At 43.4% G+C, this 288,358-nt stretch overlaps 1 protein-coding gene and 1 long non-coding RNA gene across 15 annotated transcripts; one reads left to right on the top strand and one right to left on the bottom strand.

Moving 5' to 3' along the window:
• The first annotated feature begins 67,710 nt into the window (after window positions 1-67,710).
• LOC124038361 (calcium-activated potassium channel subunit alpha-1) lies at window positions 67,711-269,371 on the top strand. Of its 14 annotated transcripts, none has more exons than XM_046354149.1 (32): window positions 67,711-67,877; window positions 131,125-131,186; window positions 163,174-163,267; window positions 164,320-164,431; window positions 179,168-179,243; window positions 181,774-181,849; window positions 183,999-184,169; window positions 187,659-187,750; window positions 195,917-196,027; window positions 199,196-199,301; window positions 199,562-199,644; window positions 199,723-199,792; window positions 200,011-200,166; window positions 202,522-202,631; window positions 205,193-205,261; window positions 206,037-206,048; window positions 209,613-209,699; window positions 209,918-209,994; window positions 211,680-211,688; window positions 230,853-230,946; window positions 239,051-239,174; window positions 244,296-244,520; window positions 244,776-244,793; window positions 245,298-245,490; window positions 248,584-248,697; window positions 250,311-250,394; window positions 252,076-252,206; window positions 258,384-258,578; window positions 259,118-259,236; window positions 261,930-262,154; window positions 263,524-263,552; window positions 264,629-269,371. In XM_046354149.1, exons 1-32 carry the CDS (start codon window positions 67,812-67,814, stop codon window positions 264,778-264,780), a joined length of 3,342 nt encoding a protein of 1,113 aa, XP_046210105.1. In that variant the 5' UTR covers window positions 67,711-67,811; the 3' UTR covers window positions 264,781-269,371. The 14 variants fall into 14 exon arrangements, with proteins under 14 accessions (XP_046210105.1, XP_046210104.1, XP_046210107.1 ...); XM_046354148.1 differs by having other exon boundaries at window positions 239,048-239,174; XM_046354151.1 differs by lacking the exon at window positions 206,037-206,048 and having other exon boundaries at window positions 239,048-239,174.
• Window positions 102,477-105,017, bottom strand: LOC124038362. The gene is made up of 2 exons (XR_006839350.1): window positions 104,710-105,017; window positions 102,477-103,823 (listed from the first exon to the last, which is right to left on the bottom strand). It is a non-coding gene; the product is annotated as an uncharacterized LOC124038362 (long non-coding RNA).
• Window positions 269,372-288,358: the final 18,987 nt, after the last annotated feature.

Genomic DNA, 288,358 nt, shown 5'->3' with positions numbered 1-288,358 from the left:
TCTGTGTTGGAGTGTGTCCCTGGCTATCAGTCAATAAAAACTAGAACATTGCGCTGTCTGGTTTGCTTAATATAAGGAAATGGTTTATACTTTTTTTTTTATGCATAAGTACATTTTAGCATCCCTTGGTCTTCCTCCGACTGTCGCTCGCTCGCTGTGTGTGTGTGTGTGTGTGTGTGTGTGTGTGTGTGTGTGTGTGTGTGTGTGTGTGTGTGTGTGTGTGTGTGTGTGTGTGTGTGTGTGTGTGTGTGTGTGTGTGTGTGTGTGTGTGTGTGTGTGTGTGTGTGTGTGTGTGTGTGTGTGTGTGTGCATGGTTACGGAACATTTAATATGTCCATCACAACTGTCAGCTTTTAGCCTTTGCTGGACAATAACTCGAAGTATACGACTGTCTCAATCAACTGCTGTTCACAGCTTAACGTTGGCAATGACACAAAGTGTTGGCTAAAAATAATAACACTGAACATTGCTGTGGAAGCAGATAATCCTGTGTGTTTTGTGTGAGACTGTGTGTGCGCCCATGTATTTGTGAGAGTCTGCGTGTGTCAGTGTCTGTCTCCCTTTCCCTACCATACCTTACACATGACCAGTTGTTGGATGTGTCTCATATGGCACCATATTCCCTATGTAGTGCACTACTTTTGACCAGGGCCCATCCACTACATGGGGAATAGGGTGCCATTTGGGACAGATCCGTTGTCTCCTGCTAAATTCCTGTATTTTGGCCCTAATCCCACCCCGTAGTAAACAACTGTCGATTTGGGAGGACCAGGATATTCTAATTAAGATGAAAACAGACAGATAAGCCATTTTTTTGTATTTTCTTTTTTGTATCCTGCATCCATCCACCCTCATCCATCCGCAGTCATCCCTCCCCACAGTCAACCATCCACAGTCATCCCTCCCCACATTCAACCATCCACAGTCATCCCTCATTTTCTGTTTTTCTTTTGCATGCGATCATTCCAGCAAGAGAGAGAGGGTTTCCTTCGGCAGATTGACCTGCATGATGTGACTACGGGTACATAGTTCTAATTGAGCAGGTTAAGACTACATGTCAGTTGTACTGTCTCACAGCCAGACATGGTCACGGGTGGGCACTGACCCGTAGAACACACACACACACACACACACACACACACACACACACACACACACACACACACACACACACACACACACACACACACACACACACACACACACACACACACACACACACACACACACACACACACACACACACACACACACACACACACACACACACACACACACACACACACACACACACACACACACACACACACACACACACACACACACACACACACACACACACACACACAGTACTAGGCCCTTGCAGTGTCTGGTTACTTTCCTTTGCGTAATGTTTTTTCAGGCATGCCAGAGTCTTCCCATTCTGTCATTGTTGAGCGCGGTTTTAAATAGACACAGGGTATTTGAAGCAGCTTAGTTGCAAGTGAAACACACGTGATTTAATTAGTGGCTGTCAGTTTGGGCCATTCTAGAGGTCCCTGGATATTTTCCATCATGAAGTTAGTTGAGCCAGTGTTTGTAGTTTACCGTCTCTGACTGTCTCTGTCTCTTCATCTGTGTGTGTATTTATCCATTTGTGGATCATTGATTTAATAGGCCATACTGTAGAATTTAATTGTGTGAGCTGTTGACAAGTCGCTCGAGTCACTGAATCTCTAACTATATTCTGTTAATTTGTTGCAGTATAATAAATCTAGTCTAGGAAACCATACTGTCACCATGTACTGTATAAATACACACACCATGTTTCCCCTTCAACCCAACCTTCTGCTACAGGAATGTGAGTAAGCCTAAGCCATACTCAACCTGCCAGGACTCAAACCTGATGGTCTCAACCCTCGGATGACACCCTATCCACTGTCCCAAGACCGTTAACACCCTCGGAAGTGCTCCTACTGCAGTTACCGAGGCTAGGGTCATTACAAAGTCATCCACATATAATAATCCAATCTAAATGTGAGTATTTGGTATTTATTAAGATCCCCATTCACTGCTGTAAAAGCAGCAGCTACTTGTCCTGGGGTCCACATGAAACATGACCTAATACATAGTACAGAACATTATTAGTCAAGGACTGGAATACGTACATTTAAAATGTTACACACAGCCTACATATTCCCTCTCACCCCACCCCCCCTAAGTTTTAGATGCACTATTGTTAAGTGACTGTCCCACTGGATGTCATAAGGTGAATGCACCAATTTGTAAGTCGCTCTGGATAAGAGCGTCTGCTAAATGACTTAAATGTAAATGTAAATATCAGTACATACACACTATCTAGGTCTAATACATAATACATAGTACAGAACATTAGTCCAGGACTGGAATACATACATTTTAAATGTCACATAGCCTACATATTATTACATTCACACTATCTAGGTCTAATACATAGTACAGTGCAAATTCCTATACAATATATGTATACAAGAGGAATCTTAAATGTTCCTGTCCCAGCTCTGTCCCTGACACTGACATTTCTCTGGGACAGGGCTGTTGATGGCCGGTTAAGGTGACATCACACCTCCACTGCAGTAAGATATGTCCTGTAAAGTCCAGGCCGGAGGCTAGAGTTTACAAGGTTTTACTTAGTGTTTCTCTCTCCACCACGGCTGAAAATAACCTGATGTTATTCAGCCACCTGCATTTTCTGAACGTCCTTCCCTAACCTCCCGGTGCACCTTCAACTATTACTTGGACCAGATACCGGAGGAGGAGGTGTCTGTTGTAGTAGTATGGTAAAAGTCATGTAGTTGTATAATGTAGTAATAGGGTAGTAGTATAATGTAGTAGTAATAGGGTAGTAGGCAAATGTAGTGGTAATAGGGTAGTAGTAATAGGGTAGTAGTCTAATGTAGTGATAGGGTAGTAACGTAGTAGGATACTAATGTAGCAGTAATGTAGTAGTATAGTAATGTAGCAATAGTTTAAAGTATAGTATAGTAATGTAGTAAAATGTAGTATGTTATAGTAATGTAGCAATAGTGTAGTAGTATGTTATAGTAATGTAGCAATAGTGTAGTAGTATAATGTAGTAACAGGGTAGTAGTATAATGTAGTAACATGGTGGTAGTAGTATAATGTAGCAATAGTTTAGTAGTATATTATAGTAATGTAGCAATAGTGTAGTAGTAACAGGGTATTTGTAACGACGTTCTTCGTTTGTCAAAAGAGAGTCGGACCGAAATGCAGCGTAGTGGTTACTCATAACTTTAATAGAAAAAGTGACACATGAAATAACTATACAAAATACAAAACAACAAACGGAACATGAAACCTAATTACAGCCTATCTGGTGAAACTACACAGAGACAGGAACAATCACCCACGAAATACAAAGCGAAACCAGGCTACCTAAATACGGTTCCCAATCAGAGACAACGAGAATCACCTGACTCTGAATGAGAACCGCCTCAGGCAGCCAAGCCTATACAACACCCCGAATCAGCCGTGATCCCAAATACTACAAACCCCAATACGAAAATACAATAACATAAACCCATGTCACACCCTGGCCTGACCAAATATATAACGAAAACACAAAATACAATGACCAAGGCGTGACAGTATTAGTATATTGTAGCAACAGGGTAGTAGTATAATGTAGTAACATGATGGTAGTAGTATAATGTAGCAATAGTTTAGTAGTATATTATAGTAATGTATCAATAGTGTAGTAGTAGTAACGGGGTATTAGTATAGCGTAGCAACAGGGTAGTAGTAACAGTGTAGTAGTATAATGTAGTAACAGGATAGTAGTATAGTAGTATAATGTAGTAATATGGTACTAGTATAATGTAGTAATATAGCAGTAAGTGTACTAGTATAGTAATGTAGTGGTATAGTAATGTAGCAAATGTGTAGTAGTATAATGCAGTAATAGGGTAGTAGTATAATGTAGTAATAGTGTACCAGTATTTTATTGGAATAGGGTGATAGTAGTATAGTCATGTAGTAATAGGGTAGTAGTATAATAATAATATAATAATAATAATAAATAATAAATAAATAATAATAAATAAATAATAGTATGGTCATTTAGTTGAGTCTTTTAGCCAAACAGGCTCACAGCTAATAAATATACTGAACAAAAATATAAACGCAACATGCAACAATTTCAAAAATGTTACTGAGTTACAGTTCAAATAAGGAAATCAGTCAATTGAAATAAATGTATTAGGCTGTAATCTATGGATTTCACATGACTGGACAGTGGTGCAGCCATGGGTGGGCCTGGGAGGGTATAGACCCACCCACTTGGGAGTCAGGCCCACACACTGGGGAGCCAGGCCCAGCCAATCAGAGTGACTTTATTACAAACAGAAATACTCCTCAGTTTCATCAGCTGTCCGGGTGGCTGGTCCCCGACGATGTCGCAGGTGAAGAAGCTGGATGTGGAGGTCCTAGGCTGGCGTGGTTACACATGGTCTGCGGTTGTGTGGCCAAACTTTCTAAAACCACATGGAGCCAGCTTATGGAAAAATTTAACATTACATTTTCTGGCAACAGCTCTGGTGTACATTGCTGCAGTCAGCATGCCAATTCCACACTCCCTCAACTTAAGACCTGTATGGCATTGTGTTGTGTGACAACTGCACATTTTAGTGGCCTTTTATAATCCCCAGCATAAGGTGCACTTATGTGTAATGATCATGCTGTTTAATCAGCTTCTTGATATGTTACACCTGTCAGGTATATGGATTATCTTGGAAAATAAGAAATGCTGACTAACAGGGATGTCAACAAATTTGTGCTCAGCATTTTAGAGAAATATGTTTTTTTTGTGCGTATGGAACATTTATGGGATCTTTCATTTCAGCTCATGAAACATGGGACCAACTCTTTACATGTTGCATTTATATTTTTGTTCGGTGTAAATAAATCTCACCAAGCAGATGCTTTTCTACAAAGCAACTTGCAGTACTGTGAGTGCATACATTTTTTGTATGTGTTAGGGACGTGCATCTTTCCCTTTCAATTGTGTGCATGCGTGAGCTGAGCCAAAAGGGAAACTGGGCATCTCACTATCAGAGGGGGCAATGTTTGCTTTTTGTTCCTCCCACGTTTGCTCTGAAATCACCATCACCCACTAATTAATTTGTAATTTCTGGAGATTAAAAGTGTTAGAGCTAGTATTTATTTAAAAAGATAAGATATGACATAGGCAATGAATATATAGCACAACTTTGGATTGCACCCCAGTCTCATAATCAAATGGTTTAGACCATTTGGAAGTTTGACAGACGCTTCTCCTGCTTTCAATATATTTTTCTGACTGATGTATGCTACAGTTTAGGGTCCCACATACAAATGCACTGATTTTAAACTTTTACTGTATATATGCGCATACCCTAGTATGTGTCTATGCGGGAATTGAACTCACAACCTTGGCGTTGCTAGCACATCACTCTTCCCAACTAAGCCACACAATGTAACAATAACCCTGTCCTGATCAGGAGTGTGCTGTAGATGTGGTCTGAGGGATGATGTGTAGTGTGCATGCAGTCTGGGGGATGATCAGTAGTGTAGTGTGGATGCGGTCTGGGCGATGATCAGTAGACTGGATGTGGTCTGGGGAATGATCAGTAGACTGGATGCGGTCTGGGGAATGATCAGTAGACTGGATGCGGTCTGGGGAATGATCAGTAGACTGGATGCGGTCTGGGGAATGATCAGTAGACTGGATGCGGTCTGGGGAATGATCAGTAGACTGGATGCGGTCTGGGGAATGATCAGTAGACTGGATGCGGTCTGGGGAATGATCAGTAGACTGGATGCGGTCTGGGGGATGATCAATAGTGTAGTGTGGATGCGGTCTGTGGGATGATCAATATAGTGTGGATGCGGTCTGGGGGATGATCAGTAGTGTGGATGTGGTCTGTGGGATGATCAGTAGTGTAGTGTGGATGTGGTCTGTGGGATGATCAATAGTGTAGTGTGGATGTGGTCTGTGGGATGATCAGTAGTGTGGATGTGGTCTGTGGGATGATCAGTAGTGTAGTGTGGATGTGGTCTGTGGGATGATCAGTAGTGTAGTGTGGATGCGGTCTGGGGATGATCAATAGTGTAGTGTGGTTGCGGTCTTGGGGATGTTCAGTTGTGTAGTATGGATGCGGTTTGGAGGATGATCAATAGTGTGGATGCGGTCTGGGGGATGATCAATAGTGTAGTGTGGATGCGGTCTGGGGGATGATCAGTACCTGGATGCAGTCTGGGGGATGATCAGTAGTGTAGTGTGGATGCGGTCTGGGGGATGATCAGTAGTGTAGTGTGGATGCGGTCTGGGGGATGATCAGTAGTGTAGTGTGGATGCGGTCTGTGGGATGATCAGTAGTGTAGTGTGGATGCAGTCTGGGGGATGTTCAGTTGTGTAGTATGGATGCGGTTTGGAGGATGATCAATAGTGTAGTGTGGATGTGATCTGGGGGATGATCAATAGTGTAGTGTGGATGTGGTCTGGGGGATGATCTGTAGTGTGGATGCGGTCTGGGGATGATCAATAGTGTAGTGTGGATGCGGTCTTGGGGATGATCAGTAGTGTAGTGTGGATGCGGTCTGGGGATGATCAATAGTGTAGTGTGGATGCGGTCTGGGGATGATCAATAGTGTAGTGTGGATGCGGTCTTGGGGATGATCAATAGTGTAGTGTGGATGCGGTCTTGGGAATGATCAATAGTGTAGTGTGAATGCGGTCTGGGGATGATCAATAGTGTAGTGTGGATGCTGTCTGGGGGATGTTCATTAGTGTAGTATGGATGCGGTCTGGGGATGATCAGTAGTGTGGATGCGGTCTGGCAGATGATCAGTAGTGTGGATGCTGTCTGACGGATGATCAGTAGTGTGGATGCTGTCTGACGGATGATCAGTAGTGTGGATGCGGTCTGGGGATGATCAGCAGTGTGGATGTGGTCTGGGGGATGACCAGTAGACTGTATGCGGTCTGGGGGATGATCAGTAGTGTGGATGCGGTCTGGGGGATGATCAGTAGTGTGGATGCTGTGTGACGGATGATCAGTAGTGTGGATGCGGTCTGGGGATGATCAGCAGTGTGGACGCGGTCTGGGGGATGATCAGTAGTGTAGTGTGGATGCGGTCTTGGGGATGTTCAGTTGTGTAGTATGGATGCGGTTTGGAGGATGATCTGTTGTGTAGTATGGATGTGGTCTGGGGGATGATCAATATTGTAGTGTGGATGCGGTCTGGGGGATGATCAGTACCTGGATGCAGTCTGGGGGATGATCAGTAGTGTGGATGCAGTCTGGGGGATGATCAGTAGTGTAGTGTGGATGCGGTCTGTGGGATGATCAGTAGTGTAGTGTGGATGCGGTCTGGCGGATGATCAGTAGTGTAGTGTGGATGCGGTCTGTGGGATGTTCAGTTGTGTAGTATGGATGCGGTTTGGAGGATGATCAATAGTGTAGTGTGGATGTGGTCTGGGGGATGATCAATAGTGTAGTGTGGATGTGGTCTGGGGGATGATCAGTAGTGTGGATGCGGTCTGGGGATGATCAATAGTGTAGTGTGGATGCGGTCTTGGGGATGATCAGTAGTGTAGTGTGGATGCGGTCTGGGGATGATCAATAGTGTAGTGTGGATGCTGTCTGGGGGATGTTCATTAGTGTAGTATGGATGCGGTCTGGGGATGATCAGTAGTGTGGATGCGGTCTGGCAGATGATCAGTAGTGTGGATGCGGTCTGACGGATGATCAGTAGTGTGGATGCGGTCTGACGGATGGTCAGTAGTGTGGATGCTGTCTGACATATGATCAGCAGTGTGGATGCGGTCTGGGGATGATCAGCAGTGTGGATGTGGTCTGGGGGATGACCAGTAGACTGTATGCAGTCTGGGGGATGATCAGTAGTGTGGATGCGGTCTGGGGGATGATCAGTAGTGTGGATGCGGTCTGACGGATGATCAGTAGTGTGGATGCGGTCTGGGGATGATCAGCAGTGTGGATGTGGTCTGGGGGATGATCAGTTGTATGGATGCGGTCTGGGGGATGATCAGTTGTATGGATGCGGTCTGGGGGATGATCAGTTGTATGGATGTGGTCTGGGGGATGATCAGTTGTATGGATGCGGTCTGGGGGATGATCAGTTGTATGGATGCGGTCTGGGGGAAGATCAGTTGTATGGATGCGGTCTGGGGGATGATCAGTTGTATGGATGAGGTCTGGGGGATGATCAGTTGTATGGATGCGGTCTGGGGGATGATCAGTTGTATGGATGCGGTCTGGGGGATGATCAGTTGTATGGATGCGGTCTGGGGGATGATCAGGAGTGTAGTGTGGATGCGGTCTAAGGGATGATCAGTAGTGTGGATGCGGTCTAGGGGATGATCAGTAGTGTGGATGCGGTCTAGGGGATGATCAGTAGTGTGGATGCGTTCTGGGGGATGATTAGTAGTGTGGATGTAGTCTTGGTAACACCAGCCTCTCTACGTCCTTGACTTGAGAGTCTGGAACAGCTGCTTTGATGTGTCAACAGGACACAACGGTAATGAAGGGACTGTGCCCTTAGACAGCACCCTACCTTGACATTTTGCGTGCAATGCAGTCATCGATGCAAAGGGTGGCTACTTTGAAGAATCTCATATGTTTAACACTTTTTGGTTACTACATTAATCAATATGTGTTATTTCATAGTTTTGATGTCTTCACTATTTTTCTACAATGTAGAAAATTGTAAAAATAAAGAAAAACCCGGGACTGATCCGGTATGTCAGTGGCGGACCGCTGACTTGGGTCTCTGAGCTTTTCTTTTGTCAGCCACAACAACCTCTTGCGGGTATTACTTTCATCTTCACCTTCATCTTCTCTGCGTCCTACACCAGGAGGAGTGGAGAGGGGGGAGAGGAGAGAGGGGGGAAGAGTACATTTACAGGTTGTGCTGGGGGGTCATGATGCCTGTGCTTAAGGGCAAATGGGCAGGCATCGCCACAGACGCCTACATGGGCTTCGGTTAATTTAAACCACTCCTGCCACTACTTCTTGCAGTACTTGAGGAACATTTTGTTTGCAAAAACAGTCTCTCTCTCGCTCTCGCTCAGTGTGTGTGATGCTGGTACTAAGACATCTTTTACCAACAGTGTAATTAGTTGGAATTGGGAAATAACACAAAATTAATGCCACATTAAAAGACCTCGAGCTTTTCTTTTGTGTTTCACTCTGAAGACACTGTCTATGAGTGGTGATGGCTACGGGCTGTATCCAGGTACTCCGTGTTTCGTCGTGCGTAAGAACAGCCACTAGCCGTGGTATATGTGACCGACCGGCTCAATTCGGTCCTATGTAGCAACATTTGAAATAGTTTTTTTTACATTGTATAAAAGTAGAAACTTATCAGTATACCATGCACTGCAGTTGAGGAACAATGGGAAATATACTTTGAATTAATAAACTTGTAACCACACTTTTGAGAAAATGGCTCTTGAATGTTCATCATTACACACATCAGTACACACATTCATCATTGTTCACACCCTCTTAAGCCTTAGCCCCACTCATCTATTGAAAGATTCACTTGTGAGGGCATGTGCTAAACAGAGTGAGTAGTGTAGTAAACAACCAACGATTTGAAGACTAAAAGTAGTAGCCTACAATAAGGAAAAACTCTAGGTAAAAATACACTATACTGTATCTAGTCCTTTGCCTATATCCTAATCTGGTGCAGGTCATGTTGTTACTTATCTGGTAAACACAACACTATATCAAATGTTTATTTGTCACATGTACAGGATACAGAAGGTGTAAACAATACAGTGAAACGGTTACTTGCATAGTAACAATATCAAAAATGTAAAGTGTCCAGATAAAAATTGTATAAATATTTTATAATTATTAGATGATTCTTACCCAGACACATATGTCTAAATTGATGGGTCATGTGAAAGAAACACTTTAATCACCCCCAGCCACATCTAGCTAAGTGGATTGGTCACTGTTGTCTAGACATTTACACATGTTCATGAAATACAATAGATGACTGTAATCACCCCCAGCCACATCTAGCTAAGTGGATTGGTCACTGTTGTCTAGACATTTATACATGTTCATGAAATACAATAGATGACTGTAATCACCCCCAGCCACATCATCTAGCTAAGTGGATTGGTCACTGTTGTCTAGACATTTACACATGTTCATGAAATACAATAGATGACTGTAATCACCCCCAGCCACATCTAGCTAAGTGGATTGGTCACTGTTGTCTAGACATTTACACATGTTCATGAAATACAATAGATGACTGTAATCACCCCCAGCCACATCTAGCTAAGTGGATTGGTCACTGTTGTCTAGACATTTACACATGTTCATGAAATACAATAGATGACTGTAATCACCCCCAGCCACATCTAGCTAAGTGGATTGGTCACTGTTGTCTAGACATTTACACATGTTCATGAAATACAATAGATGACTGTAATCACCCCCAGCCACATCTAGCTAAGTGGATTGGTCACTGTTGTCTAGACATTTACACATGTTCATGAAATACAATAGATGACTGTAATCACCCCCAGCCACATCTAGCTAAGTGGATTGGTCGCTGTTGTCTAGACATTTACACATGTTCATGAAATACAATAGATGACTGTAATCACCCCCAGCCACATCTAGCTAAGTGGATTGGTCACTGTTGTCTAGACATTTACACATGTTCATGAAATACAATAGATGACTGTAATCACCCCCAGCCACATCTAGCTAAGTGGATTGGTCACTGTTGTCTAGACATTTACACATGTTCATGAAATACAATAGATGACTGTAATCACCATTCACTTATGACATCCAGCCACATCTAGCTAAGTGGATTGGTCACTGTTGTCTAGACATTTACACATGTTCATGAAATACAATAGATGACTGTAATCACCCTCAGACACACCTGGCTAACTTGATGGGTCATGTAATCATCTGGTGAAGTGGAGTCAAGCAAGTAACCTAATGGTGCTTTCAAGACAACTGGGAACTTGGAAAAATACTAGTTTAAATCATGATGTCAGTGATCTTCAGTTTGGAAAGTTGGGGCTTTAGAAAGAGGCCTGAGTTCCCGAGTTGGAATTCCGAGTTGGATGACCGGAGCTAATTGTTATCCAGAGTTCCCAGTTGTCTTGAACACACTGAATTGGAAGTTGGAGAGTTCCCAGTTGTCTTGAACACACTGAATTGGAAGTTGGAGAGTTCCCAGTTGTTTTGAATGTGGCAGTAATCCCAAGCCATACTACTAGTAATACAAACTGATTGTCATAGCTTGCCACCATGCATGAATCTGCAGGTAGCTAAAGCTAACCAACGAGGTTCAATGTCAGCTATCTAGCAATGTAAATGGCTTTGAGATACAAATCATACACGTAATGTTAGCTAGTGAGCCAGCCAGCTATAGCTAACAGTAAGCTTGCATTGAAAATAACTTTTACAAAATTTGAAATATATAATATCTTAAAATGTAACTAACTAGACTCTTACACCGTATACAATCCGGAGACACGTGTGTTCTCTTTTTGACTCCCTCCGCATATTTGCAATCAAAAGCCAGAGTTTTGTCCTTAGATATTATACTCTGCTTCCACCAGGCATTCCAATGATTTCAAAACTCATTCAACTTCTTCCATGACAATAACTCTGTTGATCGCTGTTTCAGAAGACTACAATGTCAATGTCTGGTTCAATGAAAAATGTTTTCACCTAAATCAGGGATTTTCCCGTTGTCTGATTCATTTTCAGAGTCGGAGAGAATTAGCATGGCATGATTGTCCTCCAGAAGTTGGAGAGCTATAGTAACACTTTTGCAGTTCTTCATGATATCTTTCAAAAAAGCTGCCTTAGAAAGGATTACCTACACATAGTGAGCAGCTTATGTTATAGACAGAAGTGGGCTACATGGCAGACCAATCCGAACTCCTCTCTCGGCATGTCCAGCCCAGCCATTATCTCAGCCAATCATGGCTAGCGGGAATGTTCCTGTCTTTTTCTGTGGCTAAACCAACTAGGCTCATCATTGAATTTTTTTTATCCGTATTTACAGATGGCATACATGTTTGTTATTAATGCACATGAAAGTTCATATGTTCCAGAAGGCATTTCTGCCAAAAAAAAACAGGCATTTTGATTTTAAAAAATGTTTACGTTAAAATGCCTCTCCTGTGACGTAGTGATGTGCGACATATGCCTAGTTTTCTGAAACGAGTCACATATTGGCCGTACACCGCACCCTCTCTGGCCTTATTGCTAAAGTAAGGGATGCCTTCTCAACATGGCTCCTCATGTTTAACTCTCTCTGTCACTCAATGATGTTGCCTGATACTACGTTTGACCATCATGTGCTCATATATAGTAATCTCATCTTCTTTCATGAAAGAACGCAGTTCCTCTAGCTTGCCGAAATCTTCCCAAAAACCAGGTTTTCAATTTGAGCCCTGACCCCTACAGAAAGGTACTGTTAGAGTGCTGACTGTGATTTAAAAAGTGGGCTATAGATTCTTAATTTCCATCCTCATTCAGAATAAATATATAATTGCATAAGAAAATGTTTTGTGGTTTCCCATATTTGAATCCAGTTGAAGTATTTTCTGTAGCGCCTTTTTCAGCCCTTATGCTGCCTGTCACTCAGTCACTTATGATACAGTTCTATTTCTTTATTTAGGCTACTCTATGTATTATAGGCCTATCATGCAAACAAACACTTAATCATTCAGTTTGTACAAATACTTTCAGTCAATCATTTACTGGTGTGACATCACTATAATTTCCATTCCGACATTACATGTATTCATGGCAGTGCCATTCTATACAATCGAAGTACAGTTCTAGGTAATTGTGCATACAATATGTAGGTCATATGGACTTCATCCACATTGACTGATGATTTTTGAGCTATATAGGACTGAGACCAACACATCTCTCCCAGTCTTCCCCAACCAACTCTCAGGGTTGCATGCACCCTCCCATAGCTCCTACATGACCAGAATCATGGGCATGAATATGGTGTTGGTCCCCCGCTTTTGCTGCTATAAGAGCCTCTACTTTTCTGGAAAGGCTTTCCACAAGATGTTGGAACATTGCTGTGGGGACTTACATTCAACCACAAGAGCATTAGTGAGGTCGGGCATTCCAATTCATCCCAAAGATGTTCGAGGCCAATCAAGTTCTTCCACACCAATCTCGGCTAACTATTTCTTTATAGACCTCACTTTGTGCACGGGGGCATTGTCATGCTGAAACAGAAAAGAGCCTTCCCCAAACTGTTGCCACAAAGTTGGAAGCACAGAATCGACTACAATGTCACTGGCGCTTAACCAAATGTGCTATTATGTAGTTTTTTAGCATTATTTGTAACTTTTTTGTACATAATGTTTTGCCACTGTATCTTACGGCAAAAAAAGAGCTTCTGGACATCAGGACAGCGATCACTGACCTCGGATTAGACAGATGTTTTATTTGTCTAATCCGAGGTACAGGATGTACTTCAGACACCTCACAAGGCCACAATCCAACTCATTGGCAAGAGAAAGAGACGCAGGTATAGAGGACACAGGGCAGGGTGTCTCGTGAGGATCCGCTGACAGCTAGTGGGAAATCTGCCCTTAAAATCAATATTACTTGCCAACGTACAATCATTGGACAATAAATTAGATGAGGTACGATTACGAATATCCTACCAACAGGACATCAAAAACCGTAATATCTTATGTTTCACCGAATCCTGGCTAAAGGACGATATGGAAAACATTCAGCTGGAGGGATATACGCTGCACCGGCTAGATGGAACCGCACACTCCGTTAAGACGAGGTGGGGGTGGGGTGGGGTGGGGTGGTGGTGTCTGTGTATATTTGTAAACAACAGCTGGTGCACGAAATCTAAGGAAGTTTAGATTTTGCTCACCTGAAGTAGAGTATCTCATTATAAACTGTAGACCACACTATTTGCCAAGAGAGTTTTCATTAAAAAAATGCGGGACTGTTTATTTACCACCACAGACGGACGCTGGCACTAAGACCGCACTGAGTCAGCTGTATAAGTAAATAAGCAAACAGGAAACCGCTCACCCAGAGGCGGTACTCCTAGTGGCCAGGGACTTTTATGCAAGGAAACTTAAATCAGTTTTACCTAATTTCTATCAGCATGGTAAATGCACAATCAGAGGGAAAGAAATTATAGATCACCTTTATAAATATATTAAAGCAGGAAGCACCAGTGACTCGGTCTTTTAAAAAGTGACCATTTCAATGGGATTTGTGGTCAGATGAAGCAGATGCTAAACTACAGGACTGTTTTGCTAGCACAGACTGGAATATGCTTTCAACCTGTGGGACTCTAACCCGGAAGCTTATAAGAAATCCCGCAAAGCCCTCCGACAAACCATCAAACAGGCAAAGCATCAATACAGGACTAAGATCAAATTGTACTACACCGGCTTGGCAGGGCCTGCAAACTATTAGACTACAAAGGGAAGCACAGCCACGAGCTGCCCAGTGAAACAAGCCTACCAGACATGCTAAATCACTTCAATGCTCGCTTCGAGGCAAGCAACACTAAGGAATGCATGAGAGCATCCACTGTTCCAGACGACTGTGTGATCAGGCTCTCCGTAGCCGACGTGAGTAAGACCTTGAAACAGGTCAACATTCACAAGGCCACTGGGCCAGACGGATTACCAGGACGTGTGCTCCGGGCATGTGCTGACCAACTGGCAGGTGTCTTCACTGATATTATCAACATATCCCTGATTGAGTCTGTAATACCAACATGCTTCAAGCAGAACACCATAGTCCCTGTGCCCAAGAACACTAAGGTAACCTGCCTAAATGAATACAGACCTGTAGCACTCCTCTGTAGTCATGAAGTGCTTTGAAAGGCTGGTAATGGCTCACATTAACACCATTATCCCAGAAACTCTAGACCCACTCCAATTTTCATACCGCTCAAACAGATCCACAGATGATGCAAACGCTATTGCACTCCACACTGTACAAAATAAATACCTATGTGAGAATGCTATTCGTTGATTACAGCTCAGCGTTCAACGCCATAGTGCCCTCAAAGCTTATCACTAAGCTAAGGATCCTGGGACTGAACACCTCCCTCTGCAACTGGATCCTGGACTTCCTGATGGGCTGTCCCCAGGTGGTGAGGGTAGGTAGCAACACATCTGCCACGCTGTTCCTCAACACTGGAGTCCCTCGGGTGCGTGTTCAGTCCCCTCCTGTACTCCCTGTTCACCCACAACTGCGTGGTCAGGCACGACTCCAACACCATCATTAAGTTTGCAGACGAAACAACAGTGCTAGGCCTGATCACCGACAACGATGAGACCTGGCCGGGTAGTGCCAGAATAACAACCTATCCCTCAACGTAATCAAGATGAAGGAGATGATTGTGGACTACAGGAGCAGGGGGACCGAGCACGCCCCCATTCTCATCGATGGAGCTGTAGTGGAGCAGGATGAGAGCTTCAAGTTCCTTGGTGTCCACATCACCAGCAAACTAAAATTGCCCAAACACACCAAGACAGTCGTGAAGAAGAGGGCACAACAAAACCTATTCCCCCTCAGGGGACTGAAAATATTTGGTGTTGGTCCTCAGATCCTCAAAAGGTTCTACAGCTGCAACATCGAGAGCATCCTGACTGGTTGCATCACTGCACTGCCTGGTACGGCAACTGTTCTGCCTCTGACCGCAAGGCACTTCAGAGGGTAGTGCGTACGGCCCAGTACGTCACTGGAGCCAAGCTGCCTGCCATCCAGGACCTCTACACCAGGCGGTATCAGAGAAAGGCCCTAAAAATGGTCAAAGACCCCAGCCAGGCCAGTCGTAGACTGTTCTCTCTGCTATCGCATGGCAAGCGGTACCGGATTGCCAAGTCTAGGTCCAAAAAGCCTTCTTAACAGCTTTTACCCCATAAGACTCCTGAACTGGTAATCAAATGGCTACCCGGACTATTTGCATTGTGTCCCACCTCTTTTTACACTGCTGCTACTTTTTTACACTGCTGCTACTTTATCATCTTTGCATAGTCATTTTAACTATACATTCATATCCATTTTACCTCAATTAGTCCATCTAACCGGTGCCCCGCACATTGACTCTGTATCGGTATACCGGTATATATTGCCTCGCTACTGTTATTTTCACTGCCATTTTACTTATTTTTTTCTTTACTTATCTATTGTTTACCTAATACCTCTTTTTTTACTGAAAAATTGCACTCTTGGTCAGGGCTTGTAAGTAAGCATTTCACTGTAATATCTACACCTGTTGTATTTGGCGCACGTGACAAATAAACTTTGATTTGATTGTATGCTGTAGCATTACGATTTCCCTTCACTGGAACTAAGTGGCCTAGCCCGAACCATGAAAAGCCGCACCAGACCATTATTCCTCCTCCACCAAACTTTACAGTTGGCACTATCCATTGGGGCAGCTAGCGTTTTCCTGGCATCCGCCAAACCCAGATTTGTCCGTCACACTGCCAGATGGTGAAGCATGACTCATCACTCCAGAGAATGCGTTTCCACTGCTCCAGAGTCAAATGGCAGCAGGCTTTACACCACTCCAGCCGACGCTAGGCATTGCGCATTGTGGTCTTAGGCATGTGTGCTGCTGCTCGGCCATGGAAAGCCATTTTCACGAAGCTCCCGACCAACAGTTCTTGTGCTGATATTGCGTCCAGAGGCGGTTTGGAACTCGGTAGTGAGCGTTGCAATCGAGGACGTTTCCACTTCACAATAACAGCACTTACAGTTGACCAGGGCAGCTCTCGCTGGGCAGAACATTTGACAAACTGACTTGTTGGAAAGGTGGCCTATGACGGTGCCACGTTGAAAGTCACTGAACTCTTCAGTAAGTGTGCTAGGATTTTGTACACTTTTATATATATATAGTGTAGCTGGCTAGATGGTAAATTTAGTCTTTCCCCAAATCCTGTTGGCAAATCCACTAATACAGCCTCCCCTCCCACAAAAGCTCCAAATGCTTCAAGTTGCTCCTATTTGAATTCAGTCCTGATGTTGGTCATTACTATGTGGCAGTGGCATCTCTATTTCCTTTTCAGAAATTTTTTTTTCTCCATGCAGCTTTAGTTAGTTTCGGCTTGGCTTATTTACCTCTCTAGTGGGGGTTTAGCAAATTGATGAGGACGTGAGGGGCATCGTGCATGCAAATAGCGAGCATATATGAACAAATTAAAAAGTTGCTTAACATTTGAGCTAACCTCCCCTTTTACAAGCCCAAGATAACAGACCAGAGAGTCACAACTCGCTGTGTAGTAAAGTGGGTTGCGGATCAGCCAGGCTAGTGTGGATGGGGGATGATCAGTAATGTGTTGTGGAAGGGGGTGATGTAGACTTTGTGTCTTAGAGCTGATTTTGGGTTTTTTTTTCGAGAGAAGTCAGTGTAATTAGGGTTGCCAGATGTTGCCTTTGGTAAGCCTGGCCAGGCAGGTCTGAGCTGAAGGCCAGTTTGTGTTTTCTTAATCACCTCTCCTGGCCTTGGCGTTTAATTATCTCGCACATGGCAACCTCACTGAACCCTCGCTGTCACATTGCCAGGCACTTCTCATCACTTACTAATGAAAGAAGCACATTTCAAACAGCATTGTGGTCCATATGAACAAATCCCATTGAAATTGTCATTTTTTTATGAATTGGTTTTGAAGGTGGAGAAATTATAGAAGAATGCTACCTGCCCCCGCACTTTGACTATGTACCGGTACCCCCTGTATATAGCCTCGCTATTGTTATTTTACTGCTGCTGTTTAATATTTTTTTAACTTTTATTTTCAATGTTTTACTTAACACTTATTTTTCTTAACTGCATTGTTGATTAAGTGCTTGTCAGTAAGCATTTCACTGTACGGTTTCACCTGTTGTATTCGGCGCATGTGACAAATAAAATGTGATTTTGAATTATGGACACTTTACTGTGCTTTGTTTGCCCAGCCATAGAAGCTAGGACTAGCTGTATTTCTCTTCAGCTGATATAAACACACATCGGCTTCATTTTTCACTCCCTCTCTCTGGTGCTCTGTGTCTGTCCTCATCCCTCCCCCTCTTTCCATCTCTCTCTCGCTCCCTCTCTCTCCCTCTCTCTGGTGCTCTGTTTCTGTCCTCCTCCCTCCCCCTCTTTCCATCTCTCTCTCACTCCCACTCTCTCCCTCTCTGGTGCTCTGTGTCTGTCCTCATCCCTCCCCCTCTTTCCATCTCTCTCTCACTCCCTCTCTCTCCCTCTCTCTGGTGCTCTGTGTCTGTCCTCATCCCTCCCCCTCTTTCCATCTCTCTCTCTCTCCCTCTCTCTGGTGCTCTGTTTCTGTCCTCATCCCTCCCCCTCTTTCCATCTCTCTCTCGCTCCCTCTCTCTCCCTCTCTCTGGTGCTCTGTGTCTGTCCTCATCCCTCCCTCTCTTTCCATCTCTCTCTCTCTCCCTCTCTCTGGTGCTCTGTTTCTGTCCTCATCCCTCCCCCTCTTTCCATCTCTCTCTCACTCCCACTCTCTCCCTCTCTGGTGCTCTGTGTCTGTCCTCATCCCTCCCCCTCTTTCCATCTCTGTCTCGCTCCCTCTCTCTCCTCTGGTGCTCTGTTTCTGGTGCTCTGTTTCTGTCCTCATCCCTCCCCCTCTTTCCATCTCTCTCTCTCTCCCTCTCTCTGGTGCTCTGTTTCTGTCCTCATCCCTCCCCCTCTTTCCATCTCTCTCTCACTCCCACTCTCTCCCTCTCTGGTGCTCTGTGTCTGTCCTCATCCCTCCCCCTCTTTCCATCTCTCTCTCGCTCCCTCTCTCTCCCTCTCTCTGGTGCTCTGTGTCTGTCCTCATCCCTCCCCCTCTTTCCATCTCTCTCTCGCTCCCCCTCTCTCCCTCTCTCTGGTGCTCTGTTTCTGTCCTCATCCCTCCCCCTCTTTCCATCTCTCTCTCCCTATCTCTGGTGCTCTGTTTCTGTCCTCATCCCTCCCCCTCTTTCCATCTCTCTCTCTCTCCCTCTCTCTGGTGCTCTGTTTCTGTCCTCATCCCTCCCCTTCTTTCCATCTCTCTCTCTCCCTCTCTGGTGCTCTGTGTCTGTCCTCATCCCTCCCCCTCTTTCCATCTCTCTCTCGCTCTCTCTCTCTCCCTCTCTCTGGTGCTCTGTTTCTGTCCTCATCCCTCCCCCTCTTTCCATCTCTCTCTCACTCCCACTCTCTCCCTCTCTGGTGCTCTGTGTCTGTCCTCATCCCTCCCCCTCTTTCCATCTCTCTCTCGCTCCCTCTCTCTCCCTCTCTCTGGTGCTCTGTGTCTGTCCTCATCCCTCCCCCTCTTTCCATCTCTCTCTCGCTCCCTCTCTCCTCCCTCTCTCTGGTGCTCTGTTTCTGTCCTCATCCCTCCCCCTCTTTCCATCTCTCTCTCCCTATCTCTGGTGCTCTGTTTCTGTCCTCATCCCTCCCCCTCTTTCCATCTCTCTCTCTCCCTCTCTCTGGTGCTCTGTTTCTGTCCTCATCCCTCCCCTTCTTTCCATCTCTCTCTCCCTCTCTGGTGCTCTGTGTCTGTCCTCATCCCTCCCCCTCTTTCCATCTCTCTCTCGCTCCCTCTCTCTCCCTCGCTCTGGTGCTCTGTCTGTCCTCATCCCTCCCCCTCTTTCCATCTCTCTCTCACTCCATCTCTCTCTCTGTTGGAGAAACATTTCCTCCTCCCTCCCTTCTTCCCCTCCCACACACTGTCTCACACACCTACCGTCTGCCCGGCAGGTCTCTGTTGCTAGGAGACAGGGATGGACTGCTACCAAGCGAGCAACGTTTGTCCACCATGAACTCGTCGTCCCCAGCGGTTTATTCTCACACACACACACTACAATTATGAAAAGTATGAAACGATAACTGAAATGAAAACCATTATAGAGAGCGAGAGTGACAAACACACATCCCACAGTAGAGTAGAGATATGGCAAACCTTCATAAAACAGTGACCTGGAGCACGCCTCCATTCTCCACCTGCTGTAACTAGAGTATCCATACAAAATGGCCTCCTCCTACCAACATGTAGCTACCCAGCCACCCACATCTCCTACCCTGTGATCCAGCCTGTGATCATATGATCCATTTCCTATTGGTCCCTGGAGGCCTGAGGGGCTTTCATTTAGACAAATGGGTGTGATGGTGATCACTAAAGAGCACTTATCCCTGCATTGATCAATGGTGGCTATTAACAGGTGAGGGAGAAGAAGACATGCTTGCAGTAAACCTTCACTGTCTAACTAGAGCCTGTTAAAGAAGAGCCTATAAGACCAGGGGATTAGCGATGCGGATTTCCTCACCGCCGCATTAGAAGAGGGGGAGAGAGGGGAAAGCTTAAGTTGAATTGTGTTTTTGTTTTTTACAACCAAATCTCATTTTTTTGGTGTAAATGTCCTGCTATAGAATGTTTTTTTTTGGTTTTTGTTTTTTGAGAAACAACCCCAACCACCGATTTAATTTCCTCATTGAGCAGTATGGAGGCTCTGAAAAAGCATGAACAAAGGCTCCAAAAACATCATGCGTTTAGAAACTGAAAAGTATATTGATTTAGGTCTTTACATGCTGTAAACATGAAATTGCCTAAGTCCAAACATTTTGGAAATTATACAGGTAACTGCCAAAATAAAGGACTCACTTGAATAAATGAGGGATGCAAAGTATATTGAAAGTAGGTGCTTCCACACAGTAAGTTTGACACTTGTAGAATCTATGCCAAGGCACATTGAAGCTGTTCTGGCAGCTCATGGTGGCCAACACCCTATTAAAACAGTTTATGTTGGTGTTTCCTTTATTTTGTCAGTTACCTGTAGCAGCAGGCGACACAGAGAATGGAACAGCTGGATAGGGGAAATGGCTCAAGTCGCACAAAATGGAATATAACGTTGCAGATAAAGTTCGGAATCTAAAGACCTGCATCACTATACTGACAGTGTTTCCGTTTATAAAAGGAGGTATTTTGGTGTCGCAGTAAGATTCTCAAACAAGTGAAATTGCAAAAAAAGTGTCCGGACCCTTCTATAACATACAATTTTAATAACAAATTGAGATTTGGTTGTAAAAAAATATAACTTCTCCTTTAAAATGGAGATTGAGTTCACTTAGCTGCCACCAGAGTAGGGCTCGGGGCTTCTAGATCACTCGAGGCTAACTCTAGGCTCTGGTCCTCTAGACTTTGGGTTGGAAAACCGATTGTGGCAAGGCTGGGAAAGAAAATACACATAATGGCTCCAGACTGGAAACCAACCATGGCTGGTGAGATGATGGGAACAACGCACATCCCACCACGTTGCCCACGTGTTGGAGATCATAGACGTTCGGGAAAGGGGACGCACTGTAAATGGTGATATATGTGTTTTATTGAAACCATGACTGGGAATCTGCTGTCCTCTATACGGAGTGAGGGGTTCTTCCTAAAACTCTATTTGTCTGCAGAGTGACGATGTGTTACTGTAATCCACTACTAGTGCATTAGAATTATGTTTATAACGCTTCTATCCTCTCCCTGTTGTTTTCTCACAATGTTGTTTCAGCATGTTCGGTAAGGACCCCCCCATCTCACACACTCCACCCTTTTCAAAAAACCTGTCCACGGCACATCTGAGTGTCACCCCCGATGACCCGCCCTCGGGAGCCCTCCCTCCCTGTGGCACTAGGCTGATGAAGCGTACATCCACAGTGGGAGCAGAGCAGTATTTTAGCAGCAGAGTGGAGGAGAGAAGAGGAGAGCTGATTTCAGTGCTCACATCATCGCATGTCAAGGCTGTCACCACCACCTCTTTCCCTAATCTGGCCTGACACCACAGAGTCTTATTTTGTGCTGATTCACTGTTCTCCATGTTGTTGAGCCTCACAGTAATAGGGCACAGTGTGCTGAGCCTGATGTGTGTGTGTGTTGTAATGCTGACTCTTGGGGTGTTCAATCCCCGCCTCCTCATGCCCTGCCACAGGGAACATCACGCCCACCCCGGAATACAGCCAGGCAATCCCAGTCCAGCCCAGTCCTAACCAGCTCCCACGAAAACGACAACAACAAGCTAGCTACCACAGCAGAAACCCCGTCAGAGCGCTGTTCTGTTTGTGACAAAAACGTATATATGGCATCCAAGCTGAGTGGGGATTGCAGGAGGGACAAGGGAGCTTGTATGTGTACTTTTGATACTTAAGTAAATTTGAGCAATTACATTTATTTTTGAAACTTAAGTATATTTCAAACCAAATACTTTTAGACTTTTACTCTATAAGTATTTTACCTGGGTTACTTTCACTTGTACTTGAGTAAAAGTAAATATACCTTAATATACAATTCCTCAAGTATGACAATTGGGAACCTTTTCCACCACTGCGTGCGCATGTGTCTCTGAATGGAAACTCCTCTAATAGTCTCTCACTCCTGGCCAGTCCAGCCAGCCCTCTCTCTCTCTCTCTCTCTCTGGAGTCTCCCTGCAGCCTCCCCAGTGGCCTCCCCAGTGGCCTCCCCAGTGGCCTCCCCAGTGGCCTCCCCAGTGGCCTCCCCAGTGGCCCGGTTGTCACTTGACATAACATGGCGATTTCATGCTGTGGAATATGGTCCAGTGTCTCCACTGAAGGCAATGACCTTGACAATAACTCATAGACTGGCTTTGCTGCTCTGCTTCACTGTCCTACATGATTGCAGGGATTCTCTGTGTTTTGGATGGATGAGATGTCGAATGAAATGTCCCCGACTGTAGTTCCTTTGCTCTGTCTTCTGCCTTAGTGGCTTTATCTGCCTTCCTCCCCCTAATTATTCTTGTTAGCTGAAGCCTCAGTCAACTGTTTTCCTTTTTCCTCTCCAGGGTCAGAGTGGAGAGGAGCATGGTCTTTCCTGTGGCAGAGTATGTCCCAAAGGGCACACTATTCCCTATATAGTGCACTACCTTTGTAGTGGTACTAATCACTCTTTGGGGAATAGGGTACCATTTGCATTCCAATACAGGCTGGGGCTGGTATGCGCTGTATGAGCGGAGTGCACACTCCAGTCTGTTCTCTCTTTTCTTTTGCTTTTCATTTAGTTTCTTCTGTTTCACTGTAGGAGGAAAACATGCAGATTCTGTCTGAAGAAAACAGATTTATTTTCCCTAGTGGAAGAGTGGAGATCTAAATTTAAAATGATTAAATGAGCCTCGAGTTAAAAATAATTTTTGACTTTCATTTGTTAGCCCAACTGCTGTTCCCAGACCAAGGGCAAGACTCTGATTAATTCTGCTCTGATGACTGGCTTAGCTGTACAGTACATTATCAACACTTGGTTACACACTAAGACGCATTTAAAAAATAATCTTACTGACAATTTATTTTGGCATTTCACAAAACATTCTATCATACTATTTGTACCTTGGACATTTTTCCATCTAGCACATCTTTTAAAAAATATTTTACAATATCCTTTTTATATTTTTACAGAGGAATCATCTCAATACAAGCAATCGTATAAAAATAAATAGGACTGTTGCCCAAGATAATATATTCCCTCCACACCAGCTACTGTAGCCAATAACCTCAAACTGCTGATAACATTCCAATGCAATATGCTTCCATGATCCTGCATGTGCCATATCTAATGTATGGCCTCAACAGCCATAGTATGCTTCTATGTGTCAAATCCATAGCATCAGTCAGAAAGAAAGATAGCGGGATGGGGAGAGAGACCAAGAGTGGGACGGGAGGGAGGTGAGCGGGAGATGGAGAAAGAGAGGGGGGGGGGGGGGGCAGTAAGAGTGTTATTGCATCAGGAGTAGATAACGGTAATGAGGCCTGTCTCTCAGACAGAGTAATCTCCTTCCCAGCCTTCTCCTACTGTATGCCTTAGAGGTGAGGAGAGATTGAGATGGGGGGGGGTGTAATCACCTGCTCAGCAGAGGACTCAGGAGAGAGAAAGAGAAAAGAGAGATGGGGTGGAGGAGAGGAAGGGATAGGCAACATGTGGAGGGGAGGGAGGAGAAAAATGATGGAGGGGAGGAGAAGACTGAAGCGAGGAGAAATGGGAATAGTGGAGGAGGACAGGGAAAGAGAATCGAGGAGAAAAGAGGATATGGAGAAGAGAAGAAGGGCTGTGTACTTTGGCCTACCTCTTTAATTGTGCCTTTCTCCCAGTCCTAGGATTGATTTATGGTGGGCCAACAGTAAAGAGGGATAAGAGGTGATGGATGGGGAGGGGAAGCAACATCAAAGAAGATCATATTTTACGGGTGAAGAGAGGGTGACAGTGCTAGTGTGTTTTAACTGGGGGCTCCGTATAGCATGGGGCAATACTAACAGGAAGAGAGTTCAGTGTCTCTGTAGTGGACTGTAAATGTACCACAGAATAGTCCTGTCAGATCCAACTTAACCATCTGTACTGATCTGGAAGAGCTGAACATGTGAAGATTCTGTCCAATGATGTGCCTCCTGCCATGTTGCTTACACCTGTCAGGTAGTTTCAGATCAGTGCAGATGAAGGAGAGGTGACAAGAAAAGCAAGCCACTTAGACTATTGAGTTGCAGCCTCTTTAAAACACCAAGGGGATAAGGAATGAGGATCTGGTAAAGCAGCAAATCCTATTTTCCAACACTGGTCTCTGGAATTAATAATGATATTTCACTAATTCCTCTAAACCAGGGGTCTCAAACCTTTTGTAGTATTAGAGCAAAATAAATTAACTTCGCCAGCGACTTAATATTTTTAAAATATATATATAGCTTTTAAATAGGCACGTTCTTCTCTTCTCCACTACCCTGAAACTCATCCCTGTGTCCTTGGTGTAAAATAGATGGGTTTTCTGTCAATATACCTTTTTAAGATAATGGCTAATAAACAGTATGTGGTATTTCCCCAAATATTGCCTGTTTTTTATTTGTTCTGTTTTTTTCTTTTTTCCTACTCAATATTAATTATTCATATATAAACAATGTAAATGGAGGTTCTGAGTCACATCAGAAGACCATTGTTGAGGTCTGAAAAAAATAATGAATGTAGATTTATTTCTTTTTTCATTTAATTGCGCATCTAGCAAGAGAGGAATGCGTTGGTCTAGTGATGTTTCTGTTAGGCCTAATGCTGCAGCACATGTCATGTTAGAGTCTGTAAAACAATGGCCACCCAATTGATACAAATAATCATGATACAGTTCTGTCAGGAAAGCCTACTTTACAGTTAACAAATAAAGGTTTATGGGGAAAGACTGTCTCCCCACAAGACTGTTATCATTAGTATCGGTAACTGGCTACATACGGAGTGGTTAACAAACGCACGCACCAAAGAGACAGACCGGGTCAATACTGCTCCAAATGATTTGGCAGATATTGTGTTACATTTGCCGTTTTAAACCAATAGTGTCTAACCAGGGGTGGGATAATGTCAATGCAGCTTTGATTGGATAGTAGCCGGGAGCTTTATGTTTGACAGTTTCCGATGGAATAAAATGGATGTAGATTCAGAATTGCTTGGCGAGCTGGTCATAAGTGGGCTGTGAGCTATTGGTATCTTGTGATCTACCTGTTGGAGACCACTGCTCTAAACTACGTTTTGAGTCAAAGTTGAGGATGAGCAAAAGCTGAGAAAATAGAGGCAATTTAAAACAGCTCCACATCCATCAACTTTATCAACTGCATGTTTACTGACACTGCCATTGCATCCTGGGTAATAGTCTGCAAGGTGAGTGCTCCCTGTACAAGGCCGTCGGAAAACGTGTCGTGAGGCGGCATTTGCCACAGCACTTTTCTACCAAGTACTTTGGATTTAGTTTAATAAGACATATCGATGCAAAGCATTAAAAAGAGGGGGAAAAGTGCTGTTTCTTTTGACCGATTTGCCTCATGATTTGTCAACTCATGCACAATTTGTCCTTCACATTAGAGTGCTGTTGCAGGAGCTTTGCGTGTCTTGACCAATCAGATTCACAGAAATTGCAGGTCAGGTGAGCCGGGCACAAAGCTCAATGCGCACTCTCCACTTTCCTCTAGTATTTATTTAGGGTCCTTGCAATCGAGGGTCCTTGGGACGTCCCTATCCCATTGAAGTTGAAATGTAAAATGGTAGGGTTTAAAGTTATGTTTAGGACAGGGATGCACTGTCCATTTATTTAGCAAGTGTGATTGCACTTCACTCCCGTCAGACACAAGCAAAAACTCTTAGATAAATGTAGCAGCCTATACACCTAAACATCTGACATGCTCTATTGCATGGAATCAGGACTATTTTTTAGTTTGATCAACTGTAGGCTACTAACAACATCACTTTATGAAAATACATGTTTCTGTGTTTGAAACTCCAGATCACTTTCGCGCAAACGCACAGTTCTCGGGAGTAATCAATGGCTTGTCACACGTACACGGCTTTGGCACACCCTGCATGAACGTTGGGAAATGAACAGGTTGGTGTTCAGACGACATGAACGGGTCAATAAACCCGTCATGAGCGTCTCTCGGGTTTCCTGACAATGTATACTGCAGGAAACGCACACGTACGTGTGTGTGTCTGAAACTCCACACCGGATTGAAACTCTTCCAAACCTATAAAACTCTCCCACCTCCATATAAATCCCCGGAAACCTTGGCATGAGGAAGGCATCAGGTGAAAATGCTAACTGGAAAATGCTAGCTGATATTATTGCAAATTTGCTACCCCAGCTGCAGTAGTCAACACTAAAAATATCTTTAGACTTATTTACAAAAATATACTGTTACTCTGTGTTACTATCAAAATCTACTTGCTAAACTATGGCTGCCCATACTGGACAAACTGGTGAAACACACATTTGCTTTCCTGCAAGGAGCTAAACCAGTGTACTCACAATTTTTTGTAAGGGGGCAACTTTGGGTTGAAACAATCATTTAGAGGGCCGCACAGATCTTTAATTTGTTTTACGTTTTCTTCCAATATTATCCATTGAGAGCAAATTCAGAGCAAAAGAGCACATGTCAAATCAAATCAAATTTATTTATATAGCCCTTCGTACATCAGCTGATATCTCAAAGTGCTGTACAGAAACCCAGCCTAAAACCCCAAACAGCAAGCAATGCAGGTGTAGAAGCATGGTGGCTAGGAAAAACTCCCTAGAAAGGTCAAGACCTAGGAAAAAACCTTGAGAGGAACCAGGCTATGTGGGGTGGCCAGTCCTCTTCTGGCTGTGCTGGGTGGAGATTATAACAGAACATGGCCAAGATGTTCAAATGTTCATAAATGACCAGCATGGTCCAATAATAATGAGGCAGAACAGAAAAAAAACTGGAGCAGCAGCACGGCCAGGTGGACTGGGGACAGCAAGGAATCATCATGTCAGGTAGTCCTGAGGCATGGTCCTAGGGCTCAGGTCCTCTGGGAGAGAGAAAGAAAGAGAGAATTAGAGAGAGCACACTTAAATTCACACAAGACACCGAATAGGACAGGAGAAGTACTCCAGATATAACAAACTGACCCTAGCCCCCCGACACATAAGCTACTGCAGCATAAATACTCGAGGCTGAGACAGGAGGGGTCAGGAGACACTGTGGCCCCATCCGATGACACCCCCAGACAGGGCCAAACAGGAAGGATATAACCCCACCCACTTTGCCAAAGCACAGCCCCCACACCACTATAGGGATATCTTCAACCACCAACTTACCATCCTGAGACAAGGCTCACAAAGATCTCCGCCACGGCACAACCCAAGGGGGGCGGTGCCAATCCAGACAGGATGATCACATCAGTGACTCAACCCACTCAGGTGACGCACCCCTCCCAGGGACGATATGAGAGAGCCAGTGACTCAGCCCCTGTAATAGGGTTAGAGGCAGAGAATCCCAGTGGAAAGAGGGGAACCGGCCAGGAAGAGACAGCAAGGGCGGTTCGTTGCTCCAGAGCCTTTTCGTTCACCTTCCCACTCCTGGGCCAGACGACACTCAATCATATGACCCACTGAAGAGATGAGTCTTTAGTAAAGACTTAAAGGTTGAGACCGAGTTTGCGTTTCTGACATGGGTAGGCAGACCGTTCCATAAAAATGGAGCTCTATAGGAGAAAGCCCTGCCTCCAGCTGTTTGCTTAGAAATTCTAGGGACAATTAGGAGGCCTGCGTCTTGTGACCGTAGCATAGCGTACGGCAGGACCAAATCAGAGAGATAGGTAGGAGCAAGCCCATGTAATGCTTTGTAGGTTAGCAGGTTAGCAATAAAACCTTGAAATCAGCCCTTGCTTTGACAGGAAGCCAGTGTAGGGAGGCTAGCACTGGAGTAATATGATCAATTTTTTTTTATTCTAGCAGCCGTATTTAGCACTAACTGAAGTTTATTTAGTGCTTTATCCAGGTAGCCGGAAAGTAGAGCATTGCAGTAGTCTAACCTAGAAGTGACAAAAGCATGGATTCATTTTTCTGCATCATTTTTGGACATGCAATTTATTTGATGTACTGCACATCACAAATATATATAGTTGAAGTCGGAAGTTTACACACGCGTGTCCAAATGTATTTAAAATCAGCTTTTCACAATTCCTGACATTTAATCAAATCAAATCAAATCAAATGTATTTATATAGCCCTTCGTACATCAGCTGATATCTCAAAGTGCTGTACAGAAACCCAGCCTAAAACCCCAAACAGCAAACAATGCAGGTGTAAAAAAGCACGGTGGCTAGGAAAAACTCCCTAGAAAGGCCAAAACCTAGGAAGAAACCTAGAGAGGAACCGGGCTATGTGGGGTGGCCAGTCCTCTTCTGGCTGTGCCGGGTAGAGATTATAACAGAACATGACCAAGATGTTCAAATGTTCATAAATGACCAGCATGGTCAAATAATAATAAGGCAGAACAGTTGAAACTGGAGCAGCAGCACAGTCAGGTGGACTGGGGACAGCAAGGAGCCATCATGTCAGGTAGTCCTGGGGCACGGTCCTAGGGCTCAGGTCCTCCGAGAGAGAGAAAGAAAGAGAGAATTAGAGAGAGCATATGTGGGGTGGCCAGTCCTCTTCTGGCTGTGCCGGGTGGAGATTATAACAGAACGTGGCCAAGATGTTCAAATGTTCATAAATGACCAGCATGGTTGAATAATAGTAAGGCAGAACAGTTGAAACTGGAGCAGGAGCATGGCCAGGTGGACTGGGGACAGCAAGGAGTCCTCATGTCAGGTAGTCCTGGGACATGGTCCTAGGGCCCAGGCCAGTTGAAACTGGAGCAGCAGCATGGCCAGGTGGACTGGGGACAGCAAGGAGTCATCATGTCAGGTAGTCCTGGGGCATGGTCCTAGGGCTCAGGTCCTCCGAGAGAGAGAAAGAAAGAGAGAAGGAGAGAATTAGAGAACGCACACTTAGATTCACACAGGACACCTGAATAGGACAGGAGAAGTACTCCAGATAAACAAACTGACCCCAGCCCCCGACACAAACTACTGCAGCATAAATACTGGAGGCTGAGACAGGAGGGGTCAGGAGACACTGTGGCCCCATCCGAGGACACCCCCGGACAGGGCCAAACAGGAAGGATATAACCCCACCCACTTTGCCAAAGCACAGCCCCCACACCACTAGAGGGAAATCTTCAACCACCAACTTACCATCCTGAGACAAGGCCGAGTATAGCCCACAAAGATCTCCGACACGGTACAACCCAAGGGGGGGGGGGGGCGACCACAACAGTGAATCAACCCACCCAGGTGACGCACCCCCCCCAGGGACGGCACGAGAGAGCCCCAGCAAGCCAGTGACTCAGCCCCCGTAACAGGGTTAGAGGCAAAGAATCCCAGTGAAAAGAGGGGAACCGGCCAGGCAGAGACAGCAAGGGCGGTTCGTTGCTCCAGAGCCTTTCCGTTCACCTTCCCACTCCTGGGCCAGACTACACTCAATCATATGACCCACTGAAGAGATGAGTCTTCAGTAAAGACTTAAAGGTTGAGACCGAGTTTGCGTCTCTGACATGGGTAGGCAGACCGTTCCATAAAAATGGAGCTCTATAGGAGAAAGCCCTGCCTCCAGCTGTTTGCTTAGAAATTCTAGGGACAATTAGGAGGCCTGCGTCTTGTGAAAGTAGCGTACGTGTAGGTATGTACGGCAGGACCAAATCAGAGAGGTAGGTAGGAGCAAGCCCATGTAATGCTTTGTAGGTTAGCAGTAAAACCTTGAAATCAGCCCTTGCTTTGACAGGAAGCCTGTGTAGAGAGGCTAGCACTGGAGTAATATGATCAAATTTTTTGGTTCTAGTCAGGATTCTAGCAGCCGTATTTAGCACTAACTGAAGTTTATTTAGTGCTTTATCCGGGTAGCTGGAAAATAGAGCATTGCAGTAGTCTAACCTAGAAGTGACAAAAGCATGGATAAATTTTTCTGCATCATTTTTGGACAGAAAGTTTCTGATTTTTGCAATGTTACGTAGATGGAAAAAAGCTGTCCTTGAAATGGTCTTGATTTGTTCTTCAAAAGAGAGATCAGGGTTCAGAGTAACACTGAGGTCCTTCACAGTTTTATTTGAGACGACTGTACATCCATTAAGATTAATTGTCAGATTCAACAGAAGATCTCTTTGTTTCTTGGGACCTAGAACAAGCATCTCTGTTTTGTCTGAGTTTAAAAGTAGAAAGTTTGCAGCCATCACTTCCTTATGTCTGAAACACATGCTTCTAGCGAGGGCAATTTTGGGGCTTCACCATGTTTCATTAAAATGTACAGCTGTGTGTCATCCGCATAGCAGTGAAACATTATGTTTTCGAATGACATCCCCAAGAGGTAAAATATATAGTGAAAACAATAGTGGTCCTTTGTCAGAGGACAAACCATTCACAGAGGCAAACTGATATCTTTCTGACAGATAAGATCTAAACCAGGCCAGAACATGTCCGTGTAGACCAATTTGGGTTTCCAATCTCTCCAAAAGAATGTGGTGATCGATGGTATCAAAAGCAGCACTAAGGTCTAGGAGCACGAGGACAGATGCAGAGCCTCGGTCCGATGCCATCAAAATGTCATTTACCACCTTCACAAGTGCCGTCTCAGTGCTATGATGGGGTCTAAAACCAGACTGAAGCATTTCGTATACATTGTTTGTCTTCAGGAAGGCAGTGAGTTGCTGCGCAACAGCCTTCTCTAAAATCTTTGAGAGGAATGGAAGATTCGATATAGGCCGATAGTTTTTTATATTTTCTGGGTCAAGGTTTGGTTTTTTCAAGAGAGGCTTTATTACTGCCACTTTTAGTGAGTTTGGTACACATCCAGTGGATAGAGAGCCGTTTATTATGTTCAACATAGGAGGGCCAAGCACAGGAAGCAGCTCTTTCAGTAGTTTAGTTGGAATAGGGTCCAGTATACAGCTTGAAGGTTTAGAGGCCATGATTATTTTCATCATTGTGTCAAGAGATATAGTACTAAAACACTTGAGCGTCTCTCTTGATCCTAGGTCCTGGCAGAGTTGTGCAGACTCAGGACAACTGAGGTTTGGAGGAATACGCAGGTTTAAAGAGGAGTCCGTAATTTGCTTTCTAATAATCATAATCTTTTCCTCAAAGAAGTTCATGAATTTATCACTGCTAAAGTGCAAGTCATCCTCTCTTGGGGAATGCTGCTTTTTAGTTAGCTTTGCCACAGTATCAAAAAGGAATTTCGGATTGTTCTTATTTTCCTCAATTAAGTTAGAAAAATAGGACGATCGAGCAGCAGTAAGGGCTCTTCGGTACTGCACGGTACCGTCCTTCCAAGCTAGTCGGAAGACTTCCAGTTTGGTGTGGCGCCATTTCCGTTCCAATTTTCTGGAAGCTTGCTTCAGAGCTCGGGTATTTTCTGTGTACCAGGGAGCTAGTTTCTTATGAGACATTTTTTTAGTTTTTAGGGGTGCAACTGCATCTAGGGTATTGCGCAAGGTTAAATTGAGATCCTCAGTTAGGTGGTTAACGGATTTTTGTCCTCTGGCGTCCTTGGGTAGGCAGAGGGAGTCTGGAAGGGCATCAAGGAATCTTTGTGTTGTCTGTGAATTTATAGCACGACTTTTGATGTTCCTTGGTTGGGGTCTGAGCAGATTATTTGTTGCAATTGCAAACGTAATAAAATGGTGGTCCGATAGTCCAGGATTATGAGGAAAAACATTAAGATCCACAACATTTATTCCATGGGACAAAACTAGGTCCAGCGTATGACTGTGAGAGTGAGTGGGTCCAGAGACATGTTGGACAAAACCCACTGAGTCGATGATGGCTCCAAAAGCCTTTTGGAGTGGGTCTGTGGACTTTTCCATGTGAATATTAAAGTCACCAAAGATTAGAATATTATCTGCAATGACTACAAGGTCTGATAGGAATTCAGGGAACTCAGTGAGAAACGCTGTATATGGCCCAGGAGGCCTGTAAACAGTAGCTATAAAAAGTGATTGAGTAGGCTGCATAGATTTCATGACTAGAAGCTCAAAAGACGAAAACGTCATTTTTTTTTTGTAAATTGAAATTTGCTATCGTAAATGTTAGCAACACCTCCGCCTTTGCGGGATGCACGGGGGATATGGTCACTAGTGTAGCCAGGAGGTGAGGCCTCATTTAACACAGTAAATTCATCAGGCTTAAGCCATGTTTCAGTCAGGCCAATCACATCAAGATTATGATCCTAGTCACATCAAGATTATGATCCTTAATCCTAGTAAAAATTCCCTGTCTTACATCAGTTAGGATCATCACTTTATTTTAAGAATGTGAAATGTCAGATTAATAGTAGAGAGAATGATTTAATTCAGTTTTTATTTCTTTCATCATTCCCAGTGGGTCAGAAGTTGACATACATACACTCATTTAGTATTTGGTAGCATTGCCTTTAAATTGTTTAACTTGGGTCAAACGTTTCGGGTAGCCTTCCACAAGTTTCCCACAATAAGTAGGGTGAATTTTGTCCCATTCCTCCTGACAGAGCTGGTGAAACTGAGTCAGGTTTGTAGGCCTTCTTGCTCGCACACAATTTTCAGTTCTGCCCACAAATCTTCTATAGGATTGATGTCAGGGCTTTGTGATGACCACTCCAATACCTAGACTCTGTTGTTCTTAAGCCAGTTTCCCACAACTTTGGATGTATGCTTGGGGTCATTGTCCATTTTGAAGACCCATTTGCGACCAAGCTTTAATTCCTGACTGATGTCTTGAGATGTTGCTTCAATATATCCAAATAATTTTCCTCCCTCATGATGCCATCTATTTTGTGAAGTGCACCAGCCCCTCCTGCAGCAAAGCACCCCCACAAGATGATGCTGCCACCACCGCGCTTCGCGGTTGGGATGTTGTTCTTCAACTTGCAAGCCGCCCCCTTTTTCCTCCAAATATAACAATAGTCATTATGGCCAAACAGTTCTATTTTTGTTTCATCAGACAAGAGGACATTTCTCCAAAAAGTACAATCTTTGTCCCCATGTGCAGTTGCAAACCGCAGTCTGGCTTTTTTATGGTGGTTTTGGAGCAGTGGCTTCTTCCTTGCTGAACGGCCTTTCAGGTTATGTCGATATAGGACTAGTTTTACTGTGGGTATAGATACACTTGTACCTGTTTCCTCCAGCATCTTCACAAGGTCCTTTGCTGTTGTTATGGGATTGATTTGCACTTTTCACACCAAAGTACGTCCATTTCGAAGAGAAGTCTCCTTCCTGAGCTGTATGACGGCTGTGTGGTCCCATGTTGTTTATACTTGTGTACTATTGTTTGTATTGATGAACGTGGTACCTTCAGGTGTTTGGAAATTGCTCCTAAGGATGAACCAAACTTGTGGAAGTCTATAATTTTTTTTCTGAGGTGTTGGCTGATTTCTTTTGATTTTCCCATAATGTCAAGCAAAGAGGCACGGAGTTTGAAGGTAGGCCTTGAAATATACACCTCCAATTGACTCAAATGACGTCCATTAGCCTATCAGAATCTTCTAAAGCCATGAAATCATTTTCTGTAATTTTCCAAGCTGTGTAAAGGCACAGTAAATTTAGTGTATGTAAACTTCTGACCCACTGGAATTGTGATACAGTGAAATAATCTGTCTATACACAATTGTTGGAAAAAGTACTTATCATGCACAAACCATAGTTTGTCAACAATAAATTTGTGGAGTGGTTGAAAAATGAGTTTTAATGACAACCTAAGTGTATGTAAACCTCCGACTTCAACTGTACATGCACACATCAAATATGCTACATCACATGTATAAGACCCATATTAAGGGTTACCTCAGTAGTTGGATGAGTGAAAATGTCCCTTCTGCTCCTTGACTGAATTCATTCTAAATATATGATCTGTTGCTATCCTTGTGAAGCAATCGAGGTGTGCATTGGTCAGTGTGTTTCACAATGTTCATTGTTGAGTCACTCCTCCTTCCTTCGCATGTTTGGGGTGCCCTGTATGGAATCAATGTTATGCCAAATGTATTCGCAAATGTAAATCACCAATCCACAAGTGTAATTCACCAATCCACAAATGTAAATCACCAATCCACAAGTGTAATTCACCAATCCACAAATGTAAATCGCTATCCACAAATGCAATTCACAATCCACAAACAAACTCCTTTTGATTTGTATTTGTAAATCGAGGGCCTTAAGTAAAATGACTGCCATAAAGATTGGCACATAGGAGAGAGATGCGCAACCATGACAGATATGGCAAACCTGCAACTCCATATTTGGAAGCGCTTACTGTAGGTCACGACAAGAAAAAGACAAGAAGTTCTCACGCGTAGACACAAAGTTCTCACACATAGAAAAAAGTTATCACGGGAGAAAGCGATTTGTAATCATAGAAAAAAAGTTGATCCCATTGATGCTGCTGACACGGATCACTGGTTGTTGTGGAAAGAAGGGGGTGAGTGTAACCTGTGTGAAATGGCTAGCTAAACTCAGCAAAAAAAGAAATGTCCCTTTTTCAGGACCCTGTCTTTCAAAGATAATTTGTAAAAATCCAAATAACTTCACAGATCTTCATTGTAACGGGTTTGAACACTGTTTCCCATGCTTGTTCAAACTTACAGGGAGACAGGACAGACAGCTGATTGTCCTCGCAGTGGCAGACCACGTGTAACAACACCTGCACAGGATCGGTACATCCGAACGTCACACCTGCGGGATGGCAACAACAACCGCCCGAGTTACACCAGGAACGCACAATCCCTCCATCAGTGCTCAGACTGTTCGCAATAGGCTGAGAGAGGCTGGACTGAGGGCTTGTAGGCCTGTTGTAAGGCAGGTCCTCACCAGACATCACAGGCAACAACGTCGCCTATGGGCACAAACCCACCATTGCTGGACCAGACAGGACTGGCAAAAAGTGCTCTTCACTGATGAGTTGCGGTTTTGTCTCACCAAGGGTGATGGTTGGATTCGCGTTTATCTTTAAAGGAATGATCGTTACACCGAGGCCTGTACTCTGGAGCGGGATCGATTTGGAGGTGGAGGATCCGTCATGGTCTGGGGTGGTGTGTCACAGTATCATCAGAATGAGCTTGTTGTCATTGCAGGCAATCTCAACACTGTGCATTACAGGGAAGACATCCTCCTCCCTCATGCTCATGTGGTTCCCTTCCTGCAGGCTCATCCTGACATGAACCTCCAGCATGACAATGCCACCAGCCATACTGCTCGTTCTATGCATGATTTCCTGCAAGACAGGAATGTCAGTGTTCTGCCATGGCCAGCGAAGAGCCCGGATCTCAATCCCATTGAGCATGTCTGGGACCTGTTGGATCGGAGGGTGAGGGCTAGGGCCATTCCCCCCCCAGAAATGTCTGGGAACTTGCAGGTGCCTTGGTGGAAGAGTGGGGTAACATCTCACCGCAAGAACAGGCCAATCTGGTGCAGTCCATGAGGAGGAGATGCACTGCAGTACTTAATACAGCTGGTGGCCACACCAGATACAGACTGTTACTTTTGATTTTGACCCTCCCCCCTTTGTTCAGGGACACATTACATTTCTGTTAGTCACATGTCTGTGGAACTTGTTCAGTTTATGTCTCATTTGTTGAATCTTGTTATGTTCATACAAATATTTACACATGTTAAGTTTGCTGAAAATAAACGCAGTTGACAGTGAGAGGACATTTTATTTTTTGTTGAGTATCGTTAGTGGTGTGGGCTAATAGCTTTTCAATCGGGGATGTCACTCGCCCGGAGACCTTGAAGTACAGTGGCTTTTTTCCTATTTTGTTGCCTTACAACCTGGAATGAAAATAGATTATTTGGGGGGGTTGTATCATTTGATTTACACGACATGCCTACCACTTTGAAGATGCACAATATTTTTTCTTGTGAAACAATTAAAAAATGTGAAAAAAACAGAACTTGAGCGTGCATAACTATAACTACCTAAAAAAAGTAGGTATTCCAATATGCTTAATTTAGAGCTATTAATGTATCATTCCTTGTTCTACAAACATTGGGCTATATGTTTGAATTATTATTATTTTTAAATGTTTTTGATTTTTACTTTTCCCACAATTGGTTGTTGTAGTCTTGTTCCATCGCTGCAACTCCCCTACGGACTCGGGAGAGGTGAAGGTCGAGAGCCATGCATCTGTAACCGATGGCTCGCTAGTTAGCGGGGTGCGCGCTAATAGCGTTTCAACCGGTGATATCACTCGCTCTGCGACCATGAAGCTGTTGTTCCCCTTGCTCTGCAAAAGCCGCGGCTTTTGTGGAGCGATGGGTAACGATGATTTGAGGGTGGCTGTTGTCGATGTGTGCAGAGGGTCCCTGGTTCGAGCCCAGGTAGGGGCGAGGAGATGGATGGAAGTTAAACTGTTACACTTACTCCGAAACACAACCCCGCCAAACCGCACTGCTTCTTGACACACTGCTCGATTAACCCGGAAGCCAGCCGCACCAATGTGTTGGAGGAAACACCGTCCAGATTTTATTTTTTTATTTGATTTATTTCACCCTTATTTAACCAGGTAGGCTAGTTGAGAAGACGTTCTCATTTACAACTGCAACCTGGTCATGATAAAGCAAAGCATTTCGACACATACTACAACATAGAGTTACACATGGATTAAACACACATACAGTCAATAATACAGTAGAAAAAGTCTATATACAGTGTGTGCAAATGAGGTAAGATAAGGGAGGTAAGGCAATAAATAGGCCATGGTGGCGAAGTAATTACAATATACCAATTAAACACTGGAGTGATAGATGTGCAGAAGATGAATGTGCAAGGAGAGATACTGGGGTGCAAAGGAGCAAGATAAATAAATAAATACAGTATGGGGATGAGGTAGTTGGATGGGCTATTTACAGATGGGCTATGTACAGGTGCAGTGATCTGTGAGCTGCTGATGGCTGGTGCTTAAAGCTAGTGAAAAAGATATGAGTCTCCAGCTTCAGTGATTTTTGCAATTCATTCCAGTCATTGGCAGCAGAGAACTGGAAGAAAAGGCGGCGAAAGTTGGAATTGGCTTTGGGGGTGTCTAGTGAGATATACCTGCTGGAGCGTGTGCTACGGGTGGGTGCTGCTATGGTGACCAGTGAGCTGAGATGAGGTAAGGCTTTACCTAGCAGAGACTTGTAGATGACCTGGAGCCAGTGAATTTGGCGATGAGTATGGAGCGAGGGCCAGCCAACGAGAGCGTACAGGTCGCAATGGTGGGTAGTATATAGGGTTTTGGTGACAAAACGGATGGCACTGTGATAGACTGCATCCAATTTGTTGAGTGTTGGAGGCTATTTTGTAAATGACATCGCCGAAGTCAAGGATCGGTAGGATGGTCAGTTTTACGAGGGTATGTTTGGCAGCATGAGTGAAGGATGCTTTGTTGCGAAATAGGAAGCAGATTCTAGATTTAATTTTGGATTGGAGATGCTTAATGTGAGTCTGGAAGGAGAGTTTACAGTCTAAGCAGACACCTAGGCATTTGTAGTTGTCCACATAGTTAGAACCATCCAGAGTAGTGATGCTGGACGGGTGGGCAGGTGCGGGCAGCGATTGGTTGAAGAGCATGCATTTAGTTTTACTTGCAGTTGGAGGCCACGGAAGGAGAGTTGAATGACATTGAATTTCGTGTCCAAGGAAGGGCCAGAAGTATACAGAATGGTGTCTTTTGCGTAGAGGTGGATCAGAGAATCACCAGCAGCAAGAGCGACATCATTGATGTATACAGAGAAGAGAGTCGGCCCGAGAATTGAACCATGTGGTACCCCCATAGAGACTCCCAGAGGTCCAGACAAAAGGCCCTCCGATTTGACATACTGAACTCTGGTGAACCAGGCGAGGCAGTCATTTGAGAAACCAAGGCTGTTTATTCTGCCGATAAGAATGTGGTGATTGACGGGTTCGAAAGCCTTGGCCAGGTCGATGAATACGGCTGCACAGTAATGTCTCTTATCGATGGCGGTTATGATATCGTTTAGGACCTTGTGCGTGGCTGAGGTGCACCTGACCAGCTCTGAAACCAGATTGCATAGCAGAGAAGGTACGGTGGGATTCGAAATGGTCTGTAATCTGTTTCTTAACTTGGCTTTTGAAGACCTTTGAAAGGCAGGGTAGGATATATATAGGTCTGTAGCAGTTTGGGTCTAGAGTGTCTCCCCCTTTGAAGAGGGGGATGATTGTGGCAGCTTTCCAATCTTTGGGAATCTCAGATGATACAAAAGAGAGGTTGAACAAGCCTGTAATAGGGGTTGCAACAATTTCGGCAGATAATTTTAGAAAGAGAGGGTCCAGATTGTCTAGCCCGGCTGATTTGTAGGGGTCCAGATTTTGCAGCTCTTTTAGAACATCAGCTATCTGGATTTGGATGAAGGAGAAATGGGGAGGCTTGGGCGAGTTGCTGTGGGGGGTGCCGGGCAGATGACCGGGGTAGGGGTAGCCAGGTGGAAAGCATGGCCAGCCGTGGAAAAATGCTTACTGAAATTCTCAATTATCGTGGATTTATCGGTGGTGACAGTGTTTCCTAGCCTCAGTGCAGTGGGTTGAGAGGAGGTGCTCTTATTCTCCATGGACTTTACAGTGTCCCAGAACTTTTTTGAGGTAGTGCTAAAGGATGCAAATTTCTGTTTGAAAAAGCTAGCCTTTGCTTTTCTAACTGCCTGTATATATTGGTTCCTAACTTCCCTGAAAAGTTTCATATCATGGGGGCTATTCGATGCTAATGCAGTATGCCACAGGATGTTTTTGTATTGGTCAAGGGCAGTCAGGTCTGGAGTGAACCAAGAGCTATATCTGTTCCTGGTTTTACATTTATTCAATGGAGCATGCTTATTTAAGATGGTGATGAAGGCACTTTTAAAGAATAACCAGGCATCATTTACTGATGGGATGAAGGCAATTTCATTCCAGGATACTCCGGCCAGGTCGATTAGAAAGGTCTGGTCGCTAAAGTGTTTTAGGGAGTGTTTGATAGTGATGAAGGGTGGTCGTTTGACCGCAGACCCATTACAGATGCAGGCAATGAGGCAGTGATCGCTGAGATCTTGGTTGCAAACAGCAGAGGTGTATTTGAAGGGCGAGTTGGTTAGGATTATCTATGAGGGTGCCCGTGTTTACGGATTTGGGGTTGTATCTGAAAGGTTCAATTTGTGTGAGATTGAGGGCATCAAGCTTAGATTGTAGCATGGTCGGGGTGTTACGCATGTCCCAGTTAGGTCACCTAGCAGCACAAGCTCTGAAGATAGATGGGGGCAATCAATTCACATATGGTGTCCAGGGCACAGCTGGGGGCAGAGGGTAGTTTATAGCAATCTGCAACGGTAAGAGACTTGTTTCTGGAAAGGTGGATTTTAAAAAGTAGAAGCTCAAATTATTTTGGTACAGACCTGGATAGCCTGCAGAGCTGTCTTACTATCCCTGCAGTAGATTGCAACTCCGCCCCCTTTGGCAGTTCTATCTTGGCGGAAAATGTTATAGTTAGGGATGGAAATGTCAGGGGTTTTGGTGGCCTTCCTAAGCCAGGATTCAGACACGGCTAAGACATCCGGGTTGGCAGAGTGTGCTAAAGCAGTGAATACAACAAACTTAGGGAGGAGGCTTCTAATGTTAACATGCATGAAACCAAGGCTTTTACAGTTACAGAGGTCAGCAAATGAGAGCACCTGGGGAAAAGGAGTGGAGCTAGGTACCGCCAGGTCCTGGATTAACCTATACATCACCAGAAGAACAGAGGAGGAGTAGGATAAGGGTACGGCTAAAGGCTATAAGAACTGGTCGTCTAGTACGTTCCGAACAGAGAGTAAAAGGAGCAGGTTTCTGGGTGCTATAGAATAGATTCAAGGCATTATGTACAGACAAAGTTATGGTAGGATGTGAGTACATTGGAGGTAAACCTAGGCATTGAGTGATGACGAGAGAGAGATTGTCTCTAGAAACATTTAAACCAGGTGATGTCATCACATATGTGGGAGATAGAACTAAATGGTTGGTTAAGGTATATTGAGCAGGGATAGAGGCCCTACAGTGAAATAAAATAATTATCACTAACCAGAACAGTAATGGACAAGGCATATTGACATTAAGGAGAGGCATGCGTAGCCGAGTGATCATAGGGGTCCAGTGAGTGGTTGGGTTGGCTGGAGACACGACGATTCAGACAGTTAGCAGGCCGGGGCTATCAAGCTAGCAGAGGGGCCTTAGAGGGACGTCGCGACGGAGGAAAGTCTGTTCTGGCCTCCTTGTGCGGTTCCGTCGATAGACCAGTCGTGATGGATTAGTAGGGTTCCGTGTAGCAGAGGGGTCAATCGAATTGGCAAATGGATCTATTCAGGTAACAGTCCAATATTCTCTAGACAGCTAGCGGGCCGCGGCTAGCAGGCGGGCCTTCAGGGGACGTCGCAACAGAGGGGCCTGTTGGAATAAAAAACCTTGGGCAGATTACGTCGGTAGTCCAGTCGTGATGGATAAGCAGTGCTTTGTGTAGTAAAAGGGGCCCAGGCCGATTGGCAAAACAGGAATAGTGGCCCGAGAAATTGGCTATGGATCTATTAGCTAACAGTCCGAAATGCTCTAGACAGCTAGCGGGCCGCGGCTAGCAGGCTAGCAGATGGGCATTCAGGGGACGTCGTGACGTAGGAGCCAGTTGAGTAAACCCCTCGAGCAGATTCTGTTGGGGGATTCCGGTTCAGAGGTAAAGAAATGCTTTAGAATAAAGCAGATCCACACCACATTGGGTGAGGCGGGTTGCAGGAGAGTATTTAAATATAAAAAAGGTTATGAGAAGAAAAAGATATAAAAGGATATATACATGGGGCACGAAAAGACGAAGGACAAGTCTGACTGCTACGCCATCTTGGATTGGACTGTGGCAAACGAAGTCAGCTTGCAGGCGCCTGGTCTGCCACAAGGAGTTGCTAGAGCGCGTTGGGACAAGGAAATCCTGGCCAGCCAAATCCTTCCCTAACCCGGATGAAGCTGGACGAAGCTGGACCAATTGTGTGCCGCCTCATGGGTCTCCCGGTCATGGCCAGCTGTGACACAGCCTAGGATCGAAACCAGCTCTGTAGTGATGCCTCAAGCACTGCGTTGCAGGTCCTTGGACCACTGCACCACTCGGGAGGCCCTATATGTTTTGATTTTAATACATTGTAAGGCTACACGATGAGACTTTTTGAAAAAAGTTGCTTGAAAGTTACACACTCCAATAGTCTCTCATTCACAATTTGACAAGCACTGCGGCATCCCCTTTGTGGCCGTAATGCACCCTAACAAAATCTAGGCCTTTTGCAGTCCTTTGTGCCCTTGTCCCTGAGTGTGCTGCGCAATCCAAAGCGTCTCTCATTCACACGGTTCTCCGTCATGTGATCGGGTCTTTCTCACAAGCTACAAGTTAAGACAGACACATCAGGGATGCAACTGCACGTGTCCAATGCTGAGGTGCATATTGAAGATATTGGAAGAACTGTCCACATTTACTTTTTTGTCAGTCAACAAGATGAGTAGGCCTAACGAATAGCAAAAGCACGAGCCTATGTCAATCTACTATGCCCCATTGTACAAAAGTTTACTTTATTCTGTGCAATAAATAAATACTCCAAACACAGTCTGTGACAGTTGTGGGATGCGATAGCAATGTGGCTGAAGCAACAGACGGCGGCAATTTCTTCACATTATAAGCGCAGCAATGTGCACATGGTAGTAGGCTATAAATGCAAATGTTCCATTAGCGGAAAACACCATTATCAACAGTGACCGCAAATGCAATTATGCATGTTATGCTTTTATTATAAAGGTGCATTTTTATGGTGAAAATTATCTTCCCCAAACTTGAAACTCACGAGCTACTTATATATGCCAGTTAGGCTCTACAACCCTTGTAAAGTGGATTAATGTGCTTAATTTTAACAAGTTCTTTGGCCACTTTAGTTGTGATACAAACCTTAATTAGAACATATAGGCCTATGGGCTAGGCTACATGAGGTGTGTGACTATGATTCGAGCAACTCACAAAGAAATTCATTGTTTCTTATTAAGATGGGCTTCATTCACAATTGATAATATATAATTCACAAGTGATAGGGTAATGTTGTCACCCATCAGACTATTCTTGATTTAGTCTTGTCTTTACATATACTAAATAATATATGTGACATTTGTTTTGACTTAGAATGGACCATTTATTATGCACCTGTTTCGAAACTGGGGCAGCGGTGGAAAAATATATGTAATCTATGCACTAAGCCTCTTGGCGCACCGATCCCGTTAGCGGGATCATTTTCATCAACATCCGCTGAATTGCAGAGCGCCAAATTCAAATTAAATTACTAAAAATATTTAATTTTCATGAAATCACAAGTGCAATATACCAAAACACAGCTTCGCTTGTTGTTAATCCACCTGGCGTGTCAGATTACAAAAAAGCTTTACAGTGAAAGCAAACAAAGCGTTTATGTGAGGACAGCTTTCAGCAGACACAACATTACAAACAGTTAGCAGCAAAGTAGATTGGTCACGAAAATCAGAAAAGCAATAAAATGAATTGCCTACCTTTGATCTTCCGATGTTTGCACTCACAAGACTCCCAGTTACACAATAAATGTGAATTTTGTTCGATAAAGATTATTTTTATATCCAAAAACCTCAATTTTGTTGGCGCGTTTTGTTGAGTAATACACAGGCTCGTGCAGGCCACGACAGGCAGATGAAAATTCCAAATAGTATCCGTAAAGTTCATAGAAACATGTCAAACGTTTTTTATAATCAATCCTCAGTTGTTTTTACAATAAATAATAGATCATATTTCAACCGGATAGTAAACTTTTCAATACAAGAGAGAATGAAAAGGTCTCGTTCCTGTGTCGCGTGCATGAACAAATCTGGGGACACTTAGCTATCCAGTGACGCGATGTGATCATTCTCGCTAATTCTTCAGAATAAAAGCCTGAAACTATGCCTAAAGACTGTTCACACCCTGTGGAAGCCATAGGGAAAGGAATCTGGTTCATATCCCTTTAAATGGAAGATAGGCTTGCAATGGAACAGAGTAGTTTCAGAAAAACAGCACTTCCTGGTTGGATTTTCCTCATGTGTTTCGCCTCCAATATCAGTTCTGTTATTCTCACAGACAATAGTTTGACAGTTTTGGAAACTTTAGAGTGTTTTCTATCCTGATCTGACAATTATATGCATACTCTAGCTTCTGGGCCTGAGAAATAGGCAGTTTACTTTGGGAACGTTTTTTATCCAGACATCAAAATACTGCCCCCTTGCTTCAAGAGATTTTAAATAGCGAATAGAGGACGCTTTCCCCCATGGTTTATTTTCATGCCAGCCAAGTGGACTATACTCCTGTTGTAAATATAAGCAATGTGCTTAATATTAGGAAAGGATAAATAAATATAGTAGACCCAGCCTTTAGAAATCTGATGGAATACTCTTCTTTTTATTAGCGGCCATCCCTCGGTTTTCTCCCGCAATTGCATAGCCTAGAGAAATGTTGCGCAACATGTGCTCATGGGCTCTCATGAAGTGTTTGATTAGATTTTCGAATACATTTGTGTTGATGTCAGAATGATTAGAGGGACAATAAAGTGCTGAGTACCAGGCAGTTAGCAAGTTTGGTAGGCCACTAATGACCAGCAGCATCAGAGCTCTGAGAAACTTTGAAATTGTTGCATTTATTTTTGTTCATTATACGGGTCATTCTTGGGCTCTGGAAATATTTCAGTCTCTCTCTTTTTTCTACTATATTTCAAGTATTGGGTTACCAAAATAAAATGTTAAAATATTTTGTATATGAATTAAAATATCCAGTATAATTAATTGAAATAAATATAGCATTAATTTGAACTATTATTATTTAAAAAATCGTATTTTTCAACTGACACTATGAATTGTGCCATGTCCCCAGGCGTTTCACAAAATGTGTACATGGGAAATTAATATTAAAATGTGCACATAATTAATAACTTTTTCCATTAATGCAAACATATATTTGTGTTCTTTTGTTGAGGAAGTATTTTTATCAAATAAATGCATGATTATTGATTAAAAATCACAAAATTTAGCTCTGTCCCTCAGCCTACACTCAACCCCGTCATGCCAACTAATAAAAATGGTCATTCCATTCTTATGTGCAATCATTAACAGGAAGTGACATCATTCAACATTTTCAACTGTATGGTACAGAAACAGGCAAGTAATCACTTTTTTTAAAAGTCAGGTGGTGATCGTCGAGCTGACCAACTCAACCCCATTTCATGAAATAAAGATGGAAAACTAATACTTATCAAAATGATACTTTAACCGTAAAAATGTACAATTGATCAATTTCATGCACACCATGTGGTCTCCTGTCCTTCACCACATGAGGAGCAGAGGCCTTTTTGAGACAAAAAACTCAACCACGTCACGTTTCATTGTAACAGGGTTGTAAATCTGTGACAGGGTTGAGTTATTTACTTTATTTATGAATATTGCATCTAAAGAAATGAATGATTCAATATATTATACATTATATATTGTTCATTCACTTATGAAACATGCTGTAATGTGTTCCCTATGAGCAAAAAATATATTTTAAGGCAGGTAGCCTAGTAGAGTTGGGCAAGGCTCTTAACTTCAGTTGTTCCTTTAAGTAGCTCTAGTTCCTAAATTACTCAAGGATTATAGTGTATACATGTATATATTCTAAGAATCTTTGATTTAACGTTATCCATTGAAACATCTAGGAAATGATGGCACCCACATCAGCAGCAGAAAGACAAAGGCTTGTTGAGGGGAAGAAAAGGAACAATAAATACCTTGAGAGCGTCAGAGATGGAAAATAAATGTTGATGCAGGGAAAAAAGATCAGTGATTTTAAGTGAGAGAGACCAGCATCAGAAGTGTAAACAGTGGAGAACAACATACAAAAGAAGCAAGGAGAGGAAAGCAGCACTGAGGAACTTGACCACTCCTCCACAAAGTCCAGATGTTGAACGTGCGATGGAGATGATGCCAAGCCCGATAAAAGCGGTGCCCTCCACTATGAGAATACACCAGGTCATCACCCTTGCTCCTGGTGAGCTGATGTATTGTGATGTCAGCTGCCTTTGTTCAACAAAGAAGGACCTAAACTGTACATGCTTTAACACACAGCACTTCAGTTTCAGGCAGAAAGTCCTGGCTGCTCCCGAATAGCCAGCCAATGAGAAATATCCACAACCTGTGGACGAAATCCAGTGGAGAAATGCAGGTCTTGGGCAGTGGTGTGTAGTGGAATATGATGATGACCTTTATCCAGGAATCATCCTCTGCACGGATGAAATGAGTGTACAAGTGAAATGTATGCATCGTGTAGGACCGAACAGATTTTTCTGGCCTTCCCGAGACGACATCCACTAGTATCAGTTTGATGAAGTCCTTGAGGTGATTCCACCCCCACAGCGTGTGACATCCCGCCATGTAGCGGTTGAGAGAGATGTGTGGGCAAGACTCTCAGGAAGAAAACCATGAATGAATGAATACTGTATCGTGCTCCTGAGAAGAAGGATAGTCATGCTGACACTAGTGCTGTAGTTACAGCTGTTCTAGCCTTCTAAATGCCCCTGTAAACTGTTTTCTAACGTTGGATGACATGTTGAACTTTTCTGATGAAACCTGTTGAACGTTATTAATTACCTTAATGCCTGGTATTTGTTTCAATATTTACTGCAGTTTAGTTAATAAAACCCAGATTATTCTAAATATATCCAATGTCCTTATTACATGGTTGCATACAATGAAATGCAATGTTTTGGGGTAAATCTTGGAGGGATTTTGATGGGAAACTAACTAGTTTATATGGAAACCGATGTGTCTTGTCAACCACGTTACAGTATTCAACCCTGTCACATGACAATATTTGTTAAATTAAATGGTAAAGATGAATAAATATGAATTTAATGTTTTCTGAGCTCAGTGTGAAATGTTAAGGGCAATCTCAAGAAGATTAGATTTATGTTCAAATTCTGAATTGAAAGCATTCTTTTATTTAAATGACAACAAACAATCTGTCTATTTCAGGGTTTAATATAGCAAAATTCTCAGATTTTTCACACTGATTTGGGGGACAAGTATCTTTTATAATCATATTCAGACAACTTCCATATTGTCTGTGACAGGGTTGAAGATATATGGTGTCCAGATCAGACAATAATACAAGGGATTTAATGCCTGAGGTGGGAAACTGTTTTCTTTAAGTTTTAATATGTACTAATGTTGTAGGGTGTTCAGAAAATGCATTTATTCCAGTAAAAAAAGTTTAAAAGTTCAGTTTAAAAAAATAATACCGCAGCCCAAGAATGACCCATATATTATAATAATCTATTCACCTAGCTAGCCAGCTCAAATGACAGCATTTGATGGCGCAGCAGATTCCTGCTATAACGTTATCTTAACGTTACCACAAAACTTGCTATGTCATATTGCAAAAGCATGCTCACATCCTCAACGAACTATAACATTAGTCAAGAATAAACTAGCTAGTTGGCTAATGGAACTGCTTGGGAAATGTTAGCCAGCTAGCTAGTTAGCAAGGCAGCACTACAGAGAAGCCGGTGAACACACAAAGTATACGTTAGCTAGCTAGGGTTTGTATATGTATTTATTAGGAATGCCCATTAGCTGCTGCCAAGGCAACAGCTACTCTTCCTGGGGTCCAAACACATTAAGGCACTTACATTATATATAAAACAGTACATCATTATAACATTATTACACCACTACATATCTACAGTACAAAATGTACGCTGCTCAAAAAATAAAGGGAACACTAAAATAACACATCCTAGATCTGAATGAATGAAATATGCTTTTTAAATACTTTTTTCTTTACATAGTTGAATGTACCGACAACTAAATCACACAAAAATTATCAATGGAAATCAAATTTATCAACCCATGGAGTGTAACGAAGTTCGTCTGTTGTTTGAAGAGAGTCAGACCGAAATGCAGCGTGTATGTTACTCATGACTTTTAATGAAGAAAATAGCGGTACATGAAATAACTGAAAATACGAAAACAACAAACGAGTGAAACTAATACAGCCTATCTGGTGACTAACACAAAGACAGGTACAATCGCCCACGAAATACAACGCGCACTCAAGCTACCTAAATACGGTTCCCAATCCGAGACAACTAGAATCAGCTGACTCCAATTAGGAATCGCCTCAGGCAGCCAAGCCTAACTAGACACACCCCTAATAATACACACTCCCAATTAATACAAACCCCAATATGAAATACAACATATAAACCCATGTCACACCCTGGCCTACCCAAACATATAACAAAACACAAGATACAATGACCAAGGCGTGACATGGAGGTCTGGATTTGGAGTCACACTCAAAATTAAAGTGGAAAACCACACTACAGGCTGATCCAACTTTGATGTAATGCCCTTAAAACAAGTCACAATGAGGCTCAGTAGTGGGGTGTGGCCTACACGTCCCTACAACGCCTGGGCATGCTCCTGATGAGGTGGCGGATGGTCTCCTGAGGGATCTCCTCCCAGACCTGGACTAAAGCATCTGCCAACTCCTGGACAGTCTGTTGGTGGATGGAGTGAGACATGATGTCCCAGATGTGCTCAATTGGATTCAGGTCTGGGGAACGGGCGGGCCAGTCCATAGCATCAACGCCTTCCTCTCGCAGGAACTGCTGACACACTCCAGCCACATGAGGTCTGGAATTGTCTTGCATTAGGAGGAACCCAGAGCCAACCACACCAGCATATGGTCTCACAAGAGGTCTGAGGATCTCATCTCTGGCGAGCACATGGAGGGCTGTGCGGCCCCCCATAGAAATGCCACCCCACACCATGACTGACCCACCGCCAAACCGGTAATGCTGGAGGATCTTGCAGGCACCAGAACATTCTCCACGGCATCTCCAGACTCTGTCACATCTGTCATGTGCTCAGTGTGAACCTGCTTTCATCTGTGAAGAGCATAGGGCACCAGTGGAGAATTTGCCAATCTTGGTGTTCTCTGGCAAATGCCAAACGTCCTGTACGGTGTTGGGCTGTAAGCACAACCCCCACCTGTGGACGTCGGGCCCTTATACCACCCTCATGGAGTCCGTTTGAGCAGACAAATGCACATTTGTGGCCTGCTGGAGGTCATTTTGCAGGGCTCTGGCAGTGCTCCTCCTGCTCCCCCTTGCACAAAGGCGGGGGTAGCGGTACTGCTGCTGGGTTGTTGTCCTTCTACGGCCTCCTCCACGTATCCTGATGCACTGGCCTGTCTCCTGGTAGCGCCTCCATGCTCTGGACACTACGCTGACAGACACAGCAAACCTTCTTGCCACAGCTCGCATTGATGTTCCATCCTGGAGGAGCTGCACTACCTGAGCCACGTGTGTGGTTTGTAGACTCCGTCTCATGCTACCACTAGAGTGAAAGCACCGCCAGCATTCAAAAGTGAACAAAACATCAGCCAGGAAGCATAGGAACTGAGAAGTGGTCTGTGGTCACCCCCTATAGAACCACTTCTTTATTGGGGGTGTCTTGCTAATTGCCTATAATTTCCACCTGTCTATTCCATTTGCACAACAGCATGTGACATTTATTGTCAATCAGTGTTGGTTCACAAGTGGCCAGTTTGATTTCACAGAAGTGTGATTGACTTGGAGTTACATTGTGTTGTTTAAGTGTTCCCTTCATTTTTTTGAGCAGTGTATAATCCCACCATACAACAATATTACAATGTACGTGTGTGTGGAGCACGTGTGTGCTAGCCTTTGTGTGCGTATGCGGGTTGTCTGTACCTTTGTGTCTCTTGACAGTCCCCGCTGTTCCATAAGGTATATTTTTACCTGTGTTTTAAAAATCTGATTCTACTGTTGCATCAGTTACCTGATGTGGAGTATAGTTCCATGTAATCATGTCTCTATGTAGTACTGTGCACCTCCTATGGTCCAGTCTGTTCTGGACTTGGGGATTGTGAAGATGTCTTGTGGGGTATGGATGGGTGTCCGAGCTGTGTTCTAGTAGTTCTAGCTGTGTTCTAATAATAATAATAATAATAATAATATATGCCATTTAGCAGACACTTTTATCCAAAGCGACTTACAGTCATGTGTGCATACATTCTACGTATGTGTGGTCCCGGGAATCGAACCCACTACCCTGGCGTTACAAGCGCCATGCTCTACCAACTGAGCTACGGAAGGACTAGTAGTTTAAACAGACAGCTCGGTACATTCAGCTTGTCAACACTTCTTACAAAAACAAGTAGTGATGAACTCAAACTCTCTTCCATGTTGAGCCATGAGTGATTCACATGCATATCATTGTTAGCTCCCCTTGTACTTTTAAGGGCCAGCTGTGCTGCCCTGTTCTGAGCCACCTGCAATTTTCCCAAGTTTCCCACTTCTTTGTGGTACCTGACCACATGACTGAACAGTAGTCCAGGTGCGACAAAACTAGGGCCAGTAGGACCTGCCTTGTTGATAGTGTTGTTAAGAAGGCAGAGCAGAGCTTTGTTTTGGACAGACTTCTCTCCATTTTACCTACTGTTGTATCAATATGTTTTGACCATGACAGTTTACAATCCATAGTTACTCGAAGCAGTTTCGTCACCTCAACCTGCTCAATTTCCACATGATTCATTAGGCATTATTTGTCAGGCATCTCCAGTTAGCTAGTTAGCCAGCAGGTACATGCCACCAAAGAACATAGCTAGTTAGCTAGTCATGGTTGTTATCGCTAACTTCCTTAACAAGCTAAGTAGCAATTAAAATGACTCCATAACGAACATTAACGAAGTTAGCAAGCTAACATTAGCTAGCTAGCAACAATTTCAACCCCTAAACTCCTACTTGCTTCACTCAAAGTAGCTGGCTACAGTAGCTTGCCTGAAAAAATATATTTATTAATCCCTGGTACTTCATTCAGCTGACTAATGCTAGCTAGTAAATAATTGAAATGCACAGCCGACAATTGATGTTCACACACTACACGAACATCTACCTACTGTGTACTAGACGCTATAACGTCTCCTCTTTCCAAGGGTCGTCTCTAGTTACCTCAGCCACAAATGCCTAAACCCGCCTATTTAAAAAATGTATCTTCAGAAAATATTACTTTAAACCTAACCTTAACCCTAGCTGTAACTACACTGCTATAACCTTATGCCTAACCCTAACCTTAAATTAAGACCAAAAAGCTAATTTGTGTTCATAAATACCGCATTTTGACTTTGTGACTGTGTTAACTGACAACCCTTTCCAAGTGTGAGTGTCATGTAGTTTACACACCCAAAAAAGTCTGATTATGTTAATGCTTAATAATCGGAAGTATACAATAACAGAAATCATTGTTAATGCATAATCGGAAGTGTACCATCCCGGAAATACGTGTGTCAGTACGTGATCAGGAGTGTGCAGCGATCTGTGCACATATTTGAGAAATTGCCGCACACCTTCCGCAAACTCCCATTTTCACTGATGGTGTACAGTTTGGAAAATACCCGGAAACCAAGCTGCATAGTCTAGCCTACTATGCTCCCTGTGACTCAAGGGTAAAAAAAATGGTAACGTTGTGTATTTTATAGCCCATTTGTTTGTGAGAAAATGTGAATGGGATCCAATTTGGTTCATAATCAAACTTGGGCTGTCAAGGCTCCCTAGACCTTTTAATTCCAAAATGATTCACTGGAATTAAACAAGAAATACTAGCTGACAGACTGAGTAAATGTTTTACAAGGCCTACATTTGCTTAGGTCAGGACTATATGATGCAAACCTGCATAATGGAAGCTCAGCCCTGTCAGTTTTGTCTAATCATGTTGCTTTCTGTGTCTGTGTATAGGAAACACCCCACAAGTACAAGGTTCCTGCAGTTTGACAGGGTTTTCATCCTCCCCAAGCCAGGAGTTTTTCCAGTAGTTATTTTTGAACCATTTGACATGATTAAAAATACTATAGTCCCAACATAGCTCATATTTTTTTTTAAATACAACAAATGAATCTCATCATACCGTATAAGGTCCAGAGTTTTACCTGGTTAGGTTACCTGATCAGGAAAACCTTCAGCCGGCAGATTCCTTTTTTAACCACACCGCTCTGGGACCTGTGATTCCACCTCTGTCCCAGTGGATCTTTACTCACACAGCTGCTTTTGCCTGGTTAGACTTTCAACTGGACTAGCTGCCGACCTGAATGTTTGGTTGGCTGAACCTGAAGTAATTCATATAAATTTTGCTAATGAATGAACTACCGGTGAGCAGATGGCTTGCTGTTTGAAACAAAGCATGTTCTCGTGGACCGACTCGAGCGCACTGACTTGGCCGTCTGTTTTCAGATATAAAAAATATGGAGGGAGCTCAGATCTAATGTGCGCATCCTCAGCAAACAACATGACAACACATCACCAAAAATAACATATTCTCTGTGTAGATCACAACGTTCTCGATATTCTCTCTCCGTCCATTGACTATGAAACCACATTGATCTGATCGTACTAACCAGGTCAGTTCTGCTTTTGAGAGTTCATTGGGTCAAGGATGGATGGGAAGATAGAAAGAAATTAGATCACAGCATGTCACTCATTGTCTCAGGCCCAGCACCTTGTTGCCGCTGTGTTTAAAAATCTGTGATTGTCGTCATTTCTGGGCGGTTTCCGGGCATTCAAATCAAATGTATTTATATAGCCCTTCTTACATCAGCTGATATCTCAAAGTGCTGTACAGAAACCCAGCCTAAAACCCCAAACAGCAAGCAATGCAGGTGTTGAAGCACGTTGGCTAGGAAAAACTCCCTAGAAAGGTCAAAACCTAGGAAGAAACCTAGAGAGGAACCAGGCTATGAGTGGTGGCCAGTCCTCTTCTGTCTGTGCCGGGTGGAGATTATAACAGAATATAACCAAGATGTTCAAATGTTCATAAATGACCAGCATGGTCAAATAATAATAATCACAGTAGTTGTCGAGGGTGCAACAAGTCAGCACCTCAGGAGTTAATGTCAGTTGGCTTTTCATAGCCGATCATTAAAAGTATCTCTACCACTCCTGCTAGAGAGTTGAAAACAGCAGGTCTGGGACAGGTAGAACGTCCGGTGAACAGGTCAGGATTCCATAGCCGCAGGCAGAACAGTTGAAACTGGAGCAGCAGCACGGCCAGGTGGACTGGGGACAGCAAGGAGTTGTAGGTAGTCCTGCCAGGTAGTCCTGAGTCATCATGCCAGGTAGTCCTGAGGCATGGTCCTAGGGCTCAGGTCCTCCGAGAGAGAGAAAGAAAGAGAGAATTAGAGAGAGCATACTTAAATTCACACAGAACACCGGATAAGACAGGATAAGTACTCCAGACCCTAGCCCCCCGACACATAAACTACTGCAGCATAAATACTGGAGACAGGAGGGGTCAGGAGACACTGTGGCCCCATCCGATGATACCCCCGGCCAAACAGGAAGGATATAACCCCACCCACTTTGCCAAAGCACAGCCCCCACACCACTAGTGGGATACAGTGCCTTGCGAAAGTATTCGGCCCCCTTGAACTTTGCGACCTTTTGCCACATTTCAGGCTTCAAACATAAAGATATAAAACTGTATTTTTTTTGTGAAGAATCAACAACAAGTGGGACACAATCATGAAGTGGAACGACATTTATTGGATATTTCAAACTTTTTTAACAGCAAGCAATGCAGGTGTTGAAGCACGTTGGCTAGGAAAAACTCCCTAGAAAGGTCAAAACCTAGGAAGAAACCTAGAGAGGAACCAGGCTATGAGTGGTGGCCAGTCCTCTTCTGTCTGTGCTGGGTGGAGATTATAACAGAATATAACCAAGATGTTCAAATGTTCATAAATGACCAGCTTGGTCAAATAATAATAATCACAGTAGTTGTCGAGGGTGCAACAAGTCAGCACCTCAGGAGTTAATGTCAGTTGGCTTTTCATAGCTGATCATTAAAAGTATGAAGTGAAGTGGAACGACATTTATTGGATATTTCAAACTTTTTTTAACAAATCAAAAACAGAAAAATTGGGCGTGCAAAATTATTCAGCCCCCCTTAAGTTAATACTTTGTAGCGCCACCTTTTGCTGCAATTACAGCTGTAAGTCGCTTGGGGTATGTCTCTATCAGTTTTGCACATCGAGAGACTGACATTTTTTCCCATTCCACCTTGCAAAACAGCTCGAGCTCAGTGAGGTTGGATGGAGAGCATTTGTGAACAGCAGTTTTCAGTTCTTTCCACAGATTCTCGATTGGTTTCAGGTTTGGACTTTGACTTGGCCATTCTAACACCTGGATATGTTTATTTTTGAACCATTCCGTTTTTGCTTTATGTTTTGGATCATTGTCTTGTTGGAAGACAAATCTCCGTCCCAGTCTTAAGTCTTTTGCAGACTCCATCAGGTTTTCTTCCAGACCTCTGAGACTATCACAGTGCAGGTGCATTTATACGGAGACTTGATTACACACAGGTGGATTGTATTTATCATCATTAGTCATTTAGGTCAACATTGGATCATTCAGAGATCCTCACTGAACTTCTGGAGAGAGTTTGCTGCACTGAAAGTAAAGGGGCTGAATAATTTTGCACGCCCAATTTTTCAGTTTTTGTTTTGTTAAAAAAGTTTGAAATATCCAATAAATGCCGTTCCACTTCATGATTGTGTCCCACTTCTTGTTGATTCTTCAAAAAAAAATACATTTTTATATCTTTATGTTTGAAGCCTGAAATGTGGTAAAAGGTCACACAGTTCAAGGGGGCGAATACTTTCGCAAGGCACTGTATCAGCATTGGCCTTCAGGTCCTTGATCTGAACAGGTCAGAGCATGCAGCCAATTAGGTGTCTTCTTCGTTCATTTTCCCCCTCCCTCTGTGGTGTTTACATTTAGTGGCCAGGTCTGGTCTTCTGAAGATGGTAATAGGGCCTGTTTTCACCTGTCTAAGTCTGGTCAGACTCCTAAAGGACTCACAGAGACAGAGATGGAGGGAGAGTGAAAGCGAGAGAAAGAAAAAGCGATGTCGGGAAAGAGATGGAGTGAGAAAGAGAGCGAGATGTAAGCTAGATGTCTGTCATTATGAGAAAAACTCATTAAGGGCAGCTGAGGCTGATATGGGCCTTAGGCCAAGCTCTCTGACTGGTTGTAAGATGAGGCTGTTGTTGTTGGTTAGTGAGGCGATCAGAAGATCAGACTGGGTCATTCACAGAAGAACTGATATACCTCCAATGTGTTTAGTTAATATAGGAAGTCTTGTTCAGTCAAAGAGGAGGTCATGACCTAGAGAAGTCATGTTTGTGGTAATAAGTCACTTTTTATTTTGGTCCCCAAAGAAGTCTCTTGGCTTTTGTTGGTCTATGGCTTTGTGCTGATCTGAATAGCCATTCTTTCTCATAATTTAAGCCGAATGGACTTCCAGTTAGGGTTGGGTGGTACCCAGATTTCCATACCTTCATACCGTGCCAGTGCCATCCCGGGATACAAAGTATTACCGTCAGTGCACACAAGGAGCGCACACCATTTTTTTCCAACGTAAAAAATGACCCAAAAACGTTGTAATAACATGCTAACTAGTATGACTAGCTAATGAGCGCATGCAAACATTTACTTCCAAGACAGACAACCCAGCTAATAAATGCCTGCAAATATCTCAAAACGCAGTTCGCAGCACGCACAAAACAAATGTTAGACAGCAGGGATCGTTACGTAGGAAGAGATTGTCTCTTCAGCTGTTACCAAGAAACTTGATCTTGCAAGATAACGTTAGCCACTTAGCTAACATTAGCAAGTTATCAAAACACAGCTGGAGATAATTTATTTGGCACAGTTAGATAACTTAATTGTTCTAGGATATATAGCTGGCAAAAATTATTAGGGAATTTTAAGTGTAACTTGATTACCTCAGTCACTTAAGTTGTGCTGCAGGAGTGACTGATCTCACGAAGCTCCCGTTTTGCTCATTTTGCTTCTTTGTAAACAAACTCAAGCGTGTGGCTCAAACAGCTGTTTTAGGAAACTAGCACTGGTAAACTTCATAATGAGAAATTATGAAAGCGATCTGCTTTATCTATTACCTAGTGCACAAGTTGACTGCAGATATTTATTTCAAAAGTACAAATATTAAAATGTATTAAAGTTTTTGTTTCTTTTCACGGTCAGCTATAGTTTAGGCTAACTGAAGTCTGTAAATCATGGGATGTTAGCATTCTAGCTAGTTATCAAATGGCTGCCATTAGCTTGCGCTACTGAGCTAATGAGTGTAAATCTGTGGGTTGTCCCATAGACAGGCTGCTCACCGACTAATGCTAAGAGTTTTTGGCTAGCTCTCCAAAAGCCTGTTCCCTACAATCTGCTCCATAGCTGGCTCTCATACTGGGACAGCGGTCTGCATCTAGGTCGCAATATCTAATTTGTCATTCATGCAGTTGTAAAGTGTGTGTGTGTGTGGGGAAGCGGGCACCAAGCTTATCTCTTACAGCTTCACACACTCTTTGCCCAGGGTATGTGAGGAAGTGCCCCATCATGAAAAACAGAGAAGATGGATATTTTTCTCTCTTTCAAGGCTTTCCATCTGCATCAAAGGCACTGCTAGGCTGGGCTGCAGGCTCTGACGTTAATCACAGATACTGTAATACTCCTTAATCACAGATTATTTTAAAGTGTGGCCACTGGCCACTGTCCTTAGTGGACCCAAACACTACTAGTAGTTGTAGTAGTATTATTATGATTTGTATATTGGTAGTGATATTAACACTTATAGTACCACCCATTATGGTAGTTGTTGTATATATATTTTGTAACGTGTTTAAAGATGTGACACTGTAGTTCACCACTAGAATATAAGCATACAGCACTTCAATTTCATAGTGGCATCGTTGGCTACAGGTTTTCTGTATAAATGCAATGTTAAATCCTCACACTGCACTGATGTACTGCTGTGCGGTAGGGTGTGCAGGCTATATCTATAATGGTAAGATCATGTTAAGCCGTGCACGTTAATGTGCTTAAAGGTTTTTGAGACGGCGAGACCGAGAGAGAAGTTGTGTGTGTGTGCATGCTGCTATGGGAGATATGAGTGGAGCTGGAGGCTCAGTGGTTAGCACATCTAGACAGCCTGTATGCTAAGAGACATACTATTACCTTCTGATTCATCGGTGAAGTAACCAGTGCCGACACAAACCTACCCTCAGATGAAATGGGAATCAATCCTCGTTCTAACACCCACATACAAACACACACACGCACACACACAAAGGCATGTACACACAAACAGGCACGCACTCACACACACCCTGTGTGTTATAGCAATAAGAGATGATTAAGCCTTCAAGGTGACTCAATGCATATACAGTAGGCTCTGAAGCTAAACCAGCCAGAGCACACAATGACAAGAACATGTTGTTGTAAGGAACAGTGGAGACAAAGGGAGGACAGTGTTATTCCAAAAAACATTGTAGAAAAGGGAAAGAAAGTGTTATTCCAAAGAATATTGGAACTATGGTGTTTGCATGAGCATTATTCCAAAGAATGTTGAGGATACTGTTTTTTGAAGATGAGAATATTTTTCTATAAGGAGACCATTGCGGTGTCATTTTCAAAGCAATATGATAGTTCCTGCTTTTATAATTTCAAGGGTACAACAGTTTCATATGTTCTTCAATTACAATGAACAATTCATAATGTCAGCCATGTAGGCTACATACAAAATGGTGGAAGTAAAGAGCCTCGGGTAATTGTGTCACTGATGGCTGGGGCAGAGTGAAGGCTGTCACTCAAGCATGCTCTTTTCTTCTCATTCCACCTACTTTCTGATTGGTTAAGACGAAGCTCCCTCTGGCTATGACTCTTACTGGAGCTGCTCTCCATAAGAGAATACTGTACACATTTGACACAAGGAATATGAAATAGGCAAATAAATGTATATGTGTATATATTTTTCAAACAAGTTGTACTATATGCCCCCTGCCTATAAAAAAATGAAAAAACACCCCCAAAAATACATTTAGTTATTTCAGTCTAGAATCTAGATTGTTGTTTAAATGTGTCATTTGAAATGATGCATATCACACCAGCAGCATTAGGTTTGAGAACCTGGTAGAGTTTTTATAATAAATGGCCATTTGCAAGTGGCCCTTTTCAAGCTTGACTTCATTTGCATAGATGAAACACAGGGGAGCCAATGATTCCCCTGGAAAGTTAGTCCTCGTGTATCACCATAGAAACAAGCCGTGTTCAGAGTCAGGAAATAGATTCAACACGCGTCAAGTTGAAAATGTAATGGCCTGGGTCTAATGACTTTGAAACATCCTTACTTACTTTTTAAGTGGGAGAGTTATTCCTTGAACATTCCAGGTTCTCATCGATAGCCCAGTAATGAGGATTTGGTGTTTTAGCTGGCCCCGTGGTTTGTGTTTTCTAACGATCTCCCTTGTGTCCTGTTGCCAAGATGATTAAGGGGGCCAATTGGCACAGCTTGATGCTGAAATAAGAAGTGGCTGGAAGCGGCTCAGGAGAGGTTCCGACGGATGCAGAGTGATTGACAACCGAGTGACTTCACCTTGTCGTTTGTGTGTGTGTGTGTGTGTGTGTGTGTGTGTGTGTGTGTGTGTGTGTGTGTGTGTGTGTGTGTGTGTGTGTGTGTGTGTGTGTGTGTGTGTGTGTGTGTGTGTGTGTGTGTGTGTGTGTGTCAGGGCTGCGGGGGTGTAAGGGTGATATTCCTGGCATCCTCTAATGTCACAGAGACACAGGGGGTTGCTAGGTTAGTTGTCCCTAGATGGCCTGGATTGTGTTCAGTAGGCACCAAACTGGAGACAACATTTTCAAATAGAGTAAAACATGAGGTATTACCTTTAGTTTTCTGTTGCAAAATGTTTTGCTACATTGTGCCCTACCTATCATGACCCTGATCTACCTTCTATGGTTCCTCCACCACAGGGCTAGTGGGTGTGTTCAGCAACAGATACAGCAGCAAATGTCAGCTTGTCTAATTCCCGTGCTATAGTAACCCCTTGGGCTTTGGATATGAACATACTTATTCAGAAATGCTCAGAGAAAAATGAGCAGCTCTGGGATAGAGTACCTCTCAACAGTAACAATATCCTATACGTGTCTCTTCTTGGCATTTGTTCTAAGACGTTGGCATGTCTATCAGCTCGTCCTGCTGTCTGACGTTGGGAATGGATGTCACCTATTTAGTTTGGTGTGCTCAAATCTAAGAGTAATCCTCTTTAGACCGGAGGCCCTCAAAATAGGCCTGTGTTATAAGGGGAGAGTTAATGTGGTGCTGAACAAACTCTGTGTGCCGTTGATAGCTTTGTCACACCTTGATGAGAACATTTAATGACCAAGAGTAACCCTATGATGTAACACTGGTGGCAAGAGGTGGAGTCCGTCCCTCCTTGCCTGCCTTCCTTCCTCCCTCCCTCTGTCTGTCTTTCCTTCTGGTTCTCGTTACCTTTTTTTTCTTATTTTACCAGGTAAATAGACTAAACACATTCTCCTTTACAGCAACCGGGGAATAGTTAGATGTGAGTGTACATGTGCACATATGCGTTCATGCATACATGTTTGTTTGTGCATGTATTTGTCACAGAATTCTAATATAAATATTCCAATGTCCCAGATGTTTGTGTCAGACAACAAGGCTAGATTAGGATCCATACCGACAGTACTGTACCTGTGTAATCCCTAAATCAAACACATGGCATAATGGCACACATCCTAATCCCTTCAATCGTTATCCTCCAACGTGCTCTGGGCCTATATAACTGTCGAAGTTATTCATTGAAAAATTGATAACCATAATGTAACATCATACAATAACATAGCTAGGTATAGTAGGGAGGGTCATTTAAAGTGAGAACCTTAGAACCAAACCAATTCACAATGCCATATCGTAACTAGCTACAGGGTTCCCAATAAATTCTAGTACTGGATAGTTAGTCCTGCAGTTGCAATACTTCATAATAGGATGGCCCTGTATGTAGCTATAAATCAAGCATTTCATTGTAGATGCTAGACATGCAGTTAATAGCAACCTATTTATATTTAGATAAGGAATGACACCCACTTCAGCAACGTTTGGCTCCAAGGCCTTTTAAGTTAATATGTAGAGTTTATTAACCCCCTAGTGTTGTCATGGTACCACAGGCCTGACCTAGAGACAGGAATAACTGCTGTTCTGAGACACATGGCAATCTGGGAATTAGCTAGTGTCCCCGCTGTGTGTGGGGGTGCGTGTGTGCGTGCACACGGGTCTGTGTGCGCAGACTGAGTGTGTGTGTCTGTGCGTGCTCACTCTAAATTCCTGTGTTTTAACTAGTCTCTGAAGAGAGAAGGTCTGACCATCCTGACCTAGTGTAGGCCATGTAACCCAGGGACATTAGGTAACAGTACCGGCTTTAAAATAGCAAACGGGGGAACAGAGTGTGTTATGAGATTCACTCGTTTTTCGCCTTGTCCCTCCCTGGGTGAGGCTATATATAGCACCTCACACTGGAATAGAGTTTTCCCCAGCGATGTGGACCAAAGCCACAAGAACAGCTGCGCTAAAGCCAAGTCCCTAGATCAGCTCAGTCTCTTTCTACCTCACTCTGCCGGTGTCTTTTACGGTGTCTCTCTCTCTGTCTTCTCTCTTAAAAAAAAATGTTTGTGTTTTACCCCCTTTTTCGACCCCATTTCGTGAAATCCATTTACGATCTTGTCTCATCGCTGCAACTCCCCAACGCACTCGGGAGAGACAAAGGTCGAGTCATGCGTCCTCCGAAACATGACCCGCCAATCTGTGCTTCTTAACACCCACCCGCTTAACCCGGAAGCCAGCTGCACCAATGTGTCAGAGGAAACACCGTTCAACTGGCGCTGGCCCGCCACAAGGAGTCACGAGAGTGAGATGAGTCAAGTAAAGCCCCCCCGAGCCAAACCTTCCCCTAACCCAGACGACGCTGGGCCAATTGTGTGCTACCCTTAGGGACTCCCGGTCACGGCCGGTTGTGACACAGCCTGGGATCGAAACCGGGGTCTGTAGTTAATGTTTTTTATAGTTAGTGTATATTCAGTTATGAATCTATATGTTTGGATGTGTGGCAGGAGGGTTGAGGACAGTCTATATAGGGCCTTATTGCTTACATAGATAAACTGTGTCAACTACAGAGGCCAACCTCTTGGCCTGTGAAAAGGAACATATTTGCACTCCTGCTGTTCTCTGATTCGTTCTCGCCCTTGCTCTCTCATTCTCTCTCTCCTTCCTCAGTTTTCTCATTCGCTCACTCTCCTCTATTACCATCAAACACTTTCTCTCTCTCTTTTTCCCTACCTTTCTCCATCTCTCTCCCTTTCTCTCTCAATCTTCCCCCTCTCTCCATCTCTCTCTCTTTCATTTTGACATCACAGGTGTGTGTATATATAGCAGATGGATTCTCTCTTGGCAGGAGTCTTTCTCTGTCCCTGTAGTGAGCTAGGCCCAGCGCCGTCCAGCCGCTCAAATGAAGTAGAAACACTTTGTTGCTTACATTGTCCTCTCCGATCTGTCTAGACATCAGTTTAGACTTATATCCATTATTCATGGTTTCTCCACTAGCGCACACACACACACACACACACGTACGTATACTGTGTGTGAGTGGTTATTAGTGTGCCTGTCCTCCTCCAGTCATCTCAGTTAGATTTATTCCTCAGCCCCTGCCAAGCACATGTTACCACGGCTACATGCCTGGAGAGCTTTGAAGCAGGTGGCCGTCCAACCAGAGCGAAACATTAGCCGTGCCCGCGAGTAGTGAACACACATACAGATATAGTGAGCGCCACAAATGCATACTCCTCCGTATTTGCACCATGTGAAAGGGATGAAGCATTCTGGGTATTTGGCAAGGGAGGACTGAAGGGGGCAGGAGAGGGGTGAGGTTACAGCTCTGGTAAGATGTGAAGCCGTTACAAAGATCTTATATTGCCTTCTAGCACCCAATAGTGCTTTTTAACACTTGATATTGGCGCTCTTGACAAACCATGGTTCCTTATAAGAGTGGTTGTATAAATATGAGGTATTAATTCATTTAAAGTGCATTACACACCATCCATACATTATTATCCAGCTAAGCATTCATAACAGCACATGACTCCTGTATGGAAGTATGGATGTTTGTCTACGAAGCAGTCCTGAACCCATTTTCCACTGCATTCCTGGGCTGCATCCCAAACGGGACCCTAAAAGAAGTGCACTTCTTTTGACAAGAGCCCATAGGTAACTGGTTACCATTTGTGGCACTCCTGTTATGTGGGGTCTATAGTCAGCAGCAGCAGCAGATAGCCATTAGAACTGCATCTAAGGCAGACTTTTAAAAGGAGGTTATTGCCATTTGTTATGGCAGAAAATGTAATTAGGAAAATGGCAGCTGTGGCCATGTTGGATAATTTAAGGAATATAATCCAATTTGAACTGGACAATCCTCTCCAAACAGACTGTAATGGGAAAAACCATGTGTGTGCCAGCCAGCTAGCCGACCAGAATGGAATACTACTGTCACTTTGTCCCTGATAGCCTAGGAACTATATCGGGGACTCTAGTGGCTGGGTTGGTCTGCTGGATTACACTACATGACCAAAAGTATGTGGACACCTGCTCGTCGAACATCTCATTCCAAAATCATGGGCAAGAATATTGAGTTGGTCCCCCGTTTGCAGCTATAACAGCCTCCACTCCTTCATGGAAGGCTTTCCACTAGATGTTAGAATATTGTTGTGCGGACTTGCTTCCGATCAGCCATGAGCATTAGTGAGGTCGGGCACTGATGATGTGCGATTAGGCCTGGCTCGCAGTTGGCCTTCCAATTCATCCCAAAGGTGTTCGATGGGGTTGTGTTCAGGGTTCTGTGTAGGCCAGTCCAGTTCTTCCACACCAATCTCGACAAAACATTTCTAAATGGACCTCACTTTGTGCACGAGGGCATTGTCATGAAACAGGAAAGGGCTTTCCCCAAACTGTTGCCACAAAGTTGGAAGCACAGAATCGTCTCAAATATCGTGTGCTGTAGCATAAAATATTTCCCTTCACTAGAACTAAGATGCCAAGCCCGAACCATGAAAAACAGCCCCAGACCATTCCTCCTCCACTAAACTTCACAGTTGGCACTACGCATTCGGGTAAGTAGAGTTCCTGTAGGTATCTGCCAAACCCAGATTCATCTGTTGGACTGCCAGATTGTGAAGCGTGATTCATCACTCCAGACAATGTGTTTCCAAAGCTCCAGAGTCCAATGGTGGCAAGCTTTACACCACTCCAGCTGACGCTTGGAATTGTGCATGGTGATCTTAGGCTTGTGTGCGGCTGCTCTGCCATGGAAACCCATTTCATAAAGCTCACGACGAACTGTTATTGTGCTAACGTTGCTTCCAGAGGCCGTTTGGAACTCAGTAGTGAGTGTTGCAACCGAGAACAGACAATTTGTATGCGCTACGTGCTTCAGCACTCTGTGGTCCTGTTCTGTGAGCTTGTGTGGCCTACAGTTGACCAGGACAGCTCTAGCAGGGCAGAAATTTGATGAACAGACTTGTTGGAAAGGTGGCATCCTATGACGGTGCCACGTTGAAAGTCACTGAGCTCTTTAGGATGGCCATTCTACTGCGAATGTTTTGTCTAATGATTGCATGTCTTGGTGCTTGATTTTATACACCTGTCAGCATCAGGTGTGGCTGAAATAGCCAAATCCATCAATTTGAAGGGGTGTCCACATACAGAACCAGTCAAAAGTTTGGACACAACTACCGTTCAAAGGTTTTTCTTAATTTGTACTATTTTCTACTGTGTAGAATACTAGTGAAGACACAAACTATGAAATAACACATATGGAATCATGTAATAGCCAAAAAAGTTTTAAACAAATAAAAATATATTCTATAATTTAGATTATTTTAAGTAGACACCCTTTGCCTTGGTGACAGCTTTGCACACTCTTGGCATTCGCTCAACCAGCTTAATGAGGAATGCTTTTCCAACAGTCTTGAAGGAGTTCCCACAGATGCTGAGCACTTGTTGGCTGCTTTTCCTTCACTCTGCGGTCCAACTCATCCCAAACCACCTCAGTTGGTTTGAGGTCGGGTTATTGTGGAGGCCAGGTCATCTGATGCAGCACTCCAACACTCTCCTTCTAGGTCAAATAGCCCTTTACACAGCCTGGAGGTGTGTTGAGTCTTTGTCCTATTGAAAAAGAAATGATAGTCCCACTAAGTGCAAACCAGAAGGGATGGCGTATCGCTGCAGAATCCTGTGGTAGCCATGTTGGTTAAGTGTGCCTTGAATTTTAAATAAATCACTGACAGTGTCACCGCCAAGCACCCCCACACCATAACACCACCTCCTCCATGCTTCATGGTGGGAACCACATATGCGGAGATCATCCGTTCACCTACTCTGCGTCTCACAAAGACACACTGGTTGGAACCGATAATCTCAAATTTGGCCCATCAGACCAAAGGACAGATTTCCACCAGTCTAATGCAGTCCATTGCTCATGTTTCTTGGCCCAAGCAAGTCTCTTCTTATTGGTGTCCTTTAGTAGTGGTTTCTTTGCAGCAATTTCACCATAAAGGTCTGATTCACTCAGTTGATGTTGAGATGTGTCTTTTACTTATTTGGGCTACAATCTGAGGTGCAGTTGACTCTAATGAACTTATCCTCTGCAGCAGAGGTAACCCTGGGTCTTCCTTTCCTGTGCCGGTCCTCATGAGATCAAGTTTCATTATAGCACATTATAGCACTGTTCAGGATTGACTGACCTTCATGTCTTAAAGTAATGATGGACTGTAATTTCTCTTTGCTTATTTGAGCTATTCTTGCCGTAATATGGACTTGGTATTTTACCAAATAGGGCTATCTTCTGTATACCCCCCTACCTTGCCACAACACAACTGATTGGCTGAAATGCATTAAGAAGGAAAGAAATTCCACAAATTAACTTTTAACAAGGCATATCTGTTAGTTGAAATGCATTCCAGGTGACTATCTCATGAAGCTGGTTGAGAGAATGCCAAGAGTGTGCAAAGCTGTCATCAAGGCAAAGGGTGACTACTTTGATGAATCTCAAATATAAAATATATTTTGATTTGTTTAACACTTTTTTTTGTAACCACATGATTATTTCATAGTTTTGATGTCTTCACTATTATTCTACAATGTAGAAAATAGTTTTAAAAAACTGGAATGAGTAGGTGTGTATCCTTTTTTATGCGTACTGTCCATTTGTGTATATATAGTGTTTCTTCTCTTGCTTCAAAGTTCTTGGAATGAGATGGATTAGTATGTCTAGGGCACTGAGTTTTCCATGATCATGACCTGGCAAGGAAAAACTCAGGGCTGTGACTCTGTGGCGTCATACACAAACAAACCAAGGGGAAAAAAACAATACATATAGGTCAGTTGTATTCTGGGTATTTTCCACCTGTTCAGTATTCAGACTGTCGGAATACCTTAGGATGTCAGACACAGTATCATGTCACCCAAACACACACTACTGTCCCAGTCTGCTGACGTCACATAGTCCATTAACCAGAGACTCTGTTGGTTCTGACTCGTCTGTCGGCCGGTCCAGAGCATACACGGGTGCAAACACTATTTTAAATCATTCCAAATAGTTTATATGGACTTGATTGAGTTTGCCTGACTTAATGAACCAATGGAAAGGTCCCAAAACGTTAAACGCCAACCATTTGACACTCGATGCAGACTTACTCAAATGCTCAAAGTATATGAAAGATTTCACATAGTGTTTGAACACAGGTCTGGTCCAGAGTGGACGAGCAGTGTCAGTGGGTTGTAATAAAAGATGAACCACTGCCGTTAATACAACCCAGCTTCCTTGGAAGGAGAGTGGGCCCTGGCCGAGAGCTCTGAAAGTTACTGGAGTGCCAGGGATTCTCTGTGACGCCATTCGCTGCGCTACACCCTATGGTTTAAGGGCCTAGCGGTGACACGCTGACCTTTACTCTACCTCGCCAGGCGTTATGCACTGTGTGTTTGCTTGCAATCAAACCATGCAACTTAATGACTGAAGGGGACACATGTCAAAGGAAGTATTATTAGAGTGAGTGGATGTCTAAGCAGCTGCGTACGTAAGTAGCACTGCAGAGTATGGCGAGTCAATGCATTACAATGCAACTGTGCTCTGCTCATTCATTCAGTCACAAGATGAAGGGTTGAGGGGCCTGCATGACAACATTAGTCGTATGCCACTATACACCCCTAGGATGAATGAACTTACAGGCCCATGTGGGCAAAAGCAACAACGACTACACACACTCACAAACACACATTCAACATATGGCAGAGGTGTGTTTGACAACCCTGACAGTGTGCGATATGAAGTGTGTGTCTTTACCTCCACTCTTATGCATCAGCAAGCCAGAGCCTCACATTGACATGCTAGAGCTCTTTCTCTCCATTACACTGTCTATAGAGACTCAAGTGATTGCTACCTTGAACCTCTTACTATAATGCAGATCTTGTGTCGGTTCATATGGTCATGTATTAATTAGGTAGATTCTATGAATACTTTAGATGGCACCTTGTGGAGCTATGCAGTACATGTACCCTCCAAGCCCACTCTCCTTTCAGGCACATGGTGCTAGATACTCTTGTAGAACATTGCAGATAGAAATATAACCTTTGGAGCAGCTGTCATGATTCCCTATTTCTATATGAAATAATAAACTCAGCAAAAAAAGAAATGTCCCTTTTTCAGGACCCTGTCTTTCAAAGATAATTCGTCAAAACTAACAACTTCACAGCTCTTCATTATAAAGGGTTTAACACTGTTTCCCATGCTTGTTCAATGAACCATAAACAATTAATGAACATGCACCTGTGGAACGGTCATTAAGACACTAACAGCTTACAGACGGTAGGCAATTAAGGTCACAGTTATGAAAACTTAGGACACTAAAGAGGCCTTTCTACTGACTCTGAAAAACACCAAAAGAAAGATGCCCAGGGTCCCTGCTCATCTGCGTGAATGTGCCTTAGGCATGCTGCAAGGAGGCATGAGGACTGCAGATGTGGCCAGGGAAATAAATTGCAATGTCCGTACTGTGAGACGCCAAAGACAGCGCTACAGGGAGACAGGACAGACAGCTGATCGTCCTCGCAGTGGCAGACCACATGTAACAACACCTGTGGGACAGGTACAGGATGGCAGCAACAACTGCCTGAGTTACACCAGGAACGCACAATCCCTCCATCCGTGCTTAGACTGTCCGCAATAGGCTGAGAGGCTGGACTGAGGGCTTGTAGGCCTGTTGTAAGGCAGGTCCTCACCATACATCACTGGCAACAATGTCGCCTATGGGCACAAGCCCACCGTTGATGGACCAGACAGGACTGGCAAAAAGTGCTCTTCACTGACGAGTCGCAGTTTTGTCTCACCAGGGGTGATGGTCGGATTTGCGTTTATCGTTTAAGGAATGAGCGTTACACCGAGGCCTGTACTCTGGAGCGGGATCGATTTGGAGGTGGAGGATCCGTCATGGTCTGGGGCGGTTTGTCACAGCATCATCGGACTGAGTTTGTTGTCATTGCAGGCAATCTCAATGTTGTACTTTACAAGGAAGATATCCTCCTCCCTCATGTGGTACCCTTCCTGCAGGCTCATCCTGACATGACCCTCCAGCATGACAAAGTCTCCAGCCATACTGCTCGTTCTGTGCGTGATTTCCTGCAAGACAGGAATGTCAGTGTACTGCCATGGCCAGCGAAGAGCCCGGATCTCAATCCCATAGAGCACGTCTGGGACCTGTTGGATCTGAGGGTGAGGGCTAGGGCCATTCCCCGCCGAGATGTCCGGGGACTTGTAGGTGCCTTGGTGGAGGAGTGAGGTAACATCTCACAGCAAGAACTGGCAAATCTGGTACAGTCCATGAGGAGGAGATGCACTGCAGTACTTAATGCAGTTGGTGGCCACACCAGATACAGACTGTTACTTTTGATTTTGACCCTCCCCCCTTTGTTCAGGGAAACATTACATTTATGTTTGTCACATGTCTGTGGAACTTGTTCAGTTTATGTCTCAGTTGTTGAATATTGTTATGTTCATACAAATATTTACACATGTTAAGTTTGCTGAAAATAAATGCAGTTGACAGTTTGAGTTTATTTGATCTTTACAGGGACAGTGCACATTAATCAACGTGATTAATTTTTTTGCTGAGTTTAGGTGTCTGATCAACAAAATGTTAACGCAATCTTTCTCTCTCTGTCTGTCTCTCTTTCTCCATCTCTCACTCCCCAATCTCTTGCTTCTCCATCTCTCTCTCGTTTTCTCCTCCATCTCTCTCTCCTCCATCTCTTTCTTTTTCCTCCACCTCTCTCTCCCCCTTTCTTCCAGGAGGCCCAGAAGGTGAATAACCCTGCTAACAGTCAGGCAGCAGATGGGACACCTAAGGGTCCTGATGAGAAGGACGAAGTGGTACCTGCCAGCGAGGTTGGGTGGATGACCTCTGTGAAGGACTGGGCCGGGGTCATGATATCAGCACAGACACTCACCGGCAGAGTCCTGGTACGTGCCTGAAGCATGTTTATGTTTATGTTTGTGTGTGTGTGTGTGTGTGTGTGTGTGTGTGTGTGTGTGTGTGTGTGTGTGTGTGTGTGTGTGTGTGTGTGTGTGTGTGTGTGTGTGTGTGTGTGTGTGTGTGTGTGTGTGTGTGTGTGTGTGTGGGTGCGCGTATGTAGGGGTGTGTTGGTGCTTTTATTTTGAGCTGCTCTCAATCTCAGACCCCTGAAGATATTCTACCTGTAGTTCATATTATGTCAGAATGTGTGTGATGTCAGACGTAATAGACCTAGCAGAAGTATAACTGAGTTATTAAACTGTCATGCCACTGGGATAACATGTCAATTTACTGGGATACATTCTCAGCTACGTTACTGTTAGATTGGAGGGTGTGTAGAACATGTGGTGTGTTTTTGTGACCAAAGACTGACAGGGTACACAGGGGTTGGAGGGAGAGAGCAAAGGACCCCTTGTCTGTGTCTGCTGCAGTGTAATCAGCTGATGATAAATCTGTCTGCTGGGCACGGCTGGAATAAAGCATCTGGACTCCCAGCTGTATTTAAAACCAGACAAAGGAAACTCCTACATTTCACAAAGGGAAGAAACTCATAAATCAAATCAAAATCAAATCAAATCAAATTTTATTTGTCACATACACATGGTTAGCAGATGTTAATGCGAGTGTAGCGAAATGCTTGTGCTTCTAGTTCCGACAATGCAGTGAAAACCAACAAGTAATCTAACTAACAATTCCAAAACTACTGTCTTATACACAGTGTAAGGGGATAAAGAATATGTACATAAGGATATATGAATGAGTGATGGTACAGAGCAGCATACAGTAGATGGTATCGAGTACAGTATATACATATGAGATGAGTATGTAGACAAAGTAAACAAAGTGGCATAGTTAAAGTGGCTAGTGATACATGTATTACATAAGGATGCAGTCGATGATGTAGAGTACAGTATATACGTATGCATATGAGATGAATAATGTAGGGTAAGTAACATTATATAAGGTAGCATTGTTTAAAGTGGCTAGTGATATATTTACATCATTTCCCATCAAATCCCATTATTAAAGTGGCTGGAGTTGGGTCAGTGTCAATGACAGTGTGTTGGCAGCAGCCACTCAATGTTAGTGGTGGCTGTTTAACAGTCTGATGGTCTTGAGATAGAAGCTGTTTTTCAGTCTCTCGGTCCCAGCTTTGATGCACCTGTACTGACCTCGCCTTCTGGATGATAGCGGGGTGAACAGGCAGTGGTTCGGGTGGTTGATGTCCTTGATGATCTTTATGGCCTTCCTGTAACATCGGGTGGTGTAGGTGTCCTGGAGGGCAGGTAGTTTGCCCCTGGTGATGCGTTGTGCAGACCTCACTACCCTCTGGAGAGCCTTACGGTTGAGGGCGGAGCAGTTGCCGTACCAGGCGGTGATACAGCCCGCCAGGATGCTCTCGATTGTGCATGTGTAGAAGTTTGTGAGTGCTTTTGGTGACAAGCCAAATTTCTTCAGCCTCCTGAGGTTGAAGAGGCGCTGCTGCACCTTCTTCACGACGCTGTCAGTGTGAGTGGACCAATTCAGTTTGTGTTTGTGTATGTTTTATTTGTAAAGGTAGAACGTTTTCTTTTTTGAAATATTGATACATATAACATATGATATGCCTGATTGTAAGACATACAGGCTAATAAATGCTTATAAAAAGTACCAAAATGCTTCTAAAAAGGTAAAGTACCAAAATGTATTGATTTAGGTGTTTCGTAGATGTTTGGTGTTTTGGATAAATACGAAACTCGAAGCGTTGGCCAACACAAACACACAAAACTATAAAACCACCAACCCTAAAAGTGTAATTGTTAATATTTGGTGAGATGTGAATTCTTCAGGTCTCCTTAGAATATGTGTGGGGGTGTGTGTCCTCTCTAAAGCACCTGTCTGATATTGAGGAGAAATTAAGCAGAGGTCTGTATAGAGCAGTACTCTGCATATAAATATCTCACCTACTGTGATATTGTCTAGGTTTCTGCACCATATGCCTGCTTACTGACACTGTAATGATATGATGGGAATGCACTCTAAACAATTAAGTGTGTATGCAGGTGAATGAGTGTGCGTGTGCATGTTTCAAGTGTTTGCACACATCTTGACATGTACAGTGTGTGTGGGCGGTGTTGTGGGACTCTTGCCATCCACCAGGCCTCTTCTGCAGAACAAAGCTGCGAGGAGCGTCTGTGTTCACTGAGCCTGTTTCCATGTTACCATAGCAACTACAGTGTAGCCGTACTCAATCATCTGAACTGTGCAGGACAGGGGTAACACACACACAGGGTGGTGTGTATACCGTGTAGATTCAGTGACACAGGGAAGATAAATAAAGAAACCGATGTATGTGCTTAGAGCCCTAGGTCTATGTCCATGTGCTGGTCTTGATGACTTTGCTGCTAATAAAGATCAAGTGTGCTCTGGGGCTTAGCTAATTTCCAGAGGAATCTAAATACACCTATCACAGCTTCGCCCCAATGCCTTCTGTCGAGGGGGTACGCAGTGTATTCAGAAAGTATTCAGACCCCTTGCATTTAAAAAAAGTTGTTATGTTACAGCCTTATTCTAAAATGGATTAAATAAAATACAAATCTCAATAATCTACACACAATACCCCATAATGACAAATCTATTAAAAATATAAAACAGTTACCTTATTTACATAACTATTCAGACCCTTTGCTATGATACTCGAAATTGAGCTCAGGTGCATCCTGTTTCCATTGATCATCCTGGAGATGTTTCAACAACTTGATTGGAGTCCAGCTGCGGTAAATTCAATTGATCGGACATGATTTGGAAAGGCACACACCTGTCTATATAAGGTCCCACAGTTGACAGTCCATGTCAGAGCAAAAACCAAGCCATGGGGACAAAGGTCCATAGAGCTCAGAGACAGGATTGTGTTAAGAAACAGCACCAAACATGTTGACGGTATTGAAGGTCTCCAAGAACAGTGGCCTCCATCCTTCTTTAATGGAAGAAGTTTGGAACCACCAAGACTCATATGACATACACAATACATTTATGTTTTGTTCGATAATATGCATATTTATATCCATAAATCTTGGTTTACATTGACGCCATGTTCAGAAATGCCTCCAAAATATCCGGAGGAATTATAGAAAGCTACGCCAGATAACAGAGATACTCATCATAAACTTTGACTTAAGATACATGTTCTACATATAATTAAAGATATACTGGTTCTTAATGCAACCACTGTGTCAGATTTTTTTTTTTACGTTACGGAAAAAGCCTACCATGCAATAATCTGAGACAGCGCTCAGACGTAAAAGTATTTCTCCGCCATGTTGGAGTCAACAGAAATACGAAATTACATCATAAATATTCCCTTACCTTTGATGATCTTTCATCAGAATGCAGTGCAAGGAGTCCTAGTTCCACAATAAATTGTTGTTTTGTTCCATAATGTCCAATACTAGTGTCCAATTAGCTGCATTTGCTACCACTTTCAGCTCACGTGCCCAAAAGCTGACGCCGGTCCAGGACAACTCGCACGAAAACTTTGAAAAGATATATTCCAGGTCGAATAAACTGGTCAAACTAAGTAGATTCAATCTTCAGGATGTTATTTTCATATATATCCAATAACGTTCCAACCAGATCATACGTTTTCAGCTGCAGCCAAATGGAACGGCGGTGGCACCCACAGAGAAATGCGCCACAGGAAAATGGCATTCTGTCGGGACAGTGACTATTTCCCCTCCCATTCGGTCAAAGTTCATACCAAAAGCTCCATTCCACTTTCAACTGAATGAGGACATATAGTGGAAGGGGTAGGAAGTGCTACCAGATCCATATCTTGTTGGGAAAGGAGGGGGCGATGACGTCAAAGTTGACCCACATTCAGAATTTCACTTCTTGTTTCACTTCTTATTTGGAAGATTGCCTGCCCTATGAGTTCTGTTATACTCACAGACATAATTCAAACAGTTTTAGAACCTTCAGAGTGTTTTCTATCCAATAGCAATAATAATATGCATATATTAGCAATCTAGGATAGAGTAGGATGCAGTTCACTATGGGCACACAATTCATCCAAAGCGAAAATACTGCCCCCTATCCTCAACCAGTTTTAACAGAGCAAAGTACAGAGCGATCCGAACATCTCTGAAGAGACCTGAAAATAGCTGTGCAGCGACAATCCCCATCCAACCTGATAGAGCTTGAGAAGATCTATAAAAAAGAATGGAAGAGACTTCCCAATTACAGGTGTGCCAAGTTTGTAGAGTCTTACCCAAGAAGACGAGGTACAATACCCAAGGTACAAATCAGTCGTTTTGCCCCTGAACAAGGCAATTAACCCACCGTTCCTAGGCCGTCATTGAAAATAAGAATGCGTTCTTAACTGACTTGCCTAGTTAAATAAAGATTAAATAAAATTAAAAAATCCTAAATTACCGATTTCCAATTGTTATGAAAACTTGAAATCGGCCCTAATTAATCGGCCATTTCGATTAATCGGTCGACCTCTAATACATACATGCTCAATTGCATTCCTACTGAAACAAAAAAATATTGAAACACATAACAAAAACCTTTCAGTTATAGAACTTATGTTGTCCTGCCTTTCAAGCTTTGTAAATAAAATGCACAACCAGGAACACTTCTGTACTGAATAGTCATTCAAGTTTATCTTCATCACTACTCCAGAATAGGTCTGGTTTCTTAAATCATATAAAGTACAGTAAAATACATGCAGTTAATTATTGATCTTCTCATTTATGTCATTGAACCGACCTTCAATTTCCAGAGCCAGTATCCCTGTTCTCAACTGAGCACACGAGGATCTTTTGATTTCTTGTTAGGTGAGAGGTGACATAGGGTTCTGGATCATAGGTGATTTGATCTGGTTAGAAGTTATGAGTTTTGGTTTTAGCCATATATCAGTTGACCATTTTTCTTTGAGGGTGAACTTGTGTTGGATCATGTTGACAATGCATCGTAACGTATTTCTAAATACGTGTTGTAGATCAGCTTCCTGAAATATGTCATTGAGATCCTTTGTCCAAGGGTAATTGTGTGTTTTATCCCAGTTGAAAATATGTTTTGTTATTCTGTCCCCATGGCATATTAATAACACGGTTTCATAACCTAATAATTTCACCCCTCTGTCTTATTTTCACTAGGCTCCCATCCCATGTCTCCTTGAATAGCAAGGCTTGGAGCAAGCTAAAGTAACGTCTTCTGGCTCTGTTCTGAATAGAGTTAGCCCTGTTTTGACTTCTTTACAACCCCAGATTCCAGCAGCATAGTTCAATAGAAGTTTGTGTTTGTGTGTTGTCTTAATGGGAGCCAATACCCGGGCTGAATCACTGAAACCATTACAGCTCATCACATTGATCTCACATGGAAGCAACAGTGAGCAGGTGCAGACAAGCCTGTGTGTGTGTTTGTTGTTGTCTTAATGGGAGCCAGTACCCGGGTTGAATCAGTGAAACCCATTATAGCTCATCACATCAATCTCCCATGTAAGCAACAGTGAGCAGGTGCACACACACACACACACGTCCTCATTTTCCACCAGATTATTCTCATCTTGTGGAACATTAAGGGAATGGTAGTTACATTTATCGCTCTGTCTGTTCCTGTATGTGTTAACCTTAACCATTAGAGAGGGAAAAACTAAATTGACCCAAATGTTCTACTGACAGATATGGAGTTGGTAGAATAAGCATGTATGGTTCCAAATTCAATGTGAATTACTAGAGTACTGCAGACAGAATATTTGGAGATTATTCAAATATTAAAGAGATGGTAGGAGTGACCGCCTGCCAGCATCTCTCGCTTGCTCGTTCGCTCTGTCTGTCCGTCTGTCTGTTTGTCTGTCTGTTTACTGTGGGAGTGAGAGACGCTTTATAGCAATATGAAACGACAAAAGAAGAGTATCTGAGTGACTCAGCAGGTTGTGACACTACAGTAAATGGTTAATCCACTCACCATGTCCCTGGTCTATAGACCTCCGGGTTAACTGTAATCTCATATTGTGGAGAGGAAGGGAATGCTTCCAGTGAAGGATTATATCCTCTCTATTATTGATATAGTCCTCTATTTCTTCTCCCTGCTATTACTGGACTCTGCAGGACCAGACTGCAGACAGAAATGGGTCAGAGCAGACATCTTTCTTGCTTTATGGGATCTTGGGTGGGAACCAGTAACCATCTGCTGTCATGGCCTTTTCCCAACCCTGTGGCGGTGGCCATCTCGCTCTCTCTCTCTCTCTCTCTCTCTCTCTCTCTCTCTCTCTCTCTCTCTCTCTCTCTCTCTCTCTCTCTCTCTCTCTCTCTCTCTCTCTCTCTCTCTCTCTCTCTCTCTCTCTCTCTCTCTCTCTCTCTCTCTCTCTCTCTCTCTCTCTCTCTCTCTCTCTCTCTCTCTCTCTCTCTCTCTCTCTCTCTCTCTCTCTCTCTCTCTCACTTGATCCCTCTATCCACATCGCATGGCGCTACAGAGGGTGGTGCGGACAGCATAGTACATCACTGGAGCCAAGTTCCCTGCCATCCAGGACCTCAATATCAGGTGGTGTCAGAGGAAGGCCCGGAAAACTCCAGCCAACCTAGCCATTCTCTCTACTTCCGCACGGCAAGCTGTACCGGAGCAACAAGTCTGACAGCAACAGCCTCCTGAACAGCTTCTATCCCCATAAGACTGCTAAATAGCTAACAAAATGCCTACATGGACTATCTGAGTTGAACGTTTTTGAATATATATATATATATATATATAAAAAAATATATGCCATTTAACAGACGCTTTTATCCAAAGCGACTTACAGTCATGTGTGCATACATTCGACTTATGGGTGGTCCCGGGGATCGAACCCACTACCCTGGCGTTACAAGCGCCATGCTCTACCAACTGAGCTACAGAATGCTAAGTGTCAGGTCTGGAGGAAACCTGGCACCATCCCTAAGGTGAAGCATGGTGGTGGCAGCATCATGCTATGGGGAAGTTTTTCAGTGGTAGGGACTGGGATACCAGTCAGGATAAAGGCAAATATGAACCGAGAAAAGCTCAAGACCTCAAGACCTCAGACTGGGGGTGAAGGTTCACCTTCCAACAGGACAACGACCCTAAGCACACAGCCAAGCCAATGCAGGAGTGGCTTCGGGACAAGTCTCTGAAAGTCGTTGAGAGGCCCAGCCAGAGCCCTGACTTGAACTCGATCGAACTCTGGAGAGACCTGAAAATAGCTGTGCAGCAACGCTCCCCATCCAACCTGACAGAGCTTGTGAGGGTCTGCAGAGAGGAATGGGAGAAACTCTCCAAATACAAGTGTGACAAGCTTGTAGCGTCATACCCAAGAAGACTCAAGGCTGTAATTGCTACCACAGGTGCTTCAACAAAGTACTGAGTAAAAGGTCTGAGTACTTATGCAAATGTAATATTTCAGTTTGACATTTTTTATGAATTAGCAACATTTCTTTAAACCTATTTTTGCTCTGTCATTATTGGGTTTTGTGTGTAGATTTATGAGGGAAACATACATTTTAATACATTTTAGAATGAGGCTGTAACAAAATGTGGAAAAAGTCAAGGGGTCTGAATACTTTCCGAAGACACTGTATATCCTAATGCCTTGTCCCCTTACCCTTATACATATCTACCTACCTCTTATCCCTGCACATTGTAAATATTTTATTTTTATTTTATTTCACCTTTATTTAACCAGGTAGGCTAGTTGAGAACAAGTTCTCATTTGCAACTGTGACCTGGCCAAGATAAAGCATAGCAGTGTGAACAGACAACACAGAGTTACACATGGAATAAACAATTAACAAGTCAATAACACAGTATAAAAAAATGGGCAGTCTATATACAATGTGTGCAAAAGGCATGAGGTAGGCGAATAATACAATTTTGCAGATTAACACTGGAGTGATAAATGATCAGATGGTCATGTACAGGTAGAGATATTGGTGTGCAAAAGAGCAGAAAAATAAATAAATAAAAACAGTATAAAAACAGTATGGGAATGAGGTAGGTGAAAATGGGTGGGCTATTTTCCTATAGACTATGTACAGCTGCAGCGATCGGTTAGCTGCTCGGATAGCTGATGTTTGAAGTTGGTGAGGGAGATAAAAGTCTCCAACTTCAGCGATTTTTGCAATTCGTTCCAGTCACAGGCAGCAGAGTACTGGAACGAAAGGCGGCCAAATGATGTGTTGGCTTTAGGGATGATCAGTGAGGTACACCTGCTGGAGCGCGTGCTACGGATGGGTGTTGCCATCGTGACCAGTGAACTGAGATAAGGCGGAGCTTTACCTAGCATGGACTTGTAGATGACCTGGAGCCAGTGGGTCTGGCGACGAATATGTAGTGAGGGCCAGCCGACTAGAGCATACAAGTCGCAGTGGTGGGTGGTATAAGGTGCTTTAGTGACAAAACGGATGGCACTGTGATAGACTGCATCCAGTTTGCTGAGTAGAGTGTTGGAAGCCATTTTGTAGATGACATCGCCGAAGTCGAGGATCGGTAGGATAGTCGGTAAATATGCTATGGCACTGACACTGGAATTAACCCAGTATATAGCTTACTGATTTTGTTGTGTTCTTCTTATTTCTATTTATTATGTATTTTTGTTCTACTTTATTTTGTAGTACTGTATATTGATTTGGGAAAATAACTGGCAAGAAAGGCATTTCATTGCACTTGTGCTCATGACAATGAAACTTGAAACCACTCTCTCCTCTATCCTCTATCCCTGTTTCCACACACAGTACTGACCCCCTCTATCCTGTCTCTATCCAAGTCCTACTGGGACTTGGGGCTTGGATAACTGTGTTGTAGACAGTTTCCACTGTTGTGTAGTTAGTTTTGTAATGTGTGTAGTTAATTGTGTACTGGGCTGGTAAAGGCTAATCATCTTCTCCCATGGAGCGTGTTTGTATGTGGAGCTGATCTGCTGCTGTCATCAACACACACTAACATTGATATCTGAAACAGTGTCCACAGCCATAGAGACAGCCTGGTGTCCACAGCCATAGAGACAGCCTGGTGTCCACAGCCATAGAGACAGCCTGGTGTCCACAGCCATAGAGACAGCCTGGTGTCCACAGCCATAGAGACAGCCTGGTGTCCACAGCCATAGAGACAGCCTGGTGTCCACAGCCATAGAGACAGCCTGGTGTCCACAGCCATAGAGACAGCCTGGTGTCCACAGCCATAGAGACAGCCTGGTGTCCACAGCCATAGAGACAGCCTGGTTTAGAAGTGGATGCCACGTCCGTCCTCTCTAAATGATCTCTCAGAGAATAGCTGCCTATTCAGGAAATCCATCTCTTCCTCATCTCTTCTTCCCACATCTAGTGTAACGATGTATCGCCACGGAGAGTGTGCTCTCACATAATGCAACTCAATTGAATCTAGTTTGTTGTTTAAGAGTCTCATAGTTCCATATTCTGTCTGTCGCGTTGTCTCAGCTGGCACAGGGTTTGTGTGTGTGCGTGCATGCATTCGTGCCCGGGCCTAATCGTATGGGAGTTAGCCATACGCAGCTTATTTGTCTTTTGCCATAATTTATCAGAGGAATCGATGGCAATCCAATCCAGCATTGATTCAGTCATGCGGTCTGTTGATGGATGACTGTTTATACAGGCTGAGACCCGGGGACTGATGGACGGACTGAGTGCAGAGAGACATGGGTGTGGCTTCTGCTAGAGTCCTCTATAATTATAACACAATAAGATGGGCAAGGGGACTGACTGCAGAAAGGAGAGAGACATGGTTGTGGCTTCTTCAAGATTCAGTCCCCTACTGCAAGGGTCCTTTATAATACACTATACTTGCAGTAGCTCTGAAGGACTAACTGCAGAGAGTGACATGGGTGTGTCTTCTGCTTGCATCAGTCCTCTACAATACTGGTGGATATACAGTGCCTTGAAAAAGTATTCATCCCCCTTGGCGTTTTTCCTATTTTGTTGCATTACAACCTGTAATTTAAATAGATTTTTATTTGTATTTCATGTAATGGACACATGCAAAATAGACCAAATTGGTGAAGTGAAAAAAAAAAAAAAAGTTGTGCGTGCATATGTATTCATCCCCTTTGCTATGAAGCCCCTAAATGAGATTTGGTGATAGATTGCACACAGGTGGACTTTATTTAAGTGTCACATGATCTCAAGATATATATACCTGTTCTGAAAGGCCTCAGAGTCTGCAATACCACTAAGCAAGGGGCACCACCAAGCAAGAGGCACCATGAAGACAAAGGAGCTATCCAAACAGGTCAGGGACAAAGTTGTGGAGAAGTACAGATCAGGGTTGGGTTCTAAAAAAAAGATCAGAAACTTTGACATCCCAAGGAGCACCATTAAATCCATTATTAAAAAATGGAAAGGATATGGCACCACAACAAACCTGCCAAGAGAGGACCGCCCACCAAAACTCACGGACCAGGCAAGAGAGGGCCACCCACCAAAACTCACGGACCAGGCAAGGAGGGCATTAATCAGAGAGGCAACAAAAAGCCCAAGGATAACCCTGAAGGAGCTGCTCCACAGCGGAGATTGAAATATCTGTCCATAGGACCACTTTCAGCCGTACATTCCACAAAGCTGTGCTTTATGAGCTTTTTGGTCATCATGGAAAACAATGTGTCGGGCACAAACCCAACACCTCTCATCACCTTGAGAATACCATCCCTGTGGGGATGTTTTTCATCAGCAGGGACTGGGAAACTGGTCAGAATTGAAGAAATGATGGATGGCACTAAATACAGGGAAATCCTTGAGGGAAACTTGTTTCAGTCTTCCAGAGATTTGAGACTGGGACGGAGATTCACCTTCCAGCAGGACAATGACCCTAAGCATACTGCTAAAGCAACACTCGAGTGGTTTAAAGGGAAACATTTAAATCTCTTGGAATGGCCTAGTCAAAGCCCAGATCTCAATCCAATTGAGAATCTGTGGTATGACATAAAGATTGCTGTACACCAGCGGAACCCATCCAACTTAAAGGAACTGGAGCAGTTTTGCCTTGAAGAATGGGCAAAAATCGCAGTGGCTAGATGTGCCAAGCTTATAGAGACATACCCCAGGAGACTTTCAGCTGTAATTTCTGAGAAAGGTGGCTCTACAAAGTATTAATATTTTGGGGGTGAATAGTTATGCACGCTCAAGTTTTCTGTTTTTTAGTCTTATTTCTTGTTTGTTTCACAATAAGAAATATTGTACATCTTCTACATGATAGGCATGTTGTGTAAATGAAATGATACAAACACCCAAAAAATCCATTTTCATTCCAGGTTGTAAGGCAACAAAATAGGAAAAATGCCAAGGGGGGTGAATACTTTCGCAAGCCACTATAGACTGAGTGTACAAAACTTTAAGAACACCTTCCTAATATTGAGTTGCACGCCCCCCTTTTGCCCTAAGAACAGTCTCAATTCGTCGGGGCATGGACTTTACAAGGTGCTGAAAACGTTCCACAGGGATGCTGGCCCATGTTGACTCCAATGCTTCTCACTGTTGTGTCAAGTTGGCTGGGTGTCCATTGGGTGGTGGACCATTCTTGATACACCCGAGAAACTGTTGAGTGTGAAAAATCCAGCAGTGTTGCAGTTCTTGATGCAAACCGGTTTGCTTGGCATCTATTACCATACCCTGTTCAATGACATTTCAATATTTTGTCTTGCCCATTCACCCTCTGGATGGTACACGTACACAATCCATGTTTCAATTGTCTCCAGGCTTAAAAATGCTTCTTTAACCTGTCTCATCCCCTTCATCTACACTGATTGAAGTGGATTTAACAGGTGACATCAAAAAGGGATCATAGCTTTCACCTGGATTCACCTGGTCATGTCATGGAACGAGCAGGTGTCCTTAATGTTTTATATACTCAGTGTATAAGTTGATAGATGGATAAGGGGTCTGACTGCAGATAGAGACGTGACCAATGCAGTGCCATAGAACAAGAACCCCCTACCGAAGAGATGGACGGAAAGAAATACACATAGATAACCAGCTCATCAAAGGCATTGAGAACTCCCTCCCGGACACTGACACTAATTTAGTCTAACTGAATGGGAGAATCCCAGTAGCTAGGTCACCACCTCCAAGACGTACTTACAAAGGAGACCTGAGTGGAGGTTACAACCCAATATGAGGTTGATATCTTGTATTTGAGCACACAGTGTTGACACTGACCTTAACTCCGACTGTGCAGACTGTAAATGAACCCTAATGGGCATACTGTACTATGTGTCATGTAACCTGATTTAATGGTATTGTACAGTAGACAGATATTTGACATGCCAGGGGAATCTCAGGCTGACAGGTGAGGCCACGGGGCTGATGGGTATTAAGACGGGTTGATGTCACCTGAGAAATGTTGCTGCTCTGCTGAGTCCCGGCGGAGAGGGAAGGGAGGGTATGGAGGAGGTGTAAGACAGGGAAAAGAGTCGAGGGGATAGGGAGAAGTGAAGGGAGAAAAGGAATCGAGGGGATAGGGAGAAGGGAAGGGAGAAAAGGAGTCGAGGGGATAGGGAGAAGGGAAGGGCGAAAAGGAGTCGAGGGGATAGGGAGAATGGAGGAAAGGAGTCGAGGGGAGAGGGAGAAAATAAGGGAGGAAAGGAGTCGAGGGAATAGTGAGGGGAGAAGGGAAGGGAGAAAATTAGAGGAGAGGGTAGGGAGGCTACCTTGACGCTGTATACTTTAACCTAGTATGAATTCAAAGACACCAACAGTTCTCTTACTACGCCAGCAGAGACATGATGCTCGATGTCTACTGTGAGCACAAGACATAAATGTGTTGTCCTGATAATACTTTTCAAACCAAAGGAAGGGCTTGGGTTGAGTCATTGGTCATCCGTAAAAAAAAATGTATGCAACCATTGTTATTGCGGTATGTTGCTAAAATATGCATTTTACACAACGAATGAACAAAATGCATTGCAACAGGTCTACTCTGTGACTTCTATGTTGGGGGCTTGTATTATCATTTAGAGGTCTAGTTTCTGTGTGTGGCTCTTCCATTACCTTCTACCATGGTTAACAGAGGGAACAGCCTTGTTTTGTAACACACCTTGTGGTTTTACAATCTGAAAATGGGAGTCCTCAATTTGTCCCAATGACTGATTCCCACCGCAATCCCTTTTACTGGCTTGTCGTGATTATTTCCCCACCTAAAGAGTCTCACCCTTGTTCCCTCATTTTTCCTCTCCCCTGTCTCGCCTCTGTCCATTAAACACCCTGTTTGTCACCTGGAGCGTTATTAGAATGATCCAGACTCGTTTATTCTCCTCCCTCTGTCCATCCTCCTCCCTCCATCCGACGGTCTGAAAGGTCAGACTACGAGACACACAGACAGTGATGTTTCATTTGCTATACCTACCTGTCCTCAAGGCTTCTTATTGGATCAGGGTCACACATGACTTATCGTGATGTCCCGGGCCCGAGACATTTGTGGCATCTTCATTCATTGTTTCCTTCAAACTAAAGGGTTCAAGACAGTTCACAATGAGAACAGTGACTTTTCTTTAGAGAACAATCACAAATCCAAACTGTTTAAGGACTCAGTAGAAAGACGACACAGTTGATTAATGACCAGCAGTTTTGATGAATGACAATCCTTTTCAAGGAGAAAAAGGCAGGAACCTCATCTTGGGAAGTATGCTGTGTTTGTACTAAATATCGGACCATTTCATTATTTGGTAGAGTTGCGTAGCTCTGATGCCTGTCAGACTTTGTATTCTGTGGTTTATTCTACAGTTAAAACACTTAGCTAATTACAGAAAGGCCACTGAACTGTGGATTTCAAAACAAACCATGTGCTCTGAGGTCTTCCTGGAGAATGACATTCTGTCTACATTTGATTATTATTTATGTGCAGCTGACATCTCCAGCTCAGGAGCTGCAGAGCCTGTTTATTGAGATTGTTGTTCAGCAAAGATGGCATGCTAGTGCAAAACACGGACAGTCGGACAGCTAGCTGGCCAGCCAAACAGACAGTCGGACAGCTAGCTAGCCAGCCAAACAGACAGTCGGACAGCTAGCTAGCCAGCCAAACAGACAGTCGGACAGCTAGCTAGCCAGCCAGCCAAACAGACAGTCAGACAGCTAGCTAGCCAGCCAGCCAAACAGACAGTCAGACAGCTAGCTAGCCAGCCAAACAGACAGTCAGACAGCTACCTGGCCAGCCAAACAGACAGTCAGACAGCTAGATAGACAGCCAAACAGACAGTCGGACAGCTAGCTAGCCAGCCAAACAGACAGTCGGACAGCTAGCTGGCCAGCCAAACAGACAGTCGGACAGCTAGCTAGCCAGCCAAACAGACAGTCGGACAGCTAGCTAGCCAGCCAAACAGACAGTCGGACAGCTAGCTAGCCTGCCAAACAGACAGTCAGACAGCTAGCTAGCCAGCCAGCCAAACAGACAGTCAGACAGCTAGCTAGCCAGCCAAACAGACAGTCAGACAGCTAGCTAGCCAGCCAAACAGACAGTCAGACAGCTAGCTGGCCAGCCAAACATACAGTCAGACAGCTAGCTAGCCAGCCAAACAGACAGTCAGACAGACAGACCAACATTCTGTGGCCAGCCTGATCACTGTCAGTAGGCGGTGACTCATTGCTTTAGTAATGACGCACAGCAAATGGACCAGAACCTGCACATGCATGGTCACCGATCCACAACCCACCACCACCACCAACTCCACATTTCATAAAACCTCCCTTTAAAGGCCCAGTGCAGTCAAAAATGTGATTTACACTGTTTTATGTGTATATTTCAACACAGAGCTTTGAATAATACTGTGAAATTGTAGGAATTGCTCTTTGCTAAGAAGCTATGTTTGTTTCTTTTTGACAAATTTTATTGAAAACAATTACACTTAATTGTTGCCCAGAAATGATTTGATATTTAGATAAAAACAGCTGCTTTGGACCTTTAAACCTCATTGAAAGATCTGCCTTTAAAAACTACCCCAGACACACACAGCGGACAGGATACCACCTCATTCTACTAAGATCTTGATATGGTCTAATTGGTGAAACAAAACATACACTTAAACATGCATGTTTGTGTGCAGAAACAATGTTCTTTCAACATGCTGTACCGTGCCTATATGAGTCTTAGTATGTCCACTGTCAGTCTTTCTCTCCATCCATCACCAGCCAGGCCTGAGTCAGAGCGAGTGGGAGTGAGAGGAATGAGAGGAGGAGATGGGCACTGCTGTATGTCTACCTCTGTTTTATTGGTTGGACAGCTTGTTATTGCAGTAACACGGCCCCTGTTGTAAGATGGATGATGACTATCCTTTCCCCCCTCAAAGTAAAAGGCAACCAAACCCTCTGTCAGATAACATTTTCGATCGACATGAACCCTCTGTATAGTAGAGCACGGTGATAGTGTCTGCGTCGTGAAATGGCACCCTATTTCCTCTAGTACACTACTTTTGACCAGGGCCAGACACCCAATTCTTCTCTGGTAAAAATAAGTGCACTATATTGGTAATAGGGTGCCATTTGGGACATAGTGATAGTGTGACTGTGTGGGTGCCAATGGTTGATGTACCTCATATTTCACCTGGCTTTATTGACCTGGCTGTAACTCTGTCTGTGAAAGCCCTGACAGTGAGTACTTTACAGTAGGTCTGGCTGTTCTCAGGTTCCTACTGACTATGCTGTTGTCACTCATGTCATATTTACACACTCTAATAGGCCATCACTAGAGACAGCAGAGTGGGGAACCATCTGCTAAGCCAGACGTCAGATCCCTTTACCCCCTGAAGAGATACTGTTTCCTGGGAGGAGAGGCTGGGCTGTGCCCCTAAGACACACCACCATCACCTCTACCCCCTGTTCCTCTGGCTAATAGATTCCATGGGATAATCAGGGTACTGTAACAGCCCAAATATCAGGCATGATATGAGAGAGACAGGTTGGGAGGGAGGGAAAGAGAGAGACGCATGAGATGAAGGGAAGGAAAGAGGTAGGAAGAAAGAAAGAGAACGATTTGTTATTTTATCTTTGAATTTCCTCAAAACTGCCCTCCTGATGCTGTTAGACCTTTTTCATTTCAATTACTACTCCCTCACACAGACGGCTACCCTATGCGGTGGCTGAGGGCGAAAGGTGGAGACATTTGAGTCTGTTTATTGATGTCTTCTTGTGTTAAAAGCTGATAATTAAATGGTTGGTAGATCTGCCTCCCTCTGGCTTCAAACTGTATCAGTATTGACTTCAAAGCCTTAATGTGTTGTCTGAAAAACTATAATGCTCCTCTCCTCTCCTCTTCTTCTTCTTCTCTTCTCTCTCTTTTCCTCTTCTTCTTCTCCTCCTCCTCTTTTCATCTTCTTCTCTCTTCTCTTCTCCTCTCCTCTCCTCTCCTTCTCTCCTCTCTCTCCTCTCCTTCTCTCTTCTCTTCTCCTCTCTCCTCTCCTTCTCTCCTCTCCCTCCTCCTTCTCTCTTCTCTCTCTCCCTCTCCTCTCCTCTCCTCTCCTCCTCTCTCTCCTTCTCTCCTCTCCTTCTCTCTTCTCTTCTCCGCGCTTCTCCTCTCCTCTCTTCTCCTCTCCTCTCCTTCTCTCCTCTCCTCTCCTTCTCTCTTCTCTTCTCCTCTCCACTAACATCAGTGCTGAAAATCACTGCACTATTAAATGCTATATTAAAACAAGTCAGCAAGAAACACTTACAGGAGCTAATCGTGTTAATTAGCTGTTAAGGCATCATCCTACCAGTCAAGGACACATCGGTCGGTATGCGTGTGCATGCGTATGTGCACGTGTGTGTTTCAGATGAGCATAGCTGTTCTGAAGGTTGCGTCAACATATTTTCTCTTCTGCCACACCCCACTTTACCAACTGTCTTCCAGTAAGTTCATAGCTTTGCATGAGCCTTGGCTTGTGTGAGCCAGCTCGTAGCATGATGCAGCTTGATGTACAAGTACGCCCCATAGACAAAATGCTAGTCTAACGCAGGGCCTTACCCCCAATCTATCTCCTTATGCGGAGTGCCAAGCAGAGACTCACTGAGTCCCATTTTTACAGTCTTTAGCATGACCGGAACTCCCAATCTCAGGGCAGACACTCAAACCACAAGGCCACTAACCACAAGGCCACTGAACTGTCTTGCAGACCTGGGTTCAAATACTTTATCTGTGCTTGATTGACCTTGCATGGCTTGTTGAACCGATATGATAATCCCAAAACCTGTAAACCCCAACCATCTGGCACTCCTGGCAGGCTAGAGCAAATACTATAAGTATTTGAAAGATTTCAAATAGAATTTGAACGCAGTTCTGCCGCACCCCACTTTACCAGCTGTCTGGTCACGTCAGCATGGAGAGGGGTGATAGATTACCTTTATAAACTTCCTACTTAAAACGACAACATATCTGTGCCGTCTCTTTTTAATATCTCCCTGTTAAAAAACCCAGCAGTAGTTTACTTGATAGATAGACTGTGAACCCAGGGACGTTGGTACTCGCAGCTCCATCAATCGGACACTTAAACATCGTAATGAAAGTGTAGATCTCAGCCTGACAGCCAGGCTAAAAGGGTGTGCTCCCCCTTGTCACCAGACCTGTGTGTGTGTTGTGATTTAGTTTTATTGCACAGACAGTATCGCTCCAGATGTTAGCAGTAGCATTCACACGGGCAAATTACTTTCTTAGTTATTTCTAGTGGAATATCACAACGGCAACATCACATCTCTCATCCTCCAACTCACAAGGGTGATTGAAGAGCTCTCTCCTTCCATCTCTCTCTCTCTCTTTCTCCATCTTCTCTACAGCTCTCTCACTCAGTCTCTCTCCCTTCCTCCTTCAATCTTCCTTTAATCTTTCCTCTTCTTCCCTCACTCTCTTAGCTCTCTGCATGAGTTTTAGACTGGAGATTGAGTGGAACAGAACAGAGTGGCACTGAGTTTTTCCCACTCATGGTTTCCTTGTGTAATTGATTAGGCCTGGGGGGTTCCGCCCTCAGCCCCCAGTTTAAATTGTTTCCCTGACAGTCAGCTCAGGGAATGTAATTGTACATGCAAGCGGTCCAAGATGTGATTGTATATAGCCACTTTATGTGGCACTTTCAATCCCGCTGGGGCGGTGATGGAGGCAGGGATGTGGTGGCGGGTTGCCTTGAGGGGTGGTGGTGCGCATTGTAAAAAGGCTTGTTGCCGATATTAAACCCATAAAATTCTCTGTCTCTTGGGAAAGTGCAGGCTACCGACTGACGTACAATCTCAGCCTCTGGCCAGCCGGGGAGGGAGCTGAACTTTTCACTGTGAGCAGTGTGCACATCTCAGTAGGGCCTGATATTGAATATTGATATGAGTGTTCACTTTAGTCAACCATAAATCAATCAAACATACAGGCAATCAGCTACTGAAAGGTCGGAGGTTGGCACTCATTGGCTTTATGTCAAAGTATGTCCACACAAACAATGAGGGCTGGGCGAATTCCTGTTTAATGGGGGGGTCAAGGCTTGGGGAGGAAATCATACCTGGAACTCGTTGATTGCTCAATTTCTATTTTACCCAGGAGGCACTTGGAGTCCTGCATGTACTGTCTTCTTCATCTATTGTTCAGTAAATAATTTATAATAAATAATAATAATAATATATGCCATTTAGCAGACGCTTTTATCCAAAGCGACTTACAGTCATGTGTGCATACATTCTACGTATGGGTGGTCCCGGGGATTGAACCCACTACCCTGGCGTTACAAGCGCCATGCTCTACCAACTGAGCTACAGAGAGTAATCTTGTATTTATTCTACACCACTAGGGAGTTTTTTTAAAAGGATGACATGAGGAAATTCAAGATATTTTCATGATTTGTTTTTCTGGCACAATGGTCATAGTAGAATAGAAAAGTGTCTTTGTCTAAACATGCTGGTACTGCTGCAGTTCCATTTCTTAAGTATGCCCTATCTCTTAGTTGTGTACAAAGAATATTAATGATCTATCTTGAAATGAATGAATAGCTTGTAGGAATGTTTTCTTTCTTCAGTTGAAAGAACAATAAGCATAACAATTGTCTAAAAGAACTGGAGGGTTGTTGTGTTGTGTAACTATTCCCTGAGTAGAGATTGCACTGCAATCTTTCTTTTGAACTTCTAATAAGTTTGAACTTCTAATAAGTTTGAACTTCTTTGAAGATGTGCCCAGGTGGGTTAGGCTTGGGCTGCGTCTCATAAGGCTTCCTCCTGTTCTCATGTATATGTCCCCCCCTCTGCTTCACTGTAGGTAGTCACGGTCAGTCACCACAGAGCTTCCTCCTGTTCTCATGTATATGTCCCCCCCTATGCTTCACTGTAGGTAGTCACGGTCAGTCACCACAGAGCCTCCTCCTGTTCTCATGTATATGCCCCCCCTCTGCTTCACTGTAGGTAGTCACGGTCAGTCACCACAGAGCTTCCTCCTGTTCTCATGTATATGTCCCCCTCTGCTTCACTGTAGGTAGTCACGGTCAGTCACCACAGAGCTTCCTCCTGTTCTCATGTATATGTCCCCCCCCCCTCTGCTTCACTGTAGGTAGTCACGGTCAGTCACCACAGAGCCTCCTCCTGTTCTCATGTATATGTCCCCCCCTCTGCTTCACTGTAGGTAGTCACGGTCAGTCACCACAGAGCTTCCTCCTGTTCTCATGTATATGTCCCACCCTATGCTTCACTGTAGGTAGTCACGGTCAGTCACCACAGAGCTTCCTCCTGTTCTCATGTATATGCCCCCCTCTGCTTCACTGTAGTAGGTAGTCACGGTCAGTCACCACAGAGCTTCCTCCTGTTCTCATGTATATGTCCCCCCTCTGCTTCACTGTAGGTAGTCACGGTCAGTCACCACAGAGCCTCCTCCTGTTCTCATGTATATGTCCCCCCCTCTGCTTCACTGTAGGTAGTCACGGTCAGTCACCACAGAGCTTCCTCCTGTTCTCATGTATATGTCCCCCTATGCTTCACTGTAGGTAGTCACGGTCAGTCACCACAGAGCTTCCTCCTGTTCTCATGTATATGCCCCCCCTCTGCTTCACTGTAGTAGGCAGTCACGGTCAGTCACCACAGAGCTTCCTCCTGTTCTCATGTATATGTCCCCCCTCTGCTTCACTGTAGGTAGTCACGGTCAGTCACCACAGAGCTTCCTCCTGTTCTCATGTATATGCCCCCCCCTCTGCTTCACTGTAGGTAGTCACGGTCAGTCACCACAGAGCTTCCTCCTGTTCTCATGTATATGTCCCCCCTATGCTTCACTGTAGGTAGTCACGGTCAGTCACCACAGAGCCTCCTCCTGTTCTCATGTATATGCCCCCCCTCTGCTTCACTGTAGGTAGTCACGGTCAGTCACCACAGAGCTTCCTCCTGTTCTCATGTATATGTCCCCCTCTGCTTCACTGTAGGTAGTCACGGTCAGTCACCACAGAGCTTCCTCCTGTTCTCATGTATATGTCCCCCCTCTGCTTCACTGTAGGTAGTCACGGTCAGTCACCACAGAGCCTCCTCCTGTTCTCATGTATATGTCCCCCCTCTGCTTCACTGTAGGTAGTCACGGTCAGTCACCACAGAGCTTCCTCCTGTTCTCATGTATATGTCCCCCCTATGCTTCACTGTAGGTAGTCACGGTCAGTCACCACAGAGCTTCCTCCTGTTCTCATGTATATGCCCCCCTCTGCTTCACTGTAGTAGGTAGTCACGGTCAGTCACCACAGAGCTTCCTCCTGTTCTCATGTATATGTCCCCCCCTCTGCTTCACTGTAGGTAGTCACGGTCAGTCACCACAGAGCTTCCTCCTGTTCTCATGTATATGTCCCCCCCCCTTTGCTTCACTGTAGGTAGTCACGGTCAGTCACCACAGAGCTTCCTCCTGTTCTCATGTATATGTCCCCCCTCTGCTTCACTGTAGGTAGTCACGGTCAGTCACCACAGAGCTTCCTCCTGTTCTCATGTATATGTCCCCCCCCTCTGCTTCACTGTAGGTAGTCACGGTCAGTCACCACAGAGCTTCCTCCTGTTCTCATGTATATGTCCCCCCTCTGCTTCACTGTAGGTAGTCACGGTCAGTCACCACAGAGCTTCCTCCTGTTCTCATGTATATGCCCCCCCCTCTGCTTCACTGTAGGTAGTCACGGTCAGTCACCACAGAGCTTCCTCCTGTTCTCATGTATATGTCCCCCCCCTTTGCTTCACTGTAGGTAGTCACGGTCAGTCACCACAGAGCTTCCTCCTGTTCTCATGTATATATGTCCCCCCTCTGCTTCACTGTAGGTAGTCACGGTCAGTCACCACAGAGCTTCCTCCTGTTCTCATGTATATGTCCCCCCTCTGCTTCACTGTAGGTAGTCACGGTCAGTCACCACAGAGCTTCCTCCTGTTCTCATGTATATGTCCCCCCCTCTGCTTCACTGTAGGTAGTCACGGTCAGTCACCACAAAGCTTCCTCCTGTTCTCATGTATATGTCCCCCCTCTGCTTCACTGTAGGTAGTCACGGTCAGTCACCACAGAGCTTCCTCCTGTTCTCATGTATATGTCCCCCCTCTGCTTCACTGTAGGTAGTCACGGTCAGTCACCACAGAGCTTCCTCCTGTTCTCATGTATATGTCCCCCCTCTGCTTCACTGTAGGTAGTCACGGTCAGTCACCACAGAGCTTCCTCCTGTTCTCATGTATATGTCCCCCCTCTGCTTCACTGTAGGTAGTCACGGTCAGTCACCACAGAGCTTCCTCCTGTTCTCATGTATATGTCCCCCTCTGCTTCACTGTAGGTAGTCACGGTCAGTCACCACAGAGCTTCCTCCTGTTCTCATGTATATGTCCCCCCCTCTGCTTCACTGTAGGTAGTCACGGTCAGTCACCACAGAGCTTCCTCCTGTTCTCATGTATATGTCCCCCCCTCTGCTTCACTGTAGGTAGTCACGGTCAGTCACCACAGAGCTTCCTCCTGTTCTCATGTATATGTCCCCCTCTGCTTCACTGTAGGTAGTCACGGTCAGTCACCACAGAGCTTCCTCCTGTTCTCATGTATATGTCCCCCCTCTGCTTCACTGTAGGTAGTCACGGTCAGTCACCACAGAGCTTCCTCCTGTTCTCATGTATATGTCCCCCCCTCTGCTTCACTGTAGGTAGTCACGGTCAGTCACCACAGAGCTTTCACCTATCCTGCATGAATTCAGATCAGTGCAGAATCTGATGGAGAGGAGAAAAGGAGAGGGAGTCATGTTAGACCTACACTGGAGTGTGAGGCAAGGTGGTACGGCGGACAGCTCGTAATTAAGATTTTTCCTGGTTGAAAGGGCCCTTGTGGGAACCAGTCAGAGATCCACCTGGCTGTACAGGTCTGGATGAGATGTGGCAGAGGCCCTACAACACAGCTGGTTACTCCAAGACGCTTCATCTCTCCAGTGTTACTGATAGACTGCAGACTGATACAGATTACTAATGTCCTCCTCTGCAATACACAACAGAGTCTCGAGGTACAGTGCATTCGGAAAGTATTCAGGTCCCTTGACATTTTCCACATGTTACGTTACAGGCTTATTGTAAAAGTTATTAAATCTTTTTCTTTTTCAATCTACATACAATACCCCATAATGACAAAGGAAAAACAGGTTTTTAGAAATTTTGCAAATTTATTAGCAATAAAAATAAATCACAGTTACATAAGTATTCAGACCCTTTAATCAGTACTTTGTTGAAGCACCTTTAGCAGCGATTACAGCCTCAAGTCTTCTTGGGTATGACACTACAAGGTTGGCTCACCTATATTTGGGGAGTTTCTTCCATTCTTCTCTGCCGTTCCTCTCAAGCTCTGTCAGGTTGGAGGGGGAGCGTTGCTGCACAGCTATTTTCAGGTCTCTCCAGAGATGTTCGATCGGTTTCCAGGTTCTGGCTGGGCCACTCAAGAACATGCAGAAACTTGTCCCAAAGCCGCTTCTGCATTGTCTTGGTTGTGTGCTTAGGGTCGTTGTCCTGTTGGAAGGTAGGTTTTAATCAAGGATCTTGCTGTACTTTGCTCCGTTCATCTTTGCCTCGATCCTGACTAGTCTCCCAGTCGCTGCTGCTGGAAAACATCCACCACCACCATGCTTCACTGTAGGGATGGTGTCAGGTTTCCTCCAGATGTGCCGCTTGGCATTCGGGCCAAAGAGTTCAATCTTGGTTTCATCAGACCATAGCAACGATAAAAACATTCCCTAACCAGAAACCGTGGATTGATGGCAGCATTCGCGTGAAACTGAAAGCGCGAACCACTGCTTTTAATCAGGGCAAGGTGTCTGGCAACATGACTGAATACAAACAGTGCAGCTATTCCCTCCGTAAGGCTATTAAACAAGCTAAGCGTCAGTACAGAGACAAAGTGGAATCTCAATTCAATGGCTCAGACACAAGAGGCATGTGGCAGGGTCTACAGTCAATCACGGACTACAAGAAGAAACCCAGCCCAGTCACGGACCAGGATGTCTTGCTCCCAGGCAGACTAAATAACTTTTTTGCCCGCTTTGAGGACAATACAGTGCCACTGACACGGCCTGCAACGGAAACATGCGGTCTCTCCTTCACTGCAGCCGAGGTGAGTAAGACATTTAAACGTGTTAACCCTCGCAAGGCTGCAGGCCCAGACGGCATCCCCAGCCGCGCCCTCAGAGCATGCGCAGACCAGCTGGCCGGTGTGTTTACGGACATATTCAATCAATCCCTATACCAGTCTGCTGTTCCCACATGCTTCAAGAGGGCCACCATTGTTCCTGTTCCCAAGAAAGCTAAGGTAACTGAGCTAAACGACTACCGCCCCATAGCACTCACTTCCGTCATCATGAAGTGCTTTGAGAGACTAGTCAAGGACCATATCACCTCCACCCTACCTGACACCCTAGACCCACTCCAATTTGCTTACCGCCCAAATAGGTCCACAGACGATGCAATCTCAACCACACTGCACACTGCCCTAACCCACCTGGACAAGAGGAATACCTATGTGAGAATGCTGTTCATCGACTACAGCTCGGCATTCAACACCATAGTACCCTCCAAGCTCGTCATCAAGCTCGAGACCCTGGGTCTCGACCCCGCCCTGTGCAACTGGGTACTGGACTTCCTGACGGGCCGCCCCCAGGTGGTGAGGGTAGGCAACAACATCTCCACCCCGCTGATCCTCAACACGGGGGCCCCACAAGGGTGCGTTCTGAGCCCTCTCCTGTACTCCCTGTTCACCCACGACTGCGTGGCCACGCACGCCTCCAACTCAATCATCAAGTTTGCGGACGACACAACAGTGGTAGGCTTGATTACCAACAACGACGAGACGGCCTACAGGGAGGAGGTGAGGGCCCTCGGAGTGTGGTGTCAGGAAAATAACCTCACACTCAACGTCAACAAAACTAAGGAGATGATTGTGGACTTCAGGAAACAGCAGAGGGAACACCCCCTATCCACATCGATGGAACAGTAGTGGAGAGGGTAGCTAGTTTTAAGTTCCTCGGCATACACATCACAGACAAACTGAATTGGTCCACTCACACTGACAGCGTCGTGAAGAAGGCGCAGCAGCGCCTATTCAACCTCAGGAGGCTGAAGAAATTCGGCTTGTCACCAAAAGCACTCACAAACTTCTACAGATGCACAATCGAGAGCATCCTGGCGGGCTGTATCACCGCCTGGTACGGCAACTGCTCCGCCCTCAACCGTAAGGCTCTCCAGAGGGTAGTGAGGACTGCACAACGCATCACCGGGGCAAACTACCTGCCCTCCAGGACACCTACACCACCCGTTGTTACAGGAAGGCCATAAAGATCATCAAGGACATCAACCACCCGAACCACTGCCTGTTCACCCCGCTATCATCCAGAAGGCGAGGTCAGTACAGGTGCGTCAAAGCTGGGACCGAGAGACTGAAAAACAGCTTCTATCTCAAGGCCATCAGACTGTTAAACAGCCACCACTAACACTGAGTGGCTGCTGCCAACACACTGTCATTGACACTGACCCAACTCCAGCCATTTTAATAATGGGAATTGATGGGAAATGATGTAAATATATCACTAGCCACTTTAAACAATGCTACCTTATATAATGTTACTTACCCTACATTATTAATCTCATATGCATATGTATATACTGTACTCTACATCATCGACTGCATCCTTATGTAACACATGTATCACTAGCCACTTTAACTATGCCACTTTGTTTACTTTGTCTACACACTCATCTCATATGTATATACTGTACTCGATACCATCTACTGTATGCTGCTCTGTACCATCACTCATTCATATATCCTTATGTACATGTTCCTTATCCCCTTACACTGTGTATAAGACAGTAGTTTTGGAATTGTTAGTTAGATTACTTGTTGGTTATCACTGCATTGTCGGAACTAGAAGCACAAGCATTTCGCTACACTCGCATTAACATCTGCTAACCATGTGTATGTGACAAATAAAATTTTATTTTATTTGATTTGATTATTGTTTCTCATGGTCTGAGAGTCTTTAAGTGCCTTTTGGCAAACTCCAAGCGGGCTATCATGAGCCTTTTACTGAGGAGTGGCTTCTGTCTGGCCACTCTACCATAAAGGCCTGATAGGTGGAGTGCTGCAGAGATGGTTGTTCTTCTGGAAGGTTCTCACATCTCCACAGAGGAACTCTGGAGCTCTGTCAGAGTGAACATCGGGTTCTTCGTCACCTCCCTGACCAAGGCCCTTCTCCCCTGATTGATAATTTTGGCCAGGCGGCCAGCTCTAGGAAGAGTCTTGGTGGTTCCAAACTTCTTCCATTTAAGAATGATGGAGGCCACTGTGTTATTGGGGACCTTCAATGCTGCAGAAATGTTTTGGTGTCCTTCCTCAGATCTGTGCCGACACAATCCTGTCTCTGAGCTCTGGTGACAATTCCTTCGGTCCCAATGGCTTGGTTTTTGCTCTTACATGCACTGTCAACTGTGGGACCTTATATAGACAGGTGTGTGCCTTTCCAAATCATGTCCAATCAATTGAATTTACCAAAGGTGGACTCCTATCAAGATGTAGAAACATTTCAAGGATGATCAATGGAAACAGGATGCCCCGTGATCTCAATTTTGAGTCTCATAGCAAACGGTCTGAATACTTATGTAAATATGTTTTTTCTCTTTTTTTCACTGTGTCATTATGGGCTATTGTGTGTAGATTGATGAGGAAAATGTGTTATTTAATCAATTTTAGAATAAGGCTATAACGTAATAAAATATGGAAAAAGTCAGGAGGTCTGAATGCTTTCCGAATGCATTGTATACCCCCCCCCCTCTTGCCCTCAGAACAGCCTCAATTCGTCAGGGCATGGACTCTACAAGATATAGAAAGCGCTCCACTGGGATGCTGGCCCATGTTGACTCCAAGTTGGCTGGATGTCCTTTGGGTGGTGTACCATTCTTGATACACACAGGAAACTGTTGATCGTAAAAAATCCAGCAGCGTTGCAGTTCTTGACACAAACCAGTGTGCCTGGCACCTACTACTATTCTTGATGTTTTGTATACTCAGTACAGTTCATGATACTCTGTTGACAATACTGTTATCACTCCTCCCTATTATTCTCATCATGGTATATTGAGTGTGAGTTAATGTATAGGTAGGAAGTTGTGTATTTAGAGTGAGAGGATGGCTACAGATGAAAGATATTAATTTGACCTATATTGTCACAACAAAATAATCCTGTAGCAACAGGATTTTAAGGTTTAGTCCATTAGATCAGTGCACAGTACAGCCAGAATATCCAAAAGGCCATAGTGGATGAAGAACAACACAACAGGATGTGGACAGTTCAGACAGAATATCTAAAAGGCCATAGTGGATGAAGAACAACACAACAGGATGCGGACAGTACAGCCAGAATATCTAAAAGGCCATAGTGGATGAAGAACAACACAACAGGATGCGGACAGTACAGCCAGAATATCTAAAAGGCCATAGTGGATGAAGAACAACACAACAGGATGCGGACAGTGCAGCCAGAATATCTAAAAGGCCATAGTGGATGAACTATCTAACTTCACTCACTGAGCGTGGCCCTATCCTTTAGCCTTATTGTTTTATCTAACTTCACTCACTGAGCGTGGCCCTATCCATTAGCCTTATTGTTTTATCTAACTTCACTCACTGAGCGTGGCCCTATCCTTTAGCCTTATTGTTTTATCTAACTTCACTCACTGAGCGTGGCCCTATCCATTAGCCTTATTGTTTTATCTAACTTCACTCACTGAGCGTGGCCCTATCCTTTAGCCTTATTGTTTTATCTAACTTCACTCAATGAGCGTGGCCCTATCCATTAGCCTTATTGTTTATCTAACTTCACTCACTGAGCGTGGCCCTATCCTTTAGCCTTATTGTTTTATCTAACTTCACTCACTGAGCGTAGCCCTATCCTTTAGCCTTATTGTTTTATCTAACTTCACTCACTGAGCGTGGCCCTATCCTTTAGCCTTATTGTTTTATCTAACTTCACTCACTGAACGTGGCCCTATCCATTAGCCTTATTGTTTTATCTAACTTCACTCACTGAGCGTGGCCCTATCCTTTAGCCTTATTGTTTTATCTAACTTCACCCACTGAGCGTGGCCCTATCCATTAGCCTTATTGTTTTATCTAACTTCACTCACTGAGCGTGGCCCTATCCTTTAGCCTTATTGTTTTATCTAACTTCACTCACTGAGCGTGGCCCTATCCATTAGCCTTATTGTTTATCTAACTTCACTCACTGAGTGTGGCCCTATCCTTTAGCCTTATTGTTTTATCTAACTTCACCCACTGAGCGTGGCCCTATCCATTAGCCTTATTGTTTATCTAACTTCACTCACTGAGCGTGGCCCTATCCATTAGCCTTATTGTTTATCTAACTTCACTCACTGAACGTGGCCCTATCCTTTAGCCTTATTGTTTTATCTAACTTCACCCACTGAGCGTGGCCCTATCCATTAGCCTTATTGTTTATCTAACTTCACTCACTGAGCGTGGCCCTATCCTTTAGCCTTATTGTTTTATCTAACTTCACCCACTGAGCGTGGCCCTATCCTTTAGCCTTATTGTTTTATCTAACTTCACTCACTGAGCGTGGCCCTATCCTTTAGCCTTATTGTTTTATCTAACTTCACTCACTGAGCGTGGCCCTATCCTTTAGCCTTATTGTTTTATCTAACTTCACTCACTGAGCGTGGCCCTATCCTTTAGCCTTATTGTTTTATCTAACTTCACTCACTGAGCGTGGCCCTATCCTTTAGCCTTATGGTTTTATCTAACTTCACTCACTGAGCGTGGCCCTATCCATTAGCCTTATTGTTTATCTAACTTCACTCACTGAGCGTTGCCCTATCCTTTAGCCTTATTGTTTTATCTAACTTCACTCACTGAGCGTGGCCCTATCCTTTAGCCTTATTGTTTTATCTAACTTCACTCACTGAGCGTGGCCCTATCCTTTAGCCTTATTGTTTTATCTAACTTCACTCACTGAGCGTGGCCCTATCCTTTAGCCTTATTGTTTTATCTAACTTCACTCACTGAGCGTGGCCCTATCCTTTAGCCTTATTGTTTTATCTAACTTCACTCACTGAGCGTGGCCCTATCCTTTAGCCTTATTGTTTTATCTAACTTCACCCACTGAGCGTGGCCCTATCCTTTAGCCTTATTGTTTTATCTAACTTCACCCACTGAATGTGGCCCTATCCTTTAGCCTTATTGTTTTATCTAACTTCACTCACTGAGCATGGCCCTATCCTTTAGCCTTATTGTTTATCTAACTTCACTCACTGAGCGTGGCCCTATCCTTTAGCCTTATTGTTTATCTAACTTCACTCACTGAGCGTGGCCCTATCCATTAGCCTTATTGTTTTATCTAACTTCACTCACTGAGCGTGGCCCTATCCTTTAGCCTTATTGTTTTATCTAACTTCACTCACTGAGCGTGGCCCTATCCATTAGCCTTATTGTTTATCTAACTTCACTCACTGAGCGTGGCCCTATCCTTTAGCCTTATTGTTTTATCTAACTTCACCCACTGAGCGTGGCCCTATCCTTTAGCCTTATTGTTTTATCTAACTTCACCCACTGAGCGTGGCCCTATCCTTTAGCCTTATTGTTTTATCTAACTTCACTCACTGAGCGTGGCCCTATCCATTAGCCTTATTGGGAGCCAAACAGAAGTTTTGAATTTCATATTTGGCAGCATGGTCCTCGCTCCTTCCAGCCAAATACTGACTGACATTTTTAAGCGCACACAGGATGAAAGGTTTCACCGCCCATTCTGAAATTGGCATCAGGAGGCAAAGTAATTGACCCACCCGGCTTCTAATATAAATGGTATTGCAGTGATACATTTTTGACATTATTAAGGATGCCCGGTATGAATCACGCTATGATTATGTGTACATAATGGATTTGTGGAGCAGTAACTACAGTAGGTCCAAAGAGAAACACGCCGTCCTCCATACAGTAGATGACTATATTCTCCTCACACTGGCAGTTGCAACAATACAATCTCTTAGCTGTCTCTCATTACAATTCCTATCATGGTCATTAGTCAGATAGACAGCTAGGTAACCTGGGTTCACTTCTTATTTCTCCAGTCATTAAGTTACATTGAAGGTGTTCAAACAATACAGAAATGTAGCTTGTTAATGATGGTGTTTTTTTAAGTACTGTCTTCTATGATGATGCTATCGATGCCGTCTTACTTACTTGGTAGACTGTTTTGAATTCTTGAATAATGTTCTGAGATCTGCCTTGGTTGACCATGTGCAGACACATTTGGCTGTTCCTCCACTGCTTTGGAGTCATCTTTATAGTGTGATTTACTGTGTGTTTTCTAAAAGTCTTCTAAATACAGTGAGGTTTTAGATGGAGTAAGGTTTCAAATGCTCTGAGATTGTGGTCCTTCTGTAGCTCAGTTGGTAGAGCATGGCGCTTGTAACGCCAGGGTAGTGGGTTCGATCCCCGGGACCACCCATACGTAGAATGTATGCACACATGACTGTAAGTCGCTTTGGATAAAAGCGTCTGCTAAATGGCATATATATATTATGTGGTGTTTAAAAGCACTTAGGGGAAGGAAAATTAACAGGAGGAGTTGTGAGACATTTTTTACCTCTACAGGATCTCCATCATATCATACTCTTTCCTACCACTCTACCCTTTACAGATACAGTGCACACACACACACACACACACAGGTAGAAATCAGCGTGTGAAGTGATCAGTAGTTACCGTTCACAAAGTGTCTCACGATCCTCCTCGTGGAACCAGATATCCGTTTACTCCTCTCCCATTTAAATATAATTCACTACGGTTACGTCCCCTATGCGCCCTGGTCAAAAGTAGTGAACTAAATAGGGAGCAATAGGGTGCTATTTGGATCTAACCCTAGAGTCTGTAGAAACAAAGAGCTGAGTGGAATGAATGGCCATTACAGTATAATCAACTGTCTAGGCTCAACTCCTTACTGGCTTTCTATTGAAGTCTACTGTGGATTACCTTATAGCTCACATTCCAAACGTCTCCTTATATGGGTGGTATTCTGGTTTAAGATCCCCATACTTATCTCAAGTGTTCCTGAAAGTCTTCAATTGACAACAACGATTGATTTACGCAATGTCTTGGTTGTGCATGATTATCTCAACTGGATCAGGCACTTTGAATGGTGATCAAGTGAGGCATTTCGTGTTACAGTGGGCCTTCAGAGAGTATTCATACCCTTGACTTATTCCACATTTTGTTATTTCAGCCTGAATTCAAAATGGTTTAAAAAGGGTTCATCACCCAACTACAAACAATACCCCATAATGACAAAGTGAAAGAGATGTTTGCTAATTTATTGAAAATTAAATACAGAAATATATAATTTACATACAGTACCAGTCAAATGTTTGGACACCTACTCGTTCCAGGGTTTTTTCATTATTTAGACTATTTTCTACATTGTAGAATAATAGTGAAGACATCAAAACTATGAAATAACACATATGGAATCATGTAGTAACCCAAAAAGTTTTAAACAAATCACAATATATATACATTTGAAATTCTTCAAAGTAACCACAATTTTCCTTGGTGACAGCTTTGCACACTCTTGGTATTCTCTCAACCAGCTTCATGAGGTAATCACCTGGAATGCATTTCAATTAACAGGTGTGCCCTGTTAAATTGTGGAATTTCTTTCCTAATCAATGCGTTTGAGCCAAGCAGTTGTTGTGACTAGGTAGGAGTGGTATATAGAAGATAGCCCTATTTGGTAAAAGACCAAGTCCATATTATGGCAAGAACAGCTCAAATAAGCAAATAGAAAAGACAGTCCATTACTTTAAGACATGAAGGTCAGTCAATACGGAATATTTCAAGAACTTTGAACGTTTCTTCAAGTGCAGTTGCAAAAACCATCAAGCGCTATGATGAAACTGGCTCTCATGAGGACCGCCACAGGACAGGAAGACCCAGGGTTACCTCTACTGCAGAGGATACATTCATTAAGTTAACTGCACATCAGATTGCAGCCAAAATAAATGTGTCACAGAGTTCAAGTAACAGACACATCTCAACATCAACTCTTCAAAGGAGACTGTGTGAATCAGGTCTTCATGGTTGAATTTCTGCAAAGAAACCACTATGAAAGGAATCCAATAATAAGAAGAGACTTGCTTGGGCTAAGAAACACGAGCAATGGACATTAGACCGGTGCAAAACTGTCCTTTGGTCAGATGACTCGAAATGTGAGATTTTTGGTTCCAATCACTGAGTCTTTGTGAGACGCAGAGTAGGTGAACAGAGGATCTCTGCATGTGTGGTTCCCACTGTGAAGCATGGAGGAGGTGTTGTGATGATGTGGGGGTGCTTTGTTGGTGACACTTTGAGCATCAAGCTGTGGGTATGTTTTTCAGTGGGAGCGACTGGGAGACAAGTTAGGATCGAGGGAAAGATTAACAGAGAGATTCTTCTTTTTAAATGTATTTTTTTATTTTACCCCTTTTGTCTCCCAAATTTCGTAGTATCCATCTTGTCTCATCGCTAAAACTCCCATACGGGCTAGTGAGAGATGAAGGTCAAAAGTCATGCGTCCTCCGAAACCCAACCAAGCCGCACTGCTTCTTAACACAGCGCGCATCCAACCCGGAAGCCAGACGCACCAATGTGTCGGAGGAAACACCATGCGCACCTGGCGACCTTGTTTAGCGTGGACTGTGCCCGGCCCGCGACAGGAGTCACTGGTGCGCGATGAGACAAGGATATCCCTACCGGCCAAAGCCTCCCTAACCCGGACGACGCTAGGCCAATTGTGCGTCGCCCCACGGACCTCCCAGTCACGGCCGGCTGCAACAGAGCCTGGGCAAGAACCCAGAGTTTCTGGTGGCACAGCTAGCTCTGCGATGCTGTGCCCTAGACCACTGCACCACCTGGGAGGCCACAGAGAGATTCTTGACAAAAACCTGGTCCAGAGTGCTCAGGATCTCAGACTGCAATATTTTAAGTGTAATTAATATACTTCATATATGCTGTCGCAAAAATAATAATTTGGTTGTGTTTATGAAGGCCTTGGGTAACATTAGAATACAATTTGTATTTCATTTCAAAGAACACAATAGTATTTTAATTAGTTTAAAAACGCCAAAATTCAAGTGTTCATTGAGTGCCTTGGTTACAACTATGAAATAGAAAGCATGTGTTGTAACATCTTTTTATAATACAATATAAATAGATAAAATACCAGAACCACCAAGACGCACAGTCAAGATGTGTGGGTCAAATTATGAAAATATCAGTAGCCTAAACATCATTATAAGTGCGTGACCTTGATAAATAGTGAAACTCGGCACAAATCAATTATGCCATTATAATGAATATAGGTGTTGATACGACAGCAGTCAATTATTGTCAGCTTGTATGAATCTTCGTGCAGTGGCATCAGATGGATTCCATTTGTTATCCCTTATGTAGCATCCCCAGCTGAATGAATGGTCAACTCTCAAACTGATGTTTAATGCGGTTCCATTTCCATAAACCGTAAGAGCTGATGGAGAAACAAACCAAAAATGCTCTATGAACAATACATTCCACAAACAATGCACTTTTACACACCTTACATCAAATGCATCAATATGCATGAGAATTTCTACCCGAATAGTTGAGTACTTGCTAATAGCTTGATAATGTGGCGCAAGATGAACTAATATTAGCCAGCACACAGTGGAGCTAGGCTACAGCTTATAACGTCATATTGCCAGCAGACTTCAGAACATCAAATACAACACAATATGCATTCAGTACACGTTCACTAGAATTAGACAATACAAGTCACACATTTAAATCTTATCCCAACAGTTGATCGAATTTTCGTAACTTTCACTTGCTTGATAGACTTTGACATACCTTTTCGTTGTAGTGCTTAAGTCTCCGGTTTTCTGTGTCCCGTCGTCTTGTCATTCTTTAGCAGGAGTACAATGGTTGTGCATGTGCTGTATTTGGCGCAGAGAGGGAGCTCCCGTCTCACTTTCTTCATGGTGCTCGCCAAACTTGTTTTCTTTTACCTTTAACTAGGCAAGTCAGTTAAGAACAAATTCTTATTATCAATGACAGCCTAGGAACAGTGGGTTAACTGCCTTGTCAGCTGGGGGTTTCGAACTTGCAACATTTCCGTTACTAGTCTAACGCTCTAACCTAAGCTACCTGCTGCACCGGGTAGCTTTCTTTGCAAAAAAATTGATTGCCAATGTGTGGTAATTACATAATTATACTTTTTATTTTAAACAATTGCTCCAGGGACTCCGATTTCTTAATCCGGCCCTGTCTGTACAGTGTTTTGATTGTCAGTGAGTGTTTTAGCAATGTGCATAAACTAGACCCTACATTGGACCCAGTCTTCTATCAAGACAAATTAAGTGAAGTGGAAGTGACTATTTCTCTATTGACGCCCCGAGCAGATGGCCACTAATTTACACACGCAGCATATTTGTTTAACAGGTTAATTATAATTTGTCTGTATGGGAAAGTGTCTGATTTCTCAGTAATGTGTTATTCTGTTAAATAGGAACCATTATGCTCAGTGGAAAGTTGATTTGCCTAATGATAAATACTTCAAAGAAGACTACGACTTCTGGTCAGATAAAAAATATTGGTTTTACTTACACTTTGAGGAAACTGAACAAAGATTACATATTTATTGTGATTTATTATTTTATTTTTTTACTAGATCTAATCTGTTCATTTTAAAAGTAACATTACGATGTAGCATAAATGAATGATTTACTTTACACATTTTCAAACCTGCTAATTACTGGGCAGTTGAATGTGTTACTTCCTCTGGCCCCTATTTATTCCAATTAAACCGACATGTAATATGTGCTTTGACAAGGCAATTATTTCCCTGAAAACCAGAATATAGCAACCCAAGGGCACATTCTGAATCTACATTTAATTTCCCTTTCATTTCCCAAACACATGGAGAGCCATGGAGCGAAGCCTCTGGGTTTGAATTGTATTTAATCCACCATTATTAATTGATTACATACTTTCGTTGTGTAATTGTGACGTGAGGAGGACATAACAAGAACCTAATTCAGAATGAAAAGGTCAGATCATAATTAATGTAGAAAATCATAACATTGCAAATCTGCAATAATAAGACAAAGCATGTTACACATCCAATTTGTCAAGGTCGGGTTCAAGTTCATGAGGCATTTGTAGGTATTAGAATACATATATAGAAATATGTTTTGTAAAGCAAACCAATACAATGCTTGTACAATACATATCAGCTACACCATTCCCTTCAGTTTCATCTTTCACTACGGCTCAATCCCAATCCCCCCGCCCCTCTCCCACATTTTCAGTGTTCCTCTGTGGGGGTGTCCCTCAAATAACCCAAGGGAATGGGACATCACTACATCACAGCAGAAGCTGCCAAAGCTTAACAGTAATGGCTTTCCTTATATTTCTCATACACCATATACACACTGGCCATATGAGCAACAAATGAGAACAGCGGAACAACAATGTGCCCTTAATGTACCCATCTTCTGGCTGTGGTTCAATGGGCCCTTAATGTACCCATCTTCTGGCTGTGGTTCAATGTGCCCTTAATGTACCCATCTTCTGGCTGTGGTTCAATGTGCCCTTAATGTACCCATCTTCTGGCTGTGGTTCAATGTGCCCTTAATGTACCCATCTTCTGGCTGTGGTTCAATGTGCCCTTAATGTACCCATCTTCTGGCTGTGGTTCAATGTGCCCTTAATGTACCCATCTTCTGGCTGTGGTTCAATGTGCCCTTAATGTACCCATCTCCTGGCTGTGGTTCAATGTGCCCTTAATGTACCCATCTTCTGGCTGTGGTTCAATGTGCCCTTAATGTACCCATCTTCTGGCTGTGGTTCAATGTGCCCTTAATGTACCCATCTTCTGGCTGTGGTTCAATGTGCCCTTAATGTACCCATCTTCTGGCTGTGGTTCAATGTGGAGTCGTATTGAAGCAGGACTTTCATTCCATTATAGCAGTTTGACATGTAATGGTTGCTTTTCCTCCACTCAGTCATTTTCTGCAATTTTTGGGGGATTAATGATTAACCACTGAAAGCAATTATAACCACTGTTCTGAACAAATGTTTACACCAAACGTTTTAGGGTCCATGCACAGATCAGCTACATAATTACACGTCCATAGACATACAGGTCTTTTTATCCTCCACTATACAATAAGCAAGAAAATAGTTAGCTACGTTACTTCAGCTGCATTGCATGCCAAATGTCTTCAATCTCTAACGTTAAAGTTACTACAGTAAAGAACAATGATAAATTATTGACTTTATATACATTTTTTAAAGAGAAGCAAGGCAAGCTTACAAAAAATGTTTTCAATTTGTAGTATATGCTTTAGCTACATTATTTACATGCACTTGGTTACACAAGATGGCAGCCTGGTTTGCTGGTTTGCTGGTTTGCTCAGGAGTCCCTAAAACATGAAACACAAATTACAAGTCATACAAATGTTAAACGCTCATATACTGTAGCAAGCGAAATGCAAAGCTAGCTAGCTAATGTTAGCTAATCAGATAGCTTGTTAAATAGTGACAATGACCCAAAAGACACCTCCAGGCTGTGTAAGGGCTATTTGACCAAGAAAGAGAGTGATGGTGCAGCGTCAGATGACCTGGCCTCCATAATCACCTGACCTCAACCTAATTGAAATGATTTGGGATGAGTTGGACCACAGAGTGAAGGAAAAGCAGCCAACAAGTGCTCCGCATGTGGGAATTTCTTCAAGACTGTTGGAAAAGCATTCTTCATGATGCTTGTTGAAAGAATGCCAAGAGTGTGCTAAGCTGTTATCAAGGCAAAGGGTGGCTACTTTGAAGAATCTCAAATATAAAATATATTTTGATTTCTTTGAGACTTTTTGGTTACTACATGATTCCATGTGTTATTTCATAGTTTTGATGTCTTCACTATTATTCTACAATGTACAGTAAATAGTCAAAATAAAGAACAACCCTGGAATGAGGATGTACAGTTCCATTTACAACCACAAAAAAGCAATAGGATACCATAGAAATAGAATATAGGCTATCTATTTCTATGATGAAACATACTGATATGTAGCTATACCTAGGGACATCATTTGGGTTCTTACATTGGAATTGTATTTTATTCTGCTTATGTCACGCTATACCACAATAAACATAAAAATTAAAATGCAGAGACCGTTGAGTGATTTTACCAAGAAGTGACGCATCTGCAGTAACTGAGTATTCCAGCCACTCTTTCTATGAACCAGTTGCTATTCAATTAACATGTTTAGATAGAAAACCTGCAACTAGGGTAGGATTCTATAGGCTAACCTGGGCTGGTTTCTCTGTTCCAAGATCGTCAGAAACAGTCAGAGGTAGAAGGGGCTGTGGAGCCATTATCCTGGCGGCATTTGTGGAAGTCTCTTCATATGGAGCAAGCTGGAGCTCGGCAGCATCATCGCCGCTGGGCTTGCGTTGACCTTGGTGGTTTGATTTCTGATATTAGCTGGTTAGTGAAATAGACTTAACACTTAACGCCTTTTACAGCTAGCAAAGAAGCTAACTAAACTCTGTAGTGGTGAGGCAGAGAAAACTGTAAACTTGTCCTTGTCGTTATAATTGGAAATCAAATATTACAGGTGGAGGCATATCACGTTACTCACAGAGCCGACCACAGACGAGCAGCGTTTTTACTGCTTTTTATGGAAACCCAAAGGAGTCATACCTAACCGCCCAGTGGCTTTCCACAGTCCCCTTATATACATACACACACTCAGCGGCACGCTCTGTCTATCGTGCTAATACAGTGTAGCAGAAATCATTTAAACTTTTTGGTATTTTTATATAGGGACATAAAACTAAAACTGAGGTGGCACCAAGTTTCAACTGACAGGGCAAGCCCCCTTTTTCCCCCACCTGGAGCTGGGCCCGTTTGGAGGGCAACTAGTTGGCTGAAAAGGCACTATGCCTTGCTTAAAGTTGAATTGGGACACTACTTGGAGTGGAGGGCTAAGTGGAGATATTGGGATTGATCACTCACTCCCCTTATGCCATCGTCACCTGCTGGCCTTTCCTTATTTCTTTGAGGACTCACAATTGTGTCTGTGTTATGCAAAAATAGTGTCTGTGTTATGGCTCACCCTGTCCGCCCTCTCCTGGGTGTGTCCCCTGGGCCGGGGTCTGTGGCAGACAGACACTGACACAAGTGAGCGAGTGAGGGACACGAGGAGGACAGAGACTGGGCTGGGGGTAGACTCAGGAGCAGAGAAATGTCACACATTACCCAATAGCCAGAGTTCATCAGGCAGAACACCCTGCCTCCTTAAGGCTGCCTCCTTAATAGTACAACACAGCTTCCTCTCCTTGCCGCCTCCTTCCTTGTCTCCAGGTGAAATCAGTAAGGAAGAAGCCTGATGTAGGATTTCTTTCAGTGACCTTGTACAATATACTATAGCGAGCTATACGTGAGGTAGTGCTAGCTGTTCAATAGTAGTTAGTGTGGCAACTACAGCTTCTATTTAAAGCAGTATTGTGTAAGCTCTCATATATGTGCCAGGATGAGATTCAATCATGTATAATGGTGGAGGTAAAAGCTTTCTTCTATAACGCTTGTCACTGGCACTTTACAGTCTGTCACACACACACACACACGCACGCACGCACGCACGCACGCACGCACGCACGCACGCACGCACGCACGCACGCAAGCCCACCCTCTTATCATCATCTGACTGGTGAAAAAGTCACAGCAGGGGACCTTCGCCACGCTCTCTCTCACAAAACTCACACTCACACACATACATACATACATCCATACACACTGTGGCTTTTAAGCTCTCGCTGGGCTTTAGAGGACACACTAATATTATCCACCCCCCCATTCTCCCTCTCTTTCTCTGCAACCTTTGAGCTCTCGTTATGTCCCAGAGGACGCCCCCTCTAATATTCTCTCATCCCTCCATCTCCTCTGTCCACCCACTCATACCTCCATCTCTTCACCCCATCCCCTCTACTCTATCCCTCCATCTGCTCACTCCATTCACTCCATTCCTCCATCTCTTCTCCCCATCCCCTCTACTCTATCCCTCCATCTGCTCACTCCATTCACTCCATTCCTCCATCTCTTCTCCCCATCCCCTCTACTCTATCCCTCCATCTGCTCACTCCATTCACTCCATTCCTCCATCTCTTCTCCCCATCCCCTCTACTCTATCCCTCCATCTGCTCACTCCATTCACTCCATTCCTCCATCTCTTCACCCCATCCCCTCTACTCTATCCCTCCATCTGCTCACTCCATTCACTCCATTCCTCCATCTCTTCTCCCCATCCCCTCTACTCTATCCCTCCATCTGCTCACTCCATTCACTCCATTCCTCCATCTCTTCACCCCATCCCCTCTACTCTATCCCTCCATCTGCTCACTCCATTCACTCCATTCCTCCATCTCTTCACCCCATCCCCTCTACTCTATCCCTCCATCTGCTCACTCCATTCACTCCATTCCTCCATCTCTTCACCCCATCCCCTCTACTCTATCCCTCCATCTGCTCACTCCATTCACTCCATTCCTCCATCTCTTCTCCCCATCCCCTCTACTCTATCCCTCCATCTGCTCACTCCATTCACTCCATTCCTCCATCTCTTCTCCCCATCCCCTCTACTCTATCCCTCCATCTGCTCACTCCATTCACTCCATTCCTCCATCTCTTCGCCCCATCCCTTCTATCCCTCTACCTGCCCACTCCATCCACTCCATTCCTCCATCTCTTCACCCCATCCCTTCTACTCTATCCCTCCATCTGCTCACTCCATTCACTCCATTCCTCCATCTCTTCTCCCCATCCCCTCTATCCCTCTACCTGCCCACTCCATCCACTCCATTCCTCCATCTCTTCACCCCATCCCTTCTACTATATCCCTCCATCTGCTCACTCCATTCCTCCATCTCTTCACCCCATCCCCTCTACTCTATCCCTCCATCTGCTCACTCCATTCACTCCATTCCTCCATCTCTTCGCCCCATCCCCTCTATCCCTCTACCTGCCCACTCCATCCACTCCATTCCTCCATCTCTTCTCTCCATACCTCCATCTCCTCTCCTCAATCCCTCTATCCCTCCATCTGTTCACTCCATCCACTCCATTCTTCCATCTATTTTCTACATCCCCTCCTTCTCCTCTCCCCTCCTTCCCTCCATCTCCTATCTCCACCCACTCCATACCTCCATCTCTCCTTTATGTCCCTTTATTAGCCTTGCTGACTCGCTATCACATCTCAAGGTCATGGCTACTGAGCTGCTCTCTGAGGCTTGCTGTCTGACCGTCTGGTAGACAGAGGCAGGAAAAGAGAGCGAGAGAGGGAGGGAGGGGAAGAGAGCGAGAGGGGAAGAGGGATGGTGGGAGAGTGAGGGAGGGAGAGAGAAAGAGGCAGACAGGCTCCTTCCCTCTTTAAAGGAGCACTATGTAGCTTCTATTTCTATTGTTGTTGACACTGGTTTGTTTTGGTTTTGAATGACTGCGGAGGAGCATCTATTCAAGGGAAAAGTCAAAGAAGAAAATGAAGAGATTGCCATAAACTGAACAGTTTTTCTTTGCGTGTGCGTGTGTTGGTGTTGCTTCTGCGGGTTGTGTACAGTTGAAGTCGGAAGTTACATACACTTAGATTGGAGTCATTAAAACTTGTTTTTCAACCACTCCACAAATTTCTTGTTAACAAACTATATTTTTTAACAAGTCGGTTAGGACATCTACTTTGTGCATGACACAAGTCATTTTTCCAACAATTGTTTACAGACAGAATATTTGACTTATAATTCACTGTATAACAATTCCAGTGGGTCAGAAGTTTACATACACTAAGTTGACTGTGCCTTTATACAGCTTGGAAAATTCCAGAAAATGTTGTCATGGCTTTAGAAGCTTCTGATGGGCTAATTGACATCATTTGAGTCAATTGGAGGTTTACCTGTGGATGTATTTCAAGGCCTACCTTCAAACTCAGTGCCTCTTTGCTTGACATCATGGGAAAATCAAAAGAAATCAGCCAAGACCTCAGAAAAATAATTGTAGACCTCCACAAGTCTTGTTCATCCTTGGGAGCAATTTCCAAACGCCTGAAGGTACCACGTTCATCTGTACAAACAATAGTACGCAAGTATAAACACCATGGGACCACTCAGCTGTCCTACCTTCATACCGCAAAGTACGTTCATCCTAGAGATTAATGTACTTTTGTGCAAAAAGTGCAAATCAATCCCAGAACAACAGCAATAGACCTTGTGAAGATGCTGGAGGAAAACGGTACAAAAGTATTTATATCCACAGTAAAACGAGTCCTATATCAACATAACCTGAAGGCCGCTCATCAAGGAAGAAGCAAGCCACTGCTCCAAAACCTCCATAAAATATCCATAAAACCTCCATAAAAAAGCCAGACTACAATTTGCAACCGCACTCTGGTCTGATGAAACTGCTGACTTGATATGTTTGGTTTGTCACACTCAAAAAACCCTAGACACTGTCGTGCGTGAAAAGCCCAGTAGGGCTACAGTTTCTGAGATACTGGATCTGGCGCGCCTGGCATCGACGATCATACAACGCTCAGTTGTTTAGGTCTCTAGTTTTGCCCATTGTAACGTTCAATTGAACAGTAACTGAGTGACTCGATGCATATCTGCCTGCTTTATATAGCAAGCCAGGCTACTGTATCTAGGAACGATCCATTTTCGTGAATGGGGAGGAGTACCCGATAAACGTGAGTGTATATTAACTCTAGAAAGGCAGAGAGCGTCATAATGATTTAAAACAAATGTACATGTTTAATTACTCTGCCATTTTTAAAGTCATGTCATTTTTAAAGTCATGTCCCCATCGTCCTCAACTTTTTCTAACTGGGTCTATATAACACAGTCGTTGTTAGAATCTTAATATTACAAATAGAGTTTTAGGAGGACATGTAACTTTTTGAATGATTTTCCCCGGCCTGCTCCGCTATTTCTCGGGATAGTTGAATCTGCCGTGCCCAGATAATCACCGCGATAATTATTCGAAACTGAACCTAAACTATATATAAACTAATTGCACACATATAACAGATGAAATAAATGAAGTAAAGAATGATGGGTGAGTTGATGAATGAGAGGAAGCGAACGATGCATAATTATGTAATCACCAATTGTTAATGTATTCTAAATATAATCTCAATACGGTGTACCCTATATCAGTCCATCGAATCCAGGCAGTGTTGTTAGTCTTCTCTAGGCTAACTTGGAGTAGGCTACACAGTGAGGTCGTGCGTAATTTACAATGGCAAGACCAAGAGGAATGGATGCATATGCTGCATTAGTGTTGCTAGAAGATATAGGTATAAAAACGACTCAGATGGCGGAGAAGAAATGGACCGTGACATCATTGATGGTTATTCTTTTTGATTCACGCTGAATGGCTCTCCACATCTGGGAAAATATTCATATCGGGCAGCAGGTGAGTGAGTGTCAGATAATGTTTCGGGTCAGACACTACAACATGCTTGACTTAGCTGCTATTAACGCACATGTGTTGTTCAAGCAGTGCATGAACAACACCATGAGCAGGACAGACTTCACCATGAGTCTAGCAGACGGGCTATATGGGAGACATATGAGCTAACGCAGAAAGCAAAGAGTCAATGCAAGCCATTTAGCAAGCCAAGTTGCGCACAGCTCCCGGGGAGGAGAAACTGCAAGGTGGGCAGATGCAATCGGAACAGAACCAACGACACCGGTTTAAACTGCAAGCAACTTGTTTGTGGGAAGTGTTGGACAAGGGATAACAGCTAAATGAGATCCAACTGTTGTGTGAAGACGCACACCATACTATAAACACGAGCGAGGCCAGAAATGTTTCCAATGACTAACAACAATAGGCCATTTTTGACCGCAGTCATATCGACACTTATATTTATTACAATGGCATTATTGCGTTTGTGCTGCTTTTTACTATTCACAAGCAGATGACGAAATTCTAGTTTTTACTTACCGTTTCATACAAATGTGCTTTTACGAAGAAAAAAAAGACAGGCTATGAGGATTATACGTTCATATTAAAAGCTACATCCATCATAAGAAATAGATGACAATGGTCATGTCAACAAGTTGTACTTTTTCCATAACCACCTATGACTGATTTGATGGCAGTTGGCTCAATAGTACAATTGATGTGAGTTCCTAACCCTACATGGGGCAGATGTTTTTATTTACACTAATTCTACACTAAAAAGAATTCTGGTAGTAGTCGTAGGTTTTTATACAGTACCAAAGACCAATCTGGGAGATAATTTGAACGTTGGAAAAATTGCTACTTGTGTAAATACTGCAATGCGGGTTGTATGGAATTGATGATTGCACTTTTCTTCCCAACATAATACCGCAATAAATGTGAGTCCATATTTCAACAATGTTTTTGCACCCATGGGGGATAGAATTTACACAGCAAATGGCAATAGTTGTCAGGAATTCGGTTGTAACGGTTCTCTTGGGGTGAAGTAGAGGCGGACCAAAACGCAGTGTGGTTATATTGATTCATTTTTAATAAAAACAGAGAAACAAACACTACAAAACAATAAACGTGGAAAACCAAAAACAGCCCTGTCTGGTGCAAAACACAGAGACAGGAACAATCACCCACACAGTGAAACCCAGACTACCTAAATATGGTTCCCAATCAGAGACAATGACTAACACCTGCCTAATGAGAACCATATCAGGCCAGACATAGAAATAGACAAACAAGACATCCAACAGAATGCCCACTCAGATCACACCCTGACCAACCAAAACATAGAAACATACAAAGCAAACTATGGTCAGGGTTTGACAGTACCCCCAAGGTGCGGACTCCGGCCGCAAAACCTGAACCTATTGGGGAGGGTCTGGGTGGGCATCTGTCCGCGGTGGCGGCTCTGGTGCTGGACGTGGCCCCCACTTCACCGTAGTCTTAGTCCCCCACCTTGTCCGCTTCCGTGGCCTCCTAGCCACGGCAACCCTACTTAATGACCCCACTGGACTGAGGGGCAGCAGCTCGGGACAGAGGGGCGGGCACTCGGGACAGAGGGGCGGGGGCTCGGGACAGAGGGGCGGGGGCTCTGGCGCCTCTGGGCTGAGGGGCTCTGGCGCCTCTGGGCTGAGGGGCTCTGGCGCCTCAGACTCCGGCAGCAGCGCCGGACAGGCGGGAGACTCCGGCAGCAGCGCCGGACAGGCGGGAGACTCCGGCAGCAGCGCCGGACAGGCGGGAGACTCCGGCAGCAGCGCCGGACAGGCGGGAGACTCCGGCAGCAGCGCCGGACAGGCGGGAGACTCCGGCAGCAGCGCCGGAGAGACAGCCTGGTGAGGGGGGCTGCCACCGAGACGGCTGGTGCGTAGAGGTGGTGACGGATAGACCGGACCGTGCAGGTGCACTGGAGCTCTTGAGCACCGAGCCTGCCCAACCTTACCCGGTTGAATGGTCCCGGTCGCCCTGCCAGTGCGGCGAGGTGGAATAGCCCGCACTGGGCTATGCAGGCGAACCAGGTACACCGTGCGCAAGGCTGGTGCATTGTAAGCCAGCCCAAGGAGACACACTGGAGACCAGATGCGTAGAGCCGGCTTCATGGCTCTTGGCTCGATGCCCACTCTAGCCCGGCCGATACGTGGAGCTGGAATGTACCGCACCGGGCTATGCACCCGCACTGGGGACACAGTGTGCTTCACAGCATAACACGGTGCCTGTCCGGTCTCTCCAGCCCCCCGGTAAGCACAGGAAGTTGGCGCAGGTCGCCTACCTGGCTTCGCCACACTTCCTGTGTGCCCCTCCCCCCAATACATTTTTGGGGCTGACTCTCGGGCTTCCATCCACGCCGCCGTGCTGCCTCCTCATACCATTCCTCCTCCCGTCCAGAAGTCTCTCTCGCGCTGCTCCTGCTGCTGCCCGTTACCATGCCGCTTGGTCCTGTTGTGGTGGGTGATTCTGTAATGGTTCTCTTGGGGTGAAGTAGAGGCGGACCAAAACGCAGCGTGGTTATATTGATTCATGTTTAATAAAAACAGATAAACATGAACACTACAAAACAATGAACGTGGAAAACCAAAAACAGCCCTGTCTGGTGCAAAACACAGAGACAGGAACAATCACCCACAAACACACAGTGAAACCCAGGCTATCTAAATATGGTTCCCCATCAGAGACAATGACTAACACCTGCCTCTGATTGAGAACCATATCAGGCCAGACATAGAAATAGACAAACAAGACATCCAACATAGAATGCCCACTCAGATCACACCCTGACCAACCAAAACATAGAAACATACAAAGAAAACTATGGTCAGGGTGTGACATTGGTGCCGTACCACTGAGCTGTATTTGCTCGTGATGCACATAATTTTATTATCAGAGTGTGACAGTGGACTTCTGGTAAGTATGCTTTAGTGAGAAAGTGTTGATCAGGTACAACAATGTTCACCCACCCCCAAAATGAATATTTATGAGCAATTCCCTCCACACACAACTTCTCACCTGAATGCATTTTTTAAATGTTATTTTAAGGGGTTGGGCAATGACTGAAATTGGGGTTGAGATTACCCTTTAATTTCCGTGTGTCCTATCTGTGCGTACAGTTCAAAAAGTGAACCCAAAATAAAGCTAGTAGGGTTACTAAAAGTCTTATTGAAACATTCAGTGAACGTTTTAAGGAAGTTATTCAAAAACCTCTAAATAACCTATAATTTCTGTTCTCAGAGCTTTACTAAAACCTCCCAGGAAAACTTTCAAGGAACCTTAGTAAAACGTTCGCAGAACCTCCCTGCAACCCAAAAAGAAACGTTCCCAGACTAGGCACATTTGTTTCACTTCTGTTCTCGTAACATTTAAAAACGTTCAATTTTACTGGTCAGGAAATGTATGGCTTTATTCCCACAACCAATGTGAAAAGAAAAACATATGTTCCCACAACTTCCAAGGAGCCAAATGTGCTAACTGGGTTGTCTGTTTCCCTCCTGACTTCTCATCTCATATAAATCAGTTGTCTGAGACATCAGTCAGTCTGTCCATCAGACCCCCCCTCCCCACCACCTGCTACGCTCTGACTGGCTGTCAGGCAGGAAGCAGGAAGAGGGACAGGAAGTCAGAGGGGGCACTGAGGGAGACTGGGCGCCATATCGCTCACAGCATCATGACTCATTGAAGTCAATCTGTCTGTGTTGTCACTCAGTCAGTCCATCAGATGCTGAGCAGTGTTCTAGACTGGGGAAGACTGTTGTTAGGTTGAGTCAGGGGGAAAGCATTTTTGAAAAGGGTTTGCAGCAGTGCAGAAAAGTTTAATTTGAACTCGTTTTGACATTCAATGGCAGGGACAGTCCTCAACATGAATTAAGTTGACATAAAATGTGTGTTAGTCAACTAACAGTCAAGGTGGATGCTGAACTGGGTATTTCCTTCAGTTTACAGTAGTGTGTCATATGAGACAGGAGAGAGGGAAAGAGATTAAGAGAGACGGAGAGAGCGAATGAGACTGGGAGAGCGAGAGAGAGACCGAGACGGAGAGAGAGCGAGACGGAGACAGGGAGAGCGATGGGGAGAAAGAGAGACGGAGACGGAGAGAGAGAGAGACGGAGACGGGGAGAGAGACTTTGAGAGAGAGAGAGAAAAAGCGAGACTGGGAGAGCGAGACTGAGATGGGGAGAGAGACTGGGAGAGAGAGAGAAAGCGAGACTGGGAGAGCGAGACGGAGACGGGGAGAGAGAGAGAGACTGAGACGGAGAGAGAGAGAGTGAGACAGAGACGGGGGGAGAGAGAGAGAGAGCGAGACGGAGACGGGAAGAGAGAAAGAGACTGAAACGGAGAGAGAGAGAGCGAGACGGAGACGGGGAGAGCGAGACGGGAAGAGAGAGAGAGACTGAGACGGAGAGAGAGAGAGCGCGAGACAGAGACGGGGAGAGAGAGAGAGATGGAGACGTGGAGAGAGACTGGGCGAGAGAGAGAGAAAGCGAGTCTGGGAGAGCGAGACGGGGAGAGCGAAACGGAGACGGGGAGAGAGAGAGAGACTGAGACGGGGAGAGAGAGAGAGACTGAGACGGAGAGAGAGAGAGAGCGAGACAGAGACGGGGAGAGAGAGCGAGACGGAGACGGGAAGAGAGAGAGAGACTGAGACGGAGAGAGAGAGAGCGAGACAGAGACGGGGAGAGAGAGAGCGAGACGGAGACGGGAAGAGAGAGAGAGACTGAGATGGAGAGAGAAAGCGAGACAGAGACGGGGAGAGATAGAGAGAGCGAGACTGAGACGGAAAGAGAGAGAGAGACTGAGACGGAGAGAGAGAGCGAGACGGAGACGGGGAGAGAGAGAGACTGAGACGGAGAGAGAGAGAGAGCGAGACAGAGACAGAGACGGGGAGAGAGAGAGAGCGCGACAGAGACAGAGAGAGAGAGAGCGAGACAGATGGGGGGAGAGAGAGAGAGCGAGACGGAGACGGGGAGAGAGAGAGAGCGAGACAGAGACGGGGAGAGAGAGAGAGCGAGACAGATGGGGAGAGAGAGAGAGAGAGCGAGACGGAGACGGGGAGAGAGAGAGCGAGACAGAGACGGGGAGAGAGAGAGAGCGAGACAGAGACGGGGAGAGGAGAGAGAGAGAGAGAGAGAGAGAGAGAGAGAGAGAGAGAGAGAGAGCGAGACGGAGACGGGGAGAGAGAGAGTGAGACAGAGACGGGGAGAGAGAGATGGAGACGGGGAGAGAGAGATGGAGACGGGGAGAGAGAGAGAGCGAGACAGAGACAGGGCGAGCGAGACCTAGACGGGGAGAGAGAGAGCGAGACAGAGACGGGGAGAGCGAGTCGGAGACGTAGAGAGAGAGCGAGACAGAGATGGGGAGAGAGCGAGACAGAGACAGGGAGAGCGAGACAGAGACAGGGAGAGCGAGACGGAGACAGGGAGAGAGAGAGAGACTGAGACAGAGAGAGAGAGCGAGACAGAGACGGGGAGAGAGAGAGACGGGGAGAGCGAGATGGAGACGGGGAGAGAGAGAGAGACTGAGACCGAGACGGGGAGAGCGAGATGGAGACGGGGAGAGAGACAGAGACTGAGATGGGGAGAGAGAGAGCGAGACAGACGGAGACAGGGAGAGAGAGAGCGAGACAGAGACGGAGAGAGAGAGAGAGACAGAGACAGGGAGAGAGAGAGAGAGAGCGAGACAGAGACGGGGAGAGGGAGAGAGAGAGACGGAGACGGAGGGAGAGAGAGAGACGGAGGGAGAGAGAGAGAGCGAGACGGAGACGGAGACGGAGAGAGAGAGACGGAGACGGAGAGAGAGATGGAGACGGGGAGAGAGAGAGAGACTGAGACCGAGACGGGGAGAGCGAGATGGAGACGGGGAGAGAGAGACAGAGACTGAGACGGGGAGAGAGAGAGAGCGAGACAGACGGAGACAGGGAGAGAGAGCGAGACAGAGACGGAGAGAGAGAGAGACACAGAGACAGGGAGAGAGAGAGAGAGAGCGAGACAGAGACGGGGAGAGGGAGAGAGAGAGACGGAGACGGAGGGAGAGAGAGAGACGGAGGGAGAGAGAGAGAGCGAGACGGAGACTGAGAGAGAGAGATGGAGACGGAGAGAGAGAGAGAGAGAGAGAGAGAGACGGGGAGAGAGAGAGACGGAGACGGGGAGAGAGAGACGGAGACGGGGAGAGAGAGAGACAGAGACGGGGAGAGAGAGAGACAGAGAGAGGAGAGAGAGAGAGAGAGACGGAGACGGGGAAGAGAGACAGAGACGGGGAGAGAGACAGAGACGGAGACTGGGAGAGAGAGCGAGACCGTGACAGAGATGGTCTTGGGGAATGAAGGAGATTTAAAGCTGGCTTGCCCTCCCCCTTCACATCACTTTTTTCTCTGTTCTGGAAAAATACATCAGATAACAGTTTAATCCTCTTTCCTCCCAAATAGGATGTTTTTAATGTGGAGACACGAAGCAGAGGGATTGAAATAATGACATGAATTGAAATGCATTTAGCCATTTGTTGTGTCGCTACATACAGCATCTGGTGTGAACATCGTGTTAATTAATGACATAACAAACCTAGGCCTACATTAACATGCATCTTCATCCTTCTCAATATCATCCTCATCCTCATCATGCGCATTTTCATGTTGCACCATACATAATGTATGTTGCATCTCATCTAGTAGGAGGCAATGCATTTGATCAAAAGGTTGCCATGGTGATGGATTTTTTATCTCCATGTGCCAGAGTGTGTGTGTGTGTGTGTGTGTGTGTGTGTGTGTGTGTGTGTGTGTGTGTGTGTGTGTGTGTGTGTGTGTGTGTGTGTGTGTGTGTGTGTGTGTGTGTGTGTGTGTGTGTGTGTGTGTGTGTATTACCAAAGCTAAAGTAACTATAGGAGAAGATTCTGAACTGAAGGGCTTGTATTTTCTCTCTGATTTAAACACGATTTCATGAATGAGGCTTTTGTTAAATTATGCAGTGCTCACATTTGTCAAAAGAAGCCAGCATGCTATGTAGTTATCGATCTGCTCATTCTGGATCATACGACTTCTATATCACGACCGCAAAACCAGTTCGGTGGTTTTGGAGACATTGGGAATCTGAATCGTTTCCCGTGTGATAGTCTGCATTGCCAGCCCAGTTGAGACACCCAGTGGGAGTCAGAAGGTCTTTCTGAGCAGGGTTGTATGTGAAGAAAATACTAAGGTTGTTTATACTGAAAATCATACTGATGTCAGGGCTGCCTTTCAAACGGTATCCCTATATAGTGCACTATTTTTCACCAGAGGGCACATAAATAGGATATAGAGTGCCGTTTGAGACGCAGCCCTGACATCAGTATGATACGACAGTCTCCACATAAAAATCTTCTGCATTCTCGTCACGTAACCCAGGTCTCCCGCTGAGCTGGTTGTTCAAGGCAAAGGAGGGAACATGGGCCTGCATGCTCTATAGATGATGTATGGCTGTCTGCCATCAAACTTTTATTCATGTCTCATTTGTCTTGTTCAGTAAGTTGATGTGATTAGTGTGTTGTGGAAACAATGGTGCTTCATGCTGACATGCTTTTTTACAATTCTGAGCACAAAGTCTGAGCGTGTGACTGATTTATGAATAGAGAATATACCATGTCAAGTAACCTTGTGTCTTCAAAAGCATGTCCGTGTCATTAAAAAATCAAATCCAATTTTTTGTCACATACTTAAACAACAGGTGTAGACTAACAGTGAAATGCTTACTTACGGGCCCTTCCCAACAATACAGAGACGTAAGGAAATCTATATAATAACACAGGGAGTAAATACAATATGAGTAACAATAACTTGGCTATATACACAGGGTACAGGTACTGAGTCGATGTGCAGGGGTACGAGATAATTGAGGTAGATATTTACGTACATATAGGTAGGTGTAATGTGACTAGGCAACAGGATAGATGATTAACAGTAGCCACAGAATATGTGATGAGTCAAAATAGTTAGTGCAAATAGGGTCAATGCAGATAGTCCAGGTAGCTATTTGGTTAACTATTTAGTTAACTAAGCAGTTGCCATACCAAGCAGTGAGGCAGCCAGTCAAGATGCTCTCATGACTGTGTTGGTGTGTGTGGACCAAGCTCTCGATCCACTCCATCGCAGCCCCGTCGATGTAAATGGGGGAAGTGCTCAGCCCTCCGTTTCCTGTAGTCCACTTTCAGCTCTTTTGTCTTGCTGATGTTGAGGGAAAGCTTGTCCTGGCACCACACTGCCAGGTCATTGACGTCCCCTCTAAAGATGTTCTCATCGTCGTCGGTGATCAGGCCTCCCACCATCGTGTCGTCAGCAAACTTAATGATGGTGTTGGAGTCGTGCGCCGTCATGCAGTCGTGGGTGAACAGGGAGTACAGGAGGAACTAAGCACGCGCCCATGAGGGGCCCCCATGTTGAGGGTCAGGGTGGCGGATGTGTTGTTGCCTACCCTCACCACCTGAGGGGTGGCTGACAGGAAGTCCAGGATCCTGTTGCAGAGGGAGGCTTTCAGTCCCAGGGTCCTATGCTTAGTGGTGAGCTTGGAGGGCACTATAGTGTTGAACGCTGAGCTGTAGTCAATGAACAGTATTCTAACATAGGTGTTCCTCTTGTCCAGGTGGTAGAGGGCAGTGTAGAGTGCAATAGAAATTACATCATCTGTGGATCTGTTGGGGCAGTATGCAAATTGTAGTTGGTCTAGGGTGTCTGGGATGATGGTGTTGTGAGCCATAAACAGCCTTTCAAAGCATGTCATGGCTACAGATGTGAGTGCTATGGGGCAATAGTCATTTAGACAGGTTACCTTGGCGTTCTTGGACACAGGGACTATGGGTGGTCTGCTTGAAACATGTAGGTAATACAGACTGGGTCACGGAGAGGGTTGAAAATGTCAGTGAAGACACCCGCCAGCTAGTCAGCGCATGCTCTGAGTATGCGTCCTGGTAATCCGTCTGGCCTTGCGGCATTGTGATTGTTAACCGGTTTAAAAGTCTTACTCACATTGGCTACCGAGAGCGAGATCACACAGTCATCTGGAACAGCTGGTGCTCTCATACTGGTTCAGTGTTGCTTGCCTCGAATCTAGCATAGGCCTTCGGCTTGTCTGCTAGGCTTGAGTCACTGGGCAGCTTGCGGCTCCATATGCTCCTGTCATTATACAATGTAAACACCTACTGTATATATTATGGTGCATATATTTTTCTTAATTAATCAGTAGTATCTTACAGTCATACACAAATACGATTAAATGAATGCCCAATACTACTCTATACATTAATGACAATCCCAGTGAAGAGGATATATCACAGTAGATGTTCCCTATGAATGACTTTTCTTGGTACTAGATGGTCCCGATTATGTACCCTTCTCATAATGTGTGCACTTCTGTCTATGTCTCTGTAATGAAAGGGACCTCACCCTTTTCAGCTCCTCCAATCAATGGCCTGTTTCCCTTGGGTAAGAGTCCAATCAGCACCTCGGTTTGTCTGCCTGGAGGCCAGACAAAATGTCAGACTGGATCAAGGGTAATCAATAGTATATTAAAAGACAGACCGACAGACACAGTGAGCGAGGGAAGGACGGCGGAGGAACAATTGAGTTTCGGGGAAAATTCCATTTGAATAGTAAGTATTGTGGACTCTACACACTTACAGGCCCAATGCAGCCATTTTTGTCTCAATATGAAATCATGTCCGGGTAACAATTATCTTACTGGGTTGATTCCAATTAAAATGTTAAAAAATTAACTAACATTGCTGCTTAGCAATTTATCAACTTAGAATTTTGCCAGGACTGTCTGGGAGTGGTCTGAGTGGGAAGGGGAAAACTGAAAACTAGCTGTTATCGGCAGAGAGGTTTGAAACTCTCGTTCCAGGCAGGCCCAAACTCCATCCCATGAAAACAGGCAGAAATTTCAGGGGGTCATTTCAAACAGCTCTTACACTAAAAGGACATTAAAAACATTTTTCACAATGTCACAGTATTAATCTAACCGCATAGTGTGGAAATATGAAGGAAGTACCAACATAATGTACCACGAGCCAGAACAGCTTCAGTGCACCTTGGCATATATTCATAGTGTCTTGAACTCTATTGGAGGGATGCGACACCATTCTACAAGAAATTCCATAATTTGGTGTTTTGTTGATGGTGGTGGAAAATGCTGTCTCAGGCGCCACTCCAGACTCTCCTGTAAGTGTTAATTTGGGTTGAGATCTGATAACTGAGACGGCCATGGCATATCGTTTACATTGTTTTCATGCTCATCAAACTTTTCAGGTATCACTCGTGCCCTGTGGATGGGGGCATTGTCAACCTACGGGGGCACAGCCAAGGCCTAGCATTTTTATATATGACTCTAAGCATGATGGGATCTTAATTGCTTAATTAACTCAGGAACCAAACTTATTTTGTATCCCTCATTTACTCAAGTGTTAACATTATTTTGGTAGTTACATGTATATAAAACACACAATGCACTGGACATTTAACGACTTGACTGTGTATAGACAATGTTATTTCAGATCCCTGTTTGTGTGTGTTTGAGTGCAGCTTGGGCTAGTATGTAGGTCTGACTGTTAGGAGCCTATCTGCATGAACTAAACTGAACTGACTTTGACATGTCTACTCTGCACCAGAGTCCTTTTGATTTCCTAGCCAACCTGTCGACTCACCCGAAACATGAAGTGATTATTTTCTACATCAACCCACATCACCTGTCAGCTGGGTCCTGCATGCGCTTTGTCAGGAAGTGCACTTAGGACGAGTCAAGAAAATCACAAGTCTAAACGAATTCTCTGTTAGCCTGGAAGAGTCTGGGTAAGACTAACCGCCGCTCATTTGTAGCCTGGAATGAATCTACAGTCAATATTGCTCTGTTGAAACAATATTAAGGAACTAAGGAATATTTAGTGAGGATTCCAGGCTCACTTTATAACTTGTTTGTAGCCTGGAATACACACTGACTAAATATTGCTCCATTGAAACAATAGTCAAGGGATATTTAGTGTAGAATCCAGGCTAGCTCGTGGATTTGTTTCAGACCAAAGATCTTGTGTTCTGTTGATTCGGCAGCTATATTGGATTGTATTAGCAGTTGAAACCCATTGCCTGTTATATTGTGGTCTATTTGAAGGGTAGACAGCTTGTTAGCTTGGTTTGCTGCACGGTGGCTTTGGGTGTTGCATATCGTACGTAGAGTGAATGAATATGGGCTAGTCAAGCAATCAACAAACCAGGGTAAGGGTGTGTGTATGTACAGTACCAGTCAAAAGTTTGGACACACCTACTCATTCAAGGTTTTTCTTTATTTGTACTATTTTCTACATTGTAGAATAATAGTGTAGACATCAAAACTATGAAATCACACATGGAATCATGTAGTAACCAAAAAAGATACATCTCAACATCAACTGTTCAGAGGAGACTGAGTGAATCAGGCCTTCATGGTTGAATTTCTGCAAAGAAGCCACTACTAAAGGACTCCAATAATAAGAAGAGACTTGCTTGGGCCAAGAAACACGAGCAATGGATATTAGACCGGTGGAAATCTGATGAGTCCACATTTAAAATTTGTGAGATGCAGAGTAGGTGAACGGATAATCTCTGCATGTGTGGTTCCCACCGTGAAGCATGGAGGTGGAGGTGTGATGGTGCTTTGCTGGTGACAATGTCTGTGATTTATTTAGAAATCAAGGCACACTTAAACAGCATGGCTACCACAGCATTCTGCAGCACACTTAACCAGCATGGCTACCACAGCATTCTGCTGCACAGTTAACCAGCATGGCTACCACAGCATTCTGCAGCACACTTAAACAGCATGGCTACCACAGCATTCTGCTGCACACTTAACCAGCATGGCTACCACAGCATTCTGCTGCACAGTTAACCAGCATGGCTACCACAGCATTCTGCTGCACAGTTAACTAGCATGGCTACCACAGCATTCTGCAGCACACTTAACCAGCATGGCTACCACAGCATTCTGCTGCACAGTTAACCAGCATGGCTACCACAGCATTCTGCTGCACAGTTAACCAGCATGGCTACCACAGCATTCTGCTGCACACTTAACCAGCATGGCTACCACAGCATTCTGCTGCACAGTTAACCAGCATGGCTACCACAGCATTCTGCGGCACACTTAACCAGCATGGATACCACAGCATTCTGCACTCTCTCAACCAGGTGACGCTGGTTGAGAGAGTGCCAAGCTTGTGCAAAGCTGTCATCAAGGCAAAGGGTGGATACTTTGAAGAATCTAAAATACATGTTGATTTTTTTTAACACTTTCTTGGTTACTACATGATTCCATATGTGTTATTTCATAGTTTTGGTGTATTCACTATTATTCTACAATGTCGAAAACAGTAAAAATAAAGAAAAACCCTGGAATGAGTAGGTGTGTCCAAACGTTGACTGGAACTGTATGCGTTTTGAGTGTGTTATGGTGATATGTACATAATGCATAATGTAGTATGAGTGTCTCATGTGAGAGCTGATCCATTTTTTGATTATATTTCATTTAACCTTTATTTAACCAGGTAGGCTAGTTGAGAACAAGTTCTCATTCACAACAGTGACCTGGTCATGATAAAACAAAGCAGTGCGACACAGACAACAACACAGAGTTACACATGGAATAAACTAACATAGAAAAATAGAAAAAGTCTATAAACAGTGTGTGCAAATGAGGTAGGATAAGGGAGGTAAAGGCAATAAATAGGCCATAGTGGCAAAATAATTACAATATAGCAATTAAATACTGGAGTGATATATGTGCAGAAGATGAATGTGCAAGTAGAGATACTAGGCTGCAAAGTGAGGATCAGCCAACGAGAGCATACAGGCCACAGTGGTGGGTAGTATATGGGGCTTTGGTGACAAAACGGATGGCACTGTGATAGACTGCATCAAATTTGCTGAGTGTTGGAGGCTATTTTGTAGATGACATCGCCGAAGTCAAGGATCGTTAGGATAGTCAGTTTTACGAGAGTATGTTTGGCAGCATGAGTGAAGGATGCTTTGTTGCAAAATAGGAAGCCTAGATTTAATTTTGGGTTGGAGATGCTTAATGTGAGTCTGAAAGGAGAGTTTAAAGTCTAACAAGACACCTAGGTATTTCTAAGTCAGAACCGCATCACCGAGTAGTTATGCTGGACGGGCGGGCAGGTGTGGGCAGCGATTGGTTGATGAGCATGCATTTAGTTTTACTTGCATTTAAGAGCAGTTGGAGGCCACAGAAGGAATTTTGCATGGCATTGACGCTCGTCTGGAGGTTAGTTAACACAGTGTCCAAAGAAGGGCCAGAAGTATACAGAATGGAGTGGTCTGCGTAGAGGTGGAACAGAGAATCACCAGCAGCAAGAGCGGTGTCATTGATGTATACAGAGAAGCGAGCCGGCCTGAGAATTGAACCCTGTGGCAACCCCATAGAGACTGCCAGAGGTCCGGACAACAGGACCTCTGATTTGACACACTGAACTCTATATGAGAAGTAGTTGGTGAACCAGGCTAGGCAGTCAATTGAGAAACCAAGGCTGTTGAGTCTGCCGATGAGAATGTGGTGATTGACAAGAGTCGAAAGCCTTGGCCAGGTCGATAAATACAGCTGCACAGTATTGTCTCTTATTTATGGCAGTTATGATATCGTTTAGGGCGTTGAGCGTGGCTGAGGTGCACCCATGACCAGATCAGAAACCAGATTGCATAGTGGAGAAGGTACAGTGGGATTCGAAATGGCCTGTGATCAGTTTGTTAACTTTGCTTTCAAAGACCTTAGAAAGGCAGAGTAGGATAGATATATATTTGTAGTAGTTTGGATCTAGAGTGTCTCTCCCTTTGAAGAAGCTGATGACCGTGGCAGCTTTCCAATCTTTGGGGATCTCAGAAAGAGTGGTTGAACAGGCTAGTAATAGGGGTTGCAACAATTTTGGCGGATCATTTTAGAAAGAGAGGGTCCAGATTGTCTAGCAGGGCTGATTTGTAGGGGTCCAGATTTTGCACCTCTTTCAGAACATCAGCTATCTGGATTTGGGTCAAGGAGAAATGGGGAGGCTTGGGCAAGTTGCTGTGGGGGGTGCAGGGATGTTGACTGGGGTAGGGGTAGCCAGGTGGAAAGCATGGCCAGCCGTAGAAAAATGCTTATTGAAATTCTCAATTATCGTGGATTTATCGATGGTGACAGTAGCCCCTGTGCAGTGGGCAGCTGGAAGGAGGTTTTCTTATTCTCCATGGACTTTGCAGTGTCCCAGAACCTTTTGGAGTTTGTGCTGCAAGATGTAAATTTCTGTTTGAAAAAGCTAGCCTTTGCTTTCCTAACTGACTGTGTATATTGGTTCCTAACTTCCTGTAACGTTCTTCGTTTGTCAAAAGAGAGTCGGACCGAAATGCAGCGTGGTGGTTACTCATGTCTTTAATGAAACAATCGCGATACATGAAATAACTATATAAATGCAAAACAACAAACGGAACGTGAAAACCTAATTACAGCCTATCTGGTGAAACTACACAGAGACAGGAACAATCACCCACGAAATACAAAGTGAAACCCCGGCTACCTAAATACGGTTCCCCATCAGAGACAACAAGAATCACCTGACTCTGATTGAGAACCGCCTCAGGCAGCCAAGCCTATACTAGACACACCCCTAATCAACCACAATCCCAATGCCTACAAAAACCCCAATACGACAATACAATAAACCCATGTCACACCCTGGCCTGAACAAATAATTAAAGAAAACACAAAATACTAAGACCAAGGCGTGACACTTCCCTGAACAATTGCATATAGCGGGAGCTATTCGATGCTAATGCAGTACGCCACAGGATGTTTTTGTGCTGGTCAAGGGCAGTCAGGTCTGGAGTGATCCAGGGGCTATATCTGTTCCTGGTTCTACATTTTTTGAATGGGGCATGCTTATTTAAGATGGTGAGGAAAGCACTTTTAAAGAATAACCATGCATACTCTACTGATGGAATGAGGTTAATATCCTTCCAGGATACCCAGGACAGGGCGATTATAAAGGCCTGCTCGCTGAAGTGTTTTAGGGGGCGTTTAACAGTGATGAGAGGTGGTCATTTGACCGCAGACTCATTACGGACGCAGGCAATGAGGCAGTGAACACTGAGATCCTGGTTGAAGACAGCAGAGGTGTATTTGGAGTGCAGGTTGGTTAGGATGATATCTATGAGGGTGCCTGTGTTTACAGATTTGTGGTTATACCTGGTAGGTTCATTGATAATATGTGTGAGATTGAGGGCATCAAGCTTAGATTGTAGGATGGCCAGGGTGTTAAGCATGTCCCAGTTCAGGTCACCTAACAGCACGAGCTCTGAAGATAGATGGGGGGCAATCAATTCACATATGGTGTCCAGGGCACAGCTGGGGGCAGAGGGTGGTCTATAGCAAGCAGCAACAGTGAGAGACTTGTTTCTGGAAAGGTGTGTTTTTAAAAGTAGAAGTTCAAATTGTTTGGGCACAGACCTGTATAGTAAGACAGAACTCTGCAGGCTATCTCTTCAGTAGATTGCAACTCCGCCCCTTTGGCAGTTCTATCTTGTCGGAAAATGTTATAGTTAGGGATGGAAATTTCAGGGGTTTTGGTTGTCTTCCTAAGCCAGGATTCAGACACAGCTAGGACATCCGGGCTTGGCAGTGTGCTAAAACAGTGATTAAAACAGACTTAGGGAGTAGGCTTCTAATGTTAACATGCATGAAACCAAGGCTTTTACAGTTACAGAACTCAATAAATGAGAACACCTGGGGAATGGAGCTAGGTACTGCAGGGCCTGGATTAACCTCTACATCACCAGAGAAACAGAGGAGTAGGATAAAAGGGTGCGGCTAAAGGCTATAAGAACTGGTCGTCTAGTATGTTCGGAACAGAGAGTAAAAGGACCATGTTTCTGGGCAGGGTAGAATAGATTCAAGGAATAATGTACAGACAACGGTATGGTAGGATGTGAAGAATACAGTGGAGGTAAACCTATGCATTGAGTGACGATGAGAGATATATTTTCTCTAGAAACATAATTTAAACCAGGTGAGGTCACTGCATGTGTGGGAGGTGGAACTCAAGGGTTAGCTAAGGCGTATTAAGCAGGGCTAGAGGGTCTACAGTGAAATACGGCTGTTGTAGCCCCCTCGTGCGGTTACGTCGGCAGACCAGTCGTGATGGATCAGCAGGGCTCCGTGTAGTAAAAAGGGTCCAGGCCAATTGGCAAAATAGGTATAGTGATGGGCCTCTTCAGCTAACAGTCCGATATGCTCTAGACAGCTAGCTGCTTGCAGTGCTGGAATCTGAAACCACACACTTACCCATACATGTGGTCTAACTAACCCCATGTTGAATTTGTGGCAACAGCTCTTTTACACCTTTAGTCAGACAGTTATAGTACAGTCACTGGTCAGGACATAACCTAGCGGAAAACAACATGACGCAGGAACACATTTAGCACAGTAAACATGGACACGGATGTATGAATCAAACTCTCTGTGTTGAGTTAAAATGTCTTGCTTAAAGCTCTAATACTGGCTTCTACTGTTGTAAATATATGTAAATACATTACTTAGGTTTTCTTTATCTGCAATACCTCACCAGAAGTACAGAAAAAAAGGAACACCCTTGCCTTTCTTTAACTAACACTCACACTTGTCTTTTCTTACTAGCACTGTCTTTGCAGTTAGCCAAGTGGTTAGAGCATTACGAATACCTGAGCTGACAAGGTAATAATCTGCCGTTCTACCCCTGAGCAAGGCACTGTTCCCCTCTGGTTCAGAGGGTTTGGTTTAAATGCGGAAGACACATTTCAGTTGAATACATTCTGAAAGTATCCCACTTTCCTTTGCTGATAGCTACTTATTGAGGAAAAAATGTGCTTGCTCTGACTGTGAGATTCGGTTGTCTCTCATAGCTGCTTTCAGATGACTACACTAACTGTAAGTCACTCTGGATAAGGTTGTCTCTCATAGCTGCTTTCAGATGAATACACTAACTGTAAGTCACTCTGGATAAGGTTGTCTCTCATAGCTGCTTTCAGATGAATACACTAACTGTAAGTCACTCTGGATAAGGTTGTCTCTCATAGCTGCTTTCAGATGAATACACTAACTGTAAGTCACTCTGGATAAGGTTGTCTCTCATAGCTGCTTTCAGATGAATACACTAACTGTAAGTCACTCTGGATAAGGTTGTCTCTCATAGCTGCTTTCAGATGAATACACTAACTGTAAGTCACTCTGGATAAGGTTGTCTCTCATAGCTGCTTTCAGATGAATACACTAACTGTAAGTCACTCTGGATAAGGTTGTCTCTCATAGCTGCTTTCAGATTAATATACCACATACGTGGTCCTTCTGTAGCTCAGTTGGTAGAGCATGGCGCTTGTAACGCCAGGGTAGTGGGTTCGATCCCCGGGACCACCCATACGTAGAATGTATGCACACATGACTGTAAGTCGCTTTGGATAAAAGCGTCTGCTAAATGGCATATATATATATACACTAACTGTAAGTCACTCTGGATAAGGTTGTCTCTCATAGCTGCTTTCAGATGAATACACTAACTGTAAGTCACTCTGGATAAGGTTGTCTCTCATAGCTGATTTCAGATGAATACACTAACTGTAAGTCACTCTGGATAAGAGCGTCTGCAAAATAACATACATTTTAAATGCTTAGATAACCATACTCTGATTCAAGTGTTTTAATGCTCAAAACAAGCTTTCACTAACCCCATAGAATGTTATATTTTATGACTACTGTTAAAACTACATTTCCCAGTCCTTTTCAGGCCTACAGCTGGGTTTCTATTTGTAGTCTGTAGGCGATGGGGATGTCCCCACATTGTAGGTTTCCCCTGTCTTTCGGAATCAGTCATGATTTACAGTGGTGCTCCTGTCTTTGGAGTTTATGGGTTTGAGGTTGATGGCTAGCACTGGTTATCTGAAACAATGCGCACACACATGCACATGCGTGCACACGTACACACACACACGCACACGCACACACACACACGCACACACACACACGCACACACACACACACACACACACACACACACACACACACACACACACACACACACACACACACACACACACACACACACACACACACACACACACACACACACACACACACACACACACACACACACACACAGACAGACAGACAGACAGACAGACAGACAGACAGACAGACAGACAGACAGACAGACAGACAGACAGACAGACAGACAGACAGACAGACAGACAGACAGACAGACAGACAGACAGACAGACAGACAGACAGACAGACAGACAGACAGACAGACAGACAGACAGACAGACAGACAGACAGACAGACAGACAGACAGACAGACAGACAGACAGACAGACAGACAGACAGACAGACACGATGGCGAGCACTAGTTAGTGTTAGCGAGCAGTCATGCAGCATTCACAGATGAGTAACTGGGTCAGTGGAAGATGTCTACTCCTCTTATCTCCTCAGATCTCATCTATGGGGTCTCACCACTCACTGGCAAGCTTTCCAGCAACCAACCAACTGGTCAGACTACCCCTCTACCTGTCTTTTCTTTCTTCCTCTCTGTCTTTGTCTCTCTCTCTCTTCTCTCTCGCTCTCTCATCACAGATGAGGACACAGATGAGCATCATGGAAATGTCACAGATTAGCATCAAGGAAATATTAGTATTTGCATCTGTGTGTGCCTGCGTGTATGTGTGTGTTCCAATTATGTACTTGCATTCTGTGTTGGTACAGTAGGACTGCCTACATGTATGTCATCAGAGGACTGAGTCAAGGACAGCATCCCCACAGTGACTCACGGAGGCTACACTGCCATCCCTCCCCTTCTCATTTTGTTTGGAAACCGTTTCAGCTGTCGCACTGATGTGATGTCCCTGGTTGTTCCCCGAGTGAAGAGACTGAGTGTGTGTCTGTGTGTGTTAATAGCTCCAACCTGCATGGCCTGGATATCCACTGTGTGCAGAGAACACACACTCACTACTAGCTAACTCTGCCCTCTTGTGGGGAAAATCCTATACAGTATCCTGACATCAACCGTTGACAGTAGTTGTGGTGCGGGTTGTTAGCAGGATGTACAAATTCAATCAATAATAGCCATGACATAAAAATAAAAATAAACATCTGTTTGAATCTTTAGTTGGAATCAGATCAGATGATGCATTTGACTCCCACAGTGATTCTGTCAACGTCATGTGTGGCAGCCTTCTCCATGACATCCGTTCAGTCTTATCACAGTAAAGAGATCTTGATGTTGTCAAAGTGGCTGGCATTGAAGCAAGCTTCCCTTCTCCTTTGCTAGCGCTGCTCTAACTCTACGCTAACCTGACGGCACTCCAGTCATGCACTACAGCACTACACTAGCTACCACTACGCTTGGCTATCACTAACCTCAACCAGACTCGCTCTATGGACCCCACCATCTCCCATACAAAGAGACTCCATTAAAAATACATGGGGGGGGGGGGTTTCATTAGGCCAACGACAATGTAGTAGATCAATCCAAAGAGCCATAGCATGAAAATAATCAGGCCCCCGTCATTTATAATGAATGGTGCAATCATGCAGGACTGGGGATGTCTATTGTGTGGTGGCTGAATAGGGAGAAGGGCTAGTAGGGTAACGATAGTATATCTTTCTCAGTCAGGTTGTTTTAATACAGTGGGTTCAGCCATGTGTAATAAAGCAGGCCTCTTCATGATGATAATGTTGATTGCTAGTTGTTCAAGATAACAGTATTTTAGTGGTTGTCCAGCCCAGCCAATCACTATCCCTCTAATCCTTTCTCTAGCCTTCTATTTCACTCTCCCATTTCCCTCTTTTTCACTCTCCCATTTCCTTCTTTTTCACTCTCCCATTTCCCTCTTTTTCACTCTTCCATTTCCCTCTTTTTCACTCTCCCATTTCCCTCTTTTTCACTCTCCCATTTCCTTCTTTTTCACTCTCCCATTTCCCTCTTTTTCACTCTTCCATTTCCCTCTTTTTCACTCTCCCATTTCCCTCTTTTTCACTCTCCCATTTCCCTCTTTTTCACTCTCCCATTTCCCTCTTTTTCACTCTCCCATTTCCCTCTTTTTCACTCTCCCATTTCCCTCTTTTTCACTCTCCCATTTCCCTCTTTTTCACTCTCCCATTTCCCTCTTTTTCACTCTCCCATTTCCCTCTTTTTTACTCTCACATTTCCCTCTTTTTCACTCTCCCATTTTCCTCTTTTTCACTCTCCCATTTCCCTCTTTTTCACTCTCCCATTTCCCTCTTTTTCACTCTCCCATTTCCCTCTTAGTTCTCCCTCTATCCTTTTACCCCTTTTCTGAGAACTGTTTTCAGGAGGTGGTCTCTGTGTGAACAGCATGTTAGATGTCAATGACAAGTGCCATTCCTCATATACCCCCCCCACCCTGTCTTCACATTACAACTCAGCTGATTTGTAGAGGGATGTTGATGGGGCTGCGGTACCGTGTGTGTGATGGCCGACACCTGAAGCATAATGGCATCAGGTACAATACAACCCATGACTCTGCATTAACTAAGGCAGTCACAACAGCCTTTCCCGCAACCCTCCTTCTCATACAATCACCCTTTAAGGATTGGTTCACAGATGTGTAGTGTATTTCCTTTCCCTTTTGTATGAATACCACTCAACTTCACTTACGCTGTATTCATTGGCCTGCTTTTATTATTCAGGATTTACAATAGCCCTGGCTTTGAAGAATGTCCATTCTTTAAGGCTGTGAGACCAGCCATGGTTTGATGACAGATGACAACAACCTTGTCTATTATGTCACTCATTATGACACACACATTACAGTAATGTATGCCATTTAGCAGACGCTTTTATCCAATGCGACTTAGCCATACGTGCATACGTTTTTATGGATGGATGGCCCCGGGGTATTGAACCCACAATCCTGACGTTGTGAGCGCCATGCTCTACCAACTGAGCCATACAGGACAATATTACAGTATGGGGAATGTCCACAATCTCAGAGTTCAGCAGTGGAGAGGTATTATAACATGATCTGATTGCTGTGTGTATTGGGTGTTGAACCACAGGAATATTGGAAACAGGGCTGCAATTTGTGTGTGTGTGTGAGAATGACTGACACTTAAATGTGCCGAATGATAATTATTGCTATATCGTATTCTATGTTACATGTTTGCATTCTAAAACTAATCTCTGTACCTCTCTCTCTCTCTCTCTCTCTCTAGGTCGTGCTCGTCTTTGCTCTCAGCATTGGAGCACTTGGAATATACTTTATAGACTCTTCTGAGTAAGTATCCCCCTTTTATGTGCTGGTATTTGCTTTTGTATTGACTGCAATGCAGACCACCGTACTGTACAGTAAGCTATTGAATACTACTTTGTGATTTAATATCAGATCTGATATTTCTTCACATGATCAGTAGGCGCCACAAGTGAGATCCTACGTGGAAGGCTACATACCGTCACCCACATTGGTGAAGTAGAATTGTTTATTATACTGATTTACGTGGCTGTATTGAATGACTGATTAGCCATCCTATCAGTTGCTGTTGAACACTACTTTGTGATTGTGATGCTGTGAAAGGAATCAGATGTTAGACCCTTCGTATGACCAATAGGTACTTCAGACAGATTCATCCACACATGGTGTTGTCCTAGTCACCCACGTTGGTGAAGTAGAATGTGTCATAGTGCAACCATGTGTTGGTTTTCACGGTTTTCTGTGTGTTATCTAAAAGACTATAAAGCTCCTCTCCTCTCCTCCTTTATAGTCTTGTCAATGGAAGCCGCTTGGCCTGGCACCACACTTAGTTTCCATGGTAACATAGACAAAGCAGGATATCAGTAGGTCTGCTTGGTCCTCAGAGACACCACGCACGCACACACACACATGCACACACAGTAAACTAAGCTACTGTAGCATCCCAATCCTATTACAATCACTTCATGATTTATGTGTGCACTTCTCAGGTGAGGTTTTGTCCCTTGTGTGACTATTTACTGTAGGAAATGAACATGCTTTAAGATAGTTAGGTAGGTTATCACAACATCTAGGGAAATGCTGCATATGAATAAGTGTGCTTTTTAATGATTCACTTCCTGTACAAACCTGCTATCCTCCCTCGGCTTGTTTCCTCTTCAATATAGATAGCAGAAATATATATATATGTATATGTATATATACTACTGTTCAAAAGTTTGGGGTCACTTAGAAATGTCCTTGTTTTCCATGAAAACATACATGAAATGAGTTGCAAAATGAATAGGAAATATAATCCTGAAGCACCTCCCACAAGATGGATTGTCTTGATGGGCACTTCTTACGTTCCATACGGTCAAGCTGCTCCCACAACAGCTCAGTAGGGTTGAGAGCCGGTGACTGTGCTGGCCACTCCATTATAGACAGAATACCAGCTGATTGCTTCTTCCCTAAATAGTTATTACAGGAAGAAATTGGCTCTAATTAAACACTGTACACAGGGTATGGCATGCATGGCGTTGCAAAATGGAGTGATAGCCTTCCTTCTTCAAGATCCCGCTAACCCTGTACAAATCTCCCACTTTACCACCACCGAAGCACCCCCAGACCATCACGTTGTCTCTACCATGCTTGACAGATGGCATCAAGCACTTCTCTAGCATCTTTTCATTTTTTCTGTGTCTCACGAATATTCTTCTTTGTGATCCGAACACCTTAAACTTAGATTCGTCTGTCCATAACACTTTTCCAATCTTCCTCTGTCAAGTGTCTGTGTTATTTTGCTCATTATAAACGTGGATTAGCTAACACAACGTGCCATTGGAACACAAGAGTGATGGTTGGTTGCTGATAATGGGCCTCTGTAAGCCTATGTAGATATTCCATTAAGAATCAGCCGTTTCCAGCTACAATAGTCATTTACAACATTAACAATGTCTACACTGTATATCCAATCAATTTGATGTTATTTTAATGGACAGAAAATTGCTTTCATTTCAATGTGACCTCAAACTGTTTAATGGTAGTGTGTGTGTGTATATATATATACAGTACCAGTCAAAAGTTTGGACACATCGAATCATGTAGTAACCAAAATAGTGTTAAACAAATAAAAAATATATTTTACATTTGAGATTCTTCAAAGTAGCCACCCTTTGCCTTGATTGCAGCTTTGCACACTCTTGGCATTCTCTCAACCAGCTTCACCTGGAATGCTTTTCCAACAGTCTTGAAGGAGTTTCCATTTTTGCTGAGCACTTGTTGGCAGCTTTTCCTTCACTCTGCAATCCAACTCATTCCAAAACATCTCAATTGGGTTGAGGTCTGGTGATAGTGGAGGCCAGGTCATCTGATGCAGCACTCCATCACTCTCCTTCTTGGTAGTGTGTTGGGTCATTGTCCTGTTGTCCTGTTGAAAAACAAATGATAGTCCCTCTAAGCACAAAAACCAGATGGGATGGCGTATCTCTGCAGAAGGCTGTGGTAGCCATGCTGGTTAAGTGTACCTTGAATTTTAAATAAATTACTGTCACCAGCAAAGCACCCTCACACCATCCCACCTCCTCCTCCATGCTTCACGGTGGGAACCACCTACTCTGCGTCTCACAAAGACACACTGGTTGGAACCAAAAATCTAAAATTTCGAGTCATCAGACCAAAGGACAGTTTTCCACCGGTCTAATGTCCATTGTTTGTGTTTCTTGCCCCAAGCAAGTCTCTTCTTATTATTGGTGTCCTTTAGTAGTGCCTTCTTTGCAGCAATGATTCACGCAATCTCCTCAGAACAGTTGATATTTTAGATGTGTCTGTCACATGAACTCTGCATTTATTTGGGCTGCAATCTGAGGTGCAGTTTAACTCTAATGAACTTGTCCTCTGCAGCAGAGAAAACTCCTCGTCTTCCTTTTCTGTGGCGGTCCTCATGAGAACCAGTTTCATCATAGCGCTTGATGGTTTTTGCGATTGCACTGAAATTTTCAGGATTGACTGACCTTCATGTCTTATAGTAATGATGGACTGTCATTTCTCTTTGCTTATTTGAGCTGTTCTTGCTATAATATGGACTTTGCCCTATTTGGTAAAACGTTCAATCTTCTATATACCACCCCTACCTTGTCATAACACAACTGATTGGCTCAAACACATTAAGAAGGAAAGAAATTCCACAAATGCACTTTTAGCAAGGCACACCTGTTAATTTAAATGCATTCCAGGTAACTACCTCATGAAGCTTGTTGAGAGAATGCCAAGACTGTGCAAAGCTGTCATCATAAAAAATCCTACAATGTGATTTTCTGGATTTTTTTCCCTCATTTTGTCTGTCATAGTTGAAGTGTACCTATGATGAAAATTACAGGCCTCTCATCTTTTTAAGTGGGAGAACTTGCACAATTGGTGGCTGACTAAATACTTTTTTGCCCCACTGTATGTATGTATATATATGTATATATATGTATATATACACATATTTTATTGTCACATACACCAGATAGTTGTGGTGAAATGTGTTGTTTTACAGATAGCTCTGGGTGTTGCATGACAGGCAAAACATGAATAAAGTCATGCCATGTCCAACATCTGCAGTGTTAATCTGAGCAGTAGTGCAGAGAACAGTGGTGTGGAAATGATTCCTGGCATGTGTCCAGTCCCTCGTTTACAGAAAGGGATGAAGTCCTTCCCGTCTTTACCTTTCCCTCTGTGTCCCCCTCTCTCTTTTTACTCCCTCTTTTTTTTCCTTCCTCTTTCTCGCTTTTTCCTCCCTCCCCCTGTCTATCTAGTTCTCTATCCCCCTCCCTCTATCTCTGCCTCTCCCCACTTTACTCTCCCCCACTCACCCTCTCTCTCTCCCTTCTCTTCCTAATCTGCCTCGACTTGGCATATTTCAGACAAAAAGAGAGGAATAGAAAAAGATTGGGGAGACCAATCTCCTTGCCGCCATGAAAGTTTATAATCCTTTTTAATGCCAGGGTCAGGACTTCATGGGAAGGATGTGAAACCATATCTTTCCTCTAATTCTGTATCTCCCTCTACTTACCTATCTTTCCTTCTTTCTCTCCCTCTATTTCTCTCTCTTTCCTCTCGCTCCCTTGCTTCACCTCTTTTCTCTCTCTCTCTCTCTCTCTCTCTCTCTCTCTCTCTCTCTCTCTCTCTCTCTCTCTCTCTCTCTCTCTCTCTCTCTCTCTCTCTCTCCATCCATGAGCCAGTCTCCCTGTGTGTAAGGCTGAGTGAGACAGTGTCTGTGTGATTTGTCTCTGTTGATGTTTAGATTGTCCATTTCTATCAATGCTCAAAAAAGCAAATGCCGTGTTATTGACTCAGATCCCTTTAGCGGGATAGTTTTCGTCTACATCCGGTGAATTGCAGAGCCCCAAATTCAAATTAAATTTCTATAAATATTACATTTTCATGAAATCACAAGTGCAATATACCAAAACACATCTTAAATTGTTGTTAATCCAGCCGGCGTGTCAGATTTCAAAAAGGCTTTACGGTGAAAGCAAACCAAGCATTTATGTGAGGACAGCTCTCAGCAGACAAAACATTACAAACAGCAAGCAGCAAAGTAGATTGGTCACGAAAGTCAGAAAAGCAATCAAATTAATCACTTACCTTTGTTGATCTTCGTATGTTTGCACTCACAAGACTCCCAGTTACACAATAAATGTTTGTTTTATTCGATAAAGATTCTCTTTATATCCAAAAACCTCCATTTGGTTGGCACATTTTGTTCAGTAATCCACACGCTCGTGCGGTCACGACGGGCAGATGAAAATTCCAAATAGTATCCATAAAGTTCGTAGAAACATGTCAGACGTTTTTTATAATCAATCCTCAGGTTATTTTTACAATAAATAATCGATAATATTTCAACCGGACTGTAGCCTTTTCAATAGAAGAGAGAAAGAATAGGTCTCGCTCCCGGCGCACGCATGCACACATCTGAGGACATCTGGCTTTCCATTAACGCGATGTGATCATTGTCGCTCATTTTTCCGAATAAAAGCCTGAAACTATGTCTAAAGACTGTTCACACCTTGTGGAAGCCATAGGGAAAGGAATCTGGTTGATATTCCTTTAAATGGTGGATAGGCTTGCAATGGAAAAGAGTAGTTTCAGAAAAACAGTACTTTCTGGCTGGATTTTCCTCAGGGTTTCACCTGCCATATCAGTTATGTTATACTCACAGACAATATTTTGACAGTTTTGGAAACTTTAGAGTGTTCTCTATCCTAATCTATAGCCACAGTAGAACGAGCCCTATATTGAGAGAACTTGAAAAGCCGCTTAGCAAGGAAGAAGCCACTGCTCCAAAACTGCCATTAAAAAGCCAGAATATGGTTTGCAACTGCACATGGGGACAAAGATCATACTTTTTGGAGAAATCTCCTCTGGTCTGATGAAATAAAAATATAACTATTTGGCCATAAGGACCATTGTTATGTTTGGAGGAAAAAGGAGAACGCTTGCAAGATGAAGAACAGCATCATGTTGTGGGGGTGCTTTGCTGCAGGAGGGACTGATGCACTTCACAAAATAGATGGCATCATGAGGAGGAAAATTATGTGGATATATTGAAACAACATCTCATCTCAAGTCAGGAAGTTAAAGGTTAGTCGCAAATGGGTCTTCCAAATGGACAATGACCCCAAGCATACTTCCACAGTTGTGGCAAAATGGATTAAGGACAACAAAGTCAAGGCATTGGAGTGGCCATCACAAAGTCCTGACCTCAACCATGTAGAAAATGTGTGGGCAGAACTGAAAAAAAACATGTGCGAGGAAGGAGGCCTACAAACCTGACTCAGTTACACCAACTCTGTCAGGAGGAATGGGCCAGAATTTACCCAACTTATTGTGGGAAGCTTGTGGAAGGCTACCTGAAACGTTTGACCCAAGTTAAACAATTTAAAGGCTCACTGGGAATGTGATGAAAGAAATTTAAGTTGAAATGTATTTGGCTAAGGTGTATGTAAACTTCCGACTTCAACTGTACATATGAGATGAGTAATGCAAGATATGTAAACATTATTAAAGTGACATTATTATATTGACCATTTATTAAAATAATAATAATTTCCAATAATTTCAAGTCTGTATGTAGGCAACAGCCTCTCTGTGCTAGTGATGGCTATTTAACGGTCTGATGGTCTTGAGATAGAAGCTGTTTTTCAGTCTCTCTGTCCCTGCTTTGATGCACTTGTACTGACCTCGCCTTCTGGATGATAGTGGGGTGAACAGGCAGTGACATCGAGTGCTGTAGGTGTCCTGGAGGGCAGGTAGTTTGCCCCTGGTGATGCGTTGTACAGGCCGCACCACTCTCTGGAGTGCCCTGCGGTTGTGGGCGGTACAGTTTCCGTACCAGGTGGTGATACAGCCCGACAGGATGGTTTCAATTGTGCATCTGTAAAGGTTTGTGAGGGTCTTAGGTGACAAGCCAAATTTCTTCAGCCTCCGGGGAACTTAAAACTTTCCACCTTCTCCACTGCTGTCCCGTCGATGTGGATAGGGTGGTGCTCCCTCTGCTGTTTCCTGAAGTCCACAATCACCTCCTTTGTTTTGTTGACATTAAGTGAGAGGTTATTTTCCTGTCACCACACTCCCAGAGCTCTCACCAACTCCCTGTAGGCTGTCTCGTTGTTGTTGGTAATCAAGCCTACTAAAGTTGTGTCGTCTGCAAACTTGATGATTGAGTTGGAGGTGTGCATGGCCACGCAGTCATGGGGGACCAGGGAGTACAGGAGGGGGCTGAGCACACACCCTTCTGGGGTCCCAGTGTTGAGGATCAGCGAAGTGGAGATGTTGTTTCCTATCTTCACCACCTGGGTGCGGCCCGTCAGGAAGTCCAGGACCCAATTGCACAGGGCAGGGTTCAGACCCACGGCCTCGACCTTAATGATGAGCTTGGAGTGTACTATGGTGTTGAATGCTGAGATATAGTCAATGAACAGCATTCTTACATAGGTATTCCTCTAGTCCAGATGGGATAGGGCAGTGTGCAGTGTGATGGAGATTGCATCGTCTGTGGATCTATTGGGGCGGTATGCAAATTGAAGTGGGTCTAGGGTATCAGGTAAGGTGGAGGTGATATGATCCTTAACTAGCCTCTCAAAGCACTTCATGATGACAGAAGTAAGTGCTATGGGGCGATAGTCATTTAGTTCATTTACCTTTGCATTCTTGGGTAAAGGAACAATGGTGGCCATCTTGAAGCATGTGGGAACAGCAGACTGGGATAGGGAGAGATTGAATATGTCCGTAAACACACCAGCCAGCTTGTCTGTACATGCTCTGAGGACACTGCTAGGGATGCCGTCTGGGAGCCTTGAGAGAGTTAAGACGTTTAAATGTCTTACTCACGTCGGCCACAGAGAAGGAAAGCCCACAGTCCTTGGTAGCTGGCTGTGTCAGTAGCACTGTGTTATCCTCAAAGCGGGCAAAGAACGTGAAAACTGCCTGAGTGCAACGTCTTTGACTTTGTGATAGTAAGACTGTCGGACAACTGACTAGTAGCTGAAACTCAGAACCTTACTTAGCACTTCCACTGGATAGACAGAAAGCTCATGACGCTAAAACTGTGTAGAGCACCTAGATGAGGTGATTGACAATACAGAAAGCCTCTGGATACACAGAGGTTGATCTAACTCATGAGGAACAGAGAGACATACCTGACAGCTCTAGGGAATGACACTAGGTATTAGGGAAGTATCCTGGAGAAGTACACTAGGTATTAGGGAAGTATCCTAGGGAAGGACACTGGGTATTAGGGAAGGATCCTAGGAAAGGACACTAGGTTTTAGGGAAGGATCCTCAGAAAGGGCACTTGGTATTAGGGAAGGATCCTCTGGAAGGGCACTAGGTATTAGGGAAGGAGACTAGGTATTAGGAAAGGGTCCTAGGGAAGTACATTAGGTATTTAGGGAAAGACCCTAGGGAAGGACACTAGATATTAGGGAAGAATCCTAGGGATGAACACTAGGTATTAGGGAAGGATACAAGGGAAGAACACGAGCTATTAGGGAAGGATACTAGGGAAGGATACTAAGGAAGGGCACTAAGTATTAGGGAAAGATGTTAGCTGTGATTAAGGAATGTTTTTGTGATTCATTAAATAATTATTTTACAGTTGTGTGTGTGTGTGTGTATAAGGCTCTGGTATCTCTCTCTCTCTCTCTCTCTCTCTCTCTCTCTCTCTCTCTCTCTCTCTCTCTCTCTCTCTCTCTCTCTCTCTCTCTCATTAAGCTAAGATGCACAGATAGGTTGATCTAACTCATGAGGGACAGAGAGACATATCTGACAGCTCTAGGGAAGAACACTAGATATTAGGAAAGCCTCTCTCTCTCTTTCTTTCGGTGCTCTCATTAAGCTAAGACAAGTCTTTCCCCCCTACTCCCACTACTCCTCCTGGCCTCTCCTCATAATCATTAGCCTTAGATGCTCACTTTAATTCCTGTGCCACTTCAGTGGGACCAACAAACCTCTGTGTGTGTGTGTTGACTAGCTTGAGTTACAGCCGTACTTTCACTCCAACAGCTGTAGACTCTTCCTCTCCCCCTGATCCAACACACATTATCACCCAACCAACACACACACACACACACACACACACACACACACACACACACACACACACACACACACACACACACACACACACACACACACACACACACACACACACACACACACACACACACACACACACACACACACACACACACACACACGTTCTCACCCCATCAACGCAACAAAACAAAAAAACGTTGACGATTGATCCTATCGAATGGTCAGCGACATCCAGGTCAGGTGTTACTGGCAGTCATTATTGTAGCAAATACCACAGCCTTAATGATCTCCATAATACATCTAGCCTCATGTTTTGTGTATATGTTGCTCTTCAGAACTGCTCTTCAGTAGTGAAGGGAGTGGCTCATTCCTTCTGGAAGATATTAACACAGTCCAATAGCGTTTGCTACTTGCTTGGGGGGAGTACCTCAGATTTGAAATTGTCTGTGAAAAAGCAGTCTAAGACGTTCAAACGGAGAGGTTTTCTTTGAGTTGCAAGTGACTCCCTGAGGTAACAAAGAGAAGTTTGTGTGTGTGTGTGTGTGTGTGTGTGTGTGTGTGTGTGTGTGTGTGTGTGTGTGTGTGTGTGTGTGTGTGTGTGTGTGTGTGTGTGTGTGTGTGTGTGTGTGTGTGTGTGTGTGTGTGTGTGTGTGTGTGTGTGTGTGAGACCAAGAGGCTGGAGCTCTTTATAGTATGGTGTTTTATGTCTGCCTCCGTGGAGCAGTGTTCTGTTCTCCGAAGAGAGAGACACACACACACACAGCACTGATCAGTGGGTAAGAAACACATCCACATCCATCTCCCTGGTGGCCAACCAGTATCCTCCCCAGAGTTGGTTTTTCCAGGCACTTCCAAGGTGGCTGTTGTCTTTAAAGGAGCTGTGTTACGATACCCTGCAGCAGAATGCTGGAAGAAATATTAGAGGGCAGTTTTATTGGCTGCTATTGTACCTCCTACTTCAGCAGGGATTTAGTAAATTGACTTAAGAACTTCTATGTAACAAAATAAGTAATGGGTTGATAAAAGGAACAACGAAATGAAGAAATCTAAAATTGTTCTAAAATTCAGGTAACTTAAAAAAAAAAGGTTTTCATAAATCCTTGTTGGAAGATTTCTGGAATCGGGAAGGAATATGCAGGACATTCTGGAGTCCTCCAATCTGGGTTTCTGGAAAACATGGGCATTTTTGGAGAGTTTTGTAACCCTATGAAGAAATAATGGATCAATTATATAGGAATATGAATCAAATCAAATGTATTTATATAGCCCTTCGTACATCAGCTGATATCTCAAAGTGCTGTACAGAAACCCAGCCTAAAACCCCAAACAGCAAGTAATGCAGGTGTAGAAGCACGGTGGCTAGGAAAAACTCCCTAGAAAGGCCAAAACCTAGGAAGAAACCTAGAGAGGAACCAGGCTATGTGGGGTGGCCAGTCCTCTTCTGGCTGTGCCGGGTGGAGATTATAACAGAACATGGCCAAGATGTTCAAATGTTCCTAAATGACCAGCATGGTCAAATAATAATAATCACAGGCAGAACAGTTGAAACTGGAGCAGCAGCACGGCCAGGTGGACTGGGGACAGCAAGGAGTCATCATGTCAGGTGTTCCTGAGGCATGGTCCTAGGGCTCAGGTCCTCCGAGAGAGAGAAAGAAAGAGAGAGAGAATTAGAGAGAGCATACTTAAATTCACACAGGACACCGGATAGAACAGGAGAAGTACTCCAGATATAACAAACTGACCCTAGCCCCCCAACACATAAACTACTGCAGCATAAATACTGGAGGCTGAGACAGGAGGGGTCAGGAGACACTATGGCCCCATCCGATGACACCCCCGGACAGGGCCAAACAGGAAGGATATAACCCCACCCACTTTGCCAAAGCACAGCCCCCACACCACTAGAGGGGTATCTTCAACCACCAACTTACCATCCTGAGACAAGGCCGAGTATAGCCCACAAAGATCTCCACCACGGCACAACCCAAGGGGGGGGGGGCGCCAACCCAGACAGGAAGATCACATCAGTGACTCAACCCACTCAAGTGACGCAGCCCTCCTAGGGACGGTATGAAAGAGCCCTAGTAAGCCAGTGACTCAGACCTTGTAATAGGGTTAGAGGCAGAGATTCCCAGTGGAAAGAGGGGAACCGGCCAGGCAGAGACAGCAAGGGCGGTTCGTTGCTCCAGAGCCTTTCTGTTCACCTTCACACTCCTGGGCCAGACTACACTCAATCATATGACCCACTGAAGAGATGAGTCTTCAGTAAAGACTTAAAGGTTGAGACCGAGTTTGCGTTTCTCACATGGGTAGGCAGACCATTCCATAAAAATGGAGCTCTATAGGAGAAAGCCCTGCCTCCAGCTGTTTACTTAGAAATTCTAGGGACAATTAGGAGGCCTGCGTCTTGTGACCGTAGCGTACGTGTAGGTATGTACGGCAGGACCAAATCAGAGAGATAGGTAGGAGCAAGCCCATGTAATGCTTTGTAGGTTAGCAGTAAAACCTTGAAATCAGCCCTTGCCTTGACAGGAAGCCAGTGTAGGGAGGCTAGCACTGGAGTAATATGATCACATTTTTTGGTTCTAGTCAGGATTCTAGCAGCCGTATTTAGCACTAACTGAAGTTTATTTAGTGCTTTATCCGGGTAGCTGGAAAGTGGAGCATTGCAGTAGTATAACCAAGAAGTGACAAAAGCATGGATAAATATTTCTGCATCATTTTTGGACAGAAAGTTTCAGATTTTTGCAATGTTACGTAGATGGAAAAAAGCTGTCCTTGAAACAGTCTTGATTTGTTCTTCAAAAGAGAGATCAGGGTTCAGAGTAACACTGAGGTCCTTCACAGTTTTATTTGAGACGACTGTACATCCATGAAGATTAATTGTCACATTCAACAGAAGACCTCTTTGTTTCTTGGGACATAGAACAAGCATCTCTGTTTTGTCTGAGTTTAAAAGTAGAAAGTTTGCAGCCATCACTTCCTTATGTCTGAAACACATGCTTCTAGCGAGGGCAATTTTGGGGCTTCACCATGTTTCATTAAAATATACAGCTGTGTGTCATCCGCATAGCAGTGAAACATTATGTTTTCGAATGACATCCCCAAGAGGTAAAATATATAGTGAAAACAATAGTGGTCTTAAAACGGAACCTTGAGGAACACTGAAATTTAAAGTTGATTTGTCAGAGGACAAACCATTCACAGAGGCAAACTGATATCTTTCTGACAGATAAGATCTAAACCAGGCCAGAACTTGTCCGTGTAGACCAATTTGGGTTTCCAATCTCTCCAAAAGAATGTGGTGATCGATGGTATCAAAAGCAGCACTATGGTCTAGGAGCACGAGGACAGATGCAGAGCCTCGGTCTGATGCCATTAAAAGGTCATTTACTACCTTCACAAGTGCAGTCTCAGTGCTATGATGGGGTCTAAAACCAGACTGAAGCATTTCGTATACATTGTTTGTCTTCAGGAAGGCAGTGAGTTGCTGCGCAACAGCCTTTTCTAAAATTTAGAGAGGGATGGAAGATTCGATATAGGCCGATAGTTTTTTTATATTTTCTGGGTCAAGGTTTGGCTTTTTCAAGTGAGGCTTTATTACTGCCACTTTTAGTGAGTTTAGTACACATCCAGTGGATAGAGAGACATTTATTATGTTCAACATAGGAAGGCCAAGCACAGGAAGCAGCTCTTTCAGTAGTTTAGTTGGAATAGGGTCCAGTATGTAGCTTTGCGACAGTATCAAAAAGGAATTTCGGATTGTTCTTATTTTCCTCAATTAAGTTGGAATAATAGGATGATTGAGCAGCAGTAAGGGCTCTTCGATACTGCACGGTACTGTCTTTCCAAGCTAGTCGGAAGACTTCCAGTTTGGTGTAGCGCCATTTCCTTTCCAATTTTCTGGAAGCTTGCTTCAGAGCTCGGGTATTTTCTGTATACCAGGGAGCTAGTTTCTTATGAGAAATATTTGTAGTTTTTAGGGGTGCAACTGCATCTAGGGTATTGCGCAATGTTAAATTGAGTTCATCAGTTAGGTGGTAAACTGATTTTTGTCCTCTGGCGTCCTTGGGTAGGAATCTTTGTGTTGTCTGTGAATTTATAGCACGTCTTTTGATGTTCTTTGGTTGGGGTCTGAGCAGATTATTTGTTGCAATTGCAAACATAATAAAATGGTGGTCCGATAGTCCAGGATTATGAGGAAAAACGTTAAGATCCACAACATTTATTCCATGGGACAAAACTAGGTCCAGAGTATGACTGTGACAGTGAGTAGGTCCAGAGACATGTTGGACAAAAACCCACTGAGTCGATTATGGCTCCGAAAGCCTTTTGGAGTGGGTCTGTGGACTTTTCCATGTGAATATTAAAGTCACCAAAGATTAAAATATTATCTTCTATGACTACAAGGTCCGATAGGAATTCAGGGAACTCAATAAGGAATGCTGTATATGGCCCAGGAGGCCTGTAAACAGTAGCTATAAAAGGTGATTGAGTAGGCTGCATAGATTTCATGACTAGAAGCTCCAAAGACGAAAACTGCATTTTTTTTTGTAAATTGAAATTTCCTATCGTAAATGTTTGCAACACCTCCGCCTTTGCGGGATGCAAAGGCGTATGAGGTGATACGTAGGGCCCAGAGTTTTTCCTGGTCAGATCACGTGGCCAAGGATACTCCTAACCCTAACGACAGATAACAGTAGTAATAATAATAGGTGGGATTACGGCGGTCGTCCAGTCAGTCAGAGGGGGTTACTGTCATTTCGCTGGATACAGTCATACTGCATCTGTGGAGAGGGAGTCATAATCCTTATCTCTCTTTTCAATATGACATTTGTTGCAAAGCTGATGCTATTTTGGTGATATTTTCATTGGGAGCATACTTCATCTATCCCTCCCTCCCTCCCTCCCTCCCACATCCTGGTCTGTTTTAATGCTTCAGCTCCTCGATCTCTTTTCTGCTCCTGTGGAACAAGGGAATGACTGAATATGAGGTATGTAAGCCAGAGACTCTGCAGGATGGCCCTACTAGAAGGGATGCCCTTGTTCCTGGCCCACTTGTCACACATACAGTACACACACCACTCAGGGCACACCACACCGATACACACACATACTGTTTTGGGGTTATCATAAAGCCGTGTGTGTGGGTGGGCTGCGCCAAAGCATTGTGTATGTGTGAGGTTTCATTTGCGGCCTATGACCCATGCCTGTAATACTATCATCAGGGCGCTGCAATCAATAACAGCAGTGAAGAGAGAAACAGTGAATGACTTATTAATTGGCTAAGGTGAGAAATATGGCTGCCTTGGGAAGAGGACTGAGCAGACCTTGTGTGCCTGGGAGTGTGTCACTTGTTAAATCCACTTCAATCATGAAGGGGATGAAGGGGAGGAGACAGGTTAAAGAAGGATTTTAACCCTGGAGACAATTGAGACATGGATCATGTATGTGTGCCATTCAGAGGGTGAATGGGCAAGAAATAAACATTCAAGTGCCTTTGAACGGGGTATGGTAGTATGTGCCAGGCGCACTGGTCATGAACTGCAACGCTGCTGGGTTTTTCACGCTCAACAGTTTCTCGTGTGTATCAAGAATGGTCCACTACCCAAAGGACATCCAGCCAACTTGAGACAACTGTGTGAAGCAATGAAGTAAACATGGGCCAGCATCACTGTGGAACGCTTTCCACACCTTGTAGAGTCCATGACCTGACAAATTATGGCTGTTCTGAGGGCATTAAGTATTAAGGTGTTCTTAATATTTTGTACATTCAGGGTATAGCCTAGAGCTGCAGCTGCGTTGAAAACAAGTCCCCCTCTCCACACTGATAGTTCACAGTGTGTGGCTTTTTGGAGGCTTTCTCATTTTTAACAATACAGTACCTCTTATCCATACTGGCTCAATTCTCTGCAGATGGAGACAGAAGTTAGGCGACAACATCGTGTTCCAGGAAATTGAGGTTTGCTAAATTTATGAATCGTGGAACCTGATATTAGTTTGTGCATCCCAAATGACACCCCGTTCTCTTTATAGTGCACTACTTTTGACCAGGGCCCATAGGGTGCCATTTGGGAAGCGTTCAATAACTGTAGAGCAGGGGTATTCAGATCTTACCCTTTGAGATCCAGACTACTGCTGGTTGCCTGTTCTACCTAATAATTAATTGCACCCAACTGGTGTCCCAGGTCTAAATCAGTCCCTGATTAGAGGGGAACAATGAAAGAAAGTAAGAAAGCGGAACTGTCTTCCATGTCCAGATTTGAATTTGAGGGCTGTAGTCTTCCCCTGTCTGCAGTCTCTCTGACAATGATACAGTATAAACTACTATTAATACCAGCCCGCAGCGAAGGCACTTTTTGCTTATGCATTTACATTTACATTTAAGTCATTTAGCAGACGCTCTTCCGTTATAAACTATTCATAATACTTATCATTCATTTCCCGTTATGCCATCTAGCTATATTCCCTATAACTGTTCTTCTAACTAAATCATAATCTGCTTACTTCGCTCTACCTGGTAATTGCTGATAAAACATAGGTAAACACCTTTGAAGTATAATGAACGAATGAATGAACAAATAATTGTTCTGTCTAAAATGAGTTACGAGTGTAGTTGCATGTAATTCGACCAATTAAATGTATTTCTTTTTAAACATCGTATATCACCGGTCTAATTGTGGACTGACTAGGAGACCTGTTCAATCCAACACCGACACAAAACAACAGGGCTTCACAAAACAACATGGCTACACAAAACAACAGGGCTTCACAAAACAAAATGGCTTCACAAAACAACAGGGCTTCACAAAACAACATGGCTTTACAAAACAACATGGCTACACAAAACAACAGGGCTTCACAAAACAACATGGCTGCACAAAACAACAGGGCTTAACAAAACAACAGGGCTTCACAAAACAACATGGCTACACAAAACAACATGGCTACACAAATCAACAGGGCTACACAAAACAACAGGGCTTCACAAAACAACATGGCTTCACAAAACAACAGGGCTGCACAAAACAACAGGGCTTCACAAAACAAAATGGCTTCACAAAACAACAGGGCTTCACAAAACAACATGGCTTTACAAAACAACATGGCTACACAAAACAACAGGGCTTCACAAAACAACATGGCTGCACAAAACAACAGGGCTTAACAAAACAACAGGGCTTCACAAAACAACATGGCTACACAAAACAACATGGCTACACAAATCAACATGGCTGCACAAAACAACAGGGCTTCACAAAACAACATGGCTACACAAATCAACATGGCTGCACAAAACAACAGGGCTTCACAAAACAACATGGCTACACAAATCAACATGGCTACACAAAACAACAGGGCTTCACAAAACAACATGGCTACACAAATCAACATGGCTACACAAAACAACAGGGCTTCACAAAACAACATGACTACACAAATCAACAGGGCTACACAAAACAACAGGGCTTCACAAAACAACATGGCTACACAAATCAACATGGCTGCACAAAACAACAGGGCTTAACAAAACAACATGGCTTCACAAACAACAGGGCTTAACAAAACAACATGGCTACACAAATCAACATGGCTGCACAAAACAACATGGCTTCACAAAACAACATGGCTACACAAATCAACATGGCTACACAAAACAACAGGGCTACACAAAACAACAGGGCTACACAAAACAACATGGCTACACACAACAACAGGGCTTCACAAAACAACATGGCTACACAAATCAACATGGCTACACAAAACAACAGGGCTTCACAAAACAACATGGCTACACAAATCAACATGGCTACACAAAACAACAGGGCTTCACAAAACAACATGACTACACAAATCAACAGGGCTACACAAAACAACAGGGCTTCACAAAACAACATGGCTACACAAATCAACATGGCTGCACAAAACAACAGGGCTTAACAAAACAACATGGCTTCACAAAACAACAGGGCTTAACAAAACAACATGGCTACACAAATCAACATGGCTGCACAAAACAACATGGCTTCACAAAACAACATGGCTACACAAATCAACATGGCTACACAAAACAACAGGGCTACACAAAACAACAGGGCTTAAGAAAACAACATGGCTACACAAATCGACATGGCTGCACAAAACAACATGGCTTCACAAAACAACATGGCTTCACAAAACAACATGGCTACACAAAACAACAGGGCTACACAAAACACCAGGGCTACACAAAACACCAGGGCTTCACAAAACAACATGGCTACACAAAACAACAGGGCTACACAAAACAACATGGCTACACAAAACAACATGGCTACACACAACAACAGGACTTCACAAAACAACATGGCTACACAAAACAACATGGCTACACAAAACAACATGGCTACACAAAACAACAGGGCTTCACAAAACAACAGGGCTACACAAAACAACATGGCTACACAAAACAACAGGGCTACACAAAACAACAGGGCTACACAAAACAACAGGGCTACACAGAACAACAGGGCTACACAAAACAACAGGGCTTCACAAAACAACAGGGCTACACAAAACAACATGGCTACACAAAACAACAGGGCTACACAAAACAACAGGGCTTCACAAAACAACAGGGCTACACAAAACAACATGGCTACACAAAACAACAGGGCTACACAAAACAACAGGGCTACACAGAACAACAGGGCTACACAAAACAACAGGGCTTCACAAAACAACAGAGCTTCAGAAAAATAATTTCTACTGCAGAAATGAATGTAGCGTTAGCCTATATGTTTCCAGTTGATCAGTAGCACAGTTGGATTGTGATTGAAACTTGTTTTCTTCCAGCTTGGGAGTGGAAGGAAAAGGCATTTAACTCCGAGCTGGGAATCAGTACTAGTGATTGACTAGTTCCCCCCTAGCCTGTACAACCACGAACGCACACACACAAACACACACACAACACACTCACCCCATCTCTGCATGGTCTAACCACAGTCTGTCATCCATCTCCTATATAGCAGCTGGAGAGTCTATCCATCTCCTCCATTATTCACATGGAGGAAATGGTCGTGCCACATTCACATCTGTCCCCCCTGTCACGAAACCCAGACAGCACTGATGGTTCCTTATCAGAACTAAAACCATGACAAATGATCCCTATCTATAGTATAGTCCTCCAGGGGAGTGGTCTGCATGTAACCACTGCATGTTAACTCTTCCATTTCCATTTTGGTCATTTAGCAAACACTCTAATCCAGAGCAACTTGAAGTCAGTTCATTCAACGAGGTAAAACAGTTTGACTGCTAGAACACCACTCAGACAGAGCAGCTTGGGGTTATTGTAAGTTGAGGACGATGTTAGTTGAATCAATGGGCAGATTGATTAGGAAAGCCCTGTCGTTGTATTAGCATTTATATAAGCATGGAGGCTTTTATCACGTAATAACTGTTACGTTCAAAGGGCTGTGATGGCAATGTGGTTTGGTTTTGCCACGGTAATGTTTGTGTGTGTAAGGTTGTGTGCTTTTCCCTGTTGTTAATCTATACTACATATACAGGGTCCGCACTACAATAGACTGTGTGTGTGTGTGTGTGTGTGTGTGTGTGTGTGTGTGTGTGTGTGTGTGTGTGTGTGTGTGTGTGTGTGTGTGTGTGTGTGTGTGTGTGTGTGTGTGTGTGTGTGTGTGTGTGTGTGTGTGTGTGTGTGTGTGTGTGTGTGTGTGTGTGTGTGTGTGTGTGTGTGTGTGTGTGTGTGTGTGTTGCAGTGAGTGACGTCTGTGCAGAGTATACCTAGGGGAAATGAAAAAGGACTAGTTGGTTTTAGACTCCCTGAGAAAGTTGTATTTGTCCGATGCCCTTGCAGTCTTATTTTAGTGATGGTGCCTTGCAGGTGCTAAATCAGTCTTATTTTAGTGATGGTGCCTTGCAGGTGCTAAATCAGTCTTATTTTAGTCATGGTGCCTTGCAGGTGCTAAATCAGTCTTATTTTAGTGATGGTGCCTTGCAGGTGCTAAATCAGTCTTATTTTAGTGATGGTGCCTTGCAGGTGCTAAATCAGTCTTATTTTAGTGATGGTGCCTTGCAGGTGCTAAATCAGTCTTATTTTAGTGATGGTGCCTTGCAGGTGCTAAATCAGTCTTATTTTAGTGATGGTGCCTTGCAGTTGCTAAATCAGTCTTATTTTAGTGATGGTGCCTTGCAGGTGCTAAATCAGTCTTATTTTAGTGATGGTGCCTTGCAGTTGCTAAATCAGTCTTATTTTAGTGATGGTGCCTTGCAGTTGCTAAATCAGTCTTATTTTAGTCACGGTGCCTTGCAGTTGCTAAATCAGTCTTATTTTAGTGATGGTGCCTTGCAGGTGCTAAATCAGTCTTATTTTAGTGATGGTGCCTTGCAGGTGCTAAATCAGTCTTATTTTAGTGATGGTGCCTTGCAGGTGCTAAATCAGTCTTATTTTAGTGATGGTGCCTTGGCTTAAATCAATCATTGATGTACTAACATGGCCTTCTTTCATCTCCTACACACACACACACACACACACACACACACACACACACACACACACACACACACACACACACACACACACACACACACACACACACACACACACACACACACACACACACACACACACACACACACACACACACACACACACACACACACACACACACACACACACACACACACACACACACACACACACACACACACACACACACACACACACACACACACACACACACACACACACACACACACACTGTTAGGGAATGCGCAGCAGATGGGTTCACACATACACACTCAAAGGTCACACATGCTCAGAAAACATGCGCAGCAAATGCATGCACACACGTGTTCACATGCGCGGACACACACACACAGAGGAAACAGACCGGATGATGGATGTTTCTACCACACAGTAGTCAGATAATGCCTTCACTGTGGTTTTAAGTAACACTGCTTCAGCAGGCAGCAATCCTTCCCTGAGACTTTATAAAGACAACATTTGCTTTCGGTTATCATTTTTTAAATATATTTTTATGCCAGGCTCTCTTGATACACAGCCACATATACTTTGACAGTGCATGGTTCCATTGTTCATCCTCATGTAGATGATTCCAGTAGTTCAGTTAAACAGCTATGAGAAGACATGACAGACTGTACAGTAGTAAACCAGTATACCAGTAGTATACCAGTAGTAAACCAGTAAACCAGTATACCAGTAGTAAACCAGTATACCAGTAGTAAACCAGTAAACCAGTATACCAGTAGTAAACCAGTATACCAGTAGTAAACCAGTATACCAGTAGTAAACCAGTATACCAGTAGTAAACCAGTATACCAGTAGTAAACCAGTATACCAGTAGTAAACCAGTATACCAGTAGTAAACCAGTAAACCAGTAGTAAACCAGTATACCAGTAGTAAACCAGTATACCAGTAGTAAACCATGGAGTCTGTTGTTATTGTTTTCTCTGTTCCTTGCTGTGCCTGGAGGAGACAGCCAAGGTCGGCAGCAGGCTAACACACACACACACACACACACACACACACACACACACACACACACACACACACACACACACACACACACACACACACACACACACACACACACACACACACACACACACACACACACACACACACACACACACACACACACACGACTGGGATCTGCTGTGCAGACTGAAGGTGTTACTGGGTTATTGTTTGTGTTCATCCGTTCCCTGTTCCTCCCCTGTAGGCTGGTTTCTACCTCTGTGAGCTTCCCCAAGCCTAATGTCTAGTCAGAGGAGGTTAACGTGAGGAAACATTCTTGTCCTGAAATAGACCTCCGTTCTGCAGCCGCAGGGCCACCACGCTCTTCTCTATTCCCACCACTGTGTGTGTGTGTTGGCGGTGGTGGTGGTGGTGGTGGTGGGGGGGGGTGGGGGGTGGAAGTGTGAGTTCTTTTCGTGTACATTTGTATTTGCTTGTATGAGCAGAAAAATTGTGTGTTTCTCTGTAGGTACGTGCAAGTATGTGTGTGTGTGTGTGTGTGTGTGTGTGTGTGTGTGTGTGTCGATATTGCGGTATATCCTCCGAGCTTGCAGCTTCTCTACCAAGGAGCTGGAGCTACTTCATGTAAAATCCAGACACACTCTCTACAACTAACTACCCTCCAACTCATACACAAGCTGACCAGAGTTCAAGCCTGAGGCACCCACATCTTCAGGCAATTTCCACATGGCCTAGAAGCAGCCCGGTGCTGTGTGCTATATAAGGCCCTGCTAGAGGAAGAAGACAAATTGTCCCAATGCCCATGGGAGCACTGTCCCTCTCTCTCCCTTATCCTTCTCACTCTCATTCACTCTCGCTCTCTCTCCTTCGCTCTCTCTGCTCTCTCTCCTCGCTCTCCCCCCTCTCTCTCCTCGCTCTCCCCCCTATCTCTCCTCGCTCTCCCCCTCTCTCTCCTTCGCTCTCTCTGCTCTCTCTCCTCACTCTCCCCCTCTCTCTCCTCGCTCTCCTCCCTCTCTCTCCTCGCTCTCCCCCTCTCTCTCCTTTGCTCTCTCTGCTCTCTCTTCGCTCTCCCCCTCTCTCTCCTCGCTCTCCCCCTCTCTCTCCTCGCTCTCACCCCTCTCTCTCCTCGTTCTCCCCCTCTCTCTCCTTCGCTCTCTCTGCTCTCTCTCCTCGCTCTCCCCCTCTCTCTCCTCGCTCTCCCCCTCTCTCTCCTCGCTCTCCCCCTCTCTCTCCTCGCTCTCCCCCTCTCTTGCACATATGTCGGTCTCCCCGCTCCTTCTCTCTCTTGCTTTATCTTGCTCTCTCTCTTGCTCTTTCGCTCTCTCTTTCCCTCTCCTTGTCTCTCTTTCTCAATCTCTCTCCTTCTTTCCCTCTCTTTCTCTGTTTTTCTCGCTCTCCCCTTCGCTCACTCTCTTGCTTGCTCTCTTGCTCTCTCCCCCCTCTCTCACATATCTCTCTCTCTCTGTCTGTCTGTCCAGAAGTGCCCACCTGACCAAGCTCCAGGCTTTAGGAGGAGGCTGCAGATGTAATAACTATTTTCTACCAGGCCAAATGACCGCATGTGGCCTGCTGGATCCCATGTGATTGGAGGGTGCTACCAAGGAGCTGGAGCTGCTTCATGTAAAATCCAGACACACTCTCTACAACTAACTACCCTCCAACTCAAACACAAGCTGACCAGAGTTCAATCCTGAGGCACCCACATCTTCAGGCAATTTCCACATGGCCTAGAAGCAGCCCTGTGCTGTGTGCTATATAAGGCCCTGCTAGAGGAAGAAGACAAATTGTCCCAATTCCCATGCGAGCACTGTCCCTCTCTCTTCCTTCTCCTCACTCTCTGCTCCCCCCCCTCTCTTTCACATGTCTTTCTGTCTGTGTCCCTCTCTCTCTCTCTCTACCTCTTTCTCTCTCTCCTTCCCTACCACTCTCTCCTTCTCTACCTCTCTCTCCTTCTCTACCACTCTCTCCTTCTCTACCTCTCTCTCCTTCTCTACCTCTCTCTCCTTTTATACCTCTCTCTCCTTCTCTACCACTCTCTCCTTCTCTACCTCTCTCTCCTTCTCTACCTCTCTCTCCTTTTATACCTCTCTCTCCTTCTCTAACTCTCTCTCCTCTCCTTCTCTAGCTCTCTCTCCTTTTATACCTCTCTCTCCTTCTCTAACTCTCTCTCCTTTTATACCTCTCTCTCCTTCTCTAACTCTCTCTCCTCTCCTTCTCTAGCTCTCTCTCCTCTCCTTCTCTAATTCTCTCTCCTTTTATACCTCTCTCTCCTTCTCTAACTCTCTCTCCTCTCCTTCTCTAGCTCTCTCTCCTTTTATACCTCTCTCTCCTTCTCTAACTCTCTCTCCTTTTATACCTCTCTCCTTCTCTAACTCTCTCTCCTTTTATACCCCTCTCTCCTTCTCTAACTCTCTCTCCTCTCCTTCTCTAGCTCTCTCTCCTCTCCTTCTCTAGCTCTCTCTCCTCTCCTTCTCTAACTCTCTCTCCTTTTATACCTCTCTCTCCTTCTCTAACTCTCTCCTCTCCTTCTCTAACTCTCTCTCCTCTCCTTCTCTAGCTCTCTCTCCTCTCCTTCTCTAACTCTCTCTCCTTTTATACCTCTCTCTCCTTCTCTAACTCTCTCTCCTCTCCTTCTCTAGCTCTCTCTCCTCTCCTTCTCTAACTCTCTCTCCTTTTATACCTCTCTCTCCTTCTCTAACTCTCTCTCCTCTCCTTCTCTAACTCTCTCTCCTCTCCTTCTCTAGCTCTCTCTCCTCTCCTTCTCTAGCTCTTTCTCCTCTCTCCTTCTCTAGCTCTCTCTCCTCTCTCCTTCTCTACATCTCTATCCTTCTCTACTTCTACCCTCTTTCTCTCCCTCTCGCTCCCCTCTCTTTCTTTCTCTCTCTCCCTCTGTCCAGCAGTGCCCCCCAGGCCAAACAACAACATGTGGCCTGCTGGATCCTATGTGATTGTGAGGGTGTGATGTGACGTTGAGGCCTGGGATCAGGCCTTTGTCTTTCTGCTCTCAATGTGGCATATACACATATTTTGGTACCCCAGTAATTCTGCGTCACAATCCTATCTCTCTATTTCAGATGCTGAAATTGCCATCTCAGTGTTTGGTTCAGCTAACCTGTAAATCTGGCGCCACAATGCCCAGGCAGTTTCTAGAATGATGGGGAGGGAGGGGTGTTGTTGTTATTGCTGACTTGGTCTTTGTAAAGTAACTTGGTGTGCCAGGCCTATCTATTTCCAGATCCTGTATAAAACAACCTAGCTCCCAGACATCAAGGGGTCTGTCCTTAACACTTCCTTGAAAAGCCTTCGGGTCACATGACAAACGGGTCAGTGTTGAGCCAGAATGACGGCACAGTTTCACTGGAAGGAATGTGCCACCGTGTCTGCCACATGGGTAGCTTAATGTTATTTTAACTCTGTGTGCTCTGTAGAACGAAGCACCTGCCTGGGTTGCTAGGCTGTGATGATGATGATGATGTTGATGATAAGAGATGAGGAGGGTGGTAGACAGCTAAAGGATTTCACTGGAAGCATTAGGGACCAATAGGAAAGGCTGCTAGGTTTTTGAGTGTGTGTCGCATGGGGAGCAATGTTAACAGACAAACGTAAGCGTGCACACACACATACACACACACATGCACAGTGCTTAACTAGTAAATCGGGACGAGCCGGAACAGAAAGTGAGCACGAGAGAGGTACAATGATGTAGAATTGCATGAAATTAGTTTATGAAATACCAACATTTTCCTGGACCCTAGGCCACTATAAAGCTTTGCATGCATACCATCACATTTGTGTAACGACAGAGCCGTACAGTAGAGGCCCTTACAGGAGTTACACACGTGAGAAACATTTTTTGTGGCCTAGGTTCCGGGAAAATGTTGGCCTTTTATAAATGGATTTCATGCCGTTTCTACATCATCTTACATGACTTTAGACTTTGCCATAATGTGTTTAAGTCAACTGGGAAATCGGTCAAAAACGAGCTCAGACTACGGTGAATATTCGTTTTGAACGGTCATCCAACTCGGAATTCCATGTCGGGAACTCAGGCCTCTTTCTAGAGCTCCGACTTTCCGACCTGAAGATCACTGAGCCATGATTCAACCTTGTTTTTTTTCAGAATTCCCAGTTCTCTTGAAATCACCATAATACTGCACAAATGATGGAAATGACAGGCTACTTTGACACTGACAAACTGAGAATCTGCAATCAATAAAAATGACTTTGTCTTGAATTCATCAATCACCTAGGTGTGTGAAGACATACAGTAGGGCAAAAAAGTATTTAGTCAGCCATCAATTGTGCAAGTTCTCCCACTTAAAAATATGAGAGAGGCCTGTAATTTTCATCATAGGTACACTTCAACTATGACAGACAAAATGAGAAAAAAAATCCAGAAAATCACATTGTATGATTTTGAATGAATTTATTTGCAAATGGACCACAACATGGACCAAATGGATATTGACATTTAATCAACCCAGCACAAAGTATTTATGGATTGGCTGTATGATTCATAACAGGGTTTGTTTTCACATCACTGTTAGTTTTATAGGAGATTGGAGGGTTAGTACTGTGTAAATAGAGTATTCAGGCTAGATCAATGGCAATTCCACTGAGGGGTCAGACATATTAACCTCCATCCACTGACTGGGAAAGGGGGATACCTAGTCAGTTGTACAACTGAATGCATTTAACTGAAATGTGTCTTCCGCATTTAACCCAACCCCTCTGAACCATAGAGGTGCGGAGAGGTGCTTATTAATCTGGTTGGCCATCTGGGAGAAAATAATATATTTTAACCAAAAATATAATTCAGGGGCTATTTTAACCCTTCATCCATATATACACATAGATTTAAATCTGTTGGGCCATGTGCCAAGATTCATGCCATGATAAAGACTGTTCCATTTCAGGCCTACAGTTCTTAACTTAATCCGAAATCACCCAGCTATCAGACAAAGCCGTCTTTGCTCTCATGTGATAACAATTCCTCACACATTTCTCTCATGGTTATAATTTGTCATCTCCTGTGATGGATCACCCCCCATTAAGATGTTTTATGTTAAGTAGAGGATGATGATCGTACTGCTCTCTCTCTGTCTTCCACCCTGGGAACCATTCAAACCCCATTCACCCTCTTCCACTGAGCCTCTCTATACACCTACTTAAAGCCATTCGTTTTGCTGTGAGGAGAGGCCATCCTTCACTGTTGACTGTCTAAATGAACCTATACATTCCCATAGGCAATCAACTCCCATAATGAATATTAATATCTGCTGCTCACAACCACTGTGGTGAATTTGATGTCAAATGTTCCATGAAGAAAACGCTGTTCTACGACAATTAAGAATTTAGTGGCATTTTGGCTACTATTTCTTTGTTTAAAGCATCCACTTCCTTAATGGTTAATCATAATATAAACATAAAGATGGATTATGTGACCGATGAGATGGATTATACCTCATTCATTGTTTGGCTCTCCTGAGGAGAGATGAAGCAGCATGCTAGCTAGCTAACTAGGCTAGCTACTGTACTATACTGTACCACCTTGCTGATTGCAAAGAGCCAAGCACCTTCTTTATGGGATATGTACACTAAAGGGAAGACAGGACAATCTACACACATGGGTTTTGTTGCAGGCTTTTATTTATTTTTGCCGTTGACATAAACCACGACTTGTTTTATTGTCAATACCCGTGTCATGTTTGTCATTTATTATCTTGTCTTGTCCCTGTGCTTCCCATTCTATTCGTTTCCCTCTGCTGGTCTTATTTGGTTCTTTCCCTCCTTCTAGCCCTCTCTCTCCCCCTCCCTCTCTCACTCTCTCGCTCTCTCTTCTCTCTATCGTTCCGTTCCTGCTCCCAGCTGTTCCTATTCCCCTAATCATCATTTAGTCTTTCCACACCTGTTCCCGATCCTTTCCCCCTGATTAGACTCCCTATTTATTCCTTTGTGATCCGTTCCTGTTCCGTCGGTTCCTTGTTTTGTATTCCATGCTGTGATTGCGTTTCGCCCTGTCCTGTCGTGTTTTTTGCCGTGATTGTGTATCACCCTGTCCTGTCGTGTTTTGTGCCTTCTTCAGACGCTGCGTGTGAGCAGGTGTCTCAGTTGACTACGGCCTGCGCCTACCCGAAGCGACCTGCAGTCTGTGGCCGCTTCTCCAGTTGTTTTCCCCTCTACTAATCTAGAGGATTTCAGTTATTCGGTTTTGAACATTAATAAACTCTGTTTCTGTTAAGTCGCGTTTGGGTCCTCCTTCACCTGCATAACAGAAGGAACCGACCAAAGAATGGACCCAGCGACTTCTGACGCTCGTTACACTGCCGTCGAGATCCAAGGAGCCATGCTCGGCAGACACGAGCAGGAATTGTCCGCTGCTCGCCAGGCCGTGGAAAACCTGGCTGCTCAGGTTTCCGACCTCTCTGGACAGTTCCAGAGTCTACGTCTCGTGCCACCTGTTACTTCCTGGCCTGCCGAGTCTCCAGAACCTAGGGTTAATAACCCACCTTGCTACTCCGGGCAGCCCACTGAGTGCCGCTCCTTTCTCACGCAGTGTGAGATTGTGTTCTCTCTCCAACCCAACACATACTCTAGAGAGAGAGCTCGGGTTGCTTACGTCATCTCACTCCTCACTGGCCGGGCTCGAGAATGGGGCACAGCTATCTGGGAGGCAAGGGCTGTTTGCTCTAACGATTTCCAGAACTTTAAAGAGGAGATGATTCGGGTTTTTGACCGTTCAGTTTTTGGTGGGGAGGCTTCTAGGGCCCTGGCTTCCTTATGCCAAGGTGAACGGTCCATAACGGATTATTCCATTGAGTTTCGCACTCTTGCTGCCTCTAGTGAGTGGAACGAGCCGGCGCTGCTCGCTCGTTTTCTGGAGGGACTCCACGCTGTGGTTAAGGATGAGATTCTCTCCCGGGAGGTTCCTTCAGATGTGGACTCTTTGATTGCTCTCGCCATCCGCATAGAACGACGGGTAGATCTTCGTCACCGGGCTCGTGGAAGAGAGCTCGCATCAACGGTGTTTCCCTGCTCCGCATCGCAACCATCTCCCCCCTCTGGCTTTGAGACTGAGCCCATGCAGCTGGGAGGGATTCGCATCTCGAATAAGGAGAGGGAACGGAGGATCACCAACCGCCTGTGCCTCTATTGTGGAGTTGCTGGACATTTCGTTTATTCATGTCCAGTAAGAGGCCAGAGCCCATCAGTAAGCGGAGGGCTACTGGTGAGCGCTACTACTCAGGTCCCTTCATCTAGATCTTGTACTACTATGTCGGTCCATCTACGCTGGACCGGTTCGGGTGCTACATGCAGTGCCTTGATTGACTCTGGGGCTGAGGGTTGTTTCATGGACGAAGCATGGGTTCGGAAACATAACATTCCTTTCAGACCGTTAGACAAGCCTACGCCCATGTTTGCCTTAGATGGTAGTCATCTTCCCAGTATCAAATTTGAGACACTACCTTTAACTCTCACAGTATCTGGTAACCACAGTGAGACTATTTCTTTTTTGATTTTCCGTTCACCGTTTACACCTGTTGTTTTGGGTCATCCCTGGCTAGTATGTCATAATCCTTCTATTAATTGGTCTAGTAATTCTATCCTATCCTGGAACGTTTCTTGTCATGTGAAGTGTTTAATGTCTGCCATCCCTCCCGTTTCTTCTCTCCCTACTTCTCAGGAGGAACCTGGCGATTTGACAGGAGTGCCGGAGGAATATCATGATCTGCGCACGGTCTTCAGTCGGTCCCGAGCCAACTCCCTTCCTCCTCACCGGTCGTATGATTGTAGTATTGATCTCCTTCCAGGGACCACGCCTCCTCGAGGTAGACTATACTCTCTGTCGGCTCCCGAACGTAAGGCTCTCGAGGATTATTTGTCTGTGTCTCTTGACGCCGGTACCATAGTGCCTTCTTCTTCTCCGGCCGGGGCGGGGTTCTTTTTTGTTAAGAAGAAGGACGGTACTCTGCGCCCCTGCGTGGATTATCGAGGGCTGAATGACATAACGGTTAAGAATCGTTATCCGCTTCCCCTTATGTCATCAGCCTTCGAGATTCTGCAGGGAGCCAGGTGCTTTACTAGTTGGACCTTCGTAACGCTTACCATCTCGTGCGCATCAGAGAGGGGGACGAGTGGAAAACGGCGTTTAACACTCCGTTAGGGCATTTTGAGTACCGGGTTCTGCCGTTCGGTCTCGCCAATGCGCCAGCTGTTTTTCAGGCATTAGTTAATGATGTTCTGAGAGACATGCTGAACATTTTTGTTTTTGTCTATCTTGACGATATCCTGATTTTTTCTCCGTCATCGAGATTCATGTTCAGCACGTTCGACGTGTTCTACAGCGCCTTTTAGAGAATTGTCTCTACGTAAAGGCTGAGAAGTGCTCTTTTCATGTCTCCTCCGTTACTTTTCTCGGTTCCGTTATTTCCGCTGAAGGCATTCAGATGGATTCCGCTAAGGTCCAAGCTGTCAGTGATTGGCCCGTTCCAAGGTCACGTGTCGAGTTGCAGCGCTTTTTAGGTTTCGCTAATTTCTATCGGCGTTTCATTCGTATCGGTCAAGTTGCTGCCCCTCTCACAGCTCTTACTTCTGTCAAGACGTGTTTTAAGTGGTCCGGTTCCGCCCAGGGAGCTTTTGATCTTCTAAAAGAACGTTTTACGTCCGCTCCTATCCTCGTTACTCCTGACGTCACTAGACAATTCATTGTCGAGGTTGACGCTTCAGAGGTAGGCGTGGGAGCCATTCTATCCCAGCGCTTCCAGTCTGACGATAAGGTTCATCCGTGCGCTTATTTTTCTCATCGCCTGTCGCCATCTGAGCGCAACTATGATGTGGGTAACCGTGAACTGCTCGCCATCCGCTTAGCCCTAGGCGAATGGCGACAGTGGTTGGAGGGGGCGACCGTTCCTTTTGTCGTTTGGACAGACCATAAGAACCTTGAGTACATCCGTTCTGCCAAACGACTTAATGCCCGTCAAGCTCGTTGGGCGTTGTTTTTCGCTCGTTTCGAGTTTGTGATTTCTTACCGTCCGGGTAGCAAGAACACCAAGCCTGATGCCTTATCCCGTCTGTTTAGTTCTTCTGTGGCTTCTACTGATCCCGAGGGGATTCTTCCTTATGGGCGTGTTGTCGGGTTGACAGTCTGGGGAATTGAAAGACAGGTTAAGCAAGCACTCACGCACACTGCGTCGCGCGCGCTTGTCCTAGTAACCTCCTTTTCGTTCCTGTTTCCACTCGTCTGGCTGTTCTTCAGTGGGCTCACTCTGCCAAGTTAGCTGGTCATCCCGGTGTTCGAGGCACTCTTGCGTCTATTCGCCAGCGCTTTTGGTGGCCGACTCAGGAGCGTGACACGCGCCGTTTCGTGGCTGCGTGTTCAGACTGCGCGCAGAAGAAGTCTGGTAATTTTTTTTTCTGCTTCTGCTCCTGGTCTTGCTGGGTCTCAGTCTGTTCCCTGCCATCGCATCTCTCCTGTTCTTGTCCCTGCCCTTGCTGTGTCTCAGTCTGTCCCTAGTTCTCATTTTTTTTTTAGAGTAGTACCCTAGTTTCCCTTTTTATCGTTTTTCGTTACGGTCCTGAGGAGAGGAGTTGGGTTCTTTCTCGGGACGTGCTGGACCGTTTGATCTATGATTTCCTCCGTTGCCGCCAGTGTTCCTCCTCGAGAGCGCCAGGAGGCGCTCGGTGAGTGGGGGGGTACTGTCATGTTTGTCATTTATTATCTTGTCTTGTCCCTGTGCTTCCCATTCTATTCGTTTCCCTCTGCTGGTCTTATTTGGTTCTTTCCCTCCTTCTAGCCCTCTCTCTCCCCTCCCTCTCTCACTCTCTCGCTCTCTCTTCTCTCTATCGTTCCGTTCCTGCTCCCAGCTGTTCCTATTCCCCTAATCATCATTTAGTCTTTCCACACCTGTTCCCGATCCTTTCCCCTGATTAGACTCCCTATTTATTCCTTTGTGATCCGTTCCTGTTCCGTCGGTTCCTTGTTTTGTATTCCATGCTGTGATTGCGTTTCGCCCTGTCCTGTCGTGTTTTTTGCCGTGATTGTGTATCACCCTGTCCTGTCGTGTTTTGTGCCTTCTTCAGACGCTGCGTGTGAGCAGGTGTCTCAGTTGACTACGGCCTGCGCCTAGCGACCTGCAGTCTGTGGCCGCTTCTCCAGTTGTTTTCCCCTCTACTAATCTAGAGGATTTCAGTTATTCGGTTTTGAACATTAATAAACTCTGTTTCTGTTAAGTCGCGTTTGGGTCCTCCTTCACCTGCATAACAACCCGCACACTGTTTGGTCTGTTCTGTTGTTGTCTGTTGTCTGATTCACAGCAGTCCTGAAACTAATTGCCCCAGTGGGATGAATAAAGATGAATAAAGACTTGTTAATGATTCCTGTGTTCTGTGAACACTTGGGAATACACAGTAGTGGGCAGGTTTCTACTGTTTGCACCTTTTGAAATCCACTGGCTACGTGTGGTACCCCAAACTGTGACATATATTATTGTAATAGAGTATGTCTATTAATGTGACATATATTATTGTAATAGAGTATGTCTATTAATGTGACATATATTATTGTGATAGAGTATGTCTATTAATGTGACATATAATAGAGTATGTCTATTAATGTGACATATATTATTGTGATAGAGTATGTCTATTAATGTGACATATAATAGAGTATGTCTATTAAGGTGACATATATTATTGTGATAGAGTATGTCTATTAATGTGACATATATTATTGTAATAAAGTATGTCTATTAAGGTGACATATATTATTGTGATAGAGTATGTCTATTAATGTGACATATATTATTGTGATAAAGTATGTCTATTAATGTGACATATAATAGAGTATGTCTATTAATGTGATGTATATTATTGTGATAGAGTATGTCTATTAATGTGACTTATATTATTGTAATAAAGTATGTCTATTAATGTGACTTATATTATTGTAATAGGGTATGTCTATTAATGTGACTTATATTATTGTAATAAAGTATGTCTATTAATGTGATGTATATTATTGTGATAGAGTATGTCTATTAATGTGATGTATATTATTGTGATAGAGTATGTCTATTAATGTGATGTATATTATTGTGATAGAGTATGTCTATTAATGTGATGTATATTATTGTGATAGAGTATGTCTATTAATGTGACTTATATTATTGTAATAAAGTATGTCTATTAATGTGACTTATATTATTGTAATAAAGTATGTCTATTAATGTGACTTATATTATTGTAATAAAGTATGTCTATTAATGTGACTTATATTATTGTAATAAAGTATGTCTATTAATGTGACATATAATAGAGTATGTCTATTCATGTGATGTATATTATTGTGATAGAGTATGTCTATTAATGTGACTTATATTATTGTAATAAAGTATGTCTATTAATGTGACTTATATTATTGTAATAAAGTATGTCTATTAATGTGATGTATATTATTGTAATAAAGTATGTCTATTAATGTGATGTATATTATTGTGATAGAGTATGTCTATTAATGTGATGTATATTATTGTGATAGAGTATGTCTATTAATGTGATGTATATTATTGTGATAGAGTATGTCTATTAATGTGATGTATATTATTGTGATAGAGTATGTCTATTAATGTGACTTATATTATTGTAATAAAGTATGTCTATGAATGTGATGTATATTATTGTGATAGAGTATGTCTATTAATGTGATGTATATTATTGTGATAGAGTATGTCTATTAATGTGACTTATATTATTGTGATAGAGTATGCCTATTAATGTGACATATAATAGAGTATGTCTATTAATGTGATGTATATTATTGTGATAGAGTATGTCTATTAATGTGACTTATATTATTGTAATAAAGTATGTCTATTAATGTGACATATATTATTGTGATAGAGTATGCCTATTAATGTGACATATATTATTGTAATAGAGTATGTCTATTAATGTGACATATATTATTGTAATAAAGTATGTCTATTAACGTGACATGTAATAGAGTATGCCTATTAATGTGACATATATTATTGTGATAAAGTATGTCTATTAATGTGACATATTATTGTAATAAAGTATGTCTATTAATGTGACTTATATTATTGTAATAGGGTATGTCTATTAATGTGACATATATTATTGTAATAAAGTATGTCTATTCATGTGACTTATATTATTGTAATAAAGTATGTCTATTAATGTGACGTTTTCTTCCCTTTCTCTCTCTTTCACAGTCCCATAGAATCCTGTCAGAATTTCTACAAAGATTTCACGTTACAGATCGACATGTTCTTCAATGTCTTCTTCCTCCTCTACTTTGGGCTGCGGGTATGTACTAAAGCCCTATTAAAACACACACACACACACACACACACACACACACACACACACACACACACACACACACACACACACACACACACACACACACACACACACACACACACACACACACACACACACACACACACACACACACACACACCTACCTCTCTCTAAAGGCAGGAGATCTATTGTCATAATACTGACTTGGTGTTCTCCCAAAGCCAGCGTTCCATTGGAGAAAAAGCCTGCCTGAAACCCTCAATGAATAAATCAAGTCCTAAGCTGCTTATGGCAGTCACGACTCCACATGAATCACATCACTGACTAAGATCTATTCACAAACAACATGCTGTATGTCAGGGGACGATGCTGGGAAACTGATCAAGCGGTTGGCCCTAGCCTGATCGTTATGTTTTATAGAACTGAACTGTTCTAGTGGCAACTTTAGTTCAGTATGTTAGAGTCCAAGGTACTCTTTAGATACAGTATGTGAAATTAAAATGCATGTATTATGTTGCTATATTGATAAGGTTAAAAATAAAACATGAACTCTATATAATACGAGGATTAGATAGACTTGCCATTTTTTTCATAGTCGTGATCTTTATAAGATGATAATAGCGCATTACAAAGCGGTCATACATGCTCATGATAACCGTTTTAATGCATTATAATTGCATCATAAGTCATTGTACTGTGAACTGAGGCAAGATATAGAAGCAAGAATTCATGTTGGTAACAAATTTAACCTGCAGCATGGACTTAAATGAAAGTTTTACCAACATGAATTGTTACGTCTATGTCTCCCCTCAGTTCATTGTAAACAAAGATAAGTCTTATGATACATTATAACTGCATCAATTAGGGTTGTCACAATACCAGTATTGCGATACTATGAAGTAAGCAAGGAAAGAAAACATAAAGCAGAGTTTATTTATTGAAGAGTCCTAATGTCACATGCGACATAAAGTAGCTTTTTAAAGGACCTTAGAGTGTCGTCTTCTTTGTGTTTTCCAGGCTTTAAGTGAGGTGTTACCGTTCTATTTCTTCTTCAGTTCATAGCTGCCAATGATAAGCTGTGGTTCTGGCTGGAGGTCAACTCAGTGGTGGACTTCTTCACTGTTCCTCCTGTCTTCGTATCGGTCTACTTGAATAGGAGCTGGCTGGGTAAGAATGGACCTTCTTCACTCTCCCTCTCTCTATATTTCTCTCCACCTCTCTACAATGACTCAGTGACTTAGAGCAGTGTGACAGAAGTCTTTCTGTGGTGAAGTATTGTACCTGAAATATGATGAATATGGTGTCATGACTAGAGGTCGACCGATTATGATTTTTCAACGTCGATACCGATTATTGGAGGACCCCCCCCCCCCCAAAACCGTCGCTACCGATTAATCGGCCGATTATTTAAAAAAAATAATGACAATTACAACAATACTGAATGAACACTAATTTTAACTTAATATAATACATCAATAAAATCAAATAAATAATGAAACATGTTCAATTTGGTTTAAATAATGCAAAAACAAAGTGTTGGAGAAGAAAGTAAAAGTGCAATATGTGCTATGTAAGAAAGCTAACATTTAAGCTCCTTGCTCAGAACATGGGAACATATGAAAGCTGGTGGTTCCTTTTAACATGAGTCTTCAATATTCCCAGGTAAGAAGTTTTAGGTTGTAGTTATTATAGGAATTATAGGACTATTTCTCTCTATACCATTTGTATTTCATATACCTTTGACTATTGGAAGTTCTTATAGGCACTTTAGTATTACCAGTATAACAGTATAGCTTCCGTCCCTCTCCTTGCCGCTACCTGGGTTCGTACCAGGAACACATCAACAACAGCCACCCTCGAAGCAGCGTTACCCATGCAGAGCAAGGGGAACAACTACTTCAAGTCTCAGAGCGAGTGACGTTTGAAATGCTATTAGCGTGCACCCCGCTAACTAGCTAGCCATTTCACATCGGTTACACCAGCCTAATCTCGGGAGTTGATAGGCTTGAAGTCATAAACAGCTCAATGCTTGAAGCATTGCGAAGAGCTGCTGGCAAAACCCACGAAAGTGCTGTTTGAATGAATGCTTACGAGCCTGCTGGTGCCTACCATCACTCAGTCAGACTGCTCTATCAAATCATAGACTTAATTATAGCATAAAACACACAGAAATACGAGCCTTAGGTCATTAACATGGTCAAATCCGGAAACTATTATTTCCAAAACAAAACTTTATTCTTTCAGTGAAATATGGAACCGTTCCGTATTTTATCTAACGGATGGCATCCCTGAGTCTAAATATTCCTGTTACATTGCACAACCTTCAATGTTATGTCATAATTACGTAAATTTCTGGCAAATTAGTTCGCAATGAGCCAGGCGGCCCAAAATGTTGCATATATCCTGACTCTGCGTGCAATGAACGCAAGAGAAGTGACACAATTTCACCTGGTTAATATTGCCTGCTAACATTTCTTTTAGCATTAATATGCAGGTTTAAAAATATATACTTCTGTGTATTGATTTTAAGAAAGGCATTGATGTTTATGGTTAGGTACACGTTGGAGCAACGACAGTCCTTTTTCGATTTATTGTTTTTTATAAGATAAGTTTAATCCTATCTAGCAACTTACCTTGGCTTCTTACTGCATTCGCGTAACAGGCAGGCTCCTCGTGAGGCAGGTGGTTAGAGCGTTGGACTAGTTAACCGTAAGGTTGCAAGATTGAATCCCTGAGCTGACACAGTAAAAATCTGTCGTTCTACCCCTGAACAAGGCAGTTAACCCACCTTTCCTAGGCCGTCATTGAAAATAAGAATGTGTTCTTAACTGACTTGCCTCGTTAAATAAAGTTGTAAAAAAAAAAAATCATAAAAATCAGCCTCCAAAAATCGGCCCTAATTAATCGGCCATTCTGATTGGACCTTCTCTGTGCAGTGCCCTCCACATTTAACAATAGGTGCAGCCTGGGAAACATACAATGGTCTGGATTGTGTCATGGCTTATTTTTCTCAGTAGGCTATGCAGTAGTAGCGTGGTGATGCTATTGTTAGCGTTATCTAGCTGTAGAATGATGAAAAAGGTTGATATGGTGGTCTATGACAGACTGGATTTAATAATTAGCCATTCTCTGCATTGCCACTAATTAAATCTGTAGTCAGATGTAAAAAAAAGACCAGCCAACAGTGAACGTTCCTGTGTCATCAGGGAAGGTTACAATGGAGTAGCAATTTGTTAAAAATTTTGGTGAAGTTGGCAATTTTATTCAGAAATATTTGGAGAAAAAATCATTGTTTTGAGAAATAAATAAGAAGTTGCAATTTTTACTTTCTGAGAAGGTCCCTACTAACATTCTTGGAATGCAGAAGTAACCAGATTGTTTACTGGGAGGAGGCTCTCCTCGGCGGTGAATCCTGAATCCTACTATCTGGGTCTAACCAGCCCCCTATTTCTGGAGGTATTTGAAAAGGCAACTGGGAGGAAAGCCATTGTTTTGAGATGGCCTAGATTTCCCTTTACTCACCATGAATATGCATTCATAAATTATGTATTTATTTATCTATCATCTATTCATACTGGGGAAGCCAGTAAGATGAAAAAATATATAATTTTACCACTGAGAATGTGTCAGATAGCACAGAAGAATACACCCTGGAAAAGCCCACTCGCGTCACACTGTGTTTGTGTTTGCATAGAGGCCGAATGACGCTTTCTGTGCGTCAGATAGTGTATTTTAGGGTCATCTGATTTTATACGGTCCCACACACACACCACGTGTGAAATGGAATGTGTGTTTGCACTAGTGTGTATTGCATGTGTGTTTATTGCTGTGTGTTTTAAGGGTGTGTTACTGTTACATGCCTCGGACTGAGAAGTAGTCAGCAGATAATTGACCTGAATTAACAGGGTGGTATGAGATGGAGAAAAGTTAGTAGGGTTCAGTATTAGGCATACTCCAAGTTTCTGAAACTTTTTTTATTTAGGCAAAATCAATTATACATTACAACTGCATTCTAGTATTAAGTCTTTTCACATTCCATTTTGTGTATCAAAAATTAAGGTCTCAAGTCCCAGTCCCCCCCAAAAGTCTCCATACATCTAACGTAAACTCACCCCATTCCGTACAAATGTGCGTAACCGCGACATTCAAACGAGGCTACAAAGAAAACTAATGGGACTGTAGCGACTGTGTTGACGTCAAAATCAGGGGTGTGAACTAGGTTTCTATTCAAGCGTTGATCGACATGGTAATGGCTCTATAGTATTGGAGAAAAGTCATGTCGTAACGTACAGCAACGCACGAAGCAACTATTTATGTCTTACAATCTCTCTCCACCAGGTGTAGCACTTCTCTCATCCTTTACAAACAAGAAATGGACAGTGACGGGGGTATTGGGGGGATACCTAGTCATTTTTTGTCATCATTGCATGCGATCATCATTCTCAAAGCCGCTGTTTACTTCTAAGATCACTTAAGCACTGCCCTAAAACCCAGATTCAAATTCGACACAAACCTTCAAATAGGTATGTAATGACACATTATTAACTCACATTATTAACTCATTAACTCTTTATAGTGTTTTATTTACATTTTAGAGGCGATAAGGTGATAAGTTGGACAGATCTAGTAAAAAAAGCAATTTTACCAACCGACATCTCTCCTTCTCACTATCACGCATTAGTTTTGCTTCCCCACCTGCCATTTTTTTAAATACCCGACGGGGCTCATTGCCTGCTTGAATTATGCAGAAACGGGCAGTGTTTAGGTCATGTAATTGATTCTGTTGGAAAGGGGAGAAATTGTGCTTTACAATGGTATTGACATTACAGTTGATCTGGAAGTATTACATTTTTGGGGCGCTAAAATAAGGGCAATTGTACGGACCACGGCGATGTACAAGTTTACGTGAGTTTACGTTACGCATTTACCTTTCACCTCTTGCTATAGCTAAATTAATAGTGCATTTCATCTGAGGCTATTCAATCGGTAGTATTTAGCATCTAGCAATAAAAGCTATTTGGCATGTAAAACCATCAAATTGTACCATAAGAGGCTACATTACATTATACCTAGCTCACTGTACTAGCAGTGTCAATTTCCATAAAGCTACAAATGACTGCAGGCTGTGCTAAACAATGCTACAACAATTAAATTCTAAACCATCAACATATGAGCTAACAAGCTGAAACACAATAGCCTCGAGCTAACTAGCGCAAAGCTAAATTTGGTTAGCATAATGCTAGTAAACTGTTCAATGCTATTTTCTTACAAATAAACACTTAACATATTTTATAGCACATTGCATATTTACATATATTTCCTGAAGTAAACTGAGCCTTTGTTCATTGGAAATAAAACAAATATGAGCTAAAAACCTTGTTGAAAAAGTCGTATTCCCTTTTCTTACGTATAACCATTAGCAACCTAGCAAACGCCCATTACTTATAATTTTTTTAAATACCAACCAGTTTTTCACTCAGTTAAATTTCCTTCAATTGCCTTCAAACATTACCAAACTCATGGACTATGTAGTTAACCATGTTATCTCAATATTTCATGAGTCATATTGCACTTTTGCGCATTACATACCTGAATTAACAGAGTGGAATGATGAGATGGAGATAAGATAGTTCAGTATTAGGCATTTCCTAAGATTGAAGAAGCATCATCCAAGACCTAACGATCCCACTAACGCATCACAGCTGACATCACAGCTCCCCCTAGCGGCAACCATTATATACATTACTTTCAATGCAAATACAGGACCTGGGAGGCCTACAAAATTATACAAGGGATGGCTCCATAAAATAACAAACTAAATAAAACATTTAAAAAATGACCATGAATATTTGTGTATGTCACATTACATAGCAACAGATATTACTGTCCCAGCGATCCATTGACTGGGTCCACACTACAATATACTGTGCCATAATGTGTGTGTGTGTGTGTGTGTGTGTGTGTGTGTGTGTGTGTGTGTGTGTGTGTGTGTGTGTGTGTGTGTGTGTGTGTGTGTGTGTGTGTGTGTGTGTGTGTGTGTGTGTGTGTGTGCGTGTGCGTGTGTGATTGGCCTACACTGTGCTATTGTGCCATAACACATAGGCCGAACTCTACATTATCAACTGGTTGATATCACAGGGGGTACTATTAGCTGGGGACAGGGTATTAGGCAGGGTACTACCCATCTTCCAAAAACATCTGTAACAGTATCTTAAATAATCCTTCTCCTCACCACAACCCCCCCCCCCCAAAAAAAAACAACAACATGTTAACCACCACTTGCACTTGAACCCCCCTTCTAGTTCTGATCCTACTGATAGCTGCATTACTGAAGAAAAATGTACTTTCTATGCCTGTGATATGAGGTTGTCCCACCTAGCCGTCTTAAGATGAATATACCAACTGTAAGTCGCTCTGGATAAAGAGTGTCTGCTAAATAACTAAAATGACAATGTAAATGTATTCGGCCAGGTTATTATTAGGATGAGCTGGTACTGGACACAAATCAGAGGTTTCCAGGAAATAAGAAACTTATTATATTATTATAGCAACATGACAATGATTGACGACAGGACAGAATCCAATGACTGTATAGATAGAAAGTCTAATGATAGATCTGGTACTGTAGAGGTGTTATCAGGTAGATGTTACATCAGACTCTAGATCCAACATGCATGAATAATCTGTCCAGTGGTTGGTGACTGAGTGACATGTATAATGTCCTCACATGTCCCCCATGTCCATCTCTATTGAGTTGAGATCCAGTGGCAAGGTAAGTTGACAGAATTGTAATGGCTTCACTGTAATCAATAGAGATGGATCCATAATCAGTGATTTGTCTTTGTCTTGACGTCCATAAAGACGATTTCCATCTCACTAATTCTGTTTTGTCGTCTGTTTGAGAGGCAAACAATGACGGTGTTAACAGTTTTACATCAATCCCTGTGGACTCATTCATTTTTCTCTCTCTGTGTGACTAAAAGCTATGACACACACACACACACACACACACACACACACACACACACACACACACACACACACACACACACACACACACACACACACACACACACACACACACACACACACACACACACACACACACACACACACACACACACACACACACACACACACACACTACCAGTTGTTCTCATGGAACTGCCTGAGAAGCTTCCAGTGGTTTTCTTTAACAAGAGAACCACTGGACTCCATTACAGAAAATAAAATGAAAAGAGGTTCTGCACTGCAGTAACATTTGACATTTTAGTCATTTAGCAGACACTCCTATCCAGACCGACTTACAGTAGTGAGTGCTTAAATGTTAATTATTTTCACACTGGTACCCGTGGGAATCAAACCCACAACGCTGGTGTTGCTCTACCAACTGAGCCACAGGAGACAGTTCTCTATCTATCCTACTCTATGTATTTCTCATTTCACAGTAATGTTCATTCCCATTTTGCAATTTGGCTGTTAATTAAGAGGGTAGAGAAAACGTGTGGCTAATGTAAAAAGGACATGCAGTGTTCCTCCTGGAAATAAGACACCATCTTCTTAAATTACTTGAAGTGGGTGTCCCTCCCATGAGAGAGAGGGCCATAGCCAGGCTAGTGGTGTTGATTAGCTGTAGTGGTGGCTGGTGGCACTTTAAATGGGGAGGACTGGCTCATAGTAATGATTGGAACGGAATTATTGGAATGGTCTCAAACACATCCATTCATTATTTGTGAACTGTCTTCCCCTCACCAGCCTCCTCTGATTAGTGCTTTGAAAGATGCTAGCTTGCTGTTAGCACCAGAGCCCCAACCCTTCCACCCCATCTACACAAGTCATTTCAGTCCTACTAGGGCTTCACTCTAGAAAGAACAGAGCTTGCGGAGGATGGTAAGGCAGCTTTGGAATGATAGTGTAGGGTCCTGTGGAAAAACAGGAGTAACTACATGTATAAAGACCTTATAATACGATGCAAGGGTAAAAAGAAATACATGCAAATGCCCTCATAGAAGAAGATATAAGCAGTGTTGTAAAAGCTCAACCTCGATTTTAAAATTAAAGCCATATGACATAATATCCCATATTACTTCCACACACAGACTACTGGAGCCAATGTACCATCCATATCTCGCCAAATGACATATCCTCATCACTACTGCGCTCTGTTGGTGATGTTAGTGTACTGTCTGTTTTGATCTCTGAAGCCTTGTGCTCTGCTTACTGACTCTAGTAAAGTATCTGTGTGTGCATTCCCCTTAGTCCTCTAGTGTGTGTGTGTGTGTGCGGGGGGGGCTATAATCCTTACTGGCTGGACAGGGTATTATCCATGTTGTAACATGGTCATCCCTAGGCTGCTGATTGATAAAAGGCTCCAGTGTGTGTTTCTACTGTCAGTCACGTGACAGAGGGGAGGGGGCTTGGCAGTGCACATACCCACAGATTTGGATTATGTTACATGCAGTGTTGTTGCATGTGTAGCAGATGCGGGCTATTTAGCATATGCTAGTAGCCATCATGCAGTGTTGTCACCTGCCCAACAAGAACCAATGGCCTTGGTAGGGAAACCGTTAGCTTCGGGAATACTTAGTGTTGACATGAGTTCGGATTCGATGTGGCTCCTCCAACTACCCAGAGCGATTTGTTTACTCCTGTCCTCTTTCTGTACCTCTTCAGTAGTACAGATGGCTCTATTGCTCTGAAATGAAGTCAATACAAATCAAATCAAGTTGTATTTGTAAGGTGTCGACCTTACAGTGAAATGTTTACTTACAAGCCCTTAACCAACAATGCAGTTCAAGAAATAGAGTTAAGAAAATATTTACTAAATAAACTAAAGTAATTTAAAATAAAAAGTAACACAATAAAATAACAATAACAAGGCTATATACAGGGGGTACCGGTACCGAGTCAATGTGCCGGTGTACAGGTTAGTTGAGGTCATTTGTACATGTAGGTAGGGGTAAAGTAACTATGCATAGATACTAAACAGCGAGTAACAACAGTGTAAAAACAAGGGGGGGGGTGTCAATGTAAATAGTCTGGGTGGCCATTTGATTCATTGTTCAGCAGTCTTGTGGCTTAGGGATAGAAGCTGTTAAGGAGCCTTTTGGACCAAGACTTGGCGCTCCGGTACCACTTCAGAAACTTGTCCCGAAGCCATTCCTGCATTGTCGGGTTGGAAGGTGATCCATCGCCCCAGTCTGAGGTCTTGAGCACTCTGGGGCAGGTTTCCATCAAGGATCTCTACTGTACTTTGCTCAGTTATCTTTGCCTTGATCCTGACTTGTCTCCCAGTTCCTGCCCCTGAAAAACATCCCCACAGCATGATGATGCCATCACCATGCTTCACCGTAAGCATGGAGGCAGGTTTCCTCCAGACGTGGGGCTTGGCATTCAGGCCAATGAGTTCAATCTTGGTTTCATCAGACCGAAGAATCTTGTTTCTCATGGTCTGTTAGTCTTTAGGTGCCTTTTGGCAAACTCTAAGCCGGCTGTCATGTGCCTTTTACTGAGGAGTGACTTCCGTCTGGTCACTCTACCATAAAGACCTGATTGGTGGAGGGCTGCAGAGATGGTTGTCCTTCTGGAAGGTTTTCCCATCTCCACAGAGGAACTCTAGAGTGACCATTAGGTTCTTGGTCACCTCCTTGACCAAGGACCTTCTCCCCTGATTGCTCAATTTGTCTGGACAGCCAGCTCTAAGAAGAGTCTTGGTGGTTCCAACCTTCTATTTAAGAACGATGGAAGCCACTGTGTACTTGGGGACCTTCAATGCTGTAAACATTTTTCAGTATCCTTCCCCAGATCTGTACCTCGACACAATCCTGTCTTGGAGCTCTACGGACAATTCTTTCAACCTCATGGCTTGGGTTTTGCTCTGACATGCAGTGTCAACTGTGGGACCTTATATACACAGGTGTGTGCCTTTCCAAATCATGTTGAATCAATTGAATTTACCACAGGTGGACTCCAATCAAGTTGTAGAAACACCTCAAGGATGATCAATGGAAACAGGATGCACCTGAGCTCAATTTCGAGTCTCATAGCAAAGGGTCTGAATATGTATGTAAATAAGATATCTGTTTTTTATTTGCATATGTTATGTACACCTCTTGCAGGAGGGAACGCAACGCCCTGCTACACTCAACTCCTCGTGGAGTGAAAGAGGTATGTGATTGTAGGTGCTGGTAAAGATGACAGAGGCAGAGAATATTACCGTTTACTGGGATTTTATTTTCTTAACACAGCAATGTGGGGGAAAGGGGCTGAACGGAACCAAAGCAAAGAAAGTTTAAGTTTAAGAGCCCCCTCCTACCTTACTTGCCTACCCACTACGTACGCAACCTGGTGCGCTAACCAAAATACAGGGGTTGGTCCGCCCAGGTCTTACCTAGTTTCCATAGACAGAGGACATACAACGGGTATATGTATGCCCACAGGCCTCTTGCCTAAGCACTACAAGGTGCCTTCCCCTTCCCCCCTGGGAACAAATGAAACAGAATAATACAAACTTAAAGTGAACAATTTCAATAATCACAAACACAGTGTCCTTTGTCATACACATACCTCAGAAGTAGCAGCTACAAAATACATAACAAAAACTGTCCCTGAACAACAACCAACACAGGACAACTCTTTCCTAATAAAGGAACACTGGCTTTTAAAGCTGCCGAAGGAGTTGGTAATTGTAGACAGCTGTATCCCCTGACGAGAGGGCGGGTCAAAGCTGCAATCTGCAATGGGCCCGACCAATCAGCTGCTTAGGGGAATCCAGGAAGCCATTTCCTGAAACATATACAAACACATACAAACCCAAAAAAACACAGAAACTGAGGAATGTAACAGCATACATTACTAAAAACCTGTTTTCGCTTTGTCATTATGGGGTATTTTGTGTAGATTGCTGAGGATATTTTGGTATTTAATCCATTTTAAAATAAGGCTGTAACATAACAAAATGTTGAAAATGTCAAGGGGTCTGAATACTTTCCAAATGCACTGTATTGATGAAGCCGTTGACTGAGGTGGTATACTCCTCATTGCCATTGGATGAATTCCGTAACATATTCCAGTCTGTGCTAGCAAAACAGTCCTGTAGCTTAGCATCCGCATCATCTGACCACTTCTGTATTGAGAGAGTCACTGGTACTTCCTGCTTTAGTTTTTGCTTGTAAGTAGGAATCAGGAGGATATAATTATTGTCAGATTTGCCAAATGGAGGGCGAGGGAGAGCTTTGTATGCTTTAAACAGATGGTAGAGGCTGGTTACCCACTCGGCGACGAATTCTAATAAGGCACCCCGATCTCCACCCACTGTATTTCCGTTTTTTCTTCACACGAATAAGGGGGATTTGGGCCTGGTCTCAGAGAAGCAGTATGTCCTTCGCTTTGGACTCTTTGCCCAGTTCGAGGTGAGTAATCGCTGTTCTGATATCCAGAAACTATTTTCAGTCATCAGAGATGGTAGCAGAAACATTATGTACTAAATAAGTTAGGTTAGGAGCTGTTAGGTTAGGAGCCGTCCCCTCCGGCGCCATTATTATCCACAAACCTCCATTCCGCTTTATCCCAGTGTACTATAGATACTGTCCACCCATCTGATATCTGCTAGTGACAGCACGGCACTTGTGATTAAATACAGATTATTACTTCACCTCTCGCTCTAAATCCCTGGATTGCTTCAGGCAGTTTTAAAAACGCCTCACCTCTGAACACTGCACCTTATTGGTGGTTGAAAATCCACATGACTCTCTGTAGGTACAACAAAGAGGCCAAAATGAAATCTGTTTGGGCTGTTCAGATTATTAACACAATGACAATACAGGGATAGAGCCTCTATTGTATCACAGTTCATATCAGACCAGGATACAATTTGTACTAGACAGGTACAGAGTCTTGGTGTCTGTTTACCTGACTGTCACTCAGTCTGTCTGGTGTTCTCTTAAGCATGCATAGTGCTTGATTCTGGACCTTTTAGTCAGGTTTTTCTATACACGCGTTTCTGGTGGAAACGGACCTTTTGGAACCTCGGCGAAGGTTATTCACCGGCGCTAGGGTTGTACCTTGTCTTAGCTTTGGGAGTGTTTTGTTTTATCTCTTTCATTCTACCTGGAAAAACTCAACTTGTCTATCTTCCAAAGAAGAACAATAATCTTTTTGAATCCATTGCCTTCTTCAAGAACTTCGTCTTCATCTCTTTCTTTGAGACACTCTTGAACCAACAGTGTTGGACCTTAGAACTGAAGAACTACAGCTTGGTCCCGCTTTACAGAAAGACAAGGACCCTAAACAGAAACTACCTGACATACTACAATAGATAACTAAGTATCTGTGATCGGAAGCGATGATCCCTACTAAGCTTCTGATGTACCGGGGTCCACGCGGTTGCGCCCCTCGCTCCGAGGCTCGTGGAGACACATTCAGGCGTAGGAAATCGTGTGGAGAGTTGTTTCAGAAAGGGTACAGGGTGAGGTTGGGGCCGCATGGGATGGCTATGGAGAAGGAGAGGCAGAAGAGACCATATCTTGGTCTCTGGACCTCTCTGAGCTTTCTCTGCAAATGGGGTAAGAATAAAGATCTAGTGCCATAGTTACTCTGTAGGGTAAGAATAATGATCTAGTGCCATAGTTACTCTGTGGGGTAAGAATAAAGATCTAGTGCCATAGTTACTCTGTAGGGTAAGAATAATGATCTAGTGCCATAGTTACTCTGTAGGGTAAGAATAAAGATCTAGTGCCATAGTTACTCTGTAGGGTAAGAATAATGATCTAGTGCCATAGTTACTCTGTAAGGTAAGAATAATGATCTAGTGCCATAGTTACTCTGTAGGGTAAGAATAATGATCTAGTGCCATAGTTACTCTGTAGGGTAAGAATAATGATCTAGTGCCATAGTTACTCTGTAGGGTAAGAATAATGATCTAGTGACATAGTTACTCTGTAGGGTAAGAATAAAGATCTAGTGCCATAGTTACTCTGTAGGGTAAGAATAATGATCTAGTGCCATAGTTACTCTGTAGGGTAAGAATAATGATCTAGTGCCATAGTTACTCTGTAGGGTAAGAATAATGATCTAGTGCCATAGTTACTCTGTAGGGTAAGAATAATGATCTAGTGCCATAGTTACTCTGTGGGGTAAGAATAAAGATCTAGTGCCATAGTTACTCTGTAGGGTAAGAATAATGATCTAGTGCCATAGTTACTCTGTAAGGTAAGAATAATGATCTAGTGCCATAGTTACTCTGTAGGGTAAGAATAATGATCTAGTGCCATAGTTACTCTGTAGGGTAAGAATAATGATCTAGTGCCATAGTTACTCTGTAGGGTAAGAATAATGATCTAGTGCCATAGTTACTCTGTAAGGTAAGAATAAAGATCTAGTGCCATAGTTACTCTGTAGGGTAAGAATAATGATCTAGTGCCATAGTTACTCTGTAAGGTAAGAATAAAGATCTAGTGCCATAGTTACTCTGTAGGGTAAGAATAATGATCTAGTGCCATAGTTACTCTGTAAGGTAAGAATAATGATCTAGTGCCATAGTTACTCTGTAGGGTAAGAATAAAGATCTAGTGCCATAGTTACTCTGTGGGGTAAGAATAAAGATCTAGTGCCATAGTTACTCTGTAAGGTAAGAATAATGATCTAGTGCCATAGTTACTCTGTAGGGTAAGAATAATGATCTAGTGCCATAGTTACTCTGTAGGGTAAGAATAAAGATCTAGTGCCATAGTTACTCTGTAGGGTAAGAATGATGATCTAGTGCCATAGTTACTCTGTAGGGTAAGAATAATGATCTAGTGCCATAGGTACTCTGTGGGGTAAGAATAATGATCTAGTGCCATAGTTACTCTGTAGGGTAAGAATAATGATCTAGTGCCATAGTTACTCTGTAGGGTAAGAATAATGATCTAATGCCATAGTTACTCTGTAGGGTAAGAATAAAGATCTAGTGCCATAGTTACTCTGTAGGGTAAGAATAAAGATCTAGTGCCATAGTTACTCTGTAGGGTAAGAATAATGATCTAGTGCCATAGTTACTCTGTAGGGTAAGAATAATGATCTAGTGCCATAGTTACTCTGTAGGGTAAGAATAATGATCTAGTGCCATAGTTACTCTGTAGGGTAAGAATAAAGATCTAGTGCCATAGTTACTCTGTAGGGTAAGAATAATGATCTAGTGCCATAGTTACTCTGTGGGGTAAGAATAAAGATCTAGTGCCATAGTTACTCTGTAGGGTAAGAATAATGATCTAGTGCCATAGTTACTCTGTAAGGTAAGAATAATGATCTAGTGCCATAGTTACTCTGTAGGGTAAGAATAATGATCTAGTGCCATAGTTACTCTGTAGGGTAAGAATAATGATCTAGTGCCATAGTTACACTGTAGGGTAAGAATGGTAGAATATATGGGGTCTGGGTCATGTTCAAACAGTCTGGCTCGTCCAGTATACGCGTCCTTTCCAAATGGGGTGACAATAGAGATCCATGGGGCAATAGTCAAACTGTGGTCCTGTCTGTTTAAACATTGTTTATACAAGTAGGAATCACAATCTATACTTCCTCTTAAAATGGGATAAGAATGGTAGAACATGGGGTCTGGGCCATGTTCAAAGAATTTATCTTTATCTCCAAATGTGGTAAGGACTAAGGTCTGGGAAGGGTATGGAGTCTCTCATTGTGGTTATGATTCTTATTCTTTACTCTGCAGTGTGGTTCCAATGGCTTAGTATGTTGGGGGGGAAAAGGGTGATGGTAGCATCTGGGTTGTGGGTTTGATTCCCGCGTGGCCCGTGTATACAAATATTTGTGGTACTGTAGCTGTTACGTGTGATGAGGCTTGCAGTTTGATTTGTTGTATGGTCTTGCTGCATGATAGTTCCAAGCACTTTCTCACTGTACGCAGGAGAGGACGATTTTGTTTACAGATGTCTCCACCAGTTGAGGCTGGTGTGAGGAGCTATAGGAGGAGAGGCTCGTAATGGCTGGAATGGAATAAATGGGATGATATCAAACATATGGAAACCACATGTTTTACCCCGTTCAGTTTATTCCAGTCCAGCCATTATAATGAGCCTGTCCTCCTATTGTTCCTCCCACCAGCCTCCACTGGTATCAACCATGAATTAAACTATGAACAGATCCCCAAAAATACAAAGAGATTTGAAAAATACAAAGATAAGTAACTGTTTAACATCGTCCTGCGCTGTTAACCTCAGTCTCCACTAGTGTAAGTTATTCCATCCAGAATGAATAGAAATACACATTGGTATGCATGGCACACACACACACACACACACACACACACACACACACACACACACACACACACACACACACACACACACACACACACACACACACACACACACACACACACACACACACACACACACACACACACACACACACACACACACACACACACACACACATGGTAGATCAGAGCAGGGAATATATTGGTGTTATGTAAACTGGCATTGAGGCAGGTGTTGCATTGTTTCTCTAACCCCTGGACTCAGACACATGTAGGCCACTCAGTTTACAGTACATGACACTACTGTACTGTATATAGGCCTATTTTACAGTATATCCTCCTTATAGGCGACAGGCCACACTGTAAAACACTATCCTTTTATGTATGATTATTAACCTTTATTTCTCTCTTTCTCTCTCTCTCTCTCTCTCTCTCTCTCTCTCTCTCTCTCTCTCTCTTTCTCTCTCTCTCTTCTCTCTCTCTCTCTCTCTCTCTCTCTCTCTCTCTCTCTCTCTCTCTCTTTCTCTCTTTCTCTTTCTTTCTCTCTCTCTCTCTCTCTCTCTCTCTCTCTCTCTCTCTCTCTCTCTCTCTCTCTCTCTCTCTCTCTCTCTCTCTCTCTCTCTCTCTCTCTCTCTCTCTCTCTCTCTCAGGCTTAAGATTCCTGAGAGCCTTGAGATTGATACAGTTCTCAGAAATTTTACAGTTTTTGAATATCTTAAAAACAAGGTAAGTATAGGGCTTTCATTGGACGACCGCCACCACTCCAGCACGGTAGCACCACAACAACTATCTACAGAATCCGTCTGACATAGAAGCTCGGGGTCAGGTTTGCTCTCTAGACACTCTCTGGACACTGCTGTAACACTTTATTTTACAGTCCTGTTCCAGACTTATACCAACACATTTAAACTTATGTGGTAACAACTCTTCAAAGCATGCATTGAGCATTTATAGTAGCTCCCTGGTGTTACATATAGTATACTCCCTGGTATAAATGTTACATATAGTAGCTCCCTGGTATAAATGTTACATATAGTATACTCCCTGGTACAAATTTTACATATATTATACTCCCTGGTATAAATGTTACAGATTGTATACTTCATGGTATAAATGTTAAATATAGTATACTCCCTGGTATACATTTTACATATAGTATCTCCATGGTATAAATGTTACATATAGTATACTCCCTGGTATAAATTTTACATATAGTATATTCCCTGGTATAAATGTTACAGGTAGTATACTCCCTGGTATAAATGTTACAGGTAGTATACTCCCTGGTCTAAATGTTACATATAGTATACTCCCTGGTATAAATGGTACGTATAGTATACTCCCTGGTATAAATGTTACATATAGTATACTCCTTGGTACAAATGTGACATATAGTATACTCCCTAGTATAAATGGTACATATTGTATACTCCCTGGTATAAATGGTACGTATAGTATACTCCCTGGTATAAATGGTACATATAGTATACTCCCTGGTATAAATGTTACATATAGTATACTCCCTGGTACAAATTTTAAATATAGTATACTCCCTGTTATAAATGTTACATATAGTATACTCCCTGGTATAAATGGTACATATAGTATACTCCCTGGTATAAATTGTACATATAGTATACTCCCTGGTATAAATGTTACATATAGTAGCTCCCTGGTATAAATGTTACATATAGTATACTCCCTGGTATAAATGTTACATATTGGATGTCATAAGGTGAATGCACCAATTTGTAAGTCGCTCTGGATAAGAGCGTCTGCTAAATGACTTAAATGTAATGTAAATGTAGTAGCTCCCTGGTATAAATGTTACATATAGTAGCTCCCTGGTATAAATGTTACATATAGTATACTCCCTGGTACAAATTTTAACATATTGTATACTCCCTGGTATAAATGTTACAGGTAGTATACTCCCTGGTATAAATGTTACATATAGTATACTCCCTGGTACAAATTTTACATATAGTATACTCCCTGGTATAAATGTTACAGGTAGTATACTCCCTGGTATAAATGTTACAGGTAGTATACTCCCTGGTATAAATGTTACATATAGTAGCTCCCTGGTATAAACGTTACATATAGTAGACTCCCTGGTATAAATGTTACATATAGTATACTCCCTGGTATAAATGTTACATATAGTATACTCCCTGGTATAAACGTTACATATAGTATACTCCCTGGTATAAATGTTACATATAGTATACTCCCTGGTATAAATGTTACATATAGTAGCTCCCACGGTGCTTATTCCAATGAGTCTCACTCATTTCATCTGAAATTGTTATGTAATCACTATGTATTTTTACTTTAATTTCTCCATGTAGTGGCTGAGTAAATAGCAGGACTGTACAGTAAAGTGTCACTGAGGTTGTCTCTTGATGACTGTTTGGCCCAGCGTGCCTCCCCTGTCCTTTCTGGGCTCTTAACACTGTAAACACAGAGACGTTGATTAATGTACAGTAATCCTCTCTTTCTGTGGCTTAGCCCTCGTGTACAGGTGAGGGAGAGATAGTGAGGGAAGGAGAAAGAGATGGAGGGAAAGAGAGAGAGAGAGAGAGAGAGAGAGAGAGAGAGAGAGAGAGAGAGAGAGAGAGAGGGAGAGAGAGGGGGCGGGAAAGGGAAAGTGTATGATGTATGTGGACCGATCCTGAACTAAAGCATGACACGTTCCCTATTACACCAGGGCAAGAATAGGCACTACAGTAGCTGTTGCCTATATGTAGGAAACACAACACAAGATGATGGTTAGAGTGCTGGCAACAGCATTCCACAAAAGCTGTCATGACATAATGTACGTTCTTAGCAGTTCAATAGAGTAATCCCTTTCAGCTTAATGGATTTTGTTTGGTTTTATTGCATTTTTGTTTTTGACCTGATCCCACCCCCCTAGAGACCCACAGTCCCATTCATTTCCTGGCTTAGCGAAAGAGAAAAGAATAGAACATTTTGTTTTTATGATTTTTTACTTGCATCTTACATTTTATTTAGCATCTTACTGGCATACCATGCCAGACATAAAGACAGAACTTGACGTAATGATAAAATAATGACAGGAGCAGAGAGTACATGTACAGGACAGTACAGTACTTTACAACCTAAGCCAGGTGTTTTCTAGCCTCACCATCTCAGACCCAATAGATGAGCCTCTCCCATTACATTATTCTCTTTCTGTCACCCTTACCTGGTCTGGATCTCTTTGAGAGATTTTTATGGTTCTTATTCTACCCAGCAATTCCATCAAGCTGGTGAACCTGTGTTCCATCTTCATAAGCACATGGCTAACAGCTGCCGGATTCATACATTTGGTAAGTGGCTGGGCGGGGGGGTTGGGCTACGGGGGGAGTAAGGGAGGTGAGAACTCCTAACGCTTGGTCCGAAAACAACCTCTAGCCCCTCCCTTCCCCCTGGATGTGTGGCAGATCTGAAGTGCTGAAGGGTCCCTGACCAACCCCTACTTCCTACCCCCCGGGGACTCCTGTATGTCCGAAATGATCGGATAGGTATGTAAGCAATACGGAACAAAATATATACAGTTGTGGGCACTAAAAATGTAGTTTAAAAAATAACCTACGCTGCGGTATATGTTTTTTGTGACAAACTATCGCTGGGATACCCTAGAGCGCCGTGTTGCTGGGATACCCTAGATCGCCGTGTTGGTGGGATACCCTAGAGCGCCGTGTTGCTGGGATACCCTAGATCGCCGTGTTGGTGGGATACCCTAGATCGCCGTGTTGCTGGGATACCCTAGATCGCCGTGTTGCTGGGATACCCTAGATCGCCGTGTTGGTGGGATACCCTAGAGCGCCGTGTTGCTGGGATACCCTAGATCGCCGTGTTGGTGGGATACCCTAGATCGCCGTGTTGGTGGGATACCCTAGATCGCCGTGTTGGTGGGATACCCTAGAGCGCCGTGTTGCTGGGATACCCTAGATCGCCGTGTTGGTGGGATACCCTAGAGCGCCGTGTTGCTGGGATACCCTAGATCGCCGTGTTGGTGGGATACCCTAGATCGCCGTGTTGCTGGGATACCCTAGATCGCCGTGTTGGTGGGATACCCTAGAGCGCCGTGTTGCTGGGATACCCTAGATCGCCGTGTTGCTGGGATACCCTAGATCTCCGTGTTGGTGGGATACCCTAGAGCGCCGTGTTGCTGGGATACCCTAGATCGCCGTGTTGGTGGGATACCCTAGAGCGCCGTGTTGCTGGGATACCCTAGAGCGCCGTGTTGCTGGGATACCCTAGAGCGCCGTGTTGCTGGGATACTCTAGATCGCCGTGTTGCTGGGATACCCTAGATCGCCGTGTTGGTGGGATACCCTAGAGCGTCGTGTTGCTGGGATACCCTAGAGCGCCGTGTTGCTGGGATACCCTAGATCGCCGTGTTGGTGGGATACCCTAGAGCACCCATTACAGCAATAGTTCTGCCAGTACCAAAATACAACATGTTCAGTGCCCGTAACTGTATGAAAATCCCCAGCCTTTTTGAAGGCAAGGTGAAGCAGAAAATGACCATATTGCTTAAACCTATCTGATCCTCTCAGATCCCCAGCAGGGCCTAGGGGGTAGTGGCCCGGGCTTGATTTGGGAATCGGCATGTTAGTTAAAAAGGCTAGGTGGGCGCCATCTTTGTATAGCCCCCATCCACCCAGTTCAGATGTGCTGCCACCCGAGGGGAGGGGGCTAGGGATTGCCTTCGGACCGGCCAATAGAGGGTGTTTCCATGTGATGATGAAGAGCTAGGGGCGCTTTAATCAATCAGTAGAACTACAGATCAATGTCTGTCCTTTTTATCAGTGAAATGACAGCTCAATCAATCAACAATGTCTGTCCTTTTTTCAGTTTTTCTCTTATTTCTTACACACAGCTGGCTCAAGTTGTCAGTACATTTATGTCAATGGCTCAACCAACAGTACAATAACACACCAACTAATATAGCATTAGAACATGCAGGAGGATACCTCTAACCTCCTGACACTAGATGGCAGCATCAGCTCAATATTAAGGTTCCAGAAATGCTGCTTTGTCTGATCAGAGTGAAAGCACGATAGTTCAGCAGGGCCAGATTCAATCAAACTTGTGTTGAGAAGGTTATATGCAGGGCCTTTGTTTGCAAACTGCTGCCCTAAGTGTCAGAACCATGTCGTGTTCAGTTCAGTTCACTTGTTTCCGAACTGGAGGCACTAACCAGTGGAGGAGGTACTTGATAGTGTCACAGCATCCTCAACCACGCCGGAAATGCATTAGTCCACTGGAAGACATGTTTGTTGGCTACTGTGTAAACTCTGCAATGCTGGCTTGATTGACTCTTAAGACCATGTTGATGGTAAGACAAACCTAGAGCACCTGCATGCACAGAACACATAGAACCTGCTTCAGGGGTTGTGATCAAAATCCTTCCAATGTTTTTGCTTAAGACTGACATTCTACCCTGTTCAAATCTCTTTCCCGTTTTTAGGTGGAAAACTCAGGGGATCCTTGGGAAAACTTCCAAAATTCCCAGTCACTTTCCTATTGGGAATGTGTCTACTTGCTCATGGTCACTATGTCAACAGTGGGCTACGGGGATGTCTATGCAAAAACCACCCTGGGACGCCTGTTCATGGTCTTCTTCATCCTTGGGGGTTTGGTAAAACAACGTTTTTCTCCCCCCCTCCTCCCCCCTTTGCCCCCTCGCCCCCCCACCCTCAACCCGCCTGTCCCCATTTTCACACTATATAGAACTGTTAAACCAGACAGAACAGTTAGTCTTTCAATGTCTTCATCAATGTTAGCAATGTTTACATAGCACTGTTAAGCTTACCTATTTTTATATGTACATTATAAAGTGCATTCGGAAAGTACTCAGACCTCCACGTTTTGTTACGTTACAGGCTTAATCTAAAATTGATTAAAAACATTTTTTGGGTTGCTTCTGTGTGTCGCTCTGGATGGGAGTCTGTTAGATGACTAATGTGATGTAGTTGTTGAGCGGCTTCACTGCAAGTATATTCTATGTTTTAAACATTCAATCAATCTACACACAATACCCCATAATGACAAAGCAAAAACAGGTTTTTATAAATTTGGGCAAATGTATAAAAAAATACAATTCACCGTAGGGATGGTGCCAGGTTTCCTCCAAACGTGACGCTTGGCATTCAGACCAAATATTTCAATCTTGGTTTCATCAGACCAGAGCATCTTGTTTCTCATGGTCTGAGAATCTTTAGGTGCATTTTGGCAAACTCCAAGCAGGCTGTCATGTGCCTTTTACTGAGGAGTGTCTTCACTCTGGCCACTCTACCATAAAGGCCTGATTGGTCGAGCGCTGCAGAGATGCTTGTCCTTCTGGAAGGTTCTCTATCTCCGCAGAGGAGCTCTGGAGCTCTGTCAGTGACCATCGGGTTCTTGGTCACCTCCCTGCCCAAGGCCCTTCTCCCCCGATTGCTAAGTCTGGCAGGGCGGCCAGCTCTAGGAAGAGTCTTGGTGGTTCCAAATTTATTCCATTTAAGAATGATGGAGGCCACTGTGTTCTTGGGGACCTTCAATGCTGCATACATTTTCTGGTACACTTCCCCAGATCTGTGCCTCGACACAGTCCTGTCTCGGAGCTCTACAGACAATTCCTTCGACCTCATAGCTTAGTTTTTGCTCTGACATGCGCGGTCAACTGTGGGACCTTACATACTGTAGACAGGTGTGTGCCTTTCCAGATCATGTCCAATCAATTGCATTTACCACATGTGGACTCCAATCAAGTTGTAGAAACATCTCAAGGATGATGAATGGAAACAGGATGCACCTGAGCTCAATTTCGAGTCTCATAGCAAAGGGTCTGAATAGTTATGTAAATAAGGTATTTCTGTTTTTATTATTAATACAATTACAAACATTTCTAAACATTTTTCTTTGCTTTGTCATTATGGGGTATTGTGTGTAGATTGATGAGGGAAAAAAAAGAATTTCATCCATTTTAAAATAAGGCTGTAACGTAACAAAATGTGGAAAAAGTCAAGGGGTCTGAATACTTTCCGAAAGTGCTGTAAGTACCTGCTTAGGTTACTATTGATGCTATTTGTCTATTAGGACTATTTCTGTGATGCCTCCTGTAGTAGCCTACTGTATATTTGCACTTGACAATAGTCACTCATGTCTTGCTTCCCTCCCTATAGCGTGTGGATTGTATTTGTCTGAAGAATAGAGTTATAAGATAATGTGCTACTAGCAGATTGATAATGCGGTTGTTGCTGTTCTTCTTAAAGCAGTCTGTTGTTTCAGGACTACCCCCTTCCTCTCGTGTCCCTCCCCACTATTCCAACAAACACAGTGGCAGGAAGACCAGGCCTAGGCCAGCCTGAGTGATACCATAGCGACCGCAGCTCTTTACACTCTGACATTTAACCCCAGTCAGAACAGCACCCCCTAGAGGAAAATGGGCTCAATACAGCTAAACAGATTTATGTTAGTTTAGACTGTTAGCCTGTAACTCGATCCATCTCATATGATCCAATAGAAGATGACCTCCAGCTGTTTGAGAGTGTGCCTTGTGGTTGTCATAGCGATGTGAAGAAAGAAAGAGAAAGAAACAAAGAAAGAAAGAGTGTTACTCTGTCTGGAGGCTGTTTAGGTCTGGCAGCAGTAGGTCTGTTTCCTATCAGGAGTGCCATTAAATTACTCCATTGTGGTGATTCTGTAAACCCAGATCAAACTCAAAGCAGCGCTCACATCAACCTCACATCGTAACACATTATTTCCCCTGGATTTGGGTTTCGTGAGTATATTGGCTTAGTAAAAGGTTAATGGATAAAACAGTAATGAAATAGCTCAATAGTTCATGGTTAGCTGAACAGTTCGGTTGGTAGAGTGTAGCTCAGTTGGTAGTGCATGGCGCTTGCAATGCCAGGATTGTGGGTACGTTTCCCAAGGGGGTCCAGTATGAAAATGTATGTATTCACTACTGTAAGTCTCTCTGGATAAGAGCGTCTGCTAAATGACTAAAATGACAACATAAAAACAGTTAGCAAAAACCTGAACAGTTAGTGGATAGCTAAACATTAAGCAACAGCTCAACAGTTTGTGAATAGTTATGCGGTTAGTTAAAGGCTCAAAATGGTTACAAAATAGCTAAATAGATCATGGATAGCTGAACAGTTGGCACATAGCTCAACAGATAGTAGATAGCTAAATGGTTAGCAAACTGCTCAATACTTAGTGGACAGCTAAACAGTAAGCAACAGCTCAACAGTTTGTGAATAGCTATAAGGTTAGCAAACTTCTCAAAGGTTGGTGGTTAGCAAGCAACTCAACAGGTAGTGGGTAGTTAAATGGATAGCAACAATCTAGACAGTTCGCTAAACAGTTTACAAACAACACTTTGTGAATAACTAAACAGTTAGTGGGTAGATAAATGGCTAGTAAAAAGCTCAGCAGCTAAAGAGTTATCAAAAATGGCTAAACAGTGCTAGCGGGATATTGCTGTTGACATAGGCAGTTAAGAGTGAAGTACCTCCGGACAGGACAGGAGGCTGCAACTTTGCAAAATGCATCCAGCTCATTCCCACTGCCCTCCAAATGAGTCTTAATGTGTTTTGCAGCTGTGGACCATCAGGCCGGCCTGCTCAAATCAACCTGCCACATCATTGGTGTTTGTTGGACAAAACATGGCACATAGGTTTTTTTCCCCTCTTCTCTTTTGCTACTTCCAGATGTTTTAGATCCTATCACAGATCAACCGTTGTTGGACGGCTGTGGCGATATTTACGCTTTACACTTTTTCTTCCCAAAACCCATGACCCTTAAAAAATTGGGTTTTCTTAATTAAAACGTTTTCTTTCCTATTTTTACCCCCAAAATAAATTTAAAAAACTTTGATTGGGCAACGCATCTCACTATCTCTTAGTTTGTTCTCTCCTTTAAAGTGTCAGTGCTAAGTGAGAACTACAAGAAACTTTTGGACACTCATCCCCCCAGTTTTTCAGCATTTGCACATTTATTTGATATCTTAAGAAAAACAACCCCCCCCCCCTCGCCAGAAATCTGTTTGGATTCAAGGGCCCGCTAGCCGATCCCCCCTCCACCTCCTCTATGGCGTAGTCTCTTTTTTAGTCTCTTCTTCTGTCTCCCATCTTCTCCTTAGGCCATGTTTGCCAGCTACGTCCCTGAAATCATAGAGTTAATAGGAAACCGCAAGAAATATGGTGGTTCCTATAGTGCGGTTAATGGGAGAAAGTAAGTATTTTCCGGAAGGTTCTGCTGTCTTTCCTTGTACGCGGTAGAACCCTTTCTGCATGCCCTTTTCTTTTTTCTGTTCCATGCATGTAGGCCATGTTTGCTCGCTACGTGCCAGAAATTGCTGCTCTCATCCTTAATCGGAAGAAATACGGAGGGAGTTATAACTCAACACGAGGCAGAAAGTAAGTCCAAATCCAGTCAAGGTGTGGTTGTGTGACACAAGTGCTCCCCCCCAGGTTAAGAGTGATATGGGGGTTGATTCACCAAGTTACAATTACTTTAAAGTCACACTGCGTGACTGGAGACCTTGGCCATAAGGACACACATGTCCATGTCCCTTTACTCTCTCTATTTATCTCATTCTCCTTGTCTTTATTCTCTCTCTGTCTTTATTCTCTCTCTGTCTTTATTCTCTCTCTGTCTTTATTATCTCTCTGTCTGTATTCTCTCTCTGTCTTTATTCTCTCTCTGTCTGTATTCTCTCTCTGTCTTTATTCTCTCTCTGTCTTTATTCTCTCTCTGTCTTTATTCTCTCTCTGTCTTTATTCTCTCTGTCTGTATTCTCTTTCTGTCTGTATTCTCTTTCTGTCTGTATTATCTCTCTGTCTGTATTCTCTCTCTGTCTTTATTCTCTCTCTGTCTGTATTCTCTCTCTGTCTGTATTCTCTCTCTGTCTTTGTTCTCTCTCTGTCTGTATTCTCTCTCTGTCTGTATTCTCTCTCTGTCTTTATTCTCTCTCTGTCTTTATTCTCTCACTGTCTTCATTCTCTCTCTGTCTGTATTCTCTCTGTGTTTCCTCTCTCTGTCTGTATTCTCTCTCTGACTTTATTCTCTCTCTGTCTGTATTCTCTCTCTGTCTTTATTCTCTCTGTCTTTATTCTCTCTCTGACTTTATTCTCTCTCTGTCTTTATTCTCTCTGTCTTTATTCTCTCTCTGTCTGTATTCTCTTTCTGTCTTCCCTCTCTGTCTGTATTCTCTCTCTGTCTTTATTCCCTCTGTCTGTATTATCTTTCTGTATTCTCTCTCTGTCTGTATTCTCTCTCTGTCTTTATTCCCTCTCTGTCTGTATTCTCTTTCTGTATTCTCTCTCTGTCTGTATTCTCTTTCTGTCTTCCCTCTCTGTCTGTATTCTCTCTCTGTCTTTATTCTCTCTGTCTTTATTCTCTCTCTGACTTTATTCTCTCTCTGTCTTTATTCTCTCTGTCTTTATTCTCTCTCTGTCTGTATTCTCTTTCTGTCTTCCCTCTCTGTCTGTATTCTCTCTCTTTCCTTATTCCCTCTGTCTGTATTATCTCTGTCTGTATTCTCTCTCTGTCTTTCCTCTCTCTGTCTTTATTCTCTCTGTCTTTATTCTCTCTGTCTTTATTCTCTCTCTGTCTGTATTCTCTCTCTGTCTTTATTCTCTCTGTCTTTATTCTCTCTGTGTCTTTATTCTCTCTGTCTTTATTCTCTCTCTGTCTTTCCTCTCTCTGTCTTTATTCTCTCTGTCTTTATTCTCTCTGTCTAAATTCTCTCTGTCTTTCTTCTCTCCCTGTCTTTCTTCTTTCGCTCTCTCTCTCGCTCTCTCTCTCGCTCTCTTTCTTTTGCTGTCTCTCTCGTGCTCTCTCTTGTTCCCTTTCTTGATCTCTTGCTCTCTTTCGCTCTCCCTGTCTTTCTTCTCTCTCTCTCTTGTTCTCTCTCTCTCTCTCTCTCTCTCTCTCTCTCTCTCTCTCTCTCTCTCTCTCTCTCTCTCTCTCTCTCTCTCTCTCTCTCTCTCTCTCTCTCTCTCTCTCTCTCTCTCTCTCTCTCAGTCCCTCACTCAATGATTACCTGAAGTCCATCCTTGTGCTTTTGTTTTTATTTTTTACTTTGATACATCCTATGTGCTGCATTTGAATTTAATTTGAAAACTAGAGCTTTCATGACTACATTATAGACATATGCTATTAATATGTGATGATTTATTCCTAATTATGTACAGTACTGTTATGTGTTGTCCTACTTATTAATTCCGAGACCGTCCAATGACATTCCTCCTTCAATTGTGCTCTCACTATAAGGACGAATCAGGGTCATGATGATACATCATTGTAAAATAACTAGTCATGAAACCCCTACTATCAGCTCTAAAAAGTACACGTTTCTGCTTCACAAGAAAATAGAAAAATACATTAATCCTCAACTGCATTATTATTGGTGGTCTTTTAGTAGCATCATCAATCTCAATGACCTTGCAGGATATGATTTTGTTTCTTGTTTCCATTTTGCTTGAGTTACTTTGATTAAGACATGTTTTTGTGTTTTTTTGCATCATTTATCTGCATGTTCTCTGTGACCTGAGCTCAGCTCTGTTGGCTTTTTCATGCTTCATGGTTCCCATGACAAACCTGACAAAAGCTCAACTTCCTGTCTTGTCACCACCAGCCACATCGCATCATCACTGTGTGACATGACTCTTATTAACCGCTCACTCGCATCATCTCTGCTCGACATGACTCTGGCCATGATCTTCAGTCAGCTCCCACACCCTGAATGCTGGATGCCTCGCTCTCATTGGAGGCTCTCGATTGCTCTTGGCTTGCTTTGCCCGCTTGGTTCTGTGGTGTCGTGTTGTTTGATTTGTGTGGCTGTAGTTGTGTGGGCAAGAGGTTGTGGTGTTGTGTGCGGTGGTGTGTGTGTGTGTGTGTGTGTGTGTGTGTGTGTGTGTGTGTGTGTGTGTGTGTGTGTGTGTGTGTGTGTGTGTGTGTGTGTGTGTGTGTGTGTGTGTGTGTGTGTGTGTGTGTGTGTGTGTGTGTGTGTGTGTGTGGACGTTCAGAACACAGGTTGTTGTGTTGTGTGTGTATGTACAGTGGGGCTGAGTGCCTGGTTCTGTGGTGTGTGTGTGTGTGTATGTACAGTGGGGCTGAGTCCCTGGTTCGGTGGCTCAAACCTTACTGGCTCAACAGTACATCACACAGACTAACTAACCTCTTAGTTAGACCCAGACTAACCTCACTACTCCTAATAGTTTAGCTCAGCAGAATGAAGAGACTTCCTGCATCTCTCTCTCCCACCATCTTTATATGTTCTACCTTACTATTTTCTTCCTCTCCCGCTTTCTCTTCCTTCTCCTTCTCCTACTCTCCCTCATTCTCTCCTTTATCCCCCTCGATCTCTCTTTCTCTCTACCCCCTTTCCCCTCAGTGAGACAAGATTAACGAGATGTTATGTTTGGCTGGCGCCCTGCGTCTCCGTTCACTGACAGGGTGTTGAGAGAAGGGTTTGTCAAAACTGCCTACTCCCACTCTCGCCACCTTTCCCTCTCCCTCACTCCCCCTTTCGCACACTCTCCCACTTTCACTCTTTACTGTACCTCTCTCTCTAGCCATTTCTTGCTATCTCTCTCTCTCCCACCCCCTTATCCTTTTCCCTGGCTGTACTGTACATGTGGTAGTAATCGGGGCCCCAGGTCAGCCTGCCAAGCACAGAGGCTCAGACTGGCAGAATGATATGTGTATATACTGTATGTATGGGTTCATACTTTATATGTACATATCAAGACACATATACAAACACATTTGTCATAATGGTTTATTGTTTCATTATGGAGAGTACACTTTTTGGGCAAGGAAAAATCTAAACAAGTTAAGTTCACAAAACTGTGGGTTAGGAAGATTTCCAACTTCCAGTTAATATTATACATCATTAAGTGTTTTATCTGTAGACATAGAATACAGTTTCATGACACACACACACACACACACACACACACACACACACACACACACACACACACACACACACACACACACACACACACACACACACACACACACACACACACACACACACACACACACACACACACACACACACCAGTCATGTAGTGACAGATCTCACGTCGCCTAGACTGATGTCATAAAGACAAGCGTTCTGTTGGCTCTCGACTCACTGCACTGTGGTTCTTCTTAGGGCTCTGTGGTTTCCATTAGCCCCCCACTGAACAGAGGGACTGGTATGGAAACTGGGCTAATCCCTGGCTGAACCCTGCAGTACTCTGAATGTGTTAGTTCTCTGTAGGCCTGTGCGGGCTTGTAGTCTGAGGTGTGGAGACCTGGAGACTCTCATCCCAGTCAAACATATTATATAATATGTACAGTACGCATTAAGGAATTTAATGCACAATGTATTAACATAAATAAATACCATACTTAATGTGATACTGAACATGAATAAACGACATGAATTACCTACATGAGTAACATTAGAGTATGAATAACATCTCCAGTGTTCAGGTTAGATAGCATCCAAATATATCTTCCTTGTTTCTGTGGCAAAATGTATTTTTAATGCTACACCGTGTTTCACTAGTTACAGAGATGGAGGGCGCTGTTGAGTGAAAGACACGAGATATGTTTGTTTTGGTGCCATTCTTTCTGCATCCTGTAGTATCAGCCAATGGATCAGAGTGTTATCAATGGTGTGGCCTCTGTTGCTGGTGTTTGAGCTGTCTGTTTGCTGTGGTGAAGTATTTGATGTGTTTCTGATGATATGGTTTGTTAGGTTGAAATCCTGCATGGTCTGTAATGCATGTTCTCAGACTTCCCTTGTGCATTTTAGTGTGATGCTGTGCACCTTCTATTGTGGCACTTGGTATTTGTGTGTAATATTTTCTCATATGTTCTGTGCCACTGTGATTGTACACACAACTTGAGTTTTTGTGTTTGAGTCCAAGGTCGAATAAGCCTAAAGGAAGTTATATTTTTTGCAAACCAATTAATAGATTTTGAATCGTAATCCTTACTACTCCTTAAATATACAGCCAAATACCTTCCTTGGCTTGGATACTGTGCTGTTGTTTATAATGCTAGCCCTGGCGCACCAATTGGCAAAATTATCAGTAGTTTGTCCATCCTGCAATGAAGTCAACTGAAGCTATATACTCTCAACAATGGTTCCGCTTTAAAAATCTGTCAAGCTCCACTGATAACACATATATACACTACCGTTCAAATATTTGGTGGCACTTGTTTTTGAAGGAAAAGCTATTTTTTTGTCCATTTAAAATAACATCAAATTGATCAGAAATACAGAGTCAACATTGTTAATGTTGTAAATGACTATTGTAGCTGGCCTTCTAGGCAGACATCCTCTGTCCAATGTTTGTGCTTTTATTTTTATTGACCATTCTGAGATACTGTATGGTTATTCTTTGCAACTCTGCCTAGAAGGCCAGCATCCCAGAGTCGCCTCTTCACTGTTGACGTTGAGACTGGTGTTTTGTGGGTACTATTTAATGAAGCTGCCAGTTGAGGACTTGTGAGGCATCTGTTTCTCAAACTAGAAATTCTAATGTACATGTCCTCTTGCTCAGTTGTGCACCGGGGCCTCCCACTCCTCTTTCTATTCTGGTTAGAGCCAGTTTGCACTGTTCTATGAAGGGAGTAGTACACAGCGTTGTACGAGATCTTCAGTTTCTTGGCAATTTCTCACATGGATTAGCCTTCATTTCTCAGAACAAGAATAGACTGATTGGTTTCAGAAGAAAGTTATTTGTTTCTGGCCCACAAATGCTGATGCTCAAGATACTCAACTGTTCTAAAGAAGGCCAGTTTTATTGCTTCTTTTATCAGAACAACAGTTTTCAGCTATGCTAACATAATTGCAAAAGGGTTTTCCAATGATCAATTAGCCTTTTAAAATGATACACTTGGATTAGTTAACACAATGTGCCATTGGAACACAGGACTGATGGTTGCTGATAATGGGCCTCTGTACGCCTATGTAGATATTCCATAAAAAAATCTGCTGTTTCCAGCTACAATAGTCATTTACAACATTAACAATGTCTACACTGTATTTCTGATCAATTTGATGTTATTTTAATGGACAAAAAAAGGCGACATTTCTAAGTGACTCCACATTTCTGAATGGTAGTGTACATGCATATGAGATGTCTGAGATGAACTCGTTGTGTGTGTGTGTGTGTGTGTGTGTGTGTGTGTGTGTGTGTGTGTGTGTGTGTGTGTGTGTGTGTGTGTGTGTGTGTGTGTGTGTGTGTGTGTGTGTGTGTGTGTGTGTGTGTGTGTGTGTGCATGCGTGTGAGAGAGTGTGTGAGTGCTCCCGCGCTTGTCTTAATGCGGAGCCACAATAAACCATGTACTACGCTGCACAAATCCCATATACTGTACTCAGTCTCTGAAGATGACTTCTGGACATTGGGAGTAGGAAAACATGACTGATGTTTTTGTCTCCCTGAATGGGACACATCATCTTCTGCCAATGGCTGTTGACATCTCACTGAGACCTCTGATCATCATCTGATCTCACCAGAGAGCTCACAGCCTCATCACATCGCTGGATAGTTAGTCCAGGGCCCAGCATGCAATCACCGCTGCTCTTCTAAACACTTCATGGAATGAAGGCCAGATCTGTGAAGATCATTGTGTTCAATGGCTACCAGGCCATGTGTTGTCACCATGTCTACCAGGTGTCCACCAGATCATGTCTTCTCCTTTCCTCTGGCCATGACCACCTCAATCTGCTTCAGCCTGCATCAGTCTGCCTCAGCCTGGCCTCAGTCTGCTTCAGTCCACTTAAGTATGCATCAGTCTGCTTTAGACCTCTTCAATGTGTTTCAATGTCACTTTGGACACACTGATCTGGACTGGAACTCATATGGACTTCCTTACCGTTCATATTCAGACAGCTGAGAGAATTCACTCACACTCTTACAGTCGAGTCATGCATATACAACAGGAGTTCATGTATCATCCAATGGTCTCATCTTCTCCCAGTATGAGAACATGGGTTTGGATCAGTGTTTGTTTCCGTTAGAACATATTGAGCCTGATGAGTTAGGTCTTGTAGTGATCAGGGCAGACCACAGTTCCTCAGTCAGTAACCCAATGCACAGTCTAACTGCTCCACCAATCGCATACAGGGACAGAGCTGCAGAAGCGAATTGTCATCTGGCATCTCTTGAATAGAGACATTGTAATTACACAGATTGTCTTACAGGTCTTTTTAGGGCAATTAGGGTAGCTCGCCGTCTCTGTGTCCAATGTAATCCCCTTGATGACAAGAGGCTGGACTCAACAAGAGCATGTTTGGGTTTCTCTTCATTTGAGGTGTGACGTCGAACATTGGCTCGACGACGTTGAGTTGGTTTTTCCTACCGCAGTACAAATGAGACCATTGGTAAAGCTGAACAGTTCAAACTGTCTTTAATCCTGTGGATTAGTTTGATTATGTAGTGTATCAACATACTACTTTAACTATGCAGGCATTGGGAATCCCTCCCCTAGGCAGCTTGCAAAATCTTTGCTTTGTGCTGGAGAACAGAACAAAATAATATGTATTTTGAGTCACCTGAACAGGCTTGATATGTTACAATGACTAGGAGATGCATCTGTGTTTAAACCCACTAAAATCTACTCTGATATGAGTGAAGATCCTATGTGAGTATTACTGTGAAACCCTCTATCTGAGAGCCTCTCTCTCTGGACTGGATCATCACCATCTGACACTGGAGCCCACAGTGGAACCATGGGACAAACAAGGTCACGACCCCAGTCATGACCCCAGTCCGATCTATCCCCTATCTGTCTAAATCCATCTTCCTCCCGAAGTCAGCAGTGCTCTATGTCTGACATAGAACTCTACTTCACTTAAACACACTATCCTGCCATCCACACGTCAACCAGCCTCAAGTTCTGTTTAGAGGTCCTGTCAGCCGCAGACCAAGAAACCACTTTAGAAGGCTTTTAGTAATGCCTTGTATGAAAGCGTGCGTCTATTGATGTACATGTGTTTGTCAACATGTATTCGGCTCTCAGAGGGTCGGTTTGACGCAAGGGGACGGATGACAATCTAAACCAGAATGTGTACTGTAGGATTATATTTTAGGTCTCCTTAAAGTGGTTCAAAGTTCAGGGTTTGGTTGCACACGCCATGTCATGGAGGGGGAAACTAAGTTTTTCACTCTTGTGGGGATTTGTTTTCTTTTACTGAAAAAACAACGACTCCAAAAGTCATGTCTAGTTTTCTGAATATATTTTTCTGGCACAAATGTTTTTTTTATTGGGAATTAGAGTTGAGAGTGCTTTGGTATGATGTGTGTGTTCTTTTCGGGGCATTCCTGTGTTAGTTGTGATTTATGTTGCCTTGCTCAGGTTGATTTCACCCCACCCCCCTTTCTCCAGGCACATTGTGGTCTGTGGTCATATAACGCTCGAAAGTGTCTCCAACTTCCTCAAAGACTTCCTACACAAGGACAGGGATGATGTCAATGTAGAAATTGTTTTTCTCCATAAGTAAGTACATGTTTCGCTCCCTGACTTTAAACCATTACATTGCAAAATGTAAAAATTTTTTTTTTTAAATATATACACATGTAAACATAAAGCATAGGAAATTGTATTTTTCTCTATTCTTTCTCTCATCACCCCCCCCCCCCTTTTTTTAAATGTGGGGTCTAATGTAAGTATGCATCAAATACAGTGCCTTGCGAAAGTATTCGGCCCCCTTGAACTTTGTGACCTTTTGCCACATTTCAGGCTTCAAACATAAAGATATACAACTGTATTTTTTTTGTGAAGAATCAACAACAAGTGGGTCACAATCATGAAGTGGAATGACATTTATTGGATATTTCAAACTTTTTTAACAAATCAAAAACTGAAAAAAAAGCCCCTTTACTTTCAGTGCAGCAAACTCTCTCCAGAAGTTCAGTGAGGATCTCTGAATGATCCAATGTTGACCTAAATGACTAATGATGATAAATACAATCCACCTATGTGTAATCAAGTCTCCGTATAAATGCACCTGCACTGTGATAGTCTCAGAGGTCCGTTAAAAGCGCAGAGAGCATCATGAAGAACAAGGAACACACCAGGCAGGTCCGAGATACTGTTGTGAAGAAGTTTAAAGCCGGATTTGGATACAAAAGGATTTCCCAAGCTTTAAACATCCCAAGGAGCACTGTGCAAGCAATAATATTGAAATGGAAGCAGTAGCAGACCACTGCAAATCTACCAAGACCTGGCCATCCTTCTAAACTTTCAGCTCATACAAGGAGAAGACTGATCAGAGATGCAGCCAAGAGGCCCATGATCACTCTGGATGAACTGCAGAGATCTACAGCTGAGGTGGGACACTCTGTCCATAGGACAACAATCAGTCGTATATTGCACAAATCTGGCCTTTATGGAAGAGTGGCAAGAAGAAAGCCATTTCTTAAAGATATCCATAAAAAGTGTCATTTAAAGTTTGCCACAAGCCCCCTGGGAGACACACCAAACATGTGGAAGAAGGTGCTCTGGTCAGATGAAACCAAAATTGAACTTTTTGGCAACAATGCAAAACATTATGTTTGGCGTAAAAGCAACACAGCCCATCACCCTGAACACACCATCCCCACTGTCAAACATGGTGGTGGCAGCATCATGGTTTTGGCCTGGTTTTCTTCAGCAGGGACAGGGAAGATGGTTAAAATTGATGGGAAGATGGATGGAGCCAAATACAGGACCATTCTGGAAGAAAACCTGATGGAGTCTGCAAAAGAGACTGGGACGGAGATTTGTCTTCCAACAAGACAATGATCCAAAACATAAAGCAAAATCTACAATGGAATGGTTCAAAAATAAACATATCCAGGTGTTAGAATGGCCAAGTCAAAGTCCAGACCTGAATCCAATTGAGAATCTGTGGAAAGAACTGAAAACTGCTGTTTACAAATGCTCTCCATCCAACCTCACTGAGCTCGAGCTGTTTTGCAAGGAGGAATGGGAAAAAAATTCAGTCTCTCGATGTGCAAAACTGATAGAGACATACCCCAAGCTACTTACAGCTGTAATCGCAGCAAAAGGTGGTGCTACAAAGTATTAACTTAAGGGGGCTGAATAATTTTGCACGCCCAATTTTTCCGTTTTTGATTTGTTAAAAAAGTTTGAAATATCCAATAAATGTCGTTTCACTTCATGATTGTGTCCCACTTGTTGTTGATTCTTCACAAAAAATACAGTTTTATATCTTTATGTTTGAAACCTGAAATGTGGCAAAAGGTCGCAAAGTTCAAGGGGGCCGAATACTTTTGCAAGGCACTGTATCTACACTATATATACAAAACTATGTGGACACCCCTTCAAATTAGTGGATTCGGCTAATTCAGCCAACAACCATTGCTGTTGGGTGTATAAAATCGAACACACAGCCATGCAATCTCCATAGACAAACATTGGCAGTAGAATGGCTCGTACTGAAGAGCTCGGTGACTTTCAATGTGTCACCGTTGTAGGATGCTACCATTCCAACAAGTCAGTTCATCAAATTTCTGCCCGATTAGAGCTGCCCCGATCAGCTGAAAGTGCTGATATTGTGAAGTGGAAACGTCTAAGAGCAACAACGGTTCAGCTGTGAAGTGGTAGGCCACACAACTCACAGGACGGGACTGCTGAGTGCAGAAGCGCGAAGCACATAAAAATCATCTGTCCTCGGTTGCGACACTCACTACGAGTTACAAACTGCCTCCGTCAGCAAAGTCAGCACAAGAACTGTTCGACGGGAACTTCATGAAATGGGTTTCCATGTCCGAGCAGCCACACACAAGCCTTAGATCACCATGCGCAATGCCAAGCATTGGCTAGAGTGGTGTAAAGCTCGCTGGAGTGGCGTAAAGCTCACCGCAGTGGAAATGCATTCTCTGCAGTGATGAATCACACTTCACCATCTGCCAGTCAATGGACGAATCTGGGTTTGGCGGATGCCAAGAGAATGCTATCTGCACGAATGCATAGTGCCAACTGTAAAGTTTGGTGGAGTAATAATGGTCTGGGGCTCTTTTTCATGGTTCGGGCTGGGCCGCTTAGTTACAGTGCTGGGAAATCTTAATGCTACAGCATACACTGACATTCTAGAGATTCTGTGCTTCCAACTTTATGGCAACAGTTTGGGGGAAGGCCCTTTCCTGTTTGCATGACAATGCCCCCGTGCACAAAGCGAGGTCAATACAGAAATGGTTTGTCGAGATCGGTGTGGAAGAACTTGACTGGCCTTTGGGATTTGGAACGCCGACTGCAAGCCAGGCCTAATCATCAAACATCAGTGCCCGACCTCACTAATGCTCTTGTGGCTGAATGGAAGCAAGTCCCCGCACCAATGTTCCAATATCCTGTGGAAAGCCTTCCCATAAGAGTGGATGGAGGCTGTTATAACATCGAAGGGGGATCCAACTCCATATTAATGCCCATGATTTTGGAATGAGATGTTTGACTAGCAGGTGTCCACATACATTTGGCCATGTAGTGTATGTCTTTTTTATTATGGGATCCAACCCCTTGATTGAGTATAGTACAGAGCACACTGCTTGTGAGTCACTCAGAAAGAGTTTCTGCTTCATTAGTTAACGACTTCAAATCCCAACATGTATATGTCCTTGCACTCTCACTCTCTTTCTCTTTCACTCTCACTCGCTGCTCCTGTAGTATTTCCCCTAATCTTGAGCTGGAAGCCTTGTTCAAACGCCACTTTACCCAAGTGGAGTTCTACCAGGGATCTGTTCTCAACCCTCACGATCTGGCCCGAGTGAAGGTACTGTACTGGCATGTACTGCTGTTATAAATCATATTACACCATACTGTAGTTGCAGGGTGAAAGGCTGTGTGTGAAAACAAGAAAACACTAAAAAGGCCAATGCTCCTGATCCCATCATCTAAGAGTGACAACGTTTCAATCCAAGTTGGACCTTTGCTTTGACCTGACGAAGATCAATCTTGGGTTGAAATGTGAATATTTAAAGGTGAGAGGGTTTCTGCTGTGTATTCTCTAACTCTTTATTGTTCCCTGTATAGATTGAGTCAGCAGACGCCTGTCTGATTCTGGCTAATAAATACTGTCCAGATCCCGATGCTGAAGATGCCTCCAACATCATGAGGTAATGATGATGATGATAAAAAATCTGGAGAGGGGACTGTTTACAGTATGTGTTCAATATATTTTTTTGAATTTGTAGGGTCATCTCTATCAAGAACTATTCCCCCAAGATACGAATTATCACTCAAATGTTACAATACCATAACAAGGTAGGGTCAGCACATCACTCCTATGCTTCCTGCAATGATCAACATAAGATAACTATGGTTCAAACGTCTTTGGAGATGTGTAATGTGTGTGTGTGTGTGTGTGTGTGTGTGTGTGTGTGTGTGTGTGTGTGTGTGTGTGTGTGTGTGTGTGTGTGTGTGTGTGCGTGTGCGTGTGCGTGTGCGTGCGCGTGCGCGTGCGCATGCGTGTGTGTGTGTAGGCTCACCTGCTCAACATTCCTAGCTGGAACTGGAAGGAGGGGGATGATGCGATCTGTCTAGCAGAGCTGAAGGCTGGCTTCATAGCTCAGAGCTGTCTAGCCCAGGGCCTCTCCACCATGCTTGCCAATCTCTTCTCCATGAGGTCTTTCATCGAGGTAACGTTGATACAACATTAACATGACCTTTTCACAAATATCTCTTTCATCAACCTAACAATATCAGTAAGGGAACATTAGCACAAATTATTTGACACAATAACAGTAAGGTAACATTAAGGCCTAGATTCAATCTGGTCCGCAGAAGATCCACGTTATAGCATGATTGACATTTAAGGGTAATTTCCGTTTGAGCCAACATACAGTATGCAGTATTTAAGGTGAATGTGGTCTCCGCAAACTTGTAAACGTGGCCTTTAAAATAGCCGAAAATGGGTGATGGGATTGAATCTAGCCCTAACACAACCTTTTCACAATAAGGTCTGTCATAAGAGGTTATGTTGACACCATAACAGTAATGTAACATTAACACAACCTGTTCACAATGTTGTTTTACTTTGGTATTTACTCTAGTACTACAGGATAGATACTGTAAGTGATTCAATGGGAGGACTGAGCTCTGGTCTTCTGAGTGAGTGTTTTCATTCAGAATCGTAACGGTCTTTCAGTCAGTCTGGTTTATCATATATAATCTGTAGGATCTTTGGCACTCAGCATTGCAGAGGTGCTCCCCTATATGAAAGAGCTGGTCTTCTTATAATGGAGTAGTTTATAATGAGCGGGCTGACGAGGTCAGGATGGAGAAGAAACATCTGCTGGCCATATTTCCTGTATGAAAACAGACTAAGAAATGTAGAAAAGATGGATCATCGATGCTAAACCATAAACGGGGATCTAAGCTGTGAATGAAAAGGCATTGTCCTCGTTAAAGAGGGATTTAAAACGTTCGGCTTTCATCATCTACCATATGGCAGCTGCAAAGCTTTCAGGAAACTCATCCCTCATCGTCTATGGCAGCTCAGTGGATATGATGTAGCCCGCATGAACATCTGACAAAGAAGGGAGAAATCACTTCACATGAGAGGAAGAAATGAAGAGCTACAGTATCATTGTTACCATTATTTGATGAGTTGTGAAGTGATACAGCCCTATTCAGTCAGAACTCATGCTAGGCCAAGCCTAGTGAAACAACTTGTACATAATATACTGTCACCAAGTCAGCACGCCCTTGCTTCACTCAAAGTCAAATAAAACGCTATATTCAAACCATACCATCTCTGGTTTAATAGCAGGATGAATACACATGGAATACTGTGTATTATTAAAATAGTTGGCAACAGAGTCGATATCAATGACCGAAGAACATGAAATTATTCAAAATCTATCATAAATGCTAATATGATCCATTTTCAATGGCACCATTGTACGGTTGAGAGAGGACAGGAGTAATTAAAATAGTTCTGTAATAGAGGTGGCCTCTTCTGATTCTGTCAGCATGCCTTCGACTTACATATGGACCTAAAGGCACAACGCTAGAAACGGAATGCTTATAGTGCATGGTGGTTTGCACTTGAGGACCGATTATTGTAAGGCTTGGTGAAGAGTGATGTGTCCGACAGCTTTTCTCAGCACAACTCTTACTAGGTAATTACAGAGAATATGGCATCCTATTCCCTATTTAGTGCACTACTTTTGACCAGGGCCCATAGCGCTATATAGGGAATATTGTGCCTTTTGGTACACATCATGGAGAAATAGTTAAGTTCTGACACATTCTGCTGCAGACGTCTGTAATGAGCCTGTGTGTGAATGGGAAAGAAGGGATGTCTGGTCAGATCTGGATGAAGTTCATCAGGCCTTGTTTTGTTACCAGGGCGATAATAGGCTGTCGTCATGGCAATTTGTCATCACAGGTGATTGAAACAGGAAGAGAACCAGAAAGTTTGTGAAAGGTGCTAATGAGAGACCCAAAAATACACACATACGCACACACACACACACACACACACAATATAATGGATGCCATCTCCGCAGGATCCCCTCGATTAGTGTTCCCCTAAAGATGCCTGACCAATTGCTCTTACCCAAACAGGCGAGGCGTGTGTGTGTGTTAGTTATAGAGGAAGTGTGTTCTGAGTCCCATATTAAAGCCTGTACAGCAGTTAGGATGGGTTGTAGTTATGATAAGAGACATGGAGACAGTTTCATTATGGGTCTAAGGATCTGACTGTGTCTGCAGTTCATCAAAGTGTCTTCTCCTCCATCACTAAGAGACTGCTATTGAGGATGGGCTTATAAGTGGCTTATAACTGTGCTCAAGTTACTACTATACACATTTTCCATTTGTATATGTATTTATATGTCTTTATATGTGTCTTTACGTATTTATATATGTATTTATATGTATCTTTCCGTATTTATATATGTCTTTATATGTGTCTTTACGTATTTATATATGTCTTTATATGTGTATTTACGTATTTATATATGTATGATGTGCTTGTTGCTTCTCAGATTGAAGAGGATACGTGGCAGAAGTACTATTTAGAAGGGGTAGCTAATGAGATGTACACAGAGTATCTGTCCAGTGCCTTTGTGGGGCTCTCCTTCCCAGCAGTCTGTGAGTAAGTATGACACACCACAGTGATTTAGTCCTTGGGCCGGTATGGGTAACTCTCTCTGCTACATTCTGCTGCTCTGTTTTACTGCTGCTGTACAAATGCTGTTCTGTCCCTGGTACTGCTACAACCGCTGTTCTGTTCCCTGGTACTGCTACAACCACTGTTCTGTCCCTGGTACTGCTACAACCACTGTTCTGTCCCTGGTACTGCTACAACCGCTGTTCTGTCCCTGGTACTGCTACAACCGCTGTTCTGTTCCCTGGTACTGCTACAACCGCTGTTCTGTTCCCTGGTACTGCTACAACCGCTGTTCTGTCTCTGGTACTGCTACAACCGCTGTTCTGTCCCTGGTACTGCTACAACCACTGTTCTGTTCCCTGGTACTGCTACAACCACTGTTCTGTTCCCTGGTACTGCTACAACCGCTGTTCTGTTCCCTGGTACTGCTACAACCGCTGTTCTGTTCCCTGGTACTGCTACAACCGCTGTTCTGTTCCCTGGTACTGCTACAACCCCGGTTCTGTTCCCTGGTACTGCTACAACCGCTGTTCTGTTCCCTGGTACTGCTACAACCACTGTTCTGTTCCCTGGTACTGCTACAACCACTGTTCTGTTCCCTGGTACTGCTACAACCACTGTTCTGTTCCCTGGTACTGCTACAACCGCTGTTCTGTTCCCTGGTACTGCTACAACCGCTGTTCTGTTCCCTGGTACTGCTACAACCGCTGTTCTGTTCCCTGGTACAGCTACAACCGCTGTTCTGTTCCCTGGTACTGCTACAACAGCTGTTCTGTTCCCTGGTACTGCTACAACCGCTGTTCTGTTCCCTGGTACTGCTACAACCGCTGTTCTGTTCCCTGGTACTGCTACAACTGCTGTTCTGTTCCCTGGTACTGCTACAACCGCTGTTCTGTTCCCTGGTACTGCTACAACCGCTGTTCTGTTCCCTGGTACTGCTACAACCGCTGTTCTGTTCCCTGGTACTGCTACAACCCCTGTTCTGTTCCCTGGTACTGCTACAACCTCTGTTCTGTTCCCTGGTACTGCTACAACCACTGTTCTGTTCCCTGGTACTGCTACAACCGCTGTTCTGTTCCCTGGTACTGCTACAACCGCTGTTCTGTTCCCTGGTACTGCTACAACCACTGTTCTGTTCCCTGTTACTGCTACAACCACTGTTCTGTTCCCTGGTACTGCTACAACCACTGTTCTGTTCCCTGGTACTGCTACAACCACTGTTCTGTTCCCTGGTACTGCTACAACCACTGTTCTGTTCCCTGGTACTGCTACAACCACTGTTCTGTCCCTGGTACTGCTACAACAGCTGTTCTGTTCCCTGGTACTGCTACAACCACTGTTCTGTTCCCTGGTACTGCTACAACAGCTGTTCTGTTCCCTGGTACTGCTACAACCACTGTTCTGTTCCCTGGTACTGCTACAACCACTGTTCTGTTCCCTGGTACTGCTACAACCACTGTTCTGTTCCCTGGTACTGCTACAACCACTGTTCTGTTCCCTGGTACTGCTACAACCACTGTTCTGTTCCCTGGTACTGCTACAACCCCTGTTCTGTTCCCTGGTACTGCTACAACCGCTGTTCTGTTCCCTGGTACTGCTACAACCGCTGTTCTGTTCCCTGGTACTGCTACAACCGCTGTTCTGTTCCCTGGTACTGCTACAACCGCTGTTCTGTTCCCTGGTACTGCTACAACAGCTGTTCTGTTCCCTGGTACTGCTACAACCGCTGTTCTGTTCCCTGGTACTGCTACAACCGCTGTTCTGTTCCCTGGTACTGCTACAACCGCTGTTCTGTTCCCTGGTACTGCTACAACCGCTGTTCTGTTCCCTGGTACTGCTACAACCGCTGTTCTGTTCCCTGGTACTGCTACAACCCCTGTTCTGTTCCCTGGTACTGCTACAACCTCGGTTCTGTTCCCTGGTACTGCTACAACCACTGTTCTGTTCCCTGGTACTGCTACAACCGCTGTTCTGTCCCTGGTACTGCTACAACCACTGTTCTGTTCCCTGGTACTGCTACAACCGCTGTTCTGTTCCCTGGTACTGCTACAACCGCTGTTCTGTCTCTGGTACTGCTACAACCGCTGTTCTGTCCCTGGTACTGCTACAACCACTGTTCTGTTCCCTGGTACTGCTACAACCACTGTTCTGTTCCCTGGTACTGCTACAACCGCTGTTCTGTTCCCTGGTACTGCTACAACCACTGTTCTGTTCCCTGATACTGCTACAACCACTGTTCTGTTCCCTGGTACTGCTACAACCACTGTTCTGTTCCCTGGTACTGCTACAACCGCTGTTCTGTTCCCTGGTACTGCTACAACCACTGTTTTGTTCCCTGTTCCTGCTACAACTACTGAATAATAGTTGGTAGATAGAGGAGGACAATGACATTAAGAGTAAATTAATATAATATAAAAGAAAAGGAGCATTTTAATTTGAAAATATTGGTAATGTTGAAATAGTAACTATATAATGTAGAACCTTGAAGAGGCATACCATTCCCTTACAATCCTCTGTGTGTGTGTCTGTGTGTCTGTCTGTGTCAGGCTGTGCTACGTGAAGCTGAAGCTGTTGCTTATCGCCATCGAGAACAAGTCGGAGCTGGGAGAGAGCAGGTTTGTGTCTCTGTGTTTCTGTCTGTTTCTCTCTGTGTTGTACAGGACAACGTGGCTGCTCTTGCTCTGTATATCACCACTGAACCTCTCTGTCTGTAACATCCCAGAACCTTTTTAAATCTGAGGATGTCTTTCAAGATTTATCTGTAAATAGTTGTCTCTGTGTTGAACCATGACAACCATTAACACTATATGGTACTATTAACTGGCTAACTATTAACATGAAATACTACTATAAATCCCACCCACCCCAACAGCAGTGTGAACTGGTTTTGTGCAAATAATGCGTTTATAGTGGAGTTGTTTTAGTTTAGTTTTTACTATATTATGAAATCACTATTGAAGAAGTCATGTCTAACTAACTTGTTATATATTTTGAAAAACATTTATTTTTAAACTTTTGCTCAGCCTTTTTGTAGTGCGCTTGCACCTGGACATGGTATCGTGAGGCATTTCTTTTTGTCATGCCAGGCTTTTTCCCACTACATAGTGCCACCATTCTCAGTGCCATCTGAACTGCATATCTCTCTGATAGCAGAAGTAAATGATTTCACAGATGCAATATGTGTAACAAGATCAGCTCTTCTAGATCTGTGATATGAAGGTCTTCAACTTTTTCACAGAGTGCTACAGCAAGCACTTCCATTTCCCCATCAGAAGGTAGAAGGACAGCAAATTGAGACATATTGAGACACATTCATAATATGATTTTTCATCTCTCCTTGTATGTTAATAACAACTGTTTGATTTGAGGTTGTTTTCTTGTTGTTTGCAGAAGCCGAAAGCGGTATGCCCTCTTCCTTATCTTTCCCTCCAAAGCTCAACCCTATCGCCACCACTTTAGAACTTCTGACTTTGGGTCATGTTTCCTAAGGATCCATTTCCAAACCCTATATCAAAACGGGCCAATGTCTCACTCTATCTTTGATTGTGTTCCTTGTGCCTAATGCACTAACTTCTTTGCAGGCAGAGAGAGGATAGTTGAATTTGACTCGTTTGTAACTCTTGTTGATTTGTCTGATGTTGTCGACGTGCCCAGGCTAACACCATCTCCTCCATTCCTACCTCCTGTTTTGAGTTTCTTTCTGTCCCGCGTTTCAGTCGTCCTGCTTAATTTCTCTCTCACTTCAGTTCTTTTTCAGTGTCCTCAGTCAGTCGTAACTGTGTGTGAACTTTGCCAAACAGATGATCATTTTCTTCCCGGGTGTTTCTTTATTTTTGTGCTCATCCTCACAACACTACTTCATATTATTATAGTTTTGATAGTGTCATCTCACTTATCAGTCGGGAAACAGATTGTTGATGTCTGAACCCCAGACGGGTTTATCATGGATTAGGCTATTGTTGATTTGTTGCTCATTTCTGCAATATTATGGAATCGATGGATTGATTATGTCATTGCAGTTTGACACAAATGCATGTTTTATAGATTTTTACAATACCAACAGCATTTGTTAAGCCATGTCATATCTTATTCAAGGCATGGGACCATTGACTTTGGATAACTTAACGTTTATTCTATGGAGTTTTTAGGCCACGTTTTCCATGGGTGCTGCAAATCATCTTCATACTTGCATTTCATCCCTTTCTTACTGTTTTGTCATATGTGTGTGGATACGGTTTGCTTTCTGTGCGTGCGCGTGCGTGCGTGTGTGCGTGTCAGTCACCATGTACCCCCCCATACCTGTGTGTCTCTGAGTAGATGTTATCAAATGAGGTCACTTCCTGTCAGTTTGGTGTTTAAGAAAACAATCCAACTGCACAGAAGTTACTGCAACAGTCTGCATCTACGTACCTGTCTCTTTATCTGTACCGCGGTGGCTATGCCTGGTCTGTTTTACACTGTTTGGTAACTGCATGTAATAACACTATCATATGGGATGCTTGCCTTGTTGCTCACAATATGAGGTTTTGATACAGTTTGTGCCTCTATGCATAATTGGAGAAAAATTACATTTTGTTTAATTCCTTTGTTATTAGATCTGAAATGTGTAAACTATGTGAAATCTCAGATTTGGGCAGCAATGTGTTTTTTTTTGTAGTGGCTTTGTTAGTTTATTTAGTATTTTCCCGAAACAGCATGTGGAACGTGATTCCTGTTTTCTACACTGGGGCCATTCTATCTGGTATAAAGCTCAATAGGGCAACTCTAAACTTAAGTTTAGCAGAATATCATGTTATTTTGCTGTTGCTATTGATTACAGCTTTATAATTGATCCAATCGCCCCCTTCTTGTTTAAGTACGTCGTTTGTAGAGCCCAGAGGAAAGATTTTTGTTATCATTTGCAAATTAGTCTGTAGTTTTCAGCTGCTCTCAGCTATTTTCTGAGCCTGCGTGCACTTTTACACAGTATAATGTTGGTATAGATAAGTTGTCTAAAATTTACCAAAAACTAAAAACATTTCATGTATGAAGACCGAACATTGAATGACAGTGAATAATTAATAAATGAAAGAGTTGGTAAAATAACGTATTAGTAAATGAAAGAGTTGGTAAAGTAAAATAACGTATTACTAAATTAAAGAGTTGGTAAAGTAAAATAACGTATTAGTAAATGAAAGAGTTGGTAAAGTAAAATAACGTATTAGTAAATTAAAGAGTTGGTAAAGTAAAATAACGTATTAGTAAATTAAAGAGTTGGTAAAGTAAAATAACGTATTAGTAAATTAAAGAGTTGGTAAAGTAAAATAACGTATTAGTAAATTAAAGAGTTGGTAAAGTAAAATAACGTATTAGTAAATTAAAGAGTTGGTAAAGTAAAATAACGTATTAGTAAATTAAAGAGTTGGTAAAGTAAAATAACGTATTAGTAAATTAAAGAGTTGGTAAAGTAAAATAACGTATTAGTAAATGAAAGAGTTGGTAAAGTAAAATAACGTATTAGTAAATTAAAGGGTGAATAAAGTTAAATCAGGTATTAGCAAGTCAGTCAAGCATAAAACTTTAGTAAAGTACAATGATGTATTAGTAAAACACAGGATTAGTCAAATTAGTAAAGTATAATAAAGCCTTAGTAAAGTAAACTATTGGCAAAGTATAGTATTCATAAAAAAAGAAGTCAAATATTTGTTAAGTATTATCAAAATAAGTTAGTAAAGTATTATTCATTTCCCTTTCGTCTGGGCTCGGAGGCCAGGGTTGTCGTCCCCTGACTGTCGGTCTGTGTGTTCCGTTTGGTAGTCTGTCTGCACTCCCATCATTGATGATTCCTACCCACAGGTAACCATTAATGAACTGGGTGTATGTGTCGTCCACTCTCGTCTCAGTCTAATTCAGGGGGAATGATACAGCCAGTCCATACAGGCACCCTACACGCACAAACACCATCCAAATCTACATTATCTTCTTTACTGTAGACATATGTTTGCGGATACAGTTTTAGGGTCTGTGAGGTTAAGGGTTACAGTGTTAGGGGTTAGAACAAATTTGAGTATGAATATTACTTATCCATTAGATAATATTACATGGCCATTTTCCCTCAGATTCTTGGTTATTAATTTGTTCTCCCTGATAAATCAACATGGACAGTGATAATGTAAAGAAAAAATGCATATCATATCACATTTCTTAGCTCAAATACCCTAGAGCAGTACTGTAGCAGTACTATAGCAGTGCTATAACAATACTATAATACACTATATAACAACACTTAAGCCTATAGCAGATGATTCCTATTCCTCTGTAGTCTTAGTCCGAGGGCTGTTCATTCCCTTGCCTTCCACTGTCCAGTACTAACCCAGGTAACAGTATCTAACTGTAGTGTAACACACCCGTTACATCCTTCTGATAGCTGATTGGCTCTGACTTCTAAGACTGAAACCACTCCATAACAACAATTTTAATTCTTTCTGCCCCCCCCCCCCCCTCCCACATCCCTCCTAACCTTGCCCCAAACCCCATCCAAGCCAATCAGAACCATGGTGAAAAAGAAAAGAATTAAAATGTACAAACCAACTCATGCTGTTGCACATTCTGTCCATCTGTGTGAGTAGCCTCAGAGAAGGTGGCTGAACATGGAAACAATGGAAGAGGCAAGGTGTTTTTTGCCACAATAACACTTGAACAAAAACCCACCTCCATACAGTGGCCTACTAGCTCACACTGATAGCATTTACAGTACTTCCATTCCATACCACTCCAAACGAAGCAACTGGAGACTGCAGAAGCTGTGATTCCTTTGATCAATCCAATCAGGCCATTCTATATCGCTGTAGTAGTGTAGCTCCGGCTAGAGGGTTGATGGTGGGTGTGTGTGTGTACCATTCCTCTTGATTAGCGTGTGAGTGTGACTCTTAACGGCCGTAACAGCGCCTACAGAGCGTGATGTCATCTATCTCTCCCATTACCCAGCATCCTCATCAACCCGGGGAACCACGTAAAGATGCAGGAAGGAACTCTGGGGTTCTTCATCGCCAGCGACGCCAAAGAAGTAAAGAGGTAATGGCAGAAGAAAAGGTCACAGTCTCAGTTTAAGGCCTTGTCTGTTTTCTATCTTCACTCTCTTGGTGGCTATTAAAGTCATTTAACTCCTATAAATATCATTGGTAAAAGTGAAAGCCAGCTCAACCTGGTGGAATGGATAGAACTCAATTGGTGTAAGTTGCATACCAAGATAATAAATGTCTATGCTGCTGTTCCCCCCCCCCCCCCCCCAGAGCATTTTTCTACTGCAAAGCTTGTCACGACGACATCACAGACCCCAAACGGATCAAAAAGTGTGGCTGCAAACGACGTGAGTACAGCTACTCTCCGTCCACAACACCACCACCCACCCCTCTCATGACCCCCTCCCATCCCCATCCCCAACCCCTCCCCTATCCCCCAATGTCTCTGAAGTATGATTAGGATGTGCAATAATAAAGATTGTCATATCCCTTACTGTTTCTCATAGGAATGTCCTTTTACAGTGATAAAATGGAAATGGAAATTGCCCCAGTGATTACCTTGAGTCCCTTTTGAGTGTATCAACTGTGATCACAACTTTCAAACCTTCATTGTGGTATGATCTGAAATCAATGTGTTATGGTATTATTTTCACAATCCAAGCAAACAGTACAGGCAACATTGTGTACATTTTGTTAGAATTTTTTTTCATTTAATTTAATTTCTATTTTGAATATGTGAACCTATCATGTCAAGAATGTATCATTATGATGAAACTAGCTAGAAGGGTGGACTGAAGTCTGGAGGGCAAAAAAATACAGAGAGAGAAAGAAAGCGAGACGACCGGCAAAGAGAGAAAGAAAGAGTGGGAGTTCTACATCAGTATTCTAACGATGGAATAAGTGAATGTCAGGGAGAGGTAGAATGACAGGAGTAGCTGAGCAGAAGAAGGAGGCTGTCAGATCGCCATAGTGACTCTGTGACACAGGCAGAGGTAATGACCTCAGTCAGGTGTTAGAATAAATGAGCAAATGGCATTCCTCTGCTCAGGGGTAATTGGGGCAGACAACCAGACTCCCTATTGGTCCATCCATACAGAATCAGAGCACCTTATTGGGCCAGGCATTCCACCAAAAACATCTGCCAGCAGTGAATGACTTGGAATATGACTTAATATTACTATTGGTCAGACTGGGAATTAGAGAATGTGTACCAGGGTTGGGTTCAATTCCATTTCAATTCAGGTAATTCAAGAAGTAAACTCATTGAGGAAAATAATATGTTGTATTTTTGGTTTACTTCCTGAATAGCCTGAATTGAAAGCATTAATTCAGAGGCAGGGCCTTATTACCACCTGACCTACATGGGCACTTGTCCCAACATGTTAGCATGTTAAATCATTTAGCGTCCTGTAGTCTCTGTACATCTAGAAAGGTCAGTGACAGTTACAGTAAGCGGCCTATGCCCAAACACATGATCTCCAACGTCCTTTCCCTTTGTCTGTGTCATCTCAATTATTCACACTATAGGTCTCGTAGTCTGTCAGGTAGAGAGAACCAGAGACCTGTTTTGTCTGATTCACAGTAGAACTGAGAAAAGGCAAGCCGAGCTGTATTAGGCTGGCCTGGTTACATATCCACTACAGTTGCTGGAACCGTGCTGGAAAGGACAATGTGAACATAATGGATCCAAGCCAGCACAGTACGGTTTGGGTTGGCCCTATAGTGTAATTGGTAATCATGCATTGGTCCACTAAATTTACTGTACCTGAAACAAGACAGTTCTATTGTAGATTATTTGGGGTTTCTGTGTCTCCATCTTATTGCTGTTTTATTACCAACAGGAGGGCCCCATTTAGAGAGATGACCGTTCCATTACTAGAATGGAAGTTTGTCTTCTGTTCTGTTTTGTTTCTGTTGTTATTGTTGTTTATTTTTTCCATGTTTTTATGACCATTGACATTTTGTTGATTTTATTTCCTTCCCCTACTGCCGCCGGGAAACACCACTTCTTTATTTGAACCTTCTCTGGTAGTGATTTATTGTGAGTAAAAGAAACACGGGTTCCCTCCTACCCAGAGTGCAGTGCAAGTGTCTTTTCTCTTTCTCTGCCAATAGTATACTGTATTCTATGTTGCATGTTACCAGTGTAGCATTTGCATCCCTCTCCTCGCCTCTCATCTTTACACTGTCCTGCCTCAGACCAGACCTGAAGGAATTACAACAGAACCCAAACTCAAACCAGAATCTGATTGTCTAGTGTGTCTCCTCATAGGCCCATAGTCTAGCCCAGCCTCAGACTCATTTCAGATGACAGAGTGGAGTGTGATTTTATCATCATTTTATCAACATATCTATATTAGAAACCCAATCCTAAACTTTGTCATCTGTCCTTAAGTCCTCCTTACCTCCTCTCTCTAATGTCACGCTCTGAGAAAGTTGTACATGGATGTGGTGACAATCTGAAATATCAAACCCACAGATTGATATAGGTAACGTTAGTCATTGATTTTTTAGATATTTTGATTTTATTTTTAGAGGCTATTTTGCACGCTGCTGTATTTTCTGAAAAGCAGAAAGTGTTCTTGTGGGAAGGTCTTAAAATATTTCAGCTTATTGAGCAATGTTGCAAAACACAATCAAAACAATCTGGTCGTACCACCCTCACTGCTTCTGGTCCCTTCCCCACCCCCCAGTGCTCTAGTCCTCTGCCCAGCTCCAGTCATACCATTACACATAGTTCATCAGTGCATTTAGAATTGAAGTGTCGTCGTCCCCAGCCACACTGCATTTCAATTCTATATGGTCATCAGGTCCTTTTTTACTCACTGCCCTCAGTGGCCTGAGTGAAAGAAAACGGCTTCATTAGACAGTTATTTTACGCGCCAATGTTGTACTGCCATTTGGCCACTAGATGGCCATGGTCACAGTCCTGAATGTAGCCTATTGAAGGAAACTGACACACATCCTCAGAAACCTATTCAGCCAGAATATGATGAGCAACAGGGTGTTTCAGTCATAGACAGTTATAGAATTACTAGAACTGTAAAAAAAATGTGCATTTTGACTGGAACACACATTAGTATACTCAATATGGGCGCCGGTCCAACCATCAAAGACCCATTGATTTGATTGCAGTTACTGTACTAGTAATGGTAATATCTCTATGGTTGCAGTTAACTGTAGGTGTATCTTAACCTTTAAAGGGAAAAGTTCTCTTACTTTAGTTTCATCATTGAATAAATTAACCCTTGGCTGTGTTTTATGCAGCCTGGTCTCATAGTCTAGACGTAACATAGTAAAAGTAAATCTGGGACATTTGAATTAGTGTGATTTGTTACATTTGGCATGGTCACATAAGACAAAAGATTACTTAAGGCAAAAGTGGGTGGTTGGTCGGTGTGGAAGGGTGAGCGTATAATGCCAACGTCTAGCGTGTTCAAATCTCATCACGGACTACTTGATCATTTTATCTACTTTGCAACTACTTAGCATGTTAGCTAACTCTAACCTTAACCTTAACCACTAGCCTAGCTACAACAAATTGGAATTCGTAACGTCATATGTTTTTGCAAATTTGGAATTTATTGTACAAATTGCATTTCAGAACATATTGTACGAAATTCAATTCACATGATTATCATACGAATTTGAATTCCTTACTTATCATAAGAAATGGATGATGGACATCCACAAATGAATAACTATCATATGAAACGTAACATATCATACAAATTGGAGTGGATGGAATTTACTTTTACTATGCTACGTCTACCCCTGAGTCCAGGTTGGTTTTATGGTTGCAATGTTTGATGGTTTGGTTTGGTTTGGTTGGTTGAAGAAGTCTGAACACAAAGTGAGTATTTCAAGGGAAAACTGTTCTTTGTCTTATGCATTCCTCTATTTCCATTTGTGCTTTGCAACATGGTACAATAACTGGAGAGTTTAAAAGTGGTTTTAGTTTGATTGCTTTCTATAAGTATCCATATGTTAATATAATATGACCAAGTTTGATTTACTATTCAAAGTCAACACTGCTCATCGAGTTCTTGCTGAATAGGGTTGTCTTTCACTTAAGAGGATCAATGTCCGTTAGTCAGGTGTACATTTTAGGACATCCTTTTCTCTATCGATTTTCAACACTGGCTTCATGATGACTTCGTCTTTGTACGTTTTATCAGGTGTAAAGTTGAATGGGACATACAAAAACATACTTTTATTTCTAGAACCACAAACAAAAGAGACAGCGCAGTTGTGTTAACAATCACCTTTCTTTGGCAAAATGTACACAGACAGTCATGTTCTTGTGGACTCTTGTGGTGAAGAATGTCCTAAAAGGGACACTGTAGTCCGTACTGTAGTAGATCAGGGTAACGGGTATGTGTGAAGTCATTTGAGTCAAACACATTGACATGTCGTGTTCTCCATCTCCCCCTCCCATGTCTCACTAACCAACAACTACATGTACAGTACTGTGTTCCACTGAATGCCCAGCCTAGAAAGAACTCATAATAAAACTGAGTTCAGCATGAAACGAAAGCCACACTGCATGTCTGTCACGCCTCCAAAACTGTTTCTGCTCTGTAAACAGTTACCACACTCCCTCTCTTTAATCGCTGTGATCGCTCTATGCGCGCTAATGAATGCTTCTAAAGTGCTTATGCATGCTGTTTATAGGACACATTCCCTGTTTGGGGCCAGGCCTCGCTCCCCATTCTCTCTCTGGCCACAAACTGAAACCTGCCACCTCGTGTGGGCTCCTAGCCACACATGGTTAAAACAGTAAAAGTACACTTATAGTTCTCCTCTGAGAGAGTGCCAGAGTTTCTGTGAGGGTGTTAGAGTGAGTTAGTGACTTGGTACCCTGGCATAGGGGGAATGGGAACCAGGGATTGTTGTTTGTTGCCTGAACCAGAGTCACAGAAATCTAGAACTGCTGCTCTGAGGGGCTTTCACTACCTACTGCTACTTCTCCTGGGGTTAAGACCTCGACACATCTACTGTACACGCACACACACACCTCAAATGTTTTACATACAGATCTGCCATCCTAATTTGATCACTCTGTTGTCGCAGAGAATTTTTCTGTGCAGCAGGAAATGCAAAGGTTTAAAATGACTTCTAAAGTGTTTAATTTTCACTTTAAAATGCCCTAATGAAAAATGTATCAACCCCTACAAAAATGCCCATGAATTCTAATCCACATAATAATTCAGGTTTCCTGTTGCTGCATGCGAGATATGTTTCCTGCTGTGAGAAGCAGGGTCAAATTAAGAGAGTTCATCTGTACTCCATGTACATCCACAGTAACTTGCAAACACATACACAAACCTCTCTGGGGGAGTGCTGGTTTAGTGAAACTCTTGTATTATAGACTAGCATGGTATGGCCAGTCCAGCCAATAGAGTAGTGTGATGATGCCTTGACCAGGGCTGCTGCACCTGCATGAAGGGATACAGGTACGTGATCCACACCTTTAGCCAGACGCATAGAGGATGTTATGGTCTGTTCTGAATGGAATAATATATGTCTCTAGGAGGTTTGCTGCTGAAGACATTGCCCATGCTACTCTCCTACCCCAGAATGACTCCCCTTCCATCTACCCCTGCCCCCCTTCCCCCCTCTCCCCCACTGTCATATTGGCCTGTATACCTGTTATGGCATTTTCAGCCTTTGGACACAGCTTGACCCTTGAGCCTAAGACCATCTGTACTACAAGTTAAATTGGACTACAACATTCAAATTGCTCAAAACTTTATTGGTCTAAAAAGACTTTAGGATAACTTTGAAAAAAGTTTTTTTTGGCCTTGATAATATATTGCACACAATTCTCACTGCAAAGAAACAAAAGCAGTTTGGCACTCTAGCTGTATACTGTGGGGTACAAAATTATTGACAGCCTTGATAAATTACTGTATAAAATAAATAACCAAGATACTGATCTATATTGTATGCAAAAAGGGAAATTATATTTTTTTATACTAATACAATTGCTCATAGAATTTGTTTAACAAGTTATTGACCCCCCTGTTTTGAATACCTTTCAATACCTCACCTTGCGAGGATAACGGAGGGATCTTAGACCATTCCTCTGTACAGAATCCTTCCAGATCCTTGATATCCTTTGTGTGCCAATAGACTGTCCTCTTCAGTTCAAACCACAGGTTTTCAAATGGGTTTCAAGTCTGGAGACAGATGGCGATTGGAACATTTAGATTTTGGCCAATTAATAATTTATTTGTGAATTTTTATGTGTACTTGGGGCTACTGTCTTGATGAAAGAGGCAAGCAGGTTTTTGGCTAAATTGTCCTGGTGCTGGGTAAAGTTCATGATGTCGTTGATCTTAACAAGGGCTCCAGGACCAGTGGAAGCAAAATAGCCCCATAACATCAAAGACCCACCACCATATTCTACAGGAGGTATGGGTTTCTTTTCTGCTTAAATCAAATCAATCCAATCAAATGTTAGCACTACACAGCTGACTCAAATAATCAAAGCTTGAGGTATTGAAAGGTATTGAAAACAGGGGTGTCAATAATTTGGACCCTTTAAGAGAAAATAGAACTTATTTAAGCAATCTCTTTCTCTGAGCAATTATATTTGTATAAAATAAGATAATTTCCCAAGTGTTTTAAGCATACAATATAGCTCTGTATTTAAATGTACAGTCTTGTATACAGTTATTTTTGCTCGTCTTTATCAAGAGTCTCAATCATTTTGGACCACACTGTATGAATCTCCCAAACATTTTAGGTGCCCATTACTGGTCTTTTGTTGGGTCTCAAGCCCGTTAGAGCTGGCATCTAAGGCTTTGCACTTATTATCTCCTTTATGGAAGGAACCTTCCGGCTTCCCAACATGAGTGTTTCTCCTTTTGCCATTAACCTGCTGCTTTTCCTCTTCCTCTCATCCCAAAACATGACTGTAGCCAAGATGTCCGTCTACAAACAAATGAAACTGGCATGTTGTTTTGATTGCGGCCGTTCAGAGCGAGACTGCTCTTGCATGTCAGGCAGTGTACATTGTAACATGGACACCCTACAGAGGGCCTACCCACTCTCCTCTGTCTCTGTTCATGATTGCGCAACCACTTTACGTGCCTGTAAGTTACACCGCCCAACACGTGTTGTTACATGTCTGTTGTGTGTGCCCTGTATGTGTGTGTGTGTTTCATGTGTAGGTATACATGTGTGTACTGTATGTGCTTTATACGTAATGTTGTCCACGTGGCGTGATTCCATAGTCGTGGCTTATTTAAATGTATTTATTGTTATTATTATTATTAGTAGTAGTATCATTCATTTGAGTAGTGTTTATTCTTATTATTTATTGGGTGGGGATGGTGGTGTTGCTTTGTGGTGCTGCTTTACTGTAGCTGTTAGCTCTGAGGCTAGCACATGCTACATCAGTTAAGCACTCGTGTGGTGACTGTGTTATTAGACAGTTGGTGTTTGGTGTATTATATTGTTTATATTATGTTTAGTATATTATGTATAAAATGTGACTATGTTGAAGGGATGCTTTATCTCTGACTGTATGCAATATCTTGATGACAGTTTTGATTTATTTTTGTTGTCGTTTTGTCTTCCTTTGTTTATGAAGGCATCCCATGCTTTTAGGGGAACCTCCTTGCTAACTGTGTTTCTGTTCTGTTCCTGATCATTTTATTTCAAGCTCACAGGACTGACTTGTGCAGGAATGAAAGCCATGCTCGAGTGATGTTCATAGAGCGATATTAATAGAGAATCTAGATATGTAGCATATCAAATGGGGTTCATCTTAAAGTTACACGAATAAACAAAATGACATCATCATACACAATGGGATGACCTCCTACCTACATCAACAGAGACTGCAATTTCCCCTTTGCTAAGCCCATCCCAGAGTTTTAGGCAACCATTGCAGCGCTCCAGTGGATAGCAACATTCGCTAACCAAGCTTGAGTCCAACACATGGACAAGCTCTCATTTCAAAAGAATGGAAGCCAATGAGGGCAATGGCAAAATTGGAGGGTTTTCATTAAAAAAACTAGTTGTTTAAATGGCTAAATAATTTAACAGTACACCAGGGGTACATGGGACTGTGATTCCTGAAATGCAGTGCCTGTTAATGGAGTATTTTTATGAATCCAAAATTATACTTTTGTTGCATTGTTTGCTAGCTGGTTAGCTTGCTAGGGCTCATTGACCGACATTGAAAATGTTGCTCACGTTAGTTAGCTAACTAGCCAGTTAATATAACTTGTATTCTCCAAGTGTATGTTAACTTGCTCAGTTAGCTATATTATTAATATAACTCACTGCTGTCAACATCAGCACTACTTAGCTCCAAAATGAGTTAGTAGCTTTGACTGCATGCTGACGGTGCATTCAGAGCCCTCCGGTGGCTAGCCACAGTTCCATCTTAGTTTTACCAGGTTCCTGTGAAGCCACAGTCCACCATAACATTCCCGAAAGTCTTCCGATTAGCATGGGGTGGTCAGTGTTTAATTGCGTTGTGTATTACCAATGAGGGGTTGGGCTTAGCAAAGGTTGATTTATTGGCTCTTCACAATATCACACCCTCCCTTGTGGCCACACCCTGTTGTGCATGATGATGTCCATGAGGATGTCAGTGTTTACAGCCTCATTGCAAGACTTAAGTGTTTATCATAATCCAAAACATGTATACACACAGCAGTGTTCTAGAATATTGTACTGTTGGCTTTCATACTTTTCGAATTCTCAGCGCAGCTCTAGCAGTTTCTCCAACTGTCAACACATTCAAATGAATAGAGGACGCGTACCGGAGCCGTGTTGGTTTTAAATTTTGAGGAGGTGTACGTTTGGGCCGTGTGTCCCCCCCCCCCCATGGATGGTCTCAGAGTCATGTAGCTATGTCACAGTGGGACTCCAGACTACAGCGTCTGTGGACTATGATTCATGCTTTACACAACGTGTCACTTGAACGTTCTCGCCGTGGCTTATTACATGATCCCTATGTGATAATATGACTGTCTGTCAGAGTGTTGTGGTCTGTAGCTGTTGACAGTTGATCTCTTTTCATCCTAGGAAAGCGGTTAATCTTCCAATAAGAAAACAATGAATATGATGAGTGTTGAGTTATAACCAGTTCGGATCGTGACCCTCAGCCATGATACTCATCCAGCCACAACCAGCCAACATATATGGATTCACTTGTAATTAAGTAGCGAGCTACTCCAAAGAATTAGAATAAATAACTCCCTCTCTGTTTTCCCAGACTTTATCTTTGTCCCATCAGATTACTTTCTCCTCTTCCTCAGTAATCAGGAACCCAGAAGATCATGTTTTGTTCTTTCCTTAAAGGGATAGATTTAAAAAAAAAAAATAGTTTTCATTATTTGCGACTTCCTGAGCGTGTTTCATCCAAACCATGTTTTTAGTTTTGTTTGCTGGTTATTTAGCATCATCCAGAATCTCCTGGCTAGCATTTTTGGAGCTTGTAGCAATGCTAGTGGAAACAGTTTGAACAAGTTAGCGCTGCATGCAAAAGCATGGGGAACAAGCCCTCTGTTGCTCTTCTAGGGCTGTCTGGACCTATCAGAAGAACCAGGCAGAGGAGAGAGGGGAAAGGGAGATGACAGTGGTAAAGGGAAATAGCAAATCAAATAAAATTTTATTTGTCACATACACATGTTTAGCAGATGTTAATGCGAGTGTAGCGAAATGCTTGTGCTTCTAGTTCCGACAATGCAGTAATAACCAACAAGTCATCTAACTAACAATTCCAAAACTACTGTCTTATACACAGTGTAAGGGGATAAAGAATATGTACATAAAGATATATGAATGAGTGATGGTACAGAGAAGCATAGGCAAGATACAGTAGATGGTATCGAGTACAGTATATACATATGAGATGAGTATGTAAACAAAGTGGCATAGTTAAAGTGTCTAGTGATACATGTATTACATAAGGATGCAGTAGATGATATAGAGTACAGTATATACGTATGCATATGAGATGAATAATGTAGGGTGATTGGATAGAGGGAAAAGAGAGATGGCAGTGATTGGATAGAGGGGAAAAGGGAGAAATCAGCCCCATATGATTTCCACCTCAGCATTCTCCCACCATCTGCAAGTGAACTCAGACTAGATTAGTGTCAACCGCCTGATGATGAGTTTGGTTTTGCCTCTTGTATGTTGGTGGGCCACTACTCTCCCTCTGCACCAATTACTGGCTATTAGGGTAGTTACTGATCTCTCTCCACCCTCAGCCCCTCGTATGATTTCATGGAAGACTAAATCTTTCCTGTTCTCTTTAAAGGGGTGATCAGCAGTTGCTACATCCATTTTTGGACTTATAAATTGATGATATGTACCCATTGATTCTTGAAGAATAAAGTGTATCAATGCCCCATGGGTTTTGTTCAACTGTCCTACCCCAGCAGAACCCAAAATATAAGCTTGTTTTACTACGTTTGTAAACAATGTAAACAAACATCATATTGCCTCAAAACATGGTTATTAAAACTATAATGTTGATATTATGGGTGGTATTTAGTATTTGTATTTATTTAGGATCCCCGTTAGCCAAGGCAGCCACTACTCTTCCTGTAGTCCAGTAATATTTAAAATATTACATGACATTTCATGACATGTTTCACAGCACATTAAGTGCGTTCCCTCAGGCCACTACTCTACTATCACATCATCTGTGTGTAGAGTGCATGTCTTATCATGTGTGTGTGTCTCTTCACAGTTCCCGCTGTTCCATAAGGTGTCTTTTTATCTGGTTTTTAAATCTGATTCTACTGCTTGCATCAGTTACCTGATGTGGAATGGAGTTCCATGTATCCATGGCTCTATGTAGTTCTGTGCGCCTCCCATAGTCTGTTCACTTGAGGATTGTGAAGAGACCTCTGGTGGCATGTCTTGTTGGGTATGAATGGGTGTCTGAGCTGTGTGCTAGTATTTTAAACAGACACCTCGGTACATTCAGCTTGTTAATACTTCTCACAAAAACAAGTAGTGATGAAGTCAATCTCTCCTCCACTTTGAGCTATGAGAGATGTACGTGCATATTATTCATGTTATCTGTCCCTGTACATTTAAGGGCCAGCTGTGCTGCCCTGTTCTGAGCCAATTGTAATTTTCAGAGGTCCCTCTTTGTGGCACCTGACCACACGACTGAACAGTAGTCCCAGTGTGACAAAACTAGAGCCTGTAGGACCTGCCCTGTTTATATTGTTGTTAAGAAGGCAGAGCAGCGCTTTATTATGGACAGACTTCTCCCCATCTTAGCTACTGTTGTATCAATATGTTTTGACAATGACAGTTTACAATGCAGGGTTACTCCAAGCAGTTTAGTCACCTCACTTGCTTTCCACATTATTTATTACAAGATTAGTTGAGGTTTAGGGTTTAGTGAATGATTTTTACCAAATACAATGCTTTTAGTTTTTGAAATATTTAGGATTAACTCATTCCTTGCCACCCATTTTTGAAACTAACTGCAGCTTTTTAAGTGTTGCAGTGACTTCATTCGCTGTAGTAACTGACGTGTATAGTGTTGAGTCATCCGCATACATAGACACACTGGTTTTACGCAAGGCCAATGGCATGTCATTGGTAAAGATTGAAAAAAGGGGCCTACACAGCTTCCCTGGGGAATTCCTGATTCTACCTGGATTATGTTGGCGAGGCTTCCATTAAAGAACACCCTCTTGTTCTGTTAGACAGCTAACTCTTTATCCATAATATAGCAGGGGGTGTAAAGCCATAACACATACTTTTTTCCATCTGCCGACTATAATCGATAATGTCAAAAGCCGCACAGAAGTCTAACATAACAGCTCCCACAATATTTTTAGCATCAATTTCCCTCAGCCAATGGTCAGTCCTTGCATCCTTAGCTCTTTTTATGAATTTGAGAATGGTTACATTCTACATCCCCATCCCTTAGCTTTTTACAAAAACGGTATTGGGCCGGTGCTTATTTTTGTTTCAACCGCTGATTGCTGCTTAAAAGGGGAAATCTGCAGTTACTACATCCATTTTTTGGACTTACACTGAGTGTATAAATCATTATAAACACATTTCCATGACATAGACTGACCAGGTAAATCCAGGTGAAAGCTATGATCCCTTATTGATGTCACTTGTTAAATCCACTTCAATCGGTGTAGATGAAGGGGAGGAGCCAGGTTAAAGAAGGATTTTTAACAATTGAGACATGGATTGTGTATGTGTGCCATTCAGAGGGTGAATGAGCAAGACAAAAGATTTAAGTGCCTTTGAATGGGGTATGATAGTAGGTGCCAGGCACCATGCTTAGTGTCAAGAACTGCAACACTGCTGTGTTTTTCATGCTCAACAGTTTCCTGTGTGTATCAAGAATGGTCCACCACCCAAAGGACATCCAGCCAACTTGACACAACCGTGGAAGCATTGGCGTCATCATGGGCCAGCATCCCTGTGGAACGGTTTTAGCACCTTGTGGAGTCAATGCTCCGGCGAATTGAGGCTGTTCAGAGGGCAGAAGGGGAGAGGTGCAAGCCAATATTAGGAAGGCGTTCTTAATGTTTTATACACTCAATGTATAAATTAATAGTGTGCACCCATTGAATTTTTAAGAAAATAATTTATAAATGCCTCATGAGCTTAGTTCAACAGTTGTACCCCCATCAGAACCAAAAATATAAGCTTGTTTTACTCCAATGTTTATAAACAAAGAAAATGTAAGCAAACACTATATAGTCTTAAAGCTGCAATATGTAATGTTTTGGGCGACCCGACCAAATTCACATATACATTCTCATTAAAAACAAGCCTAAGAAGCAGTATATCTGTTCTATGTGCGCTATTTCTATGCTTCCCGTTCTTAAGGTATTTTACTTTGGATTTTGTACACCAGCTTCAAACAGCTGAAAATACAATATATTTGGTTATTGAAAATATACAAGTGGTTTAGATAGCACAATGATTTTCTACAATTGCTTGTGTTGTCACATGAATTGAAATTAGGCGAACTATTAGAATTTTAGCAACCAGGAAATGGTGTTGTGATTTTTGCGTATTGCACCTTTAAAACATTGTTAATACAATCATTTTGTTATCATGGATGGTCAGTCCTTGCATCCATGTCTATGAATTTGAGAGTTGTTACATTTCTCCAGCCCCATCCCTAAACTTTTTACCGAAACTGGGGCTGGGAATTCCTTTGTTATTTCAATTACAGATTTCCCCTTTAACAAAGTGAGTTAGAGATCGCTATCGCTGGAATTCCTCTGTCTTTTTCCATGTTTTTCTCTTTCAGAGTGGATAAGATGTCTCTGACCACGATGACTTCATTCACATCTGAAATTGATTTTCAACTGGTTTCTTCTTGAATAGTGAATCTGCGAAGCACTTTACATTTAGACCACACATTATGCAGAGTTGCCAATTGAAATATACATGGACGGGCTAATAGAAGACATAGCCGTGTCTTAAGTCTGAAGTGGGGGCGCTCCTTCCTAAGTAAGAGCAGTGATTCAGCTAGGAAGTAAACCTTGTGCAGGTGTTGTCATCTTTGGGACACGCTGTTGTTGGTCTCTCAGGGCGTTGTTTGTCTCAACTTCTGGGGACCATCTGGGGCAAAGATTCCGTTCTGGCGGCTGGGGATGCTTGGTTAGGGTAAGGTTAGGGTCAGGAGAAGAGGTTTAGGCTGAAGTTGGAGCTGGGGTTGGGGTTGCTGGGCAGGGTTGGGGACAGGAGAAGAGGTTTAGGCTAAAGTTGGAGCTGGGGTTGGGGTTGCTGGGCGGTTGGGGACAGGAGAAGAGGTTTAGGCTGAAGTCGGAGCTGGGGTTGGGGTTGCTGGGCAGGGTTGGGGACAGGAGAAGCGGTTTGGGCCTGGAGCCAGAGGGTTTGGGGCTTGGGCTGTCTGCTGTGAACCAGAGACATAAGGCTGTGGCTAGTCTGTCTGACTTAGAGGGAGATGGGTATATGTGTGTGTGTCTCAGCGGCAGGCGATCCTTATCCAGCCTGACGTGGAAATTATGTTAGCATTTTTATTTCCCTGGCTCTGCTGGTCCATCACCAAAACCTGCCCTGACAGGTCCTGTCCACCAGGCAAGTTTGGTTCCCCCCTCCCCCCTCTGTGGCCCTCCACGCTCCTCCGTCGCTCTACCCCTCAGACGCTAGCCAGTTAGCCTGCCGCCTCTGCGGACGCAGGTAGATCGATAGCGACAGATGCCAGGGCCAGCGAGGGTCCCTATTTGAGGGTGTGTGTCACAAGGCAGCCCTGGGCCTTCGCTGTGACCTTTACTGTTGAAGACAGAGCAGGGCAGAGCAGAGCAGGGAGGGCTAGGCTAGCTTAGTTCAGTCTATGGGAGAATATCCATTGCATACTCCTCGTGTCCTCTCTCCTCGCCTCCTTCTCAAAACCCATTGGAGGAGAAGATCCGACTAGAGGGACCTCTGTCTTTCTCATCCAATGGGGTTTGAGAAGGATACGAGGAGAGAGGATACGAGGAGTATGAAAAGGAGATTCTCCCTTTGATTCTATTCCAAATAGCACCCTATTTGCTATATATTGTGCCATACTTTTGACCAGAGCCCTGCCTTGTTTCCTTCATACAAATGACTATATCCACTTCTTCATCTAAGATTTATTCCTCTGAACTGTGAAGTACTCTGAAATGGCTAACTTAGAATCACTTAGTAACTATGGTGGGTTAGGGGTGCTACTGTCCAGACGGTGGTGTGTGTGTTTCTTTGTCCCTCCCTCAGTGTGTGTGTTATTGGGAGGTATGGGAGAGGGTAGATGTTTGTGTGACTGTCTTTCTGTTTGGGTTTGGTGTGTGTTCTGTTCAGTCTGTAGTCTGGGCTCATCCGTCCGTTCTGTGTGTTGTTCGTTCTCTCTCCACTCTCCCCGGAACGCTTTAGAATTGGATAGTCTTTAAAAAAAACTCTCGATAGCTCCATGATAGCTCAACAAAAAACTAAAAAGTATTGGAGTAGATTCAATGTAAGGGGAAAAACATCAGCACATTGTTGAGCTACTTTAGGAGTCTGAAAATGATTCCTAACCACAAAACAGGATTTTGATAACATCCCACAGTGCCACAGTTTTGTTTCAATTTCCAGAAGCACAACTTTATCCCCTCCCCTGTTTCACCTCGCTCTCTCTGTGGCCATACAGTCCATCTCCCTCATTCAACTCCTTCACCCCATCCATCGCCTCCTCTTTTACCATTCTGCACTATTCTCTCCATTCAGCTCACATTTTGCGCGATCACCAATGTGTTTAAGTAGTTCTGATTCATTGTTGTCTAACCATTTTTTTAAACTTCATTTTACATCCATCTTAAATCATTTGATCTCTATTTTCTGTGATGTCTGTCTGATATCTGTCTGTCTGATATCTGTCTATGATGTCTGTCTGTGATGTCTGTCTGATATCTGTCTGTCTGATAGATGTCTGTCTGTGATGTCTGTCTGTGGTGTCTGTCTGTGATGTCTGTCCGCCTGATATCTGTCTGTCTGATATCTGTCTGTCTATGATGTCTGCCTGGGATGTCTGTTGTGATGTCTGCCTGGGATGTCTGTCGTGATGTCTGTCTGGGTTGTCTGTCTCTCAGTTCTGTTTGTCTTTTCTGTCTGTCTGTCTCTGTCTGTCACTCTCATCATGAACATCACCACTCTCTTCCTCCATGTAACCTGTCATTTGTCTCTTGCACTTCTCCTCAGCCAAATATAAGTATAATGGATATGTCAGATCACGTAAGTGTGTTTCTCTGTCCCTCCCCATCCTTGCTTCTGCGACCACCCCCACCCAAACCCCACCTCGTGTTTAGACCTATAATACTGTAGTCCCCTCGCCATATCACCCCCCCCCCCCCTGAGTATTAATACAATGCTTTGTTTTGGTTTTTGTTCTCCCCTTCAGTTCTAGAACGCTAAGCTACCATCTTAAAGTCTCTGCTGTACATGATGTGAATTGATGCCGTGTTCCTTGACAATAATAACAGAGTTTGTCCACAGTGATGATGTGTAAATGAATCTCATGTCTGTCATTTTATAAGCCCCCCCCTTACTTTTTACATCAGAAATGCATAGATAATAACTATATTCTCACTAATTGACCTAGCCAATTCAGTACAAAACAGATTCCTCCCTAACTGTATAACATATGTCCTTTATATATACTGAACATACAGTATATTTGTAATAATTGATTTAAGATCCATGCTCTTGTTCTTGATGACGTTATGTTCAGACCAATACAGTTGTGTTTGTATTGTGCTGCGTCTAGCAGCAGAGGTCGCTACAACACCAGGGATAACGGGAAGTCAAAAAGAGACCGGCGTTCGGTTCAAAGCAGATTGCAATTTAGGTAAATCTCTCAGTATAAAGTATAGTATTGACCAAATGTACTCATTTCTGTCCTGTTTCATATAGATAATGTGAATGTTCCATGCTGTTTGTTTGTTATAACATTATTTTTCCGTTTTTTTATCCTACAGTTTAATAACCATTTCAGATGCTTACTGTATAATACACTGCTTTCTGTGTTTATCATAACTACAGAAGTACTGTATGATACCATAACAAAAATAGCTGTAATGATAATATTAATGCTAACAATATTATAAAATAATGTGAATAATACATAAATGCTAGTAATACAAACCATAATAATCCATAATGTCACATAGCAAAAATACCCCAAAATACTATGATACCAATGTACCGGTAACCCTAATATTAATACACACATCAAACTTAGCTCAGGTACAATACACGAACAATAATACCTTCAACAGTATTCTCCCTGCTGTCTTTTCCTATCTGTGATTTGCATAGGACCCTGATCGGGGCTTGCATACGTGATCGCCCCGTCTTGTGATTAGCATTTCTGGTAGGGACAGTTGCCGTCTGGGCTGTTCTGAGTGAACAGTGGACCTGCCAGGGTGTGTGAACGTGCTCTAATGCTGCGCGTGTTTGACAAGGGCCAGATGAATCCAGGAGCTATCGGTGGCGCGCCGTAAATCAAGGAGGCAGCTGACGGCTGGGATAAACCTCTGTTTAGCGCCCTGGGGGGGCCAAGACCACGACACATACAACAACCTAGCAACCTACTGTACCAACCGACTAACCAGCTCGAGGACAAGAGAACACTTCCCCTGCGCTCCTCCGCTTTGAAGACCAGCTATTCTGTTTCCCTCCCTTATCCTCCTTCCCTCTTTTCCTCCTTTCTTTTTTTGCTTTACTTTTGTACCTCTCCATTCTTTTCTTTTCCTCTCTTCTTTGTGTGTTCCGAGAATGCTAATAGAAATCATTCCACTGTGGTTTTAAAATGTGAATTCCCACCTACCAATACTGTAAGAGTATTATGGGGATACGTCCTCTACATTTGCCTATAGAGGGGTTTGGAAAGTAATTTGGCCTGACTATTTTCAGACAGTGTTACTGCTTTGTTCTAACACGCTGTGTAGTAAAATGGAATGAGAGGGAGAAAAAAAAGCAGAAACAGCTTTTAATTAATTCATGTTTATTAGGAATGGCAAAGGAAATGTCATATTGAACATTTTATTTTAAGCGTATGCCAAGTGCCTAAGTGGTGCTAAGTAAAAACCGAGGTGTCATCGTCAATTACCGAGAAAATGATGGCTGCTTTCATGGCACACATTCAGTCCCTTCTCAAGTCATCTTCAAGGGGGAAATAAATGGTCCAACAATGAAATTCACCTGAACTTTCCCCCTTAAAATATTTAGTGATTCATTCACATGCAGGGGAAATTATTAATAATTTATAGAAGATTGTTTTAATAATGATTTATTTTGTAACTGCGTATTAGCATGTTTACTGTACATGTTTTTTAAAAATAAGCAGAAATGTAATCCATAACATTTATCCTAAAATGATTATAATAACATCTAGATTTTTTTTAACACACAAGCTGCATTCAATTTAATATTTCACCGCACAAGATAAATTGTAAAGTAAATACCATTGCCATTCTATTTATCTAGGAACCTCATTCTCCCCAGCTTATCTTTTTCCTCTGCTTATTCTCCATTGTTTGACAGTGAAGGATGAAGTTAGATCATCTTTACAAAACCGATCGATAAAAATTGCCAACTGCACCTCGCCGCCCTCCACCATCACCTCTAATGCCATGCGCCCCCAAGCACTGCCTCGCCCCTCCCTCCACCAGGACCCCCCGGTCCCCCAGGGAGAGGTCACCGCCGTACCCCTCGTTAATAACCGTAAAGGAAGCCTGCTTCCTCCAGGGGTGGGTCTTGGGCCCCACGGGGGGTTCCGCATCAGTACCTCAGGCTCCGGCAGGGGTGACACGGCGGGCAGGGCCCTGGCTGAACAGAGCAGGCTGAGCCGGGCCCGCAGCCTGCCGGTGAAATACTTTACCACCCCAGTAACGCATCTCTGCACGGCCACAGCAGCAGGGCCTGTAGGTTGACCCCCTTATAGCAGGATGCATCAGTCCCTGTCAGTCCCTAACACCCTGTACTGTCACCCTGCGTCCGTCGCCTGCCTGCATGCAGGTTTCACTGAGCTGCTGCTAGTTGTAAATCCCACCACCGCTGGCACCACTGCTTCTGCTTTGCATGAAGGCAGCTCTCATACACTCACTAATGCAACACCCAGTGCTGTGTGTGTGTGGCTGCTATGTAGTAGGACTAGTGGATGTGTTTGGAGGGTTATTGGAACCTGGTGTAGTGATAGAACACCTAGTCATTAGTCCACCTGCAAATGAAGAAATGTATACAATCCGTTACTGTTTTATTACATTTTTATAAATGCCCTGAGAAGGTTGCATAGTTTTGATTGAATTGTTGTTATATTTAAGTGGTGTGGTGATGGGAAATTGAGCCAACAACAGTTTGCTGTATCAATCTCAGAGAGACTGTTGTGTAGATAGCAGTTTAGTTTTCAATGTACCGTAATGTCATTGGTACAGCAACAGTCACACACAAGCTGTGATCCCTATGGCTGCAGTGCAGAACATGTTGTTTCATTGTTGATTATCTCAGTGTTGTTGTTGTGCTTAAATCACACTCATTTTAACAGAACTGATCTGCCACAAGGCCAAGGACATGAAACTGTCTAGGCCCAGATATATGAGCCTTGCTGTATCCACTAATATAGAACAATAAGCCAACAAAGGGACATATTTTATTCTGTGATATTTTCACAAATTGGATTAGACTAGAGAGAGATGCATTTGTAAAGTGGAATGCGCTTTCTTGTGATATTAGCTATTCAGGATGTCCACATTTGCGAAGTGGAAATGTCAGAGAATGGCATTTTCTTAGGAGGCAAAGTCACATTTTTACCTTTTATTAGTGCAATTAGGGGAACGTCTAGAAGGGATGCTCAGACGGAAACGATGTCTCGTTGCTCGGAGCAGTCAGCGCTTGCAGCAACGCAGCATTGATTTGCATTAATATCATGCTGTGGTATTGATTTCTAACCAAAGCACTAATACAGGGTTTGAAGTGACAGTGGCTTTGGCATTTGTGTGCTGTGGATGAAAAGAGTGCCTGGGTGTCTGACTCTTAAAGCCGTTGGAATTCACAGACAGATGGTGGAAAAGATCAGACTGGTGTTAGCTAAACTGGAAGTCTTTAGTAGGTTACAGGATTTCTCTCTAGCTGTGCTCTTCTCTTAGTCTTCTGTTTGTCTGGGCTGGGAGAAAAGTTTTAATCTCCTGTAGAGTGAGGAATAGCTGAGAGGAAAATAAACTTCTATCAGATCAAGCTAATCTAAAACTTCACTGTGCTGCCTGACTTTATTGCGGTGGCCGGAGAGAAAGAATGATTAAATAAAAGTATTAATTTTAAAGCTTTGCTCAGCAAGTTTGTTTCTTAAGTATCTTTAAAACTTATGTTCATAATAATGCATACATCCTAGATTACTGAGTGTTTGTAAGTCATTTTCTTCAGATATTTATGCTATTTTAAAGTTCTATGGGTTGTTTTGACCTTCATCTAGCTACTATAATGCTTGGCTAATGCTAGGCTACTCAATCATGTCCTGTTTGGAGTGCTGGTTGGGCATGTGATTGGCTACTCTGGGATGCTCGTGCAGTCCTGATTGGCTGAGTGCTCGTGGCATGGAGCTTAGACCTATAGAAGAGCCATTGTGCTTTGTAGCTAGGGTTGGAAAATTGTGTTAACTATCCCAAAATTGGTAGGAGGATTCCAGATATATTTTTTATTCTCTCCTGATCCTGGGAATCTTCCGACCCAGGATTTCTGGAATACCTGGGAATTTGGGTATAGTTACTGGAATTTTAAAACCCTATCCATTTCTAGAGCTGGAATGATGAGGTGGGGGTCTGCCACATTAGTCATCCATTCAAAACAACCAAATTGCACACAGAACCATCCTCTCTCTCTCTCTCTCTCTCTCTCTCTCTCTCTCTGTCTGTCTGTCTGTCTGTCTGTCTGTCTGTCTGTCTGTCTGTCTGTCTGTCTGTCTGTCTGTCTGTCTGTCTGTCTGTCTGTCTGTCTGTCTGTCTGTCTGTCTGTCTGTCTGTCTGTCTGTCTGTCTGTCTGTCTGTCTGTCTGTCTGTCTGTCTGTCTGTCTGTCTGTCTGTCTCTGTCTCTGTCTCTGTCTCTGTCTCTGTCTCTGTCTCTGTCTCGGTCTCTCTGTCTCTCTCTGTGTCTGTCTCTCTGTCATTGCTTTTGTCCACTATGGCCTACTGACAATGACAGTCTGTCCTAGTCACATGGCCCATATTGGCTGGCCTTGGAAAGCATTGGCACACTGATGCAGACTGCTGTTGGTCCAACCACACGCAGACTAGACTGGATCCAAAGATTGCCACTGGATCTAAAGACATACTGGACATACTGGATCTAAAGTGATCCAGTCCTACTCTATAGAACCCAGTCCAGAGGAACAGAACCAAAGGGGTTGGGCTTTGGCGGAGTGAGCCGATGGCGAATTTGTCAGATCTTACTAGGTGGTTTTTCTCTTCGTGTTTTTTTTCTCCTGCGTTTCTCAATTTGACCTTTGTCTGCTACTAACTAATGTGTTTTCTTTCTGACGGTCTTCTCTCTGACTTTGACATGTTGTTGTTTTTCTATGATTTTTTATTGTTGTTGGTGTTTAGTTGTTTTGCTATGTTTGATTGATTGAGTGTTGGCTTTGGTGTTCTTTGCAGTGTCAGTTCTAGCTTACATTAACCTCCCCGTCTGTCCATAGCCTGACACTCTTTGCATGTGTTTGCAGTTGAAGATGAGCACCCGTCAACTCTGTCGCCCAAGAAAAAGCAGCGGAACGGAGGTATGCGAAACTCACCCAACAACTCGCCAAAAATGATGAGGTAAGACATTGATTTGATGCTTCAAACAGAAAGATAGAGAGGAAGTGTGAGGGTGGGGAAGCAGACAGAAAGATAGAGAGGAAGTGTGAGGGTGGGGAAGCAGACAGAAAGATAGAGAGGAAGTGTGAGGGTGGGGAAGCGGGGAACAAGTAAGGAGGAGAGTAAGAAAGTCAGAGTGAGAGGTGGGAGAAGACGAGACGGGTAAATGATGGTGGGATGGTTGGAGGAGGGGGCCAAAAGGGGGGGGGGGCAAGCGAATGATTGAGAGAGGAGAGGGGGAAGAAAGTGAGAGTGCGAAAAGGAGAGGACGGCTTGGGTGTTTAGACTGGCATGCTGTCAGACAGTGGGTAATGACAGAGCTGAAATATTTCTGTCATGAAAGACAGAGTCTGGAGGAGGAGGAGCTGTTTGAAAAGCAAATCCTCTGGCTTTAAAGTGTCATCTGTCACCCCTTCACCCCCCCCTCCAGTCCCGTCCACATGTAGTCCTTAAACAACGCTGGCACTAATGACACCAGCAACCAATCAGAGTCCTCCCTGTGGTTCCTCTGCCCCGGGGCAGTGGGATCTATTGTGGGAACCCTTACGACTACTGTTTCTGCTACTTAAGGCCATATGTGAGATGTATCTTCGCAATCAAAAATGAATTTGCAGTATTACCTTCCCTTTATCCTGTCCTCTGGAATTAAACTGCAGTTAATTGATTTTGAAAGATAAAAGGGTTTTGTTTTTTGTGCGGGAGGAGAGAGACAGCGGTAGGAACGCGACAGCGTGAAAATGCCCAGAGAGTGGAGGCTGTCCAATCGGGGTGGCAGGGTGGAAGCACAGTGGTGAAGATGGGAGAGAACAGGGTCACAGAGTACTTCCACTCCCTTTTAAATTAGTGATTGTTAGGCCCCTGTGTCTTATAAATATACAATAGACATCTCCTAATGGTGCTGTGTATTTTTTGTCATGCAAGTCACAAAATGTTTGGAGCTGAAGAGCATATATTTAAGGCATTATATACCATTCGATCTTGAAAAAACGTGTCTTCAAATGTATTAAAAGTACAATGAAATCATACATAGGGACACAGTCAAATATATGTGCTTTTCTCCATCGGATGACTGTTTCAGAACTATGTTTCACTCACAAGTGGGTGAAAAACATCCCTACAGCATGATGCTGCCACCACCGTAGGGTTGCTGCCAGGTTTCCTCCAGATGAGACGCTTGGCATTCAGGCCAAATAGTTCAATCTTGGTTTCATCAGACCAGAGAATCTTGTTCCTCTGGTCAGACCAGAGCATCTAAAGAGCCCTTCGGCAGACTCCATGCGGGCTGTCCATGTGCCTTTTACTGAGGAGTGACTTCTGTCTGGCCACTCTACCATGAAGGCCTGAGTGGTGGAGCGCTGCAGTGATAGTTGGGCTTCTGGAAGTTTCTCCCATCTCCACAGAGGAACTTTAGAACTCTGTCAGAGTGACCATCGGGTTCTTGGTCACCTCCCTGATCAAGGCCCTTTTCCCCCAATTGCTCAGTTTGGCCGGGCAGTCAAATCTAGGATGATTCTTGGTGGTTCCAAACTTCTTCCATTTAAGAATGATGGAGACCACTGTGTTCTTGGGGACCTTCAATGCTGCAGAAATCTTTTGGTACCCTTCCCCAGATCTGTGCCTCGAAACAATCCTGTCTCGGAGCTCTACGGACAATTCCTTCGACCTCATGGCTTGGTTTTTGCTCTGACATGCAGTGTCAACTGTGGGACCTTATATAGACAGGTGTGTGCTTTTCTAAATCATGTCCAATCAATTGAATTTACCAAAGGTGAACTCCAATCAAGTTGTAGAAACATCTCAAGGATGATCAATGAAAACAGGATGCACCTGAGCTCAATTTCGTGTCTCATAGCAAAGGGCCTGAATACTTATGTAAATACATTTTTTATACATTTGCAAACATTTCTAAAAACCTGTTTTCGCATGTCATTATGGGGTATTGTGTATAGATTGCTAAGGATTAAATATTTTTGTTATCAATTTTAGAGTAAGGCTGTAACGTAACAAAATGTGGAAAAAGTCAAGGGGTCTGAATACTTTCTGAATGCGCTGTATTTACATAATTTTTAAAAAAATGGTACCCGGCTACATTCAGACTAGCCTTGTGAGGCTTGTGGGAATTCTGGAGCAAAACATGTCCATGACCGTGAAAGTCTGGTCTTTCCACAGAGGGGTCATAATAGCTTGTAGGCCAAACCGTTTGGACGCTACAGACATTTTCAGGAGAAGACCTATTTTCATGATTTCTCATGGTCTGGCACCGCTCTAGCCCTGTCACCTTTCACCTCAGGTGCTGAAGGTCGACATCCCTGGCTTAAACTGACATATTTTGATGGGGATTTTTAAATGATGCTAATAAGATTTCAGCGGAGGCGCGGACATCGACCTTAGGGGGTTTAAAAAGAGGAAACTGATACAAACGAAAGAGAAATTGGCACGCTTCCAGCTAACTGCTAGTTTATATGGCTCCTTAGTTTTTGTTTCCTAACTTAAAGCAATAAACCTTCTCTCGTTCTCTCCTCTGCAGAGGAGATGGTCCCCGTTTTGCCATGTAATATATGCATCTCCGCTTTGATCTTACAGTGATAATAATTCTTGGGAGTTATTTACTTGGTTTTAAAAACGCTTCAAAGCGGTGTCAAAGTTGTCTCTGCTTTAGGGCTGCTTCTGTATTCTGCTGGCTCTTGGGTGCTGCGGATGACAGGTCCTCTGTTCTAGGTGTAGGCTTTTTCAAGTCATAGCCCTCAGCAAAACATCAAATTACCCAGTGCCGACCACAACGCCCACCTCCACAGCCCCCTCCCCCTCCCCCCAGCCCCTGTCAATATATGATACCATATATATTAAATAAGCTTTACAAGTTGGATTTTATGTGCAATGAAAAGTGATTGTTTGAGGTAGCCTTAGGGACACTTTACTCTACAAGCAAGGAGGGGAATAAAAGAGAGCGAGCTAGCGAGAGACTGAGAGAGCGTATACTATATCAAGTCTGGTTTTTACAGGACTTGCTGCCTGAAGGCCTTTGTAAATAAATAATGATCAACAGATTGGCTGTGGGTTTTTGAAAATCATGCCTTTGTCAGTTTGCATGATGGGTAGAATTTTCAAAGCGAGAGGCTGCCTTCATAGCCTGCTGGAGAGGGATTGGGGGAGCACACATCCCAAGCTAGCGACTGCAGAACGATGCACTGGAATAACTCAACTCTGTTTGAAATATACACTGAGGGAGAGAGAGAGAGGGCAATTTCTCTTCTGATATGGGCTGTCTCTTATTGCCTAGGCTACTGTACAGTCAGGCCTTTTCTTTAGAGAAGGCAATTAAATGCAAATACAGTGCCCTCTGTAATTATTGGGACATAAAAGCATTTTTTCCTCTTTTGTTTCTATACTCCAAATTTCAAATTTCAAATCAAACAATGATTATGAGGTTAAAGTGCAGATTGTCAGCTTTAATTTGAGGGTATTTTCATCCATATCGGGTGAAACGTTTAGAAATTACAACACTTTTTGTAAATAGTCCCTCCATTTTTGGGTACCAAAGGTATTGGGACAAATTCACTGTATTAAAGTAGTGAAACAGTATTTGGTCACGTATTCATAGCACGGAATGACTACATCAAACTTGTGACTACAAATCGTTGGATGCATTTCATTTGCTGTTTGTTTTGGTTGTGTTTCAGATTATTTTGTGCCCAATAGAAATTAATGGTAACTAATCTATTGTGTCATTTTGGAGTCATTTGTTTTTTGTAAATAGAAATACAATAAGTTTCTAAACACTTCCACAGTAATGTGGACGCTACCATGATTCCTCGGCCAACCGTGCTCCTGGACAAGAAGTCAGGACACACGTTAACCACTCGTATATACTCTGGTGGGGTCTGGCAGACACTAATGTCATATCTGTTAACGTCCAGTTCACCCTGGTTGATTCTATGGTAGGGTAGAGGACGGCGAGTAGAGGAGAGAGAGGAGAGAGAGAGAGAGGAGAGGAGAGCGAGTGGAGGAGGGGAGAAGATAGAGAGTGCAGAGGAAAGGAAATAGGAGAGGAGGGAGATGAGATGAGAGGAAGGGAGGTGAGGCAAGAGGAGGGTTACAGGGCTCTTGACAAACAGGAAGACAGACAGACACAGGCAGGCAGTCACACCGCTGACAGTTGTGTGAAAGATAGCTGTCTAAGGTAGTGGAGGAGGAGGTGCCTGCCTGCCTGCCTGCACTAGTCAGCCCCCACGTGCCCAGATTGAAGTGACAGGGGCTCATGGAGAGTGAGTGGTGCAACACGCGGCTCAGAATGAAATATTCAGCCCGGGTGTAAAAGCATTAAATGTTGTCAGAGTTATTAACACCTGCACCATACAGACAGAGAGCGATGGAGAGAGAGGAGGAGGGAGGTAGAGACAGAAAGAAGAAGGGAGAGACAGAAAGGAGGAGGGAGGGAGGGAGGGAGGGAGGAGGGAGGGAGGGAGGGAGGGAGGGAGGGAGGGAGGGAGGGAGGGAGGGAGGGAGGGAGGGAGGGAGGGAGGGAGGGAGGGAGGGAGGGAGGGAGGGAGGGAGGGAGGGAGGGAGGGACAGAAAGAAGGAGGGAGAGACAGAAAGAAGGAGGGAGAGAGAGAAATAGGAGGGAGGGAGGGAGGGAGGGAGGGAGGGAGGGAGGGAGGGAGGGAGGGGGGAGGGAGGGAGGAGGTGAGAGAGGAAGAAGGAGTGAGAAGGAAGGAGTGCGAGGGAGAGAAGGAGGGAGTGAGGGGGAGAGAGAGAAGGAGCGAGTTGGGGGAGAAGGAGAGAGAGAGAGAGAGAGAGAAGGAGGGAGTGAGAGGGAGAGAAGGTGGGTGTGAGGGGAGAGAAGGATGGAGTGAGATGGAGGGAGAGGAGAGGGCGATAAGGAGGGAGTGAGGGGAGAGGAGATGAAGTGAGGGGGGAGGAGGGGAGAGAGGAGATGGGAAAGAGAGTGGAGGGATTGAGGGGGAGAGGAGGGAGTGAGTGAGGTGGGAGAAAGAGGGAGGGGAGGGATTGAGGGAGAGAGAGGAGGGAATGAGGGAGAGAGAGAGAGAGAAGGAGAGTGTGAGGGAGTGAGAGAGAAGGAGGGAGGGAGAGAGAGGAGGGAGAGAGGAGTGAGGGGGAGAGAAGGGAGTGAGGGGGAGAGAGGAGAGAGTGAGGGGGAGAGAAGGAGGGAGTGAGGGAAAGAAAGAGAGGGGATGGAGTGAATGAGGGAGAGGAAGAAAGAGAGGAGGGAGGGAGGGAGAGAAATAGAGAGGAGGGAGTGAGGGGAGAGAAGGAAGGAGGGAGGGAGGGAGAGAGAGAAGGAAGGAAGGAGGAGAGAGAGGAGGAGGGAGTGTGGGAGAGAGAATGAGAGCAAAGGAGGGAGAGGGAGAGAGTGAGGGAGAGAGTGAGGGAGAGAGTGAGGGAAAGATTGAGAGCCGGAGGGAGAAAATGAGAGAGAGATGGAGGGAACTAATTGACACATCTTTCATGTGATATGTCTTGCAATGTAATGAACAGAGAGAGTGTGATTGAGATGTGCTGTTTTCTCACACTTTATGCCAATGTCACCCTCATAAAGAAGCAAAATATGAGTCTTTCCACGAAATACTGATTTTTTTTGTTGAATCTCTTTGATATTTTAGGTAGAAATTGTGCATTTCATTTTGAATTTTAAAAGCATGTTATATTAAATGAATGCCCTTTAATTTTGACACAAAACATTCAATAAATTCGACTTTTATATAAGTAAAGATTTGCTTAAGTTCCAAAATTCAACATTTTGACATGTCGCTTCGTGCAGCCTCTGTGACATCTAGGAAGATTTTAACCCACTTAACCCAAACATTTCTCCATGTTTTTACCATCATTATGAAGCCCTAGTTATTTTGTAGCTTTAACAACGTCATTTATGAAGATTATTATTTATTATTAGTGATTAATTTACGTCTGTCCCTAAATTTAAGGTCAACCCTGTTGCGTGAACTGAATTGTTGTTGTAATATGGTGAAACTATTTATTTTTTAAAATATTTTTTATTTTGAACAGAAGCATTGAAACAAAATGCAGTGTTAAAGCAGGTGAGCTGGTTGTACTCTTTTTTTTGTGCACTTTTTCTGGTGGAAAACTGAACGGCTTTTATGAAGTTGAACATTTGCTCTTCATGACAGAATGTTCAAATTAGGTGAAATAAAACAATTGGTGGAATGGCCCAGATAATGTATGACGCTATTTCCTACCCTGGTTTGAATTCATAAAAAAGTAGTCTGACAACCACATAGGAAATATTTGCCAGTTTTTTTCTATATATACAGTTAGGACATCCTTAGTGTTCTAACTTGTTCTTGTGTGCTTTACAATAACTATTGCAGACGATGGCTTTGTGAACATGTAAGGGTTTTTGAGGTGATACTGACAGAGAGAGAGCTATTTCCCTGTAGCCCCCTGGTAGACACTAGACAGACAGAAGCCTTTGTAGTCTGGCCCCTGGCTATCAGCTCAAAGCTACACTCTCTGACCGAGTGTTTCTCAATCCAGTCCTGGGAGACCCCCATGGGGTGCACATTTTTGTTCTATCCCAGCACTAACACGGGTGATTTAATTACTGTAAGTAGCCTAGGTCACCAAGCCATTGATTAGTAGAATCAGGTGTGTTGGTGCCTGGAGAAAATAAAAGTGCCTATACACCAATTCAAAATCCTCCCTTTTCTATTCAGTCAGAATGGATCGCATTCAGAGAAAGGCCATTCCTCTGTCCTAGAAACCCTTTTAGAGGACATCCCAGATCATGTCTTGTAGAATGAGTGCAAACACAGTGGAACTAATATTACCAAAGTGACGGGATCCCCCCCCCCCCTTCCATGGTCAGTATTAACGTAACACCTGATAAAACTCAGTGGCCCGTCACTGTGCATCAGCCAGTTTGAAGGTGACACGCTGCTGATGAATCATTCATGTACATCAGTTGGGAACACAAAATGTGATTGGGCAAATTCCTGAAATATTTAAAGTGCGGTCCTGTTAGAGCTTTTACTCTTGGTAGCGCTGCGTCGTGAGTGAGCAAGACAGAGCTAAAAGCCAGTAATTGACGCTCCATTCTAATGCCTCTCAGTCAGCTTTGTCAGCGGTGACTAATGCTGAGCGATTTGTGCTTTTTGAGGTCGTTTCACATAGATCAAGTATTTTCAGGTTGAGACACCACGTGAAGCAACAGCTGCTCTCTATATCCTCTCACGATAGATCATTCTTCTGTCTTTTTTGTAACAGGATTAAAGGAAACACAGACCAGACAAGTAGATTCACAATGGATTAAGGTCATTGTAGTTAATTACCATGTTTTATGCGCTAAACTATGTAGAATATTGGCCTGATGGAAACCACAACTCCCTACTACATCGCACAGTTCAGTCTGGATCGGATTTATCTCTAGAGAAACTGTGCAATGTGCGCATAGAGCTCACAGAAAAAAAGGGAACAAAATTGAATTCAAGTAATTGAACCAATGTTCTGTCAATTAGTTAACAGAACATTGGTTCAAAAATAACATACATTTTGGTTAATTGCTCAGCAGGTGACACAGTGGAAACTCAAGCCTTCCTCTCTCCCCAATGCTGCTACCAATGCTGCTACCAATGCTGCTACCAATGCTGCTACCAATATCCCTCAGCAACTCTGATGACTGGGTTGTTGTGTCATCTTGGATTTGAGCAGAAAGCGATAATGAGTGGTAGTTTTAGGTTTCAACCAAAACTAGGTAATAATACAACACATATAAACCAAATACGATCAACTGGGCTCCCGAGTGGCACAGTGGTCTAATGCACTGCATCTCCGTGCAAGGGGCGTCACTACAGTCCCTGGTTTGAATCCAGGCTGTATCACATCCGGCCGTGATTGGGAGTCCCATAGAGCGGCGCAGAATTGGCCCAACGTCGTCTGGGTTTGGCCGGGGTAGGCCGTCATTGTAAATAAGAATTTGTTCTTAACTGACTTGCCTAGTTAAATAAAGGTTCAAAAAAGAAATATATATACTGTATAAATGATGTTTACCATGGTGAGCTCATACTGTTGTGTTGTGTTCCCTCAGCAGGCATGACCCTCTACTAATCCCTGGGAACGAGCAGATGGAGAACATGGACATGAATGTGAAGCAGTACGACTCCACGGGAATGTTCCACTGGTGCCCATCTAAAGAGATTGAGAAGGTCATCCTGGTGAGTGGTTGTCTGTCTCCCTGTAGTGTTTTCATGACACCAGTATTGCAATACTCGCAAGTAGCATGGCAAGCAAACTTGAAGCAGACTTCATTTCTTGAGGAAAACAATCCTAATGTTGAGAACAAAAAAACAAACAGTAATATATTGTCACCCACAGTTACATTTGTTTATTTTCCAAGCTATGGCGCACACTATTTGAACAAAAGCAGATTTTTAAAGAGTTTAGACTGCCTTGTGTTTTCCTTTTTGCCATGGATAATCGAGTATCATAGTATCGTGATACTGGTATCATGACAACCCTACTGTAGAGTTACCTGAGTTTAACCACAGCTATTAACATCCTGTACAGGGATATAGTACCTACCCATCAACAGATATGGTAGGTATTGTCCTATACAGTATGACTCCGAAGATGATTTTCAGTTGTATAGTTTGATGATCTTAAACTTTTTATGTATGGTACCAGTCAAAAGTTTTGACACACCGACTCATTCAATGGTTTATCTTTATTTGTACTATTTTCCACATTGTAGAATAGTGGTGAAGACATCAAAACTATGAAATAACACATGGAATCATGTAGTAACCAAAAACGTGTTAAACAAATCAAAATGTAATTTAGATTCTTCAAAGTAGCCACCCTTTGTAGGAGTTCCATTTGTAGGAGTTCCTACATATGCTGAGCACTTGTTGGCTGTTTTTCCTTCACTCTGCCGTCCAACTCATCCCAAATGTAGCACTCCATCACTCTCCTTCTTGGTCAAATAGCCCTTACACAGCCTGGAGGTGTGTTTTGGGCCAAAGTCCTGTTGAAAAGCAAATGATAGTATCACTAAGTGCAAATCTGATGGGATGGCGTATCTTTGCAGAATGCTGTGGTAGCCATGCTGGTTAAGTGTTCTAAATACAATGAATTGTAAATAAATCACTGACAGTGTCACCAGCAAAGCACCCCCACACCATCACACCTCCACCCCCACACCATCACACCTCCACCCCCACACCATCACACCTCCACCTCCACACCATCACACCTCCACCCCCACACCATCACACCTCCACCCCACACCATCACACCTTCACCTCCACACCATCACACCTTCACCTCCACACCATCACACCTCCACCTCCACACCATCACACCTCCACCCCACACCATCACACCTCCACCCCCACACCATCACACCTCCACCTCCACACCATCACACCTCCTCCTCCACACCATCACACCTCCACGCCCACACCATCACACCTCCTCCTCCACACCATCACACCTCCATCTCCACACATTTACATTACATTTACATTTAAGTCATTTAGCAGACGCTCTTATCCAGAGCGACTTACAAATTGGTGCATTCACCTTATGACATCCAGTGGAACAGTCACTTTACAATAGTGCATCTAAATCTTAAAGGGGGGGTGAGAGGGATTACTTATACTATCCTAGGTATTCCTTAAAGAGGTGGGGTTTCAGGTGTCTCCGGAAGGTGGTGATTGACTCCGCTGTCCTGGCGTCGTGAGGGAGTTTGTTCCACCATTGGGGGCCAGAGCAGCGAACAGTTTTGACTGGGCTGAGTGGGAGCTGTACTTCCTCAGTGGTAGGGAGGCGAGCAGGCCAGAGGTGGATGAACGCAGTGCCCTTGTTTGGGTGTAGGGCCTGATCAGAGCCTGGAGGTACTGAGGTGCCGTTCCCCTCACAGCTCCGTAGGCAAGCACCATGGTCTTGTAGCGGATGCGAGCTTCAACTGGAAGCCAGTGGAGAGAACGGAGGAGCGGGGTGACGTGAGAGAACTTGGGAAGGTTGAACACCAGACGGGCTGCGGCGTTCTGGATGAGTTGAAGGGGTTTAATGGCACAGGCAGGGAGCCCAGCCAACAGCGAGTTGCAGTAATCCAGACGGGAGATGACAAGTGCCTGGATTAGGACCTGCGCCGCTTCCTGTGTGAGGCAGGGTCGTACTCTGCGGATGTTGTAGAGCATGAACCTACAGGAACGGGCCACCGCCTTGATGTTGGTTGAGAACGACAGGGTGTTGTCCAGGATCACGCCAAGGTTCTTAGCGCTCTGGGAGGAGGACACAATGGAGTTGTCAACCGTGATGGCGAGATCATGGAACGGGCAGTCCTTCCCCGGGAGGAAGAGCAGCTCCGTCTTGCCGAGGTTCAGCTTGAGGTGGTGATCCGTCATCCACACTGATATGTCTGCCAGACATGCAGAGATGCGATTCGCCACCTGGTCATCAGAAGGGGGAAAGGAGAAGATTAATTGTGTGTCGTCTGCATAGCAATGATAGGAGAGACCATGTGAGGTTATGACAGAGCCAAGTGACTTGGTGTATAGTGAGAATAGGAGAGGGCCTAGAACAGAGCCCTGGGGGACACCAGTGGTGAGAGCGCGTGGTTGGGCATCTCCGGCGCCACCTGGTAGGAGCGACCTGTCAGGTAGGACGCAATCCAAGCGTGGGCCGCGCCGGAGATGCCCAACTCGGAGAGGGTGGAGAGGAGGATCTGATAGTTCACAGTATCGAAGGCAGCCGATAGATCTAGAAGGATGAGAGCAGAGGAGAGAGAGTTAGCTTTAGCAGTGCGGAGCGCCTCCGTGATACAGAGGAGAGCAGTCTCAGTTGAATGACTTGTCTTGAAACCTGACTGATTTGGATCAAGAAGGTCATTCAGAGAGAGATAGCGGGAGAGCTGGCCAAGGACGGCACGTTCAAGAGTTTTGGAGAGAAAAGAAAGAAGGGATACTGGTCTGTAATTGTTGACATCGGAGGGACCGAGTGTAGGTTTTTTCAGAAGGGGTGCAACTCTCGCTCTCTTGAAGACGGAAGGGACGTAGCCAGCGGTCAGGGATGAGTTGATGAGCGAGGTGAGGTAAGGGAGAAGGTCTCCGGAAATGGTCTGGAGAAGAGAGGAGGGGATAGGGTCAAGTGGGCAGGTTGTTGGGCGGCCGGCCGTCACAAGACGCGAGATTTCATCTGGAGAGAGAGGGGAGAAAGAGGTCAGAGCACAGGGTAGGGCAGTGTGAGCAGAACCAGCGGTGTCGTTTGACTTAGCAAACGAGGATCGGATGTCGTCGACCTTCTTTTCAAAATGGTTGACGAAGTCATCTGCAGAGAGGGAGGAGGGGGGGGGATTCAGGAGGGAGGAGAAGGTGGCAAAGAGCTTCCTAGGGTTAGAGGCAGATGCTTGGAATTTAGAGTGGTAGAAAGTGGCTTTAGCAGCAGAGACAGAGGAGGAAAATGTAGAGAGGAGGGAGTGAAAGGATGCTAGGTCCGCAGGGAGGCGAGTTTTCCTCCATTTCCGCTCGGCTGCCCGGAGCCCTGACCATCACACCTCCACCCCCACACCATCACACCTCCACCCCCACACCATCACACATCCACCCCCACACCATCACACCTCCACCCCCACACCATCACACCTCCACCCCCACACCATCACACCTCCACCCCCACACCATCACACCTCCACCCCCACACCATCACACCTCCACCCCCACACCATCACCCCTCCACGCCCACACCATCACACCTCCACCCCCACACCATAACACCTCCACCCCCACACCATCATACCTCCACCCCCACACCATCACACCTCCACCCCCACACCATCACACCTCCACCCCCACACCATCACACCTCCACCCCCACACCATCACACCTCCACCCCCACACCATCACACCTCCACCTCCACACCATCACACCTCCTCCTCCACACCATCACACCTCCACCCCCACACCATCACACCTCCACCCCCACACCATAACACCTCCTCCTCCATGCTTCACGGTGGGAACCATCATCCGTTCACAAACTCTGCATCTCATAAAGACACGGCGGTTGGAACCAAAAATCTCTACTTTGGACACATCAGTCCAAAGGACCGATTTCTAATGTCAAATGTCCATTGCTTGTGTTTCTTGGCCCAAAGCAGTCTCTTCTTATTATTTTTGTCCTTTAGTAGTGGTTTCTTTTCAGCAATTCGACCATGAAGGCCTGATTCGCGCAGTCTCCTCTGAACTGTTGACATTGAGATGTCTGTTACTTGTACTCTGTGAAGCATTTATTTGGAGGTGCAGGTAACTCTAATGAACTTATCCTCTGCAGCAGAGGTAACTCTGGGTCTTCCTTTCCTGTGGCGGTCCTCATGAGAGCCAGTTTCATCATAACGCTTGATGGTTTTTGCGACTGCACTTGAAGAAACTTTCAAAGTTCTTGACATTTTCCCCGATTGACTGACCTTCATGTCTTAAAGTAATGATGGACTGTCATTACTCTTTGCTTATTTGAGCTGTTCTTGCAATAATATGGACTTGGTCTTCTACCAAATAGGGCTATCTTCTGTATACCACCCCTACAGTCACAACACAACTGATTGCATTAAGGTACTACATGATTCCATATGTGTTATTTCATAGTTTTGATGTCTTCAATATTATTCTACAATGTAGAAAATAGTACAAATAAAGAAAAACCCTTGAATGCGTAGATGTGTCCAAACATTTGACTGATACGGTGATACTGACGTGTTTCCACTGTTTTTAGCTCTGTATGATACATATTCTAATGGAGTTGGAAATGATTTGCACCTATTGGGCGCAAAATGAAGCATTGTTGAGGTACGGTAGGCTCTAAAGAAACCGTTTCCCTCACATAGCGGTAACAACCACATACTAATAATGTATATCCACATTTCTCTCAATGCCTCTCTGTTGTTACAAGGTGAGTCGACTGTTTTCTATGTACTGGGTCATAGTATAAAACCACCACAAGCATGGCTTTGAAAAGCAGTTTTATACACCTTACTCCTTGACCATTTAGTGTATCAACTGCATTGAGCTGTACCGGGTTCTCCTTGAGCCTAACACCGCAAAGGGTGGGGCTGCAGGGTTTCTCATCAGCACTCTGCCTCTCTGTTTTCTGACTGCTATGCGTTTGTCCTCTATCTCCTTTTCTTTCTTTCATTCTTTCTTTTGTCTTTCTTTCTTTCTTTCTTTTTCTTTCTCTCAATCCCTCTGTCGTCCCATTATTCTCTCTGTCTCCATATCTCTCTCCCTCCTCTCACTCTTTCTCTCTCCCCCTCTCTCCCCTCTCTCTCTCCCTGCTCAGACCCGGAGTGAGGCATCCATGACGGTGTTGAGCGGCCATGTAGTGGTCTGTATATTTGGAGATGTCACGTCCGCTCTAGTGGGGCTGCGAAACTTGGTGATGCCTTTGAGAGCCAGCAACTTCCATTATCACGAGCTGAAGCCCATTGTGTTTGTGGGCTCGCTGGAGTACCTGAGGAGAGAATGGGAAACTCTACACAACTTCCCCAAGGTCTCCATACTACCTGTGAGTACCACTGTAATGTGTACGGTTACAAGCCAAAGTTATACAACTGACAACATCATGTACTTACAATACCATAGAATGCCATCACCATCAGTTCTATCTGTGAGTAGACCAGTGTAACAACACTCCAGGATTCAATACCAAACCCAGCTGTACCGTTGTTATTTTCTGTTTCCTTATATTTTCTTATCTCAGTTGACTTATGAGATCTCTTCCCTTTGTTGCCTCGCACTGTCTGAATGAAAACAATCTAAGGTGAAGGGTAAAATGACTGTAAGCAGTGATAAAGCAGTAATAGTATTACCTAGTGATATAGTATTTCCTTTGTGGATTTGTTTGTGATTTGTCGTGGTTGTTGTGGCTGTTCTTGTCAATTCCACAACCGGTTCCTGAATTCAATCTTCCATCAATTCACAGCAGCGAATCCTGTCTATTCATACGGAGTTTGAATACACTGCAGCTGCCCCTCCTTTGCCATCTCAGATGTGAAAGTCTGGCATGGCTGCCTGCTTTAGAGCTCGTTAATGCTTCCTTGACTGAGTATCAGAGAGCCCTAAGAAACCAGGCCTGTTAGCCTTCAGCGCCCACTGCCCTTTAGATTAGTCCACGTCTCTGATTCCCCAGTGCCCAGTTAGATCAGCTGAATGTCACTGCCGCTAAAACTACAATACTTGTTATCTAATCTCCCAAAGCACCCCTCACTTAGTCTCTAATTAGTTTCTCTCCCCCTTCTTCTCTCTTCTCTCTGTCCGTCTCTTTTCTTCACCACGCCTGAAGGGTACGCCATTAAGTCGTGCAGATTTAAGGGCTGTCAACATCAACCTCTGCGACATGTGCGTGATACTGTCGGCCAATCAGAACAATATCGACGACGCCTCGCTGCAGGATAAGGAATGCATTCTGGCGTCGCTCAACATCAAGTCTATGCAGTTTGACGACAGCATCGGGCTCTTGCAGGCTAACTCCCAAGGTAAGGACTGGCTGGCCTACAAGATACAATACTGTTCTGCACTGTTCTGTTCTGTCTGCAGGGTTGAGGGTAAGAGAGGAGGAGAGGAGGAGAGGAGAATGGTAAATACACACAGTAAATAAAATGGAAAGTGGTGTTCAACCTCGTAAATAATATCCTTTAGTGATGTGAAACCACATGACTGCTGTTATTGTGTCTGTCTGTCTGGCAGACTGAGTGGAACAGATTGTTGATGCGTTCAGACAAACAGATAAGCCTCATATCCCATCAGGTGTCATCATGTTTAACCAGCCAGTACTAATCACCAGACAGCCTTCTTCAGCTGTTTTTCATGGCAGTCCATCCTCTACCTCCTCCATTCATCTATTAATCAGTTCCTCTAGGATCCTGCAGTGTGTTTTTGTCATATTTGCGGGCAGAAATGCTTGATTTTACTGCTGCAATTCTGACATTTTGTATGTCGATTTTCAATTATGGTGTCCCAATTTGTCAGGAAAATACACTGTTGGGGGAATAAATGTGTTGACGTGTGGCTTCACTGAACCATTTTATGAGGTAAAAGTGCGGTGATTGGTTACAATTGCAAGCCCTTTTTTTTAGTGTGGTGATTGGTTACAATTGCAAGCCCTTTTTTTGTGTGTGGTGATTGTTTCATGTGGTAATAGCACAGAAATTGGTCAATTTTGCAAACCATCGCATTATAGGCGGGGGATTGTTGAGAAGGCACCAAAAATTACGATCAGAAAATAATGGAGGGACTGAATCTTACGCATAGATAGACCAATGAACTTATGCGTAATATGCCAAGCACTTCCACATGATTTAGGAAAATGCAATTATTTCTCCTGGTCTGAGTGAGTGATGTGCTGTCGTCACAATCAGCAGACTAAATCGGAGTTCTCTGTTGCTCATGGGAGCAGTATTCACAGATATGGAGGGCCTACACCAGTGGTTACCAACAAGGGTACAATAACCCCTGGGGGTACTTGGCCTATCCACAGGGGGGTACTTGATAAGACTCATGATGTCATAGGCTTACTGGTAAAAATGCACGAGGGGTACACCGAGCAGAGTAAAATTCAGTTGGTGACCGAAAGGTTTGGGAAATCAAAGGCCTGTCACGGCGGTCGATTGATGAAGCCTATTGTTATCAATGAGTTTGTCTTACATCCTCTGTATCCATTCCACTGATAAATATTGCAGTTTAAGAGCACACATGCACACATGAACAGGTGTAATATATCACAGTGTATAGCTTTGTGGATTCCTTCCTCCCTGACAATGTCCTGTTCAGATGTGGGGGGTGAAATTTAAAGCAAGAAGGTGCACATGAATAAGTAAAGAGTTGTATCGCTAGGGAGACGTTCACATGGCTGAGGTCTACGGTACGATGTAGTCTGTAGACCGCAGATCTAAGTTGTGCCTGGGGGCTGAGGGGGGTGGGTGGGTCTGTAGCCCACACGGATGCGTTTGCTCCTGTATGGTATGGAAGTCGTAAAACCATTTTGTTTTGTGAGAAAATCTATTTCCCTCTTGTTTGCCAGTATTAGAAGTCTGGAAAAGTACATGCCAAATGCAGTCAAGACATTATAATGAATCCACTCAGATATACAATCTGACTGATAGTCAATGATCTGTATAGAACTCTCCAGCTTTCTCCATCTAACTTTTGGTCACTTGTAACCGAACTGATTTTGACACATTGCCCTCTCTGTTGGAAAATCTCTCTTTTTCAGATGTATTTACTTCATCCATTGTTACTACTTTCACAATTGGATACTGAAAGTTTGACTTGTTTACTGTGGTCATGTAAGAATAATGTTTTTTTAGAGGCAATATCCAAAACCCAGTTGTCATTCTCTGGAGATATAAATGTAATATTTTATAGATGTCAACAAAATGAAGCATGCTCTGAGTGATCTTCCAGTCTCTGACTGCTACAAACCGTGCCTATCCCCAGTTTCAGTAATTGACATGACAAGAGTGTAGATAATTCAGTTTAGCCTCTAGTTTGTGATGAATGCTGAACTGTTGGTGTTGTCCTCTTTAGTGAGGAGGGTGAGAATATCTATTCTGTACTGTAAAACAGCCCCTCAAGTCCCCCCCAACCCCTCCATCCTCCCAACTATTCTCCAATGTCTAACATTTGTTTTAAAACTTTTGTGACCTGAATATATTCCCGTCGTGCGTTGTTTTGTCGCTGCTGTGCTGTAGAACTATGAGGTGGCGTTTTGCTTCAGTCAGCAATAAATGATGGATGTCACAACACAGGTCATGCATTATGTATCACGCATTACTGATTTAAGGCATTTGTGTCACTTTGAGGAAATGCAAAAATGTGAAGTCATGTGAATTCATACCCATCACTCGCCTCTTGTATTTCATGGTCGAGAATCGCACAGTTATTTTCCCGATAAAAGGTTTTCAGGATCCACTTTGCCAATTTTATGGTAACAAAATGAAGCACATATAAAATGTATGGAAGGCAGGCAGGTTGATGGAAGGATGCGAATGCTAAATGTGTCTCTCAGCTGACCCCTAAAAGCAAAATATCCATATTGACATTTTTAGGAAGCGCCTGCTTCATTTTCGACGTCCCTGTCTACACATCTTTCAATCTGCACTTCTGAACAATACAAAGAGCCCATCTCAGTAAGCCCAGCAGCTTTTACTGAATAGTCTAGTGTTACTAAGTTATAGTGGCATTTGACAGACTGTGTATGGTCAATCAACATACTTTGTTTTTTTCGATTATAGTTGACAGTTTTTTTCTACAAAATGACATATAACCTTTTCAATCACCGAAGCTGAGGTATGTGATTTGTGAAGTGATATCAGTGTGATATCTCACGGTTTGGTGTATTTCTCTCTGTGTTGTAATATTACATCTCATTGTCTTGTAGCCGTCTGTATTGTTGTTTCTCCGTGCCATCGCTTTCAACAATGGAATATATCATGGTTTTGTGTCAGTCTGTGTATAAATATATATTTTCCTGCGTGATGTAGGTTTCGGTACACCTTGTTTTGTGGTTATCTAGCTCTTGCTGTTAGTTTCAACGGTTTTGTGTGCATCTTTCTGTGTGCTCTGTGTAGGTTTCACGCCTCCTGGAATGGACCGGTCCTCTCCAGACAGCAGTCCAGTACATGGTTTAGTACGCCAGGCCTCCGTCACCACCGGCGCCAACATCCCCATCATCACTGAACTAGGTGAGACACACAACTGACCAACTGGCCATTTACTAGTGGTAGATCCCAGCGGGTAAAACACGTTGGAACAATGCCATAATGATGTCATTTCAACCACTTTCCGGTTGTTGTGATGTCATTTCAACCACTTTCTGGTTGTTGTGATGTCATTTGCCTGTTGGGAAAATATTGTGACATTGTACACAGAGTTTGGCCAACTCACTTAGAGATTTAGAATCTTCAGGTCTGCCATGTTGGCTCCAACAGCTCAGTGGACATTCTTTTGCATTCCGCTTAGAATGCAGGTTTGAATGCTTTTTGTTTTGGAACGTTCCATGCCAATGTGGAGGTTAGTTGGCCGAACTCTTTATTTTCTATTGCCGTGATGACTAATTCTAGCGATATGTTTGACGACAAAGATTAACGATTAGTGACTTTGGCTGAGATCTATATGGATTTAGATACGAAACTGAGCATTTGTTGTCATTTCAAATGTCACTCTCTCTCTTTGTGTAAGTTCTAGCTGAGATGTCTCGTTACGAAGTCAGAACACTCTCACTTCTTCCAGGTCCCATTTGTCCATTAACAGCCTGATGGAGAGGGAGAGAGTAAAAAGAGAGTGCGAGAGAAAGCTAAGAAGTGCCACAGTAGCAAAATGGGTGCATTTAATAATAACAATGGCGCTGGCTGTATTCTCTAGTATTCCATGTGGTCCAGGGGACTCATGAAAGTTTCACATCTCTGAGGGTTTTTAAAGCACCAGAGACCAGGGCCACTAGAGCCACTCTATCACCCCTGAATAAAGCACTAGAGACCGGCCACTCTGTCTCTATCTCTCCCCTCTGACCCAATTAGAAAGCATTGAGGCGTGAGGAGGCTAAGAGATGGATGGAGGCACAGATAGAGACAGGGACATGAAGCACCATGAATGTTTTCTCACCCCTCTTTCTTCAAACTCTTGAGTACTACACATGTAATCAACAAAACAAGTGTAGCTATTCAGGTTTTTCTTGCAGTATTTGGTTGGATATGAATGAATTGCACAGGTCTGTTTTGATTTGGAATACTTTCAGCTATGTTTGATTTAGAATCATTCTACCCCCACATATAGTGTCAGGCCCTGGTTATTAGTACGAGCATCACTAACATTGTCATCCTCCTCTCTGAGAGTAGAAAGATAGTACAGTGGGGCACATCAGTCTCGGGAACTAGACACTATAATTGTAGTGTCAATGTTGTCAGTTTACAGCACCATAGTCAAGATGCAAGTCTAATGGAAAATGTTAAGAATCTGTCTGAATTGCAAGATCAATTTGATGGAGTCACATAAAGTTGGTTTATGTATACAACACTGTAAATCCCTTTGGTGTCTTAAAAGCCGTACAAATTGGCAATTTGTGTTTTAGTGGTATGGTTCAGTCGCATCTGGGCTATGTACTTTCATCTCTGGTGCCGTAGGTGCATGTCATGGACAACCATGGCTACCTTTACATACAGTCAGTGTCTAATCCTGTGGTTGACATGATGCGTGGTCTCAGACAGAACTGCCTTTCTTTCTCTCTTCTCTTTGAAGCTATTCCAATAACGACCCTATCTCTCCCCCCTCTGCTCTCCACACGTCTTACTGTCATTAGCTAAACCTGGCAAAATACTGCCTTTGGTTTCATTCAGTCAGGAAAAAAACTGTGGAATCAACATACAAATGATAACTGAGCTGGGTAAGCCAGGCTTTTGTCCTCCGCTCGCTGCCGTCCGATCTTTCGTTCTTTTGTTCTCTCTCTCTCTCCCCTCTCTCTCCCCCCTCTCTATCTATCTCTCTATCTCTATCATCTTGTCTTGATGTCTCTGGCTGCAGCCGAGGTCCTCGCTGGCTGCTCCCATGGCTTCACTTTGAACACATTTTTTATTTTTAATTCTCGGTTTCTGGTTGAAAAATGGACTGTCTTGTTTTGGCCTTTTATTTCATGATTTTTTTTCCCGTGGTGTTTTTATGTTTTCTGTTTATGAATTTTTTCAGAGCATCGTTCCGGCACTTTGATCATTGCTCGGTCTGTCCTTGTGGCTGTTTTCATAGCACACACCCCACTCCCGACCCCAACCCCTCCCTCAACACCCCACCTCCTCCCGGTTCAGTCTCTTTGGCCTGGGCCCGTTTGCATCATCAGCCCCCTTGTCTGGTTGACTGACATGTCTGTTCCTCTGCAGCACAGAGGAAGCCTGGGAAGAAATCATATTTCAAAAAACTATAGATCAATCCTTCCCTTTAAGATGTTTATTTTTATTTATTTTTGAGGTTGTTGCTTCTTCTTCTTTTTTTTTACCTCGATGTTGAAGGAGTCAAAGAACGCCTTGTGTTGTGTGAAGCCTCTTTTCAAATGCAGTTGGATCTCAGGCTCTTGTCCACTGGTGCTAGAAAGAGAAATCTCTCATCTGAGGTTAAATAAAGACCAGACGGTTCTACTAGGGAAAGTCATATTTACGAATGGTTGAAAAAAAGTTTGTTTTTATATGGTTTCATCTTGTGTTCATTTCCTCTGGTTAGCAATATTCTACACAGTATAGAAAGCGATTGTTCTACCCTGGCCATGTTATGATTTGAACTTTTTTCATCATTAACAATTTCAGAACGTCGTATTACTTCGATCTTTAAAAGCAGGCTGTGGCTATGTGAATTTACCACACAGCTCGATGTTATTATTGTTGTTTTAAATCATCATTTGACTTTCAGGAAAAGGTAATTACCTCAATATCTCAATAGGTGACGATGTGACCACACATTTTCTTATCTGAGATATCAATAAAGCTTTAAAATGCATGTTACATTACGTGCATGATCTTCTCACCTGAACAATATCATCTTGAATATAAAAAACACAATATGTTGGATTGAGGTGTTTTGCACAACTAGGTCAAATCCATGTCCTGAATGCAATTACAGAAATGGTTTGTTCATGATGGAATGTACTGTGCATCTACCATGAATGTCAAATCCATAATGCTTTGGTTCAAACACCACTATCTATTCTATACCTCCAGACCTGAGACCTGTGAGAATATATGCCCTTGAGTCATAGAAGGATCCGTAAGTGTCTTCCTCTAATATAGTGAATGATTCTGTTCCGGTCAGGGCCTAAGACTGGGTGTTGACTAGGAACATTAACACAGGATTCCAACTAGGAATATTGGTTTATATTGACTCAATGCGTCACAAAAACACTCTCAAATCGAACAACGCTTCACAGTTCACCGACACAAAAGTGCCCTAGCTAAGACACCCAGTGATTCTCTACTTCTCTGGTCCTCAGGTGTGTGTGTGTGGGTGTGTGTTTGGCATGCTGTGCTGTGTCCTCCTTGCCCTCTCTCTCTCTCTGACTGTGTTTTGGGTCTCCCCTCTCTCAGTGAATGACTCCAACGTTCAGTTCCTGGACCAAGATGACGATGATGACCCGGACACAGAGCTGTACCTGACGCAGCCCTTCGCCTGCGGAACCGCCTTCGCTGTCAGCGTGCTGGACTCTCTCATGAGTGCAGTGAGTAGACAATACTAAGTACACGCTACTCAGTTGACACAGTTCTTAGTATGCACTAGATCATGTATCCTATTTCTCCTTTATTTAATCCAACATCATACTAAATGTCTCTCATGTACGGGGTAGAAGTCGCCAGGAGACCTTTTTGTAAAATTGAAGTCTATATTTTATCGATATTTAAATATATATTTAATCCATATTTGAATTCATATTTTATTTAGGTAGGCTGCAACATGCAGCAGTCAAGGGCTTGAAGTGATTCTGAATCTTTCATACAAGATGACAGCAGCCACAGGACAGTACACATATAGTGGGTTTACTATAAGACGTGCATACTTAACTAAGTACTGTATACTAAGGACTGTAAACTCAGTAGTGTATACTTGGTAATGTCTACTCACCTGCACCCATGTCTGCTGTCTCTAATGCTGGTTACACGCACCCACGCACGCACGCACGCACGCACGCACGCACGCACGCACGCACGCACGCACGCACGCACACACACACACACACACACACACACACACACACACACACACACACACACACACACACAGACACACACACACACACACACACACAGAGAATAAAGGGGTAAACTTAAATGATGTGGTAGCATCATAAGATCTGCTCAGCGCCGTAGCAGTACGGAGTAGGCAGAAGTTGGTAAATGAAATGCCACATTGATCAGACAGCGCTGCCATCTCCACTGACATCAAAAGGGAAGTTGTTGCCCCCACTCCTCATATAAAGTGTCACGAAACGAACTTTCAAGGGGCTTATTAGATCTTTTAACAAGGTACAGTACCAGTCAAAAGTTTGGACACACCTACTCATTCAAGGATTTTTCTTTATTTTACTATTTTCTACCTTGTAGAATAATAGTGAAGACATCAAAACTGTGAAATAACACATATGGAATCATATAGTAACCAAAAAAGTGTTACACAAATCAAAATATATTTTATATTTGAGATTCTTCAAAGTAGCCACCCGTTGCCTTGATGACAGCTTTTCACACTCTTGACATTTTCTCAACCAGCTTTATGAGGAATGCATTTTACATGTGTGCCTTGTAAAAATGTGCTGAGGTTCCCTCTAATGGCACATATGACACGCAATGTAAGCCCTTTTCCTGAAGACAAGATACGGATAAAGTACTATCTTGTGACTTCGTTCCAACCATCGCTACTCCCCTTTGGTGCTGTGATGGCTTAATTCCAGCTTGTCACACATGAGTGAGGTTAGAGGGGAGCTGAGTAGCCCTCACACACACACTGGCTGTGGTGAGAGGTGAGGGTGGCTAATAGACAGCGCTCATCCATCATGGTTCTCCACAGAGCTGTCAGGGGCCTGGGGAGAAGAGCTGCCACTCAGGGTGTGACTTACAGTCATATACGGTTTTACTTATGCGTGGTCTCGGAAATCGAACCCACTACCTTGGTGTTACAAGTGCCATGCTCTACCAACTGCCCTGCAAAGTACCATTGTTATTAACGTTATCAAGCCGCCCTCTGCCATAGTGGTGCCCAAGTTGTGATAAACCCAGTCTTTTTTAACAGCGGCTAATGACTATTTAGCTGAAATTGCACTATAGCAGCTTGGAAATACAATGACGTAGGCAAATATTTAGTAGGAAAAAAGTTTGCTATCATTATCATGTCGTAAAATGTACTTTAGACAGATGGCAATGTTGTCATTAGCTAGTAAAACGTGTATATAAAATCAAATCAAATGGTCTTGACTCAATCTATGCTAGCTAGCTAACATTATACTGCATCTAAAGTCATTCTGGTGACATCAAAATGATGACAAAAGCTTCCAAGCCACTCTAATGCACTTCTAATTATATATCTTCTTATAATTATATATCTTCTTATAACTATATATCTTCTTATAATTATATATCTTCTTATAATTATATATCTTCATCACTAGAATCATCAGGTGGGCATCAGTCATTAAATGAATGTTCCAAACAATATTGTGAAAAAATGTGCAATAGGAACTGTGTTCCATGAAGTGCTAGCGTGGACTTTAGGGGCTCTATTTTCGGCTGGCTTTAAGCCAGTGAAATTGTCAAACACACGCTCGTTTTGACCTGTTAAAGCATTGCGCCAGATTGGTCATTTACCTGTTTTATATGAGCTTGCTTGCGTGGGAGGGGTGGCAATATCTGGGGACATTTAAGACCAACCAAAAGCTGGTTTTAGCTGTAACGAGGTTGGTTATGACATGGATTTTGACAAGGGAAGCACAGCCTATCCAGCTGTGTCACACAGTGCCCATATACGAATGGAAGCTTGTGCTTTTTGTGCCCGTAAACCTCATATTTAGAAACAAATGTTTTTTTTCCATTTCGTTTCATGTCATTAAAAAACAAGCATAGCCTCCCTTCTTCTCAGTGAAGGCGTTTTTTTTGTCCCGACCAATGCATTCGCCAAGTAGTCAGGATCGATAAAGGGTTTGGCTTGTGACCCAGCTGGCAATGAGGAATCGGCCCAGAAGCGGCCTTCTTCCAGGGGGCTGGAACTGATTGAATCGGCACGGAATCGGCTGTCGGACTAGGCCCAGAATCAAAATGAATGACTGCCCAGAATCGGCCCAAGAACATCAGGCTGTTTCTGTCTACCAGTATTCAGCCAACTTTGCCGGCATCTTACCAGAATCCCCCCCAGAAGCGGCCCGATGCAAATTTAAATAGATGTATACACAATTACCCCATTTTAGTCATCTTAAATATTACTATTATACATTTTATACATACAAATTATACCCATCCACAAAAAAAAAACATTTTGTGTCAGGCAACGCTTGGTGACCGTGTCAGCGTGCATGCGCCTGGCCCTCCACAGGAATTTCTACAGTGCAATGGGACAAGGACATCCCGGCCGGCCAAACCCTGCCCTAACTCAGACGACGCTGGTCCAATTGTGCATCGCTCACGGGTTTCCCGGTCGCAGCCAGCACGGGTCTCGAAACAGCATCATTAGCAACACAGTTTGCACTGCGATGCAGTGTCTTAGACCGCTGCGCCTCTCGGTAGGCTCCATCAACAAAGTATCAAAATACTAAAATACTGCACAGGACTCTTAAAAATGTTCATTTAATGTTAATTGTATTTTTTGATCACAGAAACAATGAGAAAATCTGGAAAAATAATAAAAGATGAATTATATAAAGCAGCCCGTGTAATCATCTGCCAGAGAGTAGCTTCAATTGCCCGAGTCCCAAGAAATACATTTGGGCCAGATAACTCTCACCGAAATCATCCCGAGCCCCAAGTAATACATTTGGGCCAGATAACTCACACCGGAATCGTCCCGAGTTCAATCCTAGCCATAAGTTATACTGCTGAAGGCGGCCCAGACTCGGGCCACATCACATCAGCCGAATCTGACTCTCACCCGGAATTGGCCCAGATCCACTGTGCTAGCTGGGGAGACTGCTTTGTTATGAATCTTAATCACCAAAGCTTTATTAAAAGATTAAGTTTGGCAGCGGCAAAACAGTGAGTGGACATCCCCTTTTTATCTATGTAGGCTATTACATTTTCTTCCCCATCTCCTGGTCTTATTTTGGATGTGCGTAAAAACCCCTCCATGTCGGCTACATGTCCATATACCCATCATGGAAAGAGAGATGACATTATCCGGTGACACTCATATTTAAAAACATTGAAGTTATTTTCCTGTAACAATCGCTTGTTTTCCATTTAGTTTCATTAAAAACCAAGCCCTCAGTAGGCTAGCCTTACCCTACTTTAACGAAAGCTGGTTTCACAATAATGCGTCGGATGTATTTCTTATCCTGGCCATGCATTAGAAGTAGCCTATCCATAAAAGGTGTCTAAATGGTCTACTCGTCGTGCTTTTGCATTATTCACAGTTCAGATAAGCCTACCTGCAGTGCTCGGCTTGTATCCATTCCAATTTCCAAACATGCAATCCTCCAAATGTTTTTAAATGATTCAGTACTATAATGCAGTATCAACGGTATGCTATGTCTTGCTTATTGAGAATGTGCCTCACACATACTATACATTTTACAGGAGCCTAGTAGTTTTTATTTGAGGAGAAGTGCAATGACAAAAGGCCTGTACTTGTTAAAGCCAAATACAACAATAGTGACTGTGAACACCAGACATTTTATTGAACACTTATTTAACTAGGCAAGTCTTATTTTACAGCCGGCCTACATATTGAACACTTATTTAACTAGGCAAGTCTTATTTTACAGCCGGCCTACATATTGAACACTTATTTAACTAGGCAAGTCTTATTTTACATCCGGCCTACATATTGAACACTTATTTAACTAGGCAAGTCTTATTTTACAGCCGGCCTACATATTTAACACTTATTTAACTAGGCAAGTCTTATTTTACAGCCGGCCTACATATTGAACACTTATTTAACTAGGCAAGTCTTATTTTACAGCCGGCCTACATATTGAACACTTATTTAACTAGGCAAGTCTTATTTTACATCCGGCCTACATATTGAACACTTATTTAACTAGGCAAGTCTTATTTTACAGCCGGCCTACATATTGAACACTTATTTAACTAGGCAAGTCTTATTTTACAGCCGGCCTACATATTGAACACTTATTTAACTAGGCAAGTCTTATTTTACAGCCGGCCTACATATTGAACACTTATTTAACTAGGCAAGTCTTATTTTACAGCCGGCCTACATATTGAACACGTATTTAACTAGGCAAGTCTTATTTTACAGCCGGCCTACATATTGAACACTTATTTAACTAGGCAAGTCTTATTTTACAGCCGGCCTACATATTGAACATTTATTTAACTAGGCAAGTCTTATTTTACAGCTGGCCTACATATTGAACATTTATTTAACTACGCAAGTCTTATTTTACAGCCGGCCTACATATTGAACATTTATTTAACTAGGCAAGTCTTATTTTACAGCCGGCCTACATATTGAACATTTATTTAACTAGGCAAGTCTTATTTTACAGCCGGCCTACATATTGAACACTTATTTAACTAGGCAAGTCTTATTTTACAGCCGGCCTACATATTGAACACTTATTTAACTAGGAAGTCTTATTTTACAGCCGGCCTACATATTGAACACTTATTTAACTACGCAAGTCTTATTTTACAGCCGGCCTACATATTGAACACTTATTTAACTAGGCAAGTCTTATTTTACAGCCGGCCTACATATTGAACAAACACTGGATGTTTTTTTTTTTACTGTTGCGGTCAGTTGTTACTGTAGCATATGCAATATAATAAACTGTATAATCAATTCACAATGGACTCGGACAAGAGTAGTCCTTTCCCCCAGACGAGTAGATGACAACGCAAAGACCATCAATAACCTACAGAACTTGAGACAAACACATACAATATTAAGCAATGGAACACCTTGATTGACCAGTTAGTGGCCAAGCCCAAGTCGCACCTATGACAGGCCTTTCGGGCCACCAGCAGGTATTGCGTTCATAATAACGGCTGTGAAAACACATTCCCAGTCCTACAGCGCTACCGCCAGCACTTAGATTTACTATTGCGTTAGGCTTGTTAAAATAGAGCACTAGAGCTTCTATTCTGCTATTGTATTTCTATACCTGTTGGAACAATATGCATTATCAACATGCTTGCTCCAGCTTTTTAATGTATTTTATTAAAGGAGTAATGGTATTGATGTGAAACCTACAAAACCAGTCTATGAGGAGAAGTTGAGTAGAAGTTGTTTTGGTAAGCAAGTCTGGTGAATGAAAACAAATGGAACTAGTTCCGGTACAAGAAAACCTTTTTCTGTAATTGGTCTGCCCTGTCTCCTCACCTCTCTGTCTGGCCTGTATGAAGAGGCCCGGGGTCTAGATACATGGGGCGCGTCCACTCCACGTCTCTCTCTAAACATCCCTATTTCTCAATTTTTCTCTCCTCATCCCTCCTCATCTTTCCTCATTTTTCTCCCATCTCTCCCTATCCCCTCCCCCCACTCCTCGCCATGCATCCCAATCCCTCTCTCCCATCCCTTTCTCCTCATCATTCTCCCTCCGTCCCTATCATCCAAACCTCTCCTCATTCTTCCCCATCTCTCCCCTTCTTCATCTGCCACATATCCTCTACCGTTGTGGCTCTAATGGCGTATCCTTACTTACGGATCTCACATCCTCTTATGTCCGCAGACATACTTCAACGATAATATCCTCACCCTGATCCGGACGCTGGTGACTGGGGGAGCCACCCCGGAGCTAGAGGCTCTATTGGCCGAAGAGAACGCCCTGCGAGGGGGCTACAGCACGCCACAGACACTGGCCAACCGAGACAGGTGTCGTGTAGCCCAGCTAGCCCTCTATGACGGGCCCTTTGCCGACTTGGGGGTAAGTGGATGTTTAAACCGAGCGGACACATTTTTGCACTCCCCAGTAGCACACAATCCTGCCTGCTCGCCTCCTAGTGGCACTTAATACAAAGTGAAGAACAGAGAACACGCAAGAGGGGCTCTGTTAAGGAGGAGGAAGGGAGGGTTCTGGTGTGTGTTATGGAAAGGAATAATGCAGCTGTCTGAGAATATCCCATGAGTTATTTTACTTTTTCATTTATCAGTGTATTGTTTATATATCTTGGGTTAAATGTTTTACAGTTGTTGTCAATAGTGCTTCAGATTCTGAAGGGGCCATATTCTGAAGGGCAATGCATGTCACAAAGTGAAAGGATGTTGTTCTGTGTCATTTCCTGCATGATTTAAATGTCCCTTACACTGTATATTGTTATCTCCACAAAAACACTCAGCAGAACTTATCAAGGGCACTGCAGTTTGACAGTTGCAAAGACTTGAATTATTTTGTCACTTAGATAAATGATTACACTTTATTAGAAAACACACACTGATGTTTTTTTGTCATTTGTTGTTTTCCAGGATGGCGGTTGCTATGGAGATTTGTTTTGTAAAGCGTTGAAGACGTACAACATGTTGTGCTTCGGAATATACAGATTGAGAGACGCTCACCTCGCCACGCCTAGCCAGTGTACCAAACGGTGAGACCGTCGCTGTGTATCTTTAACATCCATCTCTCTCACCTCTCAAGGCAGTTAGTGTCACAACATTAGTTGTTTTAATATCAGCAATTGTATGATTGTCAGTGGTGGAAAAAAATATTTCATTGTCCTACTTGAGTAAAAGTTAAGATACATTAATAGAAATTGACTCAAGTAAAAGTCACCCAGTAAAATACTACTTGAGTAAAAGTTTAACAGGATTTGGTTTTAAATATACTTAAGTATCAAAAGTAAATGGAATTGCTAAAATGTACTTAAGTATCAAAAGTAAAAGTATGGTCCTGTGTAGCTCAGTTGGTAGAGCATGGCGCTTGTAACGGCAGGGTAGTGGGTTCGATCCCCGGGACCACCCATACGTAGAATGTATGCACACATGACTGTAAGTCGCTTTGGATAAAAGCGTCTGCTAAATGGCATATATTATTATTATTATTATTATTATATATTATTATTATTATTATTATTATTATATTATTATTATTATATATTATTATTATTATTATTATTATAAACCATTTCAAATTCTTTATATTAAGCAAACCATGCAGCACAATTTTCTTTTATTTTTTATTGACGGATAGCCAGGGCCACACTCCAACGTTCAGACATCATTTAAAAACAAAGCATTTGTGGTTTCGTGAGTCAGCCAGATCAGAGGCAGTAGGGATGAGGCAGTAGGGAAGTTATCTTGATAAGTGTGTTAATTGGACCATTTTCCTGTCAAAATGTAGAGTACTTTTGGGTGTCAGGGAAAATGTATGGTGTAAAAATTACATAATTTTCTTTAGGAATGTAGTGAAGTAAAAGTTGGCAAAAATATAAATAGGAAAGTAAAGTACTTAAGTATTTGTACCCCCAACACTCCATCTACTTTGTGCATGACACAACTAATTTTTCCAACAATTGTTTATATCACAATTCCAGTGGGTCAGAAGTTTACATACACTAAGTTGACTGGGCCTTTAAACAGCTTGGAAAATTCCAGAAAATGATGTCATGGCTTTAGAAGCTTTTGATAGGCTAATTGACATCATTTGAGTCAATTGGAGGTGTACCTGTGGATGTATTTCAAGGCCTACCTTCCAACTCAGTGCCTCTTTGCATCATGGGAAAATCAAAAGAAATCAGCCAAGACCTCAGACAAAAAATTGTAGACCTCCACAAGTCTGGTTCATCCTTGGGAGCAATTTCCAAACACCAAGAAAGGTACCACGTTCATCTGTACAAACAATAGGACGCAAGTATAAACACCATGGGACCACACAGCTGTCATACCGCTCAGGAAGGAGACGTGTTCTGTCTCCTAGAGATGAACGTACCTCGGTGTGAAAAGTGGAAATCAATCCCAGAACAACAGCAAAGGACCTTGTGAAGATGCTGGAGGAAACCGGTACAGAAGTGTCTATATCCACAGTAAAACTCAGCAAGGAAGAAGCCACTACTCCAAAACCGCCATAAAAAAGCCAGACTATGGTTGCAACTGCACATAGGGACAGAGATTGTAGTTTTTGGAGAAATTAAACAAAAATGCAACTGTTTAGGAGGAAAAAGAGGGAGGCTTGCAAGCCGAAGAACACCATCCCAGCCATGAAGTACGGGGGTGGCAGCATCATGATGTGGGGGTGCTTTGCTGCAGGGGGGACTGATGCACTGCACAAAATAGATGGCATCATGACGAGGAAAATGATGTGGATATATTGAAGCTTGGTCGCAAATGGATCTTCCAAATGGACAATGACCCCAGGCATACTTCCAAAGTTGTTTGTGGGGAGAACTTAAAAAGTGTGTGCGAGCAAGGAGGCCTACAAACCTGACTCAGTTACACCAGCTCTGTCAGGAGGAATGGGCCAAAATTCACCCAACGTCTTGTGGGTAGCTTGTTTGACCCAAGTTAAACTATTTAAAGGCAATGCTACCAAATACACATGATGTAAGAAGTGTCTGTCTCATGACATTGTCATAAATTGGGTCACCCTGTAGGCTCCAGAACAGGCCACAGAGGCTATAGACTCTACCGTATAGGCTACATGATTTTATGGAGTGTTGGGGAAGCGCCACAGTGCTGCGTCTCAGAACCATGGAGAGGTGGGCTGGGCATGGACAAGATAGATATTTTGAGCCCCTGTCGTTGTCAAAGTGGGCACTGCTTATCATGGGACGGCATCAAATCCAAATCAAACTTTATTTGTCACATCCACCGAATACAACAAGTGTAGACCTTACCACACAATGCTTACTTACAAGCTCTTAACAAACAGTGCAGTTCAAGAAGAGTTAAGAAAATATTTACCAACTAAAGTAAAAAATAAATAATCAGTGAGTAGCAGCAGTGTACAAAACAAATGGGGAGGGAGGGGGGTCAATGTAAATAGTCCTGTGGCCGTTTTATTAATTGGATTAGTTGGAGGTGCGTCTTGGTCAGTTTAGCCCGCAAAATGCCGCCATCTTCTATCTGCCACTCTAGGTCGGCTGCCTAATCATGCTAAATGGGCGGGCTGGCCCTGCCTTCAGGGCAGAGAAGCATTTTCACTTGAAGTAAATTGTTTGTTTTTTCAAATCTTGTAACTGATTAGTTTTCAATCCCACCCTGTTAACTTTCTATTTTGCAAATAGACACTGACTATACAGTATTGTTTGGTTCTCTCTTCCACTAACTCCTGTCCTGTATACAGGTATGTGATCACCAACCCTCCGTATGAGTTTGAGCTGGTCCCCACAGACCTGATCTTCTGCCTGATGCAGTTTGACCACAACGCGGGTCAGTCCCGGGCCAGCCTCTCCCACAGCTCTCACTCCTCCCATTCCTCCAGCAAAAAGAGCTCGTCCGTCCACTCCATCCCCACCACCAACCGGCAGAACCGCAGCAGCAAGGCCCGGGAGGCCGGCCACAAACAGAAGTAGGTGGATGAGATGTTTGTTATGTGTGTGTATGTCAGTCTGTGTTTGCTCGGGCATGAGTAGTATGTGGTGCCAATCGAAGTTTGGTGTGGGTGTCGTGTCGATGTAGGGTTGTGGCCAGAGTGTGTTTTGAGCGCGTGGGGGTGAGACACTGTTTGGGTCAATTATCCATATCTGTGTGTTTGTTGGGGTTTGTGTTTTGTTTGTGAGATTTTGTGCTCAATGTCCACATCATGTTTGTTGCAATTTTTGCTCTATAACCATCAGCATGTGGTCCTTGCTCTCAGCCTGCCTCCATAGCTACCATGATCTCATTCATGGAAACGTTGATGTGCATTATTTTCACAAATAATATTTGTAGAGCAAAAGAAAACGCTTCTCTTTTCCCGCTGACCTCACTGAACCTGTATTTGAGCATTAATTTAAGAACTCAAGATACCACTGAAAGAAGATGAGGAACCTTGACATAGAAAGACCTCTCATGTGTTGTCTTGCTACAAAGCCGGTGACCGGTATGCCAGCTATTTTTTGCTAGATCGGTTAGTTTCTATACGACACAATCACTTGACTCGTATTGGCATAGCCTTCTTGTATGTTGGTATTTGTACAAACAGTATGGTATGGTTATGGATTTAACGTAACACCATTTAGATAGACAAAACTTTCCAGGTTGTCTATGAATGAGAAACATCATTCGACCATCTGTCTGGTTATTGTGTCTGTTCTGTCATCGCATGTCCATGTTCCTAGTTCTCAATCTCAAATGCTTATTTTTAGTTCGGTTTTTAATTTTGATAAATTTTCCATAGTATCGAATAAGACAATATATACATTAAGTTATATTGAGCGATAAGTCATTATTTTAAAGCTACTCAGAGAATTTGATTATAATGGTGATATATCATGCTGCCAACACCACTCCCTGAACCGTGTTAGATGTTTTAGGTTCATTCTTAAGATTAAATACAACAGATCAATTGTAATTTCTTAGTGTCCTTTTAAATGTTCCTTAGCATTTACCTTAATTTCCTCTTCAACATTGCATGTTAGGTAAGTGAATTGTAGTTGTTCAGTATCTAGAAACGTAGAAAGGGATAAGGGAACATCTGACAATTAGGGTCGGGGTCAATTCAGTAAGTAAACTGAAATAACATAAAACATACAAAAGTGTAAAAAAATATATATTTTGGCTATGGGGCCTCGTATTAGAAAATAGGATTTTGGTTTGATAAATTGCAGACAGTGTCAGTGCTTACATAGAGTACCGCAAGAGATCCAGTCATATCACTGATTGTGTTTTAGACGTGTTATTTGCCTTGTAGATTGTAATACCATACTTAATTAGATTACCTACTTCTCTTTCTGAAGTGCAACAAGGATGAATAGAATGAGCCAAGGTATGCAAGTTAACGATTCTGCATGTCCTACTATTACTATAGCAACCTTAACGTGGGGTTCTAATCATAACTTTGTCCCTGTGGAGATTGTTATGACAAGGGGAGTTTTTGTAGTGTTTTTGTTATTTACCTGTAAGGATAAGTCATCACGCCTCAGTTTAAGTTTTGCTTTCAAACGGAAAGCAAAATGGCTGCTGCTGCCTCTGCCCTCTCCCTGTCATGCCCAGGACCATCTCTGCACTGCATGAGGTCCAACCTTTCTCCTTTACTTATCTTTCTGTTTTACCTTCTTGACACCTTAATTCACCTGATGATGATTTTCCTTAGTTTTCTCTAGACAGAGGCTCTATTTTGTATAATTTCCTTATTATTTATCATGTTTTTTAGTTTGCTTTATTTCAGCTTGAGACAAATTGCATTGTGTGAAAGGTCTGTGTGTTTGCACATATTCTTTCCTATTGAATGCGATCAGATGACTGATGTTGTCCAAGTGTTGGAAATACGTTGTAATCCAGATTCAGTATTACTCTATCAATTAGAGCCACAGAGACAAGGTGTCTATCACGGACGATGTAACACACTTAACACAAACTGTCGACGCTATCTAAAGATCATAGCCCGGGTATCGATATGAGTAGGCTCGAAATCTCAAACTGACACCTCCCCGAAACGGGAAGGCATGACAAATATGAAGTCTAAATTGCAGAGGTATATGAGGCATTAAGTTGTGCACTCATAACCCTGTGGTGGTTTTAGACGACAGACATCTTACTTCACCTTAGTTTAAAACATCAAATGCTTCTTCTGTAACACACTAGCCGGAGTACTAAGCTGAATGCCCACACACGCTCACATTCACACAGACACACATGCACACACTCACCAAAGTTGAAATGACTTTATCTGGAAGGAAATTAAGTAACTGATCTGAAACCTATGGTCCCTCATGGCGTTTTGGATTGGATGGTCATACATGCTATAAAAGACTGCTACTTAAACTGAGACAGTAATATATCACATGACACCATGTAGATTATTGAACACTAACATTTGGTTTCTGCCCCATCCCTCCGCAGAAAGGAAATGGTTTACAGATGAACCAGAAAATGCCTACCCACGGAACATTCAGATCAAGCCCATGAGCACTCACATGGCCAACCAAATCAACCAATACAAATCCACTAGCAGTCTGATTCCACCAATCAGAGAAGTTGAAGATGAATGCTGAAAACCAGGCCCACTTGATGACTCGTGAGAAGTCTGGATGCTCTTTCGAAAGGAGAGAAAGGGAGATGACAATCGGGGATGATGATGTTGATTCATTGGTCCTCACTCATTCTACAGATCAAGGGTTTGACATAAACACCACAACTTGAAGGGACCTCCTATGTGTATACCTTTAATGTTACTTCCATGCTCTACAATGGACAATGTTTTATTTATCAATCTTCCATAGAGATGTACATAATGACAATCAAATAAGGATTGTTCATCACCCCTAGCACTTTTAAAAATTATTTTAAGAGTTGAAAAAGAGAAGAAAAAGTACTTCCTGTCATTATTTGCAATAGTTCACATCTTTGTGTGACCACACTCCATGGCTACTGTAGCTGAGGTTACTACTGGTTGTTGGAGGATCAGGGCCGCAGCAGTTTTCTCATCACAATATCATAACATCTCCAAAAGCTCCAGAAAACTGGCTGGGGTTCACCGCTCACCACTCATACTCCCTATCTGCTTCTGTTCTATTTGCACAAAAACTGACCACCTTCTTTTGCAACATGACGACTTGAAACATTGATATCGTCCCAAAACAACTACCATCACAGAAAGTGTCAGCTTTTTGGTTTGTTGATTCACTAAATGAAAGAAAAGCTGCTTGTCATTTGGAGAGATGTACTGTGGTAATGTGGAAAGATCCATTACGTCACTGCTTAGGGTATGCTACTGTATTTCATCACACTGTTGAGTAATCAATTAATGCATTCCAGTCCTGTAGAATGGGATCATATTGAAAATCAGGTGTCTTGAGACTCAGAGTACAGTAAGAGACAGTTCTCGGATAAGCTGGCTGACAGAGTATATAGCTACGCTGTACTCACATCTGTTCTGGTGATATCACTATGAATATGGATGATAATGATGTCTATGACAGCGTTTCAAGCTCCTATCATCGCATGGTATGTCCCTGATCCCTTCTATAACAATAGAGCGCAGATGAGCACCTTAAACTGAAAACATAAAAGGGATGAAAGAACAATCTTGTCCTATCCCTTATGTGCAAACATGAAAGGGGTGAATGGACAACCTTGTCTCGTCCCTGGCGAAAACATGAATGGGGTGAAAAGACAGCCTTCTCTTGTTCCTTGTGCGGACAGACGATGCATATGGTATGTACATGCAATGTGTGTACTGTACATGGCAGCGACGTGTCCCCTCAGTAAGAACATTGGTGGTACATCTGAGTTAAATGCACAAATTGGTATCATCATCATCTCTCCATCAGTGTGTCTGTGATGGTGGTTCAGCCTCTGGGGGAGCGTCATGTGGGATCAAGACTGCAATCATCCAAGATAAAATAGGAACTAGATCTGTCTGGGCGTTGCGGATCAACTAATGAACTAAATAAACAAGTTTCTATACTTAGTCACATCACCGGTAATACACCAACTATGATTGAGCTGAACATTTTTGTTATAAACATTAGCTGTGTGCCCTAAAACTTTAGGGAAAGCTTTTAAGTCCAAACCTTTGCCATGATATCTTTGGCGAAAATTGGGATTTAAGAATGAAAAAATAAGCATCTAATTTGAATGTTTTTTGTTTGTTGAGACATTTGGAGAAGCAATGCCACATATTGCGTAAAATGGGCATCAATGGGTCCTCCTTTGACCAGAACCACTGCCTGGCACAGGGTTGGTAACAGAGGCAGTAAAGAGCTTGGATGTTCTCCGTTGCCAATCCTGATGCCATCATATCACCTCTAAACTCTATGTAGGTAAACGTTAGGGAAAAGCTCAATCATAGTTTGGTTTAAAACGATGCTGCTGATGACTATGAAGAAAGCTGGAGAATGCTGCCTGTGTTCTTCATGTTATCCTGGTCATGGCTCAAGTGTGTGTTCAAAATGGACAGATTTTGTTTTGATCCAAAAGCAACCCAGACAGAGCTGCAGCCTTGGAAATGAGAGGGTATGGAGTCACAGATGATCCAACTAAAAACTAAACCTGGCTACTTTATATAAACAAACATGATTATGTTATATCCATATGAGCTCATTTTCTACTTATTATTACACATGACCTAGTGAATAATGCTTTATGAAAGTAATCCATTATTAATATTACCAGGCCTTTAATTGCATATAAGATTTTTATTCCCAAATGAATTGCTTTATTTAACATAATCCTACCAAAATGATGAATATAAATTCTGAAATACTTATAATTAGACATGCATCATTGAAGAACAGTATAAATCCTCTCTCCTCTTTGCAACAAAGACCATCCCTGAAAGTATAGTCATTATTAAAAGTCAATATTGTATAGGAGATTACCTAAATTTAAGCTTTTGTCTTTAACTGTTGAGTGCTCCTTAAAACGTAGATGGGCTTAGTTGAAGGATCTCTGTAGCTGTATTGATAAACCTTATCGCTGTGTATAAGACTGCTCATTTTCATCGACAAGTGAATACGAATACAGATGTGTGAGTCAAATGGAAATGGGGTAAAACAATCGCAAAAAAACTTGAGTTTCAATGGGTGTAAGGAATACACATACAGAGCCAATCGGAAAGGTGCATGAAGCTGAATCTGAGGCGTTCAGCCATTTGTTCTCTTCTGAGGGGAAACTGTGTGACCTTCACTATCAATGATTGACCTAAATTAGGTCTCTTTCTAAGGAGGGATACACTGAAGTATTTATGTGCGTGTATACTGTATACTGTCATTCTCCATGGACATGTTTCAAACTATGTGACAGAGAGAGATTGTTAGACCATCACCAGGTTGTTTGCAGTGAACAGATAGCCATGATAATATAGACAAAAGATCATGTATTTCTAAAGACCTGTCATTCGCGAGACCCCCCCCCAAAAAAAGAAAATATGTCTATCTAAATATGTTGTGTAAATTCCTCCCATTATATAGATCACATGACTTTCTGAAGCAAAATGACCTGAGCTTTCTGTCTGTCTATTGGGTGTGTTGCAACTCTACTGTGGGCTCATTGACACTGTCCTGAGGTGAACTTTTGAATTGTGATTACATTGTCGTCACACTTTGTAGCAAGTAGAATTATTTTCAGAAAATATGTGAGTAAAAATCTATGTATAATTGGGTTGTTAATAATATACTTGCTAGCGTGAAAAATAAGAAATTGATATTTGATACTGACAATTACTTAATTCATTATACATAGTATTGACAAAGGACAAAATTATTATTTTGCCATATATGAAAAAAAAGAAAAACTAGACTTTTGAAATTAAAGATCCTTTTCCACATTGCAACAACAAATTTGGAAAGAGCCGGTGTAATTTGACCTGGTAATATCAACCATCACAGAGATGCAGACATAGGATAGCACCAATTCAGCAAGGCATATCACAATAAAGAGAGGACATACTTAATTTTACTGTTCTTGTTAAAAATGTTTTTTTCTTATCAGGTTTACATTCCATTTTGTCAGCTCTAGTCAATTATGTTACCATAGTAATATCCATGGATTGTTTGAAACTGTCACTACTGCTTATTGATTGTTTACAGAGTTTTCTTTTTTGTATTCAGAAGTACTTAAATACCACTTTACTCAGAAAACAAATGGTACAAATCACAACCCAAAGCAGACACATACTTACAGAATAGTCCATTTCATTGTATCTAAATGTTTGTTTGTTTTTTCAATACGTGTACCCACAATTTGTGTGACTGGTTTGACTCAAACTGGAAAAAAAATCATAACACTGGACTGAAACCTGTTCTTACATTCTAAGGTTTTTAAGCTTTATCTCTTTCCAGCGCAAATACTCCACAAATCTAAGGTACTGCTCTATACCATATCATACGTTTGTATTAGATGTTGAAGTCTTTGCAATGTACGCCTCTAAAGTTTTAGAGTGTTTTGAAGTGCCATGAAAAGTGTTGTTGAACAAGCATCGTCCAGTCATTCACAGGCTCACTCACTTATTCAGAATGAGTAAGGGTTGAGTTAGTTCCTCTCAGAAGGGGAAGTAAATGTATTCGAGTATGGCATCTTATACTGGCATGGGGAACATCCAAGCCATCAATGCCTCCATGCCAGTAGAGTGCCAGGCAGTGCTGTAGGTCTAAAGGAGGGCCTGTTTGAAGACCCACTATAGCAACAAGTGGCATTGAATAGGAGGGAAGGGTACATGGGACAGGGACACTGCTCATCAACCTTCAACATATCATACATCTGTGTTGGTCGTACTGTCTGTAGCCTAAGGTACCTAACTTGTTGTTAGGAGACTGCAGAGAGATATGTTAAAACATGTTTGTTGTGTGGTAGAAGGTATGAATGACTGAAGGATGCACAGAGAGCACAGGCCAGGCTGTTTCATGTGCTTGAGAACACCTGTCGGTGTTTTAGTCAACTTAAGAGGCAGGACTATGAAACTTCACACATTGTTTCATATTTTTGTTAATCTATTTTCTTGCTGTAAAGGATGGATATAACTTATTTGCTGGAAAATGTACTAGATGTAATAAAATATAATATAATACTATGGGGGATTTAAGTCTTAACAACACATTGAAATTGCAGTTGGCAATTTTGAAGTTGATTTTGATGGAGGAAAAAGAAAATGCATTTTTTTGGGGGGGGGCAGGCCTATCAGTTCAGATGGAATTCAGGACATTGCTCTCACATGTCACATATCTGATTCTTTGGCACATGGTCATTGCAGGAATCGGGAGTTTGAAATAGCCTACTTAGTTTTGTCGAAGCGAAAATAGATATATGGAGAATTTGATGGTGCTGAGTTGATCTACCTGACTCTGTCAAATATAATCTGCTGATAAATATACTGTCTTGTACAAAAAGTTTGTACATAAATTGTACATGATTTCTTTTTGTATTTTCTCAAATTAAAATGGATGTATTTGTGTTCTAAAACTGGAACGTCTCCTCGCATTTCCTTCCAGCATTAGAAAATGTGTATATTCCATACAGTGATGCATGTTAGTCTTAAGCACTTTACAGCATTGGAAGAAAATAGACCATAGTCAATGACAATATACTAAAGTATCACAAGGTGTTAATATTCTGTTTAATAATACTTAATTCGACAAGGGGCAAATATACATATAACAATTAACATGAAACGTACACACAAAACAGCTTGTTGATTACAAGTTCTCTCCATCACAGCCTCGCCCTGGATGTTGTCCTATAAGAGCAGACTATCCTAATGTTACACATTGAAATATAATTAGAACATATTAAACCTCTGTGATCCTACAGTTTCCTAGATGCTGTGTCATATACATTGACACACATAAAAAATATATACATATTTACACTTAACAAAAATATAAACGCAACATGTAAAGCGTTGGTTCCATGTTTCATGAGCTAAAATGAAAGATCCCAGACATTTTCCATATGCACAAATTCTCTCAAATTTTGTGCACAAATTGGTTTTCATACCTGTTAGTGAGCATTTGATCCTTTGTCAAGATAATCCATCCACCTCACAGGTGTGGCGCATCAAAAATCTGATTTAAACATAATGATTAGTACATAGGTGCACCTTTGCAGTTTTGTCACACAACACAAGGCCACAGATGTCTCAAATTTTGAGGGAGTGTGCAATTGGTATGCTGACTGCAGGAATATCCACCAGAGCTGTTGCTAGAGAAGTCAATGTTTATTCCTCTACCATAAGCTGCCTCCAACGTTGTTTTAGAGAATTTGTCACTAGTATGTACAACCGGCCTCACAACCACAGACCACATGTAACCATGCCAGCCCGGGACCTTTACATCTGGCTTCTTCACCTGCGACATCGTCGGGGACCAGCCACCCGGACAGCTGATGAAAAACTGAGGAGTATTTCTGTCTGTAATAAAGCCCTTTTGTGGGGGAAAAACTCATTCTGATTGGCTGGTCCTGGCTCCCCAGTGGGTGGGCATATGCCCTCCTAGGCCCACCCGTGGCTGCGCCCCTGCCCAGTCATGTGATATCCATAGATTAGGGACTAATTCATTATTATTTAAATTGACTTGATTTCCTTATATGAACTGTAACTCAGCAAAATCTTCGAAATTGTTGCATGTTGCATTTATATATATATATATTTTTTTATTACCCCTTTTTCTCCCCAATTTCATGGTATCCAATTGTTGTAGTAGCTACTATCTTGTCTCATCGCTACAACTCCCGTACGGGCTCGGGAGAGACGAAGGTTGAAAGTCATGCGAACCCAACCAAGCCGCACTGCTTCTTAACACAGTGCACATCCAACCCGGAAGTCAGCCGCACCAATGTGCCGGAGGAAACACCGTGCACCCGGCCACCTTGGCTAGCGCACACTGCGCCCTGCCCGCCACAGGAGTCGCTGGTGCGCAATGAGACAAGGACACCCCTACCGACCAAGCCCTCCCTAACCCGGGCGACGCTAGGCCAATTGTGCGTCGCCCCACGGACCTCCCGGTCGTGGCCGGTTACGACAGAGGGTCAGGGACTCAGGGACTCTAATGGCACAGCTGGCGCTGCAGTACAGCGCCCTTAACCACTGCGCCACCCGGGAGGCCGCATTTATATTTCCGCATTTATTATAGATCCTACACAGGTACAACAAGACTAAGGGCTCTATTCAGTTTCTATCGCTGAAGCGTCGTTTCAGATTGAGCCAACATGTGCAGCGTTTACCGTGAATGCAGTCTCCACCAATGCGGAAACATTGCCTTTAAATTTACTCGATACAGATTCAATAGAGCCTCTAAATGGTGGTGATGTCTATACATCGCCCCTGTCTTTGACCTTGGCTTTCCCGAGGGATAGAGGGAGAGGAGGGGAGGAACTGAAGATAAATGTCTATTAAATTTTCCTCCATGCGTATAGCCAGTGAGACGTCAATGACCCTGTGCTCCAAGGCAAGCCACCAATCCCCTGATCCCTGCATGCTGTAGCATCATACAGGCATTACTCTTGATGTACATTTAGTGACATGCTATTACCTGCTCCATCACTTACGCCTGTCAGTCAGACGGGATCCATGGTGAATGGTAAGAATGGGCCTAAGAGCACATCAGCCTTTCTTAGCTCATATATCAACGTACATGTAGGGATTGGAAATAGAATATCAGCTGAGGAGATTGAATCTTTATGTGATGGTAAAAGATGGTCCCATACTTCTCTGATTTATATTATGCTTCATTATTGATGTTAGTTAAATCACAATGTAGAGAATTATTAGGAGAAATTTATTTTTTGTTACTTTTACACCTTTTTTCTCCCCAATTTTGTGGTATCCAATTGGAAGTCACAGTCTTGTCGCTACAACTCCCGTATGGACTCGGGAGAGGCGAAGGTCAAGAGGCATGCGTCCTCCGAAACACAACTCAAACAAGCCGCACTGCTTCTTAACAATGCCCACTTAACCCGGAAGCCAGCCGCACCAATGTGTCAGAGGAAACACCGTGCACCTGGCGAACGTGTCAGTCTGCACTGCGCCCGGCCCGCCACAGGAATCGCTAGTGCGCAATGGGACATGGACATCCCGGCCGGCCAAACCCTCCCGTAATCCGGTCGACGTTGGGCCAATTGTGCACCGCCCCATGGGTCTCCCGGTCGCGGCCGGCTGCGACAGAGCCTGGACTCGAACCCAGAAACTCTAGTGGTACAGCTAGCACTGTGATGCAGTGCCTTAGACCACTGCGCCACTCGGGAGGCCCCAGGAGAGATGTTAAAGTAGAAAGCAATTCCGCTGTGCGTGTGTGCGTGCAGAGCTGGTCCTCCTCCTCGTCGCCTCTGAGTTGAAGTGTGTAATTTCACACTCCAACATCAAGCAGCTAAACAGAAGGAGAATATATGACCCGCATTGGCATTTGTCCTTATTTCTCTCTAAAATGTGCAAACACTATTACCCTTGGGTTATCTAAAGTGGTGCGGTGACGATTCAACGCCTGCCCGCCGCCTCTGCACTCCCTCAGCCTCGCCATCACAAGACGACAAGCTGCAGAAAGAAAAACAAGAGCGACAGAGAGAAAGGGAGATGTAGAACGAGAGAGGGGGTAGAGGGTGAGAAAAATAAAGAGACATATAAATCGAGATGGAGAGAGAGGGGGAGACTGACAAGGAAAGAGAGGAAGAAGGAGAGAGAGAGAGATGGGTTGGAGATGGAGCAGATGTTGGTGGCTGTGTTGATTTGTAGCCTGATAAGGGTGGCACCCAGGCGGCTGGAATTGATGGCTTGTTAGAGAGGATGGGCTCCTCTGTGAGATGTTTTCAAAATGATTGATTTACAATAAAGTGGCTCCGGGTGTGTGCACGCAGGCAGAACTGATGCAGATCGATAGAGCTGAAATTGATTGATCAGCCATTTAGCTTGGCAGTGTGTTTACTGAACGAAACCAAGCAGGAACCCCCCTTTCCCTCTATCACCTCTCAATAAAAACAGAGAGAGGGAGAAACACTAGCCAACTACCTCTGGGCCTGCCTGAATATTCTGCTTGCAACATAACACGAACCAGGTGATATCTGAATATGAACCATAAAAATGTAATCATACAGTAAGAGGTGCTGGTGTGAAACGTTTATGACCGCGTACTTTATTCCGCTATCAATGTGTCCCTCTGTGACTTGGAGATACAGGGATGGCAAAGCTGTCTCACCGTACCTGTTCCTTGCAAGGAACATAGGAATAATGCTGGCTCTGTCATTGTCTCTGTGTTAGGGTCTTTCTTTGTGAGGTAGATAACACGTTCTGATGTCATTTTGTACCGTGAAAACACAGTCATTGATGTTCAGCAAAGCAACATATTTTCATCCCCCGCCACATCTGTGATCGTTGACTTTTCTTAGCATTTTTGGTAACCTTTTATTCTGTTAGGGGCTGATTCAGATATAGGAAATCAATGCCTTTTTTATGCTTTTTGATTTACACACTTCTCAGTAGTTGGTATTCAAACGTACCTTATCTTATGTTCAGAATATGGAAAGATAGAGATTGAAAAATGTTAGACAGATAAAACACAGATTTTACACCAATATTTCTGTAAGTTGCTCTGGATAAGAATGTCTGCTAAATTACTGTAATGTACTAATGTAATGTCATTTATTCCTAAATCCTACTTCATGGAAAAATAGGGTTGGAGAGCCTTTATCCACGAACGAAAACAACAGTGCTTTAATTCACTCTGAAAGTTGCCACACATTATTCAATGGTATTGTTGGAAGTAGTGTACGATAGAATTCTAACAGGGATCATGGAACTGTGTGATGATAAGTCTTATGCCAAACGAACGGGTTGGTCTGCGCTCCATAATGATTTAGTACGCCTACAATTTGTATTTGGTCTTCATTAAATAGGATCCACTATTACTTGTGACTCTCATCAACAACCACAAGGACGTGACAGTATTTACAAAGGAAACAAATAAAGGTAGGGTAAATCAAACGATGTCATGGAATGATACGAAATGTAGGTACCAACTGAAAGGCCCTAACACTAAATTGGCAGTTAAATATGTGGTTATTACTAACGGTCGCTACCGATAGTGGCTAATAATATGTAATATAATACAAATAGTAGGTAACAGGAAATGTCGGGCATATAATAAAACATTCTAGAACGCACAAAGGCGCGACTTTCATTCTGCACGGCTTTGCCTTGTCAACCCATTTAGCTTAGATCTCCAAGTTTCAGCCCATAAAATTACAATTCTGCATATGGGCACAGCATTTCATACTTCACTGTGGGAAAAGGGCATACATTCCTGTCCTGATGATATGCTTCTCAGTTTGCTACCATATGGCTGGTTAAAATGTTGTCTCCAGTGATCATAAGGTAAAATCTAAAACAATTGTCATTTAGCCCATACAATCCCATTATCCAAATGGATTACTCATTTACCTAGCTTTTATCAATAGCTCTTTTTGATTTATACAGTAGAACAAAAATAAATTGGTCATGGATAGTAAACTATTTAAAAAAAATTTAACCAGGCAAGTCAGTTAAGAACAAATTCTTATTTTCAATGACGGCCTGGGAACAGTGGGTTAACTACCTGTTCAGGGGCAGAACGACAGATTTGTACCTTGTCAGCTCGGGGGGTTTGAACTTGCAACCTTCCGGTTACTAGTCCAATGCTCTAACCACTAGGCTACCCTGCCGCCCCAAATGCTGAAAAAGCCTTTGTAAATGATTACACCCAGATGTATCTCATCCCATTATCAAAGAGCACCTCGTGCCATACAACTTTAACCACTGGACCGCTTCTCTCCTGTGTCTCGTATAAATGAAAGTGTATGGAGAAAAGAAAGTAGATGTTTTTTTCACTTGGAACCGACAGGTTCAAGCAGGTTCAAGCAACCTTATATGGTTTCCTCGCGCATAAAGATGGCGGAATTAAGAGGAGAATAAAATCAGTCAGAATACCATATCTGTAAACACACCTCTGCCACACCTCTTTCTGTGATTTGCACCCCACATGTGTTTCCCCGAGTTCAGAATGCGCGTAAAAGAAAGAGCGTAAAAAATGATTTAGGTTTAATTTACGTACATCTAGCTCAGTTCTGAATTCCCCATAGTGCCCTATGGATATTGCACTTAGTACTTTGAGTGTACCTAAACATGACAAGAATCATCATATATATTTTCTGTCACCCAGTCCTCTGGTTAACACTGGGCCTCCATAGTCTCACCGTGGCATGTACAGACAGTGGCCCCATCATGTTGCTTATTACCGATTTTACGCAGCCAGTGACAGTCACCGCCAGAGAGAGGATGTCAGGCTGCCAATAATATTTACCGTCTGGTGTCAATGGATGGCATGGTCTATCCAGCAGACGCCTGGGGGCTTCTGTGATTGGTCTGACAGCACCCGATAGCATCATGAACCTCGAGCTCCTCGCAAATCAACCACACAGAAACGACGAGTGTCTTCTGGAGGATGCCTGAGTGCCTGTGGCTAGGAACCAGGAGATGAAGCACGATGCTAGCGCAAGCTAACACTGGATTTCTTTAGGCCCTAATACAAATAAAGCAAGGTGCTGTTGATCTAAATACAACAGCTGCTGCCAGATCATGCATCGCCCAAGAAAGCTGCACGGGGAGCCTGTTAGTTCCGCTTTGAACTCACATCAAGGATGAGAGCAATATCAAAAGGAGAACGAACGCCCTCAAAACAGCCATCTTATGAGGCTTGAAAAGCCATGCGTAGGTAGGCCCTAGTTTCTTTCTCTTTTTTAAATGTGATTTATCTTGGCTGCTGTCGTGAATAAATAGTGCTTTTGAGAAGTCATTATGGGCCATTTGGTAAATCAATAAAGTGTAAAAATCCAAAATTATTTTCCAGATGAACTACTGGCAAGCTAAATGAAACGACAGTCAGTAGAAGTACAAAGGCTATAACTTTTCTATTGAGCCTCTTGTTTCTCCCAGTCGTGTTGGGTTCAGTCAATCCATGTTGTGATGGCTGTAATGATTGGATTTCCATGACAGTGATGTGAGGCATGTTGACACCAATTACTGCCTTTCTCTTTGACCTCGCTGGATATCAAGCTGGGGTGTTATACACACGCACACGCACACACACACACACACACACACACACACACACACACACACACACACACACACACACACACACACACACACACACACACACACACACACACACACACACACACACACACACACACACACACACACACACACACACACACACACCTCTGATCACATCACATCAGCACCAGTGAACAACATACAAAAGAGAGACAGAGGAAGATGGAGAGAAAAGGAGAGGAAGACAGAAAAACAGATACGGAGACAGATATACAAAAACGATCTATTCCAGCTCAGCCATGTGTGATAGCGGTTTCCATGACGATGTGGCATGCCCAGTGCATCATCAGCACCATCGCAGATGAACAGTCAACCTTTACAAAAACAACAAGGTCATTACATAGCCTTGTCAAATCAATGCAGAGAATGTCCGTGCTGATTAAGCCATCCCCTCTTAGCTCTGACACTGTGTCAATAGCAACCAGGCAGGCAGGCAGAGAGATGGTGTGTGTGAGTGCAGCTTCATTTGAGCCTGTATTAAATTGGCAAGAGCAGCTAATCTTTACCTAGGGCCAATTAACAGAATTAAAGGAGAACAACAAAGGCACAGGGGAAGGGCTGTTTTCTCTTTCTTCCAATGCCATTTGTAATTAGTGTTTTTTCCCCCTCTGAAAAAAAGTTTTTTTTTTTTTGTAAAATTGTCACTCTGGCTGAGTGTTTGATCTAAGTACTGACAATCAAATAACCAGTGAAAACTATTTAGAGGCCCTGGAGGGAACTAGAGGAGTCTCATAACTTGTCATTATTACCGTGCTTTGAAATCAAGTATAACTTTTCTATTGGGCCCTCTTGTTTCTCCCAGTCGGTGTTGAGGAAAATCCTCTAGCCAGAGGGACTTTTTAATAAGTTTATCCAACTCAAAATAATATTAACCAATCAATATATCCAACTCAAAAAACGTTTCCCAAAATGTTTAACCAACACAAACCAACTCGAAATAATGCATTTATCTAAATAAAAATAATAAGTTTACCAAGCTCAAATTAATCAACAGTTTACTCAACAACAACAACATAACTAACTTAAAATGAATCAATCAGTTTACCCAACTCATAATAACCTTTTATCCAATACAAAATAACACATCCTCGCTCAGTCGACATCCTGGCTCATCCTGGCTCAACCCTAACCCTAGCGCCAAACCTCACCCCCTTACCTCAGCCTTAACCTCGTCCCCAGGCTTGACATGCTGGCGCATAGAGCCTGGTAAAAGTGTGGGACTGTTTGGGATTTAGGGGATGTGGATTTACTGAGTGACATGATAATCAATTCAAATTCTGTAAGAATCACACGACTATGAGACGTGGCTCCAAATCAAGTGTTTGTTACCACGGAAATAATTCCCTGGAACCCGAGGTAGAAAGAACATATCGCCCGCCGTTCATGCTAATAGCTATCCAGTTGAATTCTGCTAGTTATTCTGTAACATGATGTATACTGTACACTGTCTTCAAATAGAGAAAGTAAAGACACACCATCAAAGGCATTTAAGGATGTACACTGAGTATACCAAACATTAAGAATACCTTCCTAATATTGAGTTGCACCCCCCCCCTTTTGCAATTAGAGAAGCCTCAATTTGTCGGGCAGGGACTCTACAAGGTGTCGAAAATGTTCCACAGGGATGCTGGCATTGACCCCAATGCTTCCCACAGTTGTTTTAAGTTGGCTGGATGTCCTTTAGGTGGTGGACCTACTTGATACACATACTACCATATCCTGTTCAAAGGCACTTAAATATTTTGTCGTTCATCCATTCACATACACAATCCATGTCCCAATTATCTCAAGGCTTAAAAATCCTTCTTTAACCTGTCTCCTCCCCTTCATCGACACTGATTGAAGTGGATTTAACAAGTGACATCAATAACGGATCATAGCTTTCCATGTTGCACGAGCGAAACAAGTTCTGTTTGTTGCACAGGAACACAAAAACAACACTGCAGCACACATAGGGCTCTATTCAATCAGATCCGCTTTAGCCGACATCCGCACAGTGGTTGTTTTGACATGTCGGAGGTGTTAAAAGCTGTGAAATCCACAAGTGGCTCCTGGCATTAACAGAAGTCCCATGCAGCCTTGTTTACAAGTTGGAACACTGGAATGTAAGATGTCATCTACACCTCGATTAGGACAAAATCCTCAGTTTGTTCAACAATTTTTAAATTTGAGCGTAATTATTTCTATTTCTATTTCTTTCTTTTTCTATTTCTTTATTTCTATTTCTATTTCTTTCTTTCTTTCTATTTCTAACATAAATATAAATGCAACATGCAACAATTTAAACGATTTTACTGAGTTAAAGTTCATATAAGGAAATCAGTCAAATTAACTATATTCTTTAGGCCCTAATCTATGAATTTCACGACTGGGCAGGGGCGCAACTATGGGGCATAGGCCCACCCACTTCGGAGCCAGGACCAGCCAATCAGAATGAGTTTTCCCCACAAAAGGGCTTTATTACAGACAGAAATACTCCTCATGTTCATCAGCTGTCCGGGTGGCTGGTCCTCGACGATGTCGCAGGTGAAGAAGCAAGATGTAAAGGTCCTGGGCTGGCATGGTTACATGTGGTCTGTGGTTGTGAGGCTGGTTGGACATACTACTGCCAAATTCTCTAAAACAAAGTTGGAGGCGGTTTATTGTAGAGAAATTAACATAAAAGTATCTAGTAAGTGCTCTTGTCGACAATACTGCAGTGAGCATGCCAATTGCATTTTCCTTCAAAGCATGTGACATCATTGGCATTGTGTTATGTGACAAAACTGCACATTTTAGAGCATTTTTATATATATATATATATATATATATATATATATATATATATACATACACACATCCTAGATCTGAATGAATGAAATATTCTTATTACTTTTTTCTTTACATAGTTGAATGTGCTGACAACAAAATAACAAAAAAATGATCAATGGAAATCAAATTTATCAAACCATGGAGGTCTGGATTGGAGTCACACTCAAAATTAAAGTGGAAAACCACACTACAGGCTGATCCAACTTTGATGTAATGTCCTTAAAACAAGTCAAAATGAGGCTCAGTAGTGTGTGTGGCCTCCACGTGCCTGTATGACCTCCCTACAATGCCTGGGCATGCTCCTGATGAGGTGGCGGATGGTCTCCTGAGGGATCTCCTCCCAGACCTGGACTAAAGCATCCGCCAACTCCTGGACAGTCTGTTGGTGGATGGAGCGAGACATGATGTCCCAGATGTGCTCAATTGGATTCAGGTCTGGGGAACGGGTGGGCCAGTCCATAGCATCAATGCCTTCCTCTTGCAGGAACTGCTGACACACTCCAGCCACATGAGGTCTAGCATTGTCTTGCATTAGGAGGAACTCAGGGCCAACCGCACCAGCATATGGTCTCACAAGGGGTCTGAGGATCTCATCTCGGTACCTAATGGCAGTCAGGCTACCTCTGGCGAGCACATGGAGGGCTGTGCGGCCCCCCAAAGAAATGCCACCCCACACCATGACTGACCCACTGCCAAACCGGTCATGCTGGAGAATGTTGAAGGCAGCAGAACGTTCTCCACGGCGTCTCCAGCCTCTGTCACGTCTGTGCTCAGTGTGAACCTGCTTTCATCTGTGAAGAGCACAGGGCGCCAGTGGCGAATTTGCCAATTTTGGTGTTCTCTTGCAAATGCCAAACGTCCTGCACGGTGTTGGGATGTAAGCACAACCCCCACCTGTGGACGTCGGGCCCTCATACCACCCTCATGGAGTCTGCTTCTGACCGTTTGAGCAGACACATGCACATTTGCGGTCTGCAGGAGGTCATTTTGCAGGGTTCTGGCAGTGCTCCTCCTTGCACAAAGGCGGAGGTAGCGGTCCTGCTGCTGGGTTGTTGCCCTCCTACGGCCTCCTCCATGTCTCCTGATGTACTGGCCTGTCTCCTGGTAACGCCTCCATGATCTGGACATTACGCTGACAGACACAGCAAAACTTCTTGCCACAGCTCGCATTGATTTTCCATCCTGGATGAGCTGCACTACCTGAGCCACTTGTGTGGGTTGTAGACTCCGTCTCATGCTACCACTAGAGTGAAAGCACCGCCAGCATTCAAAAGTGACCAAAACATCAGCCAGGAAGCAAAGGAATTGAGAAGTGGTCTGTGGTCCCCACCTGCAGAACCACTCCTTTATTGGGGTGTCTTGCTAATTGCCTATCATTTCCACCTGTTGTCTATTCCATTTGCACAACAGCATGTGACATTTATTGTCAATCAGTGTTGCTTCCTAAGTGGACAGTTTGATTTCACAGAAGTGTGATTGATTTGCAGTTACATTGAGTTGTTTAAGTGTTCCCTTTATTTTTTGAGCAGTGTATATATATATATATATATATATATATATATATATATATATATATATATATATATATATATAGATATATAGATATATAGATATATAGATATATAGATATATATAGATATATACTGTTGAAGTCGGAGGTTTACATACACTTAGGTTGGAGTCATTAAAACTCGTTTTTCAACCACTCCACAAATGTCTTGATAACAAACTATAGTTTTGGCAAGTCGGTTAGGACATCTACTTTGTGCATGACACAATTGTTTTCAGACAGATTATTTCACTTATAATTCACTGTATCACAATTCCAGTGGGTCAGAAGTTTACATACACTAAGTTGACTGTCTTTAAACAGCTTGGAAACTTCCAGAAAATGATGTCATGGCTTTAGAAGCTTCTGATAGGCTAATTGACATCATTTGAGTCAATTGGAGGTGTACCCGTGGATGTATTCCAAGGCCTACCTTCAAACTCAGTGCCTCTTTGCTTGACATCATGGGAAAATCAAAAGAAATCAGCCAAGACCTCAGAAAAAATTGAAGACCTCCACAAGTCTGGTTCATCCTTGGGAACAATTTCCAAACGCCTGGAGGTACCATATTCATCTGTACAAACAATAGGACGTAGGTATAAACATCATGGGACCATGCAGCCGTCATACCTCTCAGGAAAGAGACGCGTTCTGTCTCTTAGAGATGAACGTACTTTGGTGTGAAAAGTACAAATCAATCTCAGAACAACAGCAATGGACCTTGTGAAGATGCTGGTGGAAACCGGTACAAAGGTATCTATATCCACAGTAAAATGAGTCCTATATTGACATAACCTGGAAGATAGCTCAGCAAGGAAGAAGCCAATGCTCCAAAACTGCCATAAAAATGCCTGACTACGGTTTACAACTACACATTGGGACAAAGATCATACTTTTTGGAGAAATGTCCTCTGGTCTAATGAAACAAAAATAGAACTGTTTGGCCATAATGACCATTGTTATGTTTGGAAGAAAAAGGGGGAGGCTTGCACGCCAAAGAACACCATTCCGACCATGAAGCACAGGGGTGGCAGCATCATGTTGTGGGGGTGCTTTGCTGCAGGAGGGACTGGTGCAATTCACAAAAGACATGGAATTATGAGACAGGAAAATTACGTTGATATATTGACCCAACATCTCAAGACATCAGTCAGGAAGTTACAGCTTGGTCACAAATGGGTCTTCCAAATGGACAATGACCCCAAGCATACTTCCAAAGTTGTGGCAAAATGGCTTAAAGACAACAAAGTCAAGGTATTGGAGTGGCCATCACAAAGCTCTGACCTCAATCCTGTAGAGAATTTGTGAGCAGAACTGAAAAAGCGTGTGCGAGCAAGGAGGCCTACAAACCTGACTCAGTTACACCAGCTCTGGGCCAAAATTCACCCAACGTATTGTGGGAAGCTTGTGGAAGGTTACCCTAAATCTTTGACCCAAGTTAAACAATTTAAAGTACTAATTGAGTGTATGTAAACTTCTGACCCACTGGGAACTTCCAACTTCAACTGTAAATAGATATATATTTATTTATACTTTTCGACCCAAATTTTATGGTATTCAATTGGTAGTTATAGTCTTGTCCCATCGCTGCAACTTCAGTACGGACTCGGGAGAGGTGAAGGTCGAGAGCCGTGTCCCCCCAAAACACTACCCCACCAAGCTGCACTGCTTTTTGACACAATGCACGCTTAACCCGTTGGAGGAAACATTATACACTTTGAGACCATGTCAGAGTGCATGCGCCCGGCCCGCCACAGGAGTCGGTAGAACGCGATGGGACAAGGACATCCTGGCCGGCCAAACCCTCCCCTAACCCGGACGATGCTGGGCCGATTGTGCGATGCCTCACGGGTCTCCCAGTCACGGCCGGCTTCGTCACAACCTGGGATAGAACCAGGATCTGTAGAGACACAGCTAGCAGTGCCTTAGACCACTACGCCACTCGGGAGGCCCGCGTTTATATTTTTGTTCAATATATATAGCCTACACTTTCTTACTTTGAACCTCTAATGCGATTGGAGTGTATCCTGACAATGATAGCAGGAGCAGCTGCACACAGATTTGATGGCTCCAACACCGCCATAATATCCGCTATGCGTGTGTCTGTTATTGCCAGTTAACACTTGATTTGATTGAATCTAGGCCTTTGGGGTAGGTTATAAGGGTTGCGCTAGATGATGATGAACTGAGGGAAAAAAACAATTAAATTCAGCAGTTGTTTCGTCAGCTCTGAAACCAGCGGCCTCGATAGAGAGAGAGCCGGCTGGTAGATGAGATTACCTCAGCCTTAACCCTAACCTACAGAATAATCCACCTACAACTCTTTCACTTCCTGAGTACAACTTTCTCTTGATCATGTAATGGAGGAGGACTTGAGTGGGAACTGAATTGTCTCAAGTTTATCCTCTGCCTGCATGCTCTGTTCTCACAGCCTAATCAATATGTTTTGGAAGATGGTCGAGGTTAGGCTTATCAGCCGCCTGTGAAACAGAATATGTAATACCCAAATGTTATGGTTCACGATTAAACTTTACCACGCAGACAAACAACCAATAAACATTTAGCTTAATGACATTCACACAAGCTGCTGTATATTCAGATCAATAATTAGTGTTATTAATATTTATTATAATAATAATTTGTAGAGAACATTTCCCATGCTCAATGCACATAAGGTAGAAAACACAAACAAAACAAAAAATGGCATCAATACATATGAAGGAGAAAAAAACTATCACAATACATCAATCATTACCTACCAGAGTAGCAGATAGACTTTAAAGGTCCATACCTACCAGAGCAGCAGATAGACTTTAAAGGTCCATACCTACCAGAGCAGCAGATAGACTTTAAAGTTCCATACCTACCAGAGCAGCAGATAGACTTTAAAGGTCCATACCTACCAGAGCAGCAGATAGACTTTAAAGGTCCATTACCTACCAGAGCAGCAGATAGACTTTAAAGGTCCATTACCTACCAGAGCAGCAGATAGACTTTAAAGGTCCATTACCTACCAGAGCAGCAGATAGACTTTAAAGGTCCATTACCTACCAGAGCAGCAGATAGACTTTAAAGGTCCATTACCTACCAGAGCAGCAGATAGACTTTAAAGGTCCATACCTACCAGAGCAGCAGATAGACTTTAAAGGTCCATTACCTACCAGAGCAGCAGATAGACTTTAAAGGTCCAATGCAGACATTTTTATCTCAATGTCAAATCATTTCTGGGTAACTAAGTACCTTACTGTATTTGTTTTCAATTAAAGTGATCAAAAATGAACAAAAATAGATCCTGTGCAAAGAGCAATTTGTCAATCAAGAATTTAGGTATGACTGTCTGGGAGTGGTCTGAGTGGGGAGGGGAAAACTGAAAACTAGCTATTGTTGGCAGAAAGGTTTGGAACTCCCTTTCTTATTGGTCTATTAACTATGTCACCAGGCAGGCCAAAACTCCATCCCACCAAAACAACCAGAACTTGTACTAGGCAGTCTTTTCAAACATCTCTTATACTAAAAGGGCACTATAATAATTGTCACAATCTCATAGTATTATTCCAACCTCAGTGTGGAAATATATATAAAACCAACATTTTTGACTGCACTGGGCCTTTAAGCAAATTAAGCGATCAAAAATTCAAAGCCAGCTTGAATACGTAGGCATTTAGTTGCGTTTTAAATTACGAAATTGAAGCTGCCTCCTTGATGTACAGGTACAGTGTTCTTGAATGGAGGGATCGCGTGGAAAGGCCCTGTCAGCCATGCTGTGCAGGGTTGTGGCTGGTGTGACCAGGATGTTAGAGACTGATGATCGTGGAGTAGGTTGTGTAGATTGGTAGGAAAATGTAATCCCTTTATAGATATAAGGCACCAAAATGTGATGACAGTGCAAAGGGTGTGTAGACTTTCACTAGCGACTGTACATCGATTTAATGCAGTTTTCCAAATCGTGTTTCAAACCACCCACAATTGTTTCAAACCACCCAAAATTGTTTCAAACCACCCAAAATTGCTTTAAAACCCCCAAAATGATTTTCAACTGCGGAAAATACATTTTTAAACTCCAAAAATTGAGTTTAGAATCCCAGAAATATATTTTTTTAAATCCCCAAAATATAGTGTTTCAAAACCCTTAAAAGAGAGTTTGAGGATCCTGAAAGTGCTAAAGTACCTGTGATTGTCCCAAAGACTGACAATTATTTCCAGCTCACACAAACCTCATGGTCAATCAATCTCTGTTTCTAAGCTGTATTAGTCTCTGGTATCTTGGTTTGAAGGAAAGACAACACTACAAATAATAATATATTTCTCTTGTGTGGCAAGCTTTATTGAAACAGAAAATGCAATTTGTACACAAAATGTGTGAGCCGTATGTGCGCCTCTGACTCTCTGCAAGAAGTAATTAATTATATCTAGCTGGGAAAATACAATTTCCCTTTGACATAATCCCGTCTGGAGAGGATACGTAATGTCTTCTCACAATGCTCCGTCTTTGCATTAATTTCAGATATTTACAAAAAGCTAAATTGCCACCTGAAAAACATGCAGGTCGAAGATAAATAAAAAATGCGAGATTGTACATCCACTCATTATTCACAGTGGGAGGACAAAACATACATGAAGTTCAGGCATACAATTTCATATAGGGAGCAGTTCACCTTCAGAGTGTTCATGATTCAAGGATTTCATTTGTGGTGAACAATCCCCCAAGGGATCATTCCCAGCTCTTCCAGAGATCTCCATGTCTTTTAACATGGCTTGTAAGATAAAGACGGCCAGCACTTACAAATGAAGTATTACTTTGGTGTATTATCAGTAGTCACAATGGAGATGTTTCGGCAACAACCCAACCCAACTCCACACCACTACAGGCAGACAGATCGGCAGTCAAACCGACACAACAGTCAGACAGGCACCACAGTTTCCTCAGGGCATAGTACTGTAGGGTCCATGCTGTGTGTATTCATATCAAATCAATTCCAATCTTATTGGTCACATACACAGATGTTATTGTGAGTGTAGTGAAATGCTTATGCTTCTAGATCCGACAGTGCAGCAGTATCTAACAGGTAATATCAACAATTCCACAACAAAACCAAATACACACAATCTAGTAAAGGAATGGGATAAGAATATATAAATATAAAATTATATGGATGAGCAGTGACAGGGCGGCTAAGATGTAATAGATAGAATAGATAGTGAAGGATACAGTATACAGTATATACATATGAGATGAGTAATGCAAGAAATGTAAACATTCTTAAACTGGCTTTATTAAAGTGACTAGTGTTCCATTTATTAAATTAGCCAATGATATCAAGTCTGTAAGTAGGCAGCAGCCTCTCAATGTTAGTGATGGCTGTTTAACAATCTGATGGTCTTGAGATAGAAGCTGTTTTTCAGTCTCTCGGTCCCAGCTTTGATCCACCTGCACTGACCTCACCTTCTGGATGGAAGTGGGGTGAACAGGCAGTTTCTCGGGTGGTTATTGTCCTTGATTATCTTTTTTGCCTTCCTTTGACATCGGGTGCTGTAGGTGTCCTGGAGGGCAGGTAGTTTGCTCCCGGTGATACGTTTGCAGACCGCACCACCTTCTGGAGAGCCCTGCTCTTTCCACCTTCTCCACTGCTGTCCCATCGATGTTGATAGGGGGGTACTCCCGTTGCTGTTTCCTGAAGTCCAGAGTCATCTCTTTTGTTTTGCTGACATTGAGTGAGAGGTTATTTTCCTGACACCATACTCCGAGAATCCTCACCTCCTCCCTGTAGGCTGTCTCGTTTATCGTTGGTAATCAAGCCTACCGCTGTTGTGTTGTCTGCAAACTTGATGATTTAGTTGGAGTCATGCATGACCACGCAGTCATGATTACAGGAGGGGGCTGAGAACGCACCCTTGTGGGGCCCCAGTGTTGAGGATCAGCAGAGTGGAGATGTTGTTTCCTACCTTCACCACCACCTGGGGGTGGTCCATCAGGAAGTCCAGGACCCAGGGCGGGGTCGAGACCCGGGGTCTCAAGCTTAATGATGAGTTTTGAGGATACTATAGTGTTGAATGCTGAGCTGTAGTGAATGAACAGCATTCTTACATAGGTATTCCTCTTGTCCAGGTGGGATAGGGCAGTGTACAATTTGATGGCGATTGCATCGTCTGTGGACCTATTGGGGCGGTAAGCAAATTGAAGTGGGTCTAGGGTGACATGTAGGGTGGAGGTGATATCATTGACTAGTCTCTCAAAGCACTCCATAATGACAAAAGTGAGTGCTACGATAGTCATTTTGTTCAGTTACCTTTGCTTTCTTGGGAACAGGAATAATGGTGGCCATATTGAAGCATGTGGGGACATCAGACTGGGAGAGGGATTGATTGGATATGTTTATTTATTTTCATTTTTTAAATTGAACCTTTATTTAACTAGGCAAGTCAGTTAAAAACAAATTCTTATTTACAATGACGGCCTACCCCGGCCAAAACCGGGCGACGATGGGCCAAATGTGTGCCGCCCTATGGTACTCCCAATCACTGTCGATGTGACACAGCCTGGATTCAAACCAGGAACTGTAATGATGCCTCTTGCACTGAGATACAGTGCCTTAGCCTGCTGCACCACTCGGGAGCCCCGAGTCTGTAAACACACCAGCCAGCTGGTCTGCGCATGCTCTGAGGATGCGGCTAGGGATGCCGTCTGGACCGGCAGCCTTGCGAGGGTTAAGACGTTTATATATTTCACTCAAGTCGGCCACAGAGGAGAGCCTACAGTCTTTGGTAGCATGCCGTGTCAGTGGCACTGTACTATCCTCTGGAAGCAAAACATTGATGTTCCTGCTTATTCCCTTCTTATTCTGGGAATCCTCCAACATGTATTTCAGGAAAACCAGGGAATTCTGCAGCCCTAATTGCGACTCCACTTTGTCTTTATATGTATAAAGTTGACTGTTCACAGACATTGTAGCGTATGAACCTACAGGACCAAGTCACTGTTTTGATGTTTGGAGAAAATGACAGAATGTTGACCAGGATCACGTCAAGGTTCTTTTCAGTCTGGGAGGGGGACACCGTGGAGTGGGCAGGTCTCCCTCAAGGGGAAGAGCAGCTCCATCTTGTCGAGGTGTCGCCACCTGGGTGTCATAAAGGGGTAAGGAGAAAAGTAGTTCAGTGTCATCAGCATAGCAATGATCGAAGAGACCATGTGAGGATATGACGTGCCGAGTGACTGTGTATAGAGAACAGAAGAGGGCCTAGAACCGAGCCCTGGAGGACACCAGTAGTAAGAGCATGTGGTGCAGACTCAGATCCTCTCCACATCACCTGGTAGGAGGGACCTGCCAGGCAGGACGCAGTCTTAGAGTGTGTAGAGCCTGAGATACCCAGCCCTGAGAGGAGGATCTGATGGTTCACGGTGTTGAAAGCAGCGGATAGATCTAGGAGGATGAGAACAGAGAAGAGAGAGTCAGCTTTGTATTCTAATTGTTGTTTCATTGTTTTCAGTGTAATATTTGTATATATTTGTTCAACTCTCAGTCAGAGTTTTTTCTACATAAAGCTGTTATACAGAATTGGCCTCCTTGTAAAATCCACATAGACCCTCTCTCCAGAGGGCATTTCTTGTTCTTGCTCATTTTTAGTTGTCAGGTACAAG

Source organism: Oncorhynchus gorbuscha, linkage group LG06 (assembly GCF_021184085.1).
Source record: "Oncorhynchus gorbuscha isolate QuinsamMale2020 ecotype Even-year linkage group LG06, OgorEven_v1.0, whole genome shotgun sequence".
Classification (NCBI taxonomy): domain Eukaryota; kingdom Metazoa; phylum Chordata; class Actinopteri; order Salmoniformes; family Salmonidae; genus Oncorhynchus; species Oncorhynchus gorbuscha.
This window is presented reverse-complemented; position numbering and strand designations above follow the sequence as displayed.

Excerpts from the sequence above, each read along its gene's own strand:
- LOC124038361 (XM_046354148.1), top strand. The coding sequence starts at position 67,812 with ATGACCTCTGTGAAGGACTGGGCCGGGGTCATGATATCAGCACAGACA. Across the intron at positions 181,850-183,998 it reads CTGCCGGATTCATACATTTG|GTGGAAAACTCAGGGGATCC; the intron begins GTAAGTGGCTGG and ends TCCCGTTTTTAG. Across the intron at positions 250,395-252,075 it reads ACAAATGATAACTGAGCTGG|TGAATGACTCCAACGTTCAG; the intron begins GTAAGCCAGGCT and ends CCCCTCTCTCAG.